Here is a 288,358-nt window from a genome sequence, read left to right as displayed (position 1 = left end):
AAGTGGTATACCATTATAAAGTAAGGTAATATTTTTGAGAACCCTGTTAGTTTTATTAAAAATAATCACCTTAGTTTTCTTAGTACTAATTGTAAGCTTCCATTTTGAACAAAAATGATACAATTTAACAAGACAACTTTGTAATCCTGCTTGTGATTCAGACATTAATAGCAAGTCATCTGCATACAAGAGACAACTAATAGAGAGTGTACCAAGTTTGATAGGGCAGTCATTAACAGAGTCAAAATCCCAGGAAGATCATTCAAATAAATATTAAATAAAGTAGGACTTAAATTGCAGCCCTGCTTAACCCCAATATTGGACATAAAGTTGTCAGTAAAACTGTTATTAGTTTTAACACAATAACTGACATTCTCATACATAGACTTAATAAGCATGTAAAAATTCCCATTGATACCATAGTTTTTAAGTTTCCAAAGCAAACCAGTCCTCCATACTCTATCGAAGGCCTTATGGAAATCAATAAAGCAGCAGAACATACGTTTGTGACAGGGCTACAATCTGTTCCCTTATCTGAAGAATACAAATATTTGTCAACAGCTGATTTTAAGACAAAACATTATCTGCAGTCCTTCTCTTAGCTCTAAAACCAGACTGGAAAGGTGTATTAATTCCCTTCTTATTCAAAAGGTAACAAGTCTACAATTAAGGGCAGAAGTAAAAAGTTTAGCAATACAACTATTGATTGAAATACCTCTATAATTAGAAGGATCATTCTTGTCTCCTGATTTGTAAATTGGTACTATAAAGGCAGTTTTCCATGAATTTGGAAAGCTGCCTGATCGAAGAATAGCATTGAACAAAAAACAAAGTGAGTTGAGAAGGGAATGGCCCCCAAATTTCAACATCTCATTTAAAATACCATCCGTTCCTGGGGATTTCCCAGACTTTAATTTGCCAAGTACTTTTTGTAATTCTGAATTGGAGAAATAGCAATTTAAGATGGGACATATATTTTCATTGTTGCTCATTTCTAAACCAGTTAAATCAGTAACAACCATTTTCGACCACGTGTCTATTCCAGCAGAATCAAAATTGCCTAACTTCTTAAAATGTTCATACCAAATATTAGGGGAGATGGAAGATGCTCCTTTGTTTTCTGTGTGCACCTCTGTTACTTCTTTCCAAAGTTTCCAGAAATCAGTACTTTTGTTAGTATGTGCATTTTCTAGCTGTGCAATCTGATTCTTTTTAAAAGTAGATTTTTTGTGTTTGATCAACTTTTTATACTCTTTCTTCAATTTGAAACATTTGCCACGGATGAAAGGGTCACTAGGAAAGCGACTCAATAACTTACATGCCTCACGCAAGTCCTTCCTTGCTAAATAACAAGATTTATCAAACCAACTTTGCTTTTTTGCCCTTGATTTCTTGGTTTTCACCCTTGGTGTAATTTTTCTTAATGAACTGTCCGAGACTTTTTTAATAATGGACTCAAAGGTAGCAACTGCATCATCACAAGATGCTGTGTCACAAACAGAATTAAATTGGTTAAGCTCTTTCTGAATAGAAGGGCAGTGAAGGCGATCTATAAATCTTTGCTTAGAGTCATCATCCCATATGTATCTACCTGGGCAAGGTTTACATACATCTTGATTGTTAACATCAAACAAATCAGAATTCAACTCAATGCAGAAACCTATTGGGCAATGATCAGAAAGATGCGTAAAATCATACACTCTAAAATACTGAACAGAACTAAGGAAATGTTTAGCAACAATACAATAATCTACAATGCTGTGACCATTACTCTTATAGCAAGTGGGTTTTCCATTGAGATCGCCAATCGTCCTACCATTTAAAATTAATAAACTATTTTCAATACACATTTCAATAAGTTGTCTACCAAAGTTGTTTTTACAACTTGGTAGACAACTTATTGAAATGTGTATTGAAATGTGTATATATATATATATATATATATATATATATATATATATATATATATATTATATATATATATATATAATATATATATATATATATATATATATATATTATATTTTACATTTTACATATATTTATATTTTAAATAGTCATTCTATGTTTTAATGAAATTGTTGACATGTCAGTTGTAAGATAGGAATTTCAAAATGTAAATCTTAAAGTTTGAATACAGTACATTTTGAATGAGCTGTATTTTGAATGAGCTGTGAATGTATTTCACACTTTCTATGCTTAACCAGATGTCCTGAACTGTTGTACAGAAATGGATGTCAATCATTAATATCAAAGAGGAAAAAGCAGTGAATTAAAAACTTTTATGGGTGTTAAGACTTGCCAACCATCCTATTAAATCTCCTGAGGAGCCATAGAGAGCTTTTTTAGCCAAATCTGATGTGTACAGTGTCTGAGAGGACCTTTTCTTGTAACATTGAAACCATAAAAGCACAGGTAATAATGACAAAAACTCCTTTTTTAACTGTTATTTTGTTCATAAAAAAGCATCTTGCATGTTGCTTTCTCATACTGAATTCTCCTGGAGAGAACAGAAAAGTATCAGGAATTTGTCATCCTTTTCATATGAAATGCAGATTTCATAATGGTACACTTTCACTTAGCAAACATCAAGATATCTCTGATTTATTAAAGTATGGCGCCCGAAGGGCGCGCCGAAAAATATGAAACATCCTGATATCTCTGATATATATGCCTTGTATATTAAAGTCATGCACCTGAAGGGCATGCTGAAAAATGTCTGATATATTAAAGTAATGAGCTTGAAGAGCACACTGAAAAATATTGAACATACAGATATCTCTGATGTATGTATGCTTGATATGTTAAAGTTGGGCGTGCTGAAAAATATGACTGATTATTAAAGTTACGCGCCCGAAGGGCGCGCCGAAAAATACAACTGAATGATGAAATTTGTGGCTGACACTAGCATTTTAGGCAATGATGAGCCTGTGTCAAAATTCAAAAACACACTGACCCCCCCTATTGGGCATTTCAAAAACATGGTGACCCCCCCTATCACCAAAGTCAAAAACAGGGTGACCCCCCCCCCATGAATCCACCGCCCCCCCCCAGGCTGAAGAAACTGACCAGTCCCTAACTCAAAATTTACTGATATTTGAAATTCAAAATGGTTGTTATAACTTTAATACAAGTGTTAGATCCATTGGAAAGAATTACATTTTTTGATTTTCGCAAATCAAAATGGTAGTAACTAAGCAATCATCCTGTAGGCTTTAGCCCTGCCACTAGAGTGGTTTGAACCAGTCCTATTACAATTTATAGACAGGAAAGAAAGATGACCAGCATATTTAATGCTGTCTTTCAGTACATACAATGTAGCTGATTTGGTATATGTATGTGAAAATCTATTTACAGATTAATTTAATGATAAACTTGCTTTTTTTAATAGACGACATTTATAACATACTACATGTAATTAAATTTTTATTCTAACCAGCATTTTTAAATTCTGTTCTTCTGTTGTTTACAGTACTGTGATTTCAACCAGAATTTTCACCGTTGAAATGGCAGCCAAGACTGGACTTGGATCAAGAAGTACTGGATCTGATAACAACTCCAGTATTGCTGGTGAGAAGTCAGCTGACCAGACCCAGCGGTCTTCATGGCAGAGAGTTCTTGGTCTCTTATTGGCTGTTGGAGCCGGCGTATCCACGGCCTGTGCATCTACAATGACCAAGCTGATGAAGGATGATCTCCCCCCCTTGGAAGTCGTCTTTTACCGTGGTGTAATGAACGCCACAGTCTTATACAGCTACCTTGTTGTCACTGGCAGAGCTAATTTATTTAAGGGCATTGACGCCGCTACGATCGGCGCAGTGCTCATCCGGAGCGTATTCTTTGTTGTTGCTGTGACGATAAGTTTTGCAGTTAATCAGCAAATTCCTCTTGGTAGGTAAACCGTGTTATGTTATAAAGGGGCATGCAGTGATACACTCTTCATAATTACAAATAATATCACACCAGTATATTGATGGCACCAGCAGCATTCGGATCGGTCAAGACAAGAAAATAACCATGCCATATAGCACCGTTGGAACACGCATGAGTTTTCAGCTAGAGGAAAATTTCTTTTTGACTTTTGACACCAGAATTCCAGGAAAAATGATTTCTAGGTCGTTAAAAACACCCTTACAGGATAAACCCCAAAAGTTAGAGTTCTTAATCCTAAATATAAAGTTGGGATTGACTTCACATACAAGGACAAATCTTACTCTGAGCTGTTTCGGTTGTTATGGATGAAATATCACCAAAAACTAACAAAGTTCATGTTTGCCATTTTTCCTTGATGGTCAAGTTGCTTATCCGTTTAGTATTTTCAGGGCATCTAACATATATGATCTTTCACTTTTATTAGTCAACCTTAATCGATCTTCCCAATATACTGGAACATCTTGTTAAAGCTGTGGGGTGTCCTAGATAACTGAAACAACTTTCAAGACAATCTATGTGTCCTGGGCAGCAAAATGCAACTCCACTTTATCGCATTCACCCCACTCATCTCGATTCAAATGAAAACAGAACACAAATCATCACGTTCACTCTGACTCACACGTTCACAAATCACAGACTTGAACCAATTTCACATCAAACCATGGCAATACCTTAAAATGCCAGAGATATTCAACATTTCATGCTGTCCCGTCTGCAGTAGTTTAATATACAGATAACAGCTTTAAAAGTATTTTTGATTTCATTCTACCAGGTGATGCATCGGCGTTGATGGGCACCTCCACTGTAATGACAGGCTTGCTTGGAATTTTCATTTTGAATGAAAAATGGCACCTGCCTGATATGCTAATCAGCCTCCTCTGCTGGGCTGGAGTTCTGCTGATCTCGCGCCCAGCGTCTCTGTTCGGCACCACTGAGGGCGCTGTGACTGGATCCACGGACAGCAACAGTGTCTACTACATGCTTGCACTTGTTGCGGCTGTGATGACTTCTTTGTCTTTCCTGTTTGTTCGTAAAATTGGCAAAAGCATTGATGTTGGAAGGCTGGTACTGTTTTCAGAAACTGTTTCCATGGTGGTGTGCTTCGTAATACTTCAAAGCGGAGATGATGGCTTGCGACTTCCCTCTCCAAACACATGGAAATATCTACCATGGCTTTCTCTAGCATGTAAGTTTGCTTTCACTGTTTCATGAGTTTTAATTACTTCTAGCAGTGGAAACGCAGCTATCTGTTAGCAGGATAGTGTGCGTCGCTATGCAGGTCATCAAAAGGTCAACCCCCGCTACAGATAGCTGCGGGCCAACTGGCTGCGAAAATGGGTCTAGTACGACGACCCAACTTGTGTTGGGACTTTGAATGGCAACATAAACCAAAGTGATTGTAATTCAATAAAAGACCTATACTTGCCTGAACTCTGATTATTGCTCATTCCCTAACTCCTTTTGTGAACAAAATCTCTGGTTCATTTACGTAATTCAGCTGATTTTCCAAGGAGTACTCAAGATTTTCACTCTGACTGGCCGTCACGCTATTCATGTTCGAACGCACGACGTCCTCATTGGCATATCAATAGAAGTCAAAGTACACTGCTGGAGTGAAAATCATGAGTACTCCTTGGAAAATCAGCTGATTTGTGTAAACAAACCAGGGATTTTGTTCACAGAAGGAGTTAGGGTATGAGCAATAATCAGAGTTCAGGCAGGTACAGGTCATTTTATTAAATTCCACTCACTTTGGTTTATTTTGCCGTTCAAAGTCCTGACACAAGTTGGGTTGCCGTAATAGACCCATTTTCACTACCAGTTGGCCCGCAGCTATCCGTGGCGGGGTGTGACCTTTTGATGACCTGCATAGCGCACATGCTACCCTGCCAACAGATAGCTACGTTTCCACAGCTTTAATTACTTCTAAATGTGACTCCAACCAAACTGATCTGGTAAATATAACTTTGGCCAATTGTTTCAATATTGTTTGCTCTGCATTGCCATGTATAAAACTATAGTTGCTTGGCCTAAGTCCCTGGTTCAATTTTTAAAAATCCCAGTATTTGGCACTTGAACAAATATTCTGTATCTTTAGGGCGTTCCTGTTATCCTGTTCACCCCAATTCCCAGTAAACAGGTCCACACTCACCATTGATAACAATGGGTTTCGGCCAATACCATGGTGGTAAAAGGGTTGAATTTATAATTATTACAATTCAACTGCCAGCATGTTTGTTAAGCGTGTATAGGTTTCTTCAAGTTTATGAATGTACTTTTTTGCGAGGTGATTGGCACACTCTGGATGATGCTGGCAAAAAGTACAAAAAAATTCTCAAAATTACATTTACAACGTACCAGATCTCTGATTTTTATATCAAAGCTCCATTACCTGTAGCTTGTGATGCCTTTTCCAGAAATTTCATTCTGTTTACAGAACAAAAATTTGTTTTTCTATTTCCCAAATCACATCAGGATACATATTGTTGAAGTTGTTAAAACACATCTTGCATGTACCCAAACTGATTGTTTAAACTTTAAAGGGATACCCAGTCGTCAGAACTGCGCTCAAAGATCGTATGGGACCCATACAACCAATGTAAACACTGTATCCAAGGTACGATGGTGATTGATGAAAGTTAAAACATGTCTGTCATAATCTACATCGTATAATATAAATCGTTGCAACTATGATGATGAGGTGCATCTAGATATCGTGCATGAAATACATTGTTTGTAAACAAGAAACTCGCACAGGTGCAGTTACGATGACTGTTTCCCTTTAAGTTAGTCCGGAATAGAATTCATTTGTCAAAAATAACCTAGTACCGGTATACTATATTATTCGAAGTTCCTAGTATTGACAAGACTTATACATTGTGTTCCAATTTACTTTTGGAGAAAAATGCCATGTTTGGATTGCAAAGCCGATAAGCTTCATATCAATAATATTTGATAATGTTCAAAAATGAAAGAAAGTATAAATATTGGCATGAGGACACATTTTTATCTAACTTCCTATCAAAACAAAGAAATCAGGATATTTATAAACAATAACAGGGCTTTAATTTTGTTGAATGCTGTTGTTAAAGGTCGCAGTGTCCCATCTTAGAACAATAGATCTTATTGGTTTATTTGTCAACTTCCAAAGCTTATTCTCCAATCACAATAATGATTGTATCAACAATATTTCTTGCAGCTATGCTTGTACAGATTCTGATGACGTTTGCACTGTACATTGAGAAAGCAGCCACAGCAGTCGTGTGCAGAACCGCAGGCCTGGTGACAGCATCATTTGTCACTCAGATTTTCATCTTTAAGAATACTCCTGAAATGACCAGTGTAATTGGAGCACTGCTCATCTTGCTGTCCACTGCCTTGCTCAGCTTTAGGAAAATGCGCCAAGAAAAAGTAAAACAACTGTGAAAATTTATAAAGAAAAAAAATTACAGAGTTATACAAGGTGTAGAAGAATCATCGGACACTGAGAACCGTTGACCTGGTTAGAGCACAGGGCCTCATAAGTGCCTATTTAAGTCAATATTACGGCGTTTTTCTTTCTTTTCAATGTTACAAATAATCCAGCTGAAGAGCACAACACTTGTGTAGCTGTCTTTTGTGTAGCGTGTATTGGCATGAATAGTGCGTCCTCGTAAATGTGACCTTTAGTTCCGTGACCTCTAGGCTCTAGCCATGCCTACTTCCTGCCTGCCCTCACTATGCTTACTGTACTTATTTAGTACAGTAAACACAGTGAAGTCTGTACGCATGGCCAGTAGGCATGGCCAGAGGAATTGGCTAGAGGTCACGGAACTAAAGGTCGTATTTAAATATGATCACATTCCCCATTGAGGGCGCACTATACATGTCAATACAAGCTACACAAAAGACAGCCACACAATTCAGCTAGTTTATTTGTAACATTGAAAAAGAAAGAAAAACGCTGTAATATTGACTTAAATAGCCACTTATGAGCCCCTGTGGTTAGAGCACAAAAATCAAGACATACACCTAAATGGTCATACTAAGCTTTCATCCAATAATATAAATGTTGCAGCTATGAAATCAAACTCATTGTTCTTTTTGAGTTCTAAACAGCCAATCAGTAGAGAACACCCTAGTTTTAGACCCCTCAAGTTGTTGTAAATAATGAAAATCTACCAATCAGATATAACGATCTGAGCAGCTGTGCATTACTGGACTAAGTGTGTCCCTTAGAATTTGTCTTGTTGGATGTGTAGAGTCTACATCATGAGAGATTCATTAGTATGCAATTATGCAAATATTTCACACCAATTAACACCTTAATTAGGGTCTCCTTCAACCGTTTGTCGTATATCTTAACAAAAATCTCTCCCAACAACAGACACCTAACATTGTACTGTTACCTTTTAACCTGAGCATAGATTGAACAATGTTTAGTAGCAGCTGATTTATTGTTCCCGAGATTCCCATCTAATTAAAAAATTCTCACTTGCTCCACAGTGCTTGATGCCGTACTGAAATTGGCTCAATATCACCAATTTTGTCTTTCAAATTGAGGTAGAAAAACAGCGTACGTGCAAGTGTAGTTCCATTCTCGGTCAATTTGCAGCCAATTTCAGCATAAATATGATAATATGAGGTTATTACGAAAGTACCACAAAGGATGCACGAGGACATTGGCGCAGCGTATCGCCTGACGCGAAGCGGAGGGCGATGCGCGGCGCCAATGTCCGAGTGCATCCTTTGCGGTATTTTTGTCATAACCTTATTATTATACATCTTACATTCGTGACTGGGGCATCAAATTGTCAGAGTAGTGACCGTTTTCGTGCAATGTCAACAATTTTTCTTCCGATTTATAGCGCAAGTGTGGAACGCTATCTCGGACGCGCTTCTGCAAGTTCTGGATAGTGTGTGTGCACTACACACGTACGTACAGAGCGCACGCGAGACATGTTCTGGCACTCGTCCAATGGGTCCCTTGAAACTGTTCAACAGTGAACGCGCAGATACATGTAGAGCTGCAGGGAATGGGGTGCCTTGAAACCGTGCGTGTTACGGAACAGTCGTTCCGTACGGCTTTTTTAGTGCATGCAAAATTCATTGTTCTCGATGGTAGATGTATAATAATGGGGTATGTAAAAATCTTTTCCCAATTACCAGTGCAGTTATGCATTCAGTGTTGTCCTTAGAAAGCCGGGTGCAGGGTAAATAACCCGGCTGTTTTGCATTTTTTCCCGGCTACTTTTAAGTAATTAGATTCGGGATTACACTGCCAGCAGTTAGACGGCACACGTACGATTAGCAGTTTTGCGACCCCTTTCTCCGCATGGAACTGTACAAACACAAAACAGTTTTTAAATACCCATTTGTGGCTGTTTGAGCCCGATCTTTTATTTGTTAAATAGTGTAATTGGCTGATGAACGCGCTAATGGTGTTGCCTTTGTTTCGAGCAGTGTAATTAGTTTGACAAGTATGAAGGTCATCTTAGGTCATTTGTAACGATGGCGTCAAAAAGAAATGTGGCGTCGGCCACTGGCACCTTGCCGATGGAATATTTTTTTGCCGAAGAAAGTCCAACAAACTTCAATTTGTGAGAGAAAGGCGCCGAAAAGATGTGATTTTGATCGACGGTTCGAAGTTCATGAGACTGGCAAGCTAGTTTTCCGCCGCCGCGCTGGCTGCCAACGTCACTACGAGTATGATCTTCTCAACAAATCAAGTTATTCTCAGAGCAATAACCGATGCATTTTCTAGATTAATTAAAAAAAAATGAGCTAGAACTGATTTTTTAGAACCAACTGTTTATTTGAATGGGTATTTTATTTTAGTTGATTATTTTACGTACTAGAATCCACAGTCACAAGCATGTGTGTTGCCGACCGTTGCCGACCGGCGCATCATCGTACACGGCTCACGGCTTCACCGTGGCGCTGATCCCCCGTTGTTTAAGACAACAGGACAATGCGTCGTGGATTCCGGCATGGGTTCAATTTCACTGCGCTCCTCCATGTTCTCCATGTTGGGTTGCCCGATAGTGTCTTTCGATGGACCCTCTGAATCATTTTTTACGGACTCGCGGAGCGTTGTTTCCTTCCGACGCCATACTGCACATTTGCTTTGATCAAATTTGGGGACAGCGAGACCGATGATCGTGCACGGTTGGCATTTATTAGTAATTTGTTGCAACATTTCTGTCAATCACTCACTTTGTGTCATAAGTTTCAGAAACTATGTGGTAATGAAGAATGGGAAATGAGCAATGAAATGAGCAGACTGCAGGTGATTTAAGATTAAATGTTAAATCTTCACTGCAAATAAAACCATAAGTGTGTCATAAATAATACAAACAAAACAAAATCATGTTTGTTTGTTTTGTTGTATGTGAACCACGTCTAAGACACACAACAAAAGTACTGTTTCAGTCTCAGCTAAATGTCACCTCAGATGCCACCAGAGAACACCATTTCCACTCTACAATTACATTTTTCGCCTTGCGGGAGGGGGACACCCCCCTCTCGCGCTCTCCCCCCCTCGTTTGCTACGCTCACTCGCAGCTCAGTCGCTTCGCTCCCTCGCAGTACACCCGTCTACTTTCTTAAATTACCCGGCTACTTTTAAATATAAGGACAATAGTGTATGACTTGTTCTGAAATGTCTTGAAGCTGTTTCAAATATTTCCTGCTCACAGCAGATTCTAAGAGACTGAAATATCAAACTGCACATTAAAATGTGTGTGAATTAGATTACTTCAGGTATTATAAATGCCCAGACGGCTATCTCCTCAAAAGCTGATCGTCTAAATTCTGTAATCTGATAACTCTGTGTGGCCCAATTCTCATAGTAAATAGGCTAATGTAATGTAGGCACAGTGTATATGTTCATCTCCTTCTTGAGAATCCATTAAAAGCAGGCCAGATTTGTTGCAGCTCCAGTCCATTTATAGTAATAATGTATGAAACTTCAATTATTTGTTACAAAGGACATTTATTGACTGCATCTTCAAATATTTTGTGGAAAGTACTCGGCATATTTCTGAAGCCAGAATTTGTTTTTCCTTCGCTGGTATATATATGTCGACACCAAGTCATCACACACACACACACACACACACACAGACACACACACACACACACACACACATATGCATGCACCCACATGATCGCATAATATGCATATATGGTGCATATACATGTACATGTATTCATTCACTTACTTCATAAATATGCATTCTAGTTTCCAACAATTTTTTGTCATTCAAATTGGTAACATAAACCCTCTGTACCAGTGGACACACTCATATAATTTTCAAGATACTAGTGCATTTTTGTCACTCAGGAATGCTTTAACTTCTGAAAAATCAATACATGCTAATAAGTTTTAATAGGACTGGAGTTTTTGGTGAAAATATAATGACATTGTACCTGCTATAATTCCTAATTATTCAGAATATTTTCATTCAATGAATTTGTTATATTGCATTTTAATCCAATTGTGTCTTTTTTATTTTAACATTTTTTCAAATTCGTAACTGTAGATGTTTATCTTTGATCACCATGGAAGCATTTTCTCATCACATGTTTTGTTCTTTTGTGAATTAAATGAAACCATCGCGAAAATGAATTAATGGTCATGACCAATAATTCATTTTAGCATTTATCGTGTCTAAAATCGGGGGTCGAATATATGCATGGTCACCCATTCATTCAATATCTTTCAACAGGTTCAACAATAAAGTAGTAACTTGTATCAAACAAAATTGGAGTTATGTTTTTCACACCCGTTGTTTTAACTGTCTGTTGCTCAAAATTGATACTTTCAGCCATGTTTTTGTTCTTGTAAACTTTCGTATTGTAATTTTGTAATTCCCAGAGAACTTGCCACTGGTTGGGTCATAAGGCTCTTCCATTTACTGTTTCGACCCCCATCGGTCATCTTTTGAATGACATAAAGTGTATACAGTACTCAACATTATAAAATGAGACAGCCAGTGTCTTGTACATTACAGATGATTTTGTAGCTTTGTTTGAAAACAAAATACTTTTTCCAGGTTTCTGAACATTTAGAGTGCATCTAGTGCCAAAGTGACAAATTCGACATAACCTTCCATTGTAGTGGCTTCTTTGTTCAAACAACGTGTTTGACGTAAAATATTTTGGGGGAGGGGTGGAATTAGAAGGTGTGATGTTACCCACCAATTGATGTGCCAATGTGACCCAAAATTATGTTCTTTGACTTAAAGAAACACCTCGTGTATTTGCATTGAGCTGACTCTAGGAAATTTCACGAAATCTGGGAGGGAGGGGCGTCGATATAATCAATGGCCCAGTGCAAAAGGGGTGTAGCTCACTTTTTCAACTAACTGAGTTATTGGGGAATAAAGGTTTTAAAATCCTTTAACGGTAAAATTCAATTTGTTGTTAATGGTTTAACTGGTTAAGGGTAATGTTATAGATATATAAAATATCATAAATGAATGTTATAATTATGAAATCATTTTTATGTTGATTAAAAAAACGTGGAGTTACGCCTGTTTTTGCACTAGCATTCTGAGCAAAAAACCAAGTACCTCGTGATGATTTGCACCTTAATAGGGCGTAACTCATCATATGTTATGTTCTTTATGCACAGGTCAATTTTCTGTTTTTGATGAAATAATCATGAAAAGCATCCTCATCATAAGATGTTTTTAGATTTCGATGTTTTTACATTTTGCCCGTGCAAAACAGGCGTAAGTAGGGAGTTACGCCCTCAGGGCACCGACTTTCTCGTGCAAAAGGGGCGTAAGTCAAGTTACGTTCCCATGGCAACATGAGTTATATTGACTTGGTTACTCAAAATATTCACAAAAGATACATTTCACATTCCCGAACAAAAATGTATCAAAAACTCAATTTTGACCAGAACATGAGTTATGCCCCTCTTGCACTGGGCCATGGCAATGATGTGAAATGCAAGACATGCTGGTGGCCTAAAGCCTCGTTTTTGAAATTTTGACTTAATTAATGTTTTTGACTTTGGAACACATGGTGGGGGTGGTGGAATGCTGTACTTGGTGCAGTTTTTTTTTGCAGAACAAAGTATGCCCATATGAACTCATTTGATCTAATTAATGAGAAACAATCCAAGATTTTCTCATTGAAAATGTATTCTTCTTTGTAAACTTATAAAGGAGTTCAACTAAATATGATATAAAAATGATACAGTACTGAACATACTAAGAAGATCTGTATTTTAATAAAGAGTATTAATTGTACATTAAACGGTTGGTTGTACATTAAACGGTTGGGCATTATTTAAAATCAGTGCGTATCAGGTGTTTTTGTTGTCAACATAATATTAAAGTGGCCTTGTCTTGTCTTTTTATGATTTCATTTTAGTTCCAATGGTCAATAATTGACCCAATAGCTATCAGTAGATCTCATGAAATTGATAAAAAGGCGATGACTTTTTTGACAGAAATTTGCATATTTCAATGGCCTTATTTGTCTCTAATTCTGGAGATTGAACACTTTTCACTGATACGTTTGTAATCTTGATGACAGAGTGTTGTAGACACTTGCCAAGTCATGTGAGCGCATGGTGCGACATAGTTCAGTTACGTGCACCTTGCTACAGAATAATGACACATCTTTGGACTGTGCCCACTCAAATTCATGAAATAATGTGAAACATTAGAATCTGATCGGTGCAACTTCAAACCATCAATTTTTTCTCAATATTGCATGATCTGCCCAGTAGTATCAGGGGTCGAACACTGGTATTCTCATCAAAATCAGATGTGTGAAACATGTTGCAAAGAAAACTGTACCATTTTAACATACCACAGAATTCAGCTTAAATTTGATAATGAGGTTTATATTATAATACACTAACTTATCTGTGATGTCAGTTAAATTCTTTTTTCCAAATGTACTGAAGTTGCTCTAAATGTTTTCTGCTTGTAGGTGATCCTCTCAGGCAAGAATAGAAAATTCCACATTAAAATGTGTACTAAACATACACAGTGGAAGTCACACCTCTGCTGTCTATGATATAAACTATAAACAACCACTTGCCTTTATTAACCCTTTCATCCCCAGTTCCCTGTATACAGGTCCAACTTTACCATAGAAAACAATGGATTTGGGACAAACCATGGTGGTGAAAGGGTTAATGCATACTTTGTATTCTCTCAGGGCTATCGATGTAATTCTCACAGAAGCAAACAGATATATTTCAGTAACAAACCAACTGTATTTTGTTGAGTTTGTCCTTCAGACTCTGATACTAGAGTGCAATCTTTGAAACAAATTCGTTTACAGAAAGATAAAAGAAGTGATAAGATAAGAAATTTCTATATCTCAACATCTAAGGTACACTGAAAATGGCGGCTGCTTTGCCAGTGTAAAAAAAGAGGCAATTTCTTTCCTTTCACTGTCCCGCCCCGCCTTTCCTGTGTGACTCCTTTGATGATGTTTCCACCGATTCAAAATATTATCGGTGACATAGTTTGCTTCAGAGCGTTGAGAGGAGATGACGCTGCTGATGGTGAGAACGGAGGAAACTAACTTCTTGTTTGTGGAGGTCATCATTCAATGACACTGTTCAGAGAGATTGCCAAGGCATTAAAGCCCCAATAGCTGCCAATTTTATGCATTATTTTCATGATTTTATTTTCAAACCAAAGTTGGTTCGTGTAAATGTGCTAACTGAAGAACGTGTATAGAAGTATCATTGCTCACTGATTTGGACCATACTTACACATATCAGCAGTTTAAATAATAAATGGATGCCGCACACGTAAAATTGCGCCCTCAGAACAGTATAAGAATTGCAGTATTCCGTGCACATACACATCGTGTTCGTTCAAGAAACAAGCATGGTGCCATTTAGTTGAATGCACAACACACGATGGTTGATATTTTGTTGTTGTAACTGTTATTTTCTCTGTCACATGATTAGTTTTTGCAAATGGCAGGAAATCTAAAATGATTTTAAAACGTTTGAATTTACATGCCACTTTTGACACTGATGATAGCGTTATACACTTTTTCAGTCTTTAATGGTCTTATTCAAAGAAAACTCTTGGAAAACTAAGGATATTTTGAGATCAGTTTATTACATATTTGCTGCTATTGTGGCTTTAATGTGACCGTGCATCAAGTAACTAGTGCAATGCTACTACTGTAAGTATACTGACGATATTGTGAGGGTCTGTCACTAAAACTGTGGTGAATTTGGTATAAATGCTGATTGTCATTCTGGATTCGAGTGCAAAGGGTACTTTTGCAGGTATACAATAAAATCAGAAACATTGAAATTTTTTATCAACACTTCATAATCATAATTTATATATGAATTTTTTACACCCTTGCTATGACTGATAATGCCCTGTATGTGTGGCCCTGTGCTTAATGGTCTGTGCATTGTACAAAGGGGTTCGCTTGTAACAAATATATTGACTAGAAGCACAACTCAGCCTCACTCGTCAGTAAAATATTTTAATATTCAGTAATAAACTTTTTGGACTTCCCATTCGGTAGAACACCTCCCGAGGAGCGATGCAAACGATGGTTTGAGGTCTGGCCGGAAAGAATTTTCCAGACATATCATAGAACACTATGAATTAGATGAAAACAAAAGAAGAATTCTTAGTGAACTGGGGGCGCTCTGGGGTCAGAGGTAATCAGCTGCTCGGCTATTGAATATAAGGTCAGTCCGCCATCGGTATGCGGCAGACTGGGATCGCATGTCAAAGGATTGCGTGTCGAAACCGTGCTTTGTTTAAATTTTCTGAGAGTATAAGGTAAGTAACAAGTTCTGGGCTGGTCAGACCTCGCCAAAATTGCTAAAACTAGAGTCATTTTCACGGTTTCGCCGGGCACATGTGACCAATGACAGTCGTATTTCAACGCCATGTGTCTTGTTTTGGCTCTTGTGTTTGCCGAGAGGGCTTGGCTTTGGCCTGAAAGAGATCCGAGTGTTGGTCTTCTATATATGGCAAAAAGTCATTCGAGTAGCGAGGCATGTCTACCATCACGTGAATGTATCCATACAAGCATCTAATTAGGAGGGAAGATGACTTTTGTTGGCAAAAATGTCGGAATGGAATGTTTAAAACAATGCATGACAATCAGTTTCAATTTTAGTCACTCTCGCAGGAAGGGATGGGGGATAACAAAGGAATATTTGACCCATTTTGTCGCGAAAACAAATGGAAAAACTTATGATGGTCTACAAGATTAAATACCGTCGCCTCATGATATATTTTGGCAGACGAAAGAAAAATTACAGAAAATATTTCTCATAAATTAAGTAGTTTTCTTACACAGCATAGTAAAAGTGACTCGATAAGTAGCGTGGTATTGACTTAATTGCTCACAAATATTTGCTTTAGTTCTAGCCTAAGACTGCATATTAATATTCAGGACCAATTACATATTATAACATTCCTCTTGGGAAAACAAATAACACAACAGTATTATTTTTGTCCTGGAGAGAAAAATCACACTTTGTTCAAAAAGTTTAGCTTCTTTGAATGTAACATTTTTGATACATTGTGTAGAAAAAGCGAAAAAAAACTCACATTCATGCTTGCAGCAAACTTACATTTGATTGTCATAATTATGGTCTATACCCAGCATTTTCTTGTATTGTTCATGTAAAGGGGTAATTTGTGTCCCCTTTAAAATTTCTCCAAATAGTGCAGGGCGTAGGGTGGGGTGTGGGTGCGGGGTGGATATTGGAACCTTTAGGGACAGTCCAGACAAGCCCCCTCTTCTCCCCTCCCATGAAATCATGCTATGTGGGGGACATCCTGTAGAGGGCGCTATCAAGTCTGATCTTCAAGTGTTTAGGGTTAGGATTAAGATTATTTGAGAGGGATCATATTTCACTCAAAAACTGAGAAGGCTTAACCTGTACACCCCCAGATGCCTTGTATGCAGGTCCAGAATCACCATTGATAACAATAGGTTTGGGCCAAACCATGGTGGTGAAAGGGTTTAGGGAGCTCAATAAGTTATAGTCAGGAAATTTTTCCTCTTCCTTGTCAAAATTCACTGCTCATAAATGTTTATATTTTATTGATGGGGAGGTTGTTACAAATGTCTTTATAGTAACTGTAAAGTCTTCATCCATGGAAAACTGTAATCAATTTTAGGTCCTGTCCAAGTCAAAAAGGCACCTCTTCTGTCAACTTTGATAATTCCTGAACAAATTTATTAACTGAACACAAGTTTCTAAGGAGAACAAGGCATTGAACTCAAATAAACCATCAATGTCAACAAGCAAGAATGAACCAGCGATTGAAGACTGCAACTTTTCTTTCTTTTTCTATTATTCCAGTATAAATTCCATGGAATCAACTGTTCAGTGTTTCAGATTTACATCAAGTCAGGCAAAATACTTCAACCAACAATTTAATGAGTCAACATTTTTAGTGCTAATGCTTCATGTCAGTTAGTATGCAGTTAAATTCTGAAAACATGCAAAGATATGAAATCACACTATTGAGAAAAGAATCATGTATGTCACAATTGTGTGTGTGTGTGTGTAAAGAAACAAAATTATTGATGTTTGAGTGTGGTATAAAAATGGAATTTGTATCAATTTCTTTATTTCAACAACTTTTATTTGTCTATATTAGTATGTATGCCTGGTGCAGATATGGCTGGAAACAACTTTATCAAAATTTTAAATATTTTGTTGTTACTTTTTTTCTGAAAATACTTGTCCAATCAAAAATTTATCTGCCCCTCTGCCTTCTTGCGATTAGATATCGTTCTGAAGTTAAACATTATTGAAGCAATGTTGGGATGATAGAGACACAATATCATTGTTTAAAGGACCATTAATGCTAACTTTTGATGATTTTTTCATTATTTATATTTTGCATATTGATTGAAACTTCTTATTCCACTCCCCTGAAGAATGTTGAAACACCCACTATTTAGCTTGTCAACTTAACGTCTATATGTGTAAAATGCATTGTTTGTTTACATTTGAATTCTAGTCCGGACCAGAAGTCGTTTTTCAATAATAGCAGTTTACACATGTATAGTACGGGCTGATTTGACAAGCTGAACTCTGTATAATCAAATTGTCTTAGGAAGTAGAACAAGGAATTATGATTCACATTCAAAACAAAAAATGGTGTAAAATTATCAAAAGTTAGCGTTACTGGCCCTTAAATAGTTGCCAGTTTTTTGACAGAATTTTGACATGCTGTTCTCCTTGTCTTCACACTATACCATACCCCTACTTTCACAGCAGTGGGGGTCATGGGTCCTCACCTCTGTCCCTCCGTTGAACTCCTTGGTGAACAAGCTTGTGCTGCTGTCTGAAATATTGCAACAATGTAGCTGCGTTATTGAACCAAGGGTTGGGGATTTCTTTGACTGTGATGTCTTTGTCAGGTGAATAGTTGCCATATATAATATTTGTTCAAATCTGATTGAGAGTTTTCTGAATTCTCTCCAATGAACCATCAGTTGCTGCAGACTGAGTTCATGATATGTGTAACATGCAGCTACACTGCATACTCTACTTTTTGGTACAGTCTACAGGCCAAACAAAAAAATGTATTTCCGGTAACCCGCCTGACTCTAGAAAAACCCATCGACCCTACATTTTTTTGCATGTTCAAAACATTTTGAGCACATTTGTTCTTGGCAAACAAAAACATATTTAAGAAAATTTCATCCACCTAATTTTTGGAAGTACATCACCAGAAACACACATATTTTAATTTGGCGTCGACTGTATTCATGGGATTGACCAATACACTCTTGGTAGAAAGAGGAAAGCATGTAACTGTTTGTGCAGGTGAAAAGTTGTGTCCAGTGTATCTTCATGCATTTTCTCTTTGCAGAGAAGTCCAGCTTCTTGCTTTCTAATCCCAAATCATGGGAAAATGCACAGTTTCAAACTCATTAATCCGCCTCTCCACAGTCTGTGGAAATTCCATTAAAAATCTCTGAGCAAGATGGTGCGATACAGACAAGAGCAATGCATCCTGGGAGCAACTCATCTATGATGAAATTATTATGCTTTGAGACAAAGTCACAGAAAATGCAGCTTCAACATTTTCAAGGTTAATTTAAAGTAGATTTCGAAGTCCCACCTTAGTAATGAGTGTGAACTACAGTACTGTATGACTTTTATGTCCTGGATCAGTTGTATCGTACATGGACTTGTCCATAAACTGATCCTTGACATGAAGGTCATAGTTCACACTCATTACAAAAGGGATTTTGAAAGCCACTTCTACAGTAAGTTGAAGCTATACTGGAAACAAGAATTGTTGCCAAGCACATTGATAGGTAACAATTTCCATGCACTTCTGGCTACTGGATATTTGTTACACCTTTCATAGACAAAGAGTGATTTTTTTGTTCCTTTTCAGGGCATGTTTCCAGTAGAAGAGATGGAAGTTTTGAGTGGCATATGAGAAAAGTCTTGTTTTAATCCAATTCTTTACGGTTACCATGGAGAAAGGCAACAAAGACAACTCAAGCGATGAGTTCAACCTGGTTTTCAAGAATGTTTCTGACAAGCTGAAGGAAGCGGATGACATCCAGGCGCTGTCGCACGAATTCGCAAAGTTGAAATCAGACGAGGAAAGAGTGGCATTTGCTTTGAACCTTGAATGCATCCAGGAGATCACAAAAGTGGAACCGAGGTTTCAAAAAAAATCGGCGGAGAAATCGGCCGAGTTGCGAAGCAAAGGCAACTCAGCGTTCCAGAAACAGCAAAATGAAAAAGCACTCGACTTCTACACAGAGAGTGTTTTATGTGCGCCCATATCGAGTGATTGTGACTTCCAGTCACGCGAACTTACGCTTGCGTATGCAAATAGGTCAGCCGTTTTGTATCAAATGAAGGAACATGAGTTATGTCTTGAAGACATCCAACGCGCGTTTCAGTGTGGTTACCCTGACGATCTCCATTATAAACTTTACTACCGCCGAGGAGGCTGTTTGAGAAGTCTGGGTGAGGGCGCGGCCGCCATCGAGAGTTTTCAACAAGCGAAAAAATGCGTAGACAACAGTAAACTTGACAAGAAAAAAGGAAAGGCATTCAAAAGTGACATTGAGACCCAGATAAAACTTTGCACAAAGGGAAATGTGAATGAAGCCAAACGGAAAGTCAAGCATTCAGAGAAAATGCCACCAAGTTTGAGTTACGGCCCCAACAGTCGAATTCCTTGCTTGTCGTCAGCGGTTGAAATTGTCAGCAGTTTAGAGCAGGGTCGTTATGCCGTCGCAACTCGCGATATAAAAGTGGGTGATGTTCTGCTCGTTGAAAAGCCCTTTGCATCTGTGGTGTTACGGGCTTGCAATACATGTCACTGCCAACACTGTTACAAAAGCGTCCTTGCGCCAATTCCGTGTCTCCAGTGTGCCGGAGTAGCCTACTGCAGCACGGAATGCCGGGATGAGTCCTGGAGCAGCTATCATCAGACCGAGTGCAAATACCTGGATTTGATTCAGAACATAGGGCTTGGCATGGGACACTTGGCACTGCGGATTGTCATCCAGACTGGATTGCCATTTCTGCTTGAGTTTCGGGATCAGCTGAAGTCCGGCCTGAAAATGTCAGAAAACGGGATTCTTCCGTGTAACGATGATGGAATATACACCAGTGAATATGCGACTATATACAAGCTGGTGACTCATGCCAGAGACCGGACTATTGGTGACCTTTTCAAACGAGCCGTGAAGTCCATCTACCTACTCAAGTGTCTAGAGCATGCTGATTATTTCAAAACAGCTGACACGGCGGATCTTGGGTTTGATGTCAAAGCATACATAGGTGGACTTATCCTCACACACTCTCAGAGTATTCCTTGCAATGCGCACGAAGTTTCTGAATACGAATTGTACCGCTCTTCTATTGAGAAATGTCAATTTCTTGAAGTCGGGTCGGGACTATACGCCACCATGAGCTTACTCAACCACTCCTGCGACCCAGCAGTGACCCGAAATTGCTATGGGGACACCTGTGTTGTCAGGGCAACCAGAAACATCTACAAAGGTGATGAGATTGTCGATAACTATGGATACTTGTATCCGGTGCACGAGAAGGCTGAAAGACAGACCAAGCTTAGAGAGCAGTACTTCTTTTCGTGTAAATGTGAAGCCTGCATCAAAAATTGGCCGTTGTATCCACAGATTGAGGAAGTTTATCCGAAGTATCGGTGTGTGGAGTGTCACGGCGCCCTGAAAATCCCACCCATGCCAAACATGAAGGCCGTCAAATGTGCCAGTTGCCATAATGAACTTGATGTTCTGAAGAATATGGCGACTATACGGACCTCCGAAGTGGTCTATAAATCAGCCCTGAATAAAGTTCTCAATGGAGAAATTGAGGGAATGACACCTGCCCTGAGAAGCCATCTGATTCTGATGGACGAGATGATCTGTCGTCCCTGGAAGGACATCAACAATTGCCAAGAAGCGCTGAAACAGTGCTACAATGTGGATGCCAACTGTGTTTTCTTTGACTGAGGCATGAAATGCCTGTTGCCCTTTGACCCCTCCTTTTCTACCCACAGTGCTGTCTGATTCTATCCTTTTGCCTGAACAACATCAGCCACATTTACATATGGCGTAATATTCACATGTAAGTTGTGCCAATACCAACCCTGCTCAAGGGAATCTGCTCACTTCATAATTTTGTACAATGGCTGTTTACATTTTGGAAGATGAATATACGACAAAATCATAGCAAAATCTTCACAGAAGAAATTAAATTTTACAATGTGACTCTTTCAAGAAAGACAGAATGCATCTTGCAGTCATGGGTTGCATGGTCAGTACGATTATGTAAACTGTCAACAGTTGCTCATGCTGTTGTGGTCTTTTCCTGTCTGTGCACTTTGAATGTTTTGCTGGACACAGAGTGGTTCTTAGTTACAGGAAAAAAACATATTGTATGGCACTTGCAATGGTGGCCATATCAGTATTTTAGGCAAAGAAGGCACAAGGGACTGTTGAAAGTCTATACTGTCATCAATGTTGCCTCTTTGTTCCCGTTGTGTCGGCTGGACAAAAAGGGCGCCCTCTATTGGCAAGAAGTGCCAAATCTGTATTTTTGAAACTATCTCAGCATGACTATCAAAACTATACGTTTCCTCAGAAACGAAACCAAGATCTGTTTTCAAAGTTGTACAATGAGGTCACACAATTCAAGCTCATTTGAATCGTGTCAGATCCCTATGGTCACACGCAATGAATGTATAGGGACACAGGCTGCAGGCATAATCGAACGGTACATGTTTTTCTTCAATTGCATAGTGACATTCATTCATTGTAAGCTTCTAAAACAAAATGTTAAAATTAAGGACATAGAATTGCATAAAAAAATTTTACCATAAACACTATCAGGGGGTACAGTATCTCTCAAGGGGTTCCAGCCATGTAGTCTACATTTAATCAATTTTTATTAGAAAGTGAGATTCTCATCCATAGTTCATACAGACAACATAAGTAGAAAAACTGAAAATACTTAAAAAGTGTTCTCAATTTTATTTATATATCATAAAGTGTGATACTGTGAACTTAAACTGCCATTTCTTGTCAAATGACGTAGATTTTGAAGTAACCTTATTTAAAGAGTTTGGGTTTTCAGCATATGACCTTTTTTGTGAAATCTTCCTTTTGTCTCACTACCATTTTAAAAATTAAATTTTATTGTATACCATAATTCTTCCAAACTTTGGACCATGGACATCCTATATTTCTGTAGAGGTAGATTGATATCATGCTTCTATTTAAACAGGAATGCCCATTTCAAGATACTTTTTATAGTTTTATTAACTTAACTATTTAAATATTAAATAGAGATGGTTTTCCCTGTGCAATCAACACACTTAAGGGGAATACCATAGGTTGTTACTTGTGCAAGTCACAATTTCTTTCCTATTTTCAAACAATTATTTTACCCACCGATCATTATTTTTTTTCAACTGCTGTCAGTATAACAACAAGTTTTCATCTTTGTTAAATTAAGAGTTACCTATTTTTTTGCGAAAAAAAGTTGGGACATGCAATCAAGTTTTTGTAACCATGGGAAGTCTGTTTTGAAAACTGAGAAATGCATGGCTTGATGTTCTGCTTTCTGGCTCTGATTCAGCCGATTGTTTTTCTACCAAAATATACGGCAGGATCAGAGAGTGAGTATATTATTTGCATACCGAGTGCACAAGTCCAAATCTTTCAAAATATCTAACAGAGAAGAAACTTTTACAATTATTGCTGCCAATGCTTCTTTATACAAATATACTTGCATGTGACTCACATCCTACTCATGCTATCGTGAATTATGACCTTTCAAAATAAGGAGCCCTAAATCAAAGAAGGGCTCCATAACTATTTCTACAATCAGCATCATTAATAGGGTGTAGCCCCTAGGTGGTACACAAGTTAGAAGTATGATTTTTTTGCATGTTTTCCCCTACAATGTTAATAATCACATCGTATATATTATAACTTTGATAAAAATCTACATTGTGATTAGCACAATCAAGGAATCGGTATGGTCATATGTATTGTATATCATAAACCTTAAGGAATTAGAGAATTGACATTTTTATTGATTTCACAATCATGCAACTCATCATAGTCTATTGATAATATTAATTTAAAAAGACATTAGTGAATTGTGTTTTAAAATGAGTACATTTGATATTTCTTTTGTAGTTGTAAAATGATTAGCCAATTCCATTTGTGTTTGACACAACTTCATCACAGCAGCCCCATCGTCAGGTTTGCATTCCAGGTTTTCAATATGCAAATGATCGATCACCTTTCTCACAAGACAATCAGCCAAACATCAAAGCTTGGCATTGAAACATCTCTCAATCATTTTCGTCACCCCTAGCATTGTGGTAAATGCTGTACATTCATGCAGAATGCTGTACATTCATAACCCAGGATGTAACTACAGTATTACATGTGCATAACTGACGATAGGGTTACAGTAGGTGTGACCCACATATTTTTACCCTTTCACCCCCAGTTCCCTGTAACAGTTTTACCTTCATCAATGATAACAATGGCTTTGGGCCAAACCATGGTGGTGAAAGGGTTAAAGAGCACAGAAACAATTCTCTTCATTAGAAAACTTTTAAGTCGAGGTATTTTTGATTACCTAATTCAGTGAATTGATGTAAAACTGTGGAATATTTTGTAAGATAGGGCCATTGTGATGGGACTGAAATAACATCTATGTGAAGAAATGTATGACAGCCCCACACACATGTAGTGTGAGCTATTAACAAGTAGTAATTGAATAGGAGTGTTTGGAACCAATCAAAATCTTTCAGATGTGAGCAAATCCGGCAGTTCAGTTCCAAGACGACAATTTTTTTGCTTGAACCAGTTACATTGCACTGATCCTATGAATATAGCTCATGCTTACTTTTGGGACTTCTGATGTGATATGAAGTGTATGCAGGACTACTAAGCCAGGCAGTAGGACTACCAAGCAAGGCTGCCAGACTACCAAGAGGACTATCCAGCTAGCCTGTAGAACCACCAGATTTCTATTGATCCTAAATCTTGGAACAACCAATAGGATCACCGGTTTGCTCACTTCTAATTTTTATAGACTTACATGAAGAGCTTTTATGTTCATAATAGGAAACACTACTGTTACTGTAATATTTTACAAAATATTTATTCAAATGCGTTTCCTCCATATGCTGTTTTTTGACGCTATTAATTTACGTCATCAATCATAGACTCTGGCAATCACACCGACCTTTCAACCTGATCTGGGGATAAATCCCTGCATGACATCACAGGTCACAAGGGGTCAGGGTTCAAAAGGTCAAAATATCAATGTAATATTCTGTCCCACGGACAGTTTTCAATTTTTCTCTGTTGTTCTTCTGCAGTGTGAATCACTACCAAGTATGGATTTTGCCCTCGCAGGTATCTTTGACGAATGTTGTTTGCGTACAAAACTGTAAATTCTACAGACCACCCTAGGGAGTCTGTTTATGGATTTTAACTATGAAAGGCTCCCTAAGATAATTTAGATAATTTAGGTAACAACATGAGAAATGCCAGACCCAGTACTCTTCAGTGTAGTAGCATTCGAAGGCAGCTTTAGTTAGTGGAGAAGGCTTTTGGATCCTCTTAACCAAGTATTGACATTGTAGTATGAAGATAAAATATTGTATTGTAAAGTTACTTTCAAAGGGTTAATGACAATGGCTTTGTAATACTAAAAGCATAGCAATTGTAGATGATGTGTTTGTGTCAGTCAACTGACAATTTCAAAGTATTTTCAATACTGAGTGTAATCATGAAATGCAAACTGAAGTAAAATTGATCGCTGCTTGAACTTGAATGTGTCATTTGTCTCTTTCGTTTAGAGATATGACAGCTCCATTCATTTAACAAATGATATGCAGCTGTCGTTTAATATGGAATCTGATCTGAGAGTGCGTTTAAGAGTTTGGTCGGTGGTCAGCAGCGTTCTCACCCCATAGTCAGCAGCATGGTATCTCCGACAGCATGTTGGTATTTCCTTTGACCACATGTTAAATGCCCCTGTGAGAGTGATAGATGAACAATTGGATGTATACATAGCATTGTGAAAGGCTGTGGCTTTGGGTTGTATCCTGGGTAAAATTTTGAATTATTTTTTCGTGGCCTTAGTGCCCAATCAAACAACATAGCCACAAGCCTTAACAAGGTGGAATGTGTTTCAAAAGACAGAAATTTTTGCTCAAGCTTGCCATAGGAAAACTAAACACGTTCCCTTTCAAAATCACAGAAAAAAATCAGCGGTCATCGCGCAAAAGTTTCCTATTGAATTAACATTGGAATGTCAGCCATTTTGAATTTCAACTGTTGGTAAATTCTAGGTAATTCTTTTTCTCCAAAGAAAATTTTGCCCAGAGAAAATTGCAAAAAAATGTTTACAGAGGGAATAACAGACATTTTTTAATTCAAATATCATTACTTCTTCAAGGCACAATAGCTGTATCTTTTAGCGTTATTTTTGTGATTTTACTTTCAAACTAAAACAAGTTTGTGGGAATGTACTCATTGAGGGGTATTTATACAAGTACAATAAACTGTCCACTTGGACTGCATGTGCAATTTTGAGCAAGGTAAGTAATAAACGTTTGCCCAAACGTAAAATGGTGCCCTCATGCAAATAAAGCAAAATCACTGTACGTTGTGTACAAATGCATTTGAATCTTCACAGAAACAACATATAATGCATAGAGCTGAATGTTTTCCACTGGGACATCATATGCTTTATTTTCTTTGTGATATTACCAGTTTTTAAAAATGGCGGAAATCAAATTAAGGTTAAAATTTAATTTACTTGTCCAAATTTTTCAAAGTAAGAGACTATGTTGTAGAATTAAAAGAAAACCAGACAAAATAGAAAGCCTTTTTCAGGTCAACAAATTTAAAGAGTTACAGCTACAGGGGCTTTCACTATTTTTTTCTCAGAATCAAAAATTGACAAAAGATGAAATCTAGCTTATGAAAAGGCAAAAGGGTCACCATGTATGCATAGGGGCCATGGACAAAACAAACATTAAAGCAAGCAAGCAAAGAAACAAACAAAACAATATACTGACTAAACAAAAAGATATAAATAAAATGCAACAAAGACCATAGAGAAACATAAATAATAAACTAAATAGATACAAAGAAACTAAAAATGTGTGACATATACGAAGAGAGGACGCTGGAGGCAGCATTCTGTATCAAGGTGACAAGTTCTTTGATTATAGGTCTGCCGTAGATGTATTTGTCACATATATTTTTAGCCAGTCTATTTGTCTGTGTTTTTCATCATCGTCCCTTTGTAATTTTTTTATTTCTTTCACTTTTTGTCCATATGTCTATCTGTTTGCTTACTTGTTTGAGGCCCCTATGGTATATGGCGACCTTCAGATAATTCAAAAGTGAAATCAATATACCATACAACTGTGCTTGGCAGGGAGATTATTTTATTATCCATTGTCAATACTAGACAATAGGGGAATAAGCACATTCATGGGCATGCTCAGTCATTGGCATTGAGTGTTTCCTCTTTAAGTAAAAGGTCACAAAAGTTCCTCTTTAAATAAAGGTCACAAAGGTCAAACACTTTTGAAAGTATTCATGTAAAGAACAATTACTCATCATTATTTGTACATCAATGCACATGTTCCTCAGCAGGATGGTATCGTCCTTGTTAAATGAATCTCATTCATTTGATTGTTTTCTTCTTCAATTGCTGGAACACTCCAGCAATGGAATAAAATATAGAGGATTAAAACACCTGCAGGCAAGATCACCGTGACGGTACTCATTTCAGCGGGGCTCGAGTTACGCTGAAAACGACTGATTTTACATTTTATGTTGTGCTGTTTGGTGGCGCTCAAACGTATCCCACAAGGCATTTTCAAAATGGCGGATACAGAGGGGAATGAAGATGTTATTGAGGGAAGTGTACCGGGAGCCAGGTGCTGTAGTCGTACACTTGATATATAAAACGCATGCTTTCATGCTTGACTTTTGTTTTCTGCCGATGTAGCTGTGGATATTGATGCACCTTGCTGTTGCTTGACCGGTCGCTGTCGGTTCAAAATGAACTGGCGAAGAGGTTGTGCCGTTCGTGCAGAATGAAACATACCGTTCTGCAATGTGAACCTCCCGCGAAAAAAGTGACCGCCTGACAGCGAATGCATGTATGTCTACCGTTGATATCTGGTGCCTTTATCAATCCATTCCTAGCGCCTTAGCAAACCTCACAAGTGTCGGAAAGCTGACTGTATAACCCACTTTCCTTCTAGCCGTCTGGGTAGCCATGACCATTGAACTGTCAGCGTGATGCGTATTGACATGTCGTCCACCCTGCACCGTGGCGATTTGTTGTGAGTCGCATCCTACAATTTCGCGTTTACCGTTTCACTTGAATAGATACTTTGGTTACGCCCATATGTTGTAAACCCAGACGATAAAAATACTTTCATTTTGAGCGGCCGTCATGCATTATGCACGCCTGAATGGTTTTACCACGGACGTCGTCTGTGTACTACCTCCATGATACTTTAAACAGTTCAATAAGTTCCACATGGGTTGAACCCAGATGCGTTTCACCTTTCCGACCTTACGTTTATTACCATATTGTTCACATCTTGAGCTAGAAATGCTACAGCGTCTAACCTTTCCCCATCACTTATAGTGCATAATAACAGAAATCTAATCAAATCTCTGATTTTAAAATCAAGACCAAATTCACTAAAACGCATATTATATTATAATCACATGACAATTTCAAGAGCTTTTATTTTTTTTCTGTTATAAACTTCTCTCTTGAACTGGTTTAGGGAAGTGGTGTCTTCATTTGTGCTTTGAATGGGCAGCATTATGGTGACATGCTGTTGCTTTAGGCAGGGTCATCCCAGGGTAACGCCCTGCACAGTAACCCTTCTTTCTGTATCAACAGTTCACTACACATCAATCTGTTTAGTTGAATCATATTAAACAATAATCAGATAATCTACAGAATAATCTGTATTTTGACCAACAATGATGTGATCTAACAAGTAGTAACGGTTGTGTTTAGCAGCTTCTGCTTTGAAAGATTTGATGTGAGTTATCCGAAGGAAAACATCTGGTTTCCTGTTTGGAGTTCCCAGCATTTCAGTTGGCAGCCACTATTGATTGAACTTTTGTCATCTTGGATCATGCCCCCTTTGCATCAACAGCTCAGTTTGGAAATGTGTTGATGTTTTTAGAAATGCAAAATTAAGTTGGAAATAAAATCATCTGATTTGAATTTGATTATCAGGGATCATGTAGGTATAATTCAAGTCTTTTCTGGTTTTCTTTATTTTAGAAGTTAATCAGTGACACAGATCTGTGCAATAGTAAACCTACTACTGTACCGATTTAGAAAACGGGTCTTGCATTATTTTACTGTAGTGGGTGTGACCCTGGGATGATGTCACCTAAACAACAGCCCTTCGCTGTAATACTGTATTCACAGTCAGCTGGGTCTTTTGCAAGTCCAAAGACACTTTTCGGTGTGGGGAGGGGGTGCAGAGACACGATTATGAGGCACCTTTTATTCATTGTATATCAACAGGTAGATATACAAAAACATATGGAAGGTGGGTTCATTTGTTTAACACTGTCGCCACCATGGTTTTAGCCAAACCCATTGTTATCAAGGGCGAGAGTGGATGAACAGGTGAAACTCAACAGTTGAGCACCTTGAAAATTTTTTCTTCCGAGATCTTCGCGTATTGCTTTTGTTACTACCCGTAGACATTATTAAGTATAAACAGAACCACTTGATTCTGTACAAGTGTTGGTTTGGCTAGGGTAGTGAAACTTGTATCATTAAGAACATGACAAATATTGTGCTACGAAACTGCTAAATTAATTAAACTTGCCTTCAATTTCTGAATGACAATTTATGCGAATAGTGAAAGTGGCAAAGGAAGAAATATATGTATATAGTGAGGATGTTTTGATAAGGTATCTATCCTGAGATGAATGTTGGCACAGCTTTTGAAGAAATCTTCACTCCTTCTTCCACCCCTATTTCACTGTAAATAGATCCAACCATACCCAGTCTGTCAGTCCTAACTCTAGTCAATAAAAGACGGCTATCCAGAGTGCCTTTTATAGCTTTGAGAAGACCAACTGACAGTAAAACTATTTTTTTTTTGACTCAGGCAAATTGTTTGTAATTCACTTATTTGTTTAGATTTTGCCCACAGAGATTTATAAAGCATTGTATCTAGGTCTACTTAAGATAATTTGCGACTCAAAAGTGATAGATTGCTTAACTTTCCTCATGAAGCTTTCAACCATACCACATCAAGAATGAAAAAAGTGATAGACTAGAATTGTAAAAATTTGAGAGTCTGAATATCTGTCTCTGAAGCGCATTCTACCTTAAGAGTTACAGACATTTCCTTAAACAGGAACTTCCCCTATAAAAGCTGGACTATCGTAAATCTCTGCAAATGTAAAAAAGCCACACTAACAATCGGACGTGCCGTGTCTGGTCAAGAATCCAATAATTTTACCATGTTTCGGGCGTTCATTGTCATGGAATCTTGCATATGTCTGTGAATGTATAGGGACTAAACTTGAGTCAAATATATACTGAAAAAATGTTCCGTTTTTTATCTTAGAATGCATATGTTTCAAAATGTACTCCCTGTACGACCATTTGACCCCTCTTTGCATTTGTCACGAAAGTGCCCATCATGATTAGTCAAATATATCATACAGTAAAAGCGATGCTATGAGAATTCAAAAACTCCCGCTCAGTGTATGCAAATGGCTGTGTCATCAGTAATGCCCCTATTGTGCATCAATGGTCCTGTAACTTCCTGTTTAAAAGTTAAATATTAATGTCTTCGCTGGAGGATTCTCTCTGTGCTCTCGCGTAGAGAGCGCCCTCGAGCGACGAATCTTTCAGTCTAACAACGTGAACAATAATAGCATTGCTTTTGTTTTTCTTTGCAATTGCAGCCAAAACCCTGTCCTCCAGGCATCCAACTCATTTGAAGACCTCAGTTTTTCCATAGAGGACGACATTCCCGCCAGGAAAATTAGACATGCAAGCGGCAGCATCAATGAAATTGCGGAGAAAAAACAGGAAGAGGATACGGACGGTGACGGTGAAGTCAGGACGAGTCCAATAACCGAGGAAAATGAAATCTCAGAGAACAGTGATTACGCTGAACAGATAGACCACATGTCAATAGAGGACACGGACAATGAAGTGTTTGTTAGTTCCGGGAAAGATGATGAGGAAACCACCAGGATAAGGTCTGGCACAATGCTGGATAAAGTTGATAGTGTGGATCGGGAACAGCTTGATGAAGGTAGAAAATTTATGTCAATATCTTAGGCTATCTGGTGATTTCAGTAACTTCAAATATATAAGATTACGAATTTTTCAAAGTTTGTCCTCCTGCAATGATTTATCATCAAGATATACCTGTAAGTGGTCTCATATTGAATCCTTTGGATCTATTTACAGTAGTGGCCCTTGATTGACCGACTTAGAGCAATCAATATGAACACATGATGCCAGAGAATACTCTGACGCAAGTTTTTATTTACGTGCATACAGAGCGGTTTTAGGCTCTGGCAAGAATTGTTCCCGTTTTGACATCTCTGAAATATCCCTGGTGTCATGAACACTTACGCATAATAGATGCTGGGTTCTACTTCCAAAAACATGTTAGGATACACAGTGTTCAGCTTGTCAACTCAGCCTTTTAGATTGCATTGTTATTGTTGACAAGTGAATTCTGGTCAGAACTAGAATTCAAATGTAAACAGCAACTGTGCATTTTACACCCATAGTTGACAGGCAGAATAGTTGCTGATTCAGCATGCTTTGGTGAGTTGGACAAGAATGTGTAGTTGACATACCGGTACAAAATGAAAAAAAGTTAAAAAAAAAAAATTATTACAAGTTTCAGCTACTTGCCCTTCAACATTAATGATGCATGTGAAATTTATATTCATCACATTGCCATATCAGCCTGTGCATAACTTGTTCATTTGTGAAAATAAAATTATTTGCTTCTTGGATTTTATTTTGCTTTTGCCAGCAGCAGAAAAATCATGGACCAGGAATTTTTGGTTCAAAGTTTATGAACTCTAATTTGGCCGATACGTCAATGTTGTCAGTAAATATGCTTGATGTTTTTGATAACTCAGTGAGTCATTGTGTGCTTGTGAATGTCAAGGAATTTTGTTAGAAATTTACGAAATTCCTGACTCCAGTGTAACTAGTTGTACAGAATATTGGAAGTGAAAATTGCCAGAGACATTATTGGCCTGTACGGGATTGGGACTCACTTGGTATAGGACTCACTATTGTAGGATAGTGAATTCGAGACTTTAGCACTGTGTTGTGTCCATGAGCAAGGCTCTTTACTCCTCATTGCTTCATTGGGTTGTTGGGGGTGATGGGTGCCTCAACCTATAAAACAGCTGCTACAGTACCCATTGAATGAGTTCCCATAGTTTGTGTGTGTACCTCATGCTGTAAATGGGCTGTCAGCCATTGGATGACTGTAATGAATGATGGGTACCTCATTCAAGAAATGGGCTGATACCCATCAGATTGGTAGAGTGGGTGATTGGTACTTCATTCTGTAAATGGGCTAACACCCATTGGATGACCATAGTGGGTGATAGGTACCTCTTTCTGTAAATGAGCTGATACCAATTGGATGACCATAGTGGGTGATTGGTACTTCATTCTGTAAATGGGCTGATACCAATTGGATGACCATAGTGGGTGGTTGTTACTTCATTCTGTAAATGGGCTAACACCCATTGGATGACCATAGTGGGTGATAGGTACCTCATACATGTACTGTAAGTGGGCTGTCACTTCATGGATGGGTAGAGTGGGTGATGGGTAGATGGGTAGAGTGGGTGATGGGTAGAATATAAATGGGCTGTCACCCATTCAATGGGTAGAGTGGGTGATGAACACCCCATCCTATAAATAGACTGTCACCCATTGGATGGGTTAAGTGGGTGATAGGTACCCCATCCTATAAATGGACTGTCACCCATTTGATTGGTAGAGTGGGTGATGGGTACCCCATCCTATAAATGGACTGTCACCCATTTGATGGGTAGAGTGGGTGATGGGTACCCCATCCTATAAATGGACTGTCACCCATTGAATGAATTGAATAAATAAATGAACAGGCATCTGAAATAGAGCATTAGGTATTTTACTGATGGATCTATCAGTTTAATTGTAATAGTGAAATATTCAAATCAAATCATCCCTGCATTCAATACACAATATAACCAGTCTGCAAGCTCCTGATCACATAACTTGATAAAAGGCAATGATACTCTACTTGAACATTATTTCACTTTTATCACATTAATTCTAATGTTTTTGCCACTATTTATGTTGTGGCTGCTGGAATCATATAATGTAATACCCTGCAAAATTAAAACGATAATCGCTTTGTACTTTCCCAACCAAGAGAAAGGCAAGCGTTGTCTGTAAGTAGGCAAATAGTGGGTATTGTCTGCAAGTACTGGTAGGTAGTAATGGATACTGTTCATGATATGATAAAGTTTTATTATCTGTCATGCAAAACCACAGTGTAATGAAAATGGAATGCTTTCCTATGCCGATCAAAATACGACATCTATATCGTGCATTAGATATGGGCTAATGTGTAGCATCTCGGAAGCTGTTATTCAATTGGTTGGCTGAATCTTACCATTATAATTGAGTTATACACAATAGACTCCCTAAGTCGCTGTGAATAGTGACAACCAACCAATCAGAAGCAGTTATATATAGGACTGTATGAATGTCATTTGTCCTATATATTTTGGTAATGAGCAACAAAGTGCATTTCTGTCAGTTGAACATTTAGTAGCTGGTAGTGAACATGATGAAACCTGTTCAAATGAAACCCCAAACAGACATATCGATCTAGTAGATCAATCCTTAAATCCTTCTGAAATCCTTTCCAGATACCAGTAAAAAGCTGTGTGCTATAAGTTCACCACCATTTCAAAGAAAAAACCTAAATTATCTCTTAATAATGTCTATAAATATTTAAGTTGGTTCTGTAGAAATTCCTTTTGCGGACATTTCACCTCGTCTCTTGTTTTGATGTGAAGAAATAATATTAACCTTTGAATGCCAAAGTCAATTTTGTTGCCTTAATAGAATATATGCCAATTTTTTCAGATTTTTGCCAAGATTTTCATAAAGAACTGTAGCCAATGCAATGTGATGTCCATTCAGTCAAAAATTATTTAAAAAATTACAGAAAAATTCACACAATTTGTTAAAATATTGCACTAAAATTTTGGTGGGAAAAATTACAGCACTCAAAAGGTTGATACAGTGGATATCATGATGACTGGCTTTACGGGTTTACCACGCTGTGAAGAGCTGTTACCTAATCATATCGGCAAAATGTATCTACAAATACAAAAGGAGACTTGAAGGTGTGAACGCACCTAGAAAAGGTGTCAAGTGGAGAAAACAGGTTCTGAATAAAATAAGATGTATATGCCATTACAGTGAGAATTTGGTTGAATTAACCAACAAGAATTATTATACGCAGCTGAAACGAAATTTCCAATAGTACTCCAACACAGGACAGTGTTTCAGGCAGGGGTGTATCTGTCATGAGCCGAGGTAGAGTTCAAGTTTTGGTGTTTGTGCAACAATGACAACTTATCAATGGTCAGGGCTGTGTACATGTGTGCAAATTAATTTCCAAAAATGCATTGACTATGTTATTGTCACTGATTCGAACAAAAATTCTGAGTGTCGCTGATTCAATCGCCGATTGCAGATTAATCATTTGGTGTAGATCCATTGAATTTGCATGATTCAAGAAAATTACATTTTAAATTAACAACTTCTGAAATGGAATATTTTCTTACAGCTATGAATGGTCCTATCATCTCTGACACTCTGGAACATGTGCACGAAGTTGCCATTTTTACGGTCCATCCGTCCATCAGATAATGATATTAAGTCATTACGTTACAGCTTTGTCAATACCAGTAAATTTTGTGTTGCAATACTATTACTGATTATGTATCCAATTATCCAGAATTGTGGCCCCAGATGTTTTCCATATCTGCAAATTTATGGGCATCTCCAAAACTGTAAAATAATAGCAATAATGTACTCTCTCTCGGCCCATAATGGACGAAAAGCACTTTGCATGACAATATGTGGGAGGTGAAGTTGAGTATATTATGGAATACTAAGTTTGCTTGAGGGGTACCGGTACATTATTGCTTAAATATTACAAATATAATATATTCAGATGTAATTTATAGTAGATCTTAACAAAAACATGTGTGTGAATCTGTTTCAGATGTACAGAGTGCTGAGTGGAAATCACATAAAAAACACATATTTATTCTAAGTGAAGCAGGAAAGCCCATCTATTCAAGGTGAGACATGTATAAATATCAACTCATTCAAAGAATAACCATCAACAAATTTGGAGTTAAATTTTGAAAAAAAAACAGATCACCTACACACATAATCTTAAAGGCAAAACACTTGTTTATTCGCAATGGGGCATTTGAAGAATACATGGCCATGGTTTTTGAGGGGGCCCTCCCAGCCATGTGAAGTGACTAGACCCCCTAGGACTGTGTTAATTTAAACATTTGTCCAGTCTTGGAAATTTTTTAAAGTACAAACCAGAAGTGCTTCCAACAGAATTGCCAATACGATATTAAAAATTGATCCAGGTGAATTTAACTATAAAAGAAAATTAATGGTGTTGTTATACAATATAACAGCAACAATCACTCTTCTGCTTATCTTTGTTTCCAAGTAAAAAATTCAAATACCCATACTATCCATAATCAGAGTGATTAGCTGTATCTTTTGTTGCAGTTTACTCACCGAAAAACTATCCAATCTTTGATCAATTGATATTTTGGTTTTGAATCTGGTAACAAGTTGTGTTTGAAAATGTGGCATTTAAATCCTTGGTAATGACTTTGGTCAATTTAATTCAGCCGCCTGTGTGTGTATTTGTATTAGCCATAGCTGAGTTGCAACTCAAAATTTAGTTCTTTAAAATTTTATGTTGTGCATTTATCCCCAGAAACATTATGTGGTCACACTTCAGTACGCATATTATGTAAGTCGCATTTGATTTCAAAACCATCGGGAAAAAACGCAAAAAGATACAGCTTGTGAGTCTTTAAAGACTTTGATGTCGTAAAAAAATGTTCAGTTCAAAATATGTGTAGATCTTGAGAATCTTCACTAGATGGAGTTTGTTCAACATTGTATTTATTCACATGCTCTTATCAGTTTATTCTTGTTTTACCCTATCTTAAGTACTGTATACAATATGGTTTATTGACAGGTATGGAGCCGAGGACAGGCTAGTGACTCTCATGGGTGTCATGCAGGCTTTAGTGTCTTTTGTACAAGCAGATAAAAACAGTATCAGGTAAGATCAGCATTTACAGACGTTGGGAAAGTGAAAGTTGTTCCCCAACACTCTTATACCGAAATTATACATGATTCACAAATATTGTTCATGATTTTTCCAGAAGTATACGGCCCCTGGTTTATAAGAGTGTGTAGGAACGCGTTGGTTCAACATTGAGTACATTTCTTTGTTGTAGAAATGTGCATGTCTTAGCGTGGCTTTTATAATTGCTAGGTAGAAACATACCTCTTAGAATATTGATGAATTTTGACACGTCATCAGCCACTTTATCCAAGGTATATTATCCAGTTCATAATGTACTCTTGTCTCTTTTATCTCAGGTCCATAACTGCAGGGGATCACAAGTTTATATTTCTTGTTAGATTACCATTAATTCTAGTAGCTGTGTCTAGTACACAAGAATCTCCACAACAGGTGAGTGACTCTAAACATATCAACCTCTACTTTCAAAATCTGCAACAAAAATTGGTAAAGTGTTATCACATTTTAAGATTTTATGCGAATAGCTCAATGTCGTTAAATTTGTTTCCTCGGCAAATGATGCAGAACTTTTAGCTCAAAGGTATCATACAAATTAGAGTTCTGTTTTATTTGTAAGTGATGTATCATTAGGGAAAGACTGCATTAACTTGCATGGTACCTGAAACCCAGGTCCTTGCCTGACCAACTCGGGTGACAAACAGAAGACTTTTAATCCCCCAAGGTGTTAATGTTCCATTGTTACCTTTATCTTATCCAGCTGGTGCCATTGTAGGAAAGGCAGGTCTGTGAAATTAATCCTCTGATAACTAAGTAGGGAAGTGGGGTATTCCTAAGTTAATGGAGCTTTCCCGTAATGTGTGTTTTTGGAGGGAGGGAGGGAGGGAGGGAGAGAGAGAGAGACACACACACACAAACAGAGAAAAATTGGAATGATGATAGAGAGAAAAGGTATAGAGTTGCTATATGTTCTGTGTTAGCTTTACAGAGGACAAATTGATAGATTGTTCAGTTTTTATGTCCTTCTACATTCTCAGTAAAGTTTTTCTGATCAATAAAGGGGGCAACACCCTCTCTGAACACCTCTCCCTCCCCTTACCACCCATTGATGACAATTTGATACCTACCAGTATTTGAAAAACATGGCAACAAGCTGACCATACACATAGACCATCTTTGGGGGATATTAACCCTTTGAATGCCAAAGTCAACTTTTGTCACCCTCAGAAAATATATTCACGTCAATTTTTTTCAGATTTTTGTCAAAATTTTGATAAAAAACTGTGGCAAATGAAATTTGATGTCCATTTGGTCCAAAATTATCAATACAGAAAAATCCATAGAAATTGGTAAAAATGTTTCACTAAAATTTTGGTGGGAACAATTATGGCACTCAAAGGGTTAAAAACAAGCAAGAGAGCCATGGAACTTTAAATATTATAGTATGTCAGCCATCAGAACAAATGGAAAAGAAGAAAGCTGGTTTTGTAGTAGAAACAATTGTGTATTGCCTTAAGGTGGCTGGAAAGGCTATTTTTGCACCAATTCTTTTCTCAGAGTTAATGTCAAGTTCCAAGTGTTAGAATCAAGATATTTAGTTCAAATTTTCAGGATAAATCCCTTAGTTAATATTTTCTCCAAAGAATATAAAAATTGTATATTTGCAGCCATGATTTTGAAATATGACACCAGTAAATATAAAATTTAATTTTTCATATTTTTTTTACATATTTGAATTAATAATAATTGATAGTATTAATATTACCAAATTAGTTATAAATATGTTGACACTATTAATTGTAAGATTTGTACGGCAGGATTTGTAAATAAATTTGTTTTTATGATTTTACATGGGTTTACATATCAACAAATTATTAAAAATTCTTTCAAATTTCAAAATGTGATTTTTCAAAAAGTACTTCAAACACAGGGAAAGTGTGCCATGCTAATCTTATCTGTAACCTTGTTAATAGGCTGTAAAAATTCCATGTCCATATCTCATTTCAAAGGTTGGATTAAATTGGTATATAATTATGTAGGAAAACTGTTATTCTGTCAAAATGTTGAAAACAAGCCATATTTGCACCCTCTTTTGAAGTCATAGAGCAGTCTTTTTGGTTAATCTCACTTTTGACACCTCTTGACACTCAAAGAATCTAAAAATGCAATTACAATAGCAGTCACTCACTCTGAATGCAAGCAGCGCCTTGTCAAACTTTCCTGAAAAACAGCAAATAATGACTTTCCCTTTTCAAACATTTTTAAAAGCTAGGGGACCACTACCATAGTTAATACACTAAGGACTCCCCAACTTCTTCTTATTTGGTCAGTTTTTCAGAAGTTTCAACAGGCTATAACTCTGCAATGCCTTGTGCCCAAATGTCTAGTTTTTTTTATTCCACAGAGAATGTTGACTACTTTTATATGTTAATAGTTTTGTTGAAGTTTATAACTGACGCTCTAGCCTTTCCAACCACCTTAAAAGAATGAAAAGTGTTATATTTGAAAGCATGTATCTAACTTTTAATATCTCTTTGTTCTTTTTGATCCACAGTTAATTGTGCAATTAACATATGTTTACAATCAGATTGTTAGTGTTTTAACATTCAGCCAATTAAATAGAATATTTCAACAGAGAAGAAATTATGACTTACGAAGACTTTTGACAGGTAACTGCAAATACAGACTTGATTAAGTCAAACCATACTCTCTTACACCGTGCAAACAATATAGCTTGAAAGCTGTAGGCTTTGATCATCCATCAGAATTTCTTTGCTATGTATCGACAACAAGGTCTCGCTGTAACTCTCAATAGTGGTAAAACATATGGTGTACAGCAAAACTAATTCTATACACATAAACTATAAAGTTCTCTGGTTTTGTACCTCTGTAACCGTAAGTTTGAATATACAATCTTTGATAACCAGTTTCAACAGGCATCAGAATTCTCTTTAAAGAGACAAAGTCAGCCATTTTCATGAATTTGTTTGATACGAAACACTACTGATATTGTTTGACATGTTGAAAGATACCGAATGAATGGGTTACCATGCATACATGTATATTCAACCCCGGTTTTGGACATGATACATGAAACCAACGCGAAAATGAATTAATGGTCATGACCATTAATTCATATTTTCGATGGTTTCATTTAATTTGTGTAAAACCGGGGTCGAATATATGCATGGTAACCCATTCATTCGGTATCTTTCAACATGTCAAACAATATAAGTAGTATCTCGTATCAAACAAAATTCATGAAAAATGGCCGACTTTGTCCCTTTAAGGTTATTTGCGCCCTCAAAATTGAAAAACTTAAACTTTTGCTCAAACGTTCCTCAAGCAAACATTCAACCATTCTCTTGGTCACAGTGCAAGTTTTTGTAACAGAGAAACCAAGTACCAAACATTTATTGACATTTGAAATTCAAAATGGCTGCTATCTGTATCTCATCTCTATTTGGAAAGATAAAATACTCTATTTTTCGCAAAAACTACCGGTGAGCCTGTGACCAGTCCAGTATGAACAAAAGTCAGAATAAACACTGTTTTTTTCGTGGCAAGGTTTCAATTCTACTGATTATTTTTTAATCAATATTTCTAATGCTACCAATTTTTTTTTTCACATATTCTTTCCACAGGGACTGAAAAATTTATTGATAATTTATTGAAGTTGATTGATACTGATCCTAGCTTTCTATTGCAAGCTGTAAGATGTTTGCCAATGTCAAGTACAGTCAGAGATATTATAGCTCAAAGTATGCACAGCGCTAAAGTTAGGGTAAGTATATGGGGCCAGTCTTGTGTTTTGGTCACTCTTTGTACCAGGCCATCTCAGAAAATCTGACAAAATCTGTTAGTTTGCTGTCATACATTTCATCAATAGGACAGAATTGCTGATGGCCAATATCTGTTTTTTAACCCAGTCATATTTTTGATGATGATGTGTAATTTTACCTCCTCGTATATATAAATTTTTTACTTGATTACATGAATTTTGATTTTTGAAAAACTGAATCAATGGAAATTTTCCTTACTCCAAGAGCTTTAAAATGAGCCCCCACAAGTGGTAGACCAGAAAAGAATTGTAAAAATTTGAGTCCAAATACGGCCCCCAAGGCACATTTTAGCTTCACTATCTCTATACCACAAAAGCAGCATATGTACAATAGACTCTTTCACAGCCCAAAGTTGTTAAGGCACGCCCTCTATGAGAGGATGGCATCAGGTAATGCGGCAAGTTCAAGGTTTGTCAACTTCAGGACACCACTTCATTCGCCCTGTCGTTGAGGGCGTCCTGTCAAACAACTTTGTGGCCAACAGAGCAGTATGAAAGAGTTTGTTCTTAGAGTTTACACTCCCGCACGTGCAAATACAAAAACCAACTTAAAAATGATTCTGAGAAGACAAAACTAATGAGTGTCTTTGTTTTCTTGCAGGATCTAGTCTTTTCTATTCTTATTTCTAAAAATCAATTAATAGCCTTAGTTAGGATGAAGAAGTATGTTCTACACCCAGCAGGTCAGTATAGATCTAATCTTTTCAAGTCAATATCAGATTTTATTTACTTCTCAAAAGTCAAATAAGTGTGCATATCTCCCTTACTCCCAAGGCAGACATTCTTTCTTCATACATTGATTTTCATGTTTAAATGACTGTCTTTTCATGTGCGTCGTCTCACCATTCCCCCCACCCCCGCTTGTCATTTTAAACATCTCTAACAGGAAATGTGATTATCCCTGTGCCTGTCATAATGTAAATATCTCATTCACACATTCTGTGTCAGTCCATTCTGATGTAGCCGTTTTCTCAGTTAGACGTAGCACTAGGGAAAACGGACCATAATTTGCCATTACAGATACATGTATTATCAATATTAGGATATGCTGCATTATCCTGAAATATGCTATACTATTACAAACATTGGCTCAAAAATCAAATCGTCCACCCCTAAATTTGTCGTAACCCTATTGTTTCGAAGGCAGTGTTGGACTGGTACATTAGAAAATAGGGATGATAGTGCCAAGTCTCTGTTCACCGTCTAATGTTATTGTCCGTCTTTATTTTCAGATCTTCACCTAATTTTCAACCTTGTAAGTGCCTCCACATCGTTCCAGGCAGCCGAGTCCTGGACTCCGATATGTCTGCCCAAATTTGACAACAGTGGCTTTCTACACGCACATGTCTCATACCTTGACGACACCGATGCGTGTCTACTCTTGCTGACCGTTGACAAGGAACTCTTCTTTACCTTATCCGATTGCAGACAGAAAATATTTGAGGTTTGTTTCAATGTCACATTTACCATCAGCTGATCTGTCAGGCTTTGAATCTAGTGGAATTTTCATGCAGTGCTCACTCGATGAAAAACTAATACATTCCCTTTAAATTCTCTGGAACTGCATAGTTAAACAAAAAACCAATAACAGTATACCAAGCCATTTTGATCAGTTTACAACATATGTGCACGAGTGATAGCAAGTGCATATATGGGGTGAGCTGGCCTAACTCGAGTGGTATACCCATTGCTGAGGTGGTCATAATATTAAATTGAAATTTGGCATGAAACGCGAACAAGGAAATTTTTCTCTAGCTGAGAGCTTCTGCCTGTTCCAAACATGCCATATTGTGAATATAGCATTGTAATTTTCACATCTTGACCAATCAGATCACAGTATTTGCACCATGAATACACTGATGTGATATAATACTTGTTAATTCACTTTGCATAAATGAATATTAACTGTGCGTCACGCCACAAGCAGTAGATGGCTATTTGATAAATTTACTCCAGGAATGATGTGTGGTGTGAGTTGCATACCCATTCAATGCTTACATGCTTTTTGTTGATGAATATATTTATTTACAAAATCAGCTTTTGATGGTAAGGAAGGTCAGTGGTATACATTAAAATTTAATGTGTTATTACTGACATCAAAGATCTGTCAAAGGTATGATATTTTTTTATTCCGATTATTTGCACAAAAGATTTTAAGTTTTTCTCGTACGTCTGTAGGAGTTTCATCCAGGAGTTTTTGTTGCCCACCAGACTTTTAAAGTTTGTTCGTTCTCATAATATGAACCAAAGAGTCCCTGAACTCGATGATTGCATGTACTTACCTCAAACATTGTTCACTCTCAACAGAGGTTACGGAAGCACGGCTGCTTGCAAGCAATACGGGACTCACTGAACCACGACAGCTATAAAGTGGCCCAGGTCGGTATCAGCGATCTCAGACACTTCCTTTACAAGTCCAGGAGCACGGCGCAGTTTACCAGTCCAGCGTGGGAACCACCTTACACAGATCTAAAGCAGAGAGAGAGGTTGGTCAAAAAAAATTGTCATCTTTGATTTCAACAGCAAATCTTTATAAATCTTGAAACTTTCTCTTGTTGACTTTTGAACATTTTACAGAGAGCAGACGACGTTATTGAAAAGCACATGTGACATGCAAAAAAGTTGCCAGGATGCAGTAAATTTGCATGTATTTGCATATATCCTTATATGGTAAAAGGTGTGTATCACCCATGCTTAATGGAATGTTAGTAGTAGTAAACTCGTTTTGTGGCATAAACTCTTTTGATGGGCCCTAAGTGAAATTTATCAGCTACAAGGAAGATGGGGGACTGCATTGCTTTACGGGGGTACTGAGCAGATTCCGCTGTAATTTTTAGTCATTCCACCAAAGTTCAAAACAAAAGGTAAATATGATCTAAGTCATAGTATGAAATATAAACACAATTCCTGAACTGAGTACCATTGTTCAGTAACGTAACCTGCTGGCATTTGGAGTTTGTACATCCAAGAGTGCTGATCTTCCAAACTTGCTTGTTTTGCTCCACAGATGTAGTAAGTATTAGCCCTTTGAGTGCTGTAATTTTTCCCGGCAACATTTAGTGCAACATTTTACCAATTTTTTGAATTTTCCTGTAATTTTTTTGATAATTTTGGAACAAACAGACATCACATTTCATCGGCTACAGTTTTTCATCAAAATTTTGGCAAAACTATGAAAAAATTTTGACTGGGGTACATTCTGTAAAGGCGACAAAAATTGACTTTGGTGCACAAAGGGTTAACTCTGTTTTCTGCATTCTTTCAGGTTGTTCAGTATGTATCATTTCCTGCATCAGAGGATACACTGCTCAAGGCCTCTGAAGATACTGTTCCATGCCACGGAGAAAGAAACACTCCTTGGCTGGGTAAGTCGCACTGATCTTACTGATCTCAATATTGATTTCATCTTTTCATCTAATATTTATTACAAAATATTAACGACCTCACTCTAGGCCTGGAGACCCATGTATAAGGGTGATTTAGGTATGTTACAAGGAAGTCAGGACTTATGGTAGAATCTGGCTCAGGGACAGATATTCAGAGTCAAATTTCTACAATTCTTTTCTGATATACCACTTGTATGGGGCTCATTTTAAAGCTCTTGGAGAAAGGAAAAGTTTAACTGTCTTAGTTATTCGAAAATCTCAAAAATTTTCCTTCAAGGCTAATGAAATGCAAAAAAGTTGTTGTCTTCCCGTGTGAGTATATCTGCTGCATAATGTCCTTTTGTGCCGATAAGGCCAAAGTAATTGAAATTCTCTGTTTTGCGTACCCACCCGCTTAGGTTTTTAAGGTTTTCATGAAAAACACACACAGTGTATTTGAATAGAAAATTTTAGGACATAACTGCTTAGCTTTCTGAACTAAAATTTTGTTACAATTTTTTATTTGCTGCAATCAAATTACATTGTGTTAATTTTCTTGTGTGTGTTTTTCAGCCGCTAAGACGCGTACCTTTTCCCATTTAGAGTGGATGCAAAACAAAGAATTTAATTACTTTGGCCGATAACTGTGTTGTGATGATATCAAATATTCTGTGGATGTCTGTCACTTCTGCAGATTACATCAGGGTTTGAGTTGTATGCAACCTTTGGTCCCTTGGTGACTAAACCAGTGGCAATTACTGCAATCAATAAACTACTCAAATGGATCAAGGTAAAGATTTTACAGATATCTCCAATGTTCTCCACAGCTTGGAAAAAACAGAGGGGTGGCAAATTTACATATCAATGCATAATTTGCATATTCTGTTGTTGTGAAAATGTATTCTTTTGTACAGTTATTAACATATGAATAGATTGCTCTAAAACACAGAGGGATGGCCATCCCTCAAAATCCCCTTTTGGAGAACCCGTATCCTCTATTACATAGTCCATGTACAGTTTATTGTCTATGACGTATGTGGTAACTGTGTTGGATATAATTATTTATTTTACATTCACACATTCTTAGATTTTTCAGTTTTTGGAAAAATCCCCAAAAACTTGTCTTGCAGTTTTCCATGGTTGGCAGTATTCTGCCACAAAACCTAGCCATGACTTTTATAACATCCTTCTTTGTAGCAGTCGTATTACAACCATTGAACTGTGTGATGACATATAACGGTTTCCACCAGTAGCATAATAGTTACAGCAATGAGCGGGCTTAATAAGAAAACTGTCAAATAACAGTGACTTGATTTTGTGTAAATTTCTTTTCATCGGCCTGACTTTTGGACTTTTGAGTGGAGCAAGAAGGAAGAATTTATTTACTTTTGCCTAATTTTCTTTCTACTACAGTGTTGCAGTTCAAAATAGCCACGTTGAATAACACAAGTTGAAAAATCCAAAGAATATGAACACTTTCTCAAAACTAACTTTAAACTCTGTAGAACAGTGTAATTTGCCTTGATCCCATTTCTCCAAACAATCATTTACTGAATGAGAGACTCACTATTAGTACCTCAATAGTTAGATAAAAGCTCTCTCAAGTGCCTTGTCAATTTTCTTTGTTTTCTCATTTATAGAAAGAAGAGGAACGATTCTTCATCCTCAACTCACCAGTCTTCTGAGATCATTGCAGACACCCAGAATGGACTCTGAGCGCAGCAAAGTTCCCATCAAATCAAAACTCATGTAAAAATGCATGTGATATGAAAAATATGCGGGATTTTCGCGCAGCAAATTGAAAGCCTTTATTTTGTCAGAGTTGGCGCGGTAATTTTCGTTCAAAAGGTATTAATATTTTATACAGATATCAGAAAGGAAATTGATCAGTGTGTTGCGTGCTTGTAAGGCATGGTACATTCACTGGTTGAAGTATGGCATCCAAGATGATTACAAATGCAAAATTTTGAATCGCAGTTGAGAATCAAGATTGTTGCCCACCACTTGAATTCTGGGTAATATTGGTGAATCCAAACTGAATCAGAATCCAAGTATAGGGCAGCTGATCAAACCAGTCACCAAAGAGTTTTGGATTGGAATAATTGTATTCCAACTGACCAAAGAGAAAATGATCAACAAAATCCGAAAAATGGCAAATGAAAAATGATTCATGATGAGATTAATATTGTTGAATTTCTAAATTGATGAAAGATGAAATCTGTGTAAATTTTGATCTGGAATATCACAATGAAGACATGCTATACTGTGTAATTTTAGCCGTTTTTGTTAATCATGAAGTCCAAAAACTTGTTTGTTCATTCAATTTTTGTAACCAAATGAAAACCAACGGTTACAATGTACATTGTTAGGCTAATTTTCCATCAACCTCATATGAAGATTTCTGAAGAAAGTTGTTTGATCAAATTGATCATTTATCACCAGTTGATTTTTTTTTCCACGAGGGCCAAAGGCAAAAAATATTCCATTGGTAAACCTGCAAGTGTAAAATATGTTGGCATTTTGTTTCATAGACTTTTGAAACTTTGTACTTTCATCCGTCTCTTCCAGTTGTTGTTCTTTTCACTATGTAAATGACAACACTGATACATTTGTTCCTGAACAGAAAACACTAGCGCTGATCGCAAATGTCATTTTTTTCTCCCATTAATATGCATAAATAAATATTTGTCTGCATTTCCTGCATAAACGATAAAAATAAAACCTGCTAGTGTTACAATGGCTACTAAAAGTCACATTAATTTGTATGAATTTATGGCTCAGACTACAAGCTGCAACAACAGCCGCGCATGCAACATTATGCTTTGCCCGAATTTTAGGCAGCGTTGGCTGATGTCGTGCGCGTGTTGCTATACTTAGTAACAAACCTGAAATTGCAATCAATGCTATTGAATGACCTACCATTCATACACATCCACTTGACATTTCCTAGTAAATAACTGTGTGTTTCAAGTTCCATGGATGTGCGTGCCATTTTCATCTAGGCCTAGGGAAGGAGGCAATTTGAGCGTGATTTTTTTTTTCAATTATTGAAACTCGTGTACAGATGTGTACAAATTTTCTTTTATTTTTATCAAATTATTTCAGAGGATGTATCCTTGCTTACAAATATCAACATTGTTATTTATTTGTTTTTTTTATTTTTTGTTTGTGCATGGTAGCAGTCAGCAGCATTCATAATCAGGACATGTTTTTTTTAATTGTGGATTTTCATTGTTTTGATTTCTCTGCCTTGGAGTACTTTTGGCATTAAGGTAGAATTCGCCTCGGGGACAGATACTCAGACTCTCAAACTTTTATAATTCTTAGTTTTTTGGAAATCGGAAATTTTATTTCCCCATAGAGTTAACATAGTGATGGCGGCCATTTTGAATTTCAAATATTGGTAAATGTTTGGTTATTTGTTTCTCTAGCACAAAACTTTGCACGATGACCCCTGATTTTTGTTCGTGATTTACAACCATTTTCAGTAATAGAGCGCGAAGCCACTGCAGTGAACTGCAATAAAACTGCTTACACTAATTAGTTTCAGCTGTAGCCGTGGCCACTTTTGTGTTGAACAAGGCTACTTGATAAAGACCAAAAAGTCTGCTTGTACAAAGGCAAAACTAGCTCTGTCTGAGGCTCGAGTTGTAAATGAGAGTTTACGATTGGCACCCTGTGTTCAAGATTAAGATACAATGTAACATTACCATGCACTGGTCCATGTACAAATCTTGTTTATTTCAACTTCCCCAGACAAACTGTCTGCATGGGACATACAATGTTGAGGACTTTGCCAGCTGGCTACAGCTGAAACTAATTAGTGTGAGCAGTTTTATTGCAGTTCACTGCAGTGGCTTCGCGCTCTATTACTGAAAACGGTTGTAATAAGAGAATTGTTTTAAAGTTTCAGAGGAAAGTTTGAGTAAAAGTTTAAGTGTCACTTTCGAGGTGCATACTACCTTAATGCGGCGTATATATAGTTAAAAGCTCACAAAGAAATTAAATTGACAGCCATCTAATCAGCATAAATCTGACTAGCATTGTGACCAGCCAACCTCTGTTATGTGTCCCAGCTGGAATGTGGTAGAAAATAACCAAATTCTAAGCAGTGATTGTACTCTAATAAAGCGTACACCATGGTCACAACTTCCCTGCAGGTGTAAAACACAAAACTGACAGGGTACGATCATACATGCAGGGTCTGTACGCACCTGGAAAGTCCTGAAATTTATAGCCTCCTTGTGTCCTGGAAAATTGATAAGCCACCAAAAATTGCCAAAAAAGTGAAATGTCGTAAAAAGTATGTAAGTGATATATATATAAATGATATATCCTTAAATGATACCTGGAAAATGGCATTTTTGGCCCCCAAAAGTTCCTGAAAATTTGCTGAAAGTCCTAGACCCTGTATTAGTTATGAGATAATAGTGCTGGTATTCAAAATTCAATAATATCAGTAATACTAAAGAGTGCTTTTGCTTGAAGATAGCAGGAGTTTGCAAGATATGTTGGACCTCATGCTCTGACACAAAAGCCTCATATCCAGGTATAGCGTTGAAGTATCCATGTTTCTGAGTTGCGCTGAAGTCAGCCGTAGAATTGGTGTACCTGCTTAGAGTGCCATCACTGCTTGAAATTGATTAAGAGACAGAGTAATTCTCATTAAATTTTACATTTTTAGTGCAAAGTTTTAGTATAGCCCTAATGTGTTCTATGGAAGATGGGCTTCTACCAGATAGACATTGGGGGGGGGGGGGGGGCAGAATAGGGGAGGGTGACAGCTTTAGATATTAAGGAAGATAGGGTATCCTGAACACCAAAATAATCATATACCTGTTTTGACTGTGTGAGCTTTAACATTGTTGTGAATATATTTACTTTTCATTATTCTATAAACTTTTAAATGATTTAGAGGTTATAAACGGCAAGCGAGGGTATTGGTTGCGGATATAAGACCTCTGGGGTGAAAATTAGCATATTTGGTGGGAAATAATCACCGAGCGAAGCGAGGTGATTATTTCACCCAAATATGCTACTTTTCACCCCAGAGGTCTTATATCCGCAACCAAATACCCGAGCGCACCGTTATAACCTCATTATGATATGCTAAAGTTAAAAACAAGTGGGCAGTTTCGTTATTTAGGGCCGAAGTTGGAACGAGAGTTCAGGACCGCTCAGCCTCATACAAACTCTAAAAAGAACGTTTCAGAACGCGCGCGCGTGCACAGTTGAATTCATAAATACGGTTACGCAACGCATCGATATCGCGATTAGACATCGAACTTGAAGAATTTTACTAAATAAAAACGCTCAAAAAAACTTTAAAAACTCATGTTGTTGTTACATAGCCTCCGCTCCTTACAGAAACTCTTCATTTGTTGGTTCGTCAAGCTGCACTAGACTAAAATTTAACAATCAAAATCAATCTGAAGCCATAGACTTGTTCAACATTATGGCGCGTTGAGCTCTCAAGTTGACGTTCGAAATTTGCGCGAGCTCAAAAATGTTACGCAGCGCACAGGTCTTCTTGTGGAGAATATAAACCCCGGCTCCAGCCAATCAGATTGCCGGATTCCAGCTAAGCATATTATAATTGTGCTTTAACGTTTTATTTCTCATGTTTCCATGTTCCACTCAATGTTTTATGTAACGCTCACCTTTAGATTTCCATTGCCTGCAAGCATGTCCTTTTTTAAAATCACAACCTAAAGTAAAATGTCCTCCGTGTATGTTTACCTCATCAGGCTTGGATATCTGAAATCTTTAGCCCAAACCCATGGTTATCAATGGTGATTGTTGACCTATTTACAGGGAATTGGGGTGAACAAGCTCAAAAATTCCACGAGCATGACACTGAAAAACTGTATCCCTATTTGTTCAGTAATGTAGGTGCACCCTAAACACTTAGAGTCTTTGTATTAAAGGCACTCAGTCACCAGTAATTCTAGCCAATCAATGATTTGCACTTGGAGGGCCATACAAAAATGGCTGACACGCCCTTTTTACCATATATGGATGTATGCAAAATTCACAGCAACCAATCAACTGTACAACACATGTTTAGAAATTGTAAATGTCATTGTTAGTGTATTTTAATGCCTTGGACATTGAACATGGCCAGCAAAGTTTGCAAATATTTGATTTTTCTTGAACTTCTAATAAAACAGCTATAAAGTAGTTTTTCGGCTGTAATATAATGAAACTCATGTGAACATATTTTGAAAGCAATTTCATATTTTCAGAAACACCAAAAGAACGGGTTTGTAACATTTTGTAATTGGTGTCATATGGAACCTCAAAATAATCCCCTTTTAACAAAATTTCTGTAGTTTTGACTGTTTATTATTGGGATCATTTATTTTAAATGTGATATTCCATTTAAATAAACATTTTGATAGAGCGTTCTTGTTGTATAGTAAGCTTGAATCGTTTCCTCCATTCTGTCAAATTCATTGTAGCCATTTCATCCCAAGTAAGTGTAAATTTTGACAATTTTATTTTAATAATAGTACTGAATGTATAAACTTAACTTGTTTGGTCTCACAGGCGCTCGTGGGCTACTTGATCGATCGATCGCATACGCGTTACTTTGCATTCCACCGCAAATAAAATACACCAAGGCTGGTTTATTTAGCCTTAGTGTATTTAGTTGCGTGTATTTTAGTCGTGGTGGAGGGTAGAGCAACGAGTACATGATCGATAGATCGAGCATTCAATGAATCGATCAAGCAGACTTACCCAGCCCATGAGTGCCTGTGTTTGGTCTGCTTCTGAGGAGCATTCATAAACCACCAACTTTGCTTTGCTGTAACAGTTCGTTATAACCCTATTGAAAGCAATAGGGGCGTACCAAAGTCTACCGCGGGGAGGGTTAATACCATCTGTCAGTCAGTGGTAGTTCACCCTTTATCAAGTCTCCCCTTCAGAAGAAATGCAGAGTAAATGTACCAGATTTCATAGCTATTGTAAAAATTTTTTCAAATGTGAAGTGTATTTTGCGAAGGGGGATATTTTACATTTTAAATAGCCAATCAGGGTTGACCTTTCATTTAGAACCCTTGATGAGTTCCTGGTATGTCTTCATTAATTGCTATGACTGAACTGCTAATCACAATTTGTTTCACGATTTTCAATTGGTGAAGTAAGTGCTGCATTACAGATTTCCCATTCCCACACCCAATGGGAATGCACGTTACATCTATAAAGTAAGTTGTCTCATTTTGCCTGTACAGTTGAGCAGCGGATGCTGTTGGTGTATTTAGTCTTATAGACTTTCAAGACTTGTACAGATGATTAAACTAATGTACAGATTAATTAATTAAAAGTAATCTTGGGAACTCAATCTCTCTTGTGTTGTTTGCACATATCCAAGAAGTTAGGACTCCGGCCGACAAACATTACATCACTTGTGACTCTTGAAGTCAAACACTAAATTTTACCTCCAGTAATGAGCAATGAATGCCATTAGAGTTACTTCATTGATGTGCTTGATATTAAACCTTTGAGCGCTATTTCTCCCGCCAAAATTTTAGTGCAAAATTTCACCAATTTGTATTAATTTTTCTGTAATTTTTTTATAATTTCAACCAAATGGACATCACATTTCATTGGCTACTGTTTTTTTACAAAATTTGGCAAAAATCTGAGAAAAATTGACGGGGGATCTTATTTTATGAAGGGGACAAGAATAGACTTTGGCGCTCAAAGGGTTACCATATGGCACCCTGCTCTGTCTCCTTGACACTGTAAACTACCGGTATATGTAGCTCTGCCAGAAGTGAGTAAAGTGTCAATGATTATAATTAACAGAGTGCATATATGAAGTGAACTGGTCAAAATCGAGTGGTATACCGTCGCTGGGTGTGATTTATTGTTATTATATCATAACAGTATATTGAAATTCTGTCGTGGAAAGTCATAAAGAGATTTCGCTATCGCTCGTGCATATATGTCGTGAACTGGTCAAAATCTTGTGGTATATCGTCGCTTGGGGTGCTTTATTGCTTAATTACAATTCAAATTTTATTATTTTATGGATGATTTTCTTGGATATTTATCTAACATTCATTAGTGCCCCCTTCCTTCATAGACATAAAATGAAGATAATTTGATTAATTTGAAATTTCTATCATATATCAATTATTTACATGATACAGAAACATAGATGATATCAATATTGATGACCGATCATAAAGCTCAACTCATATGTAAGTTTTCACAGCCAAGAAAGCCTGATACATACTGCAGAGATTTGATGGTGTATGACAGGTTCTGATTCACAAAACAGTCTTGGAGACTGTACAGATGAGTTTTGACAGCCAATGGCACATTCTGACTTACATGGTAGATTGAAAGTAAAATCATTTTAAAACTAGAAGGGAATCCCTATCAAAACTGCAAATTTTACACCATGTCATAATTCATATTTCTGATATCTTTTCGCAAAACCGCATATCTTTTCATGATACTGAAATTGATGTGTTCCCATAATATGTCATCCATCCTCATTTCTTAGAACCGTTCCACCCCTTTTTCCTGTATAGATGTCCAACTTTGCCATTGTTAGCTATGTAATTGGGCTAGACCATTGTGTTAAAAGTTATTTTACAAATTGTGGTCCATTACAACAATATTTAGGGTCAAGAACAAATCAAACATTTTCCCCCAAGAACCTTTGAAACGCTGACATCACAATATGTGAAGAAAGGATCATTCAAATCAATTTGATTTATACAGAAACAACATTGTCTATATCACACTTGGTCTTTGTTGGCAAGATGACTACAGCTATTGAGAACAGCAATGATATAAGCCAAGGTTGAAACGTCAGTATTATCTCTTTAGAGGGAATGTTATTGTAGAATATGCCTCAGGGATAAATCTTTGGACTCTCATTGACAGTATACTTTTAGCCTACCACTTGTTGGGGCTCATTTTATAGAGTAACTAAAGATTTTACAGGCATGGTTTTGTGAAAATCAGGAATTTTATTTTCCTCCACAGGAGATAAAAAAGGATGGTGGCCTTTTTGAATTTCAAATTTCAGGTAAATGTTGGATAATTTGTTTCTTTAGTGCCAAATCTTGCATGGTGAGATCTAATTTTACTTTTTTTAAAAGAGAATGGTCGAAAGTTTGCATGAGGAAAGTTTGAGCAACCTTTTATTTTCAAGGCACATACTACCTTTATAATCAGATTAAAATCAAACCAATTATACAGCAGATTACTTTTAAGACTACTGACAACATGCACCGTTGTAAAGTGTTCTGTGATTGATCAACTCACCTTATGGATCAACAGTAGTAAGAAAGAACCTGTTTGGTAACAAGCAAGTCATCAGTATGTTGTACGTGTTGAAAAGATCATAATTTTGCACAAACATAGACAGACACAAATGCATTCCAGCATCACTCATATGCACATTCATACATTTTAAGATCTGTTTTTCAAATTTTGAAACTTTTAAAATTCCACACTTTACCAAAGCTACTGCAGGGAGGGTAAATTAAAAATGCCACAAAATCTTTGAATAAAGGTTTGAAAGTTTTTATTTAGACAGCAAATATTTGGCAGTCGCACACTTTGCTTCTAAAAATCTACTAAAAAGTATGCAATTGTAGTTGTGACCTTAAAAAAAAGACCAGTTAGAACTATGGCACTTTTATTGACTTGAATGAAAAACTTGCCACCCTGTTCTAGTTATTGTTATTCAAGCTAATTAACATACTCTTTTCTTATTGGTGTTTGATATTACCTAATTTGCATGTTAAATCAAAGTAGTGGTAAAATATTTACTGGTGAAGTTGTATAAGCATTGTGTAAAACTGCAAATCAAAGCACGCTGAAATGTAATTTTTGTGCAATAAAGTCCACAATTTTCATAAATATTCTTCAGTAAGATCCACTTCTGAATAATCAACAACCTCCTCAGGTTTTAGAACGTGCCATCCAATTGGTTACTTAACCAAAAGTTTGCGAACATTGCAGATAGCTGACCAATGAAAGTCACAAATACATACATCTCAAGTATAAATTCATAGAAAGTTCATGGAAATGTTTGAAAGGGACAAAGTTGCAATCTTGATGTGAAGTTTCTGAAAATGACTGGAAATGACTTTTTTAATGATTTTATACCTTGCTCCTGCCAAAATTGTGAGAAATTTCATTTCTAAGTTATTTAGCCTTCCTCTCTAGCAAGCAGAGTTAAAAACATTTGCATGAAAAAATCATCAAAGAATGCAAAAAAGATAACAGCTTTGTCCCTTTGATTGAAAAGCCTTTGAAGAATAAATCAATAATACCATCCCCTGAAAGAACAGAAAATTCTGCAGATAAAGAGTAGTCTTCAATGGGTAAAGGCATTTTGTGATCATACATTCCATAACCTGATATAGCTCAAGCAAAATATCTTTTTATTCTCCTCGATAATCACAACCAATTTTAAAACAGTAGTCAAAGTGATACGCCACAACATTCCTTGATGGGAATTGTACGGAGAGCTCTTCAGCATAACTAACACCCATTTCAATTTTGGAATTATTTGCACTAAATGGAACAGCCCTAGACCATCGCTGCTCTTGTCCTCATTTCTATAAAATCTTGAATCTGATGAAAACAATGGCATTCTGCTCACTTTGCCTTCTTATTTTGAAAATGGTAGTATTATGATTTTTTTGGATCTTTTTCTGTTAAAGGTACCAGATCCCTAATTGGACTTACATGAAATACACAGTTTTATGTAAACTGATGACTTCTATTAAACTATGGGAACATCTTCCTGTCAACAACATATAATTAAAAAAAACATTAAAATGGTAACTGTATGATTAAAAGATGAGAAACCTTAATTGAAAGCAATCTTGGCAATACTGTGAAAGGTTGAATTGTACTTTTTCTGAACATGTGATGCCCTAATGTTTAATATGGACAATGTAATTATCGTGTAATTTGTAACTTTAGGGTTTTTTCACTTTAGCGTAATATTTAACTGTGGCTTTCATAAACATGTAATATTTACCTGTGGCTTTCATAAACTTTTTAACAGATGTTGTGTATTTCAAGTAAGCCAACTGAGGAGCTGTAATTCCTAAAAGACTGTGGATAATTAATATACATGACACATGTTTCTTCACAAAAAAGAAATGACAGATGGTTGTGAATAACAGTGTATGAATTCATCATTGTATTGACAATACAAAAAATATAATTACAGTTCCTAATGTTGCAAATATCAATTAAATTGATACGTTTGAGTTTCATACAGTCTATTTCTTTGATACAATGTTTCAATTTCATACAAAGTTCCAGTCTTTAATACAATGTTTCAATTTTATACAAAGTTTCAATCTCTTTGTGAAATGTCATTAATATTTCATTTGACAATGGTGATTTCCTGTGCAGAAGTTTGTGTGGAGTTTGTTTGAGTTGTCTAACCATGATCCTTTGCAGTAATACTTTCTGACTTCCAAGGAGGAGAATTTATGTGTCATATGTTTTTCACTATCAACAGCCTTTGAGGTAATTGCACCTTGTCTCTCTTGACATTGGTTGTTCTATGAACATGAAATCTTTTGTAATATGCAAAATAGCCTGCTGTTGCTAAGCGACGATTTTCACCCTGAAAATTTCTACATTGCACACAGTCAAAGTTTTTTTCTTATAAATACAGCTAGATCACCAAAACACAATCATGAAAGAGTACACTGGAAGTTTGACATTAACAAGAAATATAAACAGTCCTTGCAAAATTCTACATTTTCATTAAAAAAGTTGGTATTAATTAATTACTAAAAATCAAAGGCACTCTATACACACGTTAATTCACTAGAAAACTAAAAGATCTAAAGAGTTCTCCAGCAATCAGAATTACTCATGGTTTTACATCTGAAAACAGCCAGAAATAGAAATTTTGTATTTACTACATGTATACAAGGTAGAAAAACCATAGATAACTTTTTCAAAGTCTTTATTTTCTGTGAATGTCATAATAAAAATAAGCTTTAGAATTTGTACTTTTTTCTTTTATTTGAAAAAAATAGTACGTCATATAAAGTATGAAAAATATGTTGCTGCATAATTTGCATTTTGATGTCAGCCATCTGGTTTATATTCAATGAGGTATGTAAAATGCCTACTACCAAATGAAAAGAAAAAACTCCGTGAAAGTCTATGAGGGTATGGTGAATGTGAATTAATGATATAAAAAGAAAAAAATCAAAGTTTTTCTGTATCTTGAAAATTACGTTGTGTGTTTTTACCAGTTATTGACTACATAAGCATCTAATTGGTTAAATGTGTACTGTGTTTCCAGTTAACCAAACATTTTATCGTTTATGAAGTTGCACATGATATGTGATTTTCCTGTCTCTGATTGGCTGATACACCAGCAGTGACAAATTACATTTGATCCAATAAAGAGAATTTTACATCTGAACTTGAACAAAATGGGCTGCCTGGGGAAAGGTTAATTTTGCTACGGAAAAAGGAAGCATTTTTGCCTTTGTTAATATTGAAAATATATCTACATGTCTCGGGATAACATGCTCAACAGCCATGGCTGACGCAGGTGCCCATAGTAAGGCGTGGAGAATATCCATGGTAACACCTGAGAAGCATCAACGCACAGATAGTATCCATAGTGACAAGACAGTATCCATGGCAACAACTGGACTGAGTATTTCCTCAACAATATGATGAATGGTGTGTGAAGTAAATACTTGTGAAGACATAAGTCTTTAAATTATTGAGATAATATTTGCATGGCACATTATCTGACCACTACTGATTCTAGATGAGGGTTCTATGCATCCACACCTATTCTACGTCCAGTCAAAGTGTAATGAGAAACATTATGAAACTATACATGAGTTTGAAATTTATTCAACAGTCATTATTAAACAATGTTAGGTTCATTTTCCTTATAATCTTTGTCAAACATTCAAATTAAGGTATTCAAATACAAATATATTAATTCCCTGCAGGGAGACTACGGCAACAAAAAGTTAAAGCATTCACTTTTTCTTTGTTTTGACAAGAAAATGCTTTGCCTAGGCACTGACTGCATACATTTTAAAATCTGAAAGACTTTGAGTGAGAAAATGAAGAGTTATAAGGAAGAATTCAAATCCAAGCTACACTACAAGAAACTTATAATGAGTTAGCATGTTGAATGCTCACAGGTTTTTCTCATCAACTGGAAAATTAACAAATAAATTCTGAAAACTGACTCAGGGAAAATTGCTTTTATCTGTCAATCAAATCTAAAAATGTATTTTGAGACTTTTTTGAAATTTTTTACATCATTGCTGCTGGAAACCTCACACTGTTTAGACATGTGTGCGTATGACAGCAAATTTGCTAAAGGATCAACCATATTACCCATAATGCAACTCACTTGGTGCTACCAAAAGAAGCTTGGACCATAGATCGCATAAGTACCAAATTTCCCTCTACTGTCTGTGTATAGACCTCTGTACAGCTTTAGTCAAACTCTTAGTTTGTAAAGACTAAATTTACAAATGTTTTGTGACTTGCAAATGTATAGGCTTTCTTAGTATTTTCCCACCATCCACTTCACTTGCTTATGCCTATTTAGCTAGAGGGTCCTAGTGATTCATTACCATCCTCTAGCTTACTGTGTTTTGTGAAGACTAATGCAGCCATGTTTCTCTAGCTTTGATAAATTTCACAAAAGATTCTTTCTACATACACTGGAACATATACGGTTTTACGAAATAAATGACGTAACTCAAGAAAAATAAATTGTTTCTGTGTCCACAGATGAGTCAAATCTCTGAATGAAAGTCTGGAACTTTTGTGAAAATACTGAAACAGTCTCTCCTAACTGAGTGAAAAAATGACCAAAAAACACTGAAAAGGAAATTTAAACATTAATGGAACAGTAAATCTGCCTGAATCTCAATGTGTGGAAAGGGTCTGAGTGTCTAGATAATGCTATATATGAAATGATGCATAATCTAAAAAAAGTCGATGACCCTGAGATGTTTAATACCAAACAGTGATAAAATGAAATATAAGGTATAGGAAGAAAGTGAAGATACGGAAAGTGAGAAAGGACATGACAGAGAGTCTTTTTGTGCTTGGGAAATTTGAAAGTGACATTTTCACAAACAGTCTTGTACACTTCTCTTGCTGTGACCAATCAAGGTTCACATGTGTCTCATGTGATCAAGATGAACATCCAATCAGAAAGTCCGAAAAAGTCACTTTGTGAGTTGGTAATAGCAAAATTCTGTGCATTTATGAAACTCGTTTGTTCTGTTTTGGAATAAAAATTAATACACAAACCTACATTAAAAAAGAAAAAAATCTTTCATAAAACATTAGCTTCTGAGAAATAGGTTGCAACACGACTGCATTACATGAATGTTTGTTTTTCATTTATGAAAATACTGAACTGTTATTTTGACCAGTGGTGATTTTTATATATTTTTGCTTTTCTTCAGCAAATTTAATGCCTGGATAGTCCCATACTAAAATTTGATCCAACTGTATAGTTTGATAAAGAAGGGATCTACATCTGCTATGTTGAAGTGTCTCTCACCAATTATAAATGTTCAAAATTACCTACAGTTGAGACTTTGGGTGTATTTGGTGGTACTATCGATGCACATATCCTATTACAACAGTCAAACAATATGTACATGTAATCTATCTACCTGTATTCTGGATAAAATATGCAGCATGTGATTGCGTACATTGTAAGTAGCACTGCCCTTCTCATTGGCTGTTGCTATGGAAGCTAACCACCGTGTGATTATGTAAATTTTCATTATGTAAATTTGATGTGACTGGGTTAATGCCTTTGAGCAAATTTGAGGTTTACATGAAAAAACTACGATGAAAGCTGCAGCCATTTTATTCTTACGTGTCAGAATGTCAGTGAAATGAGACATGTAATTAAAAGGGTAATTTATTATCAATCATTTTTAATCAGTACTAATTTTCATATTTAGAGCTAGATGATATTAATATAATTTCTCAAATGTCAAGTTTGTGACTATGTGATATGAGGATTCACACATTCTAAAATTTTGAGTAACAAAGCAAACTAAAATGGCCTCACTGCAAGTTTGAAAATATGTTGACCCTTAAGTTTACAAAAGCTAAGTTTTTATCGGGAAAAAAGTTGAAATTTCAAACTCACAATCACGCAGCAATCTCTCTTACAAAGGTCAAGGTTCAATCTGAAGTAAAATAGTTTGAATCTATCAAACGTCAATCTTGAAGTTTAATTCTGACAGGAGTGCAATTCAATATCATCAACAGTGACTTGAGATCTGTTCGGGAGACGTACATCATCTCCCCAGTGACAGTTTGGTCACCGCACTAACCAAAGCGTCATTCTCCTCTCGTAGGCGATCGATTTCCATTTCTGCTGCATCTAAGTTCTGAAATTCAAAACGTGAAAAGGGAGAGAATGAGTAAATTATGGGTGATCAGAGAAATTGGTTCACCATCATTGCAAAATATCTTTAAATGGCTATTGTCTTCACGGAACGTATCTGCATCAGTTAAAATATACTGAGGTTTTTTTTCACCCCTCCCTTGCAGCAAACATTGGTATGACCCTTGTCTGTTGAGTGTCACATTGAACACACAATCAGAGCCACAGGTGTGTGCCCCATACCTTTTGTCAAAACAGGCACATGTGTATGATTCTGTATGTTCAAATGTGCATGAGCACAACATCAATATATTTGTAATTTAATACAACAACTTCATGATCCCAGTTTGGGAATGAAACACTTGGATTGTTTTATCTGTGACAAAAGGTGGACATGATTATAATTTTAATCACATGCTTTTTTGATTATGTAGTTAATCAAAAACGTAGAGTTAGTACTTTTCTTAGGCTCTCGTTTTCTTCTTGTAGTCTGTTAATTGTCTGTTCAGCCTCAGCATGCCGGCGATTCAATCGTCGGGTTTCACGTCTCTCCCTGTCATACAACTGTTTATGGATAAAACAGCATGCACAAAGGATGAAAGGAAAAACATTTGTTAGTTTAGTTGTTATAAAATGGAATATCAGAGCATATTAAATCAAGTCAAATGCTGAGGTGGTTAACGTTTCTGAAACATTATCAAATCATGTACTGAGCTACAAAATTACTTTTCAAATTTAACATTTTATGAAACTGCACACATATATAGGGATCCAAAAGAATTGTGAATCTTAAAATATGAATAGGAACATCATTTTTATCATTGCAAAGTCAACCTTTGTTGGACTTGAAAACAAAGGCCAAGATTTACTGACAAACCTTTTTGTAATTTTCTGTTGGGCTTTCAGGGGGTACATAGAATAGATGTGTTTCGCTTTCGAGTGAACCTGGCGATGAGGTTGTCTTTTCTTCACGCCTTGCTCTCCTTGCGCGACGCATTTGAGCCAACGAGATACGAGTGTCTTCCTCTCCATTTTGGACTTCTTCAGTTATCCTGGACCGCAACTGAGTCGTTTCCTGTTCTGTGACGTTTTTGTCTTTGGAGTCAACCTCATCAGTGTGGTGTGGAACATGCTCTCCCTGTTCAATACTGTTATCGCATGTTACCTGTTTGACGCTGTCGTCGCGTGTGACTGCTTTCACCTCATTGTTGCACGATACCTGTTCAACACTATCATCGCAAGTTACCTGTTCAACACTGTCATCACATGTTACCTGTTCAACGCTGTTGTTGCAAGTTACCAGTTCAATGCTATCTTCACACGTTATTTGTTCCACACTGTCATCGCAAGTTACCTGTTCAACGCTATCTTCACATGCTATTTGTTCCACACGGTCATCATAAACAACCTTTTCAACACTGTCATCGCAGGTTATTCGAATTTCTGGCGTAATCATTGTACTTCTCTCAGGCTCTGTACCCTCTTTAGTGAAATCATCCCTACTGAATATTTGTCTGCTATTTCTTTCCTCTGGTGCAAGTGGTGAATCTGTCCGTTTGTGCCTCGCTGACAGCCGTGGTGACTGATTTGGTGAAAGATTTCCTTGGGGCGAATATCTCTGTGACTGCACAGGTGAAAAGCTTTCTGAGTCCCTAGACGCATTGTTATCTGTATGTTCAGTGCTTGTCGGTGTTGAAGTTAATGAAATGTCAGAGTTAGATGAATCAGCATGCAAACTGTTATTGGGAAAACATGAAAGAAATAGCGTCAGTGATTCTGTAGCTCCTATTCTGTCTTAATTGTTAAAGGGTTACATACATGCAATCAGAAGTACGTTGAAATACAATGTACTGGCCTTCCCATGTACATCTACAATGCAATTTTGACAAATGAATTCTAATCTGAGCTGAAATTAAGTTAGTAACAATACAGGGTCAACAATTCATAGATTCAAAGTCACCAAAAATTCAGGGACTTTCCAGGAGCGTGACGGTTGCTGCAATAATATCGGACTTTAAACAAATACAGGCTTTATCCTGAATAGTTGATTATGGATGAAGATCATAAAGCTATATTTTATTAACGGTGAAAATACAGAAAAATACATCAACGGCTACAGCTTGTAGAGTTTTGATTGTCATATTTGTATGAGTGAAAGATTTTCAATGTTCATTATGGTCCTTAAGCTTTGCTTTGATGAACTTTACTTTAACAATATGCTTTGAGTTTCATGATTTTCATAACCATGCATAGATTCTCTAGTGATACTAAAATGAAGATATCATGTTACGTTTTAGTGACCTAAAAAAGGCCCATTTTTACATCAAACTTTAATTTCAAGAATAGAACCTCTGACTTTAAATGTAGACTTTGAATCTTGACCAAAACAAAACCGAAAAAACAAAAAAGCTCAGCATCTGAGAAAGCATATTATTTGTGTACATGATATTCATAAGACCTTTGCAAGACCTTTATAAAAATATTTAAGAGTTTAAATCTCTTAAATCCTGCAGTAACATTACATAAAATTAATATAACTCTCTTATTAAATTCATTTCATGTCAAAAAGGAAAAATGAACAGCTTTTATTACTTACCGTGAGCCATATCTTTTTGAATCTGTTATACTACTCTGCAAGAAATAGAAGAAAAAATGTTAATGACATTGTTAATTTTCATGAATAATTCATGAATATTTCATGAATAAACCTTATGTAAATGTGAAATAATACAATTCTAAACATTATGAGGAATCCGTCTTCTTGCTTGAACAAGGTCTCATCACAATGCTGTTTAGACTGTATGTACAGCAGACAAATGATAAAGAGGTGGATGACCTTTGAACAAATCCAAGCAGAGCTAGAGGGCACAAAATAAGATCAGTTTCCGGTCATAACCTACATCACTTCCAGACCTGCACACCATGTCATTTTTCTCCTTTATACATTTATTCAACAAAATTCTAGCCACAGTAGTTCTGAACAAAATGGCTGCCACACAACCATAATTATTCATTGTATTACATCATTTAAATTAATCGCTTGATCATGATGTATGGAAGCGTCTTTTCTTCATACCTCTACAATGAAGGAACAGAAATTTTGCAATATAGAAAAAAGGAAGGTTATTGTAACATTAATGCGTCTCATATAAAAGTAGTTACAGAAAAGTACAAAAGAAATTCACACTGTTGCATCATTTTAGCAGAATGTAATGGACCAGAACTAAATTTATTTTTTTCTTGTATAGATATCACAGATGGCAAACCAAGCAGAGTTAGGGAACTCAGAATTATCCTTGCAATGTAAGGAAACTGAAGAGTTCTGCCTAACGTGACCACTGCATTCAGCTTAGTAGAGTTAGGCAAATCACAGTCATCCATACGAAGTGCATAGCTTGCGAAGAAGGTATGCCAAAGATGTTACGAATGTGCGCACACAGTGTAAATTCACACAGCCCAGATTTCTAGAATTTCTCTTTATTTACTCAAAGTTTTACCCAGCATAGGGGTCCCCTTTGAACACAGCTTTGCATTTCACTGCATTTGAACATTACATTCAGTAAGCCATCCAACCCATTAGAATTCAGAACGCACGGTCCACACACAAGATTTTTTTGTCTCGGGGACACAAAAACCACCATTCATGAAAGAATTAAATCACAGCGGAGATCAGACTAGGGCATATGCACTGCACAAAATGTTTACACAGAAACACATGGCTAAACAAATTCACTTGGGATTTTTTTCACCTTTTGAAAGTGTTTCCTTCCACTTCACCTGAAACTATGAGTCCTTTAAAAACTTTTTTAACCAAAAAAGCAAAACACATAATGCTACCTTTCTATGCTACTAAATTAAAGGATCAGGAAAACAAGACACAAATAAATCAATCAAAAGAGTTTGAAGAATTCAACTTGTAGGGTATGTCATGTTCTCTTGCATGGTGACAACAGGACATGACCGGTCATGTAAAATTTAAGACAATACCCTTTTATACTGTGAAATGGTTTCTTCCAAAAGACAGCCTCAAGGTTTTTCTGTTTTTCTTTCCGGCTGTATTCACATGAAATAGTTTTAGCCATGTATTTTTTCTGCAGGATGCTGGAGGGTGTAGATGCAGGGGTACATAATTTTCTTGTGTTGGGGTTTGTTATTTCAATTCTACTTGGTTTTATGAGACATAGTCCACACTGGGTGATTGTTCTCTGGTGGTCAAACCGTGTTTTGAAATTTGTCATTTAAGGTGGGAAATTGTCTTAACTGAATAAATCATACCAGTTTCCTCCAAAAAGTGACAATAAATAAGAGATTACATGATGATGCATTTTTATGAATTTTCGAGCACCTTTTTTATACTTGTCAACTGTGGGCATGAATGTATTTCTAAAACACCTAATGTAAATTTTTTATTGAAAAATTCTTCTTAGACACCATCCATTCCACCAGGGATAAAAGGTGACAAAGAGGTACCATTGTCATCGGAAGCAATAAGGGTTCGGAGAAGCAAATGTTGAATTTTCAGTTGAGCTTCTTAGTGTCATATTGACTCCAACAGAAACAAAAGCATGTGACTCCAACTTTAGTTATTGACTGTGACTGAAATAAAACCCACTACAGACAACCATGTATGAGGACAAGTACATGCATATGAAGGCGTCATATATAATTATAATAAAACAATTGCAGTCATAAAATTTGTGACCAAACTTTAAAATGAAGCGGTTTTGATCTGGAAATTAGGCTCCTTCATGTACAGTTCATGTACATTTTATGTACATTCATGTACATTTTGTGTACAGTTGAAAATGGACCAAGAAATCTACTAATTATCACGTTAATGTCATTTTAAATGAAAGTAAACTATACTGCTGCATACACCTTGAACATCAATACCCCTATCGCTAAATGCATCTGCCCAATAAAAACAGGGTTGAAACAAAAAACAATAGCAAATGGGTATTGCTAGTGTTACTGCTTATAGATATAATTTGCATGATTGCGTGATGTACTTTGACATCAAATAGCAAAGAATAAAACAGGTGATATTATGCTATCAAGCAGCTGATCTGTTGGCATGTCTGTCTAATTTTACTTCAAAAATAACATGATTTAGTTGGTGCTCTGGTATTTGACCTCCAGAGATCGATCTCAGCATCCCCCTTGAAAATTTCTTGAATAGTTGAAAAACAAATGGCAAATGCATATGAAATGAGATTATTATCACTGAGTACGGTGTCAACCTGAATTAATTCAATGACGGATGAACCAAATGGGCATTTATTTTAAGATATATAAGTCATGAAATTGAGTTTACTGAACTCTGCCAAGAAATCAACACACATTTCTGATATCAGAAACTATACCATTTTGTACAAATTTTGAGTATAGCTGTGAAAAAAAGAAATTGTATCAAACAATATTTTCCCCCATATATTTGTAGCTTTAAAAATATCTAGCAATATTTTGGATATGCACAATACATTGTTCTTACAACATGCACACTGATAAAAATCAACCAGTTATTAAAATTTGAATTTGAAGACGTATCAAGTAATATTCAGTAGATAATTAAATTTTACTGAAACATAAAAGGTGAAACAAGAGAATAATTATTTTCATACAACTATGAAAATACATCGCTGACTCAAGTTACTAGGGTTTTGACCTTTGACCTGATGGTGTGTTGCCTTGATTAAATATGTAGATAAGCCAACATTCAAGTTTCTTTTACCAGCTGTCATGGTTGATCCGCATTCTTCCGAGTATGGAAAATCGAACCATAAAAACTCTGTGCAAGTCATTTCAAAGCATCTGAATTATTCCATGAAGCTAGGGGCTTGTCATTTGTCCTTTGATCGGGAGGGAATTTGAATTTCCTAATTGAAGAAGAAAGTCTATTGCGTACTTCATAGCAGAGGACACTGCCCCATACAATGCTTTCAGATAGACATCACAATTCTGCACCAAGTATCTATCTCTGCATGTAACTTGTAAGTATTAAGTATATTATAGCGTTCAGACTGTTGTAGGACTGGTCTGTGTTATTTGGAACACATATTTCCAACACGCTGTTTTGTGCAAAGTTATGTGTACCTGGTTCAATAGACCACCATAGGTAATTAAATATCATTTCATGGCCATTTTACGAGAAATAAATTTGCGCATTTTACCATGTTGGGTGTGCGTATACACTCAACCTTGTGCTGATGATGATCGACCTTCATGACAAAAACCCTGTTACAACACACTTAAATTGATGTGTTATGAATGTGTTTTTAATAATTACCTAAAATCCTTATCATGAACAAGAGTACAAAGATATTTATTTCAAAAAATGTTGAAACCCTCTCCCCCAGATCATATGGATTGACCCTGATAATAGATTTGATGAAGTCTGATCGCAATGAGATGGCTTATCAACCTTGCACAGAGGCCTGGTTGGTAATATTTATATAGCTGTCACAGAGCTGGTGTGATGCACCACCTGGTATGGTATATAGCAACTGTCTATATCTCCTACAGTAGGGAAGATGACGTCAAAACTAACAGATGTACATCACAGTCTTGCTTACTGAGATGTGACCATGTTGAATAGTTTGTAAAGCAAAAAAAACGTCTTGGGTGCCAATTAGTTTGGACAGTTGTTTGAATGTGACCTTGTCATTTCATACGCACTCCTACTGACATAAAGATTGAAATGTGTACACAAGATGACTGCACACTGAACCATTTATTCCACTGTCAATGATAAAGGTATATATACCAGTATATATATATATATATATATATATATATATATATATATATATATATATATATACACACTACTTGTTGGGGCTGAGGTCATATTCTTTCTGATCTACCACTTGTGGGCCGGGGTTCGTTTGAAGCTCTTGGAGTATCATTTTCACAAGATTAGTTTTGCAAAAATCGAAAATTGAAATTCTTTCCAATAGTACAAAAGAAGGTGAGGCTGGCTTTTATTACAAGTTATTACAACAGAATAACAATAACAGAAACTATGAAAAGTTAGACAGCTGATCGAGCTTAAACATGAAATTATCCAGGGCAATGAAAGGGGGGAACCAATGTTTTTCCAGCGATGTAATCTTAGTAAGTGCGGTACTGTTAACATTTGGGGGATGTAACTTATAAGGGTAAGAAATATTGCACTCGTGTGTTGTTTATTGACCCCACGTTGATTTTGTTGTAAGCATGCTGTAACCTTTGCCCTAATGAACATCCAGGGCTGTGAGTGTGGACAAGATTTAAAATATGAGCCACCAAATGTTGGACATTAATTTCACCAGTCTCGTGTCAGAGAGGCAGGCGGTCCCACACTTTGAAATAAACTTAATTTAATACAATGCGGCTTCCAGCAAAGCAGACAGAAAGTCTTGTCATATTAATATTAATGGACCACACACGAGTAACATATTAAATAATATTCACAAGACAACACATGGTTTTGTTGATCTTTCCTTTTTCTTTGAAGCAAGCGGATGCCTGCACAGTTTGTCAGTATTTTGACACTTTATGCTGCTGTTAAGAGTTCGTGTAATTATTTCATTATTGCTACGAAACTTTCTAAATTAACTGTTGCATCCTAGCTCTCACATAAATGTTCACTGTTTGGGTAAAACATCCCTCCACTATCCTGCCGGGACTATATGGTTTGACCGACATTTGTTGAGTGATACGACCTTTATATGACCTTTTTGTCAAAAGGCATATTAGACAATATTAATACTCATTTGTAATACACAAATGGCACCGCTCTAATAATGACTGTTTTAGTTAAGGGCAGTCAAAAATGATACCAGGGTTCCAAAGTCATTTTACTGAGGTTCCTGTTGGAATATACTAAGTCTTCGGTCTTAGTTAGTGACCACTACCTATCTGACTTACAGATTGATATATGGTGGGTGCCACATGTGGGGCAGGATGCGCTTACTATTTTCGAAACACCTGACATCACTTCTTGTTCTTCTGGCCAGAGGTCCAAATATCTTTCTTTCATGAATATGACTTTGTTTGTCACGTGTCTGTGCTGTTTGTGTCTATGTTTACAACTATTGTCTTACAAATTCTGACCTAATGTCATTGGATTATGGATTGGTATGATTACGATTATTTTTCTTGTACTCTATAAAACGGTGTTTTTAGCATCGTTTAGATTACTAGTCTAGTTGATGTATCAACTACAATCCGATAGGGAAAGCAGAATTGTTAAGTTCCCAAATTACTTACTATTGTTCCCCAACCTTAACACAAAACTATAATAAAGCAAAATTTTGTACAGAAATTTGCCAATGGTTGATACACCAAACTGTAACTATGATGCAGCTGCTGTAGGCATGCTACCTGTTATTGGCATTTAAAGTCTGGGGACAACAAACATATTATTAAGTCTTGTATCCCCTAGTTTTGAATTATACAGTTTTAAGTTAAAACAATTATACACACTGAACTGGGACACCAATTGTAAGTATATCATAAATTGAGTTTCTCCTGGAATAACGTCACATTGATTGGAACTTTCAATTTGGACAATCTGAGCATGATTAATTGGTCTTAAGGGTAAAAGATTAGCATGACCAATGAGTTCTTACTGCTGATGATCAAAATGAACATCAACCATTTTAAAGCTGTCAAACTAGCTGAGTTTTAGACATTGAAATCAGAGGTATTTTTACTAATAGGTATTTAAATAATATTAAATTTGGAGGGGAAAAGCTGTTTGCAAAAGCACTCCTCCTAAGGCAAGGCTGGAAAACATTCTCATCCTGCCCGCTTAGTTTTGCTCCCATCCTCCTATCCACTACACCCCCTCAAATCACAAAACCTCCCGTACCAGCCCTATTCTAGACCAGTGAGACTGGTTTGAAAAGAATCTTTACCCTTAAATATAAAAAAAATTATCGATAACATTTTTTCACCAGGTAATGCTATTGACTTTAAACCATTGTGCATTTGAGGTGGCCAGACTTCTATTCTTCCATGCATGTAATTTCTTTTTTGAATAAACCCAGCCACTTTTCTTTTTTTCGCACCAATAACTATCATTTGTAGCTGAGGAATTGTTCTCAGCAGGTGAAATTCTAGACACTTGTGCTAAATTTCAGGTCTTTGCCTATTTGCTAATGACCTTAAGTGGTCTTGTATAGGCGATCGAAAAGTGTGACAGAGTGACCAAGTGGAGTACGTTGATACCCAAGAGAATTGAGAGAGTTGTGACCACGTGGTGTTTGTTGATAGCAGAGTGTAATTGATACTCTTTCATTCTTGTAAACAATTTGTACATACCTACGAAAAGGTGTTTTGCTGGTCCTTATTTAAAGCAAATTAAAAAAAAGAAACTGAATGCTGTTTATCCTTTCACCCAATTTTTCTGTTTATAAATCATACATGAGAGGAAAAAGGTTACAGGGACCACCCTATTTTTTTTACATATATTAGATCAGCCTCCTTGAAAACAATAGGGTAAAAAGTCTGAGCCAAGGATCAAGTAAATATATAGCATATATCTCCTCCCTTCCTGTGTGTGTAATATGTAAATTAACTGCTGAGATGCTGATGTTACGGTAGAATTAATGTACCTTTAGGATAGATGTTCTGTCTCTCAAACTTTTACAATCCTTTTTTGATCTACCACTTGTGGGAGGCTCATTTTAGTGCAAATTCTGAAGGTAAATGGTCAATTCCAGGTACATATCTACATTTTCTTGGTGGCTGCATGATTGAAACAGTACCCTAGTCGTTCAATTGCTCTTGCATTAGAAAGCTATCAGCTTTCCTCTTGAAAGTGGGCCCAATATTGCTAATTATTTATGAAATCTTATCTACTGTACAAGTGACTATGACCTGCAGATCAGTTGTGTGAGTTTATGTAGTTGTTGAGTTGTTATGAAATACTTTATCACCGCTGTACCGTGATTCTAGGAGTGTGATTACAGGTCACGCTTCGACCGCTTACAATGAATGTACAGTACCATATGACATATTTTTGAAAACGATGAATCAAATTGTGTGTATACATTTGTCTTGTCAATCCCTATACTTTGACATGGGCAGATTTCTTTTAATCTTATCCAGTATTTTCTGTCATGTTTTGTTTGTGGAGGTCACACAAATTCCTGAATGCAGTGTATAATCTTCAATCTGGAAAAAACTTGACACTGGGAGTATGTACGCATGAAGTTGAAAACTTTTACCCTTTTACCAACATATTATGGCCAAACTTTGAGCGCTGTTCATATGGAATCAGGATTCTGCAGATTAACCCTTTGAGTGCCAAGATTAATTTTGTCGCCCTTTATAAAATATACTCTAGTCAATTTTTCTCAGATTTTTTGCCAAAATTTTGGTAACAAACTGTAGCCAATGAAATATGATGTCCATTTGGTCCAAAATTATAATAAAATTTCAGAAAAATTCATAAAAATTGGTAAAATGTGGCAGTAAAATTTGGTGGGAAAAAATTACAGCACTCAAAGGGTTAATAAATTGATAATTGATAGTTTGGAAAGAGTCAGCATAGTCTGAATAGCTCAAGATGTTAGAGTGAATTAATGAACTTTGGATATATATACACATTGATGACAGACATGATGCACCAAGTACTTCAGACAATAAATGTTATCATCAGCATAGGAATCCCACATGGCCACTCAGTGCTACAGCTGTATATCTGGCAGACCGACAGACCGGTTCTGGATTTTATCAAACAGGGTATGAATGAACAAAATGAGTTCTAGAGACTCTGCAACCAGATCAAACAGTCATCAGAGAGAATTCTGTCAAATACTGGGTATTCTTCTTTGCTATAATATGGTGATTAGAAGTACATTCGTGTACAAGAATTTTTTGGAATTTTTTATCATACAAAGCTAAGTATATCTTTACATTTATGTTTGACAATTGATATGAATGTACTTCGTTAGAATATGGTGATTAGAAGTGCATTCAGCATGCAAAACTAGGTATATCTTTATATTTATATGTTTGACAATTGATATGAATGTACTTTGTTAGAATATGGTGATTAGAAGTACATTCGTGTACAAGAATTTTTTGGAATTTTTTGCCCACACAAAACTTAGGTATACCATGATTATGCCCTACCTATCAGCCTTCTTCAACTATGGTTTATCATGGTCAATCATTGCCAATATCAACCATGGTCAGCATGTTTTAGGTTGACCATGGTCTCAGATTTAGCAATGTTTGACCATGGTCTGACCGTGGTGCCAATTCCCAAGCATGGTCAAACATGTTTGACCATGGTCAAGACCATGTTCAAACATGGTTATTGACCATGTCTAAACATGTTTCCACCATGTTTAACCATGTTTGAACCATGATACAGAAAGCAGGAAACTTCAGGCTTGACTTTCTTGTAACTTACTTGCTACCCCTAGGGGTTTAGGCCTGAAAGGCTTATTTCCTACTTTTCAATATGTTCTTTTGAAACTATTTTATGAATTAGATGGGAAAAAGTACCTGACCCTTAAGACGTTTGTCTAATCAGTAAATGAAATCAGCTATTCAATAATAAAAGTTAAGTTATTGAGAATATTACCAAACAAGAACTTATGTAATCACTAGTAAAAATTGCACCACAGTTCCACTTAGATAAGAGACTGCGTGAAGTTTTATATCTGCTTTAAGTTCAACAGGGTACGCTGTTTATGTGAAATTGAGGAGATGTGAAAGAATAGATGCTGTTCACATTGATAGCTTAACAGCCAATGAAGTTGCTAGCTCATTGTAGCATTATGGTTTTGCAGGATAAGTTGAGTGGCCAAATTGGAACAAAAGACACAAGTATAATATGGTAAGCTGCACACTAAATTATGATTTCTGTGAATGAAATGTTTTGCTGTCCATATTGTGAAGCATGTAACTGTGTCCCAAATACTTGAGAAACTGGGCATTTGTTACAACTTTGACAAAGTTGTCAAAGTTAATCCAGGGTTCTGTTTGTCTTTGTAGGTGCATAACATGAATAATTATCAACACAAACACATCACATGTTCATATCCAAACAATAGTGATGACTTTCAGATTGATAAGCATGCTGGGGATGGCACCAGATTTGTGGGTCATGACCTCATTTGACCTAGACATTGTTCCATCACCACTACATATCTGAAAACAAGTCGAGCTGTCAGAGTTCACACATGTGTACCATCGTCAAGCAGAATTCAATAAACAAACTGAACAGGAAAAATGTGAAGAAAACCGAACTTACTGCAGCTCGCTTACTTTTCATACATTTACTAAGAGTTTTTGTTCAGTCAGCAGAAAAGTTTCTTGTGCTTCTCCAAATTGCTTGATGTCACCTTGCCAATACAGTCTGTATGTGTATACTCTAATTATATTGTTGGCAATAGGGTATATCATCGTTCTCTCATTAATATACAAAAATAAATATTTGTCTGCATCTTCAATTACAGCTTCGAATAAGATTCATGAAAGAGCGACAAAAATACGACATAGTAGGTGACTGCTAGTGTAACAATGAATAATTAAAGACATTTTAACAGCTCAGACTACTTATTATAAGCTGCAATAAAGCAGCATGCATACAATACTGACAAAATTTTGTCCTATTCAAGCAGCAGTGTCCAATGTCGGACACACTCAGCTTTTTTTCGAAACAAGTCATCGTTGATGACCAGTCCCCACTTGTTAATAATGGGTACTTTGATTACATGTCCTCAGAGAGGATAGAGTCCTCTTCATTAATTAGGTCTGTGATAAAAATACTTTGATACAGATGGCGCTCAATGGCCAAGAATGAGTTCCATGGTGATGAAAACATAAAACCAATGTAGGCCACCATCCTAAAGTTCATAAAATGAGTCAACTAGGAATTAATCAACAGGATGTTGCAAAACATTTTTGCATACAATTCTAACACTTAACAGATTATCACTGGTACCATATTTCATAAAGTTTGATGCAGTATTTACAACACTATGAGATCAACATCTGTATCAAGTTTCATCACATTTGACGTTGTATTAATTTGTGGCTATATCACCCTAATTAGGAAAGTTCATTACTTATGCAATTACAAATTAATTAAAATGACACTGATAAATGTCTTTTTCAATGTTAAAGCAATGTGAGCTTAACATCGGTTAACATCTGTATAAAGTTTCATGAATTTGATGCAGTACATATTTCTTGACATATCAGCCTACTTACGAAACTTCAATAATTGACATGTTACTGCTACATGACGTGAAACAAATTGACGAGCATATGTATGAAATAGGTCAATGTCAACTTTGAATGATACTGGTGGAAATATGTCTGAGTTATGGCTCTGTACATGAAAACATCGTAATTAAATGGCTGCCTAGCAACATATTGGATCGTATCACAAAAAAAATCGACGTACATATGTATGACATAGGTCAATGTCCTTGTACCAACTTTGAATAAAATCAGTTGAGATATGCCTGAGTTATGCCTCTGTATATGAAAAATCGTAACAAAATAGCCGCACGGCAGCCATATTGGATCGTATCACAAAGCAAATTGACGTGCATATCTATGACATTGGTCAATGTCCTTGTACCAACTTTGAATAAAATCGGTTGTGATATGCCTGAGTTATGGCTCTGCACATGAAAAAATTGTAACAAAATGGCCGCATGGCAGCCATATTGGATTGTATCACAAAACAAATCGACGTGCATATCTATGAAATTGGTCAATGTCCTTGTAGCAATGTTGATAAAATCGGTTGAAACATGTCTGAGTTGTGGTTCTGTACATGAAAAAATCATAATAAATGGCCGCCTGGCGGCCATATTGGATCGTATCACAAAAAAAATTGACGTGCATATCTATGACATTGGTCAATGTCTTTGTACCAACTTTGAATAAAATCACTTGAAACATGTCTGAGTTATGGCTCTGTACATGAAAAAATCGTAATAAAATGGCCGCCTGGCGGCCATATTGGATCGTATCACAAAGAAAATTGACGTGCATATCTATGACATTGGTCAATGTCCTTGTACCAACTCTGAATAAAATGGTTGAAACATGTCTGAGTTATGGTTCTGTACATGAAAAAATCGTAATAAAATGGCCGCCTGGCGGCCATATTGGATCGTATCCCAAAACAAATCAACGTGCATCTGTATGACATATGAAGTAATCCTTGTACCAAGTTTGAATGAAATCGCTTTTTGCATCTCTGAGATATCTGTGTGAACGGACGGACGGACGCACACACGCACGCACGCACGCACGCACGCACGGACATGACCAAACCTATAAGTCCCCCCGGACGGTGTCCGTGGGGACTAACAAACCTGTAACAGCGAACAGCTATTGAACTTTCATGCAGGCTAAAATTCATTTATCAACACCAACAACAAAGACCACAACAACAGAATAGCAACTTGTAAACAATGAAAATTGTATTGGCAAGGCTAGTAATTCTTTGCATTTCAACATACCTCAGGGTTGAGACGCTGTAACAAGAAAATGTGTATTGTGCAGAAAATAAAAATTGAAAGCTTCATCAAAAGTTATATCGTCCCTTTGAAGTACAAACCAGATTAGGATTAGATCTATCAGAGATAGACTTCCTAGAACAATATATATTACTGTGAGAACAAACAATGCTGTGGGCATATACATATGGTGTGCATGCAGTCTTGCAGCAAAGGTTTTGTTTTGTGAAAGTGAGTTTGATTACCATAATATGGTTCAATTTTAGAAACTTACAGTCAGCGGCTGCATGTGCAATATGATATGCTTGTATGCCATAGAACTTGATATCAAAATGACGGAAAACGCAGATGGTGGATCAGTTTAATGAGACAATCAAATATGAAGATCAATGCTGTACAGTTTAAAATGAGATCTGCTTTGTGTAGTTTTTGGTTGAAATTTTATATTATGTTGATCAGACATCCAATAGACTATCAGTCGGACAGAAATCAAATTAGTACACTGATAGCTTAGTGAACTTGGTCAGTGAACTAACTTGGTAAGTCAATGAACTTTTCAAGTCCAAGAAGAAACAGCAGCTGTTATTTGTTTGATGTATGCTGGGGTTTAAGAAATAATCCCAATGCCAAGGTTTCCCAGCTGTCCTGCCTCGATGAATTTTCACGCAGACAATTACGACGGCTGGTTTGCGGGGACCCTATGAAAAATATTTGAATAACTGTGCACTAATGCTTCACACATTGCAGATTCTAAGTTGAACCAACAAGACAAAATCTAGCAGCCATTCTTGGCATTTCCAGTCTGTAAACAATTGACAAGGCATTAGCCTATCCTAGTCAGACTCCTCATATCATATCATAGAAACGAATCACCTTGTACATTTACAGCTTTCAGAAAAAACCACAATAATAATGTTTTTAACAAAACATAGAATCATTTTACACTTTTTTCTGTAAGGAAACTAAACTGAGGGCAAATTACGATGTAACAAAACAAACATTAAAATAGTGATGAAGATAATGATCGAATTCAATTTATCATATTTGATGACTTACCTCTGGGCTATCTACTGCTATTGTTTCATTAAGTTCTGTATTCACTTTCACTTCATCGTCACTTTCATCTAGAACACTCTGTCAAGACAAAAAAACATTAGAAAGAAGTCGTCAATTTATATGTATGACACATCTTAATCTTCATCGGCTAAAATATCTCTTCCATTATTTTTTTTTCTTTTGTTTTAATACACTTTCTTGTTTCGGGCAGTGTTCCACAATTGTCAACAGTCTGTATGAGTACAACGTCCAGTGTTACTACTGACAACTGAATTTTACTTTTAAAGTAGAACACACTTCAGCGACAGCTCTCAAACTTTTTCAATTCTTTTCTGATCTACCACTTGTGGGGGTTCATTTTAAAGGGACTTGGTGCAACATGTCACCACAATATAAATTGTATCTTACATTAAACAAAATTCATGTAAAATGGCCGACTTTGTCCCTTTAAGCTCTTCGTGTAAGAAAACTTTTCACTGGCTTAGTTTTTCGAAAATCAAATATTTATTTTTCTCCATAGAGTTAACACAGGGGTGACGGCCATTTTGAATTTCAAATATCGGTAAATTTTGGGTAATTTGTTTCTCTAGTTCCAAAACTTGCACGGTGATCCCGATTTTCATTCTTGATTTTAAAACAGAATGGTTGAAAGATTCCTTGAGGAAAGTTTGAGTAAAAGTTTAAGTCTTTTTCTTTCGAGGCGCATATTACCTTAAGGTAGAATGTGCCTCGGGGACACTCGAGCTCTCAAACTTTTACAATTCTTTTCTGATCTACCACTTGTGGGGTCCCATTTTGAAGCTCTTGGAGTATTAAAGTGGAGCTGCATCATAGTTGCCAACACAGTTTTTTTTCAAAGCAATATTTCACATCAAAGATGACAGGAAATCCCCTCATACTATATATTTTCAAAAAGCAGAGACTAAAGTTTAGTATGGTAGCAGTAGTTTACTTTAAGGATGAAGTGGGTGTAATTTGGGGTAAAAAACCTCAATTTTGGTATCAATGATAACTCAACGCTATTTTCTGAAATGTAATGATTCACTTGAAAGAAGAGTATATTTTAAAAAAAAAACACTTCTTTTTATTTTGCATTATTTATCCTCATTCTGAAATGGCATGGGTTGAAAGTCTGACTCTCAAAAAGTGATTAAAATCCTGATTGGTAAAATTAAAATGCCTCTTGTTCAAAGTGTAAGAACTTATTGCCAAACAACGTAGTTGTTTTTTTATATAGCATTTAACAAACATAATATGAAAATTGCAGAAAATTTTACCCTGCCAAAGTGGAGTTAAATTTTTTGGAAATCTTGAAATTGGAGGAAGAAAGAAGCCAGGAAATTGGGTGATTTGCATACATTTGCATAAATTATCACTTCTTTTTCACATAACTTATGACTGCTTGACAAGCTTAAAACGTGAATCCAACGAAAATTTAATCTTGAGTTAACAAATTCATTAAAATTGAATGAATATTTGCAAAAAAGTGATTTTTGAGCAAAATACGCTGTGTTGGGTGCAGCGCCCCCTTAAAGACCAATTTTCAACACCTTAGTTTTTTGAAAACTGATAAATTTATTTACCCCTATAGAGTTAACACAGGGATATGGCAGCCATTTTTAATTTTAAATATTGGAAAATGTTAGGTAATTTGTTTTTCTAGTGAAACAGTGAGTTGACTGCGAGTGTGCATGTTCCCTGTCCCCACTTTGGTCGCCTGAGAAATGCTATCATGTGCCGCTCTTCTCTATATAGGATAGCATTACATGAATGCTACCAAGTTCCTTACGCATACTTGCCTTTGAGATTCACTTGTTCTCAGGGCATGACCCAACTGATAGCAGCAATCATCAATTTAATTTATTTTTCATATATTATAAAATTAAAATTGACAATCAAAACACTGAATTTTCCTGTGAACACACTAAGTTATCATGAGCACCCAATGACCTTTCTGCAAAGCACTCTGCTTTGACCCAACTCCATCTTATTAAAGTCAGTCATTTGTACATTGGTGTCAGGTAGCCATTAACTGGCTTCTAAATAAAATAGAAGATTCAGGATCAACTTGATTTAGAATGTAGTATGAAACAAGAGACAGGCCATACAATATTGATATTGGCATGGCTTCATCTTGGTAAAAATAGCCACAACAGTCAATTGCTGTATCAAATGTGTGAATCAAGTACGCTTTGAAATTTCTGACAACTACAAACGATTACATTGCACCCATGCAATTTTCTTGGTATTGCATTTTGTAGTGTGACTAATGCAATTATAATTGATTGACAGCTACTTTTTTGCAACAAAATCAAGATTTTAAATGCATGGTGTGATGAAAAGTGGCCAGGTATACACAAACCCTTTAAAGTGCCAAAGTCAACTTTTGTTGCCTTTATGAAATGTACCCTAGTCAAATTTTTTCGGATTTTTGCCAAAATTTTGATGACACTCTGCAGCCAATGAAATGTAATGTCCATCTGTTCCAAAATAATTAAAAAATTACATAAAAATTCATAAAAATTGTTAAAATTACAATAAAATTTTGGTGGGAAAATTACAGCACTCAAAGGGTTAAATACAGATACTCAATGCATGAACGTAATCATTGAAAATATTCTCAACTAGTACTGGGCTCTTTAACTTTCTTTTGACTGATTCAAAATCTGGCAAATTTGGGAAAGTGGAAATTTTATTGCTCAGAAAAATGCCCGGGCTACATATTAAAATTTGAAGCATTTTCTGCAGGAACAGCCAGATGAAACCATGCAAAAAATTTGAACATTTGTATTAAAAGTTACAGTGATGTCACATCATTCCTCAGATTGGAATGTAATTTTTTTATTATTTTATCACACAATTCCAACAAAAAATAACTGAGGTTTAATACTGGATGTATTTTCTATTTCCAGGGTGCCTCTTATTTCAAGATGAACATAAACTACCAAACTATAGAGTTTGAATATTCCTTTGAACTAACAAAAATGATATCCCATAAATAACACAAACATGAAGAGCATTAAAGCTAGTGAAAACAAGCACTTGTACCAAACCAAAACAATCAGAAATAAAGTTATGTAGACAGCTTTGTGGGATGTGGCAGATGCCTGAAAAGATGCCTGAACTTGTAAAGTCCCAAAGGTGGGCCCGGCATTCCTTCAGGTCTGTATGGTGGACAGATGATGTTAAAAGCACTGAGTCATGAGTAGGATTCTCAACTAGACTGGATATACTAGCTACTTTTAACAGTAGAATGCACCAAGATAATTTATTTTGATTCTAAAATTTTTTACGACACTTTTCTATTCTGATGTTTGTGCAGACTCCTGCATTTTGAAGTCCATAGTGTTCACTCCCTTGCTATTATGAAAATCAAAAATTCACTTTTTACCCTTAGAGCTAATGCAGTGATAGCAACAGTTTTATATAAAATTCCAAAGTCTGGAAAATGTAAAGTAATTTGCTTCTTTAATCCCCCGGCCTTTTAAACTAGCTGTAACCCCTGATTTTTATTCTTGATTATGGAAGAGAATGGTGAATGATAATTATTAAGAAAATGGTCATGTATAAAAGAGATATATTATGTTCTTAGAGGAAAGTGCATCAAACTGTTTTTCTACAACAAACTTATCCCCTTGATGGCGTAACATGGATGCTTAAAGATATCTCAGCTATTTCAGCTTTGCTCTGAGATCACGTGGATGTAGTGGGGAATATCAGTGAGTGTCTGGAAGCTTCCACACAGAGCAAGAGGAAGAAAAATATTATGTCACAGTACAGTACAACTTGAAAATGGTACAAAAGCTACAATGACTTTTGGAATTTTGGACAGGAGTGGTTGGTGTATCAAAGTACACAAACCCTCATCCATGGTATCTCAGGATACGCCTCATATGGCAAATTATTGAAAGGTGTACCAGCTTTACCTGCAGTTAATACTTTATTCAGTGAGGATCAAATAACTTACAGAATTGCCAAGTCTTTGCTGCATCATAATGTGAGCAATGCATCAATGATGCGAATCAATCTTGATACGTAAATTTATAAAATGGTGTGATTCACCAGAAAGTCGGACATTACAGCTAATTGTAATACCTGCCTGCAAATTTTGATGGAGTTTCGGTGACAGCTAGCTTATTTTAAGCTATAGGGCTGTTCACAAAATTTGTCCACAGTTCAAGCAGCATACAGTGTCCAACGACAGGCAAGTGTAGCAAACTTGTAGAACAGTGCTATTGACAATGGATTGTGATTTACCTTAAAAAAAAAATACCAAATTACATTTTAGAAGATACTGCACAATGTGTATAATACCACTACATTGCAAGTACCACGGTTGAAAATTTAGGCCTTTAAAATTTTATCATTTCAATTGTAAGAAAGTTAGTGACTTAATTAAGTCAGCATAGCTTGTTTATCATGGCATTGAATTCACAGTATAACCAGTACATCTTTATACTTTTTAAAATTAATATAGATACAGTCCAAGTATGACCCAAAGAGCCTATTAGTACGGTGACAGAACTATGACCGGTCAGTTCTAGAAGAATCTGTGTGAAAAAATTCCTGCTCGTAGCCAGCATCATAGAAGCGTGACCGTTTTTGCATAATATATTTTGTATAAAAAATTATTCCTATACAGACTCCTATAGAAATCTATGGAATCTTGTTTTTCTATAGAATTCTTTAGTTTTTCTATAGTTTTTCTATAGATTTCTGTAGGACAGGCTTTTTTAATTCAAGAATTTTAAAACTTCAATTTCTATAGCATATCTATGGGATATCTATAGAATATCTATAAGTTATAGAACTCTATAGAATTCTTTATGCAGTCTTGTTTGTGAAGGTGGATTCTTTGACCCATTTATTAATTGGTTGTTTGATTTTACTTGTCATGTAACATGTACTGTACCATGGTACGTGCAGCTCCATTAAAGTGCAACAAGGACACCATTCCTTCGCAATTATGCCTTTTACTACAAGCATGAACCAGTTGCCGAAATCTTGATAAGCATTAATACTCAACAATAAAGCTGATGATTACTGTACCAAAGATTTATATGGTCTGAAAAGAAGAATAAAAGCTTTGTTATCAAAAACAAAGTAAGCTTTTTATTTCCAAATTATCTGGCGACAGATAACTGAGCTTTCCTTGGTGTAAGCACATAAAAGCTCTCTGTGCTTTTTGTTTATGAGGGTTACAAGCTAGGGGACAAGAATAATACCTGATATGTCTAGCCCTGAGCTAAGCGTCCTTGAAGGGGTTGAGACACATTGTCACTCATCCGCTTGCATCTTGTCACAATAGAAATCAGTAGCTGAAAGACTGGGCAAGACAATCACAGCACAGTTTTTTGGAAATCTGATATGCTTAGTTTTCAATACCCTGCCTATGTACAGCTTGACCCAGTCTGTTATGCCAATTTAATTTGTTTTTCAAATTCAAGGACAGGACAGGCTGTTTTTTAAATTCAAGAATTACAATGATTCTCAGGGTCATTTTTTGTTTTGTATTGTTTCACATGTTGTTTGCTACTGAGGAGGAAATCAGTGATAATACAACCTCCAGTCTCACATCACTGAAGATAAATTTGAAAAATTGGCTGCTTAAGAAAAAAGTACCTTCCCTGTTAATTTTCTCAAGTACTGTACATTAGGTTTACATAACTTACACGCTCACAGCAAACCTAGAAATTATTTTAACCTATCCATAAGGCAGCTAGGTAACTGTAAAAATACCGTCAAGGACAGTGTGCTCACATTCGGTTTGAATTGGTCCATTCGAGAAATATTTAAACCCGGAAAAACAAGAATGTCAAAAGCAAATAAGGTCTCCAACTAAGGTACTGGAGGTCATCTTTAGGACATGCATATCAACTTCTATAGCAATGGGAGAAGCAGATCCTAAATACATAAGCAAATGTCAACAACAAGAAATAGACAGAGAAGGCTTGATAAAAAGAAAAGGTGGGAGTGGGTAAAAAAATGTACAAGGGATCTGGTAAAAAGTAATGCTACCGTACTTCATCAATCTTCTAGACCCTACCCCCAAATGTTCCATCCCTCGGTATTACATAACGCCAGATGACAGGAAATATATTTACAACCTTGGGAGTTTTTAATTAATGCAATGATGAGTTTATCATTCTAATGTAAACAGCACTTAAGTTAGTTACAGATAGTGAAATGCCTTCCACTGTGGGCGGTGATTACAACATCTGGAATTATCCTGGATCAAAATTTCTCATCAGTTCTTGTATGTCTTACATTGAAAAGTTGCACAAATTGGTCCGCAATTAAAAAAATTCACCTCAGCTTTGTTTTCTGGATCAAAATTTCCTACAAATTGATACCAAATATGACAAAATTATGTTCACAGCCTTCAAAACTGTCTCACAACATATCAGGGTTGGTGTAGGTCATTTAAGGTCACAAACTGAGAAAATTACCTTAAATATACAAATTTGGGGTTTCCCAACACTTTGAGCAAAAAATTTGTCTACTAATATCCCTGGGGACTTTATACCAAATTACAAAGCAAGTAATTTTGAGAACAAGTTTTCTTGACAAAAAATGACAATATTGTCTTAACAAGCGACCTAGCGGCCGATATAGCTCCGCTGTGTTTATGTAGAGAATAACTATTTTGACACATGTTGATGAAGAAGGTGGAAATCTTTGATAGCTCAATGCAGTGGCCAGAGAAAAGTGGCTAAAATAGCTGCAAAAATACACAATTGAAGATTTCATCATACTTTGAATATATCACATCGGATCATCCCTAAGAACATGTCAACCAAAGCTAACTGATGAGTAGTTTTTTGAGAATAAAATTTTCTGACCTAAAATGGCAACAATTGCCCCCCCCCCCCCCCAAAATAAAATTGCAGATTTCATCATCATTTCAATAAATATCATTTAATTAATCTATAGAAACCTGTATACCAAATTTCAAAGCTATCAGAAGAGTATTTTGGAAATACACATTTTTTGACCAAAAATGGCAAAAATTGCCACAAAATTGCAGATTTCATCATAATTTCAATAAATATCATTTAGTTCATCTGTAGGAACCTGTATACCAAATTTCAAAGCTATCAAATGAGTAGTTTTGGAAATACACATTTTTTAACCAAAAATGGCAAAAATTGCCCCAAAAATACAAAATTACAGATTTCACCATAGTGTCAATATATATTACTTAGCTCATCTGTACAAACCTGTATACCAATTTCAAAACTATCAGAGCAGCACCTTTTGAGAAATACATTTTTTGACCAAAAATGGCAAAAATTGCCTTAAAAATGCAAATTTGCATATTTCTGCACAATTTGAACAAATCTGAAATAGATCATCCCTAACGACATATGTACCAAATATCAAAGCTATCTGACTGTAGTTTTGAAGAAGAAGATTTTTAAAGATTTTTTTACCAAAAATGACAAAAATTGCCTTAAAAATACAAATATGCAAATTTCACCACGATTTGAATAAATCTAACTGACGTCACCCTAAGTAAACTGCATATTAAATTTCAAAGAAATCAGACAAGCGGTTTCGGAGAAGAAGATTTTTTTACCCAAAAACAGCAAAAAATGCCCCAAAAATACAAATATGCAAATTTCACCACAATTTGAACAAACGTAAGTGAGGTCACCCCAAGTGAACTGCATATAAAATTTCAAAGCAATTGGACTTGCGGTTTCAGAGGAGAAGGCAATTGTTGACGGACGACGACGACGGACGACGACGACGACGGACGACGACGGACAACGACGGAAAATCAACCTATTTGATAAGCTCCGCGTCGCTGACAGCGGAGCTAAAAATACAAATTTGTATATTTCAGGACAATTTCCACATATCTAACTATTGTCATCTCTGTACGTCTGTGTACCAAATATAAAAGCTGTCAGTCCAGGGGTTTAGAAAAGAAAACACTGTTTAAGATTTTTTGACCAAAAATGACAAAATTGCACCAAAATAGTAATTTTCCCAATTTCGTCATAATTTCAACAAATTAGAAGAGTAACACCCTTGCAAAGATCCAACTCAAATTTGAGAGCCATTGGGCTGGCGGTTTCAGAGAAGAAGAATTTTTACTGAAAATGAGAAAAATCACCAAAAAATTCAGCAAAAATACAAAATTAAGGATATCTTCACAATATTCATAAAACTGTATAAGGTTCACCTAAGGTACTTGCGCAAAAATTTTCAAAGCAATCAAAACAGCAGTTCTTGAGTTATTAATTCTTGACCATTTTCACATTTTGTAAGCTCATTTGCATAATTTTGGCAATGCAGACTTCATTTGAACAAAATCCCATCTATAGCCCAGGATGCATCCACACACCAAATACCAAGCTGAAACGTGCAGCGGTTTGCGTGTTTTTGATGTTGACGGACATACTGTACGTACATACATACATACATACATACATACATACATACACACATACATACAGACGCCATCGACTTCAGCTTATACGATAAACTCACATTGGTATAACCAAATGTGAGCTAAAAACTTATCAAGCTTAAAGCCCCTGTAGCTGTAACTCTTGAAATTTGTTGACCTGAAAAAGGCTTTCTATTTTCTCAGGGTTTCTTTAAATTCTACAGATTTAAAGGATATAGTCTTTTCCCACTGAAAATTGGACAAGTAAATTTAAATTTGACCGTTATTTTGATTTCCCGCCATTTTTAAAACTGGTAATATTACAAAGAAAATATAGCATATGGTGTCCCAGTGGAAAACATTCAGCACTATATGCCTTATATTGGACTACTCTGTTGTTTCTGTGAAGATTCCAATGCACATATGCACTGCGTACTGCGTTTTTGCTTTATCTGCATGAGGGCGCCATTTTTTGTTTGGGCAAACATTTATTATTTATCTTGCTCAACATTGCACATGTAGTCCCGGTGGACAGTTTATTCTACCTGTATAACCACCCCTCAATGAGTACATTCCCATGAACTTGTTTTAGTTTGGAAGTAAAATCACAAAAAATATTGCTAAAAGATACAGCTATAGGGCCTTTAAGAAGGCCAAAAATGTACTTATGGCGAGCAGGCAGTTATTTCCTAATTTGCTTCAGTAATTTCTCACCCTTTTTTAAAGCTATAATAATGATTTGGATGATGAATAGCTTATAGAATATCACTAAACTTTGTCAATAACAGTGAATTTTGTGATGTACGTCTCCCAGATTATTACTGATAATGTATCTGATTATCCAGAATTGTGGCCCTATGTTTTCTACATCTACTACGGTACAAATTCACTGGCATAGCCAAAATTAATGTAGCCCCTTCTAGCCCAAAGTGGACTACAGTAAACTTTGTACTCCATATTAAATGTACTTGGCTTCGCCTCATAATACATTATGGAGTGCAAAGTTTACTTTCTTCCATTATGGGCCAGAGGGGGTACATTATTATTTAAAAATACATAATATAAAAAGCTCTACCATACTTTATTTTGATTTCTTTGTTATTAGTTTACACTGTGGACAGTTGTATCTCATTAAGTTGATAAACTAACACTCATGACATTAAACAAGATTGTTTCTGTAAGAATATACCCACCCTTAATTGGGCTGACAGAATAAAGTAGCGAGTGAACTGTTGACCTTTTGTATCTTTAAATCTTGGGGTCAATTGTTACTTAACTGTAAATTAGATCTTACATGCTTCAGAATATGCACTTGTGCAAATATTATAACTCTCAATAGCTGCTAAAAAATTAAAGAAAACATATGTTTCATGCTTCCGTCGTCAGTTCTGTTATTTGAAAGGGAATTATGTCATATGTGTGATACATGAGGTATGATGGGTTCAGCAAGCACATTGGTACAAAACACTTGGTGACAGGTGTTTTGCTATTTCTATATATAAAATGATAATTTATTGAATATTATATCATAGTATACTGGTGGCACAAATAAAGTGATCTAATTGGTCGAGACCCATGAAAATAACTATGCTATGATTCGTTATAGTACGGTTGTTAAATGCCATGAGCTTATCGAGACTAAAATTCTTTTTGAAATTTTCTCGCCAGAATTTCAATATATGTTATGATATAGTAGCGATAAACCACCCCAGCGATGGGTATACCAGAGATTTTGACCAGTTCACGACTTCACAATGCACTCACTGTTGCTGGTACGTATACCGGTATATTGTGAATAGTCTGGTCACAATCTCGTGGAATACCGTTGTAGGTTGTTGTTTATTTCTTTACGAAAATAACCTGCAAAGAACAGTACAAATTTTGCACCTCTATTAGAGGTCATTATGTATACACTTATAGGTGCAAACTTTTCACATTGAAATTTTGTAACACCATTCATGATTGCCTTACCACTAGAGTGCCACTCAACTGAATTGAAAACAGTGTAGACATCAAGTTTTCTTCTTCCTTTTAAATTATGAGATCTATTAAATTCCCCCAGAGAGTTGACACAGAGAATGGTTTTCCATTTCGAACATTGACAATGTTACAGTTCTCCACTCAAAAAACTTGCATTAAAATCCCTAATTATTTTGTTTAGGAAAATATTTTAAAGTTGTATTGAGTGGGTTGCAGTTAACACTTTAATTTTCAAGATGCATGCTATCTCCTGATATGCTCCGACTTCTGAATTCCGTTCTTCCCAGTTTGCAATTTAAAACCCTTTTAAACTGGAACTGACCAAGACGATGGTGAGAGGGGGATGCCAGTTTGTGTTCTTGGATTGATAAGAATGTGTGTCAATACCAGTTGTGTTCTGCAATTGAAAAGTATCCGTAACAGCCACATACCGTGGTTCAGTCTGCGGAAACATGAGCTGCATATACTGACCAACCAATACCAAATTGACCGGCCAAGCATTTTCAAAGTATAGTGACCTTGAAGAGGAGAGACCTACCATTTATAGTCAGCAGAAATTTAATGGTTTAAAATCTAAAAGAAAACCGCTGAAAATTTACGACACTTTAATCTGACCTACAGATCGGTTCGTCATCCACTAATTTACTGCAATCATGAAATACAAGGTTCATATATGGAAGTGGTTTCATATGACTATAAAAAATGAATTATTTCAGAGCTATAAAACAATCTCAATGACATAAACAAATCATATAATGCATGGATCAAAGAATATTTTGAATGGATGAATGATCGATTCAATTTTCCGGAAAAATTCACAGAAACTTGCGAAATTTTCAACTTAGACTCTTCCTTATTCCATCACAACGAAGAGGAAATGAAACCGCCAGATTACCGCACAGTTCCACAAATAAAATATAAGCACTTCTATAAATCTGGCATTGAAATGAAACTAGGGAAGTGTTAGTGTATACATCTGTATCGACAAAAAATGCAGAGATAGTTGAAATGCTAGATTAACTTGCTTTGGATTACGTGAATGTATGTTACGACAGGAAACATCCCTGAAATTGCCTAAATAGTGGAAGGTATCAAAGCTTTGCAATTTAATTTGTCCGGTAACTACACTAATACTTCCCCATTTCATAGTTATGTGAGTTGATCTATGTCTACGCCTATCGAGGAAAATGTAAAGAATCTTTCACAAAGTTTGTAGGGTTTCGGGGTCAGAGAATCAAAATGCACCCTTGATGAGAAGTTCACAAGCACAGTAATGTAACCTTTGACCTTTGACTTGTAAGAGGACAACACCTGAAACTTTTCCATACAACCGGTGGCATGTCTTGTATGGTGACGCAGATGTTTTGAAACAGAGAAGATTATGAAGGACTTCTAACGGACGGCAAATTCACTATAGTTTTCTTGTTTCTCTATGAAAAGATTATTCCACATAATTTTTTTTAAAAATGTATTGAATGAATTTAGCACCCAGATTAGGTAGCAATCGGTTGTGTACAATGGATGAACAGAAAAAATGGAAACTATAGATTGTTATTATGTTCAGCCTAAGACGGGTTTAAGTATTCAGGGAATGACACCTGGGTAAGTTCACCAAGGTTACATTCCATTGGAATTGTGTAATAATAAACCTCTGTAGTGAACAATAGTGGATAGCTATTGCCCTCAGAGGCGTACCGTCTGGTAATCTTGGTAACGAGAACTAAAGGTGTGAGGTTAAGAATTGAAAACACATGAAGAGATTTCTTCAGCAGAAATAGAAATGTTTCTGTAACAGACAAAACTTTCCACTGGATTTGCGCCAAGATGCAAGGAGGAGAGGTAGACGACGACAAAGTCTGTAGAAAATGCGACTCCCTTGAGTGAACTCGTACTCAGACCACAAAATCACTCATTATATGTTTGGTCAATGAACCATGGAAAGTGCAGTCTGCTTAAAAGTTTACCTACATCTTGAGGTCTGTGTATCGTCTTTAAACTCATCTGTTGCGAAATCAAGGCTTCATTTAAAATGGCCTCTTAAAATACTTCAGACATAATGTTTGGTGTTTAATTGTGGCTCTAAGCTATTAAATAATAATAACTGTTCCTCACATTAAATTGACTGCACCCATAATGCTATGTGCTATCTTTCACTGGTAAACTTGTTACAACTTTTACCGGTAAAGGGTATCAAATTTGATTCAATTTGAAATTAGAGCATTCTGAATTTGGACTGAAGTCATCTACGTTACAACTTTTTATCAACTCAGAATTTTCTATCAAAAACTTGAAAAATATTTCATTTGCCATAATTTGTATATAAAGCATGGCTTTCAACATTGAGGATACGCTCCACATCATACCCATGATGCTAGCTTATCCAGATGAAGCTATGCTAGAACAAACAACCACTCACAATTGCCAGTATCAACTTCACGCATTCTTTTCAGTCGTATGTGTAAGCAGGTGTTATTTTGCATGGGTCATTCATGATAAGTTCTATGACAAGTAAACATACATTTCTGTCAAAACCCCCTAAAAGCGCCTATTTTGCATTTGGTTGTTTTTGAAGATGTCATCAGAAATTGTACAATAATTTCAATTTGTTTTTAAATTAAAAATTGATCAAATGGAACGCTTCATCTATGCAAAGGAGTTGACAGGTGTTTGTAAGTTTCAACCAAGGCAGTATTTAACAGGAGACAATGATTATATATCTCTTGGTCGTTTAATTTGACAGTTCATTGAAAGGACTGGGATCTATTGTCCCTAGTCAAGGGGAGGTCATACAAAACCACCAAATTTTCGCAAAATCAATTTTTACAAGGTCAAATGAAGGTCAAATTCATAAAATGATTCAAATCACCTTGTTTGTTCAGCAGTTGTATTCTCTATTCAACAATAATGAAAAATTGATTTCCTTCACTTTAAATTACACAATTCTTTCAGTTAATTCTAGTCTGGATGATAATTCATTGCATATATATGTGGCATCGGTGAGGAAAGCCTGTCCTCAAGGGCTTGCAGTTTTTCTATCTGGGGTAATACTTTTTCCTCTGCTAGCCTAGCAGCCAGACCAGGGAACTTTGGAAAATCAGTGATGAGAAACAACTTCTAAAGCATGTACTTACGCTATGTCTTGCTAGGTAATTAGCAGCATAAGAGTTAAATATTTCCAACATAAAACACTTTCTGATATTATAGCTTTGTCAATACCAGTGAATTTTGTGATGTCATACCCCCAGATTATTACTGACAATGTATTCAATTATCCAGTATTTATTTATTTATACATTTATTTATTTATTTATTTATTTATTTATTTATTTATACATTTATTTATTATTTGTTGTGACCCTTTTAAAGCAGGGGCTCACTGAAAACAATAGGAGCAGCAAATTACACCAGGCACTGGAAATGCAAATAAAAAGTTACAGAAAGCAAGCCATTATTACCCACCAAACCATATTGTTAGTGACTAAAGCTGAAAAGGAAATGTTTTAGTTAAATTAAAAATTTCCTCCTCCTATCTACTATATCTGTTAAGAAACGTCTCAAAAAGTTGTCAACTTCTTTGTATTGTGGCCCAAGATGGTTTCTACATATACAAATTTACTTGCTTTGCCAAAACTATAAAATAATAGTAATAATGTACCCCCCCCCCCAATAATGGACTTAAGCAAACTTTACACCGATAATGTATTCGGCTTCGCCTCATACATAATATATGTCTTACAAAGTTTGCTTTCATCCATAATATGACAGTATAGATTGTATAGAGTTTAAATTGTATTGACCAGAGGGGCTAGTGGATTGAAGGATGGGCTAATACTTTTTTGGAGCCACTAGCTCGGGGGCTTGTGGATCTGAAAGGATTTGCTCACACCCAATGTGGTGACTTATACTTTAGATTGAAGTACAATAAAATGCACTCTTTTATTAAGTAAAAGTAATGAAAAACATTTCAAAATTACAAGACTTTAATTGCCCCTTTAAGGCTATTTCACACCTCAAAATTGAAAGACTTACACTTTTGCTTATAAACTTACCCTAAGGCAACTTTCCTTTCAAAATCTGACTGAAAATCAGGGATCACCCTTTTGGTACTAGAGAAGTTTACTAACACTTGAAATTCAAAATGGCAGCCAATAACCCTGTGTAAACTCTAGGTAAAGGTTAAATTTTCAACTTTCACAATTTAAGTTGGAAATGTTCCTTATACTTTTAAGATGAGCCGCAACAAGTACTACATCGACTAAAAACATAAATGTAACAGTTTGAGAGTCCTAGTATCTGTCTTTGAGGCGCATTCAGTTATAAAATTGAGCTGACAATGTCTTCCCGGTATCGCCTTGGGGTATCAATATCTTTCTTGTAATTGTATCTTTGAAATCTTAAGAAAATGACATGGAGTCAATATCATTTCAAACTGTGCGGCATGATTCCATCAGTTCTATTCACTGCAATAGACGAAATTACCATATAATACCATGTAGGTTGCCCAGGGTCCAGAGCATGTAATTTTCATTAGAAACTGGGGTGAGCGAAAAGTTGACCTGAGACCACACTCCAAGACGTTCAACAATGAATGCAGTTAGCTGACAATATGCAAATAACAAAAGTAGTCTTGACCTATCAACAAAGAATACGATATTCAAGAGTTGGCCTGAACTGTACATGTATTTTACTACTTGTACAAAATTCTGCCGTAGTGTTTTTGGAAATCAAACGGAAAAATATACGTCATATGATCAGCTATTGTCATGGACTCACATGTCAATTGCAAGTTCTTGTTGCACGCGCAAAAGTATATTGAAACATCCACTAAATTTTGCTTGTATTAACTAGCATCTATGTTTAAAATGCACTTTAAACATTTGAATTCCAGTAGAACAAGATCTTATGATTGACATTAAAAACAAAAATAGAGCAAAGATCATCAACAGTTAGAGTTACTGGCCCTTTAAATGTTTTAAAGAGATGATCCGTTGAGATATTCATGTTGTAGGGCGCATGTAGCTTGATAAATATTCATGTTACAAGGCCTAATATTCTGCAGCTTGTCCCATATTTAAAGGACATACCAAGGTATTAAAAATCATCTTCAGTGAGATATCATTGACTATTATTTATGATTGAATACATCTCTGCCCACTGCTTTTCCAGATACTGTATATGGTACAGCAGAACCAGCATGCACCACTGTCCTGCTTCGATTACAACCTAATTGGAATTCCCAGCTGTCTTTCCAATCAAATTACATACAAGATCTAACGGTGAATTGGATCATTGTAGAAACACCCAAGTTGAAAAGTATGTGGCAAAAGTTCATGCAGGAATAAAATTATCGCCTTGAGGTTGATCGTGGTCAAATGTTGATGCTAAATTTGACTTTGTATCTCTAGATTTACTGGCTTTACAGACAGATACAATTTCATGGACGGATCATTTGAACAATCATCCAAGCGGTTGATATAGCTCCGCTGTGTTATGTAGAGAATAACTATATTTGACACGTTTTGATGAAGAAGGTGGGAATCTTTGATTTCATTTCATTTAAGCGGCCAGACAAAATGTGGCAAAAATAGCTGCAAAAAAACATAATTGAAGATTTCATCATAATTTGAATATATCACATATCAATTTGATCATCCCTAAGAACATGTCAACCATTTGAAAGCTATCAGATGAGTAGTTATGCCATATACCTGAACGTGCATTGGACACAATGAATTTTGATGTCCTGAAAGGCCGTCCCATTTCGCATCATGTGGTCCCAGAGAGAGGGTAAGATATATATGATTTGCATACTCTTTTATAGCAATAATATAGACAGTCTTGTTAGCTTGTATGAAGAGATTTAACTGTATGATACTAAACCTTTACAAACGATATAAAGAGAACTGGTAAATTTTGTTGTTGCAAATATAATGAAATGTCTTAGAGTGCACCTACCCGGTATAATATCAACCCGGTATAATATCACTGCCAAAGCTTTTTTCGTACAAATTTGGAAATTTTTGTTTTTTGGGAAAAAATTGAAATGATAAAGTGACCCTTGGCATTCATTGCACAACATTGACTCTCTTTTATTGTTTTAGGATGTACTTTACGATATTATACCCAGCATAGCTTAATTTTGTTCCGGTGAGTATATTGATGATGTCAGTGTTTAAAGGGGCAGGTTTTTATCAGCTTTGTCTCTGAGTGAACTTTTACTGTGTACAATTTTCAAAGGAGAACAAAGGACTATCACATATAAACAGTCAATGTCAACAACCGTTGATGCAAGAACCAGGGATTGAGGTTTGCCCCTTTAAATGGCTGACAGAACTTTGTACATTGATAGGTCAGAATGTATGCTAACATAGAGGCAATGAGGAAAGCAAAATTGAATGATATCCTGTGAAAGGAAAAAGACTTTAATTATACAGCAAATTATAATCACTGGGGGTTTTACTTGAAAACCCTAATTTTCTGTGACCAGGTCCATATGTGATATCTCCACTGATGTCAGGCTCGGGTCAAACCATTGTGATTAAGGGGTTAACACTGACTATCCTCTCCCTCATTCTGATGGCATTCTGTTTGAGATCATCACCTACTTTGCCATGGAGTCATGTGTGCACGCACCCTGCACATTCAGGGGTGCCCAAGAAATTGTAAATCAGACATAGTACATGACAACTCTATGCATTAACGCAGGGTTAATTCTTGGTTGCAAGAAAATGGCATGCCCAAGAATCTATTAATACTGTACAACAATTTCAGAGCACAATGAGGATTCAAACTTGATGCACACTGCCTTAGCAACAGCACAGATAATCACACAATCTCACATCAAATCTTGACGACAACAGCCACTGGAGCACTGCAGACCAATTTTGACAGTAGGCCAATCGTTTTGAAGTTATGACCTGTTTTTCGCACATTTTTTGCCCTGAGGTTGACAGATTATCAACAAGACGTGATCGAGGTTAGATGAGCCCCTGACAGGGGTCAAAAGTCAGAAAAGATACATGTATCCATAATCACATGGTTATATGATTTGAAATACTGCTCTGAGATCATTTTTATGGGCATTGCTACATCTGCTGATGATAAGCTAAAGTTGATTAGATATGTGACAACCCTATCAACATTTTTCATGTGCTGCAAAGTTACAAACTCTGTGACAGATGAATGAAAGCAGCTTTTATCAAACTATAATTTTTATCATGTATATCATATCAGCAATAAGTCATCAATACCTGATCTCTGTTTCACATTTCTATTCAAAAATAAAACTATAAGCAAAGTCAATTTTAATTTTTGTCCTCGTTCATCATATTTGAAAATTTCTGGTCAAAAAAGCCCTTTTTGAAAAACAAACAAAAACTTTAACTGAGAGTGCCTAGGTCTCGCCTAATAAGTCACAATAGAAAAAAATTGACAGTGTTGTGAAATAACGGAACAAGCACATATAATGCCACTGGGTGGGCTGGGAATAAATATTTTATCAATTTTTTTCATCCCCCCCCCCCCCCAAAAAAAAAACACACACGCGAAACACTAGCCAAAATTTTTTGAGCCAGGTCTGTTGGCAAGAAAAACTTTGGAGGGCTTCCCATCTAATATAAATACGTTGAGCTGACCAGTATCAACTTTTCCCATAAATTCCTACTGGCATGATGTGTGTATATCTATTTATCTATCTGGCTAATCTGTTGATCTATCTATCTCTCTATCAATATCTACTTATGACAGAAAAAGATAGATGGATAGATATCGATATGTATGTATATGTATATGGACAACATATATACACACATACACACACTAATAAAGGCTATACATGTATACAAATGAAATTATGTCTAATTTTAAACATAAATCTACTTGACTAGAGCAAGGTGATTGAAAGTGCATTTGTTTACAAGAAATTTGTCATTGGACTTTTTTTGCCCATACAAAACCAGGGATATCTTTATATCTCTATGTTTGACAATTGATATGAATGTACTTCGCTAGAATATGGTGAATAGAAGTGCATTCATCTACAAGAATTTTTGGAATTTTTTGCCCATACAGAACTAGGTATATGAATGTACTTCACTAGAATATGGTGATTAGAAGTGCATTTGTCTACAAGAAATTTAATTTTGGAACTTCACCAAAAAGCGCTATTTCACTTTACATGCTTGACTACCTGGCACAAACTATGAACAATTTGTTTCCCCATATAAAACTAGCCATGCTATGCATTTGTGTTAATGCTTAAACTACTAAATATGGTGTAAGAAATGCTTTGGCTTACAACAAATATAGTATACAAATTCAATGAAAAAAATATAAATGTGTTTTACACTGGAGTCCATTTGTCAAACTATGGGGAAAAAAATTTGATACAAAAAAATTGTAAACAAAAGTTAAGAAATTCAAAAGAAATTCAATACAAAAGTAACAATATGGTTGTGCGATAAATTTGCCTGAGCCTCTTTCCTGGCCAATTGTCTGCCTTTTTAGTACCTCCATGATAGTCAAATGATGCTGTCGTTTCTCATTTTCACACTTTACAGTCAGCATTATAGTGTTCACAAACACACAGTTTGTGATCATCACTGAAACACAGCTGTTTCATTGGATAACATCAGAAAACTGGTTTACAAAATGTTTGTTTTCTGCCCTGTTCAGAGTAATTTGCATTGAGTGAAAAGTTGGGGCCCCTTTTTTTTTGTTCTTCCCCTCCCCATTTTCTCTGCAGCTCCCTTTCCCACTTAATTATGTCCGTTCCTTAAAGAGTAAAACATGGATTTTTCATTAACAAAAATGAAATTTTTAGATAACACTTACAAACCAAAAAAGATTAATTTTTATGCAGTGATGTACAAAACTAAAATTCAGCATCAGACAGGAACTGTGTTTAAGAAAGCAATACATTTGTGACTAATGCAAACTATCTCAGTATTTAGGACTTTCAAATAGCATAAGTAGCTATACTATAAAAAATAGACAAAAGCTGAAAAATTCGATAAACTTTTTATGAAGCTGTTTATATATTGCTTCAATGATTTAGTATGTTGATTGATTTTTCAATGAAGTGAATCACGTACCAATATCTTTCGTTGCAAAATTCCTGAAGCATTTGAAGCAAATATGTAAATATTTGAATTACACATTTAATGTCACATGATTTGAATGTTTCAAAGGTTAGTTAACACTGGGTTAAGGGGGCAAAAATGTAATAATGTAATTTTTGATAATATTATCAAGCTTTGCAGCTATGTCCCTATCTCTACCAAAATTTATCACACTATTGTTTGGTTTTCTAAAGGAAACAAGTACACTTGCTAAATCCCCCCCCCCCCCCCCCCAATGTGTTGGAATACAATACATTAGCACAGCAAACACAACATTTTCCATGTTATGTGATGTTATTTTTGACAATAAATTTTAATCCTGACTGAGAGTCAACAATAACATCGCTCACAATAGCCTGTATTGACTAGATGAACACTTGGCATTCTGATGTAATGATTTAGAAGAAAAATGGAGACTTGTATTTCACAGAGAGGTTATAAGTGGAGGCATGGACTTAATGAATGTTTGCAAGGAATTGTTTACACTAATCTAATATTGAAATTGTAATTCACAAATAGTATTTGTGTACCTGTCAGGTTTGTCAACATTGTTGAGCTGCCCTTGAAGCAAGTGTCAAGTTTGAACCATTAACAGCTACCTAGCAACACAGGTATTCTGTCATATACATTAAATATTTATACTCAAAAAATTTAGACAAATAAACCTCGATATGCACCAGTACAGTAATATTATTTGAACTGAAAGCTTCTAACATTTTCAAAACTTGTTTCCTGAGTAAATCATTGGTAGTAATACATTTGCATATTGCTACGGGTGCTGTAAATTTTCCCACCAAACTTTTCGTGCAAAATTTTACCAATTTATATGAATTTTCGGGTTTTTTTGAACAATTATGAACCAATAAACATCATTTTGATCAGCAACAGTTTTTGATCAAAATTTTGGAACAATCTGTAAAAAATTGTCAGGTTACATACAATTAAGGTGACAAAAATTGACTTTGGCACTCCAAGGGTTATCGTAACTTATATTACAAATTCACTGTTAACCTTAAAGCAATAAAATTATGCGAAGTGTAATTTTGATAAATTTCATAAATGCTGCAACCATTTCCTGGGCACTCAGTGGGCGATAAGTCAAGCAAAATAAAACCTTACAGTTCGCAAGAAAAGTTAATAAAACATCTTGAAAGACAGAAATATGTCAATTTATGCAAGCAAAATTCACTGGTACATCAAAACAATTTTATCAGTATTTTTTTAAAAGTAAATGTAATCGATAAAATCCAAACAACAAATGTTGCAAAATCCCAGCGACAAAATGTCGCATAGTCTTCAGAGTGGTGAGCACATACAGGATGGAAGTTACTGGTCTTTGCCAGACATATTGCTAAACATATGGCCACATGTTCGCCACAAACAATAGTCTGCAATAAATGCCAACCCTTGCAAAGAATTTACTAACCTTCCTGTATACAGAAGTTATTTTTATTGATTTGAGCTTGGAAGGTCATGCCTGGAGATCTTTCAATCGAAAGAATCAAAAGCTAGGGATAAAAACCAAGGCAAGCACATAATCCTTGTTATCCTACTGTCAAAGGTAAATACCGGATGCATTGGAAACGGTGGGCGTCTTGATGACCTCTAGGTGTAAGGTCATGGCACTGTCAAGCCATTCCATAAGACTCTGTATTCATAGGCTGTTTATTTTAGCCAAGTGTGTAGAGACTCAGATATGAAGGGGTCAATTTATAATTATGTTATGCTGTCCACACAGACTTTTTGTATGACTTGATAAATTAACAATGTGTGCTTGTCTAAAGTCCAAAAGAATGCATAAAATACAGTAAAGGAATTTAAATTACATTTTGTTATAATATATTTCTATTTGACATTTTAAATTTACAACTAAATTCAAATTAAGAGGGTGAGATTTTATATTTGTCTTGTAAGGCTGTGAGTGTGAAGGATTTTATCACTTTTATGTATATTTTTTCTACTTCTTCATGAACTGGGGACTATTTCGTTTAGTTAGAAAATATGAATAAAAACGGCATAAAAATACATGAACACCACGTTGAAATCATTCCTGTGATCATAAGCTATGCTTTTCAAATACCAATCAAAACACAATTGGATGGATATTTGATCAGAAAGAAAGCAAATATAGCTTTACGTCATCCACCCTTGTCAAACATACCACCATTCATACTCTGCCACCAGCTGTGTTCCTGATTTTAGTGTTTGCTGTTGAAGACTCCAGCCCGGGTATACTTATAGAGGTTTACTTATCTCTGGTGATAACGAATATCACTACTCAAACATACAGAAGCAATGAAGAAAGCAATGTCAACTAGTGATTACATCAAATCTGTGAAGGCTTTCATGAATAAGCACTTCTGATAGTATCCAGACCACAGACGCGAATAGCCAGTAAACACTGAGCATGTCACCGCTGTGATCCAGACTATACACTTTAACCGCCCTGCGCTGACAAATAAGTCCACCCACAATCATGTGAATAAATCTAGGGTGGAGTTGAGAAGGCTGAAGCACCATTTGGATTCGGAAACTTTTCTTTGTGATTGAGAGGAAGTCAGCACTGGAGTATCTGTTTATATTTATAGCTGAGTAACACCAGATCAGTAGTAAATTTAAACAGAAGACCAATCTTGTAAATTTGATAGCTCGGCTCTAGTAGCACATACAGGATATGAAATACCATCTTAAAAACGTGACAGGAAATGTTTTTTCCTCCAAATTAATAAACCAACCAAGCCCATATCACTCAAATAACACCCATTGACAACAATTGTGTCATATTATAGCACTGCTGCCAGGAAAGTACATCCTCAATTTGTCATTTGTAGTGTATTTTAATTGAAATGGAAAACTCAAGCTGGAAAGAAACTACCTTGTATGGCATGAATTAATTTTCTGCAGAGTTTGTTATTAACCAGATGTTGACTGTGTCATCGGAGGTTTGTGATTTTTCTCATGCACAACGAGTATAAGAGCATTTTTGAAAATTTTTTGACTGCTTCATTTCCATTCTGTGTAGTTCCACATTCTACAGTGAAAATCTACAAAGTTTATAATATAATGGATTAGAATCAGCCCTTTCACTGGTAGCCTAGAATCCTATTCGTCCGCTTGCCTCCGTACCTCCAACCCACTGGGAGTGGGTCGGAGGTACAGAGGCAAGCGGAGGAATAGGATTCTAGGCTAACCCTTTCACTGGCAGAATTTGGTAAATCCCCACTGTCTTTCGATGAATGGTTGGACCTGTATACCAGGTAATGGGGGGTGTGGGGGGTTATGTAGAAAAGTGGGAGAAGTACTCAATTGTCTACGTGGCTAATATCGGGTTTTACAAATTCAAAATTACTTCACTATATAATGTTAGACTAAGAAAAATGCACAGTCAATAAAGTTATTTTAAGCACAGTCCCGCTATCCACAGACTGTGTTTTAAGGGAAAATATTTGTTCTAATATTATGTCAAAAATAGTAGTTTCTAGAAAATAAATATTTTTTTCTGGAAAATCAATGTTTGCTTGCGCAAGCAAACCATTGAACTGTGTCTAATGATCAATATCAGCATATAATAGCATCATGAACTATTTATGTGATAAAACATTATCAGTCCTAATTTAATGAAAAAACTTGATTTTATAATCAACTTTTCAAAACAATTTCTGCTAATTAAGTTTGCTTGCACAAACAAAACACACACTACCAAAATGCATGTGGTCCTATCAGTACCAAATGTCAGGATTTATTAAATGTAATAAAATATTATCTGCTTTTAATTTTTTATAGGAGTAATATTATTAGCAAGGGTAAACTGAAATCTTGTTATGATTACAATTAAATTGATGATCTAAGCCTATCCTTCATTACTGTATTCAGATCAACTGGGTGGGATCAGTCGTTTACTAATACTATTGCAATTTTCCAAATAGTTGGAAAGAACTATTCCATATGGAGTGTGACTCGATGCAGTGATATTCCCAGACAAAGTATCTCCAGACAGTATCTGATCCGACTGATAGCTTCTTAATGATGTCTGGAAGTTTGCTGGGCGGTTGAAGATGTTCATACCAGGATCTGTACCAGGAACTGATTTACTTAAATTGTTAGTGATGATAAACATGTAACACAAAGCAACAAAACAGATGTTTTGCTCTTTTTTTGAAGGGATAACAGATGCATCTTTTCATGACGTTTCTTTGTTTGTTCGTTCAGTAAAGTTTTAATGAACTGCTTTCTTGTTTCCCCCAAATTACACTGATAATATTTCCATAGGGGGTATCGAGGAAGGCCAAAAGACAAAGTCGAGATCCTAGACAATTTATAACTGACAGATAAACTCTACTATGGACTTAAATACGGTCAACAATAAAATCAAACATTGCACACATGCGTCTTACATAGAAAAGTCTAATACTGAGCATTTTGATATATAACATTGGAAATGGAACAAGAAGATGTATTTCACAAACTGAAAAACAATTTGTAATATTATGTGCTTTTTATCATTTATATTTTATGATCATAACCCAAGATTTTCAATAGGGGCTCCAACTTTGACATCAAAATTCAGACAGGCTGTATCTTTTTATATGAATTTATGAATTTGTTTGGGAGATGCAGCTTTTGCTAGTAACACCACTGATGAATTAGTACATTTATTGCGGTGACACTACAACCAGAGAATGTGAAGTACTTCAGATTATAACCCCTTTCATTACCAGAAATTGGTGCATTCCATTGTTTACATTCCATTGTTTTTCAAAGGATACTAGAACATAAACTCAAAAATGAGGGTGTATAAACAGTTAATGTGGAAATTTGAAAGCATGCTGTTTGTTCTAAAAATACTTATGGTGCATTGACTGAACGGACTGTAGACAGCTGGATTTTAGCGGGATTAGAATGCTGAACTCAAAGATTACAACCCTTCATGCCGTCTAAACCTCTTTAGGATTTGAAAGGAATGATACTTGAAAATTGGTAAACATTAGCTTTGAGACACACTGAATTACAGTTATATCCTTGGATTTAAAAAAAGTCTCTTTCATTTGTGGCCATGGTCAAACTAACAAAAGAGGACATATCCTTGACTACAATGATTCTCAGCACATTTTTGTCATTTTTTTACACTAGTGTGGTCATGAATAACATCTCTTGTGATGTAATCAAAGCACGCACGTAACAGCTTATGTTACTCAGTGCTGCAAAACCATAGCAAAACCTGCATATCATTATGGTTACTGACAGATTCTCTTCATGTAGGTATTATATTTCCTTCTATAAGGTGGGTTGATGACTTATTAAAAGTACAGGACACTTAAAACATCTGACGATTATCATTACTGTGCCCACTCAGACAGCGACATTTTTGTGGTTTATTTATTTCCTGATTAAGGTGGTGGGTACTTTTTTTTTATTTATTTATTTTTTTACAAAACTTTATTGACAGAATGGAAGACAAGGGATACAAAACAACAAAAACAAGAAAAACAAAGGGAGAAACACAAACAAAACAAAACGAGAGGGTTTCAAAGAAGCATAACAAGTTGAAATCTTTCTCAAAAGGCGGCTTTTAATAGCATCCCATTTGTCGTGGAATAAATTCATTTTTCCTTTCCTTTTTGCTATATCTTTTTCTGTGAAAATTACATCTTTAACTTTTTCAATGAAAACGGCATTTTGTGGTTTATTTATTTCCTGATTAAGGTGGTGGGTACTCTGTCTATTTTGAAAAATCAGCTGATAGATTTGCTGACGTATCAGTGGCGTATACAGCTGTAGTCAAATTCTACTGACAATTTTAAAGTTGATGAACTTATTACATGAAACCTGATTCTTTGTGAATAAATGTGTGCGTGTATTATAAATATGTATTATATATAAATATATATAGCCTAAAAAGTTCGGAAATCTCCACGGTGTGAAACAGTGCCCAATACCTGTGTGGCAGAGCAATTTACAGTAAAAATTGATATAAACAAGTAGAAAACGGGACTAAGGCGTTATTCAGAGTTTCACGCTACATGAACTATTCGTCTGATGATCGCTACAGAGGACACATGTAGCATGAAACTCTGAATAATGCCTAAGTTATGTTTTCAACTTATTACTAATTTTTTCCCATATATATATATATATATATATATATATATATATATATATATATATATATATATATATATATATATATATATATATATATATATATATATATATATATATGTATGTAAGTGCCAACGATATGAATAAACTCCTACAGAAAAACTAGTTTGAAGATTGCAGGATGCATGAAACTTAAGTAAGGATATAAGTACTTTGTACTTAAGTAATTTGTTATGTATGTACACACATACACACACACACACACATTGTCCTTGTGCGAAATTACCGAGACAGTGCTCGACACCTCTCATTTACCAGTTCGTGTACACTCTAAAATAGGAGACATTTGCTGAAGTCATGACCTTTTGTATTGGCCAATGGCAGAAGGGAATTTCTCATGAATATTTAAATTTGTAAATGCGGAAGTGAACGTACGATTTTGCGGGAACGAACCCATTGGCAACTTTCGGCGGGTTTTTTAACCCCAGTTGACAGATATTCGGTGTCTTTCGAATGAAAATATCTCCAAAATGGTCTACACTTTAAAATGGCAGTTTTGGAGGGTAGTACGTGCGAGATTCTTCTCGTTACGTCATTTTGAAGTTAGTCATTGAAATACGCAAATCGCCATCACACTTTCCCGCGATTTTAACGTTGACAGTCGACTCATTTTTGCGGGCGTTTTACGATCGTAGTTCTAGCTTACTTAGTTATTTCTTATATCATTCAAAGGGGCAGAAAACCAGCTTTCTAATGATGCCTAACACTTGGGTCCCATGGATAGGTGCGCAACGGTGCGCGGTTTTGAAAACGGGAAGCATTGTTGATCGCAGGTCGTGACTAGTATTGCAGCCGTATAGCCCTGCGTACAGGTCCGTTTTCCCGGCGTTATATCGAACCGTGAACGAAGACATGAAATGACTGGCCATCCGATGGTTACATCAATTGTCAGTCCTCAGCTGAAAACGTCTAGAAGACCATGTGAAAGTGTCTTCCGTCCATGGCATGAACTTTACGATGTTTAAGTTCCATGATTCTGTTGCTGCGACTCTGTTGTTTTCCTCGATAGGCGGAGTCGAACAGTCGCGATATGCGCATGTGTCAGACCACAGACGTACGTCTCAACGTTGGCGGCGGTGTTCCGCATGACTTTATCGACACGGTGATTGGTTTATTTTAGTCACATGGGCGTTTATGGGATATATTTTGAACGTCTCCTATTTTAGAGTGTACACGAACTGTGTACAAAGCAATAATCAGTATGAAGATTGTAAGGGCAAGATGCATGAAACTTAATTAACGGATATTTCTTCTGACTGGAATTATTTTTTACCTTTGTTTATTTATAATATATAGAGTTATTTACATTGATACTTGAATGCTTGAAGTGTGTTTGCCTACCATTCATAGGAACAGTAAATCTCTCCATAAATCTTTCCACCAGGACAAACTTTAGCTCTAGATAAGCATAGTATAAATACAACAAGTCACTCACCTTGCCAACAAGGCTATGAAAGGTGACACTTCTTGGCTTTAACTATGCAATGTTTTTTCACAAACATGCACATCATTGTGATTTCATTTCTACATTTCCTTGGAGAATTCTATGAGATTTTGTTCAATATTTATACACTTTCAGACTAACAGCAGACCACGTATACCTATCCAGAGGTATATTAAACAGATTGCAGGGGGTTATATGATAACAATGACTACACAATTGCCAAAGGAATTTGTCTTATACAGACAGATTTTTTTTTGTTGGTGGACCTAGCTTTCTTTACAAAATGTACTCTGGGCTGGGTTAGTTTTCCTTTGTGTCTGTTTCCTTTGTGCCTGCTCACCCCCAATTCCCAGTGAACAATTCCAGAATCGCCATTGATAACAATGGGTTTGGGCCAAACCACGGTGGTGAAAAGGGTTAGAACAGTCTACTCTGTATGCCTGATGCTTTTTACCAGCTACGCAAAAGGTAATCAGCGTTTCCGTTACAATTTCAAAACTTGCGTACGATTTTACGCAACTGGGTTTTTATTTGCGTAAAATGTATTCAAAATGCGTACGGTAGGAATCAGTATCTGATGTGTGCTGGGCAGTCTTTTCTGTAGAACTTGGGGGTTTCCTGTAATGCGCATGCTCTATTAACAAAAAACAACAACCTGGGGGGCTTCAAGGTGTAGCTGAACGTTTGCCCATGCCGTGATGCATGTCCCGTATATGATCGTTGAGCAGCCCAATGAGTTCATGTTCAAAGAAAATACCTTCTGACTACGAAATTAGTGTTTTCAAAGGGCCAACAAAAAGCAGATACTGTTCAAAGTCCAGCGGGACCTCTCAAGAATGCAACCCGACAGAGTCTAAATGGTTACCCGTAAACACTTTCCAAATAACATGCGACGTAATGACCATTAACTGTATTGTGTTACCAACAACGTAGACTCGATCGATTCTCGAATTTTTTGCATCTGTAGTGCCATTGTCTATACAGAACTGATTGACATGACGTTTTGTGATGATGAAATACAATGTTGCATAAAGTGCTGCGGTCTGCTAAAGTCTAAAATGTTGCAATATCATGATAAATGTCACTTGCAAGCAGGTGCATATGTTCTATTTCTGTCCTGCATTGAACCACGTTCAGGCAATGTAGTGCGGGCCAAGTACGTCGTGTCATTGGGCGGCATTTCTCAATGCGTATTAGTTTACGCAGTCATGATTTTTTTGCGTATTTCCGAACAATTTTGCGTAAAATACGCAGGATTTTGCGTTAACGGAAACACTGGACCGTAATAAATACAAAAGTTACTAGAAAACAATTGATTTTGAGTAAAAAAAGGTCAAGCTTACATTATTCTGGAATTTCTAAATGCACAAAAGTTGTTGTTGACTGGGTATATCATATTACTTTGCCAAATTTTTCATTGTTTGTTATTGTCATGCAAATTATGTTAAAACAAATAATGGCATGTGCTTTAATACAAATGCATAAATAATGATAGTAAAAATAACTTTGGGAGAAAATCTATTGAGACCACAAAACAAATAAAAAGTGCAAAAAATGTTGATTTGCCATGAACCACTTTGTACAATGTGACCTTGTCTGAGGCAATTTTGGGGTAAGGCAGCAGGTATTTACCATTTCACGCCCAAAGCCCAAATTCCAAAGTGGGTGGCCACGCAACAGCAATAAATAGCATTCTTTTCTTGCGAAAACACCTTTCACCTTTAAGCGTTCGCTGCGACAAAAATAAGTGACTTCAAAAGATATCAAAACATGGGTCTGTTCATTGCGTGTAAGGATTGGGTTTACATGAAATGGTAAAACACCTGAATGCTATTCGAGTAGAGCATATGATATAACATATATTAAGTAAATCCTTGTAATCCTTTTGTTACATTGAGTAGCAAAGTACATGAAGTTATTCGCCATGGATGTTTGTCTTCTGCTTTCAGCATTACTCTTATGTACAATGAAGAAAGTTCTGGTTAAATCAGCCACTGAATTGATCTGTTTGTAATCACCATGGCAACAAAGGAGAATGGCATACCATTACTAAGATGGAACCCACGCTGTACCGTCAGTCGAAATTGAAAGGATTTCGAGGTATACACTCAATGGGCAATTTTTTTTAATCCGGCTAATGGACCTAAATTTACTAAAAAGAAGATATGCTCTCAAAAGTGATGGCTAAAAGTCACCTAGCCTAAGATAAGTGCGCTGTGACTAGGCCTCTGAGCTGAAGTTTTACCCGAGAACCCTGAGAAGCACGATAGTATGATGGGCCCAATGCTAAATATTGTACTCCCCCTCAAACGAGTCAAAGATGGACAATAAACTTTGAATGAAAGCTATGTGGGGGTTGAGTACTCGTGCACCGTGTAGTTGCACGACTACGGTTTCGCAAGTTTTAACAGTTTAGCATGATACAGCATGTTTATGGCATAATAGGCTTATAATCGCCAACGAAAATTACATTCAATAAGAACTGTAAAAGCTATTGACAGTTGCACTTCCGCATACTGAACTACAGCGTAAAACTTTGAATAACGTACTCGCGCTTACAATACACGGTGCATAAAAACCTACATGTAAAACCTGGTTAACGACAGTGTCCCGTAGTCTGGTATTTCATGACCGGCGGCTTACCGCTTTTCGGCGGCAGAAATTGCTGTTTTAGTGCAATATTTACAATACCGATCTGTTTATTGACACAGCAAATTGACAGCACAAACAACACTCGTCTGGTTCGGTCAACTTGTCTGCGTCACCTATGGGACGTGACCATCACTCCACCGATTCCGAGCATGGACGTCCAAATAATCTATCACATTAGCTGTCAGATCTATCTCTTTATGACATTGACGTGCACTGTCAAAGTGTTCACTCACCCCGTCAAGTTTGATGATACCTGTCGCCCGCCGCTTCTCTCTCACATTCCGCTTGTCTTGAGGTTTACCACGACCCTTTTTGTCTTTGAAACGCCCGCTCTTCGCACCTGAACTTGCACTCTTGCCCGTCGACGATGCCGCCTCTCCCGTCGCCCCTCCATCGTTCGCTTCGAGTTCCTTTTTTTTCGCCTCCCTTTCTCGTCTCCTCCTGGCAACTCTTGATTCGGTGTTATCGTCCGCCATCTTGGGGAATACTTCCTAAAAATTAATATCTCCGCTCGATTATAGTCCCGTCAAAACTGACGCACGTTAAAACATATTCCAGAAACTTCACAGAAACAAAATGGAAGCCGAGTGTTGAAATTTTGCTCTCCGTTTGCGATCCTGTTTCACGAAAATCACTTGGAAGTTTCGATGAATGATCGGAATGGACAGGGGTATGACTTAACCACGATCAACCAGTATATCAGCTGCCAGGAACAAACTTTGCTTGCAAACAAGAGAGGGCACAAGTGCTCGCTCATTTGCATGCGGCAGACGTCCTCACTTCTTACACGCGTCATGATACTATAAACAGCAATCGTGCGGCGCGGCGTATCTCATTTGCATTATTCACATTATTCGCCATCTCGGACACGTTTCAAAAGGCCACGAAGGGCACACGATATCTTAAAACAAGTCAACTGTAAAATGCGATATACCATGACTAATTGTGGCGTACTAATGAGAGGAAGTAGGGTTAATACCTGAATTCATGAGATAGCACACGCGTTAAACTTACCACTTGTTGCGGTCAGGTTGTCACGAGCGACCGTTATGTGTCATTGTCCGTGTTTCGCATCAGCGGAAATAACAGAAGTCGAAATTCTGATTGTTAAAAAATGTGACCCTTTCTCTAGAAATGTTCTTCTGCTCTCTCTCTCTCTCTCTCTCTCTCTCTCTCTCTCTCTCTCTCTCTCCAACCCTAAAGAAAGTTTACTTAACAGGAGTCCGTTCGCTATGCTAATTAAAGCCAACGCTGACTGATCCCTCGAAGAAGTCGCCGTTAGGAATAAATTTATAAATGTAGACTATGGAACGTGAACAGTTTGCAGAAAATTTTAATTTACAAACCCTCTGAAACCTCATGGGTAGGTTTATTTATCAATTAAATGTTGATTGATACGTTGACAGGTTTCCAATATTGTATAGCTAGTGTCGCATGATATTCTGTTCCATTAATTTATATATTTGCGAAAACAAATAACTCTAGCGGCGATCAAATGTCATATTACACTGTACTAAACTGGTTTCCTCCCGTTGTCCCGAGGTCCTAAACTGACAATATTATGCAAACTTATTGTTTGTTTGTTTTGCCCGCGTTCTATAAAGGAACCCCCCAGGGTCACTCTGATGGTTGCTGACCAGTTTCAGTCGCAATACCGAATTACAGAGAAAATGTATTTCAATGAAGTGACTATTAATGTTTGTCTACGGAGGCTAGGCTTGATCCCCGTCGAAACATCTAGCAAGTCAATGAATAATATGTCACTGTCACTGTGCACTGGTATTTATCCCCTTACTTTTGCGAATGGAAACATATTTTGAAGTACGTTCTATGTGCACAATTAAATTTGATAAAAGCTAATGATTAATTTATTTATGTATATACATATTATAAATGTAGAACAATAGCCGATCACCTAATTTCAAGCAACATGATACTGAAGACGAACTATGATTGGTTGAAAGTTGTCTGTAGGTTGGTTTGGCATTTCACGTGAGGGCGCTATTTAAACAGTGGAGAAACATACACAGTTGACGACATGCAGCTCTTCGTACCTGTACGTGCCAGTTCGGGAGCAGTGACCGAAAATGTATCGAGTAAAAGTTTGACGACTGTGAACATCGCACAAGTACCAGAAGAAGAGTCCTCAGACAACCGACAGATATTTGCCTTCCATCTCCGAGGTAGGGAGTTCTGACTATTTAAAACATACCAGAATTATTCTTTTCATTATATACGAAAAGGTTTTAAAGTTGTAGAAGTGATGAGTATTGGTGTTAATCGACATGTCAAAGACTATTATTGTCATAATTTTTCATGGTTATAAAGTTCTGTATTTTGACCAACTTATCAAAGAAGGATTTTTTCAGAGTATCTTGGGGAGTAAAGATTACTATAATAACTCTATTTAATTTTTTTCAATGATAAAAGTAATTCAGCTGATTTAAATAGAATACAAAAAATTCTTTTTTTGCCCAATCTTTAACGATTGTCAGTGAATCTCAGAGATGGTGAAAATAAAACATGGCAGGGTAATATATTTTCTTTATAAGCATGTTATGCTTCTTTTGTATCTCTCGTTTTGACAGATAGTTTGTCAATCACCTTCAGAAAGTATTTCTCTTAATTTGTCTTGGTGATGACTGTTACTCAGTGACAACCATGTCTTAGCTATGACCCACCTGGTGATGAATGTGTTTCTGCTACACTGGCTGTTTCCTGACTACAGGCATTTCTTGGCAACTCTTTCTATTTGAGCATTTACATACCAATACCTTGTTGATGAGGTCTCATTGCAGTAACCCTTTCAGTGCTGCAATCTTTCCCGCCAAAAATTAAATGCAACATTTTACCATTTTTTTTTATTTTTTCTGTCATTTTTTGATAATTTTGGATGAAATGGACATCATGTTTCATCGGCTCTAATTTTTTATCAAATTTTTTGCAAAAATCTGAAAAGAAAAAGACTGGAGTACATTAAAAATGGTGACAAAAATTGACTTTGGTCGTCAAAGGGTTAAAAGCACACATTTCAGTAAAGAGCTGATAAAAATGGACAGTTGCTGTAATATTTGTTAATATTTCCACAATATTTGTTCTACAAAACAATATATTTTTTTCTCTTCCCAAATTTTGCTGAAATATAAACAATTAGCTTTAAAAACACAACGCATTTTATATAACATGTTATTCTTCACAAATTAAGTTCTAGTCAAGAATACATTTGGGATGATTAGATATTGTAGTAATGTTGGTGTAATCTGCAAATTTCAGCTCATCTGCTTTCTTTCTTTGCAATTCACTTGTTTTTGTAATTTGTAATATTACAACTTTTAGCTGTAGGGCACCTGACACTTTTGATAAATTTGAACAATTAAAAGATCCTTTCTCCAAAATTGGTTTAAATTGTGTTTAATGTAATTGTAAACAATACCATTTGACATCAGACAACCATGCTGTATTGACTATATAAAAATTTGGAATTTCAACAGGATTTTTGGAGTAAGACAAGACCTTTTCTTCAGAGAGGGTATAAAAAGACTACAAACTGCAAAAAGTCACAAGCAATGAAGCTTTACTACGTCTACACTGATATTATTAGTTCACAAAAGAGAAATTGGGAAAATGTTAATAAAGTTAAATTGATCATCATTAAACCATATTCACAGGTATTTGTCAGGAAGAAAGTTCAGAAATATGAAGGTCACATGAAATGTGTCAATAGTTTTTCAAAAAGTCCTGTTTTTACTTGCTGTCAAATGATTTACATTATATTCAAGGTGAAATACAAGCCATGCAATTTGGCTGGGTTTTCTCAATATGTACTTTGATGAATTTAAGGACATGGTATATCCTCATTTCACCACAATTAAATGGCCAGTAATGCTAACTTTTGATGATTTTGTCATTATTTTTATTTTGTGTGTCAATTGCAAGTTCTTATTCTCCTCCCCAGAGAATGTTAAAACAACCACTGTTTAGCTTGTCATCATACCGTCCATATGCGTAAACTGTACTGTTATTGTTTACATTTGAATTCTATTCCAGACCAGAATTCATTTGTCAACAATAACAATGCAGTTAACACATGTACAGGCCGAGTTGAGAAGCTGAATATTTTTGTATCGCAAAATGTTTCGGGAAGTAGGACAAGAAGCTATGCTTGACATTGAAGGCAAAAATAGTGAAAAAAATCATCGAATGTTAGCATTACTGGCTCTTTAATATAACAAACCACTCTGAGTGACATTCAGAAAAGGTAAAGTTACCGAACAGTCATTCGTAGAAACTTAATTGAATTCAAATCCTTCCAACGTTTGTGGCCATTGTGAGAAATTGCGGATTATAATTTCAGCTGAAAATCTGACCAAAGGTCCTATCAAAATGTTGATGGTACCATCTGCTCAGGGTATTATGTGCCTGGGGAAAATTTTGGGGGACTAAAATTTTTACAGTATACTGTCTGCCAGTATGTAGCGGCTTGGAAGGTTGAGATTGGTAGGTTGTCAGTATTTACAGCAACTTAAGGGGTCTGAAATTAGGGCTATTCTTTCCCTGATTGGCTGTTTGGATATAATTCAAAGGGAACAAATTGCACTTGATTAGTCTAATGCTTGTGTGGACTCATTTGAAATCTGTGGAGTGAACGAACTTTTTATCAAACCCTCTAGGATTATTGAAAATAGAAAATTCAATTTTCTATAGATATAAATACCATGAACAGCAGCCCTTTAGAATTTCAAATACCGCTTGAAATTTCCAATTTGATGCATGTCTGGAAAGTTGACTTGTTGAAAACGGAATTACTGTTGCCTAGAATTTAGCACATCAACTTTATGCTCTGCAAAATACAGAACACAAAATTTAGCTGGCTAGATTCTAGGCCACTGTTTCTACGCAATATACATTTCAGAAGTGGGTAATTGGAGAGAAAGGGAAGGGGTGGACTGGGTAGCAAAATAAAACAGGAAACACTGTTTACTATATGAAACAAAAACTTTTATTAGTTTATATTGCAAATTTTCAACGTCCAACTACTTTCTTACATGAAATCCTGTGCTATTCTTTTTACTTGTAAGCTATGCTTGTCTTTTTATCTTACTACAGCACCATCAGAAAGTAAATTAAACATGTCCACCTTTTTTTGTTTGTTTTGCTAGAAAATTAGCAAAGTTGTTAGTTTGAAAGGTACAATACTTGCAGATATGGAGCTCTGTCCGCTTGAAGGGATTGTTGACAGAAAATTTCACATCAAATGAAAAATTCTCTACAAATAAAACTGATACAGGAAGTGTCATGCTGTAGGAATGCTCCAGTTTGTACCAAATCAAGCTTTGTTTCTGTGTCCTGACGGTAAACTGAGTGTTGGAAAGTGTGCAGGAAATAATAACAACCACATGTTTTGCAAAGGGACAACTCAATGTAAGACGGAGGGGCAAGCAGTTAAAATGTCCCTCCATCTGAATCTATCTATACCCATTAAAATCATAGAACATCCTGACCCTAAGTATCACTGTAAGGAGTTCAAGTTGCACCAACTGGACCCCTATGAGTTCGCTGTCACGCACTGTAAGTAACAACTCTGGAGAAGAAGAGAATTCTGAGACCTGTGTTTACAGTTTCAATAAAATCTCAAATTACACAACCTTGGGTGTTGAATTTGGTTTTGTCACTGATTAGAGTAACTGTAAAGACAACATATTTTTTTGTACTGAACAATGTTGTATCTCTCACATGCTGGGACCATAGTAACATCGTACTATTAAAAAGTGCGTAAGTTTTTCCATACCACTGAAGCAAGACTCTTATACAGTATCTTGATTTCAAAATCAAACCAGGCACAGGAATATGCATACTTTGCTCTGGTACCTAACTGAACACTCTGCTTGTATTTCTTAGAATACAGATTCAAATGGGCTTAGCATGTAAAATAGTTACACGACATATATTACATGCAATTCTTTGATATTTTGATGGAAAAAAACCAACTACCCTTATGCAATGTACAACTGCAATACACACATTGACAAAGGTGAAGATTGCTTAGACTTTTCAAATTTCTCAGTGTTTTTTTTCTTGTGTACCAATCTAAAAAACTCTGGTATTTTAGTGTAATATTATGAAAATTTGATAATTTAGGCCAAGATGTGCAAATGTTGACAATTTTATTTTAAAATTCCATGAAAGACAACAATGGTTAGACTGTCTGATGTAATTTCATCAAAACCCAAAACAAAAAGTGTGTCAAATATGCAAAATTAAATACATGGTGTTCAAACTACAAGATCTTGTCTACTTCAGTTAAAATTTGTTGAAGAACGGATCGTTCGTTATGGTCTACATTTAGGATCCCGTAATCGAAGTTCGATCTCCTTGTGACGGACATGAATTCTTCAAAACAAATTTGAAAGTCGAATTATTGACATTTACAAACAGTCAAAATGCTGGTTACTGGCAAAATGCAAGTTAAAGCAACCATGACTAAATTATCATTTTTTATCAATCTTTTCACTTTGATATCAGTTCTTGTGATTCAAGATATCTTTGCTGATGTCAAAAAGCTTCGGAGATATGTATACCGCCCCTTTTAATTAATAGATTTGACTAAAATGCTCTTTATTTTGGATGTTGATGAAATTGCCTTTAAACTTTTCTTATAAAAAAAATACCTGCACACATAATCTGAAACCCTACAGGTGGGATCAAAATAAAATAAAACTATTGTGTTTACAGCAAACAGGACACCAGGGAAGTTGAAACATTTCAAGTAAAATCAGACTCTCTTGAAATATTTTATTGTAACAATGTAATCAAATTGAAGCAGTTCATTGTAACAATGTAACAGATTTGAAAGTTTTGGTTACTGGGTATTTCAGATTGGATAGCAGGCAACTTGAAACATTGTAATCAAACACAGACTTTATTGTTACAAAGTATTGTAACAAATGAATTAAAATTAAACCAATGATTGTTGAATACTTTTCCCCATTGGCATAACACTATAAATATTCCCATTCATATCTTCAACAGGTATCATGACAGTCTTTCAAAACATTAAAGTTGATACAGATATCACTCTCTACAAATTTCAAATACCTCAAGACCCTGACGCTTCAGATCTAAACCTGCCAAGTCAAATTTGAAATCTGAATTATTTGCACAAAAATGTGATTAGGTCATCGCACAATTAAAGACAAAGAAAGAATTTCTCTTTTCTATTTTTATATTTTTCCTGTTTTGTACGAAAGACAAAGCTTATTATAGACTCAGCGATTATTTAAAATTCAAGCCTAAGCTATGAGTACCAATTACCTAGCTAACTCTACATGAACTGATTTCTACATACACAAACAATTGAAGCTTTTGAAAAATACTTTTGTTTATCTCAAATTGGTTACTTTCTCATGGGAACTTGCCCAACTAACTTGCTAGTTTTTAATTTACATGGAAGACTAAATAAATAAATAGTCACACAAAACTGTGGCCACAGAGTCAGTTTACAATGAAAAACTTTCCCTTTTGTAATGCAAATGTTCTGTTACATCATATTTTCCTTTTTTTATGCCAAAAAATTACTAAAGCACCAACTTGGAACTTTTAAATAACAATTAAAAAATAATACATGATACGATAATTAGTAACAACATAGCTACAACTATGCAAATCCATTGGCAATCTTTTTTCGTTTCTTTTTTCAAATATTTTTAGTAAACTTATTTTACAGCTATTGATACCGAAATTGGTTTTGCACAGCTGGTTGTTGCAAAGAGTAGTTCTAATAGCATTTTAAAGATGAGAAGATAAATAAAATAGTTGTCACATCACAAAGGCGTTTGAAATTGATTTATTTTTTTCTGACTATCTTAGAAGGTCTGTTCATGCATAGTTGCTAGTTTGAAACAAAGTTACTAAAAAGAAATATAAAACCATGCATTTTTGCTGTCCCATGACTGATATGATATCACATAGAGGCCTTTATCACATTGCAAGCAAGGCAAAATTTGAAAGCATAACTTTGTCTTTGTAAAATTTTTTTCTCTTATTTTTGAGAAGGCACAAAGTTGTATCAAAAAAAGCTTGACGGAAGTGGTACCAAGTCAAAAAGAACATAACCTTCGGACCTTTATCACAAAATTGAGTGATCTTGCTTTGAAACAGTATACCAATTAATGTGATGGATCCCTTGAGGGCGGAAAAAATATTTAACTTTGGATTCTGGTAGTTGACAAATTCCAAATGATAAGAGAATTCATTTTTTTCTACAAAATTTATGAGATCATTAATTGTTGGACACCTTCAGAGAGCTTACCTAGGCAATGCAAAGAGACGATGCAAAGGGACGCAGTTGTCATGTCCTGCTGTTGTTTATGAACCATGCATTTGTTCTGCACAACTTGAATTCCAGAAGTCAATACACAGTGACATTTAAATCTTCTTGCCACATGGACTCACAGTCCATGTGGTTCAAGTGTACAACATGGTGGAAAAAATATTATATTTTTGAGTGTCTACCTTGTACTAACAACACGTATAGATTGTGTAGCTCTTGCAGAGTCTTCAGTACAGGACTGAAGACTGCATCCCTTTGTGAGCACAGAATTAATTTTCAAAGACACAAACAACATGTCAAATTTGTTCACCATTCAATTGAAATTCTTTCTAATAGGATGCAACTGGGCTATCATGAAACAGCAAGGCTGAAGGTTAAGTTTTCACAGGGCCTCTTCTCATCAGTAAATCTGAGAATAAACCGAAGTTGTGGGCTGTTTTGATAAAAACTCTGCATGATTATTATCATAGACAAGTCCTGAAGTTGTCCTTTTGTTTTTATTTACCGCTACTAATGCCATGCATTGAATGTGCGCACACACAAAAACGGACTCCAAACGAGTGATGAAATTTCACATGAAAAATATTAAATATTGGCAAGGGGGATTTCAAAACACTCAACCGAGTCTTCACAATAATATATAAAAAGTGGAAAATACGAGGCAGAAAAACGATTTTTTAAAACCCTACAATGCTGAGAAGGTCATGACTGATGTACACTACTTTGAACATATTTTCTATACGTGTCATATGCACAATTTCAAACACTACCAACATGTAGACTTGAGTCAATCTTGCTATCTTTTTTTTTATTTACATTTTTTTCCCATTACATAAGCAGGTTGAGTAGTTTTTACTTCATTTCCTCACTAATTCACGATGAAATACAAATCCAATATTTCAGAAAACAAAGTAACGGTAAACCAAAAGTTTATCTACACGCAACAAGCATGTGATGGAATTTTATTGCACTAGGCTGGGCAGGTGCCATGTGTTACTGGTTGCCATGGTAACATGAAATGACAAGCGTGTTGAAATAATGACTTTCTCATTGAGAAGATAGGTAGTGATACCCTTGGGAAATGAACTTTGACCTCACTCACTCTAGTGTTTGATTGGCCGAGTGCCATGAGGTGCTGCTGGCCTTGGTTTTCTATGATTGGTTAACCTGTCCACTGTTCATTAATTTAGAATTTTTCACTTTTACATGGCCCTGCTCTACACAGCTTTGTTGTCATAGTCTGCTATGAATTCAGTAAAACAATATTTGGAACGCTTTCATCTTTCCTCTAAATAATATCCATATTTAAAACTAGAAGCGTACCACCCATATTTTCTACAACAATCTTGATTGCAAATTGATTGAAGTTGTTGGTTATGCATAAAAATCTCTTTTTTTTAATTTTAGGGATACTTGAACATACCACTAATGGTAGAGAATTCTTACACATATCACCATGGCAACATATCTGACCATTACAGCAGGAAGAGGAAAGCATCGTATCTACACAAAATTTTACACATATATTTTGCAATGGTCTTACTACAATTATTATTATACAGTAAGAAAAAAAACTTAAGGCAGCGTATGCAAAACTGAGTCGACAAAATAAAGATTTTTTGTTGTTTCTGAATTTTATGACAAACAATGAAGAAAGTTACTTTTTGAGGTAAAATTATAAGACACAGAAAGCTTCAGTTTGCGGCTACTTGGAGAGTTTGCTGATGACTCGTACAAGAGCTCCATTCTCGTCCTTCAGCCTCTGGTTATCTTGCTTGAGTTTGTCCAAAAGCTGAGGGGAGAGATAAAAAATCAAGACATTTTATATACTGATGTTGAAATTTAAGACAGACTTGAGAAAATCCTTTCTCTTAGCTATGGCTGTGGGGTATAGGAAATCAAGTCACTTCAGACATTGATGGTGAATTTAATGCAGAGTTGAGAAAATTTTTTGAACACAGAGGAAATTCTCACATCGGCATCACAGAAGAAACATTTTTTCTAAGAAATTCACACGGGTAAACTTGCGTTTGTATTTGAATAGTGATAAGCTGTTGCAGGCTGGAGTATCTGCCCCATGAACACATTTTCAATAATTTTCACAACACATCTTCAAGTTGAATGCTGATATCAAAGTACTTATAAATGGACAAACCTTCAATTCCTCTTCCATCTCAGACAATTTTCTTTCTAAACCCCTTCTCTCCTGTAAATGATATGAAAGATATGAAAATCAGCATGTTTGGATTATTAGCATTTTCATCAATACTTTTATCAGTTTCAACATTTTACTAGTGTTTGCATGTACTGGTACTGATTAGTGGTGTTTTCACTTGCTCAGGTAGTATTTATATAATACAAGTGTGTGCTGTAGATATGCAATTTGTATGTACAATGAAGTGAATATGACTATACGTACAAGTGTATCAATTGAGTTTATGTTTACATAAGAGTGTCCCGTTAATAGATGTGTGAGTGACCGTTGACAAGTTAAACATATTTAGGTAGCATGAATGAATTTATATGTATATATATGTGTGTGTATGTGTGGGGGTAAGCATCATTGTATGGGTGCACATGTCTGTATATGTGTGCACATATGAATAATTTACTCTGTTTGTATGAGTGTGTACATGTGTATGAGGTTAATTATCATGTGTTCATATAACCCACTTTTTTCAAAAGCTTGTACACTTTGGCGCAGTACTGAGAAGCCAAACTCACCCTTTTCTCTGTTTCTAGTGCCCTCGATGTTGACCTATCTTCGTGCCTATCTGATTTCTGTAATGCCTTTTCAAGTTGAACTTTGGTGTCTTCTAATTCAAGCTGTGTCTCCCTTAGTTTGTCCTGAAGTTTTTCGTAAGTGTCTTTTTGTGTCTCAAAAAGCTGCCGAGAGAAAATGGACAGAAAAGATCCTTTCATTATAATCAGATAAATTGACATGTAAATGTTGCAACTAGCATATGAATCAATGTTGACAGGTCAATATATGTACACTGTAACCAGTCAGTATTCAAAATTACATGACTTGGTAGTATATAAGTTTATATTGACTGGTCAATACGTCATATATTGGCCAGTCACATGACTGAGTGCAGTTTGGAATTTTTCATCACGCCTTTGACCTTCATCAAACTTGTAATTTCACCAGTAACTGTTATCGTCATCTGGTGCCACATCTCAGTCATTTCAAGAATACATGACACATAACCTGTTTTCAAACAACATATTTGGTGGAAGCAAGTCTTTCAGAGGGGAAATAGTTGTTATCTACTGATAACATTTTCATTATTTGTTCAGAAAAAGTTTTTTTTTACTTTTTCTTCACACTGTATGTTGAAATACAAGGTATAAGTTTTGCTTACACTACACATTGTGAATATTCTCTATAGTTACTGTTGACAAATAATATTGCTTTGGACAAACTCAGGTCACACACATACACGTTATACACACCAGACTTTCCAACATAACCAGAGGAGTAGAACAGCAAGCCTATATTTCATAGACAGAATAAAAATTATACAGAAATTATTAGAACTTTAATTTCCATGGGTTTTACCTTTTTACAGTTGTGACAAGGAAGTCCTGTGATTCGTTCTTCCTTTTTGTCTTTGTCTCGATCATCAATTGCACTGGTGCTGAGAGGTCGTCTTGAAAGCCTCTCTGAGCTGTATGATGACCCTCCATATCTGTCAAACACAGACATAGATAAATTAATCAGGTATAGTCCATTTCCTCAGGATTTGAAGTCATGCAATTCACGTATTCAATACACTGATTTTTTTTATCATTTCATGAAAAGTAGTGTAGAAGACAGTCTGATTCTGGTAGTATTGAAAGTGTGCTACATAAAAACACATTCAACGATCAGATATGCAGATTCCAAAAGGCATTTTTGACAAAAATGAGGTAGCAATTTTTGATCGTTATTTGAGCAAATCTGAACGAGGTCATTGAAAGGAATCTGCATGAAAAATAGGAAACTGTAGAGAAATATCAGGATTATTTCTGAAGATATGCATCTTGTTGAAACAGGATTCAATTAACGTAATTTGTTGTTTCACAGATTAAGCTTAAATTCAAACGAAGTAAAATAAAAATTTGACATCTACTGGCCACACGTTGCAAGGCGATTCAGTAAGATACAAAATTGCTTGAAAGACAATGCAGCATTGATGTTGTACTCTTGGACACATGATTCAAAGTGTTCTACTTACCTAGAAGGGACGGAACCAAGCCTATTGGTATAACGATCTGCTATACTGCCCTGAAAACAATACAAACAGAAATAAAATGTCAAAACTGTGTTCAAATTGTTGAAGAAGTCCTCATCTTTCCTTGACTACATTTCAGGTGCCATTGGGTATTCTGTTTCCGTTCAGAGGGTTGGGTATTGTCCTGGCCAACAAGTTCAAAAACATTCTAAAACCCTTACTGTACAAAACAAACAACAAACTAGACTGACTAGTGGCTGCTAAATGACAGTGGGGGAGGGTGGGACTTTACTGCTTGTGAACATTACATTCAACCATGAACAAAATGGCCTCTCATTGTTTCAGTACATTGCTGTCAGATCTTAAGTTGCCACAAAATATTAATAACCAATCTATATATACGGTACCCACTCCCAGGTTAGTGGTGTCACTAATTATTTGTTTTTTACTGTTATGGTACGAGTCCTCCAGGTTTCTGTTTGGCGACATACACACTGATAGATTACTGCAGATGTTGATGAACACAGCTTCAACTCATTTTAAAACAGTTCTTTAAACACTTCCACCCCCATTTCCTGAATACAAGTCCAACTTTACCATAGAAAACAATGGATTTGGGACAAACCATGGTGGTGAAAGGGTTAAACACTTCCACCCCCATTTCCTGAATACACATGCCAAGTCCCGTATGGAAGACAACTGGAATGGACAACAATTTGATAAGAAAAAGGGTAAAATCTCGAGTCTTACAAAAGTGTTTTATGTATCTATATTATGTGCACACATTCCCTTATGCCAAATCACTCATCTTTCACTCGCAAGGAATTATCACATTAATTATGTCAATAATGCCATTTTCCCAGCTCATCATTGACATGTACAGATCTCAGATGGAGTCATCAGTCATCACAAATGCATCACCGAGCTCATCAAAGTCCATCATTCAAACATCACATCCAACCATGCTATCTTAATGACCTTGCTTGCTGAGACATAAATCTTCAAACCAGGCCATCTGCTCAGCTTGTGGATTAATCTGTGGGACCTCTGCATCAACAGAGACCCCCACTGTCAGTGGTTAGGCAGCATACTTGTTGAGGCAGTTTTGTCTCTTATTACCAACCATCTCCATCATTTCATATCTTTCTTCATCCAAAAATTCAACAAATCACCAGGTGGAACACGAGTTATTATCATCATACATTTGTATTCAGTGATGTAAATCCTAACACAGTCAGACCAACCCTGACATAAACTTTTAAAGTGAGAACTTTAAGAACCAATAGCCAAGATGGACAATTCCCCCCCCTCAGTTACCAACTTTTAAATCACCCCCTACAGTGGTTGTGGTCCAATTTTCCAAACCATGAACTTGCTCATCACAAATTATGTCCCCAACTCCAAAGGGATCATTTTATATATCAAACACAACATCAACACAAACCACTTTCTCTTCAACACTCATTAACTGCATTCCTCCATCCCCATGGCAACAAGCTTTCTTAGCAACTGCATCAGCAATGCCTGCTTTTTCTCTGAATTCAAACCCATTCCAACTTCTCATTTCTCTAAGAAATTTCAGATTTCTCCAATGCCTCAATCACAATGTACACTGAACATCATACAAATTATTCTTCAACAGGAGTAATGGAATCGGCCATTAAAAGTACAATGAACACATAGTGATATCACTCAATAAAAACACCCTTCTTCAAAATCACTGCAATTAGCTGAACCCCATGTCCACCTGCAGGAAGGTTAGATACGTTAAAGAAACTAGGCGGGTGTGTGATAGGTATATAGATTTTACCGTCACCTTTGAATAAACTCATACTGCAACACTTCCATAACATGACGTTACATGCTACAACTGATGAAAAGGAGTCAGGGTCAGGGTTGTTGCAGTAACGCCAACTATTTTACAATATGAATGTTTGGAGACAACTGCACATATCCCTGGCGGACGTAAATACATCAAAGCCACCAATGTTATGGCCCAAACATAAATCTCGAATTTGTCCATAAATTGTTGGCTGGCACGGCAGCGTCACTGGTCGGTAATCTTGGACTGAAAGATTGATGCTGTCCAGGGTATCGTCAGAATCACAGTGATAATGTATAAAGTGGTGAATGGTGGTGGTAAAACTGATGGATTTCATACTTTGACCTTCAACATGTAATCAATGATGTCAGTTCCGATAATGTCATCCTGTTTTGTTTTGGTTGCTTGTTAGGATTCAGGGCTACAGCACGTCATTACCAAAAATTTCCTAAATTTTCTGTGCAAGTTCAAACTAATCCCTCAATATCTGGGATAAAACTGTGGTGCTTAAATCCAAAGGCCGAGACAAGTAACTGAACATCCTTCCCAGTGCATCAAACTTGATGTCCAAATACTTTTCTGTTTTTAAAACATGTTCTAAAGTCACGAAGATTTCACAGACTGCGCGACGTTTTCGTTGCAAACCTGTATGAAATCACAACTGAATTCAACGCAAGCTTGTGCAAATGACAAAAAAAGTATCCCTTGAAAAAGTATAGGGGCACTTGCTTGTGCTCATTACCTCTCTTTGTGTCTGTCTGTCTGTCGCACTGTCTGTCTCATCTCTCCTTTTCAACAATCCTTGCCTTAGCAATACTCTTCCGTGGCCTCAAATTTTTTTTTCTCACTTTCTTTGAATATCTCTTTCTCACAGCCTACCTACTTACACCAATAGTCTGTCCTAGTCTCTCTCTCTGTTGTCAACCATGCTACATCATTCAAAGAACCATTCTCACTTATTATCTCTAATACATTACCAGTAACTCTATAAAGACCTATTCCATATCAATAGTTCTATGGTGCTAGTCTTTTCCTATCCCTCTTGCAGAACAATACCTCCACAAGTTCCTTATTTTACAACATATTCATCACACATACATTTACCCCTATTGAGCTCTCTCTGGATAAGACTTTGTTAACTCTTTGAGCGCTGTAATTTTTCCCACCAAAATTTTAGTGCAACATTTCATTTATTTTATTATGATAAAGAACTGCCAAGGAAATGTGATGTCCAATTGGTCCAAAATTATCAAAAACTTATAGAAAAATTCATAAGTATTGGTAAAACTGTTGCACTAGAATTATGGTGGGAACAAATACAGCACTAAAAAGGTTAAACCGTCTCCTGCTGTCTCTCCATGTCTTTTGCTTTGCCTACCTCTGCCCCTCCTCCCCCCTCCCAGGCAGCATATCAGGTATCTCCCCTCCATCAACACTTGCACCCTGATAATTCAAATAACCGTACAACTATGCCAACATACCCCTGATTCCACCACCCACGGAGCTGATAAAACTGACTAAACTACATTTGCTCTGATGCTTTAAGTAGCTCTCCATCCTTTTATTGATGAGAAAACTTCAAATACATGGTGGTACTGCAGAATTCATGGGCACTCACGATCAACTTTATATTGAGTCGCCGAAAGCATAAATGACCCTGGCTGAACTTATGGGTGTGTTGATAGAAGACGTCAGGTTTGCAGGAAGGCATTGACGTTGGATAATGCTACGATGACAGAGCAATGATGGAGTTCACAGGTTTTCACCATGTGTGTGAGTGCTACTTACATGGGGATATAATCGGAATCAAAATTTTTGTGACATTAAACATGGATAGGTTTTCTAAATTTGCCTTTTTTCCTAAACATGACCATGTTTATGGCTGTTTTGCTGGCTGTAACGTCTGGTTTGAATTTGTATCATCTAAACACAATTGCTTAACATGAGGCAATGGAAAACACCAACATCAAATTAATAGACACTAAACTGTGCTAGAGACATGCTTCACTCTCATGATTCTCCTCGGTAGTAGATGAACAATCCACGATTTTAACCCTTTGAGCGCCAAAGTCAATTTTTGTCCAATTTATAAAATAAACCCCAGTCAATTTTTCTCAGATTTTGCTAAAATTTTGAGAAAAAAAGAGTAGCCAATGAAATGTGATGTCCATTTTGTCCAAAATTATGAAAAAATACAGAAATATTCATAAAAATTGGTAAAATTTTGCTCTAAAATTTTGGCGGGAGAAAATTACCGCACTCAAAGCGTTAAAGGGTCAGTAAGTGTAACTTTTTGATGATTTCTTCACAAAATTTTGTTTTCAGTGTCATCTGCAGTTTCTTGTTCTACTCTCCATAGTATGTTGATATACACAGTATTCAGCTTGTCAACTCAGCCTGTACATGTGTCAACAGTGCTGTTATTGTTGAGTGAATTCTGGTCCGGACTAGAATTCACATGTAAACAATAACGGTGCATTTTACATTTACAGAAGCTGTGTTGCGAGCTACATGTACGTGTTCTGACATGCTTGGGAAGTGGACCGACTAAAAATCATCAAAAGTTATTGCTATTGACCCTTCAGATGCAGGGAGTCAGGTCCCTTGTCTCACAATTCTCCCCATGACAGCAAGCTGATTGCACACGCAGAATCTTGGCTGTACGTTCATGTCGGGACAGCATGTGAGCATTTGTTTCAACAACTTGTCACAACTCACAGGGAGGTCAAAGTCAATCTTCTCTAAAACATGCGGATGATAAAGACACTAATTGCTCCTTGCAAGATTTACGACCCCTCGACAAGATATCAAGTTCACGTCTACAAAATGAGGTGAAGAAGTCCTCAACCCTGGACTCTAAACCATTAGGAAATACAGCATATACGGATATTTTATATATATGGGTTCATTTCTGCAGGATTAAAGTTGACAATGAACAACAATGGGTATACGTGAATAAAACTGGGTCCATCTTACTAATGGTATAAATCAGTGCTTGTCTGAGGGAGCAATACAAAGATGTCCCCAGGACAGTGTAAAATTGTGCTGTAGATTAGTATGGGCCAAGTGTTGGTCGGTGTTGAATACTGATATATACAGGACACGGACAAAGTACAACCAAGTCCTCAAGGAATGGAAAACCAGGCTATTTTAACACAATAAAAATCTATGCACGCCCTATTAAAAACAGTTACATTGATATTTTTTATCATGATGTGTGTTAACTAGGCAGGGCTATGCTGCGTCAGGGTATGGCATCCACTTTTAACCAAGGAAAGCATAATTTACAGTGAAAAGAACACATGTTCCTGAGGAGACTAAACAGAGTGTAAATTGTTTCCATGGATTTAAAATTCAATAGAAACCAAGGACTTGCAAAGTTTGAATCTGGTTGATTGGTACGTGCACAGAACAATACGTTGTACCACATCAAGGAAGAGAGGTCCCAGTATTAAAATCATCGGAATGGAAGTGTCTGGACATTTGACATGATCTCTGACAAAAGTATTAAATCAGTGAGAGCCTCAGCATTGCAGAGTTATTGACTGGTTTATCACTTTGAGCGCTGTAATTTTCTCCCGCCAAAATTTTAGTGCAATTTTACCGATTTTGATGAATTTTTCAGTAATCTTTTGATAATTTTGGACCGAATGGATATCACATTTCATTGGCTACAGTTTTTTCTCAAAATTTTGGCAAAAATCTGAGAAAAATTTTTATTTTATAAAGGGGACAAAAATAAGACTTGCACTCAAAGAGTTAATTTTATACCACACTATTGCAAACTACAGTACTTTAAAATTGACTGCTGTCGGCTGTGGTGAGCACCTGACCTATGAACTTTACGCTCCTCACTTGGCAACCTTTGACCTCTGTACATGCCAAGAAGAACTCGTACTGTTCTGTCACCTTGATACGCAATGTACACCAATGTTTGGATTTCCTGCCCTAGTTTACAATTGTATTTCACAACATATTGAAAAGCTGGTTTCTCAGCAAAACTCTTGTCGACTGCTGGTCTGACAAATGGACTGCTTTATAATTATGAAAACAAATTAGGTAAATGCCCCTGATTTTCTGGAAGGTCTTTATATTAGACATTGTACTGTTTTATTTTTCTTTAAACTAATTGCTCAAGAAATCTTTAAAAAATAATAAAAAGAGCTGGTTTACTTTTTTGTGTTCAGTTGTCCTCATCTCCTAATCCCTGCCAAAAATTCAACTTTTAAAGATGTCAATACGACCATGAAGATCTTTCATATCATATATGAATAAATTGTAATGTACTGGGTCAAATCTTCATTATCAGTAGAAATCTGCTTGTATCGTGACAGGTGACAAAAACACACTATGGCTTATAATGGATAGATTATTTTGCAGTCTGGTCTTTTCGTGGTAAGACAGGTAAAAGATTTGCCTGAAATTTAGTGCCCTGAATCAATAGTGGGCAATCATTGGAAACGCTGGCCTTTTTCATGACACAGCCGGATACATTGCAGCAATAATCTATGTGTTTACAGAATTGTAACATCTGTTCGTCAGTTCGGTTTTCATCAACTCCACTGCATTTCACGTGTCACTGCTTCGTTTCCACACCACTATAATTCTACATACGAATAAATCGTAGTTCAATGTATTGAGCCGTTGCTGTAAAGATGCCGTCTGTTTACATAGATGCAGCGCCTCATGAAAATTCAGTAGACCTGATCAATATAAAACTGTCAAAAAGACAATGTTGGGAAACGTGTCATTACAAACAAACTGCCGAAAATATTTATCAGTGCAGACGCTGACCTACTTTCTTGCGTTGAAGACGAAAATATCAATCTCACGTTTTTCCTTCTATTCATATGGTCGGCCAGATAAATTTGAATTTTGAAAATAAGCGTTTTCGAACAGCTGTTTTCTATGGTGGCCACAGCCTTTGAATGTGTGTACATCAAAAACACTCAAACTGTGTTTGATGATAAAATCGCAATTTTAGAAGCTGCCTTGCTGAGTTAAGTTACACACTACTGCCATTTAACTCTTTGAGCCCCAAAGTCAATTTCCGTCACCTCTATGAAATATACTCTAGCCAATTTTTTTTCACATTTATGCCAAAAGTTTGATAAAAAACTGTAGCAAATGAAATACGATGTCTATTTGGTCCAAAAGTATCCAAAATATCAAAGAAAAATTCTCAAAACTGGTAAAATATTGCACTGAAATTTTGGTGGGAAAAAAAGTTGCGGCATTCAACGAAAACAGACAGCCTTCTTTCTCCATAGGGGTCATAGTTCACAACCGCCAGTTTTGAGATTTGCTCCAAGGAAGGCCAAATACCATACGAACTTGCTCTTTAAACTATTTCCTACAATTTTCTTAAAAATTTTATGTCACCTTTTCAATCCTTTATTAAATCTGAAGACATATTGTTACTTGTGAAATATTAAGATTTCATGTGGTAGTGAAGTTTTTGAAATTAAATGGGCAATATTTTTTGAAGTGTCTTGTGCAGAATACATTGCCGACAAGATTAAATCAGGCTAAAAGGCATTGAACAGCGTACATATATATATCTAATACATTACAATTTCGAAATATATTGGTTGGCACAAGATATTTCTTGGCAAACACTGAGTTCTCCTCTAGTCCCTCAGTAAAATTTCATTTCACAGTGCACATGAAACAGTAATATATGTGTTTATAACCTAATGTACAAACAATGCAAGTATTTCAAGTTCATAATTTGTGAAATAGAAAACTGTTTCTGAACAATTTTCATATGAATCCTCTTTGGTTCTGCTTGCTGGTTTATGGTAGTAAAGTGAAAGACTTAACGTTTGTTCAAAATTTCCAAGATGAAACTTTCAACCATTCTCTTACCAAATCAAGATGAAAAATCAGGGGTCAGAGTGCAACGTTGGAACTAGAGAAACAAATTACCAAATATTCACTGATATTCAAAATTCAAAATGGCTACCATCCCTGTGTTAACTCTATGGGAAAAAAAATTAAATTTTGGATTATCGAAAAACTAAGATGGTGAAAAGTTTTCTTTCTCCGAGAGCTTTAGAATGAGCCCCAAAAAATGATAGATCACAAACAAATTGTCGAAAATTTGAGAGTTTGAATACCTGTGCCCCTGGCGCATTCTACGTTAAGCAACAGCAAAATCATCCCTGCTAAGTTTCAGTATTTTATCCTTGGTATATTTTTGGTCAATCATACCAAGGACACATTTAGACTACAGCCAGCCAGGCAGCAGTATTACCTTTCACAGCCTGCTGGCATTCTAACCTCTCTGTGGATTTTTTCAAGCAGAGCTAATAGCCGCTTCACACCTTCGAGTCAAATTTAGACCACAATCGACCCCTCGCCATCAATCGGTCCTTTGTGGACCATAACCTTTCACTGCTGATTTTGACAAGGACTTGTGACTGCTATATTTAACCTTTATGTCGGACCACAAAGAACATTTTTCTTCTTGTTTTGAAATAAGGTCGTCTGAAAAGACCAGCTCAAGTGAAATAAATTGTCTCTCCAAACAGGCAGGTGAGGTCGAATACTTATGACTAGATGCCATCCTGGGGCAAAGCAAAAGTGATATACTTTTCACAGAATACTTGACAAACACAATGAAATACACTACTGCGATCAATTTATGAATAGTTGGTCTGTTTTCTGTATAAAACCCTGTCATGCTGCCTTTAAGGTAGTACGTGCGTCAAAAATAAAAGACTTACACTTTTGATCAAACTTTCCTCAAGCAAACTTTCAGCCACTCTCTTTCAAAATCAAGAACAAAGATAGAGGTCACTGTGCAAATTTTGGTACAAAAGAAATAAATTACCCAATCTTTATCGATATTTGAAATTCAAAATGGCCGCCATCCTGTGTTATCTCTATGTGGGAAAATAAAAGTCTCTGATTTTTACAAAACTAAGCTGGTGAAAACCTTATTGACTCCAAATTCTTCAAAGTGAGCCCCAACAAGTGAATATTGTAAAAGTTTTCGAGTCTGAATATCTGTCCCCAAGATGCATTCTATCTTAATAATCTACTATGTATGATTGCAGTCAAATTACATAGTACAGTGGAGCTCTAACAGCTTGACTCTGAAACATTAAGGTCCAAAGTATATGACATGCTTGCTGGGACACTGTTCTCATCTGACATAAAATATCTTTCAAAGGACGATGAACAACATTGCTAAAATTGTACTCTCTACATACAGCCAATACACACACAATGACAGAGCCATATGCAACCAGAATGCGATAATCGTTACAGGGTGAAACTTTTTCACGTCTACCCTGAGTACATTCCAGTTGAAGATTATGCATTGACACAAAGTGAACAGATAATACTTTACCCACAATCCTTTTCAAGAGGACCTGCGTTGCCTCCGCAAAGACAATAGTAACACTGTTAACAGCAGAAACTTTTAAGACCTTAAAATCTCTCAGGTATGCACTGGGCATAGTTTGCTGTAATAAATAAGTGCTGGATTAATGCTAAAATTGTACTAGGCATGGACGGACAAGCTTGCTTGTACCGGTAGAATATTATTTTTCTGAGCTGGGCGTGCAATCCATCCGAAGCTTACAGCAGAATGGCTAAAATGTCATTATTGACAGTAATACAGTATATTTGAATTTGAATTTCAAATATGACTAATTGTTCAAACAGTAGAATAAACTGAAAACGTAAGGCGCCACTGTTAAAGGGCTAGTACAGTAGCTGTAAGTTTCGCTAATCTTTCACTATTTTTGTTTCTAATGTCAACAAGAGTTTCTTGTTTTGCTCCGTAAAGTGTGTTGAGATGCAGTGTTGAGATGACTAACTCAGCCTGTTCATGTGTAGACTGCACTGTTATAGTTGACAAGCGAATTCTGGTCCAGAGTAGAATTCAACTACAGTGCATGGACAAGTTTAATAGCTGCGGTTTCAACATGCTTAGGGGAGTAGAACAAGAACTTGTAATCCGCAAAAAAAAAAACGAAACAAAAGTAGTTACAGCTACTGGTCCCAGTTTGAGAATATTTTTAAACGTCCAAACAATTCATCTATATTGTGAGATGAACACCCAACACTACTTCTGGAGACACTGGCAAGATTCCAAGTGTCCGTGCATTGGAGCTGTAAGCCACCCATCACCTTAGTTTCAATGACATACACAGAGAACAATTGAGTCACAACCTTGTTAGCTCGGCTGTAGTATCAGTTATGACAACTTCTAAGCGATGTTTACATTCTATGTGAAAAGAAGATGCGGGTTGACCTAAATTATTTGAACGCACACAGTTGCATTCCTTTCACGTGTCCTCCTTTCTGCTCAGAAATTGTTATGAATCTGTTTACCCACACTAAACTACGCCCCATAATTATTTGTTTTGCTATTTATTCAGATAATTAATCTTTAAACCAAATTCCACACTCTTTTTTGACAGTCTCTACAGTAACATTCCATTTTGCTAAACTCTACAATACCACTTTGTTTTCTCATCTATTGAAATCAAATTAAATATTTCTAGAAACTGGAATGACAGGAAATCGACATGCAAAACTTTTATGACAATAGACTATCTTTCATGAGAAAATCACGAATTAATTTATTGAAATAAGCTTGATATCAATGCATGTGTAATTATTTTCTGGTGTGAAGGAAGATTTGTAGATCTGTGTCAAATCACAGAGGCGGTACGAGAGCTCTTGAACCGGCAAGTTGTTGACCTTTCAATATTTTATGGCAATTTTATACTGCCAGCTTAATGGCAAGTGCTTATGAAGTGTGTTATAAAGGAGTGGTGGTAGTGGGAGCCATGTGAGACGACAAGAAGCTTGTTGCCCATGTGATTGGACGGCCGGGATGGTATTAACCCTTTGAGTGCCAAAGTCAATTTTTGTCGCCCTCACAAAATATACTCCAGTCAGATTTTTTTCAGATTTTTGCTAAAATTTTGATAAAAAACTGCAGCCATTAAAATGTGATGTCTACTTGCTTCAAAATTATCAAAACAAATACAGAAAAATTCATGAAAGTTGGTGAAATGTTGCACAAAAATTTTTGGCGGGAAAATTTACAGCACTCAAAGTGTTAAAGTGAGCATATACGTATGAATTCTGATAATGAAAGGAGAGTACACAATGAGATAGAGACTCATGTAGGTCATGGAAGCATACTTTATTCTTGTTTTGATTTTGATAAAAAGGGTGACACTTAGAAGAGAAAGAAGAGGATTATGAAGAAATGACAGTGCTCTCTGAATTATTAGACATCAGGAAAAGAATAACAGCGTCCACGCACTAAGTTACTTAAAATTCAAGGACTTGAAGAAGGTGAAGAGTGGAAAGAAGTATGAGGGATGGATGTGCATGTGAGGTTGAAAGAAAATAAGGATGGAAGACCAAAAGGATGGAATGTAAAGTTCATTTACAGGGGCAAATGTGAAATGTTCTTGGTAGAATAGTATCTTTTAATGTGGATGTTTTTTGGGATGTTGAGAGAAGAGGTTGAATTATGTATATTATCAGGTTAGAATACATTCTACCATGCAACTAACACACAGCAGTTATAAATACACTGGCACGCACAGCAAACAGAACTTATCATGATCTCTACACGATTCTTTTCAGAAATACACATTTTTTTTTGAAATCCAACAAATGTCTCTCCTTGAAAGTTCTCCACTCATAAAGCATAATTTTTGTAGCTGTCACAGACTGGTAGATGTGACTGATAGAGCAGAGAAGTTAGAAACTGCGCTCAGTTTTGCTGTAAGTGAGAATTCTACCTAATCAACAACAGGACTCGTTGTACAGACAGCCGGCCTTCATGAGACACAAGTACCTGAAGGCTATCTATTACATCATCTGCCAATCAACAACGCTCACACCATTGACAGCACAACAAGTGTGTCGGCAACACCTTTGACAGTCACGGAAGTTTCAAGACCCACCATGGACTCATAGATCACTAACCAGTGTTAGTTCAAGCCTATTGACACAACGTCTGAAGTATTGATCAAGGAACAATGAAGTTTACTGTGTCAACACTCCTAACAAAAACAAACAGTTTTATCACCACCATGGCTAATTTAGAGAGGGACTATCAAGGGACAAAACACTGTTTTTTTATGTGGTTTTTTGGAATTCAGGCAGCTAGTAAGGAAAGCTGTGCTAGTGACAAATGCCGCGGACCCATAGAAACTTAACTCTTTGAGTGCTGTTATTTTTCCCACCAAAATTTTAGTGCAACAATTTACAAATTTTTGTGAATTTTCCGAAATCGTTTTGATAATTTTGGACCAAATGGACATTACATTACATGGGCTACAATTTTGTAACAAAATTTTGGCGAAAATCTGAAAAAAATTGACTGGGATATATTTTATAAAGGCAACAAAAATTGGCGCTCGAAGGGTCAATAATGAAAGGAGATGTAGAGAAGGGAAACTTCAAGAGACTGCACAACTGTGAACAAGGAATATGTTTGTAATTATTTGCTCTGTACAGCAAGAAGATCACTTTATAACATTACCACATGAAAAGATATTTTCAAGTGGTATTTGAAATTCATGCGGCTAGCCTAGTGTGTGAAATAGCTACAGATATCATGTGTATACTGTACAACCAATGACAATGGTGTCACCACCGACACAAGTCTGGACTTTGTTCAGATTTGGTGCAGTACAAGACAAATATAAGAGGCAAAAAATTTATATTGTGTTCAATTCCAGGTTATATAAAATCCTACATTGATGAAAGTCTAGGTTTAAAGGGGCAATTCTTAATCCCTGGTTCTCGCATTAGTCGTTGTTGGCATTGAATATTTACATGGTGTTAGCTCTTTGTTTTCCTTTGCAATATTTATCAAGTTGGCCAAAATGCTTTTAGATAAAGCTGATAAAAATGACCTGCCCCTTTAACCCTTTCACCACCATGGTTTGTCCCAAATCCATTGTTTTCTATGGTAAAGTTGGACCTGTACACAGGAAACTGGGGGTGAAAGGGTTAACAACACCAGAAAACACACAAAGATATTATTGTAGTGAAGGTATCAAAGATCACTGCTGGGAACTGGAATCTATGTTCACTTTATCAAAATAAGATTAGCTCTTATCACAACAAATTTTTATCTCTTATCACTGCGACTGACAAGGAGTACAGGTTTTCAGTTCGTCTGAATTTGACATCACACGTCCCTAGTGAGTACACAGGATACCGCACCCGACTCCACGCCTTGTCACACCTTGTTGGCAAGTACAATATGTAACAATCCCTTTGCAATGCCTAAAGCCTTTTGAAAACTAAACAACTGTCCCTCACAGTATGGTGTGACTCACCAACTGTCAAATCAACCATCGACATGGGACGTATTGATCCAACAACCTGATTTCATGGCCAGCTCACACAGGTATCACTGAATTTTATAAATTCGCTTTCAAACATGGAACAATTCTCTGTGGTTTATGGAGGTCACATAAGGTCACTTTGCTGAAAGAAAAGAAATACACAACAGGGACATTTCAGGGTAAACGCAAACTATTCCACCCTTATATCAATATTTTATGTAGGGTGACCACCTCTTGTTTTATTTTGTACTTCTGACACTTTTTGCATGAAGTGGAGTCGAGAGTCGACTTTTCAGATCCTGACGAAATTTTCAATCATGCTGGTTCAAGATTGAATACACATTACCACATTCAGAAGATTACAATTTACTTGATATTTCTTTTCTTTTGTTAAATTCCACTGCTATCTGTGAGCCTTTCAAACCTGAATGACAAACCACTACCTCAGAAAAGATGTTATTTGAGCCAAGAAAATGTTGTGATCATATCTGTGCCGGTGGAGGGCTGACACGATAAAGTTTCCAGAAATTCTCTCATTGACTCAAAGAGTTCAGAAAAGACAAAGTCAGACAGTTCACCAGTACTATTATGGTTAGACGTACACATGACTCTTGTAAGGTGATAAATTTTTTTGTAGCCTGTTTTTATTTTATGTTATGACAGACAACATACTATGACTGAACACTGACCTTCTTGGAGCATATTTCCTCGGATTAAAAACAGACAATTAATCCTTTGAGTGCTGTAATTATTCCCACCTAAAATCTTAGTGCAAGATTTCGCCAATTTTTATGAACTTCTCTGGAATGTTTTTGATTGTTTTGGACCAAATGGCCATAACTTCATACAGGCTGCAGTTTTTGATCCAAATTTTGGGGAAAACCTGAGAAAATTGTTTGGATCGGAAGAAAAAATTGTCTGCATTATATTTTATGAAGGCGACAAAAGTGGAGTTTGGTACTCATAGGGTTTTAATATGTACTGTACTATGCCAGACCAACACGCACCATTACTTAGGGAACAGACGGTGACTGACAAAACAATAAATATAGGATACAGCCCATAGTAAAGATGAGATCCCCATATGAATAAAGACTTGAACAGAGGTATTCAAAAATCACTGCTCCCTCTGAAAGCCAAAGAATTTACCGTTGATGTTTTGTTGTCACACAAAGGAGCAATTGACTGGTTACCAGTCAATGAAACCTACCATCAGGAATCTACATTTAAAACTTTTATTGTATAGTAACGTTGACATGTCTAAGTCTGCTGTAATTTTTTTCTGGTTGTATTTCGCAAAACTTAGAAACATGACCTATACTTTTTCAGATTATAAATTTCACAAAATCAAATTTTGATAAACTCTTTTGAAACAACCTGACCTCAAATCTATGGCTGAATTACATGGAATAATAGGTCATAAAATTGGCGAGGGGTGGCGGATGTGTGCGGGAAATTTTTGTGTGGCTCATTTTTAATATCATAGTTGTGACTTCACTAAGTCAGCAAGAGCTATACCAGTGGAACACAAAAGTAGAACCATCGACGATCACAATGTGAAAATATTATGATCTGTTTTGTAGAGAATTATTTCAGTAATACTTGAGCAACCCTGTGAGTTGTTTTGAGTACTGTGATTTTTCCCACCAAAATTTTACTAAAACATTTCAATAGTTTTTATGAATTTTTAAGTTTTTTTTTGGACAATTTTGGACCAAATGGACATCACATTTCATTGACTACAGCTTTTCATCAAAATTTTGTCAAAAATCTGAAAAAAATTTGACTGGGGTACATTTTGTAAAGGTGTCGAAAATTGACTTTGGCGCTCAGAGGGTTAAAGTTCAACACTGACAGATTTCATTACAGGCATTGGTATTGCACATTGGAATTCCACATCATCATACATAGAGAAGGCATAACAATTTTCATATCTTGTCTGGCAAAATATTACACAATTTATACATGTGCAGGATTTCTATTCCATATTCTCCTTCAAGAAAACCTGGTAAATTTTTTCAAATTTCAACATTTATGCAATCAAATCTCCACTGGTCCGGTTCAAAAATTGTTCCCCTGAGTATGCTAGCAACACAATTGTCACTTCATGTTTTGTATCCTCCATCACTATGAAACATTTATTTTAGATGTATAACCTGGAATATGATATGCTTCCCATAGATTGAAAGTCAGACACAAGATGAAACCATGACCTTTGCACTTTGAACTCTCACCCCATCCTCCTCACTGCAGAACAGTGTAAAGGCCACACATCATTCGCATCAGCGGAATTGGGGTGTGCCAAATCTTGACATACAAAATGGTTGAAAAAAGTTTATCAAACCATGCATGACCTATTTTCACTTTGATTGTAGCGCTGCGAAGAGGTCAGTATCTGGCCATGAGAGAGGGCACGCCGATGATACAAGGGTGCCACATGCAGCAAGATGAACACATACTAGTCAAATGACAATATGAAACAGAAATCCTCGTTTGCCAAGACTATCCAACAACAACTCTACCTTGTTTGATATCATTGGAGACAAACTCTAAGGTATAGAATCTGGCTTCACATAAATCCCCTTTGTCAAATATGACCACAAAGGCCACAAAACATTACTGCAACTCGTTCTGTATGACAATCTCTTGTTTTCCTAATACACGTATGTGATTTTAAGGCAAGGTCTACACAGAGAACAAACTACACAGAGAACAAAGTACATGGCATGACAAGGGGGTGGTGGTGTTGTTGGGGTAGATTTGACAGCTGTCAGGTACATATCTGCAAAATCTGATATTGCGTAGCTTGTGGAAACCAGGTACAAACAGCAACAGTATAGCTGATGCAGATTACAGATATTGAGAAACATTTTTATGTACACACACTATACTGACAACACCAACATATATCCATTGGTAAGGTCATCAATTCCATATGAAATGTACCACCGATACATGATATGACAGCATCGAAATCGCCCAAGAGTGCAAAATTGTGGTCGTGCAATAGCTTTACATTGAACACTTACGCATATATAGATATACACACATATGGGCACACCCCCAGAAACACACCCGCACCCACACTGTGATATCTCTGCATACAGACAGTATATTGTAACACCATTACCACAGTAGTTAATCACGTCTACATACTGGCAGGGTATAAATGGCCATGATAGAATTCTTCAATATCCAAGGCTACCCGGGGAATTTTACTAACTCGGTGAATCATGCCGTTAAGACGAAAAAAGTCTCCTGAACAACTAACATAAGTTCACACAGAAATCAGTAACTATAAGTAACACATAGATATAACACACTCTTTGGGAAGCCATATTATAAAACAATTACATTCAAGATTCAGCCCCGGTCTGCGGTTTAGTACACCACACACTTGGTCAGACTTAAAAAATTAATTAAAGGATTAGTTAAGCACACAAACACTGCGATACTGCAGCCATCATGGCTAAACACTGTCAGAATCAATAAACCAACAATCAATAATTGCACTGCCAGAGACAAAATTGTGATAATAAAATTAGTACAATCTATGTAAAGTTTACATAGGATAACTGGTATGGTTGGCCTCACTGCTGTGTTTTGAAATCTTTGATTATTTTGGGATACAGCGTTGACGAGATTTTCAGTGGGGTCCAACTAGGGAAAAACTACCTTCAAGAAGAATCACTCTCCGAAACTGGGACTTTTTTCAGTCATTTCTTTTTGGCTTTGCGGTCGAAAAATATGCCCAAATTATGAACTGACATAATCTTACACTGGTTGACGTTGGTGTATATGCTGAGGAATAGCTGCTTCCCAGGGAAGGGGTTGATCCGTAGCTCATACTGGACAGGATCCCAGAACTTCCTAGACTGTTGCTGGAACTACCGTAGGAGCCTCTCCGAGGACCGGAATAGCTGGTGGAATATCGGCCGTAGGAGGCCATTCTTTTAAATAAACTTAACAAGGTGCCTGATAGTGCCTCTTAATCAATGTGGTGGCATATCTCCAGAGATTCTGTGACGTAAATCACCCCAGTGTGTGTAGCGTTGACTTCGATGACGTCTTGCTGACACAGACAGCTACATGCTATTCCAGAACCACAACCCAGTCACAATATTTTTTTCCGGGGCAAGACAACCAGGGGGCACAAAATATCCTTGTCGAGTACGGAGTATAAAAGTTTTTCCTCTATTGTGCTGTGACAATGTAGCACGCTCTGAGAAACTAACTATTGCTGTTTGATCACTGGGGTGAACTTAAGACCTCACTTTACATATCTAAAGGGGCGCAGTGTGTTGCAAATATTGATTTGGGGGTCATTTGCATGCCCTGTTGGTGACTGGAGATCTCACTGGAATTCAATACCTGAGGTTGGCTCACTGTTTATAAGAGTTAGTCGTTTGCTAAGCAAGGCTGGAATTCTACTAATAGTGCTACACTGTATGTGTGTAGACAACTCACAACATACAACAAATCTTAAATTTTGAGGGGACAAAACGAAACACTCTGTTGGACTTTATTTTCATGGCTAGTTAGGTCGTTAATTTAAATGGTCTACCAAAATATTTTTGTACCACAGTGAAGTTTCTTGACATAGCTATTCCTCCTGCCATTGATTGAAGCAGCCCACCCTCCCCCCAGGCCACCCTCCTCTACACTCAAACCCCCTGACATCACCATACCCAAAATGAACTTATTTAATCATACTGGACAAGTATTTATAATTGGATAGTCTAAACCAAGTTTTCAGAAAATGTCATATTTGTGATAGTTTACCAAATACACTTCTGAATCAATATTGCAAACACTTGTGGCACATTGAAACGCAAAACAATGCCATCATTTCAGTGTGTCCTATTAATGGCAAAATTGTACCACTAACAGAAAGATTCTCTACCAAAAATCAAACTGTCTCACTTCGCTTTACACTAAGTATATCAGGCGACCAAAACGGCACCAAAAGGGAATTTCTGCGCACTCTGGAGTAAGGGTTTCCATAATTCATGCTTGTTACAGTAAATACCGATCTTAAAATCTCCGTTGCTATGCATGGAACTGGTGATCATACAGATCAGAACAAATAAAAATAGTGAAAACATCACTGTTCGCTCCCATATAGTTATCAAAACAAGTCAAACATAGGGCCAAAGTCCCTGAAGCTACTATAGACATGGATACAAAATAAGTATTTCCTGACTGTATGAAATTATCTCACTTAGGTCATCCTAGGGACTTGTAAACCAAATATTAAAGCTGTCTGACCAGCAGTTTTGAAAGAACAAGCAACTCAACAGTTGACAGAGCTCTGCTGTGTTATGTAGAGAAGAACCTTTTGTGACACATGTACTGATGAAGAAGGTGGATATCTTTGATTAACATTGTGAGTTCTGTTGAATAAGTTGAGAATGTACATACTCAGAGAAAGCAAACTGAAGAGACAAATGTTTGAAACTGAAGAAGTTCAAGGTCATCAAAAGCATTATAAGTAGGGTGGCCAAAGTTAAGCTAAAATGTTCCGACATTATACGCAACTCACGCACACTGAAAGTGAAATTTGATTTTCGTGAAATTTTAAACGCCATTTTTTCTGAAAATAAGTAGCTCAGTTACTGAAAAAATGGATATTTCCAATTAAAATCGATGTATGAGGCAGGTTTCATTAAAAAACTGACGAAAAAAACGATAGAAAAATAGTGTTTTTTCCTCTCCAAAAATGCCACTTTGTACTGACCGGCCACAGCGCTCGAGCGGTCGCCGCTCATGGCACGCACTTCTGAATCCAGTCAATACCTATTTCGCAACGGAACTGCTTTCGGGCCCTGTGCACGCTGTCATAGAACTGTGAAACTTGGCCAGGAAGTGGCAGACCATCCCATTTACATGTAGTGGTGAGTTTTTGTTATATTCTGGGAATTTTAGCCAGCAAACACGAGGTAAAGTGAGTACGGTAAATTCGGTGTAGATTTTTCCCATTTAGATACATATTTTTGCCATAAAACTTGTAGCATGATCATTTTAAACATCATTCCAACATTTCTGTGAAACATGACGAAAATCTGTCCACGAGCACAAGTACGAATCATAAAAACAAAATCGTGTTCATTCATAGACCTCAGTACAGTGTGACTCAAGATGGCGGCGGAAGGCAGTCACACTGACACACCATTGACAGCCTGCCTGAGGCTGAAGATAGGGACAGCTATTTCTTACAATTTTATGGCTGAAAATGAACTGCATTAAAAGACAATTGGCAGTTTAAATTGATTTTTTAGAATTGAGTGTTATTAAATAACATTGTGACAAAATTTCATTGTATTGTGAGCTCTAGTTTTTAAGTTATGTGAATTCAAAATTCATAAAAACATAAAAATCCATCCATTTTTCGATGGTACGGTTGACGGTGCCGCCGCAATTTTGACTAAGTCAGACAAAATATTTTCAATTTTCAACACTCACAGTTTCAAAATCCAAGACTGTGCATCAGTCAAATCTTGATTTTTCCGTAATATTGGGTAAATCTGTGCACAAGACACATAGTTTAATGATTCCATGTGAAGTAAATAAAAAATTATGGGTTGCCAAACTTGAAGGAATCGGCATTCATTGAAATAATGTTAATATTTGCCGAAAATTGTCCGCGAAAAAATGGCATTTTTATTGCTTTAAAAATTCATAACTTTTGATTGGATACAGCTATTTGCATATTATTTTTTTTTTATTTTTCTTCTTTTACCCCATTCTTGCTAAAAATCCATTTAAACTGTGTGTATAAACAAGAGAAAAAAATGGCTTGGCCACCCTATTATAAGGAATCATGTAACTTTCATTGCACTGTTTACACAGATTGCATAATTGCTATAAATAGCACATGAGGAATCTTACAGTCCAGCTTTGCCATAAAAACCCTATCACTTTGACCACTCTTTTAATTGACCACTCTATTTTTTTTCCTCAAAATGGTACTTTATTATTATTGTATTTTCATCTTGTATTTTATTGTAAAGCGGTTTGATATTTTATTGATGGAAATCGCTTTAGAAAAATAAATTATTACTATTATTATTATTAATTTTATTTTATCCTTACCAAGTCAACCATAAATGGAAATTAGAACTTTCTCTATCTCTATCTCTATTGACTATTTTGAGCAATATCTTTTAGATAACATACAGGGCACAATAAATGACGGTTCAGAATATGTCAAAGTTGGGATTCAGGAAAGTTGCCTTTACATGTTTTAATCCTCCAAGATGGTAAGCATTTCACCATGAAATGTCAAAAAAAGTTGAACTTTCTGATAATTCTACACTAAAATTATTTTGGCTTTGATGATTTCCTAATTAATTCAATTATTTAAAATCATATTAATTATTTTTTTCTGGGTGAATTGATAGGGTTTATACAGTACAACAATTACATACAATGTACATCAAATTTTGACCAAAAATGACAAAAAAATTCCTTAAAAATACACATTTGCATATTTCATCGCAATTTGAACAAATCTAAGTTGGGTTACCCCTAGGGATCTGTATACCAAATAACAAAGCTGTCTGACCAGCGGTTATGAAGAAGAAGATTTTTTACCAAAAACACCTTTTTTGGCATTAATTTGCCTATTTTCAACAATATCAAAAAATTAAAAAAATAGTTTCTCAAAATCATATTTTTAATCTACACAACAAATATCAAATCCGTAAGTACAGCAGTTCTCAAGATATTTGAGTGGACGGACGCCTCACAAACGGACATACATACATACATACATACAGACTGACGACGGACGCCGGACGGATACCCATCCCAATAGCTTCTATAGACTATAGTCTATAGTAGCTAACAATTGTATGAAACATGGACATACATATACAGACAGACTGACATACACAGACTGGCACAGAGTGATGACATTGACCCCAAGTGTGCCTTGGCCCATGGAGAGTGATAAAGATATAACAAACAGCTGAATGTAATGATAAAATAGTTAAGTATAGGCCTACATGTATACAGGCACTGAGAGTGAATATGTTACAGCAATTTGATTAGTTTTCTTTTCCTTTTCTACTTCTGTGATAATCTTTAAGAAAATCAATCTGCAAGGCAGTTTATGTATTGACAAATATGTTATCTTTTACAAGCACACAGCAAACTGTTCTTGATTTTTCATTTACAATATTTGACATAGACTGAAATACATAACATGCAACCAATGTTTACACTTTGCCCATACACCAGATACATGGAGAAATTTCAATATACAATCATCAACTCAGAAACCCTACACGGAAAAGTAAACATTGTTTTCTTCCAGAACAGCTGGTGCATCCACATCTGGAACAACTTACAAACTTAACCAATTACACAAGGATGATGACACAAGAGATAAAGTTAAACTGTGGTGAACTTGACTACTAGTATTCCTTTCAAATCCTTACCTAACTTGACATCTTAAACTAAAATACACTGCATGGTTAATTGTGCACAAAAATACATCGGGGTGGACCATTTGATAAGGGATGGTGTCTGGAAGATCGATGAGGTACATTATCTTTTTTATTCAATCCATTGTACATTCTTTTTTCCCCACTTTCCCACCTTTTCTTTTTGTCAAACCTTCTCTGGCTGAATTTTTTATTGGCATTTGTTTGGAATTTTTTCAAAATCTGCCAGGATTTTTTTACCGCATTTCAACACCAAATACAGTTTAACACATCAAATGCTTACTAAATCACCACATTATATACTCTTAGTTCCAGTAGGTATAAAATTACCTAAAAAAATCTTAAAAATACAGAATGAAAGATATCCCAGTAAAACTCAGAGTTTCACGAAGTTACCCCCAAAATTCAAAATTCCGGATTTCAACTTAATTTCAATATATCTTATTAACAAAAGCCTAAGAACCAGTTTACTAAATATCAAAGCAATCAGACTGGTAATTTTGAGAAACAAATTTTTTGACCAAAAATGAGAAAAATTTCCCCCCAAATTACAAAATTGCAGATTTCATCCTAATTTTAAATATATCTTATTAAGATAAACCCTAGGAACCTGTACACTAGATATCAAAGCTACCAGATCAGAAGTTTTAGGAGAAAAAATTTTGACCAAAAAGGCAAAAATTGCCCCCAAAATAAAAAAAAAATTGCCAGTTTCAACATACCTTCAATAAATTATATTGAGATTAATCTTAAATACCTGTATACCAAATATCAAAGCTATCAAATCAGTAGTTTTTGGATAAAAATTTTTTATCAAAAATTGAGAAAATTGCCCTAAAATTACAAATATGACAATATCAATACAATTTGTACAAGCATGACTGAGTTTATCCTGAGGAACATGAATATCAAGTTTCATAGCAATCAGACAAGTGATTTAAGAGAACAGGAGTTTTTGACTAAAAACGGAAAAAATACCCTAAAAATACAAACATGCAAATTTCATCCCAATTTTTGCACACATAATTTAGAAATCCTAAAGAAATCTGCATACCAAGTTTCAACCAAATCTGATCAATGCTTACTAGTCCAGTCAAAATAGGGTTAGACCCACCACAAATTGCAACAGAATTTTTTTCTTCGGAATGCATTTCAGAGAGGTACCCAGAACATCATATTAAAAGTTTACTCGAATCAACCTTGGGGAAATATGTCTAATTTGCATAAATCAAATATGGCGGCCAACCATCCAACAAAATAATATAATTGGCTATATATCACAAGTTAAACAAGCTATTTCAGTAATTTCAATGACTGAAACTAGTGGTTTGGCCAAGGGAATTATTTTGGACGTATAATGTTCCTTATAAATACTTTATTAATTTGCATAATTCCAATATGGCGGCCAACATTGCTACAAAAGACATTTTCGGTCATATACCACTTATTAAACAAACTTTTTCAGTGATTTTAAAGTTAAAAGTATATTTCTTTGGCATGGACAAACGATTTTCGAGATGCTATGATTTGCATAGGTAATTTGTTAATTTGCATAAATCCAATATGGTGGCCACATTCCTACAAAAGGACATTGTCGGTCATATACCACGCATTAAACAAGCTATTTCCTTGATTTTAAAGTTTTAATATTTTTCTTGGGTATGAAGAAAACTTTTAGTGGCTCAATTTTTACAAAGGCCCTTTGATAATTTGCATAAATTAAATATGGCTGCCATATTAATGCCCCATGGCCTAATAGCTTCTAACATAAATAACGGTTTTGGTATAGTTTTTAGCACTAGGAAACTATCAAGAAGAAACTGTTAAGTCCTTGGACATTCATTTTTAAATTTTTTTGATTTTTCTGTATATGACGACTATTAATGAATGTTCGTCTTCTGAATGATATATTCTCTTTCTAAATATAACATTGAATTCATCTGTGTGTGGCATTTTCGTAATTTGTAAGGGTGTTTAACACTCTACAGTGTCAAAGCATGTAATCTGTATTATAATGTTTACTGTTAAAAAAGGGGTGTTCAAAATCTTTAGTTTTTAATTTAGACTGAACCCCCTTCTTATGGATGGGTGCATCTTTATAAGATCCCTTAGATGATAGGCAAGAAGTCATCACACATACCAGCAAAATACAATAAACACAACAAAGCTAAAAAAACAGAAAAAATGATATGACCGAAATAAAAAATGTCGTAATACACACAAATTGAAACTTAGCACTATTGCAAACAATGTCAGATTCATAAAAACTTTCTGGACACACAAACTCAAAAAATCTGAAAACTGCATGCTTTAGCAAAGACTTACAATTAATCCAAACACAGAATCCAACTATTACACAATACAAAGAAGTACATCTTGAGTCATTTTTTCAAGTGTCATTTTTCCAGATGTACATGTTTGCATCGTGTAACAGTTGTATTCTGTTGGGATGATGAGTTGTTTGGATTAATTTTAAGTCTTTGCAAAGTATGCAATTTTCAATTTTTGTGAGTTTGTGTGTTGATCAAGTTTTTAAGAGTCTGACATTGTTTGCATCAGCGCTAAGTTTTAATTTGTCTGTATTGTGGCATGTGTTATTTTTGGTCACATTATTTTTTTTCGTTGTTATTATCTTTGTTGTGTTTATTGTATTTTTGCTGATATATGTGATGACTCCTTGCCTATCATCTAGGGGATGTACAAAGGATGCACTCGTCCATAAGGAAGGGGTTCAGTTTAAATTAGAAACTAAAGATTTTGTTCGCGACTTTTTTAAAACGGTAAATATTAAAGATTACATGTTTTAACACTGTAGAGTATAAAGCACCAGTCCTATAAAAATCACAAATAATGCCGTACACAGATGAATCCAATGTTATATTCAGAAAGAGATTATTAGATGACTAACAATCATTAACTGTTGTCATATTTAGAAAAATCACAAATAATTAAAATTGTAAACGCACATCAACATATACGTATTTTAATCCGTTCGGAGGTCATATATGTAAGTCTACCAAATTTGCTTTAACATTCTTTTCAAAATACAATATATTTATGGGTATTTTAACGAATTCAGGTATCACAGACACCTATTAAAATAAACGTTTATTCGTAAATGAATCGTTATTGTTAGTAAATTTATTGTATATTTTCTACATTTTTAAAATAAATGTTAAAGGACTTAATGTTGAGCTGCACGTTGTCAACACAGTTTTTTTTTTGAAGGAATATTTCTCATCTAAGATGACAAGGAAAACCGTACAAACTATTTTGTGAAATGCTATATTTCACTTGAAACAAGAGTATATCCTCATTCTAAAATGGCATGGCTGAATGACTGGCACTCAAAAAGTGCTTAAAATTATGGTTAGCAAAATAAAAATGCCTCTAATTCAAAATGTAAGAATTTTATTGCAAAACAAAATAGTTGTTTTGTTATATAGCATTTAAAAACACAATGTGAAAATTTCAGAAAAATGTGACCCAGCCAGAACAGAGTTATATTCTTTGGAAATCTTGAAATTCCGATAAAAGGGAAGCAGGAATTCGGGTGATTTGCATACATTTGCATACATTAACCCTTCTATATCATGCAACTTACGACTGCTTGCCAAGCTAAAAGGTGAACCTAACCAATTTTTTAATCTTGGGTTAACAAATTCATAAAAATTGGAAGAATATTTGCAAAATACAGTGCGTTGGGTGCAGTGCCCTCTTGACAGTTTTTTCTTGATATTCCTATTCCTAAATATATACCATGACCTTATTTATATTATAAGCTATTTGGGCATTATTTTTGGCAGCCATATTTAATTTCTGAAAATCATCAAAGTGTCTTTTACAAACATTGAACCACAAAAGGTGTTTCGTCGTGCTCAAGATATATAATTAAACTTCAAAATGGCTGAAATAGATTGTTCAATACATTTTATGACAGAAAATTTCTTTTGTATTGGATTTATGCAAATTAACGAAATGCCAACGCAAATCATTGCACCTCAAAAATCATTTGACCATGCCAAAGAAATATACTTTTAACTTTGAAATCACAGAAATAACTTGTTTAACCCTTTGACTGCTGTAATTTTTTACACCAAAATTTTAATGCAATATTTTACCAATTTCTGTGAACATTTCTGTACGTTTTTTCATAATTTTGGACCAAATGGATATCATTTTTAACCCCCTACAGATTTTAATCAAATTTTGGCAAAAGCAGAAAATTTACTGTGGTACATTTTATAAGTTGAAAAAAATAGACTTTTGCGCCCAAAGGGTTAATACATGGTATGTGACAGAAAATGTCTTTTGTAGGTATGTTGGCAACCCTATTGGATTTATGGAAATTAACAAAGTACCTAAGCAAATCATTGCATCTCGAAAACTGTTTGTCTATGCCAAAGATATTCACTTTTAACTTCGAAATCACAGAAATGGCATGTTTACCCTTTGACTGCTGTAATTTTGTACACCAAAATTGTAATGCAATATTTTACCAATTTCTGTGAACTTCTCTGTACAGTTTTTTTCATAATTTTGGACCAAATGGATATCATTTTTCAGCAGCTACAGATTTTAATCAAAATTTTGGCAAAAAGCAGAAACATTTACTGTGGTACATTTTATAAAGTTGAAAAAAATAGACTTTGGCGCCCAAAGGGTTAATACGTGGTATATGACAGAAAATGTCTTTTGTAGGAATGTTGGCCACCATATTGGAATTATGCAAATTAACAATTACCTATGCAAATCATAGCATCTCGACAATCGTTGTTCCATGCCTAAGAAATATACTTTTAACTTTAAAATCACTGGAATACCTTGTTTAACACGTGGTATATGACCGAAAATGTCTTTTGTAGGAATGTTGGCCGCCATATTGGAATTATGCAAATTAACGAAGTGCCTATATGAAACATTATACCTCCAAAATGATTCCCTGAGCCAAATAACTAGTGTCAGACTTTGAAATAACTGAAATAGCTTGTTTAATATGTGATATATAGCCAATTATATTATTTTGTTGGATGGTTGGCCGCCATATTTGATTTATGCAAATTAGACATATTTCCCCAAGGTGGATTCGAGTAAACTTTTAATATGTTGTTCTGGGTACCTCATTAAAATGCATTCTGAAGAAAAAAATTCTGTTGCAATTTGTGGTGGGTTAGGTGCCAAAATCTCGTAGATTGACTGGACTATACTGAGTTTTAGCCATTTGCAGGATTATTCCTTTTTTCCCCCTCATTTGCATATTTTTGGCACTGACATGTTCATTTGAACAAATTCACATCTCCACCCATAGGTGCACCTGTAAACCAAATACTAAGACAGCAGGTGCTACGGTTTAAGAGTTTTTGACGTGGACGGACATACATACATACATACATACATACATACATACGTACATACATACATACATACAGACGACATTTTTCCACCTTATAAGAATACCTCCCATTTGCATATATACATATGCATATATGGGAGCTAATAATACCTATGCAACAAGGTGAGCGATTCTTGTTGCAATAAAAAACACAGACACAATCGGATCACATCATACAGTGAATACACTCCATGCAAAGGCTTGATCACTGCTGAAATGCTTGTTGACAAAGATTGATAATCTTCTGTTGTCTGTGACGCTGGTGACATGAAGTGATAGCTTTCTGGCGGACGTAGGAATTCCGATGATCAAGTGCAGATTTATGTACCCATGAAATTAAACACCGGGCATTTGATTTTATTTGAGTTCACTCCAGCATCTGTGTGGCTCAACCCCTGCAACACCACAAATTATCAACCATTTGTTTTCGGTAGATGTGATGGGAACTGCTCATTCCAAAATGGGGGTGTCAGCCAGGGAGACCTTGGCATTGTGTAACTACAGTCTGCATAAGAATTCATCACGTGGAGCAATACAGCATTTCCATGTCACATAAACATTGCAACGCACATGCAAACAAGACCCTATCCACCCTACACACAAAAATGACCAGATCTCACAGCGCTTTCACATTGGTGACATCACTGTTGCCATGGGGACAAAGTTTAAGGTCGGCGCAGGAATTCCATCTCCTGGGTGAAGAATACACAAATCACATACAAAGTGCCTGACATTGTTTCTCTGATGTCAATTATTAATAGTACACGTATGACCGGACGAAGTTCTTTTTCAACACATCCAGAATGCCTGACAGGACAAAACTTGGTGACATCATGGTTGCCATGGTTACAAACTAACAACACCCGATTCCTCCCTGCTATTTTCAGGAAGGGTGTGGAATTATGGGAAGGAGCATTGATGAATAGGGTACGATCTCCACTGTTGACTACAGCGCATTGTCAAACAGGAAAGTGTCATGTATGAACGTTGTAATTGAAAGATTTCATTTGACAAAACAGAATGTTCAAATGTAGAAAGTGATTGTATGAACCATGTTTTTCCTGACTTTCAATGTACATCTAAACTGTATAGGGACAGATCCAAATGCCCATTGCTTGAGCAAATGTTCCATTTGTGATCACTATAAAACCAAGAAAGTGCACAATGTATTGCAAAAAAGCGCCAATTACATGTATCTTGGAAATTTTGGACCAAAGTTACATTTTGTTAATGATGTCTCCTTGTACAAATGTCCATAGATTATTTTAACAGCCTTGGTTGTGAAGCGTTGGTTTTTAAGCATGACAGGTCAAGACAGCAGATCACTGACAGTGTCAATTATTAGACTTATAAATGACAAAAACTGATCTGTTTGAAAATATCTAACTAATGATGCTAATCAGCACAATATTGTAGCTTAACCCTTTGAGTGCTGTACTTTTTCCCAACAAAATTTTAGTGCAACATTTTACCAATTTTTATTAGCTTTTCTGTAATTCTTCTGATAATTTTGGACCAAATGAACACAACATTTCATTGGCCACAGTTTTTTATCAAAATTTTGGCAAAAATCTGATAAAAATTGACTTAGGTATATTTTGTGAGGGTAACAAAAATTTTATAAGGGTAACAAAAATTTACTATGGCCCTCAAAGGGTTAACAATCTCTATTCTTCATTGCCTTGTTCAACTCTGGCACTGTCCAATTAAAAAAACAGTCGGGTGTAATGTCATCCAAAACACACCAATGTTAGCACACAATTGACTGTGTGGTCACAGCTATATGAACTGACACAGTTCATTTATACCACATCAAATATTATGAACTGCTTCATCTCAGAGTACACTTGAAAAAATATCCAAAGTCCATCCCTCTACAGTGGGGTATAACTTATAGATTATTATGGGTCATAGTAAACCTTATTTGGAGTACCACAACCTTTCTGACAAACAAAATATAGTACCATTGACAACGGACTCTCATATGTACCTCACTTGTCTTGCAACTCTCAGAGGATCATAAATGTCCCTGTGTTTGTCTGTTGCTTTCATCATATAGGTCTCTCACTCTTGCAAAAAACCTCATGACCTCAAATATTCACAGCTCTCTCTCCCTCCCTCCCTCCTCCCTCCCTCCCTCCTCCCTCCTCCCTCCTCCCCCCCTCTCTCTCTCTCTCTCTCTCTCTCTCTCTCTCTCTCTCTCTCTCTCTCTCTCTCTATCGCTCCTCTCTCTCTCTCTCTCTCATCTGCACAAGCCATTAGCTTTCACACCATAAAGCATACACTCAGATCTATGGACATTTACAGTATATACATGTATTGTTTCTTCTCACCCTCCAATTCTCATGTTTGCCCTCTCTCTCAAACAGAAGTCTCACTCAGTTCCAGTGGCTGTCACCCCAATATCCCTCAAAGCCACTCCCTCAAACTCTTGCCCCACAACAATATGATATGAACATCATGTTATTCGCCACTTGGGAACACACCATAGACGTGATGAAGGTACAAAACAGCTGGATCTCAATTGACTTCTACACTAGCACTCCCTGTAAAACTACCATCCATACACAGAGTAGATTTTAACTCATTCCCTCTACTCACCCTATTTTCTTCCACATCAATCCTAGTATGTCTCTCCCTCCTGTCTGCTTCCTTCTTTCTTTCTTCCTCTTTCCTCTTCTCCTCTTCTTTCCTCTTTTCCTCCTCCTCTTTCCTTTTCCTTTCCTCCTCCTCTTTCTTCTTTCTCTCCTCCTCCTCTTTCTTCTTCCTCTCCTCCTCTTCCTTCTTCTCTCTCTCCTCTTCTTCGTCTGGTTGCTGTGGAAACAAAAATTCACAATTGATTACTATCACTAGTTGGCTGTGATCAGAGTAAAAGTTCTGCTGTACAGTTTTATCTCACTATGGTAAAGGTCTTATGATGTTTTGTTCAAGGGCTATATGATATGATATGATATGATATGATATTCAAGGATATGATATGATATGATATGATCATGGGTACTTGTAAGCACTCAAAGAACATATACAGTAGGACTCCCGGAGACATAACCCAGACCAAAGACCTGTCTCAGCTCGCCTGAAAAACACTGCAGAAAATTACTCTTTCACAAAAGTGATTGGGTTTTGGAGGCTCTTCCATAACCTTGTAAATTGTTTTAACAGCATTTGTCTAGCACCTGCTTTTCAATGCCTTCAAGCCATACCAACTTGACTTGTGTTTTATTATGGGTTCTTTTCAAATGTTTTCAACAGTGCACACTGTAGTCAAGAATATTAATACTACTGAGACTGTGCAGAAATGTAAAAGGCCGCTTGCGTCTGCAGACACTGCATGATTCTACACCGAGTCAAAAAGCTAGCATCACAATGCACAATATATGTAAGGTGTTTTGGTCTTATTATGTCACAGAAAACCATGTTTAGCACCTGGGATGAGCTAAGCTAAATCCTGCCTTGTATGATAAAGACAGACTACTGCCTTGACCAGTGCATTCACTACACTGGGTGCATTCCCAGTCACTACGTCAGTGTAACAGGGAGTTAGAATCCAATTAGATAATCATTTATTCTCCGACTCCCTGTCACGCTCATTCTTCTCTTAAGATCTATTTTCACATTTATACCGCATTTGAATATCATAATACGGTATATGATTTATTATTATTTGTTTCAGAAACAGTATGTACTTCAAAATTGATGATCTGCTCTTCATAGTTTTACACTTGTCACTGAAATTATGACTCTATGGCTACTAGTGATCCTATAGCCATGATGTATATTTGCGTGAATGCTTAAAGTATTTTATATATTGAATGCATATTTCCAAATAAGTTATTATCTTTTTGTTCCTGCAGCGAACAATATTTATAACGAGTGTGACGAAGTACATAAATGTATCAAATTGGGCTCTTAACCAATGTTAAGGTGTTTCTTGTACTCATGAAAATTTTACACACTACATGTATTTGACTGGGGCTTTCTGATATAAATTTCAAGAAATTACTAAAATTGATTCGAAGAGTTCAGCAATCCTCTATGTTTAAGAGTACACTACTGGTTTTGTGTGTAACCAGAGCCTTTTTCAATTATTTACACATAAAACTACCAGTACTGTGATGGCATGTAAAGTAAACATTTCACCGTCTCACCTCTTCAAGATATATCACTCCTGTTGCTTTCCGTCTTTCCCTGATGGGTCTCCGCCTTCCGGTTGAACTCCGCCTTGAACTTTGATCGTCACCTTTATCTGTTGGCATGGAAACAGGAATGAGTATTACAACACTTGCAGTGACACTGATTGTGAACTTGTTGATTTAGAGAACGCTCAATGAGCGGTCAAAAGCAACCATGGTTGACAGAGATGACGAAACAGATACAGCAAGAATAGCAAGTTGTGAACTGGCCATTACTCAATGGGTGCCATGAACCGTCCAAAATGGGTACATGGGTTCCTTTAGGTGAAGGGTATTGCTTGCAAAATTGTTATCAATATGTCGTTGGGGGCATGGGTGGACTTGAGTGGGTATGGGTTGGCATGGGTGGGTTTTGGTGGACTTAGGTTTGTATGGGTTGGCAGGTGGTATTTGGTGGACTTAGGTTTGTATGGGTTGGCATGGGTGGGTTTTGGTGGACTTAGGTTTGTATGGGTTGGCATGGGTGGTATTTGGTGGACTTAGGTTTGTATGGGTTGGCATGGGTGAGCTTTGGTGGACTTAGGATTGTATGGGTTGGCATGGGTGGGTTTGGGTTTGCTTATGTACACATGTGCGGGCTGTGAAAGGTTCTTCTAAGGTAAATCTATGCCAGGTTATTGGCTCTGTTGAGGATGTTTGTGCTTTGAAAATGAAAGACAAACTTTTGCTCAAACTTTCCTTACACAAACTTTCAACCATTTTCTTTCAAAATCAAGAATAAAATCGGGGGGTTGCCATGAAAAAATTCCAGATTTTCACAAAATTAAGCAGGTGAAAACTTTATTTACTCCAAGAGCTTCAAAATAAGCTCCACAAGTGATGGTTCAAAACAGAATTGTAAAAGTTTGAGAGTCGGAATATCTGTGCCAAGGCACATAATACTACATGGACTTTATATGGTGAGATATCCCCCACTGACTGACTGTAATTAGTCTAGAGTAATCGGAGGTGAGGTTTCTTCACTTTTAAGAGACCCTGCTTTTTATGCAAGATAAAAACCCTGTGCGTTCTGTGGACAAAATGTGTGCATTCCAGAGATCAAAACGGGAAGCAGCAACGAACTGTACCTCCAGGGCCGAATACGACTGTACAAGTAACTTACCTGTTGATATTAAAGATCCTCTCTTTCTCTCTTCCTGAGGCTCATCTTTGGTTTCTTCTTTCTTATCTGCATCCCTGTTGCCATAGCGACTACTGTACGAGGACGTGGAACTAGTCGACGCCGGATACTTTGCCGTGAATGATGTTGTATTTGAGTCAGAGTCGATACGACTGCGCCACGACCTGTGATGTCCTGAAGTATCTTCTGTTTTGTCGTCATGAGTTTTCTGAAGATAGAGATGATCAAAATAATGTGGTCAGAATGATTAATGAACTGGCTTATACAACTAGCACACAACATGCACTCAGAAAGTCTGTTTTTACACCCCTGAAAATCTTGTTTTAGTACGTTCCTGATGTTTTTCCACACTAAAATCTAAAAATTTCTATGGTATAGGTTATGATATGATAATTCTTGATAAATTGATAATACTGACAATGGCACTTTTGACAAATCGCAAAAGGTGTTAACATAAAATTTTGCATTGAAGGCTAGGACACCAAACATTTGAAAATGGTAAAATCCTGTCATATGACACATCAGGGACGTACCAATACCATGATAACATTAGGGATGGTAGAGCTGGAGTCCATGCTCTCGGTTAGAAGTAAATCAAAAACATACTTTTCCAAATAGATTATAAACACACAAAAGGGGCACAGGATTCCAGGGCACACACTTGTCTATTCAAAGGAATACATCCAAGAGGGGATGCATGTTAACATACATATTTTACAAACACACCAATGTACCGTAATTCTCCTCAGAGTTAACCCTTTGAGCGCTGTAATTTTCTCCCGCAAAAAGTTTAGTGCAAAATTTTAAGATTTTTATGATTTTTCTGTAATTTTTTGATATTTTGGACCACATTTCAATGGCTAGTTTTTTCTCAAAATTTCGGCAAAAATTTGAGAAAAATTGACTGGGGTTTATTTTTTAAAGGGACAAAAATAGACTTAGGCACTCAAAGGATTAAAGCGCCAACTTTCTGTATCTTTTTGCATTTTTTTCTGATAAGATGGCTTGAAACCAAAAGTGATTTATGTAAAAATGATTACCAAAGTGTGACCGCATTTTTCAAACATTAATGACTAAAATATAAAACTTTTTGGCGACTTAATAATTTTCTACTTGCAAATAAAATATGGCTGTTGCAATAAGGACACATAAACTGTGAAGTATTGAATGAATTCATAGCAAGAACTGAAATAGTGAGATTTTCAGAGAAAATATGGCTTAATAAACCAGAATCAAAAACATCTTTCTGTGTGAAGATTGGATGGTATTTTGTTGGTAAGCAAAGTGCAAAATGATACAGCTGATGGGTGTTGAATACAATATGTACCAACTGGTGATATACAAATATTAGTTACACTTGGGTCTCATTCTAGTAGTCGTAAAATTTCGTAGCTTTTCACAAGCATGAGTGGTCCAAAAATCAAGTGCGTTCAGGAAAATTTTGGGAAGATTGTCTTTTGGTTTATATTGGTTTTGACAAGTACCACGGAATTGGTTGCAATATTTTGGAATTGCTCAAAAGGCCCATTTTCATCAAAACACAAAACATTCTAATTATTTTGCACTTTTCCCTTTTTTGATAAAGATGTACAGGAACCATAGAAGTATGCTTTTCAAAATAATATAAAAATTCTTGTGCGATGAAGAAGTGTAGTACAAACATATGCTCTCAAATTCTCTATCAAATGTTATCTCCCTTTCGATACAAACATATTTTGAATTTTGTCAAAATTGACCATCTATGAAAATATGGATACTATAAAATGCATGTAGGAATATATGATGATCAGCAGTAATTGGCAGATATGGCATAAAAAGAATATTGTGCTTCCGTGAACATGCCATCAGAAAATAGGGTAGGCCAATCAGGAACTTTTTAATCTTTTTTATATTCATTTAGATGTTATCCATCAAAAACCAGCAAAATTTGACAAAATCATTTGTGGATTTTGAAAATGCGAAAAAGGTAAGGATTGACAGACTTTACAAAGGGTACTATCAGGTTACTGGAAATGCACATTTTTTTGGTTGATCTCAGGAAACTAGATTAGAATGACTGTCCGCTTGATGCATTTATTATATTCTTGTAAATGGTTTTTGTTGTAGGTCTGTTGTGCTGTAATTGCATGCAAAACAGTTACTGATCTATACATAACACAAACACTTTTGGATTAACTCAACGCAGAAAGCACACTCATGAAAAAGGAACTTACAGGATGCTAAAATGTTATATTTATGGAAATATATGCAATGTTTATAAAGTTTTGTGTTTCTACTTTATAACAGATAGTTGCTTAGAAGTTTGGGAGATGATAAAGCGAGGATAACAGACAGAAAAAAAGTCAGGTCGGTTTTGCTTCTTCCAAAACCTGAAAAGGAGAATAACACTATAGAAAAGGAAATTTTTAAACAAATGAAAATAGAGACATAAAAGACAAGAAAATCATATTGGTAAAGTAAATTAATCAAAGTTTGATCAAAAGCTAAACGTGACAGTTGAAGAAAAACCACTAGATATTCACAGAGCTGAGATCGAGAATGTTTTTGATAATTTTGCTCAGAGGATTGCAGCTTGAGGATTACCTAGGTCCGGCCAATTTGCATTCCAAATTATGTGCTATCATATTTTTATCCAGTCTGGGGTTGACTGCGTGACTAACACATAACAATGCTAAGCACCGATGTGTCATTAAAGTGCCTTTGTTTGTATAGCAATGCATAATACAAGTCATCCTTCATGAGATTTGCGTCAATGCCTTTACAAGATAATTGTCGGCATCTCAAATGCTAGATTTACAAAATAGATTTACAATACAAGTCACCCTTCATAAGATTTGCGTCAATGCCTTGATGAGACGATAACCAGCATCTAATATACTGGATTACAAAATCAATTCACTAACTGCTGTTGGAGACGTCATCGGGGTACCAAAATATCTGCTTTTAGTGTAAACACATCTGTGCTAATTAATACCAAGTGATGGATTGTACATGTGGTGAGAATGATCGGGTGAACTTTATCTCTCCAACAATGTATGACAAATTTCAGTCACTTGAAAGTTGCTTGACCATTTTCTGCAAGGTTCATCTGTTGCTGTCTGGTCCGGGATACGACACGACCCGTCAATCTCACGAGTATGATGGAGGGACTTCAGTTTAAACCAGAAACTTGTCTTATAGTTATACAATATATTTAAGGATTTGGTCATTTTAAAATCTATACATAGAGATGACTTTACAGACTTGTAAAGCTGAGGCATACATTATGGTAGTGTGTGCTTTGGGAACAGATATTTGAATTCTAAAAACTTTTGCAATATGTTTTGGTCAACCATTTTTGAGAAATTGAAAATTTTCCCCATAGAGTTAACACAGGGATGGTGGCCATTTTGAATTTCAATTGTAGGAAAATGTTGGGTGATGTGCTTCTCTAGCACCTTATTCTGCATGTTGACCCGTCTTTACCGTTGATTTCAAAAGGGAGTGACACAAAAGTTCCTTACAGAAAGTTTGAACAAAAGTCCAAGCATTTCAATTCCCAGGTGTGTACTATCCGAACATGATTTTTACTTATTTGACCCGATAGTAATAACATGTGTTACAGAGTTGTGTGTCACACTGATTTTTTATGCAGATTTCGATTGACTTGATCAGAAAACTTTCATAACGAAATACAGAGAGTTGCCGAATATGAAGAAAACCAAGTTCAGGTGAAAATTTTCCTGAATGACATCGCTGGTTAAAAATACTGCATGTATCTAAGTAGAAACTAGGGATCCAAATTTTGAGCCATGAACCCTGTGAACTTTGCAACAGTATATATCACACGCTGCAAAAAATATTTCCTATGAAATTCTTTGTTAGGATTCTTTTGATTTCTAACGGTTGATGACGGCAGCTGGGGTCAAAGTTCAATCTGGGGTTCAGGTCAATGACATGTAGTAGAGAAGATGTCATTGAACGATACTGGTCATTTGATAACCAGTAATATTTTATAAACAGTCAAGTGTGAACATTACCAATTGTTAGGTGCTCAGCTGTAAATATAACCTGGTTTTTTACATTATTTGTCTGTTTATTTCTTTACATCATCCCACAGACAGACCAAATAACACCAAAGGGTGCGCTCAATACTCCTGGGTATGGGAGACGGAGTGAGCAGTGTTGTCAGTGGCTTGCTGCTGGGTGCAATATACGGTTGTATGCTCAGCTCTAAACGTCATATCCCCCAGTTGTAACATGGCATACTTATGATACTAGTCATACCAAGCTCTTGCTATCTGCCCCAATTCCGATTTTGCCCATATGAAGAAAGTTCTATAGACTTCTGTAGAATTCTATGGAAAATGGTGCAAAAACTTTTCAACTTCTATAGGAATTCTATAGATATCTCTAAAATATCTATAAGCTGTAGAACTCTATAGAATTCTAGTCTTTCTTGGAAGGGTGTTAGTTCATCCAGCAAGACATGCCGCCTTCTCATAGCACTTTCCCCTGTCAAGGAACACAACTGCATTACGTTTATACTCTTTGCTGACCCAGCAACCACTATCTAGTGTGAAGTTATTAACAGATTTGTGTTTTAGATGTATTACCCTATCAGAATATAATAAATGAGATTGCCAACTGGCAGTGGTCAATTTGACAGCTGAGACAATCAATGTATCATGGAATTCTCTGAAGAGGCATTGTTTTCACATCAGAGAGTCAGACGAATACAACAGATGCAGTTGTCCACACAGAGAACTATGCTCCTCGCAGTGATATCAAATGCTTCTGCAGTATGCCAACACTTGCAGTGTTTCACATCTTTCTACGGCTATATCTATTTTTGCTGAGAGGGATTCAGTGAAAATGAATCAGGTTCCCCACAATAAAACAACACTAATTCTCTACTATTGATCTTCACTAATTCGGTCCTGTATTTTTGTGGACACCCTTATTAAATCTCTTTTTTTGAAAAACATTACTGAATTGCAAATAATGATTTTAGGATTAACATCAACTTTCAAAACACATTATATCATGGATAAATTGTAAGACATTTCTTCTGATATGTTTTAGCATAATTTTGATATACCATATAAGTTACCATCTAAGTTTTAAGGAGGAGAGGCTACAAGTGGCATTTAGTTAATTTATTTATTGCTTATAATCACTGTGTGCCTCCCAATATTGTACCAACACTGTGCCAGTAGCCTATAGTATATAACTGCCATCCATGTTACTGAGATTCAAAATTTTATTGCTGCTCCCTTTCAAGATCCCAGTCACTGTACACATTTGGTAATGCTTGAAGATTGTGTCAATTAAATATTAGTGGGTCCAATCCATTCTTATGGTAATATTTTACTAGTTCTGAGGTACCTTTTATCACAAAGAGTTTGGAGAATACCCTATAGGCTGCTAGTGAGTTGCACTATGGCTTAGATGAACTACTTGTTCATCATTGTTGCCAAAATTTGGGCCAAGTGAAGACAGTAGATACAGACGAATTTTTGCACTACTTACTAGTAACCTAAGGAGTCATTCAAGTTAGGGTTAACCATGGAGGACATACCTACAGGCCCCACAAAAACCCTTGCAAGTTTGTACACTAGGTTTGCAACTCATAAATTATGCCAATGTGCGTCAATTGCAAACACATCAACAACAATTTTCTGACATTGGATTCATAAGGTGCAAATTCTAAGAGTGACAAATGCACGGTTCATTTAAAACTGGCAAGAAAAAGTATATCAACGTGCAAATGTATATCATGATGATCTATGATGAAAAGATCTTTCATTGGAGAAAGTACATGTACCTAGATCACAGTATACTGGGTCAATGAGACCTCCGATGGCATGTTACACTTTTTTGTAACCTATATAATTGCTTCACAGCTGGGGCTCTTGATCCAGAAACATTACATCTTGTGAAGTTACTAACCTCAGTTTCAACAAGACTGTTCTCTTGCAAATCAACAGTTTTCCAAGATTCTAGAATTACAGAGACTTCCAGTTTAGCAAAGCCGAGCCTATTTCATCACAAATATCCCTTAAATGAATTGGAAAATTTTGTCTTTGAAAACTTTGAAAATTTGTAAGCATTACTGTGCAAAACTACATAATGATGTAACGCCAAGAAACATGGCTGGCAGTGGCATTTGGAGAATTGAAAGTCCTATATGCATCCAGTTATGCAAATTAGGGTAGTTCATATGACCGGGCAAGGGTAGTTTATTTGACCTTTTGTTGGTGTCAGATGATGATAGACACGTTTGTTCAAGGGCATGCTAAATATCAGTGACTGGGTGCTTCCTCCTTAACTTGATGATTTGTGCATCCAATCAAGTCTCTTATATTTTCTTATATTTGACTGATCCAGGACAATGAGGCCCGATAAGTGCCTTTAGAAGTGAATAATAAATTTACTGGCATTTGGGCTCTCTTCAGGAAATACATTTTCCAGCTAGATGACTTATGGATCTGATCAAAAGTCATTTAATGTGAGATAATGTATTATATTTTTGAAACTTTCCAGTCAAAAACCTTTGGGTTTGATTCAAGGTCAATGCAAAACCTTTGGGTTTGATTCAAGGTCATTGCTACAAATCTCCCATCTTGCAGAACCAGCTTCATTACATTGGTTACTGGCAAGGAAAGTTGCAAGACAGCCTATAGGAAATTGTTTTCAAATCTTTATATGCATCACCATATGTCACTCTTATCATGTCCCCAAGTCCAGATGCCATCAATTAGCAGCAAGGAATTCTGGGAAATGACAGGATGATTGACAGCACCCCCTGGTGAGGGGGTACATCAAGAACTATGTACTGTTGGAGTCCAATCTACTGTTATCAATCAGCGGTGAGGCATTTAGCAGGGTACGGTGGGAGCTGAGTGAACATATCGCCACCACTGATTGACAGTCCCTGCCGAGCCATCAACAGCAAAGCAGTACAGGCGATGAGGGCCTGGATACTGCAGTGCATTCTGGGAAAGAAAGATACCATTTGTGGTGCTGAATTCAAAGAAGCATGCTACCCCTTAAAAGTATACCGTAGTTCATATGTGTTGTTGCACATAGGTTGACATATCAAAACTTTTCCAAATTGAATGTCGTCAAGAATAGGATAGACACTTCACTATCAAAGATTTTAACTCTTTTGGTCTTGACCATGGGGCCTGGAAGTCCTTCTGAATCAGCACAGTCAACTCATTGCACAGGAGAGCTCAGGTTAAAATACCAAAGACATCCATCCTATTGTTTTCAAAGCTATCTTTCACTAAATCAAATTTTTCATAATTTAATCAATACATTATCTTTCAAATGTGATTTTTCAATACTTTTATAAACCTAGAGATCCATATTATATATCACACATTTTCATGTATATATTGCAAAACGCCTTTTGGAAACAAGCAGACTATAAATATATTCAATCCCCGTTGGAAACGAGTGGATTCTGTTTATCTAAGGACTCTTATAACGCCAGAGATAATAGCTCACCGTGTCTCCCCATTAGCACTCTGGCATAAAAGTACTCTGACATATCTTACACAGCTTGTAAAGTGAGAACACAAACACAGATAAAATTCATATCGTTCTCATAGAGGTATGTATCCCTGAGTCTGTATAATGTGTGTCTAAATTTCAATGGGCCGCTGGTGTACTCTCTGCAGTGTTTACTTCTCGTGGCCCGTAAAAACCTACCACTTAATCTTTTGATACTTATGTTTGTAGACAACTCTGAGTAACCGATGATGGCATAAAAAGTTTGTTTGAGTCTGTAGCGCCGCTATGGAGTAGTGTTACAGAAATTTTGACGTGTAATTTTACAATGATGGTAAACTGGTCGGGTATTTTTGTTTCAATGTTATATGCCGCCTGTGTCTCCTGTAAAAAACATGTACATCATCTGCCCAGGCCTGTTTTTATGAGTTTAGGAAATACTGTGTGACATTACGGTATTCCGCAAAGTACAATGGGCTGTCAATGAGTAAGAAGTTTATTATCAGAATGGCAGAATGGATGAAGACCCCTTCTTGATGATTTTTTCAATTCCACCCTTCCAATGCCCAGATAATGGTACATCCCCTTTGTATCATCAGAGTGGTAGAAGCTATGCACTGGGAAATGGGGGTGAATTGTTTAAAATAGTATACTCCTGCATCTCCTGTCTATGTATGTATGTACCGTACATGTACTTGTGTGTGTGTGTGTGTGTGTGTGTGTGTGTGTGTGTGTATGTGTGTGTACATGTGTTTGTGTGTGTGTGTGTGTGTGTGTGAATTAAATTGCTGTGGTATAGACACTCTGTGAAAAGTTGAGTTTGCCTTGAGTTAATTGCAATGCAGGATTTTATGCCTCTTTCAACAGACCTATAAAAATTTCATATCATTTTTTATCATGCAAAATGTCCTCACAACATCACGCTCTGATGAAAGGCACTAGTATTTCAATCATGGGAATATACCCATCCATTTTTTTCATCCGATTTTATTCACTGGACAACAGAACTTTAAGGACTCATCCAGTGCAAGCGTGAATATAGAAATCTGAGTGAACTGAACGATTGTGATCAATCTTTTAACATGGATAACTCTTGCCTGCATCCCCTATATTATAGTGCAATGGTCCATTATAACAATAGACTACAATAAGAGTCATCTACTGCATAGGGGTCGATGGCCAAATCCCTTATTTCATACTTTTCCGAAGACAGCAATATCCATTGCAGGAAGACTTGTTTAATACTTGACTACGGTTGTACATAATCACCAAGTCATAGAACAAGAGTACGTTGATCTGGATGAGTAATTTTAGTATGAAGAATTACTTGTTAAATACCTTGTTTAATGTTTATAATAAATTTCATATATACAGAATAATTGTGTGAGCTGGTATTTTGATAATCTCTCACTAGAAAGTACTCACTTCCCTCTTTTCCAACAATTCCTTAGTTTAAACCAATAGTTTCAATACCAAGACTGGCTCTTTGTATTATTATGATAGGGGTTGCAGCATGTGTGGTATGTATGTTCAAAACACAGTGTATGACTCTCCTGACAGTACCATGTAATTCAGGGTATCTGACAATTAATCTCATCTTTTCAAGAGACGGGTTAATTTCAGCATAGGCTAGCTCCCTCTATCTGTCAACTGATGGGTAGAAAGTCAATCCACAGGCAGAATCAATGTGTCTCTGTGTGTCTGTTATGTGATGGCATGCCTGCTATGTCGGTTTTCCACTATGTCCTCATTTACCATATAAGGTCACATATCCATACCTCCAACACAGAAAATAAATCCCAACCTCTAAATCTCTTTCCTCAACATGCCTGCCTGCCTGAACAAGGATAAGCTCTGAGCTGTGCATATATTTGTCCAGGAGACATGATCAACGAAAAGTGATTCGTATTTGACGTCATTTGGTGTTTCTTTTCTTTGACGGGTTTGATTTTTGTTGACACAGTGATAAGATGTGGTTTAAATAACAGTGCAGGGCTTCTGGACTACGCATGAGGCAGATCTCCTTTCCACACATTAGAATGGTCTCCGTATACACTAGTGGAGGCCCCAATATCAACAGTCTCTCTGTCCTTCAAACGAAGAGACCCTTGACAATATTCTTGCACACATATATTCCTTTGTTTTTAATCACGGAAAACTTTTCAAAAAAACTTGAAAATTTCCCAATATTATATATAATTGAAAACGTAAAAAGAACATATAAGTTCCGGTTAATTTTTCACATGTAATTTATCAAAAAAATTTCGCTCTTTCATAGGAAGTCAACATTAAATTCAAAGCAAATTTTATATTCATTATTTTGTTATTGTTTTGATATTATGGAATGTTTTTTTTATTTTGCATGTTACTAATTTGGGTGACGAACTTTAGATTAATATATCAAGCCCTAGAAATTATCAGAAACCGCAGGCTCCCTGTTTTGCGGTAGACACATGTATCTGGATGCCCCTTGACCTCTGGCGACCCCTGACCCCGACTGATTACCATTTTCATTGCCTGGGGAGAAATAGCACGCATCTCTCGCTGGGGCTTGATTTACAGGCTAGCAGTGCGAAACCAGCTGTCAAACACAAATAAATACAGGCCGGCCGGCCTCACATCCAGCGTATCTATAATTCCTACGGCTAATATTCTTGTCAAGTGAAGGTTGCTTCCCATCCATGTTGCATGATAAATAAGTGTTGTGGATGCCACAGCAAATGCCCAGAATATTTTCTCAAGATGGAATCATTCTGCTCTATGATTACAGCTGGAAATAAGAATTCACATCCAATCGACAAAAGAGAACAACCTAAATTGGCATTATATTTTAAGGAAATAATTTTAAAAAGTTTCTACTTTCTGAGGAAGAAACAATTCCTGAGGAGCCAGAGCAAAAAATATCTCACCAAATGTATTCAGTTTGAAAGCTTCTTTGCACTCGGAATAATCACAAAGCCATCGCAGACTGACAGAAAATCTAAATAGAACCTCCAGAAATCAGGAAATGCTATCTCCGGGGACCTACTGTATACTCAAAGCTCCAGTTGTGGTAACTTTTGGTTGTAATTTTTAGTATTTTTGTCTTTTTGTACAGTAGTCTTTTTTCTACTCTCAAATTCATATTGAAATGCTTGTTTTATCTTGTCAGTAAAGCTTGTAGGCGTGAGCCAAATATTGAATGTACTTCTTTGTGCATACCTGCTTTAATTATCACATGACAAAGATCCGCAAACGTGAAATCAAATGCCAAACTACAGATGTTCTTGAAAATCAGATGAAATTTTATCGCTTTGTGCGTCACAGCGCTTTCCAGAATGCTGAGTCTACGGCCTGAAGACAAGGATTCAAGAAGCTTGTATGTTATGGTAGAATACGCTTCAAGGACAGATATTAATCTCTCAAACTTTTTGTAAGCTTTTCTGGTGCACCACTTGTGGTAGCTCAATTTGAAGCTCATGGAATAACTAATTAGGTTCCAATGGCTTATTTTTGTGAAAATCATAAAAATTGATTAGGCAGTGCATTATGGGTACCTAATCCTGTAACTGGGCGGTGGGCTGCCATATTGAATTTCAAATATTGGTAAATTTCAGGTAATTTGTTTCCATAGTAGCAAATTTTGCAAGGTCAACAGTAGCCTGCTTTTCTGACTTATGAGTACAAATTGGTACTGTCAACAGAAAGAAAACTATTTTTTTATCATGAAGTTTCATTTTGCCAATACATCCAATACTTCACATCACCCACTTTACTATTTTCACCATAATTATTGGCGGACTGTGGGGATTGTGTTCTTGATGGTGGAAGATGCAGGACTGTTGCCCTGTCTCCATCAGACTTCACATTACGTATCGTTTAACCCTTTGAGCGCCAAAGTCTATTTTTGTCCCCTTCATAAAATAAACCCTGGTCAATTTTTTCTCAGAGTTTTGCCAAAATTTTGAGAAAAAGTGTAGCCAATGAAATGTAATGTCCATTTGGTCCAAAATTATTGAAAAAATTATAGAAAAATTCATAAAAATTGGTAAAATTTTGCACTAAAATTTTGGCGGGAGAAAATTTAAGTGCTCAAAGGGTTAGACAGGTTGGGTAGACTACACATACAAGAAAATGGGACTGATAGGTGTATAAATTTACATGTAAGAATCAGTAAAGTGGATTGTACGGCATTATTCTGCTTTCGCTTGTTTAGGTGATTTATTCCTCGAAAGTGAAAGACTTAAATTTCACCCAAACTTTCCTCAAGGAAACTTTACACCATTTCCTTTTGAAAGAAAGAATGAAATCGTGTGTTACCTTAATTTGGTGCTAGAAACAAGTAACCTCAACTTGGAATTTAAAATTGCCACCTCACCCATGTGTTGCTCTATGTGGGAAAGTAAAGTTTTTGAATTTCACATAACTAAAATCGTTATTTACTTCATGAGCTTCATAACCAGCCAAAACCAGTGCCAGACCAAAACAGCATTGTAAAACTCTGAGAGTTCATATTTTGTCCCCGAGACGCATTCTACCTCAACGGAACTTATAAATCTGCTTGACATATATGATGCAATAGCAAAGGAAGATTTTGAAACCACTTGACAGTAAGTGTTTTGAGGTTATCTGAGATATGAGAAAGTAATGGTGGAGTGGAGCGACCTTTAATAATCTATTTCTGTGTAGTGGGTCACCTAGAACTCTTGAAGTAAGGGGAAGGTTTCATGAAGGTTAGCTGAAGGTTATGTAAACTAAACAATATTTTCTTTACAATTTATAGATCCGTGAATACCACAGTTGTAATTATGGGATATTATGAAAATGCAAGATCACAAAAACTAAATTTGTCACTCACGATCTACAAAATTAACGGAAGAATTCCACTGGTATATTGTGTTCAGTTTCTTCAAATGATCATCACCCTATTCACCCCTATTTCCCAATGAACTGATCCACAATCACCCTTGATAACAATGGGCAAAGGCCAAACCATTACGTCCTAAGGGTTTAGTATAGCCCTGCTATCCTATGATGTCTTGATTCCTGCTTGTGTTCAACAATGGCACAGGAATACAAATGATATGTTGAAATCTCCAATACATTTGTGCTACGTAGTTCAACGATACAAAGCAAAACATAGATACAGTGGCTATACGGATATCTTCACAGGCACATCTAAAGTTTTAGAATTTAAATAAATTATCACCTTCATTGTCACATATGAAATGGTAGAATTGCTTGCTAGCTCAAAGCTACATCTGTTAATTCAAAGAACCTTCCTTTATCCAAGACTGTTATAAAGTTGAAATATTGTTACAAACAGTCTGAAAGGAGGGTACTTCATTTGCATGCATAATTAGGGATTTAGTTCAAATTCGAACAGCGCCCTCTAGCCAGTGAGTGACGGTTATGGCATTTTTCGCCAGAATTTTATCCGCAGATATCTCAGCCTTCGTTTAGCATCCGTCCTGTTTCCAGTTAGCGGCTGAATTGTACTCTTAGTTAGTGTTCGCCGATGATTTTTTTTGGGTTTTATCGATTCGTTTTTGCGTTAGCCTTATTTTCATGGTTTTCGAGCGACCGAAAATGCCGTTCACTAAACACTGCCGCAAAAGCATATCCAAAGTCAAATTTCCATGAGAAGTAGGGAGGGGACTATCTTGAGTAGGTCCATACGATCTGAAAAAATCTCAGTGGCTTAAGCCTCCGTTTTTGAAATAAGTCTCGTTGAAGTTGACTATGCAGCGACGTTCATGTGTTAAATCTAACATGGCGACCTACAGCCCAGCGTGAGTGTACATGTAAACTCTTTCAGCTCTTTCTCGGTCCTCACCGGCTAACTTGGCAGATTTTTTCGGTTCTGTTTATGTTTTCAATGATTGTGACAAGGAAGCAAGACTGCAAGCTTGTGTTACCTCACTGGCCAACACAATCTGCCTGGCTGGCTTCTCGGTAAAGTCGTGGACAGTGCAAATGGAAAAAAAAACACTACGGTGACAGAAGGGCTACGTTTATCACTGTCTGCGGCCGTACACGTAGTATAGTGGTAGACACCCGTCGTACTGACTAGCAGTGCTGTTTCGTTTATGAGTGATTTTTTCCGTTTTCGCATTCTAGTAGCTAGCAAGCATACAAAAACTGTAGGAAATAACATCGACTGCAAAAAATCTCCGTGGATAAATACGGCTACTCTGTATCCCGCACACGAGTACGTGAATATAGATGCGGCTAGAATGATAGCCGGTAAACAGCTGCGCGTTGCGGCCATCCCTGCTAGCATTACCGTGCGTGCTCGAACTAGACTGGCACATTTTATAACTCATGTAGGCCCCCTAACTAGCAAAAAATTTTTTTAAGTATTGATGGTCATAATGTGACATTAATTAAATACTTTATTTATATATAACATCAGTGACCCGAGATTATAGGAGTAAACTTTGAAAAAAATGAAAGATTAATCGTGTAACACCCGCGCCGTGTGAACTACAAGTGGTTTGGTCGCGGTAAACAGCGTGGAGTGTACGTAGCGTAACGGGTGTTCGCATACTCATAGACCCTCGAAATCTCCGTATACAGCGATATGGTAACTGCATGCCAACATTCAACACTGCCGCAAATACATGTCCATGGTCGCACGGTCATGAAAATTTCACCAAATGTTGATAATAGTTAAATGAATATTTTCTGAAATTTTCGGCTTGGCTTAAGACCTCTAAGGTCATTATCGAGCTGTTTTACGAAAAAGGTGAAGTTTACTTCCGCATTTGGCGGGTCGACCTCGCCACCCACTTTGTAGCGATTTAAATAAAATCTTCTCAACTTTTGTGAGTTTACCCAAGGAAAACAGATCATTAGTATGTATGCTACAACTGAAAGCAAAAATTATAGTTCTAGCTATTGTACGTTTTGCTGCACGTCGATATTTAAAGACCACCCTTTCGCCGTATTTTATCCCTCACTGCAGTGGCGGTCAGCGTAACGAAAACGAGGCTCTCTAACACGAACTTTTATGCAAATTTCATAGGCTCCTTTCAGACTGAAAAACTGTTCCTAATGTCATCCATGAAATCGCTGAGTTTCCGGTACATTGATGCTGCAAAAAGACTTGAAGATCTGAAAACTGGCACTAATGCACTATAAGATAGACACAATCTGCTCTCCATAGTTCAGCTAGAAAGAGTTCAATTTGCATCCTTTAACCACACACCTCTACACATCTCCCCATACATTACCAATATCTGCTCTAAACGACAAGAATAAAATACTTAACAGTCAATAGACTGTCAACACTAGTTCAATCCAGCCCCTTTAAACCATGAAATAGAGATACAACAAAGCTTTGCAAACACAGCTGAAGACAAGGACTACCCACAGTGGCATACAGATAGCATCAGGGGGCACCTGATCACTGCACAACAAGTGGTCTCATACAAATCTTGCTTGAAAATTAGGGAACTCATAAAAAATGAAGATTTCATCATCATTTGAACAAACCATAATGAGGTCATCCCTAGGAACTTACACATTACATGTTAAAAGTATCAGACATGCCGTCTAAACACAGATTTTTGAACAAAAATGGGCACTCAAAAAAACAAAATATGCAAATTTAATGCTAATTTGAACAATGGGAATATGTATACTGAATCTCAAAAACCAATTAGAAGAGCATTTTGAGAAAAGTTCCACATGTCTAGAAATTGAGAGATGCCCAGCACTGGAGGGAGTGTCATCCATTTGTCAAGTTGTGAATCACTGACAAAAGAGTTCAAAATATCAATAATTGCAAATGCTTTGGACATTGGGTTTTACGACATTACTAAAACACGTTTTTTTAGCTAGTACCTTTTCCATTGAATTAAGCTGAGTCTGTCAATTCCCTAGTTTAAGACACCAATAATTTAAACTTTTGTCCTACTTTTACTATTGTTAAGATGTCGTTTTAGCTAAATTTAAAACCTGAAATTGCAATGAAAATTCAAAATGCTAAAAAGCATACAGCTTATTCAAAGAATTTTACAGAATATTTTGACTGAGAGTTTCAAACATGGGTAATGTCTTGAAAATAGCCATTTCACGACGGGACTACTGTTTGATATCAAAAAAGTTTTCAGGAAAAGTGCTGACATCAGAGAAGCACAGCTGAGAGTAGCAATAGAGTATAACGAATGTATAGTTTGAAAAGTGTTGTGAAGTATACTTTATCAGAATGAGTGCAAGGAAATGGCTCCCAGGTGACCTCACAGTGGCAACTCAAATACCGGTGAAAATGTGCCAAAGAATTCATATATCCTTCTCACAGTCAATATCAAGATCTACATAGCTGAGGTAACCAGGTGACCCACTTCTTTATATCCTGAGAAAATTCTGCAAGTTAACATTTTCACCACAAAATAGTCTGCAGTTACTGGCAGTTCAGTGGACCTGTACACAGCAGTATGAATTTGAAATGATCGATGTTGGTCAAAATCAAATGCGAATATGTATACTTTGCCAAAATTTGCAAATTTATGAGAAACTTTTCACCTTCTACCTCATCAAAGCTCTTTGATAAAAGACTGTGAAGGACTCTGGATGTGAGTGCTCAGAGAGGGGTTGTGTTTCAAATGAAATTTGGTGCCTTTGGAACACTGCCTAGTGTAAAGGACAATGTTTTTACCGAGAGAAGTGTGCCCTCAGTATATTTAAAACAACATGCTGAGAAAGAGGACTTTTTTGCTTGACTTGAAATGAAAGAGATAACTTACTGGGCCTGCTGACAGAGATGGCCAGTGTATTGGTAAAGTGTTTTTTTTTTTAAATCTCCCCATTTGACGAGTGTGTCATTTATGAAGGATGAGCTAAAGAGAAGACAGTTGGCTGGTGTGAGATTTGAGATGTGAAGACTTTAATAGAGGAACAGTGAGAAAAGAGTGATGCTTTCCATTGGCTTTGCTTCATCTGTCGCTCAACTCAGATTTCATCCACACCTACAATCTGTCATCCAGCAAATGCAGACACGCACACATATGTATGCACAGCCACACCGCGGTTACTCTAACTGTACATGCAATATTCGTGCACTTAGTTAGATACCAGAGTAAGTTGTGCATATTCTGGTATATGGTCTACACTGACAATCTCTACACATACAAACAAACACACCTTTACACTCTGACAGACAGATACTCACACGTACATAAATCAGACTATGTTCTGCACATCCATACCAATAAATAAAATTTACACTATGTATTCATAGGAGTACATATACACGTATATATGCATATACGACCATTCGTAACAGAGGCGCTACTATTGTGCATCTGTGATTATTGTAGTCTTTCTATGGCAATCACTTCATAAATGTCTGAGATCAATTATCGGACTTCATCAGGCCAAAAAGCACTTCTGGTTTTCAAACACAATCATACTTGCTCACTTGTTCTGCTCAACAACCTCACCATCTAACCTGTCAGCTTGAATGAATATTGGTGATACAAACCTTTAGCAGTGAACATAGTTTTTTTCTTGGGCATTCAAGCTATGTTATCCCAAAACCTAGCCCTAAATACTCCTAGGATAAAAGTAATTAATACTCACTGTTACCATTCTGTCTAAAAAAAATCAAACTCTCATGAAAGCTAACGGATTCTAAACCAACGTTTCAAGATGTTCCGGAGGTCAAAGTTGCATACCGTCTTGTTTTCCATTGGGGCTAATTAATTGTAATAGATCTCAGTTCCATCATGACAATGCAAAAATAAACATCTGTCAGGAAAATTTTCAAGAGACAGTTTAAAATTTCTCTGAAAGATATGGTTAAATAAGTACTTCGATACCACCTATGTTTTGCCTGAAACTGTAAAAACCATATGACAATGCATCTGACCACCACAAAATGCAGCAAAAGCAAAGCTGGAAAAAAGATTAAATTTGTCTGAATATTGTTGGCAGCAGCCAATGTCTTACATGTAATGGAACTTAGAGTTACACATTAAGCATTGAGAAAAGTGCTATCTCATGTTATACTCAAGTGTATGATGAATGATGAAAGAAGTCGGGTACAAACAAAATTAAAACCACCAGGGTTAACTTTCTGACGATCAAATTTCTTTCATTTTCTGCAAATCAACATATACCCATCATTTCCGTAAGTCATCATTTGTAAATTCCTCTCTACGCTACGATATTAGCTATGCTATCCTTCTACAAGCAATTCTCACAGCCTTGCAGTATTACACCCAGTCTTCACTGGCCTGCAACATTCTAGTCGACAGTCTGCCTCATAGTACAATCACTCACTCACCTATCAACCCCTGTCAATCAATGAACACACACTCACCCGTCTAACCATCTGAGTGACAAACAAGTTAGTACAACAGCAAATCACCTCTCATCCAACACTCTCCATCAGCCGACATCCGAAGCACTAACCAATTACGAGCAACATGTCCAGGAGAACATTCCCTTGACAGGCAACGGCTATTCCCTTTAAATCAGCTACTGCCATGAATGGAAAATTATAATATGTATCTCTTTACTGTTAATTCTCAATTTCTGCAATGTTAAAGAGTTGCTAACCTAAATCAATGACACCACGAACTTACAGCATTGACAGGCAAAACTTGCAAAGTGGCAAAAGAAGAGAGAGAGTTTTTTAACCATGAGCATATTCTTAACATACCAGTACGTGAGGTGCAGCTGTGAATTTCATATGGAAGCCATTTTGTTTTTTTTACAAAACAGATAGCATTACAGCATGCAGATACATGAAGAGAAAGACGTACAGCACACCCGTCAACTGGAGGGTTTAATAACATTCCGAAACTGTATCACTTTTATTGAAAATCAGGAAACAGAAAAATTACATGTTTTACACTGCACATCAAACCAATATGCCAGGGTTAAGAACAGAATACACTAGACAGAAAGAAAGAAATAAGAAAGGCAAAAAAATGGAAAAGAAAGTATGGAATTAAAAAAAACAGAATTTTGCAGAGGGGAAGCTGACAATTTGTTCGATTTACAAAGCTGGAAAATGAAGGAAGCTGTTTGCAGTGAAATGGTAGGCAAGGCCGTGACGACAAGATGGTACAGAGAATGAGAATGAACAAAAGTTTTGGCTGGACAGACATTAGGTACCCTGCTTCGAAGAACACTGATATTTCTCACAAGGTCTTCATCTTATCTGGAAGTAAGTTTTTTTCTCTTTTTTTCCTCTTTTTTTTATGTCATTTGCTTGAACTTTTGCATGCTTAATTTTTACAAGACTGGAAAAAAAAACATACGGCAACTGCTGTAGTGAAAGAAGAATATCTCACACTGACAAACAACAGATACAGTGACTTTTGAGAGAGATAGAGAGATAGAATAAAAAAAAGTACTTCATAATATACACGGCACAGAGTCAACCTGAATGAAAAGCGTTACACTTATTCAGAAGATTATACAGAGGAGGAGAAAAAAGCACGAAACCAAATGAACGCAAGGAACATGCTGCAACGGTCATAGCTTCAGCAGCTTTCCTTCTGAACACCAGCAAAATTTGCCACTTTTGCTGAGGATTGTCTACCATTTACATCTCTACACTACCCTTTTTCGTTTTTTCTTTTTTAACAGCTCTTTTTTTCAACACCCTCTTTAAACACAATTAACTCACAGTGTTTTTTGTTTAGTTTCTTTTTAAAAAATATTTCTGGTTTTTTCTCAAAATTTTGAACACATTTTTCCTGGTTTCTGCTGGTAAATTAAGTTGTAAAAAAAAACTCTTCCAAGTGAGCACAGAATTGTCTCTGCCTAATGTACATAATTTTACAGCTCTGACCTGACACAATCTCTTGACCTTTGACCTCAAATGGGGTCATACCTTCTGTTATTTACGATTTACATGGGTGTATATATATATTTTTCTTTGGACAGACCTATAATTCAGCAATAACTTTTTCTTCTAACATCCTTCCATCCCACAAAGTTATTATCGCTGCCGTCTTTCAAGAAATGACAAAGTGATACGCTTGCAGAACTCAAATTCCCCAAATTGCTGAAGAAGTATTTCTCCAGTTTTTCTCTTGAAGCCTAAAAGTGACTTAACCCAGATGTTCTCGGTCAGAATGTCACATATATTTCACCTTTGCACTTTGACCTTTGCACTCTGACAATGAGTTCGCTATTTACATCTTTTTATGACCTTTCAGTACAAGAAACCTGTAACTCAGTTAACGAAGAGACTGGAATGGGAGAACAACTGGGAAGAATTGCATCCACTTTGAATCACACGTCAAACAATTTTTTTTTATAGATTTTTTTCCGTTATTTTTTTTCAGAGTCCACAGAAAATCTCCCCTCGAAAATTAACTGATGTAACACTTGACCTGACTCCAACGTGTCACTTCCTGTCGTTGCAACGTGGGGCATCATGGGTAGAGTGGTGAACAGCTCTGTCTGCTCACCGTGTACTTACACTGGTCATTTTTTTTTTCCAGCCTGAACCAATATTTGCATAAAAATCCAGGAAAAAAATAATAAATACTGTAAAGTGTTCTCCTTCTCAACCGCTGCTCATCACCAGCCCACCCACGATGCTCCTGAAACCACTGAGAGCTCTTCAGACGCACAGTGGCATTGTGCATTGGCATGACAACGGGGTCAAATGTCACACCCTCTTCCCCTGATATGATCAAAAAAATCAAACAACACAGACTACAAGCAATGAGATCCCGGCCAGTATGCCGGATCTGTTCCTTACTCTCGTCTTCTCCTGTTTTAATTTTTCAAAGTTACATCTCGCAGAAAGTAGAGGCACAGCGGTTCCCCAGTACACCACTCGCTTCCCTGCTGATGAACGACACAGGGAGACTAGCATGGGGGGTTGAAAACAGTTGTGTAATCAGGCGAGCCAGCACCCTCCAAAAACATTTTTGTGCAGAGCTTGAGTGTGAGTGTACGGGAACGCTCCGACTTGCCTTGTACTTTCTGCTGAGTTATAGAAATGAAAAGTGCATGTCTATCGTTACTTTTTTTGTTTCGTGTTTTCTCTGTTTGGCAAGAAGCTAGTAGCGCCTGTAAGAAGAAGAAGGCGTGTACGAGCTTGATGGCCGATACGAGCTAGTTGAGCTAGGTCTAGTGCTGCTGCTGTAAGATGTGCTCGACGGTCGACTGTAACTAGATGTTGAACTGGGTCGACTGTAACTAGAGGTAGTGGTAGAAGTACTAGAACGTGAAGAATAACCGCTAGAAGGTCTTGTCGTGCTCACCTCGTTATCATCAGTACGTCTGGAGCGTCTAGTGTAACCAGTGGTTTCTTTAGTTTCTTCCTTTTTATTGTCCCCCTGTCAGGACAGAGAAAATATGGTGAGACGGAGCCACACTGTGTACAAGGAACCCAGCCCTGATTGTTATACAGTACATCTCTCTGTTTTGAATGACTTGAATGACTTTTGAATGTTGGTATATGTCTATAGAGATTATAGGTGGAGAGGGTGTAGAGAATTTGGGTCTTTGAGATTGTAAGTGGAGGGGATGTAGGGAACGTGGGTCTTTGAGGGAGTATGAAGTGACTATATGTGGAGAGGGTGTACGCAATGTAGTAATTAGAGTCCATAGAGATTATAGAGGGGTGTAGGAAACATGGGTCTTTGAGAGTGTCTATAGTGATTATAGGTAGAGAGGGTTTTTGGGAACTTGGGTCTTTGAGATTGTAAGTAGAGAGGCTGTAGGAAACATGGGTCTTTGAGGAGTCTAAAGTGACTATATGTTGAGAGGGCGTGGGGGACATGGGTTTTTGAGGGAGTCTATAGAAACCATAGGTGGAGAGGGTGTGGGGAGCTTGGGAATTCAAGTCTATAGAGACTATAGGTGGAATGGGTGTAGGGAACATGGGTCTTTGAGGGAGTCTATCGAGACTTTAGATGGAGAAACACCACTGGTACTGCAAGGGACAAAACTGACCATTTCAAAAAATTATGTAATAGCAGCAAAAGAACATTTTCACACAAGACATGCTTCAGTTGAATTCTTTCTTAAATAGAACCTTCTTGTATATCAATGAACATAGACTTACATGTTAAATACTTACATTACGTCAAAGCCCAAACCTGCTAGTTCTTGTTGAATAATTTTTCAGTGAATTTAAAACAATCAAGATTGTTGTTTACAGGTAACAACTTATTCATCCCAATTCCCTGTAGCCAGATCCACAATTACCATTGATGACAATGTGTTTGGGTCAAACCATGACGGTAAAAGGTTAAACTTTCCATTGTTTTATTTTGGTTCAAACTCTTTGTTCTGTGTGATGAAGTCACAACACCTATCACCGAAGTGAGTTTACAAACATAAATGCTGACAGTCTTTTTAAAAATTTACTGTACATTCACAAACTCTGCAACAACTTGACACGGACTGTATAGGACTGCTTCCTTTCCAATTCTTCAACTTAATGTACCGAATTGATTTCTACCAGTATGATGTGAATTTGTCCAGCATTGTAATAGTACTTTATGCTTTGAAATGTGCAAAATTTATCTCACGAAAATTATATCAGTGAGCTAATAACTGTAGTTTTTCAGGACTTTTTTCACTTTTTTTGCTGGTAAAAAACTTAATTTACTACAGAGAGCTTCAAAATGTGCATCCATAAGTAGTAGAACAACAGAATATTTTAACAATTCAAAAGTGAACTTACAGCATGGCAAGGTGCAATTGTGTGTACATAGCTATTTGTGAACTTGATAGAAATGAGTCAATCGGAATATGACACTATACGAAAATGTCTGCTAAAACTTTAAAACTCTTGAATTATCACATTCTGACTGTAGCTCCCTTAACCACCATTTTCTCTATTTCGCACAATGTGCTTATGATTTCAGGGTCATGTATTACTTATTGGCATCAAAATAAGATGCAAGAATGACCACTGAAAGTAAATGCCTCTTTAACCCTTTCACCATCATGGTTTAGCCCAAATCCTTCGTTATCAATGGTGAATCCGGATCTGTTTACCGGGAATTGGGGGTGAACGGTTGAGCAGCTAATTCAACAGTCACTTGATCTTTGCTTTCATTGGCAGCAATACCAAATACATATTTACACCACAAAATTCACTTGCATCATGTGCACACAGATGTGATAACCATATAGAATTCTGAATTGTTCAAAAACAGTTGTACAGATATTGTAATCTTTTCAACCAATTTTCTGTGACAGGGTCTTAAAGTGCTCCTAAGCAAAGCTGGAGGCAAACATATACCTTTAAATATTTCTGTTCCTAACAATGGTAGGACTATATTTTGATTTTCCATCTTCCTGTAAGCACCAAGTGTGTTCTTTAGGCATATTTTAAAATTCTTGATATTTACAAATTTCTTATAAATGCTCTAAAGAGACATTTTTTAATTCTGTGAGACATTCAAAAATCCCTCAAATCTTCTCTGAGATACTCTGACATAAATTAACCTACTGCTTAACATTTTTCTAAAGACACAGGGGGGACCCACATGTAGGAGATCCAATTGGTACATGAGGTCTTCAATTATTTGTATTAGGCATACCGGTATGAATCAAAATAAATACACTGATTGATTTTCGAGCACGTTGACCCCTAATATTTCATAAAGCATCAATTTTTGTTTTTCAAAAATGTGTCCCTAAAGCATCTATTATATATCTTCAACATATGCATATTTTCATGTATTGTGGTTAAAGAAGACACATTACTACTTCAAACATACTCAATGACGTTAAAGATACTTCTATAGTTGTCTCTGCATGACACATACAGGTAACATGATTGAGGGTGTGCAGTTTTGCTTCAGTAATGATTCGTATCTGCATGTTTCAAGATTATATATGCACATCAAGGAAATAAAAAATGTTCACAATTTGCATACCTGAAGAGAGAACAAGGTTGGTTAAGGACAATGAGCACAATCTACGGTTATTTTCATTAGTTCATGTGAAAACTCCACTTTTTACTTTCAGGTAAAATTCATGTGGTGAAACATGAATATTCATGATTTTACAAAAATGAATATTCATGATGCAATTAGCATAATATGGGTAAATATGCAATTCACGAATACTGAAATTACATTTTTATGACTGAATATCCTTTGACCTGAAATGTGAATGTGTAAAATTAATACGAAGATACCTGAGGCTTAAAGCCTACCTTGTCAGGTTGTCCGACCAGTATTTCAGCACTTTCGAGATCCTCCTGTGTCACTCCCTAAAGTGAATGGTAAAATCAAAGGTATTGGCATGCAAAGAGATACACTTGCTAAAAAGAAACAATGGTTCAGGTAATTTGATATGGTCATGAAGAGCTCACATTTTTGTTAGGATTTATCAAACATGGCAACTAGAGGGACAGCAGTTGTCAGTATTGATCATTTTTCAATACTTTTACATTGTGAAAGAGAAGAGTTTTTTGTCCTACTTCCTGAATCATTTTGATATGCCCGGCGTCTAGTTTTCAACTGAGTTTTATCAAACATAATATGTCCAATATTGATAGGTAATTCAAAGAATTATTTGAAATCTAAGATTAAACAATTTGCATGTTTTTGAACTGTGTCCTATATTCATGTGGTAGCATATGCATGAAACTTTATGAGTGTAAACAAACAGATGTGATACTTTGTACATACTTATTAACCAAAAATATTTCAAATATCAGGCAGTTCATCAAATTTCAGGAAGGAGAATCACAGTATTAAATAAGTGCATGTGATAATGAGACTTAAAAACAATCAAAATTAACAATTGCTGTCCCCTATTGCCAAATAAATTTGTTAACCCTTTAAGCACTGTAATTCCCCCCCTCCCCCTAAATATCAAGGCAACATCTTATCAATTTTTGTGAATTTTTCTGTAATTTTTTCCATCATTTTTGGGCTGCACTTTTTGACGAAAATTTTGGGAAAAATTTGAATAAAATTGTCTAGATCTGGAAGAAATTGTTGGCGTTGTATAGTATAAATGCAACAAAAATCGACTTTGGCACTCAAAGGGTTAAAATGAAATTCTTGCCAAAACTCAGATGATAGAATATCTTGTTTTTCTTAAGAAAAACTTACAGTAAAATGAAATGTCAAACCTCATGACCATTTTCAACTAGTTATGTGGCGAGAGCTGATCATCTCAGGAAGGGTGTTGACAAGATGTCTATATTTACGAATAATTGATACAAGATTTGCATAATCAATGCACATTTCTATCAACAAAGGCACTGAATCCAGCTTGTTTGTATGGTTTCCTGGAAATCAACAGCAATTTGATTGTTGAGTTTCTGAAATTTACAATTTGCTTGTTAGATTCCATTTGTCCAGTAAGTAAACATTTAATGAAAACAAAATTAAATAATGCAAAATAATAATTACCTAGCCTCAAGCACTTAGTTTATGTTTACAATGGAAGCAATGATATTACTAGAACATGTATGTTAGAAAGTTATAATAACATCATATTAAATTTATTTTACCATACTGACTGAAGTATATTGTTCAATATTAAAATGAAGCTTCACTATATTTGTCAAGTTTGAAACCATCGATAGCGTGCATGGAGAAATACAAAACCACTGTTTTCACAGTGCCCTGATTTACTGGACTTTGGCTCGGAGAGAACTGTGCACTGTTTATTTTTCTGCAAGTACAAGTATCTATCCATCTACGTTTGCTCTACACTGTACGAATACTGAGAGTAAGTGTGTAAACTATGATGCTGAAATGTGTAATTGGGAGATACTGGAGGATTGTGGCTTATAATTAAAGGCAAAATGAAACAAAAAAGGCATTAAAATAGCCAAAAGAAGGCAGTTTTCCACCCATTCTCCACACATTTCCTGTATACATGTCTGGCTATGTTTGCCGCATGATTGACATGCAAGCAAAAAGAAATTTCCACATTTCCGATTTGATGGCTTTTTTTCGATCAGACTAATATACAATAAAATTTGTGGAGGAATGGATTGCAGTAAGAATCAATAGATGCAGAGTGCAGACTGACATGACCGCTTTGTGAAAAGTAAAATTAGAAGTGATTAGATTTGGTATGGTTGATGATGACAATCATCTTTCTTATGGAAGAGAAAGAGACAGACAGGCTGGTTAAGAATATGAAGCTGAAAATAAAGAAAGTTGCCATGCAAAAAGATTAGATGTGGAAAGGCTTTTTATTAACTGATAACCTGATAGACAGGAGTGCACCATGCTGTGTGCGTTAAGCATGGTTCCTTTGTAACATCTCACCTGTGTAGATCTTCGGGAGGCACGTTCTCGTCTAGCCCTAGAACGGCGCTGTGTTTCGGACTCTGTGTCCTCTGTGGTAGGGGTCATGTATTGTGGCCTGTTTGAAGTGCAAGTTATAGTATTTGGTGTTAGTTTTTCACGGGGGGATTTAAACTTGGCTGATTTTGGATGATGCAGCTGGATTGTGAAAGTCAGTCGAGTCTGATATCTGAATTTTCATTGGGATTTATTGATCATTACAGCTTACATCACGAACACGGAAGTAAAAATATGCCTAGAAAATTTGGGTTTGTACGGTTGGCAAAATCCTTCTTCAGTGAAAGCATACATACATTTCATTTAACAACTAAGGTTTTTATTTACAATACAAGCGGTAAAAACTTTGGCTTGTATAGCTCTTTTCATATGGTGATGTCATGTCGGGCAAAACAGGAACAATCTTGAATGAGTTCTTTGCAACTCATCTAACCCACTAAGCAGTACACTTCCTAATTTTTCTGAGCACTTGCTTATTCTGACTCATGGCGTTTTCACTTCCTAAATTAATGGGTTATTCACGCATCGATTATCCACACTGTTAAGAACACATTAACCACACTCTGTGCACAAAATAATAACCAAACAAAACTAAGTGACATGATCACTCCACACATCACATGCTAGTAATGAATAAAAAAGAAATTCGCTGCAAGTTCACACACTAGTCATTTAAAAAAAACGCAAATTTCAGAACATAACATCCACAAACACAACTTAAAATTCACTGCATCCCCCAGTCAAAAGGAAATGTTTGGAGAGTTCCTATCTGTGTTTCAGTAATGCTCACTTGCCTTCTGTACCTGCCGTATCAGTGCAAATGAATTATCGTGGATGACATCATCAAACCTTGCTTAGTCTAAACGTGCAAATAGGACTGACAAAACTGGCCTCTATGTGACATCTGCATTCTGAAATCACTGCTACAGCTGCGATGAGAATCTACCCTGCCGTCGTGAGCCTAACTTATCACGGGAAACAAACCGCTTCCAACGGCTTCTTCTTTTCTCGGAAACATCTAAATCAACAGAGGCTACACGATGGGCAAAAATTTTTGTGTCACCCATACTCATTCAAATCATGTACCTTCTCGCAGTAATAGACTTCACGTCAGAGTTTCCCTTTTCTCTGTCTGTTAATCTTGATCTATCCCTCTCCGTTAGTCTCTCTTTATCCTTTTCTTTTTCTGTCACTTTTTTACTCTCCTTTTCTCTCTCCGAGTCCGCCCACCGTCGCCTGGTATAGCTGTTTGAAAAGATCCATTTAGAAACCCTAGGCATAGGTTAGTGGAACACAGCTGAGCAAACACTGCGCATGCTCAAGACATCGAGGTTGGGGGAATCTGGGGTAACTATCATATGTCACCTGGACAAGATTAATTTTGCAACAAGACAATATTTCAAACAGCCTTGGCCATTTCATAAACTTCAAACTCCTGAAGTATCTCTGGAATTCAGTAATGCCAAACATCAGCTGATACATTTTTTTTTCGTTTCTCAACATAGAAATTTTCAAATTCAATGTGTGATACACAACAATTTATCATTGGAAGTTTTCCATTTGAAGACACTTATAGTATTCAGTTTTGTGACAAAACTGTGAGAAATAAACTTTCACAAAATTTCACTCCAATTTTTTGCGAATTATAAAGCAGGCTGAATTAGAAATGTAGTGTTGTATCGAAGCATGACAAGTTGCTATGACAATAAGTTGTACTTCATTTCAGAAGGGTACATTGAATTAAAATGGGCAATTTCATGGAATTAGTATTTATCTAACTTCAATGGTGGTTTTTCATTTGGAATTAATATCTCTGAAGACTTTTGCTTTGTCTGCGATTCGAAAAACGTGATTCTTTTCGTGATCCACAACTCAATTAAAGAGACTAAGAAAAGCAAGAGAAGAAACCATTGCCCTTTGCAAATGGATCTACGGATCTACAGCCTTGGCGCTTGCATTCTCACTATCCTACATATGGTACAAGGCTGGATTTAACATCATGCAGCAGTTTGCAGTGACAGACTTACATTCTAGCTTTTTATTCTACCTGAGCACCTAGAAGCAGCATGCAAATGCAAGAAGTAACAAACCACATGACTTGACGGAAACAGCTTTAAACTTGGAACAATAACCACTTGCACTCCTCGCCCAAATAGAATCTCCCACCAGAAGGTACGGAGATCCCTCCCCAGTGGACTAATAGAATCCCCCACCAAAATGTAAAGAGGTCCCCCCCCACGATGGACTAATAATACAATCTCCCACAAAAAGGTACAGAGGTACCTTGATCCCCCATGGACTAATAAAACTTCGAACAAAAAGGTACAGAGATCTCTCAGCCTTGCCATTTAAAAATAAGGAAGTTGAGAACTTGTGAAAACACAAGGTTATTTGGGCTTTTTCTGAAACTGCAAATGCTTGGCAATTTTTGTATTGTTGTGAAAACAATTTGAGAAATTACAAACAAAAGTTTTTTAATTGTTTAGTCTTGATTATAGTACAGGCAGCACTTTGGTATATTAAAAACTTGTACATATATCTGCCAATAATAATATGATCTTTATAGTGAATTCTATTATTTATGTAGAGTTTTGTACATTGTCATTACGCATGTTTGGAGAAGGTCACCCTTCATATCATGAAAGTTGGGCCGACTTGTTTCGATCATAAAAGTGGGAGATATGCTCTTGGTATGAGACTGCAAAGAGCTCAAGTGAGGTGCTAATTTTCAGCACCTGCTGAGGGACTCTTAATTCTGACGACAGAAGTTCGTTCAGACATCACTGACAATTTTGACACACATACACACATTGTACTCACAGCCTATGGCTTTGCTTTTTGTAGAGCTTTGCTACAGCAGCTGGAATATGACAGCCATCTCAACTATTTACTGCTATACATACACATTTATCATGCAAACGCAAGCTTGCTCTTAATACGTTCCTTTCATAAGTAAGATCAAATTCTCCCCATTGCGCTTTCATCACGACACCTCCTGCCCATTTTCAATGATCTTTCAGTTGAAACATGGGAGCTAAACACATTCTAGGAATGTGTTGTGATGGGAAGATTTGACTTAGTTATAAAAGGTTTGTTTGACCCCTTCACCACCATGGTTTGGCCCAAACCCATTGTTATCAATGGTAATTATGGACCTGTTGACAGGGAATTGGGGTGAATAGGTTACAGAGCTTCAAGCAACAGGAGAGTCCCAGCTACTTCGGGCAATTTCATGCATTCAAACATAAATAGCATAACATGAAGACACAATTATGGAAACTGCACATTTGCCAAAGCTTTCACAACTCTTTAGATGCAAGTTTACATAGGATCAACAGAAGTAATAGCCTTTTTGTAGTTCCTAAAATACTTATTCTTACTTTTCCCTACCCCAAATAATTGTCTCCGGCACAAAATAAAGAGATTCCCGGGCAATTTTGCAAAAGGATAAACTTGAGCACAAAGAATGCATTTTCCACAGAAAAAGACAAATTTACCTAGTAACAAATTATATTAGTTTTCACATTTTCATGGATAAAAGAGTAAATATTTTCTATACATGAAAATTTATAATTTTTCTTCAGAAATTTACTGGGCTAAATGTTTTGTTATATACAAAATGACCATCAATATTGTCAACAACATTATTTAAGAAATTTTGACTTAGTATATCTGTATGTATTTGGTGTATAGGTGTTTGTTTTTTAGAACTTACTGGTATTTGGCAAGTAAAATAAATTGTAAGCTTATTGAAAACATACATGTTGCAAAATTTATCAGAACAATGTTACTGGTTCAAATGGAGCATGCGGTCAGTGGTTCAAACAATTGGTTATCTTATTAAAACCTGCTAAAAATTTTGCAAATATTTTTTAGTTCATCAGTTCGCGATGAACACCACCTTGTAATTCGTCTTTCGTAATGCTATGGTCCAGATGGTTCATGAATCAACAGGAACACTGGGTACCCCGACTCTAAAACAGGGGAGTACACCTTTCGAGAATTGGGGAAGTCATGTATTTATGAAGGGGTCGGAAATTTTGTGTGTACACCGAACTGTGGCTCTGCTTGGAGGAAAGAAAACTGAGATTGATGTCCTGTAATAGAAGACACTGTGGAGGGTAGAAATATTGGTGACCTACCTAGAGTCAGCATCCGATGACCGACTCAGTCTATCCTCCGGCTGTTGATAACGGAAATAAAGAAGCCATTAACCACAGGGGGGTACGAATAAAACAACGGTGAGTGGAGCAGCAACACTATTGGCGCTAGCATCACTGCGAAAGGTCGGTCGTCATCATTGCAGAAGGTCAAGAGGTTGAAGGTTAGAGGTCATGAGAGATGAAGAAGAGGACAGGGTTGTCTGATTGATATCATAAATGGGCTAGAGGAGAGATGACATTAACATGCTTTGTAGTGAAGAGAAGGTGAGGTTATTATGAATGGAGTTTTACTACACAAGACCGCTATTATTCTGTCACCACTGATCCCGGCGCTCTTCTTGCTCCTCACCTTTTTTCTCTCTTCTGTGCTGGGCATTTGCGGGCTCGATGCGGAACGCGGGAGTTTTTCTTCGTTTCTCTTTGTCTCGGGCACAGCACTGGAGCTACCTGTCTTACGCAGGCCTTGCCTCCATGCTGGCTGCTCGTCTTTTTTCTCTGAATCTTGCTTTTGTAACGGCTTGGGAGTGAAACTTGGCGCCTTGAATATTAAAGATTAATGGTTTCTGGTTAAGGTACTTACAAAAACAACAAGAAGCAAATTAGTTCTGCAATTAAGATCTGTAATTTAAAAAAAAAATATAATAATAATTTTTAATGGAACAAGACAGACAATATCACAGCCACCATTAGGTGCTTGGAAGATGACAAATTAAATTTGAGATATGAGTGCAGAAGCCAAGACTAGCACACGCACGATGTTCAGAAAGTTAAACCTTAAAGCACGCTGGATGATCTGTGCTACAAATGACTGGTGGTTTGTAGTGTTCCAACAATGCTGTGTTATGTGTCATGGAACGTCCAACACGGTCATGACACTGTTGGATCACCTGGTGGCGCCGTCTTGCCACCACCAAGATCATTCCGGCCCGGATGTGTGTCGCGCGAGCAAAGTGCGATGGGTGACATGAAAAGGCGTGGTGAGCTCTATCTTGTTGTGATACTGCATAATGAAATATCTGTAGTCTTCTGTGTCACTTGAAGAGCCATCTTGAAGAAATGTCACGTTTCAAGTAGCAAAAACATGTCGCAACGTTGTTGCCTTGGCTTCACTGATCGCAGACAGTTGAAATGCAACTTTGCTGGCGTACCATATCGGTTGAAACTATTTCCTGTCGGAGGGAAATGGTTAAGATGGACAAAATCACTCACCTCTTTTTTGGATGGGGTAGTCGGTGTAGGAGGTGGCTTGTTTGCTTTTGTTTCTACTTTGGGTTTTTCATCTTCCGAGCTTTCATCCTCGCTACTAGAACTCTCAGACTCGTCATATTTCTTAACCTGAAATAGGTTTATGTGGATGGTGTGAGGGTGTTAACCAACAAGCTGTCAACAAGGCAAGACAAGTAGGGTGACAAGAGGTCTGGCAAGTGGGTTGATAGAAGGGCACACAGCAGGAGTAGGGATCTAGCCACTAGTTGATGTCTGGGAGGGCACAGCAGTAAAATGGCCAATTTTTTTGCCAGGTTATTGGCAAATAAATAATAGAAAGCAGTGTTGCCAAACATTTCAAAAGTTTTGCTGTTACCTCCAGAGTAAGCAGGTGGAATGGAAGCAAATGGGCTGCGGCAGGGTGGGCAAGGATAGATTTTTCCCTATTCATACAATGGAACAATCCATTGTTCTGTATTTCAAGTACATGGCTTGTTCCATTCCATGGACATGGGGTTGCGAGATACTGCGAATTTTTCCACTTCTCTTTCGAAACCCCTTTTCCTCCTTGTAATGGAATGGCCTGGTACAGTGAGTGCCAGGTCTGTCCCATTGTAGGAGCAGAAACGGGGGAGCATTGGCTGACTTCTAGATGCTGCAGAAAAGTGCATTTTACAAGTGCTGAACCTTATTCTTACGCATAGGATGATAATATTAAAAGAGTGTAAAAAAAAAAGAAAAGTAAAAAAAAATCAAGAGGGAGACAGCGTAGTGCAAGTTCCACCAATGCCTGTAGAAGAAATAATTAAACAATACAACAGAAATAAAATGCAGCGGAAACCATATATGTGCATTAAAGGAACATAATAATAAAATTTGTTAGTTGAGAAATACTGCACATAGTAAGCCAGTGGATAACACCACAAACATGCAAGCGGAAAATGATGCAGTTAAACATGCAGTAAAGAGTACAACATCCAGTTGAAGGCTGGCCATCCCTGTAACCCATGGAATGGACCAGAAATTTTTACAGATGGAAGATACCATTTATAGCAGTAGGGGATGGTGTAGCCGGTGTGCTGCCAGCAACAGCTTTGTTTTGGAGAGAAGTGTCAGTGTTAGAGTTTTGGCACAGTGGTAGCTGTGTCAACGTTCATAGGTCAATTTGGACACCCAGTCTTGCAAAGTTGACATAATATTAGCTAACGACACCACTAGCCCAAAAGATGCCATTCATAGTATAACTGTGACTTCTTTTGATGTGACTGAAAACTGCAAAAAAATATGTAGATTTTTATCATATTTTGTCTTTTGTTTTAAATCCATGCCAGCATATGATTGGTCTTTATTGGACAAGCACCTGGCACAGGTAATATGCAAAATTCCCTGAGGCCTGTCAGACCAAAATTATATTTCTTGCACGGATAGCTGAAATTTCACCATAATGGACTTGTGAAGATTTCTGTTTTTGTCGAAAAATTTTAACTTTTCCATATTTCCCAGAACCTATCAACATAATCACAAACCTTTATTATTTTTTCGGGTTCTTTCACTTTGTCCTTAGAAACACAATGTTCCAAAAAAAACAAAACAAAATGGAAAATAGAAAAGAAAACAGGAAAATGTAAAAACGAGAACAATGTATCAAAAAGCACAGCACAACAGGGTTGTCTGTTACAATATAGATCATCAGGACACACATAGTAGAAGAATGAAAAAGAGAAAGATGTCGAGATATCGAAATACTGATGATGATATGGAAATGAAGGATGATATTGGTTGGAAATGATGCACATCAAAAAAAAAAAACTATAGTCTATAAAAATATGATTATTCTTATTTCTTATAAATATTAAAAGCCAGCATGAATATAATCTGAGAAATTGTACACGCACGGCACACTACTCTGCAAAAGAGAGAGAAAGAATCAGAAAGAACACCACCTTTCATAGTCTGATAAAAATTTTGCAAAACACCAAAAAATAAATTCGCTTTTAGAATATTTTATGAATAAACATCCGGGGAATTCCAAGAAGAAAAATTTGGATTTACATGGGTTTAAATTTGAAACTTTTTCATTTTTGAAATTTTTTTTTGGAGACTATTTATTATATAATTTTTGTACAAGTAGTCCACAACCTGTGCCTCTTTGAATCCAGTACATGAAGAATTTATTACAAGGTTTGGGGGGGGAAAAAATTTGCAAGTTTTGATTTCAGACTAAAAAGGTGTCCCAAGAAGAAAGGAAAAGCGCTGAAAAAAGTGAGAGAACGAAGGACAAAGAGAGAGAAGTATGCAAAGAAGTAAAGTTGAGAAGACCAACATGCTGTTGCTGTATTATACGTTCACATGCCTCCATGACCAGTAGTTGGTGAAATATTATACTTTTACAGCCACCTTGAAATCCAGTTGAGGTCAAAGGTCATCAGGTGAGTTCAACACATTGAACTCCACGTCAGGTCAAAGGTCATCAAGTGACATCACCACTTGACCCCCTTTAAGGTTAAAAGTCATTAGATATCATAATTCTTTCTGAAGGAGTCATTGTCAAAGACAGGAATCACTAGATTTACCTATTTTGGAAAGGGTGCTTTATTGTTGTAATAATACTGAATTGGTCTGTGACACATTATGTATGAACGATTAAAGTTTAATAGAGCAATGTGTGGAATTCAAGTCCTGTTAAACCTACGCTACAACTGAGTTTCAATGTGGCTGTCTTGACTTGCAATTCGGAGTATGAGAAAAGAGAATGCCCACGCCCTTTTACACGAAAAAAAAAAACACCCTGTACAAACAAGTTGAGCATGGGATGCGTACTATGTTGTTAACCGCCTCCTTGGTTTCATCCTACGGGGCAGAACATACAGAACAATATTTCACTACTGTTAGTTGCAAGACTCCATCAAACGACAATAAATATTGGGGGGAGAGAGGGGAAACATGGCTTGTGGGGGCCAAAAATTAGTCCTTAGTACTCAAATATTAAGTCTGTGACCAAACTCACCAATTGAAAAAGTCATTGTTTAGTTTAAAAGTCAAAAAACTGGGGGATTGATGATCGGGAACAGCTCTCACGAGTCATTAATTGAACACAAAACTTGGTGGACAAAGAAAGAAACAAACAGTGTGACATATGTAAGTGGGAAGCTCAAAAAATGTATCACAACAGCCTGGTTATCAGTAAAATTGGTGATGTTTAAAATCAAAATTAGCTGGTTTTTAGATAAAAAATAGCCTGTTTCTTGTTCTGTTTGCCTTTTTTTTTTTATTATGTTTTAAATTTTTGATTTTTTTCTCAGAAATTAGTAGAACTGTGCATAATCTACATTAGTGAAATGGTTAATGTGAATACAAGAAACATCAAATCACCTTGCCATGTATTTTCTCCTCCAGTTGCTTGCGTTCTACCGACATATCCTGGTGCATTAGAAGGTCCTTCTTGGAAACACTAATACGACTTACAGAGGATCTAGAGGTCCAATAAAAAAAAAAAACGAAAAAAAGGAAAATAAAAATAGCGATGAGATATATACTAAGCAACTGAAAGAAGCGAGACCGGAATGCCATCGTAGCCAGCAGGCAGGCGCATTCATGCAAGAATCTAAGAGCTTCCATGCATCAGCCGAGACTTCTTGGCTTTTATCACATTTTACCGAGTCTGCATTTCCAGGGAGTGCGCATTTCTTACCAGCAAGGAAAACGAGACCGCAACGCTTTACCGCAGGTAGAAGGATAGTGACTTTACATTACAAAAAAAAACAGCAGACAAGATAAAAGTGGACAGAAAGTTACAAGGTTGATGGGTTTTGAAAAAAAAAATATATAAGAAAGGAAACACGCCAAGTTGTAGACATACATTACAAGGGATTAACCAAAGACATGACTGTGACAGACAAGACGTGACAGATGAGGACCTGTTAACACTACGCCAAACAAGAGGGTACAACCCCCACCTATGGGGGCATGTCAGCATGGAGTCATACTTACATACTGATAAAAAGGGTGAGTTGTGGTGGGAAAAATGATGAAACACGGATAAAATGTTATAATTAATAACTATTTATTACTATTATTATTTGGTATTAATTTTTTTTTTTTGACATTTATGACATAAACTACAAACACAAAACTAAATTAATAACACTATGAAATGTTAGGAACTCAAAAGATTTGAAATCAGGTGGGAAATCTGAATTGAAGTAAAAATGATGTTCGATGTTATGTGCCGAGAGTTAATAGAGATATTGTTTTAGAATTTATGTGATGGTATTTTGACAAATTTTAAAGATACTAGTAAGTGACACGTTAGGAGCACTGAAATTCGCTTTTTTATACCTTCTTTTGAGGGGTGGCGGTACTTTGGCTTGTATTCTTGGCGCTGCAGGCTTGTCGTCTTTTTTAATCTGCAAGGCAGAGGGAGACATTTCAGAGAGGGTTCGGAGTCACACCCTGGTGTGGGCCATGGTGCAACGCTGACCATATCTGGGAAGTGTGTGACCTTTTTGTGACCCTTAACCCCTGGGATAACTGCTATGGTAGAGGGCTTTTGACCTTTCCTTGGTGATGATGTTTTTATATTTTGGAGAGATCGGGTCTGTCAAAATACTTTTGATTGTTGATAAACTACATATACACTATGAAGCCATGTTCTGTCAGAAATACAAACTCCAGTCGTATTTTTCTATCTAACAGAAAAAGAATCTTAGCGATGTGCTTCAAAAAAAAGGAAATACAAACATCTGTACAACACAGCAGTAACCCCATGCTCAACTTCAAATAAAATAAGTTTAAATCAGATAAAATAATAAAATCGTTATTAAAATACAACATGAAATCAAATAAGCTGCAAGACAAGCAGGACATGATGAGAACTGCAGCACAAATCAACTTGGCAACCCTGAAACAAAGAATGAAATAAATTCACACTGGGCAAAGTTAATAGAAGTAAAAACACAAGAAAAAATAATATATAGGAAAAAAAATGTAATTTTTTCAAGAGAAGTAAAAAAAAATTCAAACCGCGTTATTTTGAAAATTTGCAAATTAATCCAATGAACACACACAACTCCTTGGAGAATAGAAGTAAAAAACACACAAATATAAAAAAGCTACAGGAATCTGTGTATGACTGATTTGTATCAAAGATTGCTGTGGCCACTTCTGATTGGGTGTTGCCATAGCATTCACTGTATTTAAATTTATGCAAAAGAGATGGTCTGATTTCTGACACAAATTCAAGCTCTGTGGGTCTTGAAGGGTATCTGTTGACCATCTCTGAAACACAGGAACACATTCATAAAATTAAAGAGAGGCGCTTTCTTTTTACAAGCTCTCTAACACCACAAATCTGAATAATTGAAAATCATTTCATGACCCCGATTCAACATTCTGGTATATTTTTTCCTGATGTAATCTTAGAGTTCGTGACATGTCAACACATGTCCCTTCTCATCTAAATACACATAACATACTCTCAATTCCGCAGACCTCCATGATCAAAATGTTTCAGTGGATTATCCACTTCTATTCTTGTTCATTGTCGCAGTACATTATGTATTTGCACATATACACAAAATTCAAACATATGGTGTTTTACTGGTATTGAACCAACAAAGAAAATATGGTGGAAATTGTACTGGACAAAATAGAAACTTATTTGCATATTCACACACTGAAATATACATAAATGGCAGAACTAATGCCATTATGTGATGACATTTTTCAAGATCTTTTGGACAATTTCTTGTAAAATATTTCTCTATTTCCACTTATTTAATGATGAAATACAATGTTTTTCACTGATTGGCCACTTTGATAGCTTACATTATACACTTGTTTCACTCAATTCAAGGAGTGTGCGAATATCAAACCCTTGCCGGGGTCAGTGCAAATAACTTGCAGGGTGAAATATCCACTACTGTCATCACAGTCTTGGCCTCTCTACAGCTATCCTATCCCACTCCATGAAGGCATGTCAAAAACGTCAGCCGACACTTCTGAAGTCACCCAACAGCAATCACTCTCACTCTCACTCTCAAAATCTGAAAACATTTTTCTTTTATTCACCCGCCACATTCAGGATATACCCTCTTCATGTTTGTTTGCAGACCAAGTCTTGTTGAATTGCTGCAAATCACCGCGAGCATTGACACAGCTGTTCGGCTAAGCTGTCAGGGCAAGTGTATTACGTAGATAGGCATTTGAGAAAACAGCTTGGCTTTCTGAGCAGCTGATATCTCAGCACTGATGACGTACAAAGATCAAATGTTTTTTTCCCCTTCCTTCCAGCTGTCCCCACCTGCCCACTGGTTTCTGTCAGACTCCCTAGATACCACTCACATAGCAATCCTGTTTAAGGTAGTATGCGCCTCGAAAGTGAAAGACTTAAACTTTTGCTGAAACTTTCCGCAATGAAAATTTCAACCATTCTCTTACCAAATCAACAATAAAAATCAGGGGTTAACATGCAAAGTTTGGAAATAGAAAAAGGAATTACTCAACATTTTGCGATATTTGAACTTCAAAATGGTCGCCATCCCTGTTTTAACTCTAAGGGGTTAAATTAAATTTTGGATTTTCGAAAAAATAAGATGGTAAAAGTTTTCTTTTCTCTGAGAGCTTTAAAATGAGTCCCTACAAGTGCTAGATCAGAAAAGAATTGTAGAAATTTGAGAGTTGGAATATCTGTCCCTGAGGCGCATTCTACCTTAATTTACATCAACCATTCGCTCAGAATAAATTTTGTAACTTCAACTGATTACCATAACTTTCTTCTTACAAATAAATATACACACACAACAACAAATACAAAAGTTGAAGGATAAACAAAATGTCCTATGCCTTCATTTCATTGTGAAAACATATAAATGAACACTATGTTATGCAATAATGTATGAATTCCTCATGAAGTACGGACGATCTTATAGCAATTCAGAAGAGCCCCAATTGACATAAATGTACCACACTACCAATTTTGAAATGCATTTCTTGCGTAATCTAATGGCTTTTTATTGAACTCACTGAAAAATTTAGAGCAAATTAACACAACAGGCTACAGTTGGATCTAATGATGTCATTTTCTCAGAAATCTGATGAAGTGCGCCAGTTACCAACTTTTGATACATTTAAGACGAACATAAAAACTTTTCTGTTAATAGCAGAGCATACTGAACAACTCTGACTCTGTAAAGCGCCATTGGACACGACTGCGTTTTTGGAGTTTGGTGCTATAGAAATCCATTTGATTGTTTAATTGATTGATTGAAGGTTTCTGCAAACTATTTCTCTCCCGACTCCTTAACATGCACTCGTGGATTTTATTAACATAAATATCTGAAGTAACCAAATTAATTGAGACATCTGACAGATACTAATGCCAACTTTAAAATTACAGAAATTTTTCGGGCCTTTTCTACATCTCTGAACACAGATGTCATTCATAATAAAGAAAACTTAAAGTGTATTTCATTGTGTAAACATAACAGTCTACTTGTCACATTGCTTGTCAATACTTTTTACTGAAGACGCATATTAATTTGCGCGATAGTTTAATTTTCAAAATTTCATGAGTTCAGAATAGCCGTGTAATATTATTTCACTAATTTAAATGATCACTTCCAGCACACATATCCTTATACCATTGTGTAATAATATCATCTTAACCCTTTGAGTGCTGTATTTTTTCCCACCAAAAATTTTAGTGCAACATTTTACCAATTTTATGAACTTTTCTATAATTTGTTTGATAATTTTGGACAAATGAGTACAACATTTCATTGACCACAGTTTTTTATCAAAATTTTGGCAAAAATCTGACAAAAATTGACTTGGGTATATTTTTATAAGGTGACAAAAAGTGACTTTGGTGCTCAAAAGGTTAAACTAAAATGATCAATAGATCACAATATGAAAAATGAATTTTATCATACTATGATGGCTTTTTGACATTGACACTGTTATTCACTTTTTTTGCAGATATATGCAGAAGACAACTGGCCAGTTGCATTGTTCAAACTATCAAATCATTCTAAAGTTATAAAACGACACATCTTAACCCTTTGAGTGCTGTAATTGTTCCCACCAAAATTTTATTGCAACATTTTTACCAACTTTTCTGAATTTTTCTGTAATTTTTGGATAATTTTTGACCAAATGGACATCACATTTCATTGGCTACGGTTTGGTATCAAAATTTTGACAAAAATCTGAAAAAATTGACTAGAGTATATTTTCTAAAGGAGACAAAAATTGACTTTGGCACTCATATCAACAGTATATCCCTTTTCCTGCCAAATCCATATTTCACCACCACGTCAAGATGGTTAAAATTAATGAAACACAACGTATTCCATATGATATATTTTATGATAATACTGTACATTTGAAGGCTGTTGAAAACATAATACTGTAAAGTTGATTTTTTTTGGACAAAAGATGCTATAACATACCAAGCCAAGTGGGTGAAAATACGTCATGTTTTGGCTCAATACCGCTTTTTACTGACTTGGCTGATGGGGAAGTGATACAGTTATTACTGTCTGGCAGGAAAAGGGTTAACACAGCAGTATTTGCTTGTCTGGTTATGAGATTCTCATAACATCAGATGATGTCTTTACCAACATTTCCGTATTATCTCCATTTCTCTGCAAGTTCAACTACATGTTCCATTGGGAAAATATGGATATACCAAGTTAATGTGACATCTGGGGCTGACAAGTGTGCATAATAATTGTCAAAAAAAACTTTCAAAAACATTTTTCATACAAACATACAGTCAGAACGCATTTGTCAGTACTGATAGACATATGCACACCTACAAACACAACAGCACACACAAGAACACACACACATAGACACACACACACTCACACACGTACAGGCATATAAGCTAAAACACGTACCTATTCCATCTTGCCAACACATGCCGTCTTATCACAAATTTTTCTGTAATATTTTCAATGCAATGTAGTGTTGACATCAAAGTCTGTGCCTTTGACAGCACACAACCAACATTTCTAACATGATTCTAAACCCAACAGTCCCCTCTTTAAATCCTCCCCCACCCTCCTCATCATTGACAGGGTCAGGATTGATACAGGATAAAATATCAATGGGGCCTTTCATTTAATCTATGAGCAACTCAGTCTGAGCACATCACAGCATTGGTATATCCACTGAACACCTTACACCACTCTAGGAATTCACGGCAACTATAAAACCAACGTGAATTGAAATTCCCTACAACAGCCACCTCTCTAACTTTCCATAAATGTGACAGGGAAATAATTGAAGAAGTGATGAAACACGTAACAGCTCTTGCAAACGTTCCAGACATACTACCCATGACAAAGGTTTGGCGCTAGGACTTACTGATGCCTGTTTCTTCTTCAATTCTTCTAGCCACTTGAGAGTGTCTTCATCTGCCACATCAAAACATGTAGCGCCCTGTAATGAGAAAAAAAAATTTTTTTACTAACATTGCTGCTAAAAGCTTGACAACTAACATTAGGGTTTGACAATGTTTTGCCGCAGATAGGGAATGTATGTAACTTGACTGAGTTGGTTTGAAACTTCCTTATTTTTACACTGTACAGGGTTCTCAACAAGGGGATTTTTTAAGGATTGGACCAAACTTTGCACGGAGACCCCTGATTTTTTATACTTGATTGGGGGAGAGAATGGTTGAAAGTTTCACTGAGGAAAGTTGGAGCAAAAGTTTAAGTCTTTCACTTTCAAGGCGCATACTACCTTGACAAGAACGTGAATTTGCTCAGGATAATCAAAATAAAGCTGAATCCCATCCCTTCCAAATCCAGCAGATTTGTTTGTCATATGCATGTTTAACCCTTTGAGTGCTGTTGCTAGCAGAATTTTTGTGCAACATTTTACCAATTTTTATGAATTTTTCTGTAATATTTTGACAATTTTGGACCAAATGGACACTACATTTCATCTGCTTCAGTTTTTTACCAAAATTTTGGCCAAAATCTGAACGTGGATTTGCTGACTTGAGCGAAAGTACCCAAGTCAGGGAATTTTGGCAAAATTCCCTGACTTGGGTACATTTTATGAAGGCAACCAAAATTAACTTTGGCGATACTCAAAAGATACACAAAAGTACTTACTAATTTGTTTCTGGCTTCCATGTCTGCCATACTTTCTACAAGTAACTCTGCAGCTTCCTTCTGTCCCCAGTGAGCTGCAGCATGAAGTGGAGTCCAGCCATCAAAATCTTGGTCATTTATATTTACACCTGCTTGTATTAGTAAACTGCAAGGTAAGGAGAATTTAGAAATCATCAGTGAGAACATCACGAGGTGAGCCTCAAAGTGGAAGTCTCCACACGAAACGCATCCACGTTTTCTTTATTTGTTGATAGCTTAGTGCTTGATATATGGTGGTTCCACATCATGGATGCTACTTATACCTTTCATCACAATGGTTTGGCCCAAACCAATTGATATCAATTGTTATTGTGGACCTGTTTACATGGCACTAGGGGTGAGCAACAACTACACGACCTACACACTTAGATGCCCACATCGGTCTTTGCCAAATTTTTGGGCACATAGACGAACAGTTTGGGACCTACAGTAAAATAAAAGCTGTCTTCTCACATAGACTACCTGCCTATAACAAAAAGGCACACTTATTTAAAATCAAATTATGAATCTGAGTGGTATCCGCTGCCATGTGTACTATTATAACACAACCACAATCATCCAATAACTTTATCATACCACCAGTAAAGGTAGACCCAATATGTGAAGTTGCCTCTACTTCCTTCAAAACACTACACATACATGCAACACAATAAGATAGTATTGCCATCACAATGTATAGGAAGTTACTTAAGGTTGACTTTCATAGATCATAGATGTCACGACGGTTACCATCAAACATTTCCCAACCATTAGTAGGGCGAAGGACCAGGAATAGGATTAGGGCAAGCATCTTGGAAATACATGTCCAAGGGGATAACTGTCCCAGACAGCCATGAGCTGATTGCAGTTCCTTGTACATTATGAAGTGATTTAGCCCTGGATATTTACCGACCAGACACAGTTGTGCTTGGATTAAACATAGGGTTAGGATAGCTTCCACTTGGGTATATAGGCATAGGGTTAGGATAGCTTCCACTTGGGTATATCATTCAGGGGGTGAACCTCCAAGAAGGTCAGTAGCTAATCCAAATCCCTCATACGGTATGAGGATGGTTACCCCCTGAACATTCATCATCCCGACACAGTTGGGCTAATATTATCGATAGGGTGAGGATAAGTGTCCAGTGGGTAGCTATCCAGGGGGTGACTCTCCAAGAACGTCAGCAGCTAATCGCCCCCCTGTACAGTATGGGGATGGTTACCCCTGGATATTTACCATATGGACACAATTGGGCTAAGGTTTAAGCTAGGGTGAGGATAAGTGTCAAGTCGGTAGATGTCCAGAGGGTGACTCTCCAAGAACATCCGTAGCAAATCCCCTCCCCTGTACAGTATGAGGATGGTTACCCCTGGACATTTACCATCTCAACACAGTGGGGCTAGTGTTATGGATAGGATTAGGATAAGTGTCCAGTAGGTAAATATTCAGTGGGGTGACTCTCTGAGAACATCAGTAGCTAATCCAAATCCCTCGTCCCTCATGAGGATGGTTACCCCTGGACACTCACCATCCAGACAAGGGGTTAGGGTAAATGTCCGTCAAAATTTCCAGGGGGTGACTCTCCAAGAATCCTCTGAGCATGTGTACTTACTTTATAACTTTGACATAACCCTTTGCTGCGGCTACGTGAAGTGCTGATGCTCCTGATTTTGAATGTTTCTTTTCTTTGATTACTTTACTATTCAACCACTGATTGGCATCGGATAACATTTTATTTTCTTCTTCAGTACGTGCTTGTTCAACATCGTAACCTGTCGGCAGAGGAACAAGAACTGACATTGGTCAACTGTCTGCATCACTATTGACGAGATAGAGTTAATTGGGCCAATCACAGCCTCTGTAACTTTTTGATTTGTTGTGTTCTCAGTGTTGTCATTGTTGTCTGAACCAAAATTCTTCCCACTAGTGTCCCTCTATAAACTTATGTATTTTTTCACTATTTCTGTTTTGAATATCAACAGCAAGTTCTTGTTGTCCTCCCCAAAGCATGTTGAAATACCAACTATTTAGCTGTGTCGCGTTTATACATGTTACCATGCAACTGTTATTGTTTACATTTGAATTCTAGTCCAATCATAATGTACTTGTAAACAATAACAATGCAGTCTACGCGTGTACAGGCTGAGTTGACAAGCTGAACACTGTATCTGTATTTCAACATACATGGGAGTAGAACTGTACTTGACATTGACTTTTTACGATACTTTTCTCTGCTGCTCCTTGTGACGACTCATTTATAATGTGGAGTACATGTACAAGAAGACTTCACAATCACGTTTCTGTGAAATTGAAAATTTGATTTCCAAGGTTTCATATCAAATGCAGGACTAGACTGTAAATGGAACTTTACAGTGTACAATGATCTGTAGCACTGGATACACTGAGGCAACTTGAGGGAGAATGTACCTTGGGGACAGATAACCAGACTCTCAAACTTCTACAATAATTTCTTCATCTACCACTTGTCTCGTCAGGGCTCACTTCGAAGGTCACAGAGGATATGAATATTTCATCCGATTAAGTTTGTGTAAATCAGACATTTAATTTTTACCCAAACATAGCCATGCATGTTGAATTTCAAGTGTCAGTACACATTGGGTAAGATTTACCAATGTTTGAAATTCAAAATGGCCGCCATCCCTGGGTTAACTCCATCATGGAGAAAAATAAAATTTTCGATTTTCGAAAAAAATAAGATGGTGAAAAGTTTTCTCATTCTAGGAGCTTTAAAAAGAATCCCCACAAGTGGTAGATCAGAAGAGAATTGTAAAAGTTTGGGAGTCAGAATATCTGTCTTCAGGGTGCATTGTGCCTTAATCCTTTGAGCGCGAAAGTCTATTTTTGTCCCCTTTATAAAATAAAATCCCAGCCAATTTTCCCCTGATTTTTGCCAACATTTTGAGAAAAAACTGTAACACATGAAAGAAAATGTCCACTTGGTCAAACATTATCAAAAAATTACAGAAAAATTCACAAAAATTGGTAAAATGTTGCACTAAAACTTTGGCGGGAAAAAATTACATCGCTCAAAGGGTTAATGTCATCATCAGCTTGTAATCAGCACACATCATGATCTAAGGTGAAAACATACATACAAGTGTCAATGACTACAGAAATCCCAAGACATTGATACACCAACTCCTTCAGTGTGTTGCTATCAACGTTACTTGACAAAATCCTCACAGCTGTTGAAGAGGCGTACAGTTACACATCCAACACTTTTCAACACATGAGACATTCTGGTATCGTGTTTACCTTTTTTATCTATTTCTTCCTCTAACTTTTCTTGAACGTCTTCTTCTTCTGCTAGGTCTACCGGTAGTTCGCCATCGTTATTTACCGCAAGAATATTGGCACCACTTTCGATTAAAAATCTGCATGACACAAAAGAAGATAGTTTTTGTACACAGTGAAAGTAATGTATTACCTGTACATACCAAGTTTAGTTTTCAAACTTGCTGGCAACGGGTAAGCCTGGTGACAGCCATGTGCCAACTGGATGTTAGGCAAAATCAATGTTATCTTGGCCCAGCCTAGTATAGATCTATGTTTCTCATCTTGAACTTTCAAACTTTAACAGTTCTTTTCTGATCTACCACTTGTTGGCACTCATTTCAAAGGTTTCGAAGTAGGCAAAATTTTACCATCTTAGTTTTTCAAAATTCAAATATTTTATTTTTTCGCCATTGAGTTAGCACAGGGATGGCGGCCATTTTGAATTTCAAATTTCGGTAAATGTTGTAATTTGTTTCTCTAGTATCAAACTTGGCATAATTGACCCCTGATTTTTATTCTTTATATGGTAAGAGTGTGGTTGAAAGTTTAAAGGTAGGGGAATCGATCCCGGGGATCGAGTTTGTTCTAGTCTGTAAGAGGATTATGAAGGTGTTATAGCCTTTTGTTTTCCATTGAAATTGTAATCTAGTGAGTAAATTTTCTGGCAAGATATAAATGAACTATGCCTTTATGTCTTTCACATTTGTGGTGCATACTATCTTAATTTGATTTTCTAACGCCAACGATTATGCACGTAGCTTTTTTTCTTGCTGTATAATGCTTCCCCTCACCTTATTCATTAGCTCATTTCTACTACGAATCTAGCAAGTTCATTTATATTGGACTGGTCTGTCACACCGGTGTAACAACAAATTTACAAGTCTGGGCAAACATTTGGCAATTGTTAATCCTTTGAGCGCCAAAGTCTATTTTGTCCCCTTTATAACATAAACCTACGTCAATTTTTCTCAGATTTTTGCCAAAATTTTGAGAAAAAATTTTAGCCAATGAAATGTGATGTCCGTTTGGTCCAAAATTATTCAAAAATTACACAAAATTCATAAAAATTGGTAACATTTTGCACGAAAATCTTGGCAGGAGAAAATTACAGCACTCAGGTTAATTGCAGTCTTTCTACCACTGGATCATCCTGATCCTGCCAACATCCTATACACATGTCTATCATAACTATTGCCTGGAAAAATTTTGTTTCTGTTTTCAACATTATTATCAATGGTGTCTTGTACTCTTTTACTTAGTGATGTTGAAAGAAGGCTGCATGTGTTCGTACTTCTCAAATCAAAAATTTCATAATAAACTTGTAACAGTCCATATTCTGTCTCTTTCACAATTATTTTCTTGTGGAAATCCTTTTTTCCTGATCAGGATGTGCTATAATTTTTCAAATACACCTGATATGACTTTTCATGTATTTTATTGGTATTACAACAATTTCAAATGGTATTTACAACATCTCAGCAAAGTTGAAATATATCTCAGAAGCTCGGTACACAAAAATGTAAACTGAATATTCTATGACGATTTATTTTACACCATCACAAACAAGGGGCTTGATTGGTCATTCATGAAGGTGGAATAACCAATCAGATATGACCGTGGAGGTCACACAATGTCAAGAACATTACCCCTTCCTTTACAGACTTTGCCTTTACATAATGGGGAGTACAGAACTCTGGTAATGAAAACTGTTAAATAAATTTCCATCATTTGTGTTTGAAGTTTGGCTTGTAAACTGCACTATTCAGTATTCTCAATACATGTTAGCTCAGGAGATTTTACCTCAAGTAGATAATTGTTTAATCTTTTAGTGCTATATTTTTCCCACCAAAATTTTAGTGCAACATTTTACCAATGTTTATGAACATTTCTGTATTTTTTTGATAATTTTGGACCAAATGGACAGAACATTTCATTGGCCACAGTTTTTAATCAAAATTTTGACTAAAATCTGACAAAATTGACTGAGGTATATTTTTTAAGGGCAACAAAAAGTGACTTTGGCGCTCAAAGGGTTGATTTTTCTTAAACATCAGCTGATTAAACTCTGAAAAAGGGATAATATATATACAGCATACAGTTCAATATTCTCAGGTAATCTATAGGAAGTCTAATGAGACAAGAGAACCTATGGAGATGAAAACTATTCAAATTACAGATCTGCCGATGTTTTGGAGCCCTCTCTGCCAATGGTACTATGATCAAGGTGGAAAATGCAAATTGTTTCATGGAAAGCACTAGAATTCTAAATCAGACACATAAAAGCACCCCAAAAATCAAACAAACAAACAAACAACAACAACCACAAAAACATTATCTAGTTTGTCTTCTCTTCATGTAATTTTCATTTATTTGCTGTTTTTTTGTCTCCCAATTTGTATTGCTTCTTTGAGGTCTCTATGTATGGCTATGTTTACCCTTTCCTTAGGGAAAGAGTGTCAATAAAGTATGTAATAACAAAATCAAGATTATTATTAAAATACAACATAACAGCAAATACTTTTGAACTTTGCTAAGGAAGGGATAGGATTGAGAGAGCGAGTCTGACAGATAGACAAAAGGGGTTGGGGACAAAAAAGTGGGACAACAGACACAGTAACACATTGATAGACACATAGACGCACACAACACATACACAACATTAGATAAGGCCAGAAAAAGGGTAAAAGAACTTATACATGTAGGAACAGAGCGTGCACTGATTTTGTGACCGCAAACTCTTTGGAGTCAATGGCTGGGTAATGGCTCTTATCTGTGGTATGCCTGGTATGCCAGCAATTTCTGGGTCTGTTCAGGAACACTGTAACAGCGCCCACTGATAGCCACCACAGGCAAACTGTGACCCCTGTGACCTCGCCCACACAACAGTGACACTTCGGTTACAAATATTTACAGAACAAAACGTTGCAATGTCATATTGAACTATGATGAGATCAATTTTCATATCATTTTCCCCAAAATGCTTTACTCCTCTCTATACGTTTTATCTGCATACAGGAACATCCCACCTAAAATTGCTGTGATTTTTTATCAAAAACGTCATTATCAAAATAAAATAATTCATTATTTGTGTAGATAACAAAGATTTGGTTGAAGTTGGAGGGGGGAAAATTACTGACTCGGCGAATAAGGCTGCTTAGCTACCCCCTTACACTTGAGAAAAAAATCTCTTTCTGGCTTCGGCGTGTTCACTTTTCTGAATAGAAAAGCCAAGAATCCATTACATAATTGCAGGGGAACCTGCGTCACTGAGCTTTTGTAATGAAAATAGCGAACTATCTTTACCTTAGGCAGCTAATCTATTTGATGCCAGGAAAAATAAACAATTGCACAAATTGAATGCACATGGATATAGCATCCGGCTGGAATTTCAGTATGGAGTCCCTTTTTCTGGGATATTTGCTGTGTCATCAGCTTGGGCTTCAATCAGTGCCTTGTAACTAAACAGCTCTGATTCTGCTTTGAGGTGATTTGTCTATCAATAATCCTTGAAGTAAATATCAAAGTGGTCTCAATTGCATGGTGAGTGTTTCCCTATCGGGAGACAGATTGGGAGATAGTGTCTGCGGGTGGGTGAAAGTTCTCTTGGTCTGTTAAAGACAGAATGTAGCTTGGGGATGTTCGGACTCATTTTTACAATATCTCTCTGGTCTACGGCTTGTGGGGGGCTCATTTTGAAGCTTTCAGTGTAAGCGAAGTTTTTACCATCACAGTTTTGTGAAAAAATCAAAAATTTTATACGTAAAGTTACCACAGTGATAGCAGCCATTTTGAATTTCAAACATCGGTTTCATCTCGTACCAAAATGTGCACGGTGACCCCTGATTTTGATGCTAGATTTTGTATAAAGAGAATGGTTGAGAGTTCTATTGAGGAAAGTTGAGCAAAAGTTGAAATATTTCAGTTTCAAAGTACATTTTATATTACCTTAAGGAATACATTTTATAGTACTGCTCATTCAGTCTCACTGGTTCGTTGCCTTACACAGCTTTAACTTTTCATTATTTTTTTTCATTGGTAAAGCAGCTTCTAACACTCATAATATTATGTTAAAATGTCTTGTGTTCAAGTTTCAAGATACCCTGTATGTGTGTAATGTCTATGTTAGTTGGTGACTGAAATTGTGTCCAGAATAGAGTCCCTCTGTGAACAATAACTCTGCATACAGATTGTAGACATCACGCTGTTTGGTGATAACACTGTTCACACAGGCAAATTTGAGCAGGGCCAAATAGGTCCAAGGTAGAACCGGCCAAAGGAATAATTTCAGTTTCTGTTCAGACATAATTGCACCGACGAATAAGCCGACTCAACTTTAACTCTATATGACCTCTGACCTTTCAAAGTCAAAATGGCTGACTTGGATATTCTCTGTTTGTACTGTTCATGCTTTTGGATATGTCAGTGGTGGAGAAATAATTAGTACATGGTGTTTTTCATGACATTGTTAACATGTTCGTCTCTCATTTGTATAAGCACTGTGAATAAGGCAACACAGTCTCATTTGGGGAGCGAAACTTGAGGGGAAACTGTTGTTCTGACTACATAGGATGACAAGGACTGGCTGGATCAAAAATTTGCAGCAAATGTAAACTTGATGATCAAACAAGAAACCTTCACAGGTATATCATCAACTTGGCAATCATATGGGATCAGGGCTGGATTTTAGTGTTATACCAAAATTTAGCAATGGACAGTGATTTAACCTCACCCCTGATTCCAAGTAAAGAGGTCCATAGTCACCCATTGATAACAATGGGTTTGGGCCAAACCATGGTGGTAAAAGTGTTAACTGAAAGGGTGACCCATTGATATGTGTCCATCATTTTTAATATTTATCTGTTTCTTCATGAATGAAGCAAATGACCAGACACAGATACAACAGTTTACTGTTTCGAACAACAATCTTGCCAAAAATTCACACCACACAGCTACCTGCACAACTCGCACTGAACCGTTTTACAACACCAGTATTGCACACTGCTGTATGCTATACAACTGTGGCCTACAACAATAAAAAACAATTTAAAACTTGCTAAAAGAATGTCCTTCACACTACAGATGTTCGAGATGCAGAAAATTCCGCTCGGGGCCTCCCGAGCAAACAGCGACATGCACGGTACATCATAAATATCTTCCAACCACGAAAGCTAGCAGTGTGATGAGACGTAAGATGTCGGCATCCCTGACATAAGCTGAATACCTCTGCAGGACTATTAGTTATTCCAGCTGTTCAATTTACAACTATATTGGTTATTACAATTACAGACAGCTCAGCTGCTAAGACCTGACCTCAGCGTGACCTCTGACCTCATCACTACCAGTTGTCATTGATATCATTTGCTCTGTCATTTGGAAACTCTTGACAATCATATTCCCTCCTCTGTTGTTTTTGTCCCCACCTCTCTCATTCCTTCCAGATCTACCCTCCTTCCTGTCTCTATTTCTATCCAACTGCCTCTTTACATGTCTCACAATACAATCATTGACCCCTTTCACCACCATGGTTTGGCCCAAACCCATTGTTATGAAAGGTGGTGGCGGATCTGTTCACAGGGAATAGGGAGAACAGGTTGATCTCAATCTCTAAACATAACTTGCCAGGAATGTATTCTGGTTCTATGGTATGTTTCATTCAACACTAAATCTATCACTCTTTTTATCAAGTTTGAACTTGGATATTATTGAACATTTCATTTCTAAAATTCCAAAACTCCTATTCAGAACACCTCATTGTCACCTTTAGAAAATATACTCCAGTCAATTTTGTTCACATTTTTGTCAAAATTTTTATAACAAAAAGTACCAAACGAAATGTGATGTCCGTTTGGTCCAAAATTATCAAAAAATTGCAGGAAAAGTCATGAAAATTGGTAAAAATGTTGCACTAAAAATTTGGAACTGGGAACAATTATATATAGCACTCAAGGTTAAGTGTACCTTGATATTTTGAAATATATACCAATATTCAGATTATGGATAAACGCTGAATGAACAATTTGTCCAATCAATGGAATTACAAGAGAGAGTTTGCCACAGCAAACAAATCAAAACTGGCCATAATTACTACTTAATACAGTATATCAACTAAATGCAACCTAGCAACTATGCACAGTTATCCCTTCAGTGAAAGTGACTTAATTTGTATTAAACATTTTACACCATTGGGGGATTCACTAACTATCCACCAGTGTCAAAATGATAACACTGAAGAGTAGAAGTACTGAGGTCAAAGGGCACACTATATGCAAATTAGACTCATGACCTGACACTTTAATACAGTACAGCGTTTGACAGTATTTTTCAAGCCGGGCAAACAGTGATGAGGTGCTTCAACTCAAAACCCTTCCCATTTCAGATAAAAACGCTCCAGTTTGCCAGGATGTTGACGTAGGAACTTTGACACTAAGCTAAGGAAAGCTCTTCGTAGAGCGTGACAAGGAGGGATAGGGCTTGGTAACAGTGAAAAGTTTATCAGTTAACCACGGCAGGTTGTGAGATACGCTTGATCCACAGTAGACCTAGTTTCAAGACCCGTCTGCAGTGCAACTAAAATGGTTAAGGTAGAATGTGCCTCGGGGACAGATATTCTGACTCTCAAACTTTTACAATATTCTTTTGGCTGACCACTTAAGGGGGGCTTATTTTGAAGATTATGGAGGAAGTAAAGTTTTTACCCACTTAGTTTTGTGAAAATTTGGAATTTTATTTTCCCCCATAGAGATACATGTAACATGGGATGGCGGCCATTTTGAATTTCAAATATCTGTAAATATTGGGTAATTTGCTTCTTGAATACCAAAGTTTGCACCATCACCTCTGATTTTTATTCTTGATTCTTAAGGAAAATGGGCGAAAGTTTGCTTAGGGAAAGTTTGAGCAAAAGTTTAAATCCTTCATTTTCGAAGCACAAACTACCTTGACGGACATGTATACCGTACATTCAACTCATTAACCTGACAGCAATGGAGTAACTCAACTATTACTGGTGGGACTGTGGGGCCTATGCATCGGAAGTAGGGGTGGGAGGCTTACAAAGCATCATTTCCAGAAATAACACAACCACTTCAGCATTTTGAAAGGGATTTGACCTGTACTGAACCAGTTCCCATCTAGATGCAAATCGAAAAACAACCAGGGATTTTCACACAATGGGTTTAACCAACACACTGGGAAATGTCCCTTTTGAACAACCTTGAAAATAGCGATAACAAACTCTTTATAGTTATGTTTTATTTCCTAACTGCCACAAAGAGGACATTGCACAATAGTATGATAAGAAATATGTGGTGGACCATGCCCAGTTTTGCAAAGTTCACTCAATAACAATTATCATGACCCTTCCTGTTAAACGGAAAAATTACCGTGTTCAATTATCAAGCACTTATTTCGTTACTTGACCTCAGCCTTTATCACACTGCAGAGAAAAACACAAACATGTTTTGAGACGAGAACACCGCACGGTTCGTGTGAACCGCATATTGCTACATGTCAATAACTACCTTTTCTGTTCATGCCATTTATTGCATAAGCTGAGACCAGAATTCACAAGCAGCCTAAGCTGTGACGAATCTGTGCAACTGAAATACATAGGACATCTCCTCACTAGTACAATAGGAAATCATATGTACACCATGTATATACAAATAAATAAGGTCGAATAAAACAGATTCATATTGAAAACCTTGGATGAAACATTGAAGTTCTATTTGCTGTAAAATTCAATACATTTGCTATTCTAAGTAATGCTACACTTTCTTATTTTGCTAAAAAATCACATTGTGAGACAAGGTTAGAAACTTATAAACATAGCCTCAACCATGCGTGATATTATTGTTGACGACAGAATTATAGAACTCATTGTCACCAATAATATTACGTATTTTACATATAGTGTTTGTAGGGTTAATAGTCTGTATTTTAGAATACATTACGAAGTGAAAGGAAGTTGTTGGCATTCAGATGTGTACTGCCTGTCCTGTGGTGGAAACATACCAATAGCATTTTATCTTCCGTGTCAATTGATGCCGGAGATTTAGTTCAGGTAGAATGTGCCTCAGATACAGAGGTCGGACTCTCTCATACTATTTCAATATTCTTTCCCCATAGAGAAAACACAGGGATGGTGGCCATTTTGAATTTCAAATATAGGTAAACATTGAGTAATTTTTTCTCTAGTACCCAAATTTGCATAGTGACCCAGTGTTTTCTCTGCATGTTCACCGAAGCGGGCAATTTCTGCCCCATTCATCAAAATTAGAGGGCAAACTTGACATTTGAGGGGGGAGTATTTTTTAATGCTTACTAATGACATTAGGCCTAAACAACATATCCTATCAAAACATGAACATAAAATGCATGGCACTGGTATCCATGGAGACTGAAGCACAACTATGTCCTTTACTGTGTTTTCTTTTCGATGCGTACACTCCACGTTATGCACGTCACCAAAATTGAATGACAGGCGATATTTTGTCTTTTCTGGGGGAATATTCTGAATAGAAATAACGGCAAATTTACAGGTCACTACACTGTGCGCTTGGGTCACCATCATACGGATGTATTTGCGTGCTGTGTTTTGTGCGCGATTTTCGCGCAGTCAGTAACTTTTAAAGGGCAGAAAAAGGCTCGAAATGCGCAATTTGCGCAATCGCGCAGTCGAGAGAAAACCCTGGATACCGTTGATTTTTAATTCTTGATTTTGAAAGCAAATGGTCGAAAGTCTGCTTGAGGAAAGTTAGAACAAAAATTTCTAATCTTTCAATTTTCAGACGCGAACTATTCTCAGAAGATCCTGACACACTGTAATTCGAGGAAGATGACGTATAGGCTCTTCCTAGCATTAATTTCCACAATCAACACTGACAAAGCTTGCACACTATTCAATCCTTATTCCTGCAAATGACAGAACATTTTCAGACATCACCAATGTACAAAATGGTTGACACACAAGCGTCAATTCAGCATGACCTCGCAGACTCCCTTATCTAGGCTTGAAAAACTCTGCACACCAGTGAACACTCACTCATTCAAGATACGGCTAGATTAGACAACCTTATATCATGACGTCTGCCTGCGTGCCATACTGATTTCCTTTACCACGCTGGAAATATTAACACTAAAAGCAACCATTAGCTTTTTTTGCTTCCAGATAACACAGTCAGCTATCATTGCAAGTCGATGGGGGATGGGATAACACAGACCACATTTGTGATATCCCTTAAAATAACACCACTATATCCTCTGGCCCATTTCATAATCTGCTCCTGTATAATTTTCCGAGTGGGCAATATCTTGCTCAAAAAGGTTGTCAAGAACGCATGCACGTCATCAAGTGATTTTGTTTTCCATACTTCTTCAGAAATATCGTGTTGTAGGATGTTTGATAACATAACTGGATAGGGATGATGTTTGTGTACAACCGTGTAACTGAGCTGCATTTTGGCACAGGATTCAAGGTCACAAGTCTTGACAATGTCAAACCATGGCAAGGTTCCCCAAGGTCAAAGACTTCCCCTCTCAATCATGACAACACGAGATACATTGACAGGTTTCGATTACAGAGAGAGAGAGAGAGAGAGAGAGAGAGAGAGAGAGAGAGAGAGAGAGAGAGAGAGAGAGAGAGAGAGAAGAGAGAGGCAGGGAGAGATAGAGAGGTTTCAATTACATCCACAAAGAGAGAGAGAGAGAGAGAGAGAGAGAGAGAGAGAGAGAGAGAGAGAGGCAGGGAGAGATAGACAGGTTTCAATTACATCCACAAAGAGAGAGAGAGAGAGAGAGAGAGAGAGAGAGAGAGAGAGAGAGAGAGAGAGAGGTTTCAATTACATCCACAGAGAGAGGAGAGGTAGGAGAAAGAGAGAGAGAGAGAGAGAGAGAGAGAGAGAGAGAGAGAGAGAGAGAGAGAGTGTGTGTGTGTATGAAGAGAAAGAGTGTGTGTGTGCGCGCGTGTGTGTCTTGTGTCATATCTGGATATCCATTGCACTGTTTATATAAGATCATGTCATAGGGAGACAAGGCAGTGAAATAACATTATCTATGTTTGTGGGGTCTCCAATCATCTAAAATTAACCTGCTCAACCTAGTTCCCTGTAAAAATGTACACAATTACAATTGATAACAATGGGTCTGGCCCAAACCATGGTCACAAAGGTTAAATCACATAAAATGAATTCCGTTTTATGCTGGGTTTCAGTGACTTGACCTGAGAGCGACAGATGACCCTTGCCAGGATAAGAGTTAGACACGATCTGATCCCAACCATATGCATCATTTTCCATATTCTGTGATAAACCAGGAGAACACCACCAAACATGAACTGGTAGCAGCTACAGATTGTCACAAACCAGGGCCAAGTTACTTTGCTTATCTATACGTACACTAATCAGAGATGTGAGAGTATGACGCAGAACAGAGCTTGTGACATTAGAGTTTGATTCTGTGCCAGCATCGCATGCTGTCAGATGTCAGTGAAACTGAAATCACAAGGAAGACCTTGGACTTATATGTTCTTTCTCATCATCCAAAGTCATTGGTTTAATCAGCCGAGTGCTTGATTTGCAGCAAAACAAACTTTCAATTTGTAGAAGTATTTCATTCAACTTCTTGACTCGCTGATTTGGATGACAGATTCAATGTATTTTCATACAACTGTCACTGGTCACAAAAAAAAGATCGAAGATTCTTCACGCAATGTTCCACACCTCTCTAACTAATTGCTAGGTGCAAAACCAAAACTGCAGCGAAAGCACTGTAACAACCAAAATGATTGATGATCAGCTATTGTAATATTACCAATGACACAAAGGGGCAGAGAGCACTACTTCATACAAATAGACAGAGACATTATTCCCTACCAAGAAACATTGATACCGCCGACAAAAATATGCCATCAAGTGGCTATTCTAACAACCTACCATATTAATTTTATAAGTAGCCCTGAAATCGGAATCTTAATACAAACTCAATTGTGTTAATTATCAGCTGCATAATTAGCAAATTTTTATCAAATGTGTAACCAGATGGAATGAACAGAAAGCTTACAGTGAAAGCTTTTCATATATTTGCTCCAAGGCAATTGTTAAGAGTCTGGACTATTTTTCCTCCTCTGAGCTGCTATTTTTAATCACAACTTTACAACAAAGGTCCAGTGTTCGGTGTCTGACAAGGGAAAGGGTGTCTTGGTGTGCCATAGGTATATCTCAGTTTTTTTTTTGGTTTTCTGGGTGACAATGATTCTTTGTTGGTGTCTGTGTGTGATTTGATAAAGGGCAAACTACCAAATTTAGGAAGCTGCTTGTAAAAGTATGTGTTACCAAATACTGCTAATGAAGTTTATTCTGGTTAAATCGAGCCATTAAGAAGGCAACTGATATGATAAGGCGCCTCACAGTTTGAGATTAACAGGGTGCATTCTGGGTATTTTGAAGAATGCCGGTCTGCCTTGCATTAATCCCTGGAACTATATCAGCACATTGCATTCTGGGTAGCTTGGTATGTTTTACTGAATGCCGGTTCCACAGCGAATCTTGGCATCAGCACATTGCCTTCTGGGTAAATTGGTAAGTTTTACAAGTCCAGTCTTCTGTAACGCAGCGTTCTCCACAAGGGGGATTTTTGAGGGCTGGGCCACAAAAGAATATGCAAAATATGCATTGTTATGTAAATTGGCCTCTCCCTCTGTTTTTCCAAGCTGTTCAGAATACTATGACGGTATGGTGCATCTTGGGATACATTTTATTCAAGAGTTCATTACCACTGTAGTGTGCCACCTAGCTCAGCGTAAGTACGCTACACCTTGGTTAGTTTGATCTGTTCCACAAAGCACGCTCTACGAAATGCCTCTATCAGAAGCATGTTGCATTCTGGGTAATGTTAAAATAGCAGGGAGCACAGAAAAAGGCTGAGACTTTTCATTGTCAAGGTCAAAGTAAACTTGACAGCCCTTTGTTGTCACTTTTATGTACCACGTACTTTGTTCACCTTTGTTTTTGGTCATTTGTCTTTTTTTTTTTTTGCTATTGTTTTAGATTGTTGTCTTGTTTGAGAACAATAGGCACTGCTCACTGGGTTGATAGCATTGTTTACTACAGCAATTGTGGAAATAAAATCAATATCATCTGATATGCTGGCATGGAGCAGTGTTCAGAGACTCGGTAGAGGTACACTGCTCAATAGCACTGCACTGAGGTGGACCAACTCCACCAGAAAAACATATGGTGAAAATACAGTCAGGAGAACTCCAAAACCACAAGACACTACAAACACACATCACTAAGCAAGAAATCGCTATCTATCGCTCTGACCTACATGTTGAAGCCATACACAACTTAGTTTCTGCGAGATAAGGAAAAAGTTCTGATGACACTGGGGTGGCCTAATCTAACGTCACAACGCCGCCACATTTCATTCAACAGATTATAAAGGCCGGCTAAGCTTCGAGATAAGCCACTTCCGATCATGCCCACTAGCAGAAACCATGTCCCAGACTGTCAGAGGGGATCTGTGAATGTTAAAAGTCTTTTTTTGGATCCATTGCAGTCTTAACAACATACATGTGATAACAGAAACTCTCGACCACATACAAATCAAAGGAGTGATATCAAGGAAGCTGTACAGGCAAATTTCTTTCACATGGTATATGTACATATATGCCAAATAAATGAAACAAGCTGTGATTTTTTATCAAATTTTCTTGATTCTTGACAAAAACACTTTCTATTCTTCTCTCTGCAGTGTGTTGAAATATTAGTCTTGTTGACAGTGCACTGTGTACAAAATGCAAATATTTTTGTTGACAAATAAATTTCAGTCAAGAGTGAAATTTCTTGCCAAGAATGACATCGGACATACATGTATCGACAGCTGACCTGTAGACATTTGATTTGGCACCACAGCATAAGAAACTGAAGTTACAGATGCAATAAAAATGGAAGAAAACAAATCAAAAGTTGCAGATCAGCAGGCTATAGGAGGTCAAATAATCTCTACACTGAGATAGAAATATTAATGATATATCAGATTAATTTCATCACAAAATACTCATCTCCTGGTTAAATGCCCTCAGCAATGCACACGTATAAATATTTCTGTGTTCTCTGTGTTGTCATCACTCTCAAATGAGACGTTGGGAACATAAATGTAGTTCGTCAGCATGGTTTGGTCCAAACCAATTTTCATCAATGGTGATTGTGAACCTGTTCACAGGGAACTGTAGCCTCGACCCTATTCGTCCCCACTCAAAGGTCAAAAGCGATGAATAGGGTCTAGGCTAAGGGAACTGGGGTTTAACAGGTTAAGTTTCATATACTAACTGAGACCACAATGTGTATACGTTTATATTTTGCATTTTATTTCTCTAAAGTGATGTCGCCATATATGGATTTTTAAGTATTGAATATATTTGTTGCAAGGGTCAAGTTGGTAGTATGACATCCATTTCAATTTCAAATTCCTCATTGAGAATTCCACAGCCATGTCACTGGGCATACTGCAAATCTTTGAGCTATCTACCCATACATGTAAGTAAGGGCTGTTTTCAAGCAGTACTTGCAGGGCTAAAAAATACTTAAGAAAGGGGTTCCTGGCAATGTACATGGTGAACTGGACAACAACTTGGGCCACAGCAATTTTTTTCTAACATGTACATTCTGCAAGTCCAGAATCTATCCATGCACTGCAAGTTCTGAAAAAAAACCCCACAAAAACTACCGTGCAAGTCTAGAATCTATCCATGCACTTCAAGTTTGGAAAACCCCCGCCAAAAAAAAAAACGACCGCGCAAGTCTAGAATGTATCTATGCACTGCAAGTTCTGAGGAAAAAAAAACAACAACTTCCGCACAATTCTAGAATCTATCCATGCACTGCAAGTTTTGAACACCCCCCCCCCCCCCCCCCCCCACCCCCCCGCCAAAATAGACGACCGCGCAAGTCTAGAATCTATCTATGCACTGCAAGTTCTGAAAAAAATCCCAAAACTTCTGCACAAGTCTAGAATCTATCCATGCACTGCATGTTCTGAAAAAAATCCCAAAAACTACCGTACAAGTCTAGAATCTATCCATGCCCTGCAAGGTCTGACAAACCAAAACCAAAACCAAAACCAAGGACAGAAATGTGTCATTCTGAATTTGAAGTTCAATTATCAGATCACATCACATGACAGCTTCACCACTGTTGTTTAGCCAAAACTTATTGTTATCAATGGTAATTATGGACCTGTTCACTGAGAATTGGGGTGAACAGGTTAAAGAATTACTCCCTACTTTATCTACTTCAGATTTTTTCCAAGATATGGGAAGTTTCAAAAACAGTAGCAAGTATGTGAACAGTAACCAGTAACTGGAACCCTGCAACAAGTGACGGACACCATGCAGCATTGCTGAACTCAAATACTGTTCCAATGACAGTCCTCTCCCTACAGGCAACATGTACCACTGCTACATACTCATCGAATTGAAAAATTATTGTATATCTCTGGCAGGACAAACAAAAATCTTATTTTTGATATATCTCGAAGAAATGTTTCCTGAGCTGTCTTTGAAGGCCATATGGATATGATTGCTAAAAGATGTAAGCCATTCCAGGAATGAGGGTCTTCACAATCAAAATATGATAAGCTGGTGAACTCTGGCAAAAAGTACACCATCAAAGTACCCCCAAGCCTCTTGCGTGATTGTGACGCAGGCACTTTTAATTAGTCATAATAGCAATGATAAACAGTCCAATGTGGTTACTTTCTTTGTAAATAACAGGATAATTAAACCATCATGTGCATCACATTGCCTTAGAGAAGCTAAAAGAGGATTTTGTACCATAAATTCATTTGGTTAATTTAAAAGTCAACTTTTCTGACCCATTGCTTGCTATGTACCAAACCTATGACCCAAGTGAAACAGTTTCATTGAACAAAATGGAGGAGGTACTCAAATCTTGCAAGAAGATGTTAAAACATCAAACCTTGAGAAACTTCACTTCAACCCCCCCCCCCAAACATTGAATCAATCCTATTGTTTTCTGTGGGGGAAGAGTTGGACTTCTGTATTGACAATGGGGGGAGGGGTGGGGGTGGGGGTTACAAGTTTGACCTTCAGATTTGGAGTACTCTGGTAGCTTGGAAACCACAGGTCCTTGATGTGAAATCCAATACAGATAACAACATGAAGGATGTCAGCCGTAATTCTGTACACAACTTTGTTAGCCAAGGGTGTTTCTTTAGGCAGGGGCTTGCCCTTGCGACTACGCTACACCGACCTAAACCAAGCCATGGGGACCGGCCCGGACCGTGTTCTGTACAAGGTTACAATGACTGTGCTGGAACGCTTACAGGGTCAAAATAAGATTTCATTGCAGCAGGTGAACAGATACATGGGATTTTATAAAGAGACAGGCAAAGCAAGACAGGCTTGGAAACTAATGCTACCAGTCTTTACACCCTTGGCAGAAACATCACAATTTGCAAAGGCACGTCTTAGTGTTGAAGCGCTAACAGGCAGATCTGTACAACTTTACATGGATTCATTGGCAGCAGACATGGCGACAAATTACTAGTAACTACATGTGTGGTCCCTACATGATATCTCAAAAAATCCAACATACATTAGTATGCAACATGAAATTCTAGTCCAAAGTATAATTCAACAGAAAAACATCCAGAGGCCTGGATGACTGACCCTGAACTAAATCTTTTTAATTCCACAAAGAATGTTTGTTCGGTCACCATTCCTGGAAGGTAGCTCAGGAGATCAGTGGATTTAAAATCCAGCCTCTATCGCCGATTGAAGCGCCCATTTGGGGGAAAAAGATTTATAGGTCAAAGGTCATTCCAATGACTTACACAAGTCTGGTCTTATTCCATGTACACTTCTTCCTACTATAGGAGCAGAATAGAGTTGATGAGAATAAAATAACCAATACACTTGATTAAAGGCTGGAAATAGTTAAACATTGATTCAGATTCTGTAAAAACATGTCAAAAGGTCACATGGTCCGTGTATGCCGATAAGAGGGCGTGCTTTGGGGTCAAATGGCTATTGACAAGCGTTAGGAGGGTAATCATCTTCTTGACCCCGAGGAATTGACCTTTTGGACGCCATCACTTGGTATGACCCCCATTGTCTTCAGTGCCTTGGTTGGACCCATGTACTGGGAAATAGGGGGCAAGGGTCAATGCTTGACCAGGTTTCAAGTCCGTAATTACAACATGTCCCTCTTGACTGCTAACCCCTCAGGGTATATTTCTATATATTATGTTTCTTTTGAAGTCTTGTAGTGTACCGTAACTATTTATCTGACAAACGGCAAAAGCATGAAATTGCCAACCATGATCCTACATGTAAGATACACAAACATTGCAATGCTCTTACAAAAATGGTTGGCGTTCACTCGCCATACAGAAATGGTTCACGCATACTTCGGTTGCCTAAAAAATTGCCCTTATATGACTTCAAATCAACGTTCTTGTGTGTGCTTTGTTACATCGGTCAGTCACTGTACTTGTGCCCAGAAATTTGCAGAACACATTCACCTTCTGTTTACATGTAAACTAATACAGCCTCACCATAGTAAAATTTTATTAGTCTGAAGCTTGGTATGCCCATTTCACACACGACCAAGTTCCTGGCACTTGCGGTAGACGGTGAACTTGTACACAGAGTCTTACATGTACTTAGCAACTATTAGAGAATAAATACAAGTATTTCACAATATCCATTTTTATTTTCTTATTTCCTATGCATGTCCTATTATTGCTTTTTACAGTACGCTGTCAATCGTTTAAAATATATATTTTTGGTTCAACGTCCCGCAACCGATTTGTGACCCAAGATTTATTGGTAGTAAATGCTGATGTGGATAGCAACAAAAAATAAGTATATCTGTGCTCTCCCTGGCCTTTCGAAATTGTTAGTAAATTTACGAATTGGGTTCAAAAAATATTAGTAAGCAGAAATTATGTTATTCTGAACCCCACCAACTTTCAACAAGCACTTCTGGTACTCAATAGATGATTTTAAGGGGATAGAAATGATGAATGATTCATTATAGACAAAAGAAAATGAAAAATCCCTTTTTAGTTTTTTTTGACAATGAACACTCATATTTTGATACGCATTTTCAAAAGATTTATTGAATAACACAGTATATCATGGGTCATGAATGCTTGTAACATTGAAATTTCTTCCTTGTCTCGCAGCTCAATAAAGTGTGTAATTTTGGTCAACGGCCAATGAATCTATCTTTATTACACAACATAACATGTTCAAGTATATTGTGACACAAATCATAACTCCCTCTGTGTGTGTACTCAGTGGTTGATGATGATATATATTAATTATGAAGCGGTCATTAATATTATCAAATATTATCAGTGTTTGCACAAGTTTTAGATGCTAGAAAATCTGTCCCCTGTTTTTCATATTTGGAAAGCTCTGTTACTTTGAAAGTATGCATGTCATCCATAGGTACTGGGTGGTGCCACTATAGCTGCAGTCATTATGCCATGTTCATCTCTAAAATTCTTTTTAAACAACCACTGATCAGAACATCTGGCAGTCTGTGGTTTCGCACAAATTTTGTCTCATCTCAATCAAACTTAAGTACGCAAACTGAGACTGGTGATCCTGCTAATGTTTTTTTAGAGACAGTTACACTTTTAAAATGCTGCAGATGATCGTCATTTATTTTTTTTGTCTGGATAAACTTTTTGGTCATGGGACTGTGCACAGCATTTTCTCTGGATCATAGAAAACTATCAGTATTCATAACATTTGCTGAGACAGTTTTTTGTAAAATATTTGAAGGAAACCTATTATAAATTGGCAAGCTGACTGAAAAATTCAATTTGCAGATCGTCAAATGGCAAATCTATGACATCTAAGATTTCCGGCTCGCTTCCACCTCCATGCACAGAAAAACACTTGCAGTACATGTTCAACCATGCGCGGTCCGGACTGCAGTTCTGCTGTAGTTCAACTGTCTTTCAGGCTGACTGTTCTTGATCTCTTCTAGCTCGGCGGTTTCATTGTTTCGTATTTTTTTCATATCAGTTGCCGTTTTTATGCCCAACTTCTTTCCCAACTGGATACTATCAATCCAAAGTATTTGTAACTGCCCGCTTCCCTCGATCCGCTTCAACAGTCCATTCGGAAAGTTGACAGCATGTGAGTGTTTGGGTGTCTCAAAACTACCGTAATGGGGTGGTAATGCATGACACACCACTATGAGATTACAAGACCCGGGGATCTTGAAACTTTTCGCGCATGCTCATGTTATCACAGGTCAAAGTCCAAAGCCAGCTATCACCATGTGTCGATGCGCCGATGATAGGGGCAGCGTAGGTTTTGAAAGACGAGATATGACAGTATTTCCCGGAATTCACAATCTTGACCGAAAATCAGGCTTCAAAAATAACAAAATCGTTCGTAAATGGCCGATCGGGCATTCATTTTTTTTCGTAAATTTTCATTTTGTTCGTAATTTACGAAAGTTACGAGCGACAGCGGGAGCACAGTATATGATTGTGTTATATAATCAAATGTTATGGCTATAACCTTACTCCTGCATACCGTACTTCAATTTTCAAAAGCTTGATTCTCATTGGATGATAGACACATATATGAAAGATTGATTCCTATTGGTCGATGGACAAATTTGTGATCTCATCAATCAATCACATGTTCAGGCCTATAGCGAAAAGTAAATTGTACCTTAAATGTTTAGCTAGAAGACCTAACAAGAAAGAGCTCATTTCACAGAACAGAACTAAACAGATGTACTCAAAGTTATAATGTAACTATTTGAATCAACAAACTGCACCTTGTGTTTGATTGAAAAATATCAGTGATTGTCGCAGGATATTTTGTAGATTTTATCAACGCGTAACATGACAAACAAAAATAAAAATTTCACGACAAACAAAAATAAAAATTTCACACAATACTTAATAACACTTCAAACCATCAAATTTCAAACACATAAAGTTCACGATACATCATTTGAAACCTGACACCTGTGTCCTGACAAGGCAGATCACTTCCCTTCTCAATTGACAATACGTTGCCGGAAACCTAGGTTTCTTATTCACCACACAGTTGAGCTCATTTTCAAAGAATACAAAAGACGATAAGTCAAATTTACAAGCATGGATGAGATAACATCTTTGATCTCAACAATCATGAACTGGATACATTGCATTTGGTAAAAGGGGCCATTGGCTACCTCAATGAGGATACAAGCTTCAAGTGAGATTGATATCAGCTCAGCAATACTATGACAGATAAACGGACAGTAATTAGAACCCTGGCAAGGTCAATTCAGGACACCTAAGATAATGATTTGAATATTTTTCTTGGTTTAGGTAACCTACCGACAATAAAAACACAGCCATAAGGAAACTGCCACTTGAAAATTAGGAGACTTCAATTCTCTCTGGAGTATCATGGTATAAAAACATCCTGTGATAATGAGAACATATCTGTGTTGAACTTCCTCACTGGAAGTCATTTGAGGTTTTCAACATTTCCTTTTTGAAATAAGATTATCCCTCAGAAACCAGTGGCCCTGAAACAGTTCAGTTGAAAAGGCATCGCAATTGGCATGTTTTTTCACAATGGTGACAGCTGTAGTAGGGAGGAAGTATGATGGGAGTGTTCATACTCAAAAATCAAAACAAACCACCTGTGTTTTGAAGGTTATTTGCATATTCCCCAATTCCACTCACAGTAGTCTCTCTATACAAATTTGACACGCAAGTGGCAAAACACTTTATTCTTTGAGTCAGTCACAATAATTTTACCTATTACATTTAATGGTATACAGTTAACTCAGAAAATTCCAGTAAACTGACTTCGAGGGGTGAGAAATCGTACAATGTTTTAGAGCAGACTGCCCTGACATTGTCAGTGTTTGCAGCCTTTCTCATTCCAAAAACTCCACAACTGATTATGATCTTCAGATTGTTTGACAAAAGTGGTAAAGACACACTTAAGACACAGAGTAGACATGTTGATATGGTGACTCATCTGTACCTCTGTGACCTTTGACCTCTGGTCTGTCACCTTTGCCCTGTGGAGGAAGGCGATTTCATACTATGACAAAGGGAATGAGTAATATTATTTTCATGATTAAGCAATTTTTAGGTGAATTTTGGACAGGATTATCTGCCGTAACCTAGAATGTAATCTGCCATCAAATGTCACCAACAGCAAAGCCTATCATCAGTGATCATAAAATAAAATTTTGTAACCCCAAACCCGCCAAAAACAGAACAGGAAAAATTCTGTAAATTATATTGAGTTTCAATAACATACACAGACAAAACTGTGAAACAAACACAAAGTTTAGTAAATTAACTAAAAGGGTTATACAAAAACAGGCTTCAATTCACAAAAATTTCCTTAGATTTTAAATTGATTTATATTTCCTTATTATCTTACTGTTTAGAGTCATTCTTGGGGAAATATTTCACCCTGGGCCACCTGTGTATTTGCAAGTACATGTATTCAAACATCACCTACACACTTCCCTTCTGAGAGGCAATCCATCACAGCTGTAAAGATTTCCGTTTTATCTCACAAAGGAAGTGACTTTTCAAAGACTTGATGATGCTAGTGAGATACGCACTCATTAAAACCGACTGCCGGCATTTATTATGGCTCTGATGGATTGCAGGTACAATATTAACCCCAAAGGTTAACATATTATTAGTTCTTACAAACGGGCTCTCAGCAGATGTGTTATGAAGTGAACCAGCAAAGCCAGTGCCGGGTGTTTTACGTTATTGAGATATTGTGAAGATAAACAGCAGCTTGATAAATACACAGGCTTGCATTACGTGTGTGAATTTAATGTGAAGGAAAATTATACCTGGAGGGGATCAAAGCATAAGTACAGTATTGAAGTATTTTTGTTATCAATTTTTACAAATTGTGGTATTTGGGGAATGATGCCCTCTATGGACAAGCTGGGTACCACAGAAAAAAGTCTGTATAAGCTTCAAAAAGGTAATTATCCTTCCATTGTAACCTGCTCACATCTGATGTAAGCTGGAAAGCCAACTTCTTTCTCTGATAACTACTGTCTATGATTCAGAAGTGGGCAATTTATTTGAAATCACACCATTGAAATTGTGTGCATAAAATGTGCTGAAACTGTTGCTAGATTTAAGAGTTGAAGATAATTAGTTAGTCAAAAGCCCTAGAATTAACAAGTGGGTATTAGGCCCATTATGGTAGGCTTCGTTCTAAAACTGTCTTTCATGTAAATCATCTGAGTGGATGTACAGGGGTGAAATTCCTCCGCAAGTCATTTAATTGTTTGGCAGTAGCTGAATCCACCGCGGAAAAAAAGCTTGAATAATCTTCCAAACATGTTCCCTTCTGACATCCATCCATTCAGCAGCGTCGTCACCTGACCTGCAGTGTCAGCGCTGACACAGTTGCATGTGTGCGTGTGTATGTGTGTGAGGGGGTTGCCGCATAGCAAACATACCAAAGGTGTGATAAACCCGGAGCAAAACAATAGCTGTCCAGTGACAATGGTATTTCCCCAAAAGAATGATCAACAGTTAACTAAACACCTTGCGGATATTGACAACAGGGCCATGGAAAACAGCTCTGTAGGGCTGCAATCCTGGGGATATGGCCATCAAAATTAAATGGGGATCTCTAAGAATAATGACTCCCCCTAAAGTATTTACCTTTACCTGTCTGAAATGTTACAATCTTTTGTGTTTCTGCTCTTTCAACAACTATTGAAATAGGTTTTTTAAAGTAAAAAAATTACATGTGAAGAGTTTGACGTTAATTACATTTGTTACTTTTTCAATGGCATCCCCCTTCTTACAAAGTGGTATCACCCTACCTTTACATTTAGATGAGTGTTGTTTTGACAGACAACAGTGGCATTCAAATGGGGTGTGATTTGCGGAGGCTGTGGGAAGAATACACAGTTCTGGAAAGGCTGAGTGTACCGCCAATGAAAACAAGTTGTCCAATGGAGGATTCACGGCCCATTCAACTCAAACCAACCAGACACAACGTTTCTCAGTACAAACAGACCACTCTCAAACACAGAACTCATTAAATAGAGTACTTTCACTTCCAAGCAGCTTTTATGAATTCTGTTATCCAGAAGTTTCCTGATCAAAAGCCTGTCTGATTGGCGTTATTCCCTTACTTTGATTTAGTTAACTTGCTTCAGAATTACTATTCATGGACTTAGCTAGTTATACCACATCACCGTCGTCAACTTCTACTTGAAAAGAAATGCAACAAGTCTAATAATAACCTGGGCATCCCTTTGCCAAGGTTAAATCCACATGGTAAAAAAAAATATATCAATGGCTAAATCATTCTACACAGAAACAGGGATTACAATTTTGACCTAGTGATTCAAATGGTTACCTGCCTGCTAAATGACTGCTTCATGCAACAAGTCAATTCTGAAATTTAGTACAGTAGAAAACAATTAGCCATCACTTCCCAAATCGGCAAATTACACCTACTACAAATCAGCATTGAGGGAGTTCCTTGAAATTCATATTAGATGCGCTATATTTTTATCTTCCATATTAGCTGTTCAGTCATTTCACTTCAGCATTTACACTTTCACATTGCTGTTTGTTATCACATAGGACTGTAGGTGTGACATTGCTCACAGATTATATGAAACCTTCAGGGGTACAACGCAATTCACTTCATTTCATAGAAACAGCCTTTGTAAAACAGACTGGTTTAAGGTAGTATGCACCTTGAAAATGAAGGGCTTCAACTTTCCTCTAGGAATCTTTCAAATATCCTCTTTCAAAATCACGAAAAAAAATTTGGGGGTCACCTCGCAAATTTTTGTACCAGGGAAACAAATTACCCACGATTAACCGATATCTGAAATTCAAAATGGCCGCCACTCTTACGTTAACTCTATCATTGAGAAAAATAATTTTTCGATTTTCAAAAAACTAAGACGGTGAAAGTTTTTCTTCCTACATGCGCTTTCAAATGAGTCCCAACAAGTGGTAGATCAGAAAAGAATTGTAAAAATTTGAGAGTCAGAATATCTGTCCCTGAGGCACATTCTATCTTAGGGTAACCGACGCATGGGCCAGCTGGGTCCCATTTTTAACTAATGTTGCACGGCTTTGTCAGGGTAAAGTGCTTGCTTCCTGTATTATTCACCAGTGTTTTTGTCATTATTTAGCCAAACAGAGTTTCTGAACAGGGCCTAAGTGACCTCAAAAGACCTAGTAAAACTTGCCAGCGAGTTTCCTGTTTGCAGATAGACCCTCACTTTCAGTCTCTGTCAGCTCAACGTAGGAGCCAATCAGAAGCTTGCTTGCATAAATCTGACTTTGCAATGTGACAGCTGATTGGCTAATCCTGTCAACAGGACAGACATTTACATAAATTCACACAACTCATTCTGACCCTTCTGCAGATAAATATTCAGAAAGCGTGATAAATATTCGAGAAGTGACATCATGCATACATGCAGACTCACTATTACTGTGTATCTGCAACTTTAATGGCTGGTGTAATTCAGACAACGTGACAGAAACCAACTTCCAATATACTGAAAGAAACCAGACTTCCCATCTGCTCTCACCCGTGTACGTCATATTGAAAGTTCACCGATACAGTATACAATTTACAAAAGAATTACCCTTGTGAGACCTGAGTGACAAAACTGTTGCGAACAAAAATATATTTCAAAAGCTATTTAAGGAAGACCTACAAGTAACATGTGCTGTATGTTGTCTTTTCCATGTTAAATTCCAAGTAATTCCTGTTGAAAAAGCCTGCACTCTCTCTGCCGGTATGTGTGAATGCTGGTTAAAATATTCACAGATGAAATCTATGCAAACTGCACAGACACCTCACAGTATAAATCACTGGGAGAAATCACACTTGCTTGCAAATGTGCTCGCTTTACTTTCAACTGTTCATTTTTTGGTCTGCTGAAAGTCATGGCTTTCCTCTTTGACGCCAGGTATTAATTCAGATGAGGTGGGCATTCAGTAGGCCGTTCAGTTTCAATGCTTTGCAAACATAATCCCATACATCATAATCAGGGTTCTCAAAAATTTTGAAGTAGGCGGAAAATTCAGAAAAGTAGGCGGTTAGCTTCTGTGTGCAACCAGGTTCCCTGAGCGGGGGGGGGGGAGAGGTATGGTGTGGTGTTTAAGTATTTTTTTTAAATTGAAGACATTTCTGAGCAATTTCATGCATTCATATACAGTGTATAAAAGGCTATTCCAACATACACACAGGGGCGGGTTTCAGGACGGGGTCCCCCGTCTCTGTGACCAAGAAATTTTTAAATTTTGAAGTCACTTTGGAGTAATTTTATGCATTCTTGTACAGTATTAAAGACCATTTCAGCAATAAAGAATAATTATTACCATAGTCAATTACAACATGTTTTCAAGGGATAAAGTTTTTAAAAAACGTCAGAAAAATTAATTTGATCATTCGGGCCTGTCAACTGCATTCAGTTGACAAGGATAATAGCAAAATTTCACCAGACTGTAGTGTAGAATTATGTTTAGCTCATGACTTGAACAAACATTTTGAAATACATCATAGAATAGGGGTTTTCACAACCCAGAAAACGATCCGCTGGAATCCTGGCCACCCTAGCTGTACACAGTTTTTGACTGATTTAAATAAACTTGATTGAAGATACAGTAAAATCAAACAGTTTATTCAATTCAATGAATTATAGGAACACGATTTTCAGTGATTTTAATTCACAGTACTAATTTCACAATAAAACGAATCCGCGAGCTGATTATGATTTTTTGGTGATGTTGAATATAATTGAAAAAGAGAGGTAAATTTCAGTGTTCAAGTTTGATAAAACCTCAAACTAACGACACCGAACGCCAGCCTGTACTATACGGTGTGTGTACAAAGCACCGGCATCAATTGTAACACAGTACACACAACTCGATATCGGCGCGGTCGACCTGAAATTTGACACTGTGATCGACGTAGCGTTTCAAAAGTACGAAAAGTGAGACAAAGTAATTTTTTGTTTATTTAGATTTGATCTAAACCTCCCAAAACCAACAGACAAAGTCCTTCTCTTACGCAGAAAATCAAAGTTTTCAAGCGTCGACTTTCTCTTCCGCGATACACACAACCACGGCCCCTCCACAAAACGCGATGTCGATCGACTTGAATATTGGCATCGTGATTGACCATGGATGGATTGACCATGGATGTCTATTTTTTACATCCATGGATTGACATGACGTTTCAAAGTATGAAAAATGAGACTCAGTAACTTTTGGTCGCTTTAGATTTGATCAAAAACCTACCAAGCCCATCAGACAAGGCCCTACTCTTGCGCAGAAAACCAAAGCTCTCAAGCGTCGACTTTCTCTTCCGCGTTTGAGAAACAAAAGTCGGCTTCATTCGGAAATGGTCGGCTATTCGCGGGCATAACGTAATTGTATGTAAGTCCAATTTTCGGCTATACCCGATGTGAACGTCGGAATAATTCGGCCTGTGATCGGGCAAGCGAGGTTGACCTCGAGAGCGGCCCAGTATGAGTACAACACGTTCGCTGATCGCGGTACTACAGTGATAGCAACAAGTTCACCGCGTAAATTGCTAGACTACATGATATAGCCACATCGGCACTTCTGAAATATTATCTCCGGCTTGCAAGACCACCAAAAAAATCAAAATATTGTTATCAAAACCAGAATTTCAGGGCCAGAGAGCGATACAGTGCTGAAAAGTAGCCGGCCAAAATACGAAAGTAGCCGGTCAATTTGGCCGGCATCCGGCTAAAAATGAACACGCTGATAATGCATGCAAATCGCTGCAGCGTAACACTCCGCACACTATACCCTTGTTTGATCAGCGCTTCTGACATCCACATTATACCCTATTGTAACTGGATTGTCTGACAAACTGAATGACCTTGACGTTGTTGTTGTGCTGGGTCTATACTTTAAGCCTGATTCAAGCTTGATTCTGTATTCGCAATCGGTTTTGAATTCGTAATCAGCGTCACCAGTCACTGGCCATCTTCTGATTCACTCTTTGAAAAACTTTCCATCCTTGATTTTTTTTCACAATAAACCAAGAATTTCTCACATTCATTCAGAAAGAAATGCCACAGACTTTACGATTGCTATGATGTCATGAAGTTACTACAGCAGTTCAGTAGATGTGTAGGCGTACGGTCAAATAAACTAGTAGTACCTTTTGACTCCTGTACGCACATGTACGTTGTTTTTTCGGTCGTATAAAAGGCCTGACGAACACTGATCAGAGAGATGTTACATCCCATTAACTTTTAAGGAGATTCAAGCAATTAAGTTAATGAGCCTCAAATGACTGGCTTTTATGCCAAAACAGCATTTTTAACACAGCCTGGGTGATTAAAGTCACCAAAACACACAGCGCTGCCACCTTGGTGGAAGCTGTCGTGGTTAAACCAGAAAACGGGAAAATCAATGGAACACCGTCTCTTTGTACCAAAGTTGGCAATTTTTTCATGGATATCTATCCTAAAATGTTCAATAAAGCTTTTCAAGTTTGAAGTCTCAGTTGCAGGCCCCTTTTTCCTACCAGCTATCACAGGTATTCTAGTATCTGTATGTCAGTTTTTGGTTTTGGTGAACCCTAAATAAACAGTATACACCACATTATTAGACAAGAAATCTATCACCTGGTGTCTTTATATTGAAGGATGAATAAGTCGCATGTTTTTTTGTTTTCAGGTTTAATTTATCAGGCAATTATGAAGAGGTATCATTGCACAAACAAAGTCATACACCAACGCAAAAACAAGGCGGTGATAACACACTGTACGTACATGTACCATTAAGTTTGTTCAACTTCAAATATCCAAGAATGAAATTAAAATTCAAACCAGATAATTCTACTTTGGATAACACTATATAGATGGATATTACCAATGGGACTCATCATCAACTATGCAATTCTGCAGAAGTATTCTTACATTCAACGACATTTGCTACTATATTCATATAATTCCTCACATCACTGCACTAAGAAGTGCCTATTTCAGATAGCAAATAACGCTTTCTGATGCACCTTGCACACTTACCACATTTGATGGACTCTCTGTGCATATCAGTTTTTGAATGGACACTGTCACCCCTAATTCCCAATGCATAAGTCCAGCTGACATAATAAAAACAATAGGAATGTACCATTGTCTGAAGGTGGAAGAGGTCGTTCAGTCCCTTGCTACCTGATAATAACTTGAAAGATGTCCTCTCGAACATGTGTGGCAAAGAATATCACTACAAAGACTACTCAAGGGGCTTTTTAAGGGAGGGTCACCCCTTTGTTTTTGGAGCGAGCTATTCATATGTTCATAACCATACAAAAGAATAAATTTTCAAAACAAAATAATATGCAAATTATACATTGTTATGTAAATTGATCATCATTCTGTTTTTCCAAGCTGTGGAGAACACTGTATAGTAAACACTAATAAAACAGTTGTAACGATTTCTAAAAAAATTTCTTAAAAGATTATATTAGAAGAGATATCAGTGTAGGGACTGGATCAATGCCCACTTTTCATTCTTCCAAAAAGCATTTTGAAATATACCTTATCATTGGCTGACTATCTGGAGAGATTATCCAATCAGGTTCTGTATTACTGTGCAATGAACCAATCAGATACATGCTATCAGAGCAGGAGTTCAGATAAATGGAAGTGACAAAATAGTTTACCAAATGAAATAAAATCGCTGGCTGGTTTTTACTTATGAGGAGGTGGAGATACTCAGCTGACTGTGTTGATACAGATATATAATCAGTGCCATTGTTGATACTGATAAGATAATGAAAGATTCTACAGATGAAATGAGATTAATTGAAATTTGATCATGATATCTGTCTTGCCCCCTTGCTCCACTATGGGAAAGACAATCACCTGTAAGTGGACCCATTGTTTCAAAAATTCACATGAGTGTCACACTGTGTTTGTTAGCATCCCACTGACTTGGACAAATGCTGTTCCACTGATACACCTACCCAATCTAATTTTATCATTCAGCAATCAATGTTGATTAGAGAGTTGGGACAGCCACTGTGTGGGTGCCCAGCACGCTGGACACAAATGTACCTAATTAGATCCATTCCTTTGTACTGCATCACAAAACAATACAGGAAATCTAATCCGTGGGCGAGTAGTGCCTACATGTAGGACAAATACAGCTCCACAGTAGACCAAGTGACTGCCGTTCAGATCCTGGATAGACTGATTGCCTTGTATGTACAAAATGAACAACTGCCCACTTGATATGTATCAAGCAAAGATGAGTTGCATTTTCCACCTTTGGGACAGAAAATACTGAATACAATCTGAAACCAACCTCGTCTACTCACAAGTGAAAGTTGTAAACAATAAAAAGCTGTGTTTAACCTCTATCCTGCGAAGTTCATTACCTGTGTAACTTCTTATGCATTAGCTATTGTTCTACTTCTGTTGATACAATAAAGTTTCTAGTTCAAGTCTCAAGGTCATATTGAAACTTGTTCAAAAGCCTAGGTGTATATATTGTCCAATATGATCGCTGAAAAATAAATTTTAATCCCAGCATGCATTTATTTGTCCATAATATTTCGTAGTGCATTTGTCAACTTACTTTTTTGAGAGGACAATAGGAAAATGTATTTGTTCGATAGAATAAAGATAATAAAATTTGAATATAAAAACGTATGTTCTACAGAAATCTGAATAAAAGTAATAATAAATTTATCAAGGTATATCTTCTGGCCTTGTACATGACATGTTGACCCAACAACCAATAACATACAGAACAGCACACAAACCATACGCTGACTTTCAGTAAATCTTATAGAACCTAAACTGCAATTATACTCCTGACAGTCTGAAAATCTATAACGCGCTGGTGAAAAATTCCACGTAAACAGACAGTTTACTCGTAATGACGCTGTGTCTGGGGTCAAAGTCCTCAGCTTCTGAGTAATCACAATATTAGATATCTCATCCTCCACAAAGAGTTATCAGGGATCTGTTTGGAAATGGTATCTCACTACAGATCAAGTAGGTCTCTGACGGTAAAACTAGACTGCTGCTGATGTCAGACTTGCATGTAAGAACCAAGATTTGATTTCTTCTGCCCTAAAAATAATACGGTCCAAATGCACACAATCACAGTTCTACAGCATGTCTAAATCTATTTTCATCTCAGCTTTTAACGCATTACGATATAGTTTATGAGTATACGTAACTGGTGCTATTTTGAATCCTTTCACTTATTTTCAAGAGCAAGTATATTAATTTTTACTGTAAATATTATCATAATCATCATCATCATCATCACGTCATCAGTTCTGCATTTCTCAAGCAGATGATTCATCAGTGCTGGCCTGTAATTTGCTGCAATTTTTCCCACCAAATTTTAGTGCAACATTTTGCCAATTTTTATGAATTTTTCTGTCATTTTTTTGATAATTGTGGACCAAATGGACATCGCATTTCATTGGCTCGTTTTTTATCAAAATTTTGGCAAAAACCTGTAAAAAAATGACGGAGGTATATTTTTCAAATGCAACAAAATTTTACTTTGGCGCGCAAAAGGTTAACCCTTTTGCTCCCGTTTCCCTCTCTAGAGGTCCAACTTAAGCCTAGAAAACAATGGGAATGGTTCAAACCACTGTGGTAAAAGGGTTAAAAAAAGTAGATGTGTATGACTACACAGATTTTTTTCTTGTCCATTTATCTCCATACTGGTGAGTGTCGGATCTCAGCTTACATATCTATGTCAAATTATCTACATCAACATTAATTTTATACTTTCACCTGATGTAAACAAGTCTGTGATGGAACATGGCCAAGTTAAATAGCTAAATTTCAATCTTTTAACTCTCAAGAAAGATTTTTTTATTCCTTCTAGCTTCTGTCTCCCTGTCAACAATAGCATAGATAACACAGATGTTAATACCACGCTGAGAATCTATAATATTTGCAAGCCTGTTCTGTCAGTATTTCCTTGATGTGCAGCAGTGTGAATACACACACACATGTCCAGTATGCTTTCTATGCTTTATGCAAATCAGCATTTGACATGGCTGTAACATGTCTGCAGGGAGACTAAATCCCTATGATGTTAACAAGGAGGGTGAAAAACACCCTGTCTTTTCATTGGCCAAAGCAACTAGCCTGGAAGAAATTGGCATCCCCCTGAGGGAAACAGACAGGGGGATCATCCCTGGCTGCTGTCAAGCCTACACCAAGCAGGATTAGGCGAATGCTAGAGCTTGCCTAGCTAATCTCTTGGCTGCTCCAGAACGCACACACACTCAGCCCTATGAATCGACCGACCAGCTGTTTGAGTGGCTGTGATAACGTAACTGGGAGTCCCACACTGTTGAAACCGAAACAATGGCTTTTATTAGGCACAGCCTCATATCATGGTTGCTTGTGTACAAGACATGTATACCTAATTACTTTTTCTCTGCAAAAAAAAGGATGTCACGTCAGTGTTTCATTCAGTTCTCATTGTGGCTGGTGATTCAAAGTGAAATTTTGTTCATAAACGTGTAATTTACTCTCGCTGTACTGGCTGTGAGCTTCTCCTCTGACCGTGTGATCTGAAGGCACCCCTGACGACCAATCATGACGCTAAAAGCAAACATCCAGCCGTCAAATGTTTTTTTGCAGACTTCTGTGGCCAAGGGCAAATGTGGAGGAGCTCAGAACGCTTTATGACAGGAACAAAAAGCAATACTCAATAGGAAATGCTATTTTATATTTACAATGATCAAATGACCATTATTTTATAATTTAACTATTTATAATGTCTTTGACATTGCTTTCATAGGAACACTTCACAATGGATGCTACATGTTGCAGTCAAGGTTACCAATTACACATGTAACTACATCGAATTGATTAATTTCCTCATGTCCAAATTACAGGTCTATGTGGATTAAAACATGGGGTCTCAAACAAAACTTTATCAAAAGTTTCCCTTTTTCAATATGGTACAACTTAAGATCACAGGATCTTCATATGGTAATTGATGCATAGTTTGGTTGTCCTGTACTGAGCAGGTGGTATATATGTACTCCACACATGGTAGAAAAAATTAAGCCACCAAAGCTGATTACAAATTCATGATTGAAATAAATATAAATTTTCCCAATAAATTATTTTGGATTGAATCAAAATATTTGATTGAATATTTTGCCTGAGAATGTTGACCTTTCTTCGGGTCATAGTTCAAATGCAAATTGAGAACAAGCCAGGAACCGAAGCTGACCTCTGACACTTTCACCAGGCCTTCATATCGTTGATAAAATGACAACATCCGCCAGCTCCAGGCAAAGGCCACGGAATGCCTGGCATGTTCCAATACAGCTTCATCATGTTACATATTTTATATAGGATCCTACTGGCCGGAGAGGCATTCGTAAAATTTCCTGCACATTTCAGAAATTTCAAAACGGAAAAATCCGTCGTACCTTGCTTTCATTTCCAATCTGGAAGTCAAATTTTGGAGTTCATGTGTACTCTGGTGGCGAGTTCAGAACCGTGTGGGGACATTCGTGTCTGTTATGCATAAACTCCTCGGTGAATTCCAGGAGAAGTGTGCCAAATTGGAAAGTATATCAAAACAGAGTGTGTTGACCGACCACACCGACTGCAAATGTGATACGATAGCCATTGCCTCTAAGTAAAGAGCAAGTCAACCACAGTTGGGTCACTGAGTGCGGTAACACAAGAAAACCTAGATTATACACCGGTTATCTATGCCATGGGATGAAAAAAGACTGGCAAATTATCTCCTTCCTGCCAGTGTCTTGGAAGACTGGCATCGCTCCAAAATGCTGGGACTTTATCAATCGTACATCCACCCAGGCCTCTTCCATGTACACAGAATTACAGCTTTATTGAATGAGCATAGACCTTAAAATCAGTGATGTGTTGATCATGTATGATATGAAAATCAAATGAAACACACTGTAGTGCACTGTAATGCACTGAGGTCAGAGGTCAATTAGATTAGGCGGTCTGTACACTTCATTTGCATACATGTAGATTTCCACCTGGTGACAGACCATCACTGAATTCTTCGCTGGTTTGGTCGATGAGCAGAGTTGACTGTGAATGTTAAATACTTTCAAGACGCTTTAAGTTTAACATTCTGACCAATGTTATGATATTGTTTTAACCCGTTGAGTGACAAAGTCAAATTTTGTCACCTTTAGAATATATACTCAAGTCAATTTTTTCAGATTTGTTGTCAAAATGTTGACAACAAACTGTAGTCAATGAAATGTGATGTCCATTGTGTCCATTTGGTCAAAAATTATCAAAAAATTACAGAAAAATTCATAAATTGGTAAAAATGTTGCTCTAAAATTTGGTGGGAATAATTACAGCACTCACACAGTTAAAAAGCATGTATTTTGACAAGATAACGAAAGACGTTTTACCTGTTCTAAATTACACATATCATGGCCTGGCAAACTCTGTTACGATTTGTGTCTTGGGGTGACACTGTAATGACAGTCTGCCCTGATGATAGATTCAAACACATGTTTGTCGACTAATGTTGATCTGTTTGATGTCATCAAACCAAATTTACATGCCGACAGAATTCACAGATAATCAGCATTCAACAGAAACATTACATCTTGTTTTCATTTAGATTGGAAATCTTCATACATGTTACAGTCAATCAAACCTGTTTCTCAAGGACACCTTGAGGAAAAGACAAAATGATCCAAATAGCAGGATGTGCTTAATATAAGTCCAGTAAAAAATTCTATGTAGAATTTTGGGATCTTATATCTGTCGTTAATATTAACCCTTTGAGTGCCAAAGTCAACTTTTGTTACCTTATAGCCAGTAATTTTTTTAGATTTGGACCATTTTTTCAGATTTTTTCCAACATTTTGGTCAAAAATTTTAGGTATTGAAAAATTATGTGCATTTGGTCCAAAATTATAGAAAAAATTTCAGAAAAATTTATAAAAATTGGTGAAATGTTACACTAAAATTTTGATGGGAAAAATTACAGCACTCAATGAGAGTGTGTCTTGATTAGTTAGGCTGATGGCTTTCAACTGTAATGGTATTCCTACAAGAATTTTCAGACATACACAAGCACCCACACACTCAGACTGGCTGGCATTTTCAAACGCTGCTAGTGTAAAACCGAACATTTCCATATTTCTCCCGTACAGATGCAGACAGCTCACATCAGCAAGACTGTTGGTGATTCAGACAGCTGGACTGATCCCGACAAGCATCCTTCTCAGCTTACAACTCTGGATTGCCACATTCAGACGTTGACAAATGGGGACACTTGGGAATTACAGGACAGGATTTTTTCCCTGCAACAAGTGTATTTTATTCCTAGCAGCTGAATATTTACACAGGCTGCTGTAAAGGCCAATCGCATCTGTGTTCAAGGGCATTCATATTCAAAATTTCCAAAAAAACCTCACAGCTATCTGCAACATAACTGCCACTATACTGAGTTCAGTCAATCCAAAATTCCTGGCCGCTACTTCGGCTACTTTTATTGCACTGCATTGGTATTTAGGCTAAACTTTATGAAGGGCTCGGTGGCCTTAATCTTGTCTTTCTTCGGAAGAAGAAATTTCTGTGGTCATTTTGTCGCCAGTATAACATTTAGTTGCCCAAATCTGGCTTTTGAAATAACATGAGCGACCAAAGTCAACTGTTATAGGTCTCTTTGTTTTTTTATGTAAAGGTTGCCAAATCTGGGCTAAACTTGTCCACTTATCCACAGTGAGCTAAATCTCACACAATGAATAAAGGGCTTCCATTGACAGATGTTACACAAAACCATCTTGAATCTCCATGTACTGTACATGCACATGTCTTAAATCAGGGCAGTACAGGAAAGTTGAAGGTCAGCAGGGTTAAAGTAATATTAACCCTCAGGTCATCTTTTGCTCAATATTGCCCTTAAACAATTGCTGAGGCTGCAGTGTCAGAATACTATACCACTATAACTGAAGGAAATCATACAGAATGTATGTGGGCATAGGGCCTTGTCAATCTGGGTAAATATTCATTTTTGAGAGTTTTCAGAGGGTATCAAACAAAAATCTCAAGCAATGACAGGACTAAAATGTTCATTGTATTTTCATCAGTTCTGGAAATGTGATCATATAGAATTTTTTCTCTGAAACCTGACAATTTTCCTCTGCAGTCCGATAATGGCAAGCAAGTCATTAGGTCCGATAATGGCAAGCAAGTCATTAGGTCCGATAATGGTTAAGCAAGTCATTAGGTCCGATAATGGCAAGCAAGTCATTAGGCAGTCTGGCAAATCGCAAGGTCAATGTTTGACTAATAAAAGTCCATTTCAAGGGGGAAGTGAAGTTTATGGTAAAGTTGATAAAGTTGACAATCACTTCAGGTAAGCTGGCTTTGAAGAAATATGAGTGGATTAATTCAACAGTTGAATTACTTACTCTACAATGTCTCCAAATCCGCAAGATGCTGCGGCATGTAACGCTGTCCATCCCTCATTGTCCTGCATTTCTATATCGGCACCATTTTCAACTAAAAATTCTACCATGTCCAGGTTCTCATCGATAACCGCCTGTGATTGGTCAGAGAAGAGGAAAGACAGAATATATTAACTTTTTGTGGCACAATATTTCACATCTATACATTCACTCATTAACACTTGGCATTTCATTGGTCCAAATGATCAGGGTATAAGCTCAAGGTCAAAGGTGAAAGGTGAAAGTTCTCCAATGTGAAATCTGACAGACTACCTAATTTTTGTATTTGTTTACATGAAAGCCAATCAAGAGAAATTAACATAATACAATTGATTCTTAAAGGATAGATCTGCATGTCTGTCATTGTTTATTATTATTATCTTTTGAGTGCCAAAGTCAATTTTTGTTGCCTTTCTACAATATAACAGCAACAATTCCTTTCAGATCTAGACAATTATTTTCTAGATTTTTCTCAAAATTTTGAACAAAAAGTGTAGCCCATGAACATTTTTGTCTTTTTTGTCCAAAATCACAGAAAAAATTGCACAAAAATTCATAAAAATTGGTAAAATGTTGTCCTGACATTTCGGAGGGAAAAATTACAGCACTGAAAGGGTTAAAATACATGTAAATACAAGTATCTGAACAACTTAATCATCAAATGCAAAGAAATATGTTTGAATAGTTGAAGTGCTGTGCAAATTTCTTTCATTCTACTGCAGACGACAAGGAAATGATTATTAGGAGGTAGATGTAACTGAAACTATGGAGTACATTTGCACAGGTTCAAGTTTTCTGAGGACACTCCCACCCAAGTTGTCACCATGACCTTGAAATGCACAGAAAGAGCAGGCTTCCCTGGATGAGAATTTCAGATCTGGTTACCAGAATGCGTCACAATGCCTGGTGAACTCAACTCTGACAGCAGTAACTTTTGAAGGCTGCTTTTATTATGATAATCACTACTATGCAATACCATCCCTTGATTGGAATAAACAGCGATGCGTTTCTGATAAACACCTATTCCCTGATCTTTGGTACCTAATATCACCTTTATGCAAATTCTGAGTGTGATTTGACTTAAATATTTATGATACATGTATAGATAATGGGGGTGTCAAAATTTTTCAAAAGAGTTACAAATGTGAAAGTGGGTAACCATGTATATTTGCTACACATAGAGATACAGTTACAAATCTTCCATTTGAGTTTTTTTATGTTTTCTGGTTTTTCTTTCCATCTGATATAATGATACATCGTATAATTCAAACCTAGCAACAATATGCCAACTCTCATTATTGATCCTGTGCGACAGAATCTTGGATGATCAATGAAGAATACATGTAGCAATAAAATGAAATGACAAAATGAATGCAAAATTTGTTGGATAATTTATTGGCTGATGTGAGAATTTTACCCACTCTGAATCATGGAAATATCTAGATTTTCTTAGGGGCCCCTCTTCGCCATGTGAAGCCAACTGAACCCCCTTGGTTAACAATTTGTAAAATTCTTCAGAGAAGGCCCATTCTTCTCCAGTCTCACCATTTTCTCTTGATGCTATTTATAGCTAAATACGTAGAATTGTATGTGCCATACAAGAGAGCACAAACTACACGGTTAAATTTACATGTAATTTGCAAGCATTACTGATTAACAGAGGTTTTCATGTGGCCACTCTGGCTATCACAACATGTTCCAAGGCTAAGCCCAAGCGTTGTTACCAGGGCAACACACTGCTACTGGGTTACCTTTACTGGCCATGTAGTTGTAAAGTAGAAGATTACATTGACTAAAGATCTTTTGGCAGTCATAACTTCCAGGACAACTTGGCTGTCAAATTTTAAGTCTTTTAAACACTTGAAAACACCAATGTATCAATGCCGATGACCTTTGACCCTATTGGAAAAAACTTCAAATGCACTTTGACCCTATCATGTAGGTATTACCGGTGAAGACATCTAAACAAAATCCCTACAATACGAAAATAACAATAGACAGTGCTTTAGGTGTAGCTGTAATGAAATGTTTCTCAGCTACTCAAGAATTTGACAGATATAATTGGCAAGATATTTCAGTGAGCAGTACAGATGGGCGTGTACTTTGAAAGTTGTAAAACGTCAGCAAGGGCTTGAGTAAAGACAAATGGGCACTCTGTCGTTGACAATAGAAACCAAACCATGTGGAAGCCGTGCGTGCAATATTGCTCCATTGAAATGGCAAAGAATAGATCCTGTATAGCAAACTCAATGAGTGAACAATGATCTGATGACCTATACAGGTTCACACATGGCTGCCAATACTGGGTCTACGCTGGGTCACCCTGTATGGCATTCTAGATCTCAAGTCACTGCATATTTTGTCAAATGTTTTAGATGACAGCTCTCATGTGGGATGTCTCTTCCAGGGTATCAGGCAAAATCAACGTGCAATATAGAACCCCACTGGTTCATCCGACAACACTGGACCAACACAGGAGGAACTTGATGATACCAGGGCAGTGTATGCCCTTTGACCTTTAACAATACTGCACTCTTGAGTCAAAAACAGGCATTTTTTGAAATTTCCTTATGTCAACCCCATACCAATACCTATGTAAATTTTATGGAGTCAGAAAAAACTTTCAGCCCAGACCAAATACAGTGTATGATATTCAGATATAAATTTGGTTTCTTGGGGAAAAATACAAAGTGTATATCAAAGATTACATATGCTACATGGCTATAGATTAACCCTTTGAGTGCCAAAGTCAATTTTAGTCGCTGTTATGGAATATAACGCCGACAACTTTTCAAAGATCTGACAATTTTTTTTTTGGATATTTCTCAAAATTTTTGCTCAAAAATTGTAGCCAATTAAAAGTTATGCCTATTTGATCCTCAACTATCAAAATAAATGCAGAAAAATTCTAAAAATTGGTAAAATGTTTAACTGAAATTAAGGAGGGAAACGGCACCAATGTACACATTGGTGTCGACATTGTTCTCACCGGGCATTCCTGAAATACTGCACTGAAATTTGTAGTGACAATCGCTGTCAGCATACTGTAGGTGTTTTTATCTTATTTGTACTGAACCAGTTAGCAGAGCTCCTACAAAGGTCATCACAGTAATTGATTTTGAAGTCTGCATGTGACTGTATCTCCACTGGGCACTGCTCTATGTGTAACTGTGACACATACATACACATGAGGTGTAGACGTCGTCTACTTCCCTCCCATCTCAGCCTCCCATGTGAATATAGAATGCGCCTCGGGGACAGATATTCAGACTCTCAAATTTTTCCAAAACTTTTTTTGTGATCTACCACTTGTCCGGATTAATTTTGAAGCTCTTGGCATAACTGAAGTTTTTACAATCTCATTTTTGTGAAACATGAAAATTTTATTCATCTCAATAGAGTTAACACAGGGATGGCGGCCATTTTGAATTTCAAATATTGGTGAATGTTGGGCGATTTGTTTCTCTAGTACTAACATTTGGATAGTGACCCCGATTTTATTCCTGATTTTGAAAGAGAATGGCATACATCTCACTACAAGATACAATCTACACTGATTAGTAGACAATTTATTCTGCTATTTCCATGTAGACGCTGTTCCTGTTAGAAGTCTGACAATAGGAAACAAAGCTCACGGAAAAACAATTTGCCATTTTGAACATTACTGTACTATAACTTTATATGTTCAACAAAGTCATCATCGATAAACATACATGTATGAATATGAAAGTGATAGAGACACAACTTTTCTGACAAACATACTTGTTGAATATATTTCCATCATGTCCTGAACAATGTTTTCATCAAGAAATGTCTAAAAATTGGCAAACATAACTTTACACCATATTTTTACTGTTTTATTGTGTTACTGATAACCTTTTGCAGATTGGATCTACCCTTCCTTCTGCAACGCAAACTTCTGTCATTTCACTATGGGCCAAAGAGTCGATGTATTTTAGGACTGCCCTTTCAACTTTAACCCACTTCCTTTGCAATCAGGTCAAGTTGGTTCAAACCAGGAACTAATAGCATGAAATGAATTTGAACGGAATTGGGCATTTGCCCTACAATTTACAGATATATGATTTTTACGACTTGTCTCGCTGAGACACACTAATTTTCACTGCCTTGACCAAATAGTCATTGCGTACATATTTATCACTGCAGTATGCATCACTGTGATTTTCTGGATACCTTGATTTTTTACGCCGTTTTTTTGTTTGTTTTTTTTTGTTACCGGACATGACATTGTACGTATCACAAAATGAATATTGATCTAATGATTCTTCAACACCGTCCATATAAAGTGTGCTTCGCTAGGAAAAATTTGGACTTGAAATTTCGGTGTGAATCCCCAGATGAAATTACCCAAAAAAGTTTTGAAATTTGAATCTATAACATCATGACGCCACAATTGTTTCTTGTTTGCGTCGTCATTGTGCAAATTATTTGGACATTTTCCAATCTTGCACAACACACAAGATTATTATCAACTTGGCAGTTTGTTTACGACTGTCCACTTTCAGGGCTGATAAAGTCCCCGATCCGATTGCCCGCAAAACAATAGCAAACCAAGATAAACAATTGCAAACCAAGATATCACCTATTGTACCGTAAAACAATCAACAATGGCTAATTTCCCACGCAGCTCACTGAAAAAATTCTGAGAAATTTGGGAATTAAAAATGTTTGTAGGTACCATGTACAGGAGGATTTTCCTTGACGTGTTAAACACTTTGTCCTTTTCATTAAAGGTACTCATCGACTGTAAAATATTTTGAATTAGATTCATTTTTTTTAGCGTTTTCCGATTTTCATTGCAACCCATGGGTTTTTAACTTAGCCAAAATGATATCCTAACCATGGTAAATACAGGACAAAGTTTAAATTAGTGGCACCTTAAATTAGCAAATTGACAGACTCGGCTGAATTTGCTAAAAATGGATACTAGCTACAAAGACATATTTTACAGTATTTCACACTCTGCATGTCTTTATGTTGTTTTTCCATTGAAACAATTCATATTCTGTACATCGTTCTCATGAATATTCCTCTGTAGTAGTAAATATGCGGTATTTCCTCAACTGCTAGCATGTTCATAGAATTTCTTCCCTGAATGTGCAAAAACTATATTTCTCACATGTACAGATAACAGTATTGGTCTGCCGACTTAATGGCAGACAATTTATCAAACTTTTCACATTAATAAGCAAGTATTAATTAAAACACATCAAACTTGTCAACACCTGTACTTGCTCAGATCACTTTCACATGATGTCTTGCTCATTTGACCTTTGACCCTAGAGCAGTTCAAACCATGAATGCCCAGGGTTAACAGATTTGAATGTACAGGAAGTACCCCTATACCTGATCACAAAGGTGAGTTTTGTTACTAAATATAGCATCCCAGTCAGGCCATAGAAATCACATTGGTTGCTGCCAAATAACAATTTGGAAATATTATCCATGTTCTGCACCCTTGGTACAATTGCCACAACTTATGATCATTTCTTTGTTTCATCACAACACTACTAAATATAAATTCTATTTTACTTATTCTTGTATTTTCAATGACCAAAATTGTCGTAAAAACTATCATACAAGTTTTCTTTGCAATATCAGAGATGACAGAGGCGCTATGTAGTTCCACATTGGCCCGATTTATGGTGACAGTAATTCTAATATTGTAAGCACATACATTATTTTTCCAACAACGATGCAAATGGCTTTACATGTACAAATACTTTGCGTCTCAGTGTCAGAATTACAATATAGTTCACCAAGAACATTACTGATCAGTTCGGAAACATCACAAACAGCGCACTTTGTTTTATATACCCCTACATGTCGTAACTTGATGTAACTTTTTCAAGAGGGCTAATTAAACATGTGTAAAGCTTGTTTGAGGAGGTCCAAAAATAATTACAAGGGTATAAAATATTACTGACTGCACTTTTATTTTCTGTCAGACACAAAAGATCTGTGGCAAGACTGTAAAGTGTCTTCTGACAAGGTGTGCCTTTACAGTGAAGTAAAACGCATCACGAATATATAATTAGCTGCAAATTTGGCATACCTGATATAGTGCAAAGTTTACCAAAATAAGTATCATAGAATTTGTCAAACAGTACGTATGCTACATACATGTAAATATACTTCTTTCTCAGGGTTGGCAGTGTGTAGAGACATACCTGATCATTTTTTTCCGTGGCATAACATTCACCACAGTAAAAGTCACGATTAACCCTTTGAGTGCCAAAGTCAATTTCTGAAATTCTGTCGCCTTGATAAAGTAGGACCAATGAATTTTTGTTCAGATTTTACAAAATTTTGATCAAAAACTGTAGCCAATGAAAAATGAGGTCCATTTGGTCCAAAATTATCAAAAAAATACAGAAAAAATCACAAAAATTGGTAAACTGTTGCACTAAAATTTTGGAGGGAAAAAATTACAGCTCTCAAAGGGTTAATACATTTTTCATCGTGGTCCTACAAAGGTAAAACCTTTGTACTGCCATGGTGAAAATGTTGAAGAATGTGACATACTCGAAATGCAACTAAAACAAAATGAGAATTCGACCCTACAGAATGAGTTGCTTGTGTACACAGTAAAAACAAACGAAAAAACAACACACACATACAGCAACTGCTGTACGGGCTAAAGAGTTGCGTAAAAAGCCAAAACATAGACCCTCATTTTTGTCTAAGTCTACAGCATAAAAGAAACCTTAAAAATAAATATCAATGGATATACATAGAAACTATATGTCGTATGTAGGTACATACATGAAGTTCCCCAGTCTCTCAAAAAAGTTTTCTTCCGGGAACCATTCATAATGACGATATATGCAAAATTGATTTCGCAGAGAGATAATGAGACTACAACATGAGGTTTCAAAATTTGATGCAGCCAAAATTGAAGTGTACTTAAAGAATGTTTCATTTCACGACATTAGCCACATCTGCCAAAACAAGGTTACTCTAGATTTTTGGCACCTCTCAGATAGCTTTGTTTATTTAATGCTTCCACCCCCATTTCCTAGTACACAGGTCCACCCACTCCCTTGAAAACTATGGGGGCACACTGAAAAATCCGGTGGTAAAAAGGTCACGGAATCAGAATCTCCTTACTGATGAAGTTCTGATGCAGAAGTCTTCAACAGCACAGCTATTTCTGGGACGGATTTTTCAGCTATCACTCACATGGCCTCCTCTGAACTTCATCACTTCTGAACTTTCAAGATCAGCAGGAGCTCTTTCAAGTCACATTTTTTATGTGCGCTGCACATTTCTTCCGACTCCTCCACACATTTTTTTTTTCACTTGTCTTTCCCATTTCCATCCCTGGTCCGCAAATGTTACAGTTTGACGTCAACTGTTCTACCCTTGGTAGCACAAGGCAATAAATTCATTGTCACGCAAAGTCGTAAATTTTCTGCTCAAGTTTCAGCATTCGTTGCGGGTGATTCACTCTTTGTGGATTTCAAAAATGGCTGCCACTAAGAAAAGCTGCCCCTACACAATACTAACACTGTGAATTTCCAATCTGCTACCAATCAAAATTTTTGGTTAACCACAATTTTTAAGTTGATAAAACATACTCATAGAGATATTTTTAAAAAGTTTTAATTTTTCCATGTGTTTTCACATGTGTTTTCATTCTTGTTGTTGAAAGGAAAAAATGGCAAATACATTATTTACTATGAATTTCACTGAATGTAATGTATTTATAATGACTCTAATTTACATGCTGCAACTGAAAACCTTCAATTAATGTACCTTTTTCAGAATTTTATAATTTTTTTACGATAAAAGTTTGTGCAAGCATCTTGCCTGCTCAACATAGTACACTATTTAACCAGACCCTAAAAGTTTTACCGAAATAAAATATGACAAATGAAATGAGTCAATCTGGATTGTGCTCGGATCAATCCAAAATGGACAGGGGGAGGGAGGGTAGCAGAATTGAAATTGTTTAAAATCTTTGTAAATGCTGCGAATATGTACAGCCAAGACTTTGAGTCTGATTTCTGCGTCGACTTGCTAAAAATGAAACACTGGGCTATCGAACGGTTGGCTGTCATTCCATACATTCAGCCGATGTTCAAGTTTGACTTTGAGCATTCGGTTTACCATTAGGACGTGAATACCATATCATATTGTAATGATTTAACCCTTTTCCTGCCAAGTCCATATTCCACCATCGGGTCAAGATGGTTAAAACTAATGAAACACAACATATTCCATATGGTATATTTTAACATAATACTGTATATTTGAAGGCTGTTGAAAACATAAATACCGTAAACTTGATTTTTTTGGACTAAAGATGCTATAACATACCAAGCCAAGCGGGTGAAAATCTGTCATGTTTGGCCTCAATACCGCTTTTTACTGACTTGGCTGATGGGGAAGTAATAGTCTAAATACTGTCTGGCAGGAAAAGGGATAATGACACAAGCCCGTTCTTTGAAGAGAGTCTTGACAAGCTCGAAAAATAATTTGCAATACATGTAGTGTCTACCCTAGGAGCCTTTAAGCAAAAACCAAAGATGAAAATGTCTATTGTTATAATACTATCACACATAAGTATACTGTACAGTACATGTATGCATGATTCAAAATGGCTGCCAAACCATACAGCCATGGACTTTTTGCTAAATCATTTTGATTTGTTCAATACACAAATGCTGACACAACCAATTCTCAAATATTTCAACCGTCAAAAATTTTAAAGGAAAGAAATTTTCTTGTTAAAAATTCAAACACGTTTTTCTCCCAAACCAAGACAGTAAAATTTACAAAATATTTCAAGAAAATTGCTTCAGCTTTTTAGTCCCCAGGGACACCGTCCGGGGGGACTTATAGGTTTGGTCATGTCCATGCGTGCGTGCGTGCGTGCGTCCGTTCACGCAGATATCTCAGAGATGCCTGGAGCGATTTCATTCAAACTTGGTACAAGGATTACTTCATATGTCATACAGATGCACGTCGATTTGTTTCGTGATACGATCCAATATGGCTGCCAGGCGGCCATTTTATTACGATTTTTTCATGTACAGAGCAACAACTCAGCATGTTTCAACTGATTTTATTCAAAGTTTATACAAGGACATCGACCAATGTCATAGATATGCACTTCAATTTTTTTGGTGATACGATCCAATATGGCCGCCGTGCGGCCATTTTGTTACGATTTTTTCATGTACAGAGCCATAACTCAGGCGTATCCCAATCAATTTTATTCAAAGTTGGTACAAGGACATTGACCTATGTCATACATATGCACGTCAATTTGTTTTGCGATACGATCCAATATGGCCGCCAGGCGGCCATTTTATTATGATTTTTTCATGTACAGAACCATTACTCAGGCATGTTTCTTTCAACAGATTTTTTCAAAGTTGGTACAAGGACATTGACCAATGTCATAGCTATGCACATCAATTTGTTTTGTGATAAAATCCAATACGGCCGCTGTGCGGCCATTTTGTTACAATTTTTTCATGTACAGAGCCATAACTCAGGCATCTCAACCGATTTTATTCAAACTTGGTACAAGGACATTGACCTATGTCATACACATGCACATTGATTTGTTTTGTAATACGATCCAATATGGCCGCCGTGTGGCCATTTTATTGCGTTTTTTCATGTCCAGAACCATAACTCAGACATGTATCAAGCGATTTTATTCAAAGTTGGTAAAAGGAGATTGACCATGTCATACATATGCACGTTAATTTCTTTTGTGATACGATTGGTCATACATATGCACGTTAATTTGTTTTGTGATACGATTCAATATATATAGCTGCTGTGCGGCCATTTTGTTATGATTTTTTCATGTCCTGAACTCAGACATTTATCAAGCGAATTTATTCAAAAGTATTTTTATCACAGTATTTTTATCACAGACCTAATGAAGAGGACTCTATCCTCTCTGAGGACCTGTAATCAAAGTACCCATTAACAAGTGGGGACTGTGTCATCAACGATGACTTTTTTGCTCTTAGAACTGACTTTCAAATTTCATATAAATGCATGTACGACACATAGGGTCTGCAATATATGGAGACTTAACACAGCCCTTTAAACTTTCTAAACAGACCCCACGCACCAAATATAACAAGTGAGTCACTGCATATGTATGACAAACGGAAGCTGTCTACCCATTAGACAGAAAATGGGGGAAAAAAGATCATTGACCCAGAACATTGAGCGAAAGAATGTTTAACTCTTCAACACCAAAGATGTCCTTTTGCCAAATTACCGACATAGTACGGCAAGAAAAACTGGATACACAGGCAAAAATGCAACAAAAATGTAAATTGAAAAACCCTAAACTGACTTATGCTCATTGATGAATCTCTAGGCATTTTGCTCTCGTTGACATCGGAAGATGGCCCAGGCAGCTGCCAAGTGCCAACACATCCAATTTCTTATCTAAATGGCTTTCAATTATACAAAAATGTGAGCAAAAGCGGGTCCCCACAAAGAGGAATTTCCACGCATCATCCTGCTGAGAGAAAAAAAAAGTCAACTCATAATTTTGACTCTTGCAAAGTGGCCGTAAAATCAGACTGCACACATATGCATGGATGATAGGGCAATCTTATCAGAGTATTTCTACCATGGCAAAGCTTATTTTATCAAATATATATTTTTAAATCACAGAGTAAAATGTAGCATTTAATGGAGCTAGCTATCTTTTCTCTAACTCACACACACATACACACATGTATGGTACTCACATATACACATACATAGCCAACCGTCTCTCCCCACCCCTAACAATCACTGTATGCTACTGAATTATCTTGAACTTTTCCAAAATTGTTTTACGAATAATTTGGGAATATAGTGGTCAAACAGGGGCAGTCAACAAAGCTTGTTTATGCATAATTTCTTGGTTATTAGTCGAGAAATATTTTTTGCATATCAGATCCCAGGGAACAGGCATCGGGCTGTTTTTCCTCATCAGAAGGAATATTCCATTCTGGTGATCAGCAGGTAAGGCTCTGTGGGTGGGCAGGGAGAGGGGTTCAGTTGTTTTCCCCAATTTGTCTCAAAAGCATTATTTAGAGACATGTTGAGAGGATACAGCAGTGGGGAGGTGCTTGGGAGGGGATAGGAGAAACAGGGTGATATCCTGATTTGGAAGAGAAACACAGAAAATTTACTGGAGAGGAAATTTTTCAAATCGTAAAGGATGGGCAGTTACAGAGTGCTACATGTATTATATTCCTGTTCAACAATTGTCAGATAGGCATTTATAAAATTTACATGTCAAAAAAATCAATTTCTGGCAATCATCTGCTTGGCTACTCTTGAAGGCAACCAAACCTATCTGTGTGTAGGGATTTTCAACTAATACAACAGAAGTTAAACGTTATCGCACCCACTGACCCTATTGAGATCAAAACTTACATAGAAGAATGATGGGATGGGACTCTACCAAAATATGAACATAGAAGGATTGACAGCTCTTGAATAGCGCTGATCGCAAATGACGTCACTTTTTCTCTCATTAATATGCATAAATAAATATTTGTCTGCATTTTCCACATAAACGATGAAAATAAAACCTGCTAGAGTTACCGTGGCCACAAAAAGTCACACTACTTCGTATGAATTCATGGCTCAGACTACAAGCTGCAACAACAAAATTTGTCTGAATTTCAGGCCGATTTGTCCTAAGTCTCGCGTGTGCAGCTATATTAGTAACAAACCTAAAATTGCGATCAACGCTATTATCTGTGTAGTTTCAAATCCTGCAAGATTTCTTATTGTATATTATGAGACACTTTTGACAAAGGATAGAAAAACAACAAAAAAAGACTGCACAATTCTTTTCACATGGGTTAAGTTAGAATGCGTTGCCGGGACAGATTTTCAATCCAAAATTATTACAACAAATTTCCCCATTTACTGCTTTGGTGGATTCATCTTGAAATGAACTGAACACATTAAGTTTTGATTGTCGTGACTTTTTTTTGAAAATTCAAATTTTCTATGGCGTTGATGCAAGGTACACTGTAGCATTTCCAATGTCATATACTTGAATTTCAAGCAATTTGTTTCTCTAATCCAAAAATTTGCACAGTGACCCCCCCCCCTGACTGATTGTCATTCTTGATTATGAAATAGAATATGTTTTTCACGAGGAAGTTTAGCAACTTTGTGTTTTATAGGTGTGTATTATCTTAAAAGTCACTGAGTAGGGCCAACAATAGTCTTGCCAATAGGAAACTGAAGTCCACCATTTTGAACAGTGGTTCACTCACGAAGGAAAACACAATCACAGAGAACTACCAGAACACATTGACATCAAACAGACTGTACCTTGTTTGCAACACAAAAAAATCATGTCCCACACATAATTACACATCAAACACGGCATGAAATTGGTAAATTAGTGTGACAGCTAACGAGGTTGTAATCAAATGTGACAATATTGATAAGTGTTTTTATCACATTTCTACGTACACTTAACTGCTGAAAAATGCCCAAGAAATGATGGGGACACTAGCATCCCCCACCCCTCACATTGAATTGGTTTCAACCCCAGCAACAGACTCATCTTCATGAAAAGTTAACCCATGTTCTTTTATTAGCTTTGTTGTTACTTTGCAAAACTGGAACTTCCAAGCACACTGGGATGCGGTGACCCCTGGTGTTAGAAGTTTACGATGCAAATACATGGGGGCAGGGGTCGATGCCTGGACTTTCTGATCTCCAATGCTATTCAGGTCAACTGCCGAAGAAACGGCCGTGGACGGATTCCGATGATATTCCGAAATAAATTAAGGAATTTCATTGCCTCCACTGACAGAACAAAAATGCTGAAACTCTCAGCGTTAACACAGGAACACTGATAATATTTATCAGCCAAGCAAAGCAATCACTAGTAATGCACAAACGCTGTACAACAGTTGGCTGGTATTGTCTCTCAGTAATGGTGAAGGAGGGTACTGGTCTATCCACTACGATGTTTGACGATTGCAATACCATGTGAATGTGATCATGTATAATAACATTTTTGTCCCAGTCATAGTTTCTCTAGTATAAAATGGATAAAAGCAGAATAATCTAAGCAGCAGTACATCTGACAGTGACATAAAGTTAAGAACAAAATAGACTAGTACATCGACTGGACAAATCCTCCCCTTTCACAAGGGACCAAAAGAGACATCCCTTCAGGCTTGGCTTTCAAGACTACAAAAAAAAGACAAAAGTATGTGGCCAAGTTTCAGAGAATCCTTCTAAACATGGATTGCACAAGTTTCTTGATGATTCTTGCGTTTGTAAATTTTGACACAAGTATCTTGTACATACAGATTGTAGGGGAAAGTCCCAACAAGGTTAACCCTCAAGAAATGTCAAATGCCTTGTGAAGTATGAGGAATGATGAATCAAAGTTGCACACGTTCATCCTTTCACCATAAAAATAATATTGGTTCATTCCTGTTAACATTGTTTTCTATCAGGAGGCTGGACGCCCACATTGGAAAAATGGGGGGACTGAGTTATGCAATACTCTAAACAAACTCATAGAAGCCATACCACAATGAGGACCCTACAGGACACAGGGTGTCTTTGGAAGTTCACCGGGGAGTGATGTTATCAAGTGTGCCTCTAAAAGGTCAACCATACCTCTTGTAATTGAATAATCAGATTAACATTTCGCAGACATCATCACATTTGATAAAACCAACCTGTCAACAGAAGTCATTCCCCGCGCTATACTTTCCAATGTGAGATTTTCAAATCTGTTACATTATAAGTTTACATATACCCTATATAGCACTTTCTGAGTGGTGGATGTTTCAATGTAATTGTAAACAAAATCAAGAGCACAGCATACCAACACCGACTGTCAACATTCTGAGTGCATAATAATAATTATGCTTGCAGTACGACACTTCAACATTATTGTGATTTTCAAATGTTTGTTATTCATGTATTTCACAAACATCTCATATTCTTGGTATGGCAAATCAAAACAAATGCTGGGGCCATGTTTTGCATCAACTGAGTTCTGCAACTACTATGCAGCGTGCAATCTTTGCACAAAATTTGAGTTTTTCTGTTAGCAGACTATAGATAACATAACTTGAAGACTTATTTAAGAAATGGAAAGTGTCCTGTAAAAGTTGAGTGATGTTATCAAAGTTTCTGGGAAAAATCATCCCCATCACACTGGCCTATTTTCTCTCAGATGTCAAATGTTTATAAAACGTACTCAGTACTGTTTCCTGTCGTACGACAATCTCGGAAACTTGTTAACATGGAGGGCTTCCTCTTAAATTATGCAATATGCAGTGTATCACGGTATTTTATCGATTGATACATATATAGGTGTATAGAAAATGAACGAAAATGAAAGACACGAATTTGCATTAGCATGCAAAACTCATTCTACTATAAGTACATTGCGTGTAAACTTGACATGAATATCGTGTAGTCTGCTTACTGGCGATAAGTTTGCTGTTTCACACTTCTATTGAGAATCCGCCACTTTGGATACTCATTCAATGTGAAGTGAATGGTGGACGGAGCGGCGCTATTGACGACAAATTTGACACCGACAACAGACAAGACGAGGTGAATAGTTGAAATTACGCGCTCCACTTTCGACCCTATTAGTGTACAATACATACTAGATAGTATCCGAAGGGTCAACTTTTCCTAGAACTTGGTGTGTGTGTGTGTACATACTACTAAAATTTTATACAGTATAGCTCATTCGAGAGACTACGTTCGGTCATTTAAGATTTGCTCTCAACATATTGGGATTTTAAGTATTTGTGAACACTGTTCCTAGTGGGCCCCTAGGATAACACAAGACTAAATTGAAAACTATGTTGACTACATTGAACGACTTGGCAGCCATTTTGAATGTTTAACAAGGTCTCGCTGTGCAATGGAATTCGGCAATTGCAGGATGTTTTAGGGCCTCAGACGAAGCCCCGAATAATTTTGCATCCTAAGAAACATATTGGAGATTCCTGAAACGGTCACCATTTTTGCAACGTACCTGATGCAGGGCCGTAAGCCCATCGACGTTCGATGTGTTGATATCGGCTCCCCTGTCCAGCCAAAACTTGACTTCCTCGGTGTCGCCGCTTGAACATGCTGCCAGAAAGACACAACCATCGTCGAACTTGACTTTGCATAAATTTATATTCCTATGTGCACTGCATTTATTGAGTTCTGATTCATTCCAACGCTTGAGTTGGTCAGCTCGACGATTGAGAGCACTCGCTCGGGTATGCTGCTCCGCCATCTTGCTGCACCTTGCCTACCCAGCATTCATTGCGCGCTGCTCTTCCTTCAATCACTCAAGAATTTCAATGGCACGTGGGACCCAGTTGCTATAGGCACCATGACGTCAGACACTGTTTTCTGCGATCCTCCCTTTTGTCAACCGTCCCACTCTGCACCCCCATCAAGGCACTTCTCTACAAGCAGATGCGCTCTTTCTCCGGGAGTTCAAATTGCTCTTGCAAAAGCGTATACATCACGTACTATTGCAACGTTTGACTTGTTGAAAAGTGCTTCGTTCCGTTCTCCATACGATTTCAGCCGACAAAATTAACTGGCGCTCTCACGCGACCTTCATATATGTAATTATCATCGGCATTGTTTCAAGTCACTGAAGACACATCAAGAATTACACAAACCATGGCAGGTTTCTTCGAAAAAGGGGTTCATTTTTGATGTTTACTACAACACAGTATTCTTTTTATCACAATCTTATATAATTCTATACAACGGTAGGAACTGCCTTTCACCATTTCGCCTCGAAAGTGCCTGACGTTTATTTGACAGAATGAAATACATGAAGCCATCTTATGATAAATACATTCACATAAATTTCGTTTACGGGAATCATTTACCGGGAAAGATTCGGGGAAAGATGTTAGTGTGCATCTTCATAGATTTAGTAAGTGTTTCAGGGGTGTGGTTGGTAGCAGGCAAAGCGAAAACTGCTCCCGCTTTACGGTATGCATATATGGCAAGTGCCGCGGACTATTTCCTTCTGGTATGGGTCGCCATAATAGGCGGGTGCCTGGCGTTCCATTCCCATATAAAGCGAAGGTATTTACTGGGTTACGTCATTGAATAAGTTTCCCTACGAAGAAGCCGGAGTTGCCGCCAGTGGCGCCCTTGCAATTTGAGAGATCGTGAAAAACAAAAACAAATGATCATTTGCGGCCTTGGCGTCATCCGATGATGGCGCTCTCATAAACTTAGCCATGAGAACGCGTTATCGCGGAGATGGAGGATCCTTTCAGCTCAAAAGAAAACGAAATTCGAGGGGGAGGGGATGTAAACCCGTGACAAATCGCGGAAAACCTGTTAAGAACAATAACATTTCAATAGATTTTTTGTTGTTGATTTGTCTGGTAAGCTAAAATCTATTGCATATTGAAATGTACCCCTATTTCTCTTTTCTATTTTCAATATCAATAAATTCAAAACGCGCCTCTGGGACACAAATTCGGACTCTCAAACTTTTACAAAGCTTTTCTGATATCACTTGTGGGGGTTCATTTTAAGGCTCTTGGTATAAGAAAACTTTTCACCGCCTAAGTTTTTTCGAAATTCGGAAATATTATTTTTCTCCGTAGAGTTAACACAGGGATGGCGGCCATTTTGAATTTTAAATATCGGCAAATCTTGAGTTATATTTTTTCTTTCCCTAGTACCAAAATTTGCGCGGTGACCCCCAATTTTTATTCTTGATTTGGTAAGAGAATGGTTGAAAGGTTCCCCATGGAAAGTTTGAACAATAGTTTAAGTCCTACACTTTCGAGTCGCATACCAGATGGTGCTTCTGCGATTTGTCACGAATTAAGCTTATACTGCGTAAATGTGATCACTGAGTTCAAGAGATTTGATTGACAAACCGGCGTCAAGACAACACAATACAAACTTCAAAGAACATGGACTTTCTTAAAGACCGCTGTAATATTTATAATACTTTAATGATTTCCTCCCAAATGAAAACGTGTCTGCCATTCTTCTCTTTAAATTGCAAAAGAACACATTCTGTAAAATGTTCTCTCTCTCTCTCTCTCTCTCTCTCTCTCTCTCTCTCTCTCTCTCTCTCTCTCTCTCTCTCTCTCTCTCTCTCCCTTGAAGTTTAGCCATGCAGTAACGATTTGTATAACGGATTGTGACAGCAATTATGGGTATTACAATTATAACAATGCGTCGACATTAACCAGCCCTGAGGTTGAGAAGAAAAGAGAGATTTGTGAAGTCCTTTGCGAGACTAGATGTAAAAGTATTACATTGATGTAATATTCGTTTCTCTTTGCGTATCGACTATTATTATATGCCATGGCACCACTATCGCGTGCAACATGTATATTACATTGCACTTATTGCTGGTATACTCTCTCTCTCTCTCTCTCTCTCTCTCTCTCTCTCTCTCTCTCTCTCTCTCTCTCTCTCGTTAAGAAGGAAGGCCACTTCTATAAATCGAGTTTGTTCATCATAGCGGTACACTATCCAGAATAGTTTATGTTATGTGTTTGCTATTTGTATGTAGATAAAACGATGCGACTTTTGTTGACAATAGATGTTACAATTTTCGAGACTGTGCGGTGAATGAGAAAGATAGACAACGTTCATGTCTTGTGGGAGATTCCCAGAAACAACTATATGCTTTGGTTTAGCATGAAGGTATAAAGCACTGTAGCGTAAACTGAATTTCGTACGAAAGGAACACACGAAATTTACAGATGAAGTAAAAGTCTTGTCTAAAAAGAGTACTGAGTAAAAACGAGATAGTGAAAAAACATCAAACCATGATTATTTCTCTTGCTCTGATTTCACGAAATCTCAAAAATTTTAGTTCAAATGAGTCAGCATTTTGTTGTATACCAGAGCATCTACTGAAAATAACTTATTGGCATGGCTAGCCTCCATTAACAGTGCGCCCTCTAGGCCAAGAGTGCAGTTTTCTGAAACACTAGAAAAGTTTACATTTGCTGTAACAAAATGTTCTGAAATTGACTCAAGGGTACAGGAATCTTGAACGTACGATGACTGACTGAATTCGAGTGGAAAGTACACCACCTGACCATATTTTCATCTGTGATCTGAAATTGCAAAACCTTCTGCCATGATGCTGAACGGGTTTTTCACAAGCATACTTCAAGTTTAGCTTTGCAAGGTCAAAGAGAATGTCAAAGAGAAAACAACTATTTCTGGTCATGGCTTCTTTCAAAATAAACAATGCACATTTTATCAGTTCCGGTCAGCTAGTCCGTTTCCAAACATGTAGTGTAACAGTTAATTTTCATGTGTTGGGTGCTGAGGGAGAGGCAGATTATGTAAAGCATATCATTTTACCGATGTAATACTATGTTTTCTCCATGGTTGATCTGAGTGTGCTCCACAAAAATGAAAAATAATAGGTTGACGAAAACGCTTTTAAAGAGTATACTGTCACCCGTTCCAATATTGCCACATTTACTATGGAAAGAGAAAACCTTAACGGCTTACACTAATTTGCGGAACGGAATGAGCGGAACGGAACGGAATAGCCACACCAAGTAAAAAATTAGTTTCTCTTAATTAGAGTCCATTTTTCGCCCACAGAATTTTTGAGCGGAAAAGAATGGAATTAAGAGAGACATTTTGATTTAAATAAAATATATCATTTATTCAACTCTACAAGTAAGGCACCTTAATTTTTGAAGTTTCCAAAATGAAAATTATGTCAAATACCACAGGAAACGAGGCTGTAATTTCAATTTGAAGCTACATCTAAATTTAAATCTAACCTGTAGCCCGAGAATCACGCCTTATAGAGGGCAGTACCATAGTGTGGAGGGGTGGTCAACCCAAAAGAGGGTGTGTCTATATGGCCAACATGTAGTTGTGCACTCTGTTTTGTACGATCGCAATAGCTCAACATACTTTTCAAACAATAATTGCATGTGTACGGCATACAACGACAATTAGGGGTGTAAACACTACCTGCCTTCAAAAACTGATCACAAAAGAATGACTTAAATTGCAAAACGGCCGTAGTTTCATGTTAACGCGTTGATCGACTGTGTATGTAAGTATAAGCGATGCCTTTTGTATGTATTACTGATGTCCTTCGACCTAGTTGTTTGGTCAATCGATAGATTGATTTCAGCCCCACGTTTTTCACCGAGCATGCTAAGGGGAGAATCATTTGATTTCTGAAGGAGGGGGCTGGAGGATTCGGAAGGGGGAATATTGTCACCCCAACGGAGAATGATAAAATAATTTTCTGCAAAACCCCAAAGTGAGAAAAGAAACGTTACCACTTCCCTGAGAGGAAGGCAAAAAATGTGATGCGAGGTGCTGGAATTACCAAAAATGAATGTTTAGAACCGACCTTAGTATTTTGATCTTTGAGATCTTTAAAAATTTTCTAACGTGGGAAGTGGTTAGATAGGCAAAATTCTGCAATAAAGATTACAGGTTGCATGAATGAACTTTGACATGCAAAACATATGCACGTGCACTTCATTTTGACAACAAATGAAATATATTGCATTGCCTTCAGTTGTGCAGAAAATAATTTGTTTCGCGAGCATGCTTTTGAAAAAAAATGCTGTCATAATGGGTGAAAATAAATTGTTTACACCTCCATTTTCACAATCCCCAAAATCAACTGGTGCTAGCTCCCGTAAGTCTGCAGACCCTTGGCAACAGAAAACGAAAAAGAAGTGGCATCCGCGCCAATGAACAAACAATCAGCAATGCAGTTCAATGTATCCATTTTAGAAGTTACGATCCGTCACCGCCTCCCTCTTTTTTTCACCTCCGCGCCAAATGTAATAAGGCGCCATGCCATCGAGGTGAATTATTACACAGACCGCCACCTCACAGGCGTTCTGTTGTGTGGGTAGTTTGTAAAAGTGTAGTTCATGCTACGTTCGGACGTTCTCTTCCGTAGCCTTAACGTTGGAACGTAGCAAAACTACATTTTTAAAAACTACCCACTCGACAGAACGCCTGTGCACAGTCGCTCGAGAGTTATTCAGCTCTGGGACTAGTCGCCCCATAGACGAGTATACAGAAGCGAGAAATACCTCAAGTCTGGAAACAGAACGGCTATAAAAACCACGCCATGTCACATTCCGTGTCCGATTTCACTGTGAAAATTAGCAAGTTCAACTATCATGCAACCGTCGATCGTTCCCTACCATTCTAAAAATTCATACCTGATACTTTATCTGATTCAAAAACGCTCGTTTCGTGTGATTTTCGGCCGAATTCGACGGACAACTCGCCAAAACCTGGGGGTGAGCAACATTCCGGTCACCTCTTGGGTACCTCCACTTTACTGACGTTGGCGCAGCCTACCCATGAGGGATGACTGGAATGTTGCTCACGCTTATGTTTTGGCCAGGTGTCTCTTGAACTCGGCCGAAAATCACAGGAAATGAGCATTTTGTAAGCAGATGAAGTATCAGGTATGAATTTTCGTGTGATTTTCGGCCGAGTTCAGAAGACACGTCGCCAAAACATAAGGCATGAACAACCTTCCAGTCACCCCTCATGGGTACGCGGCGCTAACGTCAGTAAAGTGGAGGTGCCCAACGTCCACTGTGAGGTGACCGGAATGTTGCTCACGCTTATGTTTTAGCGACGTGTCCGTCGAATTCGGCCGAAAATCACACGAAACGAGCGTTTGTGAAGCAAATCAAGTACCAGGTATGAATTTTGAGAATGATAGGGAACGGTCGACGGTTACATGATAGATGAACTTGCTACTTTTCACAGTAAAATCGAACATCGAAGTTGACATGGTGGCAAAATCCCTATACGAAATAGTCATTCTGTTTCCAGACTTGAGGTATTCTCGCTTCTGTATACTTGTCTATGGGGCGACTAGTCCCAGAGCTGAATAACTCTCGAGCGACTGTGGCCTGTGCGTCATCTTACATGCCTCATGGTAGCCATAGCATCCTCCAGCAGATGCGATATCCAGGGTGAGGTTTGGATTCAGGTGTAGTTTCAGATTTGATTTATAGCTTCAGTCCAGTAGTCTTATTCATTCCCAGCAGCAGTCTCGGGAGCAGTCTTGCCTAATTATATGTGTAATGTTTGATTTATTGTACTTGTTCTACCACAGTTCCCGAAGTGTGTTTTCTATGGAATAAATTCTTATTAGTGGTCTTATTCACGATTTTCATCACGGCAAGAGAAACTTCGAAAAACAGATGCATTACTTTAAGGGTTGAAAAGTGATATTTTATTTAAATCCAAATTTCTGTTTTAGATCCGAAATTCCATGCCGTTCCGCTCCAAAATTCAGTGAACGAAAAAAAAATGGACTCTAATTAAGAGAAACTATTTTTCTTTTTTGTGTGGCTATTCCGTTCCGTTCCGTTCCGTTCCGCTCATTCCGTTCCGCTAATCAGTGTAAGCCAAATCGAACCAATCACAGATTTTAAGTGAGTGGCCGCTTTTTAAAAACAGCACCCTCACATGGGCATTTTGAATACCAAGGAACGCCCCTTTGACCATATATGGGCATATTTAGATTGCAGGTGACTGATGCATGACAAACTCTGCCAGTAGATGTTAACCGACCTATTCTGGAGTTAGTAACATGAACATCCCGATGTCAGGTATTAGTTTAAGGTAGTATGCGCCTCCAAATTGAAAGAGTAAAAGTTTGCCCGCCCTTTAACGCTGAAACTTTCAACCATTCTAATTCCAAATCAAGACTTATAAAATCAGGGGTAACCTGCAAAGTTTGGTACCGGAAAAACAATTTTCATAACTTTCCCGATATTTGACATTCAAAATGGCCACCATCCCTGTCGTAACTCTATGGGGAAAATGAGATTTCCGATTTTGGAAAAACTAAGACGGTAAAAAATGAAGCTCTACATGAAATGGACCATACATGAATAGTAAAAATTTGGGAGTCCAAATATCTGTCCCCGAGGCTCAAAGAAATTCAGAGAGCTCTTGAGATGACAGAAATATTATGTTTCAAGGAAAATATATAAATATTCCGATTCGTCCCTTTTTTGTCTTCTTATAAGCCTAAACAACATTTTTTCTGTATCAGGCTTGTCAAAAAAGCTACCGGCTACACATGTGCCCGCAGAGAAGAGACAACTTGAATATTTTCTGGCCTTACCCCGGTACCTACCAGACTACCTTTTGGTCTAGACTTGCCAAAATCGAACGTATCACCATTTACTATATATTATAATAAAATACGTTTATTTACACATATTCATAATGTACACTTTGAGATACAAGTTACAAAGAAACATTAATCTGTTCAGCTCATGAAAAACTTCCACTGAAAATTTCCGTTGCAAGTAACACCGTTTTATCTTGAAAATAAGCGTGGTGGTGTTTTTTTTCCAATTCTTTAATCAAATATGACTTATCATTGTGGATTTTTTTTTTAGAAACTGAACAAATTGCAATATTACAACAGCATTTTCTTGTTCTTTCCCCAACCCAATGGAATGAACGGCTTTTTGAGTAATGCAGGTGAAATTTGATCGATATCTTTCTATGTTCGTAGCCTTGAAAATATGTTTGATATATCACGTTGTGCAATGCGAACTGGCACTTTTCAGTGAAAATTTCGACCGACCAACAACGGGTTCTTTAACTTTTGAAAAAAGGTACTGCCTTGTCGGAACTCCGTTAATGTGGAGGGAGCTGGGGTACTTTTGTAATATGGTAGCTGAAGTGTGCGGTAGGGACCACTCTTTTAATAATTTTGTAGGCCTTTTTGTTAGCGTGGTAGGTTGAAGGGCAGCCGCTGTACCTTCGGCCGCTTTCCCCATTTTTTTCCGTGTCTACTGCAGTTTCTCATTTTACTCCTCACGGCATGTTGAGATACACAGTGGTGAGCTTGTCAACTCAGCCTGTACTTGAACAGACCGTATGTATAATTATTGCTGACACCCAATTCTATTTGGCACTAGAATTTAAACGTAAACAATAACAAGGCGGTTTTCATTTAATCTATAGACGTTGTGATGTCAAGCATAATTATGTGTCCAACATGCTTTGGATAGTAGGACAAGAACTGGTAATTGAAATATAAAGGAATACCTGAAAAAAATCATCAAAAGGTACAGCTACTAGTTAACGATAGAGGGCGCATAGATTTTAGGATAAGTTGCGCCACTCGTTTGTTGCCATAACAGTCAAGGTATAGCACAGCTGCCGTCAAGGTTTTGTTTTGTGAATAAATACAACCTCCTTCCTCCAAAAAAAGACAAGAGGAAAGAATTCCCTTTGCTGCAAAGGGAATTCTAGTGAGTTAGAAGTAGGGTAGGTGGGATATTTATCACAGCTAGCTCAGGCAGTGGCAGCAAGCGAATAGTATTAATTTGAAAATTCCCTCCACACGACAACTCTGTTTATCTACGCAAGTAATGTTGGGTAATGAGTAATGTGATAGGCCAGAGATTAGGGGATTACCCGTGTAGCTACGCTTCCCTGATTTAAATCTCATTAATATGTTAATGTCGCATGCATAAACTGAGACCCCTGATATGATATACTGGGGATTTGTATCATTATCAAAATCTAGCAACTCTGGCAAATTCAGCAAAGTGCATTTAAGACCAGGAAGAATAATTGAATTCTTTCTCCGAATTGCCACTTCTGCTTTAGCCAATTGGATTCGTTTTAGAAACTGTGGCAAACACATATTTCCGCACAACAATTATTTGTTGCGCATATCTCAGAATTTGCTCCGTTAACATTACACATGTTATGCCTCTATTATTGTGGAGAGTTTGTTAAACCTAGACTCCAAGTCGTCACTAACAATGCAACTAGAAGGAGATTTTCCTGGTTTATGAAAATATTGAATAAATAATTTAGCTTTGCTAAAATTATCTGCTGAACAATTCTTTTTCTCCACCATTATTACTACTAGTGCATGCCATGTACTATATTATTGCACCTTTTGTAAAAAAAATATCAGAAGAAAAATATGTGATTACGAGCTTTTTCTGAATTTATTTTCAAGTCTTTGCAGAGCAGTACAAGAAGTAATTGCAGTTATCACAAACACCTACATCTAACCTGTAATTTTCGACGACTTTTTCACTTTTTTATGTCAACTTCAAGTTCTTGTTTTTCTTCGCCCAGAATGATGCATGTTGAAACACCAAGTATTTAGCTTGTCAACAAATCATCTGCACTCATTAAGTGCACTATTGTTGTTTACATTTGAATTCCAATCCCGACCAGAATTAACTTGTCATCAATAGCACATATAAAAGCTGAGATGACCTGCTGAATACTGTGTATCCCAACATGCTTTGGTAGTTGAACAAGAAACTGCAGTTGACATAAGAATAAGGATATAATAAAAAAAATCATTAACCTTACAGATACTGGCCCCTTACCTGTATGTTTGATGTTTTCCAGAATTGTTTTGGTCCAACAGCTTAATTAGTCTCCTAATCAACTTTGACTGGTTGAAGTGGTTATAGAGCAAAGGTTTCTCAAAAATTATATTGTTTATTTGAAAAAAATCCAACATAAAGCAGTTATGGGAAGAAGACATTCTAAAATATCAAAGCAATTGAAATAACAGTTCCAAAGTTTTAACATTTTCATATTTTGTTCTCGCATGTACATTTTCACACTTGATTATATACTTTGAGAAAATACCATCTCTTACAATGAATATGTTTACACATCAAATATTACAGTCATACATGCCCAGTTTTCACATTTTTGTAAACGAATTGGACATTAATACAACCACAAAATTCAGAACCACTGTAGATCAATGTAGCATATAGCAATAACCTATTTAAATAACTACAACTGCTATGTGTATATAAAATTGTGAGTTGAAATATCTACCATAGACACAAGCATAGTTAAGGTAGAACGCACCTCGGGGACAGAAATTCGGGCCTTCAAATTTTATCAATTTTCTTCTGACCTACCACTTGTGGGGGCTCATTTTGAAGCTCTTGGCGAAAGAAAAGTTTTCACCGTCTTAGTTTTTCGAAAATCGAAAATTTTATTTTTTCTCATAGAGTTAACACAGGGATGGTGGCCATTTTGAATTTCAAATATCGAGAAATCTGAAGTTATTTGTCTCTCTAGTACCAAAGTTTGCACGGTGACCCCTGATTTTTATTCTTGCTTTGGTAAGAGAATGGTTCAAAGTTTCACTGAGGAAAGTATGAGCAAAAGTTTAAGTCTTTCACTTTCGAGGTGCATATTACCTTAAGGGTAGTATGTGCCTCGAAAGTGAAAGACTTACATTTTTGCTCAAACTTTCCTCACTGAAATGTTCAACCATTCTCTCACCAAATACAGTGTAAAAACCAGAGGTCACTATGCAAACTTTGGTACAACTTCAAGAGAAACAAATTACCTAAGTTATTAATGTTTAAAATTCACAATGGTTGCCATTCCTGTGTTAACTCTACAAGGAAAAATGCAATTTTTGATTTTTGAAAAACTAAGACGGTAAGAATTATTACTCCAAGACCTCTAAAATGAGCTTCTACAAGTGGTAGATCAGAAAAGAACTATAAAAATTTGAAAGTCAGAATATGTCTCTCTGAGGTGTGTACTGTCCATTCTGTGTGAAACCCCTGTCACACACTCAAGCAGACTCAAGGGTTTTTCTCATGTGTCCTGATGTGAACTTTGTATGGATAGCCCTGTACAAAACTCTTACCACACACTTTGCAGACATATGGTCTTTCCTTTGTGTGTGTCCTGATGTGAACTACGAGAGGTGCACTCTGGGTAAAACCCTTCCCACATACTTTGCAGACGAATGGCTTTTCATTTGTGTGTGTCCTGATGTGAATTTTGAGAGAGCAACGTTGTACATAACGCTTGCCACACACTTCGCAGACATGTGGTTTTTCATTTGTGTGTGACCTGCTGTGAACTTTAAGAAAATCACTCCGCCCAAAACTCTTGCCACACACTTTGCAGACAAATGGTTTTTCATTTGTATGTATCCTGCTATGTTTTTTCAGTTGATCTTTCCGAACAAAACTTTTGCCGCACACTTCACAGACAAATGATTTTTCATTTGTATGTGCCATGATGTGAGATCTGAGATTTGTGCTTTGTGAAAAACTGCTGCCACAAATTTCACACACATATGGCCTTTCATTTGTATGTGTCCTGGCGTGAATTTTAAGAGATCCATGCTGTTTATAACACTTGCCACACACTTCACAGACAAATGGTTTGTCATTTGTATGTGTCTTCATGTGACTTATAACACGATCACGCCGAAACAAAGGCTTGGCGCACACTTCACAGAAGAAAGCTGGATCATTTGTATGTTCCCTTATGTGAGCTTTCATGTGGTCACTCCGTGTAAAACCCCTGCCGCACACCTCACAGACAAACCGTTTTTCCTTGGTATGTTCCTTCATGTGAACATTCAGAAGATCACTACGTCTGAAACTCTGGTCACAAAATTTGCATGGAAACTGCCTGTTGCTAGCATGTGTACTGACATGAACTTTGAGAGATTCACTGTTCGTTAATATCACACCACGCACTTCACAGTTGAATGGTTTGTCATTTGCATGTGTCCTAGTTTGATCTTCGAGTTTCTCATTTGATGAAAGACTTTCATCGCACTCTTTGCTGGCAAGTGTTGTTTTATCTCCATGTGTCAACATGTGGTGTTCAAGATTCTGTTTTGCTTCAAAGGGCTCACTGCAAACTAGGCAGACAAATGGCTTTTCATTTGTATGTGTTCTGATGTGATCGTTAAGAGATTCATTCTGTCCAACTCCTCTACCAGAGATTTTGTTGACCATTGGCTTTTCATTTGACCTGATGTGACCTGTAGCAGTTCCACTCTGTGCTGACCCTGTACTGCAGACTGTGTTTGCGATTGGCTTTTCATTGACATATGACCTGATGTGACCTTCAGGAGTTCCACTCTGTGCTAAACCTGTATCACAGTCTTTGCTGACGACTGGCTTTTCATTTACATATGACCTGATATGACCTCCAGGAGTTCCACTTTGTGCTAATCCTGTATTGCAGTCTTTGCTCGCGATTGGCTTTTCCTTGACTGACCTGATTTGACCTTCAGGAATTCCACTCAGTGCAGACCCTGTACTGCACACTTTGTTGGTGACTGGCTTTACATTTGTATGTGTCCCGGTTGGAACGACTCTTAGATTTTGATAACTCTTGCCACACACAATGCAAAAAAACTGCATTCCATCGGTATATGTTACAATGTGATCTTTGAGCGTTCCACTCCACGCGTAGCTGTTGCCACAAACTTTGCAGAGAAATGGATTTTTCTTTGTGGGTGTCTTGATATGACCTTTGAGATGATCATTCATACTGGTTGTCATAATAAATCCGCAGCAGCAAAATTACTTTTCGTTCAGGTGATCCTTATTGAATATGTTGAAAGTGGCTCCAGTTTGAAATTCTCGCCACACGCCTTTGAAACAAACACTCTCCCCTTGTACGAATCCTCATTCAACTTCGGTTCTTATCCGGGCACAAATTATCTGCCAACGTCCTCACCAACAAATGACTTCACTGGGATTTCTGAAGAATGCGATTCATCTTTTCATGAGTGAACTTTCAAAATATTTGTTGAGAATTCTGAAACAAAGGATAGGTATTATGGTCAGTTTCTGGCTTAACAATGAATAGGAAACAAATTGTCTGATGTGTAGAGAAAAAAAAAATTATGTGAATGTTGTCGTACTGTGCATTGTAATTCATCAATGACATATCTCATCCGGCACATCACTTTTTCAAACTGCTTCCTTTGGGGAAACGTTTCAGGTCTTTTAAATGTAGAACTAACCGGTTTTACATAGCTTCTTTCCAAGAGCAGTTCAAAACTGTCGTATTTGAGATTTTGTTTTAATGATGTCATTCTGAGTTTTTATGAGTTTTGTGCGATTGTAGTAACTTCTAAAAAGTCTGTTTTTTAGCTTTGTATGTGGTAGTGTGCTATGCCTTTTATATGTTGATAGTTTTTTGTGTGAAAGTGATTTTAGCAACGCCAAGGCACATTCCTCTCGATTCTTTTATCGACTGGCAATAAAGATTATTATTATTATTATTATTATTATTATTATTAACAGCATAATTCTCAGTAGGTTAAATACGATTTTGCCACCTAAGTGGCATGAAAGTTTTAGTCATAATACTCTCTCGCAATAAGACCTAATTTTCAATATGGCAGACTTCTACAGGAATTATGCATGAGTTTAGGCAGGTAAATGAACGAACAGAACTTTCTGCCATGGTAATGATAACATTTGTGTTAACACTGTTTATTTTGGATCATTATCTCAACACCTGTTGTGGTGAGAAGTGTGATTTTTTACCCATAATGCATTTCAATATCCTGTAGAACACATTTAATTTGGCATGACTGAAATAACGTCCATGGAAGTTGACTCAAACTAGTCAAAGACCAATATTGATGAATACATGATTTAGAAAAGTGTGTGGCCAAAAATGTAAAAATAACGTAATTTGTTTTATCATCTATTAATACATGCAAAGGACAGCAGCCCACACAGTCAGCGTCTTTTCTCTGTAGCTGTATGATCGTTCATATACCGTTCATCATGTAGCCTAGGTACATAATTAAATCAGTTTCGCACTTGTAAGTCTAGCCGGCCAGAATATCTCTGAACTGAACGAGACACAAAATTGGTCGCTCCGAGGCATAGCTGCTCGAAGTTGTTTCGATGGCTCTAGTCATTCATCTGCCATCGTTCCCTTCTACACAGACTGTCGAGAAAGGTCTACGGAACTGCAGCAAACACTATAGCCCTGGTAGGTGAAAAAACTTGTAGCTCTTCGGTGAGGCGGTCGGTGAATTTTGATATTTGCGATCTCGCTCACAGTAGAGCTACAATGCTGAGTGAAGGCGAGTCCGAGTCCAAAATAAGCGCAATAAACGCACGTGTTGCGGCACCTGGATGTGAATTCCCACATATTTACTGCATTTAGTCGTACTAATTTATCACTACTGAAGACTAAACACTATACAACACTAACCTTGTCGTTTCTGGGGTTTGGTATTTGTTAAAACATGTCGATCGCATTCCATAAAACATTGAGCGTGGGGCATCCGTGTTCCTGGGAGCCGCCATTACCGGAAGTTAGTGTTCAGTCTTCAGGAGTGATACTTGCTGCGGTTCAATAGCCCTACCACTCCCTTTGCTGGTTGTGTTGGGGGAGTGGGGAAGTGATACATCAGTACGACCAAATGCAGTAAATTTGTGGGATGTCACACCAAAATGTCGCAACTTGTGCGTTGTGCTTATTTTGAACCATGCCTGGACTACCATGGACGTAACCGTGACGGTAAAACAACGTCCGTACGAACGAATCTGTACAGTCGTCAGTGAATTTGCGTCAAAATTCCTTCTTTCTGATGTTTTCAGATAATACTTGAATTTCCGAGCCAGCCATCTTCTTTCAAGTCTATGAGAGGTGCGAGAATGTGATTGGATACGCGGTAAAAAAGATAGAAAGACTGATATGAGAAAATGATATCATGTGAATGACGAGGTTTTGCAAATGACAGCCCAGCTGTACCAAGTACAAACCATGTGTCTGAAGGGGTGGCCAGACCCAGAAGCGGATGACGTTAAACGTTGATGTTACAGATACGGTATTAATTTATCAACAATAACTCTGAATGATGAATGCAATGCTTGCGTTTGCAATATCGATAATTTGAGTACCCTTTTTCAACAAAAGAAGGAAAATATGCATATAGGAAGACCGATACTCCAAACGGAGCATGCCGGGTTTCACAGACGGTCATTTGGAAAATTCTATGTTACTCTGAGGCTGCGTTCACAAATGATGGTGGGGGGACTGGAGGAAACGCGATGGAACTCTTGTTTTTTGGGGGGTTTTTTCGACCCCCTCAATATCCAAAATAAATTCAAATTCCCCATTGACATGATCACAATGTTTTACCCTCTCCCCTCGACTATCACTGCAGAGTTCCGACGACCACCCATTTTCAGTTAGTATGCGCCTCAAAAGTGACGGACTTACACCTTTGCTCAAACTTTCCTAAAGTGAAACGTCCAACCTTTCTCTCACAAACTTGAGTCCAAAAACCAGAGGTCACCGTGGAAACCTTGGCATTAGAGAAACACATTTTTATTTACTAATATTTACAATTCAAAATGTTTTCCATTTCTGTGTTAACTCTAGGCCTACAGGTCAAAGTTCGATTTTCGAACTTCAAATTTTGCTCAAACTTTCCTCGATGAAACTTTTGACCATTCTCTCAACAAATCACGAAAACAAAATCAGGGGTCACAGTGCAAAATTTGGTAACAGAGACACAAATAACCCGACAATTACCGATATATTTGAAATGGCTGCCATCCCCATGCAAACTCTATTCGGAAAAATACATTTTCGATTTTCGAAAAACTAAGATGGTGAAATTTTTTCTTACTCAAAGAGCTTCAAAAATGAGCCTCTATATCTGTCCCTGAGTCGCATTCTACCTTAAAACAGAAAGTATTTCACAGGAGTAACTTGCCTCAATATACAAAGACATTTTTTAAATCGTATATGACAAGATAACCTTGTTCGAAAATAATGTGCATCCTTAATGGATTTTCTTTTGTGTCTTGATGTTGGAACATTCACACCTCCACTGCAATAATTTACATATTTAGTTTGTCCTTAGCGTGTGTTCTCATGTGATCTTGGTAAACGCATGCTGCACAAGACCTTTACTACACAACACAGATATGTTCGGTTTTTCATTGGGCGCTCATAATGTGAGCTTTGTGATCTCAATAATTTCCTCTTAACTCCCGCTTCACATTATGCAGACTCAGTTTTTTTTGTTTTTTTTTGTTTCGGGTGTCCTTATCTGAACTTTGAGGTCTCCAATCTGAGCAAAACCCTCCACCACATTCCTCGGAGACAAATTTTTCTCCTTTGTATGTGTCCATGTTGGTCGTTGACTTCATTCTGAGCACAGCCCTCACCATAGACACTGCACAAACATAGTCCATCATTCGTACGTGTCAATATGTGAACTTCCAGATTATATCTCTGGGCATACTTTGCAAAAAAACCCCGATTTTTGATTGGTACCTGTTCATATGAGGATTTTGAGATTTCTTTTCAGGAAGAAGCCTTCTACCAAACACTTTTGCTGACAAATGGCTTTTTATTTGTTCGTGTCCCGATGTGGTAATATGCGCCTCGAAAGTGAAAGACTCACACTTTTGCTCAAACTTTCCTCGCTGAAATGTTCAACCTTTGTCTCACCAACTCGAGTCCAAAAATCACAGGTCACTATGCAAACTTTGGAACCAGAGAAACAAATTACCTTACATTTTTATTTACTAATATTTAAAATTCAAAATTGTTGCCTTTCCTGTGTTAAATCTACAGGGAAAAATACAATTTATTTCGATTTTCGAAAACTAAGTAAAATTTTTCACATTCCAAGACCTTTAAAATAAGATTCCACAGATCAGAAAAGAACTATAAAAATGTGAATGTCAAAGTATATGTCCCTGGGGTGCGTACTGTCCATTCTGTGTGAAACCCCTGTCACAAACTCAATCAGACTCAAGAGTTTTTTCTTCATGTGTCCTGATGTGAACTTTGTATGGATAGCCCTGTACAAAACTCTTACCACACACTTTGCAGACATATGGTCTTTCCATTGTGTGTGTCCTGACGTGAACCACGAGAGGTGCACTCTGGGTAAAACCCTTCCCACATACTTTGCAGACGAATGGCTTTTCATTTGTATGTATCCTTGTATGAACTTTGAGAGATCCACGATATGCAAAGTACTTGCCGCACACTTCGCAGACATGAGGTTTGTCACGTGTGTGTGTCCTGCTGTGAACTTTAAGGGCACAACTTTGCCCAAATCTCTTGCCACACTCTTTGCAGACAAACGGTTTTTCATTTGTGTGTATCCTGCTGTGTCTTTTCAGACGATCTTTCAGAGCAAAACTTTTGCCGCACACTTCACAGGCAAATGGTCTTTCATTTACATGAGCCATGATGTGAGATCTGAGACTGCTCTTGTGAAAATAAGTGTTCCCACAAATTTTACACGCATATGGCCTTTCATTTGTATGTGTCCTGGTGTGAAATTTCAGAGATTGACGCTTATTAAAACACTTACCACACACTTCACAGACATATGGTTTGCTATTTGTGTGTGTCTTCATGTGAGCTTTGAAACTTTCACGCCGATAATAAGGCTTGCCGCAAACTTTGCAGAAGAAAGCTGGATCATTTGCATGTTCCCTTGTGTGAGCTTTCATGTAGTCTCTCCGTGTAAAACCCTTGCCGCACACCTCACAGACAAACCGTTTTTCCTTTGTATGTTCCTTCATGTGAACATTCAGAAAATCACTACTTCTGAAACTCTGGTCACAAAATCTGCAGGAATAATGCCTGTTACTAGCATGTGTACTGACGTGAACTTGGAGAGATTCATTATCCGTAAATATCATACCACACACTTTACAGATGAATGGTTTGTCATTTGCATGTGTCCTAGTGTGATCTTCAAGTTTCTCATTTGATGAAAACCCTTCACCGCACTCTTTGCAGGCAAATGTTGTTTTATCTCCATGTGTCAACATGTGGTGTTCAAGATTCCGTTTTGCTTCAAAACACTCACCGCAAACCAGGCAGACAAATGACTTTTCATTTGTATGTGTTCTGATGTGATCTATTCGAGATGCACTCTGTCCAACTCCTGTACCCCCGACTTCATCAGCGATTGTCTTTTCATTTACATATGACCTGATGTGACCTTCAGGAGTTTCACTCTGTACAAACCCTGTACTGCACACTTTGCTGACGATTGGGTTTTCATTTACATATGACCTGATGTGACCTTCAGGAGTTTCACGCTGTGCAAACCCTGTACTGCACACTTTGCTGACGATTGGGTTTTCATTTACATATGACCTGATGTGACCTTCAGGAGTTCCACTCTGTGCACACCCTGTACCCCAGACTTCGTCGGCGATCGTCTTTTTATTTACATATGACCTGATGTGACCTGCTGGAGTTCCACTCTGTGCAAACCCTGTACTGCAGACTTTGTTAATGACTGACTTTTCATTTGTATGTGTTCTGATGTGATCTATTAGAGATGTACTCTGTCCAACTCCTGTACCCCCGACTTCATCAGCGATTGTCTTTTCATTTACATATGTCCTGATGTGACATTCAGGAGTTTCACTCTGTACAAACCCTGTACTGCACACTTTGCTGATGATTGGGTTTTCATTTACATATGACCTTATGTGACCTTCAGGAGTTTCACTCTGTACAAACCCTGTACTGCACACTTTGCTGATGATTGGGTTTTCATTTACATATGACCTGATGTGACCTTCAGGAGTTTCACTCTGTACAAACCCTGTACTGCACACTTTGCTGACGATTGGGTTTTCATTTACATATGACCTGATGTGACCTCCAGGAGTTCCACTCTGTGCAAACCCTGTACTGGACACTTTGCTGACGATTGGCTTTTCATTTACATATGACCTGATGTGACCTTCAGGATTTCCACTCTGTGCAAACCCTGTACTGCACACTTTGCTGACGATTGGCTTTTCATTCACATGTGACCTGATGTGACCTTTAGGAGTTCCACTCTGTGCACACCCTGTACCCCAGACTTCGTCGGCGATCGTCTTTTTATTTACATATGACCTGATGTGACCTGCTGGAGTTCCACTCTGTGCAAACCCTGTACTGCAGACTTTGTTGATGACTGGCTTTTCATTTGAATGTGTTCTGATGTGATCTATTAGAGATGCACTCTGTCCAACTCCTGTACCCCAGACTTCGTCGGCGATCGTCTTTTCATTTACATATGACCTGATATGACCTTCAGGAGTTCCACTCTGTGCACACCCTGTACCCCAGACTTCGTCGGCGATCGTCTTTTCATTTACATATGACCTGATATGACCTTCAGGAGTTCCACTCTGTGCAAACCCTGTACTGCAGACTTTACTTGCGATTGTCTTTTCATTTGTATTTGTACTGACGTGAACTTTGAGAGATTCATTGTTCGTAAATATCATGCCACAGTGTGGACAAACTTCGTAGATGAATGGTTTGTCATTTGCATGTGTCCTGGTGTGATCTTGGAGGGTCTCAATTGACGAAAAACCTTCACTGCACTCTTTGCAGGCAAAAGTTTTATCTCCATGTGTCAACATGTGGTGTTCAAGATTCCATTTTGCTTCAAAGCACTCACCGCAAACCAGGCAGACAAATGGCTTTTCATTTGTATGTGTTCTGATGTGATCTCTTAGAGATGCACTCTGTCCAACTCCTGTTCCCCAGACTTCGTCGGCGATCGTCTCTTCATTTACATATGACCTGATGTGACCTTCGGGAGTTCCACTCTGTGCAAACCGTGTACTACAGACTTTGTTGATAACTGGCTTTTCATTTGAATGTGTCCCGGTGGGAACAACTTTGAGAGTTTGATTACCTGTGCCACACATAGTGCAGAAAAACTGCCTTCCATCTGTAAATGTTACAATGTGATTTTTTAGAGTCCCTGGCCATGCAAAACTGTTACCACACACTTTGCAGAGAAATGGATTTTTGTTTGTCGGGGTCCTTATATGATCTTTGAGCTGCTGGTTCATATTGGCTGTTATGGCACACCCTCTGCAGAGAAATTACTTCTAATTTGTGTGATCCTTAGTGTATATGTTGAAATGTCTCCGGTTCAAAATCTTCACCAAATGGCTTATGAACCAGCCACAGTCCCGTGTATGAATCTTCGTACAGTGTCTCAAGTTCTTATCCTTTGCAAATTATCTGCCCCACGTCCTTGCAAAGAGATGATTTCACCTGGACTGCTAAATGTCTCTCTTACGGTTGCTATCAGTTCATCTTTTAGTGAGTGAACTTTCCAAGTATTTCTTTGAGAATTCTGGAACAAAGAATATGTATTCAAGTCAGTTTCTATCTTAACAATGAATATGTGACAATAAAATGTCTAATGTGTAGAGACAAAAATTGGCATTAAATATGGTCATACAGTACATTGTTATGTATTTCTAAACAGAATAATTCTCAGTAAGTTAAATACTCTTTACAAACTAAGTGAGTCATAAAAGTTTCACGTTGTCGACCGTATTTTCAATATGGCGATTTTTTACAGATATAATACATAAGATTATGGAAGTCAACTTAGGTTATACAGGAATTTCTTACTAGAAGTGCCTAAATGATGTAAGGTGCATGAGTTTAGGTGGGTGTATGAATGAACAGAACTTTCTGCCATGAAAATGATTACATTTGTGTTTAAACTATTTATTGGATCACTATCTCGAACTTGTTTTGTTGCGAGAAGTTGACTTTTTACCCACAATGCATTTCAATGTCCTCCAGATTGAACATGTTTTATTTGGCGTGATCGAAATTACAACTTTCATGCCAGTTGACTCATGGACCAATATTAATGAATACATGTTGAATAGTATATGGCCAAAAATGATATATATAAAAATGTCTGTTTCGTAATCTATCAATGCACGCAAAGGACAGCTGCCCATATGTGACACTTCTATGTCAGCGTCTTTACTCACATTCCTGGCCATAGGGAGTATGGGATCGACAGTGTGGGAAAAAGCAATATCCTACATGTACTCTCAGAAATTGTTGACGTCCCACACTGTGTGTAAAAGCGCATACTCCAAGGCGATATATATTACACGAGTTCTGATTGGATAATAAACAGCCTTTTGCTCCACGTGCTAAATATTATCCAATGGCGCCAGGAGTAGCACACGGACCTGAATTAAAAAGTAAGTAGGTCACAATGTAGTGGCAGACGACAGCGTTGTCACGATTTTGGATATTGTTGTACTTCGTTGTTGACAGACTCATAAAAGACTGTTGAATTTTCAAAATAATTAATCATAAAGTACTTCAAGAAGTAGAAGAACATTGCGAAATCACCAAAATTCCGCCCGTTAGCGTAGCATGTGACCTGAGATAACTCTGGGACTATATTTAGTGACACGGAATAACGTATGGCCACAAAGTAGGATAGTCACTGACACAGTTGAAATAGTCATTCAATGTTTCAAGTGTGAGTTTATGGCATTGTGTGGTCATGCGAGATTTTCAGTGAGTGTGAGACAAAATGTCCCACCGAGTGTGAGAAATCTGATCTCAGGTCCTTGGGGTAGTGAGATTCTATTATTCTCCGATCCATGATCAGCCAATCGTACGTACATAATCAGTTCGGAACTTGCAAGTCTAGCCAGAACATTTCTGAACTGAACAAGACAAAAACACCAGTACTCTGAGTCACTCAGACGCATATACTTAGTCAAAGTCTGTTCCAACAGCTCTGATCTGTGTAGGCTGGCATCGTTCCCTACCACACAGACTGTTAGGACCAGATATGAACTGAAAATGCTCACGTGTTTCATTATATTGCAGTTATATGTAAATTTGAACCTATGCAACATGTTTGCAACTTTATGGAAAGTATTATGATCAACACAATGAACGATATTCACCAAAGATTATTTCTAACAGGTCATGAAGTATACAAATACGTAATTAGCTGAAATAAAAATATTAAATTTCTTTGAATGCTGTCATTGTATTACCACTTTATATAGCAAGTGTAATTACCTTTGGCCAAGTCCTTCAAGCCATATATGCCAAACTGTTAAAGCTCATTGAATATGCAAATTATAAATTAGCTGACATGAAAATGTGAAATGACTTTCAATATTGTTTTAACCTGGTATATTCATCAATGTACATAGCATGTTTTGCCAACTTTGATCAACTAAATCCCAGTAAATATCCGTAATTAGAAAAGATCATTGAAAATGCAAATTAGGAATTGGCTGAAGAAAAAATGCTTAATGACTTTCAATAATGTTGTATCATAATATCTTTAATGCATATAGCAAGTTGCGTCAATTTTGGTCCAGTCAATTCAGATAAATATCCCTAATTAAGAAAGCTCATTAAATATGCAAATTAGGAATTGGCTGAAGAGAAAATGCTTAATGACTTTCAATATTATTGTATTATAGTGTCTTTCATGTACATAGCAAGTTTCATCAATTTTGATCAAGTCAATTCAGATATACCGGTATATCCTTAATTAGGAAAATAATTAAATATGCAAATTAGCAATTGACTGAAGTAACAATATCTTTTGACTTTAGATAATGTTATATCATAGTATATTTGATGTACATAGCAAGTTCCAAGAACTGCAATCAAGTTAGGAATTGGCTGAAGTCAAAATGCTTAATGACTTTCAATTATATTAAATCATAGTATCTTAAAAATACATACCAAGATTCAGGGTTCTCAAAAATTTTGAAGTAGGCGGAAAATTTAGAAAAGTAGGCGGTTAGCTTCTGTGTGCAACCAGGTTACCTGGGCGGGTCGGGATTGGGGTGGGGGTGTTAAGTCTTTTTAATTTGAAGACATTTCTGAGCAATATTATGCGTTCTTATACAGTGTGTGAGAGGCTATTCCAACATACACACACGGGAGGGTTTCAGGGAGGGGGTCTCCCTCCCTGTGTGCAAGAAATTATTAAAATTTGAAGACATTTGGAGTAATTGCATGCATGCATTCTTGTACTGTATGAAAGACCATTTCAGCATAAGAGTGTTAAGGGTTTTACTTTAAAGGTATGGCAATCGATCCCAGGGCCTAGGAGTGGTACATGTAAAACAGTATGTATCTTTGCGTCAGAGGCGGAATAAACTATGAGTGTATCTATTTATCCAGGAAATCTTAATCCCGACTGCTATGTTTGTACGCACATATACAGCCAGTCGACGTTAGGGACACAAAAAACAACGAGGAGCAAACAGGCAGTGGTTTTGAACAAAATCAATGTACCGGTACTTCACCGATGTCTGTAACTCCATACATGAAAATATTTGTAGCTTGACGCACTTTGAACATAGCTCGTAACAAGGGACAGTGGAAAGCCCATGGAACTACGTGTACAACTATAACAGCCACTCATGTAGTTGGTGCACTGTGCAGGTTTTTCCGATCAACAACTTTGACGGATGGTGGACTGACCTTTCCTACCGCAATTGTTTTCTCCCTCGATTCAGCACAAAATTTTCGTATGGACTGTTGATGCGGTGTTTACAGTTGTTACGTGGTGGTAAATCCTAGTCGTATTTACGACTGCTGCGTAAACAGTCACTGAATAAACTTTGCAGGCATTTACGAGCACTGGATATTTTTACCGTTTTAAATCAAAAACCGTCCGTATACGCGTATGACGGTGACAAAAACAACACAAAGAATCTGGCGTATATTGTTACTGAATTACTTTGACCAAAACAAATTCACCCAAATGCCGAACGGTGATCATACAGAACTCTGCAGGTTTCTGGACTAAACGACCCCAAACCGACTTTACCCTACAAACAGGGAATATACTAAATTTACCTTGAAAAAATTCAATCTGTGTATCGTATTGAAAAAATTTTACCAGGGCCTCGCAACAAATTAAAAAAACCGACAAATCCCAACAGTAACAGTGGAATGATCATTAGTGTGCAAGATCGCTGTATTATATGTCAGGGTAAAAAAATTCTAGCTTTGAAATTTCTGGACGGTACAAAAGGCGGGGCAGAATTAGACAAGATTACGACCAATGTGTTACCGCCGATGGTACATAACGTACTGTTGATAGCAGGTAGTTCGGTGTCCAGTGAGAACACTATTCCCGATATACTACGGCTGTTGATTTGAGCTGCCTCCGATAGAAAATTTTCAACACAAAGACATGATATCAATAATATTGCGAGATTATAAGTACCCGCTGTCTTCTCGCCAAATCGCTGCGATCAAGTCATTATGATAGAAGCAATTGACCGCCGAACACCTGCTTGCTGATCTTATACACAACGTATAACCAGATATGAACTGAATATGCTCACGTGTTTTACAACAGGTTCATTAATAGTAGTACGCTTCACAGAGCAATAAGATATATATATATGTTATCACTAAATGAAGCAGGTTTTTTTCAACATCGCACAGTACTCTCAGATTTTAATCACTAATGACAAAACTTTATTTAATATGCAAATAAGATGTTAATTAACTTGACACTGCTCAATGCTTCATCGGACAATTAGATATCCATCAGATCAACATTTGTAGCACGTTTTATTTAATTTAGTGCAGTAATTTTAGAGTAATGTCACTAATTACAAAGTTCATTAAATATGCAAATAATCCCTATATTAACTTGACACTGTTCAATGATTCAAAGCACAATTAAATATTTATCAAATCAATATCTGTAGCACGTTTCACAAAATTTGGTGCCGTAATTTCAGAGTATATACCTAATTACAAAGTGTATTAAATATGCAAATGAACCCTTAATTAACTTTACACTACTAAATGCTTTACAACACAGTTAGATATCTGTCAGATCATTATATGCAGCAGTTTTCATCACATTTGATGCAGTTATTTCGGAGTAATATGACTACTTATAAAACTTCATGAAATATGCAAATGAGCTAATTATTAACTTGACACTGTTCAATGCTTCTCAGTACAATTAGATATTTATCAGATCAACATCTGTAGCAAGTTTCATCAAATTTAACGCTGTAATTTTGGAGTAATATCACTAATTACAAAGTTCATTAAATATGCAAATAAACCCTTAATTAACTTCACACAAGTAAATGCGCTACACCACAATTAGATATCTGTCGGATCAGTATCTGCAGCAGATTTCATAACATTTGGTGCAGTGATTTGGAGTTATACCACTAATTACAAAACTTCATAAAATATGCAAATGACCTATTCGTTAACTTGACACTGCCAAATGCTTCTCAGTACAATTAGATATTTATCAAAACAATATCTGTACCCAATTTCAAAGACTTGGGTTCCGTAATTTCAGAGTTATATACCTAATTACAAAATTCATTAAATATGCAAATGAACCCTTAATTAATTTCACACTACTGAATGCTTTACACTACAGTTAGATATCAGTCGGATCAGTATCTGCAGCAGATTTCATCACATTTGGTGAAGTTATATCGAAGTTGTATGACTAATTACAAAACTTCATAAAATATGCAAATGACCTATTTATTAACTTGACACTGTCCAATGCTTCTAAGTATAATGAGATATATATCAGATCAATATTTGTTGCAAGTATCATCAAGTTTGGTGCAGGAATTTCAGAGTTATCTCATTGATAACAAAAGTTCATTAAATATGCAAATGAGAAGGTAATTGACATGACACTCACAGTATCATCATAATGTTCTGAGATTGTCATCTGTGAAAAGTTTCATGAAATTTTGTGCAGTATTTCTTGATATATGTCTACACTGTCATTACCGTCTCCATAGGGAAACCATTGTACGGAAAAAAAACGATATTGCATAACTTCATTAATATGCAAGCCACACTAACCAAAATCTAATCAGTTCTTGCAAGTAGCATATGGTACCTGTGTACCAAATCTGACTTGAATCCGTTCAGGCGTTTTTGAGTTATCGTGTAAACAGACAGACAGACACACACACACACACACACACACTAACACACACACACACACACACACGGACAGACAGACAGACATCGCTATGACAATAGCCCACGTGTTTACACACGTGAGCTAAAAATTGATTATTCCTGCTGAGAAATACGACAGCAAATATTGCAATGTGAATTTCTTACTATCTTCCTCGCAATGGTTTTACATCTGTATCTATTTTATCGCGGCCACTGGACCATTTCTGACGATTTTTACGAACAAAGAATCAGTTCACACTCATCGTGGGAACACATGGCAAAGCCGTTCAAAAAAATTTCATCACATGAAAGATTACCGTAATCCCCGTTTCAAAGATGTAGGAAATGTATAATGTGTTGTTGTTCATCTTGAAAAATCCCGAACTGCAGCCTCTAAATACAAAATGCTTTTTCTTCTGAACAACTTCCTGACAACTTTACAATCACACTCCGGTCATCACATGACGGTTGTAACCGTACGTGTGCTGCCGCCAATGGAGAATCAAAAGACTTTAATTAAATCAAAAGTCACAAAGTATAGAAAACGTATCAATATCCAAGCATTGTAAAACAGAGTAATTTTGATAAGGTCAATTTATTGTATATTATCTCCAGGCCACTCGGAACAGCGTAGATTTTGATCTTACTCGTTTGAATACTACACTCACACGCCGTAGGTAAAAATGGGAACTCAGATCGTTATTTACTGCTTCCGCCAAGCCAGTCCGCTTAGCTAAAGAAGGTGAAATGACCATAATTATTATTGCTAGTCTCTGTAAATTTTGCCGACTATTCGTTAGTAGTTGTCGAATTTCTTCAGTTTGTCCGAAAACTATGTCAGTGAATGACGTAAGTTTCGAGACACCTGAGTGCGAACTCAATGTCGATATCGGGATAGCAAAATCAGTTACAGACAATCGAGGAAGAACATAAGAGTCTATAAATCTGCGAATTAAATGAATCCTAAGTTACTATGAAAGTAGAAAAGGTAATGGTGTTGGAAAGAAAAGTTGATTAAGATTTCAAAAAAAAACCCCGTCAGATAGTAAAAAACAAGCCCAGAAAAACGTATAGAGAAGAACGACATCACGGCGATCTTCAGACCTTTCATCATGTTTCAGTCTGAACGGTCAACATTTGATGCTATAATCTATGTCAAGTGTCTCATTTTGGTCAAATCTGACAGAGATGAATCGCGATTTAGTTTCATCGCCCCTACCCGACAGGAAATAATGCAGCTCATGGGCACCTGTATAATCGTGGCGTGAACGTATCCAATGGCCGTCCACTGCATGGGCCATTGACCGTGCATCGCCAGCAAACAACGGTTTTGGACGTCACGAGAGCATTTTTTCGCAGTCTGTGAGCGGTTGAGTGATTTGTGTAGGCTTCATAGATCGGAATCGAGTTGATTTCGGCCGAAAACAGTTAGTATTTTTCGTGCTCCGTCCAAATTGGATCCGCATGTTGCCGGTTTTATTCATGGCAATCAACAGAGCTGTGGTGGGAGGCCGTATAACGCCGGGACACCACGGCATCGTACGCAGGGCTAAGCCACAACATTTCTAAAAGAGATCTATCGTAAAATATCGTACTGCAGGTCAATATACACATCACCCATTCATAGGCCTACAGGTACACAGATCAACAAACAAACAGGGAGAGGCAATCTGCTTGAAACCATGAAATAGTCCGTTTGTGTCTGAACTCATCTGAGACTCGTGTTCAGTAGCCGTTGGTCAAGTATTTCGCTCGGTTGTAAGAATCGTTCATTCATTGTTGACATCGTAATCGATCCGATGTACACAACAAATGTTTGATCGTTTTGCACCTTTGCGCGTCCCCTCGTGATTGACAGCTGTTTGAATGCTTTCATCTATTGTTCCTTGGACGCTTCGAACACAGGATCGAAGCAGTTTTGGCATCAAAAATCAACTTAAAATGGAAAAAATGAGAGAATTTAGCCAACAAGGTGATGCCACAAGTATTCACAAAACGTAATATGTTGGAACAGTGCTTTAATTTACACCATGGTTCTTGAAAGCTCCAGATTTTCGGGAGCATTCGTTGACGCTGTTACCGTGTGCCACTCATGTTGGATTATGAATGCCCAGGGAGATAGGGGGTATTTATAGGCTCCCCCTGCCTTTAAGGATTTTTTTTTATTTGAAGACATTTCTGAGCAATTTTATGCATTCTTATACAGTGTATAAAAGGCTATTTCAACATACACACATGTGAAGGGTTTCAGGGAGGGGTGTGCAAGCTTTTAAGACATTTTGGAGTAATTTCATACATTCTTGTACAGTATGAACGACCATTTCAGCATAAGAGTGTTAAGGTGTTAAGGATTTTTTTTTTTACATTTGAAGACATTTCTGAGCAATTTTATGCATTCTTATACAGTGTATACAAGGCTATTCAACATACACACAGGGGGAAGGATGGGGTCCCCCTCCTTGTGTGCAAGAAATTTTTCAATTTTAATACATTTTGGAGTAATTCATGCATTCTTGTACAGTATGAAAGATCATTTCAGCATACAGAATAATCATTATCACAATCAATTACAACATGTTTTCGTGGGATAAAGTTTAACAAAAACGTCAGAAAAATTATTTGATATCACTCAGGCCTGTCAACTGCATTCAGTTTGCAAAGATAATAGCAAAATTTCACCAGAATGTTGTGTAGAATTATATTTCGTTCATGACTTGAACAAACATTTTGAAATACATCTTAGATAGGGGTTTTCACAACCCAGAAAACGATCCGCTAGAATCCTGACCAGTCTGGCTGTACAAAGTTTTTACTGATTTAAATAAACTTGACTGAAGATACAGTAATATCAAACAGTTTATTCATGCAATTCAATGAATTATGGGAACACAGTTTTCAGTGATTTCAATTCACTGTACTATTAAATTTCACAATATATAAAATGAATCCGCGAGCTGATTACTGATTTTTTGGTGATAGTGAATATATAAAGAGAGCTAAATTTCAGTGTTCATGTTTGATAAAATCCCAAACTATACGAACGCCAACCTGTACTACACAGTATGTGTACAAAGCACCGGCAGTCTATTGTAATACAGTACACACAACGCGATATCGGTCGACCTGAAATTTGACAAGTACACTGTGATCGACGTAGCGTTTCGAAGGTACAAAAGTGAGACCAAGTAATTTTTTGTTTATTTAGATTTGATCTAAAACCTCCGAAAACCAACAGACAAAATCCTACTCTTACGCAGAAAATCAAAGTTTTCAAGCGTCGACTTTCTCTTCCGCGATGCACACAACCAAAGTCACTCCACAAAACGCGATGTCGATCGACTTGAGACTCATATTGGCATTGTGATCGACCATGGTAGGATTGACATGGCGTTTCAAAAGTATGAAAATGAGACTCAATAACTTTTGGTCGCTTTAGATTTGATCAAACCTACCAAACCCATCAGACAAGGCCCTATTCTTACGCAGAAAACCAAAGCTCTCAAGCGTCGACTTTCTCTTCAGCGTTTGAGCGAAACAACGTCGGCTTCATTCGTAAATGGTCGGCTATTCGTGGGCATAACGTATGTTAGTCCAAAGTTCGGCTATACCCGATGTGAACGTCGGAATAATGCGGGCTGTGATCGGCAAAGCAGGGTTGACCTCGAAAGCGATTCCTAGTATAGTTCGCTGATCGCGGTACTACAGTGATAGCAACAAGTTCACCCTAAATTGCTAGACTACATATAGCCACATCGGCACTTCTGAAATATTATTTCCGGTTTGCAAGACCACCAAAAAATCAAAATATTGTTTTCAAAACCAGAATTTCGGGGCTAGAGAGCGAAACAGTGCTGAAAAGTAGCCCGCGAACTTACGGAAGTAGCCGGTCAATTTGGCCGGCATACGGCTAAAATGAACATGATGAAGATTGATCGATTTTGATCAAGTCAAATCAGATATATATCCCTAATTAGGAAAGTTCATTAAATATGCAAATTAGCGACTATCTTTCATGTCAACCCCTTTAAATGTTCCCACTGCTGATATACTGTGATCAACATTTGTAGCAAACCTCATCAAATTGTGTGCTGTCGTTCTCAATGTGTAGCCGTTTTTTCTCGAATCATTAATTATGCAAATGAGCAAAAAGTAAGCAAGCCACACCCACCAAACACTAATCAGTTTCTTGCCATTTGCAAATTGAATCTATGTACCAGATTTGATTCTGATCTGATGAGCCGTTTTTGAGATATCGGGCGCACAAACAGACGGGCAGACAAAGACAGACATCGCTGCGACATTACAGGTGCAGCCAACGAACAATGCACTTTTAAAAAGGTCCTTACTATGATAAGATATATTGTGCATGACAAGTAATGTGAACTGACTAATTTTAAGTCAAGAGGGTAATTAATTAGCTGTTCATAATTTGCCCTCCCACAGAAAATTTTTCTACTTACCCTTCCACACTCAAAGTGATTTTTACCCACTCCCCACTTATTTTTGCCTGTTTCCCCTCCCCATGTGAATTTTTGAAGCTCCCTCACCCTGTGGCGAAAAAAACTTGCCAATTTCCCTGCCCTGGAAACATTCCCCTCAAAAAGTTTTTCGCCAAGCCCTGTCCCCAGGACAATCAACCGATATCCGCCCTGCCCTACAAAAAAAACCTAAAATTTGCTCCCCTACCACCTAAAAACATGTCCCCTGCCCTAGCAAAATTAAAATTTCCCCTGCCCTCAAAAATTGCTCCTGGAATAGCTTTTTCGATGAATAGCTCCGTTGGCTGCACCTGACATTAGCCCACGTGTGTGAACACGTGAGCTAAAAATGTGGGCTATGAAACTGCAGCAAACGCTAATGGAATACTGAATCCATCAGCAGAAAGTGTCGTGGGCTGTTCTTACACTCGGAGGCTTTGTGGCCTCCCAAGTGAAAAAATAGGAGTTAGCTGCGGAAGTGTGCCTATAGCCGTGTTCCTGTTCCAACTCTTTGTATTGTCAATGGGAACTAAATAAGCTAAACACGATAAAACACAGCTAAACACAGCTAAATTACGATATTTAGCCCAATCTAAATAGCGTTCTAAACTTTCTAATTTAGCTCAGCTCTGAGGAGTCAAAATATTTTCCAGCGATTTATCCGATAACGTCGATATTTACCTGATCTAAATAGCGTTTTAAACTTTCTAATTTAGCTGAACTTAATTTAGATTGCCTCTATTGAGTCAATTTTTTTTGCAGCGATACATCCGATAATAACGACATTTAGCCAGATCTAAATAGTATTCTAACTTTCTAATTTAGCTGGAGTTTAGATTTAGTCAATTTTTTTCAGCTATGTATCCGATAATTACGATATTGAGCCCGATATCTAAATAGCGTTTTAAACTTTCTAATTTAGCTGAACTTTAGATTGTCTCTATTGAGTAAAAAAATCTGCGATATATCCGATGATTACGATATTTAGGCCGATCTAAAATTGAATAGCATTCTAAACTTTCTCATTTAGCTGGAGTTTAGATTTACGTCTATAGTTTGCAGCTGGAGTTTAGCTTGGTATATCCGATAATTACGATATTAGCCAGATCTAAATAGCATTCTAAACTTTCTAATTTAGCTGGACTTAGATCGGCTATGAGGAGTTCAAATTTTTCTAGCGATATATCCGATAATTACGATATCTATGTAGATCTAAGTAGCGTTCGAAACTTTCTAATTTAGCTAGAGTTTAGATCGGCTCTGAGGAGAATATTTTTTTCCAGCGATGTATCCGGATAATTACACAGCTAATTCTCTTTGCCGACTTGTTCTGTGATGTGAGATATTAGTAACGAGTGTTTCATACTTGAAGATCGAAGGGTTCGAAGATGACATATTGTAGAACCAAGAAAATTATATAAAATACTAGGAGGGCAACCAAATTCTTGACTTAAACTTCAAAATACAAAAAATGCGACCAATTTCTAAAGACGGCCCTAGAATACAGACAATTCTCTGTGCCGACTTGTTCTTTGATGTGATATATTTGTAACGTGCATTTCAAAGAATGATAAATACGAAGACGACATTTGATAGATCCCGGAAAATTATATAAAATACCAGGAGGGCAAACACATTAACGTATACGCTGCTCGATAGTTGATGTGTTATGCGGTAAAAATAGCGGTTGTTGGTTTGTTTCCGATGATGAATTGTCCCTATACCACGCTCGCTGACATATTCGCTGATCAGTTCCCACCTCTTTGGCGTTCGGTCAGGGAAGTGGCGGGCGGCATCTAAAATACCATTTGAATTTGTTGAGCGGAGACATGCCGGCAGGTTAAAGTTTACCAGTGATGTACTGCTTTGTCATGTCAACAAGTACTGAATTCGTGCACTTCTCCATGGTTTGCGTCCGATTGTCTTGCAAGGAAATCTACTAGATTACAATGTCAATGGAAAACAAAAAGGCTGTGACACTCAATAATCATCTTACAGACAAGAAAAAACTTGATCCCGGGAAGCGTTTCCAGGGTTTATGATTTGTTAGTGCGGTCGTACATGATTGTGTTGGAGTGCCAAGTGATCTGATAATTTGAAAATCGTCAGATTAAAACGTGTTAATTGTGTTTATTGTTCTTATCAACAGACTTTGATTCTGTAAGCCCAGGTCGTGGGAATGAAGGTTATTACACCTGTCAGCCAAATTTGAAGAATAAATCAAAGACCCTCATTTTTACGACAGTGACTTTGAACAAACTAATGGAAATGCATATGTCTATCTTTATTAAATATCGTAATTATCGGATATATCGTTGGAAAATATTTTGGACTCCTCAGAGCCGATCTCAGCTCCAGCTGAATTAAAAAGCTTAAACAATGTCCCTCCACAAAACGTTTTGTGGAGGGACCGTGGTTTAGAACGCTATTTAGATCGGGCTAAATATCGTAATTATCGGATATATCGCTGGAAAAAATTGGACTCCTCAAAGCCGATCTAAGAGAGCGTTCTACACTTTCTAAGTTAGCTGGAGTTTAGATCGCCTCTGTGGAGTCCAAATTTTTTTCCAGCGATATATCAGATAAATACGATATTCAGCCCGATCTAGAGAGCGTTCTAAACTTGCTAATTTAGCTGGAGTTAAGATCTGCTTTGACGAGTCCAATTTTTTTTTCCGCTGGAAAAACTTTTTGCTCCTCAGAGCCGACCCTAACCGCCGGCTAATTCAGAAAGTTTAGAACGATATTTAGATCGGGCTCGGATTTATTTTTAGACAAATGTAGTTTAGCTTGGAATTATATAGACATTATAGAATTTGACTGCTGTTGAGAAAATTAAACGTACGGTGAGAATCTATAATGACATACACGTCGCACACGTTAGGTCGGCACGTAACATGACAGAATTTGACCTATCGAGTCTAATATTGTCTAACGTGTATATCATTTTAGGGTCTCAAGTCAAATTGTATCATGCCAATCGTGCAAACCTATCGTGTAATGTGCCCACCAAACGTGTACGAACCTAACGTGTCTGAAATGTCTAACATTGGGTCTCAAGTTAAATTCTATCAGGTAAGGTTCTGACAAAACGTGTATGGACCTAACGTGTCTAAAATGTCTAACGTGTTTTCATTTAGGTTCTCAGAAGCAGTTAAATTCTATTATGGCAATCGTGCAAACCTATTGTGTAAAGTTCCGACCAAACGTGTATGGACTTATCGTGTCTGAAATGTCTAACGTGTATGTACATCATTTAAGCGTCTCAAGATAAGTCAAATTCAATCATGCCAATCAGGCAAACCTATCTCGTAACGTACCGACCAAACGTGTATGGACCTGACGTGTCTAATATTGTCTAACGTGTATATCATTTTAGGGTCTCAACGGCAGTCAGTTTCTATCATGCCAACGTGTAAACCTATAGTCACACAAAATGCACATAAAAGTACTGGTCAGAACGCAAAGGTCATGGTAACGAGTATGACTGGTCAGTTAATTACTGAATAGTTTGAAAAATAATCCAAACAGGGATGCCGAAAGGTCTTGGCTTGCGGTGCCAGAATGACTTGGGGCTGGAAATTGAGAGGCCGAAACGACCTGGTGCCGAAACAACCAGTTTACCATTTCGAGCTCTGTATCGTTTAATGTGCCGACCAATAGTGTGCGGACCTAACGTGTCTGAAATGTCTAACGTTTACATAATTTTAGTCAATATAAGCCAAATTATATCATGCCAATCGTGCAATCCTATCTCGATACGTGCCGACCAAACGTGTATGGCCCCAACGTGTCTAAAATGTCTAACGTGCAAATGTTTACTGTGTATAGTCATGCACGTTTGTCGTACACGTTTGGGTTATATAATGCAAAGTCGCATACAATTGCCTCTAGCACGTTAGTTTCAAAAATGTGAATCGTGCATTTTCACCAACTGGCCCTCCCTGACCATAGCTCGGCCTATGTCACATAAACAGTGATTTTATCGAGTGCTGCTGGTGCTACACAGAAAGGAAGCCGGGTGAAATACGAACTTGGTTTTAGTGATACAATTATTTCATAAATATGATTTACTATTTTAGGCCTTATAAATACGGAAAATAATACCATGGTTTTAGACTAATTACGAACGAACCCATAATCTGATCAATAGGTTTTTCACCTTAACTTCCATACCTGTCAGTGAATTCACGTCAAAATTCCTCCTTTCTGATGTTTTCAGGCAATATGTGAATTTTCCAGCCAGGAATCACCACCTAAGTATCTGTTGTCTTCTTTCAAGTCGACGGCAAGTGTTAAATGGTGAAATGCGCGGGAAGACTCAATGTATATGAGACAATAATCTCATGCAAATGACATCGTCCAGCTGTCCCATGTATCAGTAGGGGTGGTCGCCCCCAGAAGGGGATTAAAGTTTTGCGTTCCACGTTGATATTAATTTATCAAAAACATCACTGCATGGTGCATGTAATGCATTGTGTGGCACTTTAAATAGCATTTTTGTCAAAAATGAATGAAAACATACTTTAGGAAGACCTACTCCCAACAGAAAGTCTTCGGACAGTGAATTGAAAAAAATAAGATATGACCATCTTGAAGCAAAGGCCTATGGGGTGACACAAGCAGTCATTTTGAAAATCAAACGTTTCTCTCATTCAAAAATGCCCACTGCCACATATGATGTTTATTCTTGTGTATGTAATAAGTTTTTTTTAACGTGTACACTCTTTCCATCCAAATACAAACACCAACAATAGACCATATACAGATGGTTGTAACTGTATCTGAAATTATCTCATCCACCTCTAGATTTTATAAATTAGGGGATGTTTTCTGGTCTATATTTCTTGTATATTTATCATGATAAGGGTGTCGTCCTTTATTGAAAAAAAATCACAGACAATTTTGCGGAACAAGCATAGGTGACCCAACCTTCCATGCCGCTCCTAGATTAATTAAGCGTTCTCCTTAGAATATATTCCCTAACGGAGTGTCCTTACTGGGAGAAAAAAATCTCTCTTATTCACACGGTATCAGAGGTGATAAAGAATAGCCTAACAAGACTTTGATTTTACCAACATTAGCATGGAATGTCACTTATTCACTTGTCCGCGTGAGGTTTGTCTCAACGCTATTGTTTTAACCCAAGCTGAGAAAATATGACAAAAGCGATACTTTAGCACCTACAGGTCTGATAAAACCTTTCAAAGACTGCATACACTCGTAGATGTGCATACAGCAGCATGTGGCCTACATATAATGTATTCTTTTGTGTCCCATAACTTTGCGTGAGGTGTTCTCGAGAATATCTAATGACTTTCTCGGCTTGATATTGACAGGATCGGTGCCGTGACAAAAAACCGTGAGTTTTTGCGCCAATTTCGAAGATATGAAATGGACCAACGCCAAAATAGAAAATAACCTGATTTTCCATCAGAGAGAGAGAGAGAGAGAGAGAGAGAGAGAGAGAGAGAGAGAGAGAGAGAGAGAGAGAGAGAGAGAGAGAGATTGTCCTTGTAATTCAGTCCGATCAAAGACCCTGCACGTGGGTGGAGCATGGATGTACAAAAATAGTTTATTTTTGTACATCCATTGGTGGAGAGACTGTGGCCCGATGTAGCATTGCATCAGCGGCAAGGTACTTTCAGTCACGTGATTCATGACTGGCAGCGAATGATGGTAACTGTATCCATCAAAATTGTCCGAACCTTAAGAAGAATGAAAGATTATCAATTTCTAGTAGAAACACGCCTTATATATCCTATGTTGTTATGGACAGTTTGTTTCCTATCTTGCTAACATTCCATAGTCAGCAATGATATAGGATACGGACAGTCCGCGACCTTACTACAAGTCAATATACTGGTATGCAAAAAAAAAAAAAAAAGTCTGCATCGCTCGATTCTCTCAAATTCTTAGAACTAATACGTTTTTATTAAATTTAGAAACATCGATGTCGAAATAAGATCAAACGAATATTTGCTGAAGCTTAAACAATGATCCCGACATGCTCAACCAGCAAGCGTAAAGATGGCGGTCGAAAGTCAGAAAACGAGCCAACATTATCGTGTATTACATTATTTGCCCACTGGATGTTGCGAGACTTCGTTTGGATTGGAACCAAAAATGTAGAAAAATCGGATGCAATTCCAAAACTCGGACAGGAAATCTCGTAAATTTCTCAGACGTAGTGACCGACGTGCAGATCGGAACTGCGTCGCGTCGGTTATCATCATCATATCGATGGCACTCGCACACATGGATACGTCATGCGCTCTATTTTAGTGACGATAGAACAAAAAGAGGAAGTCAAATAAACATTTGATTTATTAGTAAACTCATGGAGGTACCAACGACACTCCATGGGAAACTATACACGGATACCATGCCGCTTCACACCTCTATGCCGGGGCCCGGTATTGAACATTTCTTGATGTGTTATTCTGAAGTTTAGCATCATATTAAAGTTTGGCAATGACTGTCGGAAGTCTAGGGACATCCTAAACCGGACACATGTTTTAGCGATGTGTCCGTCAAATTCGGCCAAAAATCACACGAAACGAGCGTTTTTGAAGCAAATTAAGTACCAGGTATGAATTTTGAGAATGATAGGGAACGATCGACGGTTACATGATAGACGAACTTGCTACTTTTCACAGTAAAATCGAACGTCGAAGATGACATGGTGGCATAATCCCTATAGGAAATAGCCATTTGGTTTCCTGACTTGGGTTTTTCTCAGGCATATGTACACACGTCTATGGGGGCATAGACGCCGAGCGGAATAGACTGATCACGAGTGACTGTGGTAGACCGTGCATAGTGCCGGCGCCGTGCAAACGGCAGAATATTTGCTAGAGCTTGGCCAAAAATATGATAACTTTAACAGGAAAACCATGGGAATACAAGACTCAACATATTATTTCCGCATTTGGCAACCAGAAATATCCGTGTTAATCGAAGCCCTTCAATTTTTTAAGTCGGCAACATCGCTTCGCAGGCGGAGAGCGGCAGCCATTTTGTTTGTTTACGTTATTTACCAACAAACTGCAAATGTAGTTCGGGTGAACTTCGAAACCCATGACGTTCATCGTGTATATCTCGACGTTTACAGTGAAATATCACGGCTGATATTTTACGGTGAACATCACTAGGATGAAGCAATATGGGCATGAGTATATGATAATGATAATTACAATCTTCCAATCGGATAAAACCTTATAGCCGCTGCACAGTACCAGCTTCGACTCGATGATTAGATCTTGAAAAATGTGAAGAGACACTTGATACCAACCAACCGCATAAGACTTAGAAGTCTAGCAATAATACACTCAGGTGGTTGTCGTTTGCCATGTCTGTTTGAAAACCCAAGATCATTTATTCAAACACAATTGCTGTTAGTTTACTCACTTTCTTCGAAATTTTTCCGAATGGCTGTCAATAGAATGACTTGAAAGTTTTACAAAATTTCTATCTCCTCGTAAACACAATAAACATTACCCAGTATATTCAAAATTTACGATGACAAGACAGAGTGACTGATTCTACATTTTCTAAATTTCTGTAACTTTTCCATGGCTATCTTTACTCAGAGGAGATTTGCCCAATTCCATGAAGCAACCTCTGTTGTTACAAATCAGAGTGATTCATGGGTATCTCTAATACTATGTCGCCGATGCAGACATTCAGAGCGACTCCTCAATATAAATTGTAATGATATACAGGAAGTATTAGGATGCTCTATTAAAGGCGGCGGAAACTACAGAGCCATTTTAACACAAGGATACAGGGAAACCGAACACAGTCACTGTGTCGTGAGGTGAACATAACATTTTAATGAGACCGTAGAGAAAGGATCCAGTCAATCATTGCGTTTTGAGTGGACCTTTTAGGAAAAGAAACACCAATCACTGTGGACGTTACATATCAGTAGGATATAAGTCGTAGGCCATCTTGAAACGAATATACTACTTGGACCACGCAACCGAAGAGTTTATATATGCCACTAAAATTATCGCTAAATCCCAAGCTAAGAGGGCAGCAGATAAATATAAAGTCAGTATAGGGAGCACAGGGAGCACTAACTACGTGTGTATGGGCACAGTCAAAGAAGGACAAATTATGTAAGAATCATAAACTAAACAATTTGAATTCTATATTTTATTCCAGAGACGAAATGAATCAGTTTTTCGTTTTCAATTGTTAAATATTCCTATACGTATAGCCATCTTTGTGAATATCGAAGTTCCTTAATTGGTCATCTAAAATTTGAATATGCCCTTATATAGTAAACGAGGCGTCTCAGTGCCATCTGGTGGCGCACTCGTTTCGCGTTCCCGCGGCGCCTGAGTAGAGAACAATGATTGGCTACTACAGATATAGATATGAATGTCTTTACTTGGCCACCTCAATGGCAAATACACTAGTCCACTTCAAAACTTCAGTAACCCCTATACAACGACACTCTCGTCCAGCTTACTTATAATACTGTAAATAGGTTTCGACCTATAGTTTATACACTCTCATACATGAGCATTTTGCCAAAAATTACCTTGATAAAGTCTTAGATGCGGTGACGGGAAACGCGTTGTACGGCAATGCAGAGGAAAACTAATAAGGACAACAGCAGATCTTTATATCATGTAGGCATACAGTGCCATTCCTGACAAACCTCTCATTATGACACCTCGTGATTTTTCACGGTGACCATTTTATTTAAATGGAATTTTACGTGGGTACCATTAATAAGGTTTTATAAGTCATTTTAATAAGTTAGTATTACCATAACCAGATAAATCGCATACCAGAAAACAGAATCACTCAAAGAAAGATTGAAAGTGCTGTTATGATATTTATTTCCTTGATTCTTTGAAGTCACATTTCAAAAACTATGAAAAGAAGCTTCAAGCTCGAAAGTGACGAAGTCCATTGATTAACCTCTGTAAAGAGATAAACATTACATACATCATTTAATTGTGAATAGAAAATTGGTGCTGGGCATTTTCGGCTGTTTGTGTCAAAATGCGGGAAGAAGTACTGAACAAATGCATGTCATGATGTGATTGCAAGCTGTTGATTTACCAAAGATATATAAATGTCGTGTGCCCACTTTGCTGTTCTTCTTGTCTGAGAACATGTGTGAAAACAAACTTTTATATGTCGTGTTTGGTTGTTGAGTCGTTTGCTTAATCAACAACTTACCTCAATTATTAAATTTAATCATGTGTACACCATCAAGTTTTATGCAAGGTCGCCTATTTAAAGAAAAAGAAAGTGTAAGGTGTTGTTAGAAATTTGACGTGTTATTATAGTTAAGACCTTTTCATGATATAATTGTCAGATTTCAACAGCCAAATTCCTTCCCTGAAACCAACCTTTGGTAGGCATCCATCCCTATCAAACAAGGAGTCATAGACATGGATTCGAACATACAGATCGCCATATTTACCTTATACATAAGACTTAACCATTTTGATTCATATTATTGACAAAAGAAAACCTACTAGATACTGCGGCAGCAGCCATGGATGTTCCACTCATGGTCTCATAGCAGGTATCGCAGTCGTTGCTGGCACTTCTGATGTTGGTACCAGGAGCATAAGTGTCAACACATGGACCATAGTTGGAGAACGAAGCGCCTTCGGCTCCGACGGTGGTTGCCTAGTGTGCAAATTGAAATATTGAATTCATTATGCAATAAGTAAGAACATGTCTGTACCTAGTACATTTCACTTTGGGTCCAACACTGTGCCAATATTGTCGTGAAAATAGTTTGATAGCGCTAACTCAGCATGGCAAACAAGGAATACCCTTTCTTTAGTCAGATTGCACGTCGGGGACAGCTACTCTGACTCCCAAAGTTTTAAAATTATTTTCGGATCTACCACTTGTGGGGCTACTTTTGAATCTCTTAGCGTAAGAAAAATGTTCTCGACTTAGTTTTTCGAAAATCGAAAATTTTATGTTTCTCCAAAGAGTCAATTCAGGTATGGCGGCCATTTTGAATTTCAAACATTAGTTAATCTTCCAAAATTTGTTTCTCTGGTACCAAATTTTGCAGGATGATTCTTCCACTATCGATGCGTATTCAACCTTAAAGGTTGCAGTTAGGCTTATTGCTTGCGCCTACACAAATGTTGTGAGGACTTCATGAGAAATTTACTTTAATGTACCTTGATTCAAATATTGTGGTTTGTAACAATATCAGTTGTTCACAAGTTTCTTACATAATAGACTTTTCTTTTCTGCGGAAACAGTATGCCAATATAAAATTAAAACTGAACGCAAACTCATGCAAGAAACGATCACGACGTATCAAAGCTAAGCGTCTATTTCCTCTTCCAGATATGCATTTTTGAAGCATTAAGTACATCTCACCTCTCGCACACGGGCAGGGGAGTACTTGCAGGCGTCGTCTGCACTGTTGCCAGCGGCAACGACGGCTGAATATCCAGCCCTGATAACGCCTCTAACGCAATCATCAAGAGTATTGCTAGCGCCACCACCGAGGGACAGATTAACAACGCCGCCACTACCACTGCCAGCAACAGCTTCGAGACCTGAAATGCAGAACGGGTTATTTATTTAGTCTAGTTTATATCATCACAACATTGTCATTAACCCCTTGAGCGCCAAAGTCTATTTTTGTCCCCTCCATAAAATAAAGCCCCTGTCAATTTTTCTCAGATTTTTGCCAAAATTTAAATAAAAAACTGTAGCCAATGAAATGGGATATCCACTTGGTCTAAAATTATCAAAATGTTACAGAAAAAAATTCATAAAAATTGGTAAAATATTGCACTAAAATTTTGGCAGGAGAAATTTACAGCGCTCAAAGGGTTAAGCTTCAAAGAACTAAAATTGAACATTCATTGAAGAGATTTTTACTAGTGCCTAAAAGATGACAATGTGTACAAGAAACTAGAATAGGGCTAATCCTTGGTTTTTATGCATTTTGAGTGAGTTTTGTTACGCCAGTTTTAGTATAGATAGCTGCAGTATAATTAGCTCTTACTTTGCATTATAGTTGTACTACATCTATATTTAACATCGACTTATAAATTTGGGATTCACTCATTTAGATTCTGCTTAGTCATCATCATGAAGATTTGATTGAATAAAGAAAACAACTTTGAAAAGTTTTGAACTACCGGTACAATGGCCACCGTCTAAAGAACATGTGCCATGAAGTCTTGTTTCTTGAATGTAGAAATGCACCTCGGGACAGATATTCGATTCTCAAATTTTAACAATATCTTTTTTTGCCAGCCACTTTGGGGGGACTCATTTTGAAGCTTACAGTCTGAGAGTAAATAAATTTTCACAAATCGGGAATTATGTTTTATCCATAGAGATTACACAGTGACGGCGGCCATTTTGAATGTCAAATACCGGTAAATATCGGATCATTTGTTTCTCTAGTACCCAAACATCTACGGTGATTCCCAGAGTTTTATTCTTGATTTTGAAAGAGAATGGTTAAAAGTTTACTTTGGGAAAGTTTGAGCGAAAATTCAAGTTTTATTAACGAGGTGCTCGTATCGAATCCAACACGCAAAAGAGTAATTAAGCAAAATTGAAAGGAGATAAATCGGCGTATTTATGATAAGTGATACCCAATACCATTCGCTATAAGCTGATGTATGCAGGAAATAACGATGTACACATGTAGACTGGTGGAGTACATGTGTAAATGTGTAAATGTGTATCGTAATAATATGTAAGAAGTTGCTATAATTTTGTTTTGATCAAGAACTGGATCGACAATCGACGCCTCACCGGCACAGATGTTTGATGTGGATCCAGCTCCGTTACAGCCGAGAACACGGACGCTGCTGAGTGCAGCACCAGAACCACCAGCAGTGCCAGCAACGTGTGTACCGTGACCATTGCAGTCACCGCCCTAGAAGATAAAGAATATAGGATACGTGCTATTAAGGTAGTACGCGCCTTTGGGACAGATATTCGGACTCTGCAACCTTATAATATTCTTTTGGGCAACAACTTGCGGAGGCTCATTTCGCAGCTTATGGAGTAAATAAAGGTTTTACCTTTTTAGTTTGGTGAAAAGTTAGAATTTCATTTCATCCCCATGGAGATAACACATGGATGGCGGCCATTTTGAATTTCAAATATCGGTTAATGACGGGTAATTCGTTTCTCTGATACATAAAAGTTACTTTGCACGGTGACCCCTGATTGTTATACTGGATTTCGAAAGAGATTGGTTGAAAGTTTGCTATGGAAAGTCTTGAGCAAAAGTGTAAATCTACCCACTTCGAGGCAAGCACTCTCTTCATTGATTAGCAAACCGTATTTCCTTTGTGTAGTGTCCAAGGGCGGTCACATCTTTGGAAAGGATAGCTTCCCGTAACAGTGTGACGAATGTTTTGAAAGTAGGTGAAATAACACAGAAGTGGTAAAAGTTTCAATACGTAAATAGGACGACAATTAAAAACTATGTATGAGTGTTGTTGTTTAAGTGAAAGTAAGGAACAGTACTGTTCAAATGGATTAGGGTATGCATTATACTTGTACTGAATAACCTTTTATGATTAACGTACTCCTTCACTTACATTGCCTCCCTCGAAATCGAAGAAGGGAGAAGCACGACCGTCGAACTCAACATGAGAGTAACGAATACCAGAGTCCACGACGTAAACGGTACTTCCACCGGCTATAACGAATGAGAAGGAAACCTTAAACATCATGCTATTTTTATTACGATTAAAGTAATTACTTAATTTTCTTATGTCTTGATTCCTAATCATCAAAGTCGACTCATCTGTTCTTTGCATCACTGCTGACATTTGATACGTAAACTTTGATCTTGCTGAGAAAATAAAACCAATGGGAAAATCGTGGGTATTGATCGTTGGACTGGGTGTAAATTGTAAGGGCTAACTGGGTACGGTATGTTGTGAGTTCGAACCTGATTGAAACCACAGTGCCGTATTTTGGCTATGCAAATTTGAAAAACATGTTTTCGCTTACATCTTTGAAAAACGCACGAAAAATTGCCGTCAGGAAAGTCAGATCAGTATAAAATATGGCTGACCGCATCCCGATGGAATCGAAACTCCATTTCATGTAACATTCTACTTCCGAGACCAACGCACATGCGCAGAATAATTTTAATCTGCGCAAACTCACTCACCAGCTGCAGCTCTTGCTGGACGAGCACGGGCAATACGGTCCAATGTATTGTCAAACATAGCAGTCACGATGGAGTCTTCTTGAACATATTCAACATCATCACGAGCGAGAAGCTGGAATGAATATAAGAAGTCGTACATGAACATGAAGAATCTTTTAGGATATAATGCGCCTTTGCGACAGATATTCCAACTCCAAAACTGTTCCAATACTTCTCTGATCAACGGCTTGTTAGGCGGGAACGCTCAAAGCAGTGAGAAAAAAAACTCACCGTCTTTGTACAATAAAAATATGTTTCCAATGGATTTTACATGGGTAAGGTAGCCGTTTTGAATTTCAAATATAGACAGATATTAGATAATTTTTGTCCAGTAGTAAAGTTTGCACGGCGACTCCTAATTTTGTTCTTGATTTGTCAAGAGAATGGTTTAAAAATTTATGTAGGAGTGTTGAATACAAGTCTTTCCACTTTCGAAGCGCATATGACCTTAAGGTAGTATGCGCCCCGAAAGTGAAAGACTTAAACTTTGGCTTAAACTTTCCTCGGTGAAACATTAAACCTTTCTATTACTAAATTAACGATAAAAATCGGGGGTCACCATGCAAAGTTTGGAATTAGCGAAACAAATTATCCAACATTTTGCAATATTTGAAATTCAAAATGGCCGCTAAACCTGTATTATCTCTATGGGAAAAAATTACAATCTAGATTTCCGAAAAGCTAAGAGGGTGGACATTTTCCTTTACCAAAGAACTTTAATATGAGCCCTAACAAGTGGTGGATCAAAAGAGAATTGTAGAAATTTGAGAGTCTGAATATCTGTTTCCAAGGCGCATCCTTCCCTAAGAGTTAAGTCTGCCTAAACCCTTTTTGCTAACTGACATTGATGTTCGTTCCCGTTGAATTTTCAGTTCTTACGTTTATTTGTCAGTAATGACATTACACTTTACAAATCATGTCATTCGTTGCCGACTTGCTTGTGAAAATATTTATATTAACATTCTACGGAATGCTCAAAATTTCCAATCAAATAAAAAGTCTGCGAGCTGGTACCTTAAAAATATAACCTTGTACTACATAGCCTAGCATAATTTGTGCTGTCATGTCAACAGAGCTTTGAGCAACATGTCAGTCATTCTTTTATTTCTATCACGACAGCGTTCAGTGATACAAGTTAAACCCTGGACGTAGTTTTGCATCCATCACCGTTTCAATTGTCAAGGTTCCAGAGAGTGTCGTAATAGTTGCTTTATACGTCATCTAAATGTGTATGTGTTACACTCACTTGTTTGACGTCATTGGTCTCAACAGCGACGGCGTTCAACACTTTGGAGAAGGTCTTAGTGATAGCGACACCAACGGGAGCATTTCTGGCAAAAGCTTTAGAGTCACCCTGTAGTTTAAGAAAGACATGTGGACGTTTGAAAACGTTGGTATCAACAAGTATTGCATATATCGGATTCCACAATTTCTTTTCACGTCTTATAATGTTTTTGTTTGAGCTAAATGTGTTGAACTGTTCTTTACATGGGTAATTTTGAGAATTTCAGAGGACAAGCTGCAGCTTCTTAATTATGGTTGTTATGAATTGTTGACCAAAATGATAAGACAGACAGCTTCCAAAAGTCTAGTTAATGTTCCTCAATTGACGCGACCATGATTCATAGCGACGAGACAACGTTGAAACCAACAGTAACAATTTTTCTTACCTTTAGTTTGACGATGTACGAGTTGGGAATAGCGGTAGATGAAGTGTAGAAGTCGGCTGCTGAAGCAGCGGCGACCAAGACGGCGAGGAGAAAGAGACGCATTTTGAGACTAATGATCTGTTGAGAAATCGACAAGTCGATTATTCGGGTGTTTTGACGAAAGATAACGCTGAAATTGAACGCGGAAAGTATCACGTTTACTTAATCTCGTGTTTTGTAATCGTTCCAGAAATTGACAACGATAGCACAAGTTGCAACTTTGGACAAGTAAAAAGTTTGAAGGACTTTGAAACACTGCATGCAAATTTAAAAAATACATACATACAAAATCTCCCCTAATTATAAAATAATTGCCAAGAAATGAAACCTGAGGATCCTAAACGGACACCATGATGCCAATACAGAGAGTTGTTTTGACCTCCAGTCTGTTTATCCATTCCTTCGGAAGCTTCAGAACGCCTTTCACGATGACGATCGTAGTTTTCGTTGTTGAAACTTCAAGGGTATCGAGATGTGTTTCTTACCTGTTGCAAAACAGCGAGTTAGAAGAACAGAGCCGCCTGCTACCTTATATGTATTCTAACTTGCTATTATCTTATCAGAGTATATCCGCACATAGGCACGCAACAGTGACATGTGTTCAGACTCCACGCGAAACCCAAACAAATGTCTTGTTTGTGTCGCAATTTC

At 37.0% G+C, this 288,358-nt stretch overlaps 8 protein-coding genes across 21 annotated transcripts in view; 3 read left to right on the top strand and 5 right to left on the bottom strand.

Moving 5' to 3' along the window:
• The window catches only part of LOC139116832 (solute carrier family 35 member G1-like), a 16,615-nt gene extending 9,107 nt beyond the window's left edge, over positions 1–7,508 (top strand). Inside the window, exons 2-4 of the mRNA XM_070679531.1 lie at positions 3,473–3,891; positions 4,706–5,119; positions 7,133–7,508. Coding sequence (XP_070535632.1) covers positions 3,507–3,891; positions 4,706–5,119; positions 7,133–7,359 — 1,026 coding nt within the window. The 5' untranslated portion in view covers positions 3,473–3,506 and the 3' untranslated portion in view covers positions 7,360–7,508. The remainder of the gene's footprint in view (positions 1–3,472; positions 3,892–4,705; positions 5,120–7,132) is intronic.
• An 8,081-nt stretch (positions 7,509–15,589) lies between these two features.
• LOC139116825 (SET and MYND domain-containing protein 4-like) lies at positions 15,590–23,159 on the top strand. Its single transcript, XM_070679519.1, has 2 exons — positions 15,590–15,707; positions 19,308–23,159. The coding sequence occupies exon 2, from the start codon at positions 19,390–19,392 to the stop codon at positions 21,409–21,411; it is 2,022 nt and encodes a 673-aa protein (XP_070535620.1). The 5' UTR covers positions 15,590–15,707; positions 19,308–19,389; the 3' UTR covers positions 21,412–23,159.
• Positions 23,160–27,310: 4,151 nt separating this feature from the next.
• On the top strand, positions 27,311–44,797 carry LOC139116818 (vacuolar fusion protein MON1 homolog A-like). The gene is made up of 13 exons (XM_070679508.1): positions 27,311–27,386; positions 30,418–30,773; positions 34,791–34,869; positions 35,805–35,891; positions 36,215–36,308; positions 38,428–38,542; positions 39,518–39,657; positions 40,316–40,397; positions 40,947–41,158; positions 42,022–42,200; positions 42,980–43,079; positions 43,774–43,869; positions 44,720–44,797. Exons 1-13 carry the CDS (start codon positions 27,331–27,333, stop codon positions 44,762–44,764), a joined length of 1,641 nt encoding a protein of 546 aa, XP_070535609.1. The 5' UTR covers positions 27,311–27,330; the 3' UTR covers positions 44,765–44,797.
• Positions 44,798–52,612: 7,815 nt separating this feature from the next.
• On the bottom strand, positions 52,613–104,512 carry LOC139116814 (protein starmaker-like). Its single transcript, XM_070679495.1, has 6 exons — positions 104,010–104,512; positions 74,025–74,102; positions 61,085–61,119; positions 59,366–60,224; positions 58,948–59,052; positions 52,613–58,492 (listed from the first exon to the last, which is right to left on the bottom strand). The coding sequence occupies exons 1-6, from the start codon at positions 104,250–104,252 to the stop codon at positions 58,400–58,402; spliced, it is 1,413 nt and encodes a 470-aa protein (XP_070535596.1). The 5' UTR covers positions 104,253–104,512; the 3' UTR covers positions 52,613–58,399.
• Positions 104,513–110,524: 6,012 nt separating this feature from the next.
• LOC139116755 (protein phosphatase 1 regulatory subunit 12A-like) lies at positions 110,525–243,059 on the bottom strand. 12 transcript variants are annotated; one of them, XM_070679408.1, is made up of 25 exons: positions 242,758–243,058; positions 227,682–227,812; positions 193,172–193,290; positions 191,508–191,667; positions 189,877–190,021; positions 189,122–189,196; positions 184,088–184,155; positions 183,122–183,221; positions 182,570–182,599; positions 181,276–181,308; positions 179,753–179,878; positions 178,893–179,081; positions 178,523–178,563; positions 175,467–175,625; positions 174,345–174,441; positions 172,265–172,321; positions 169,350–169,424; positions 148,618–148,843; positions 147,471–147,568; positions 145,924–146,136; positions 116,326–116,375; positions 115,668–115,797; positions 114,830–114,991; positions 114,261–114,311; positions 110,525–113,897 (listed from the first exon to the last, which is right to left on the bottom strand). In XM_070679408.1, the coding sequence occupies exons 1-25, from the start codon at positions 243,004–243,006 to the stop codon at positions 113,811–113,813; spliced, it is 2,871 nt and encodes a 956-aa protein (XP_070535509.1). In that variant the 5' UTR covers positions 243,007–243,058; the 3' UTR covers positions 110,525–113,810. The 12 variants fall into 12 exon arrangements, with proteins under 12 accessions (XP_070535509.1, XP_070535544.1, XP_070535570.1 ...); XM_070679400.1 differs by having other exon boundaries at positions 111,471–113,897; positions 115,668–115,806; XM_070679443.1 differs by lacking the exon at positions 175,467–175,625 and having other exon boundaries at positions 242,758–243,057.
• An 8,645-nt stretch (positions 243,060–251,704) lies between these two features.
• On the bottom strand, positions 251,705–257,304 carry LOC139116744 (oocyte zinc finger protein XlCOF6-like). 2 transcript variants are annotated; one of them, XM_070679387.1, is made up of 2 exons: positions 257,102–257,304; positions 251,705–255,341 (listed from the first exon to the last, which is right to left on the bottom strand). In XM_070679387.1, exon 2 carries the CDS (start codon positions 255,080–255,082, stop codon positions 253,355–253,357), a length of 1,728 nt encoding a protein of 575 aa, XP_070535488.1. In that variant the 5' UTR covers positions 255,083–255,341; positions 257,102–257,304; the 3' UTR covers positions 251,705–253,354. The 2 variants fall into 2 exon arrangements, with proteins under 2 accessions (XP_070535488.1, XP_070535479.1); XM_070679378.1 differs by having other exon boundaries at positions 256,761–257,270.
• A 1,279-nt stretch (positions 257,305–258,583) lies between these two features.
• On the bottom strand, positions 258,584–277,123 carry LOC139116731 (zinc finger protein 709-like). 2 transcript variants are annotated; one of them, XM_070679367.1, is made up of 2 exons: positions 276,966–277,123; positions 258,584–262,689 (listed from the first exon to the last, which is right to left on the bottom strand). In XM_070679367.1, the coding sequence occupies exon 2, from the start codon at positions 262,397–262,399 to the stop codon at positions 259,313–259,315; it is 3,087 nt and encodes a 1,028-aa protein (XP_070535468.1). In that variant the 5' UTR covers positions 262,400–262,689; positions 276,966–277,123; the 3' UTR covers positions 258,584–259,312. The 2 variants fall into 2 exon arrangements, with proteins under 2 accessions (XP_070535468.1, XP_070535458.1); XM_070679357.1 differs by having other exon boundaries at positions 276,980–277,123.
• A 4,518-nt stretch (positions 277,124–281,641) lies between these two features.
• On the bottom strand, positions 281,642–287,812 carry LOC139116726 (aqualysin-1-like). The gene is made up of 9 exons (XM_070679345.1): positions 287,669–287,812; positions 287,245–287,352; positions 285,960–286,071; positions 285,379–285,479; positions 284,582–284,705; positions 283,181–283,362; positions 282,307–282,463; positions 282,005–282,057; positions 281,642–281,742 (listed from the first exon to the last, which is right to left on the bottom strand). Exons 1-8 carry the CDS (start codon positions 287,768–287,770, stop codon positions 282,044–282,046), a joined length of 900 nt encoding a protein of 299 aa, XP_070535446.1. The 5' UTR covers positions 287,771–287,812; the 3' UTR covers positions 281,642–281,742; positions 282,005–282,043.
• Between the last annotated feature and the right edge of the window lie 546 nt (positions 287,813–288,358).

The sequence above is a fragment of the Ptychodera flava genome, chromosome 2 (genome assembly GCF_041260155.1).
Source record: "Ptychodera flava strain L36383 chromosome 2, AS_Pfla_20210202, whole genome shotgun sequence".
In the NCBI taxonomy this organism is placed as follows: Eukaryota; Metazoa; Hemichordata; class Enteropneusta; family Ptychoderidae; genus Ptychodera; species Ptychodera flava.
The sequence above is the reverse complement of the archived record's forward strand: the minus strand, read 5'-3'. Positions and strand labels throughout refer to the sequence as shown.

What these genes read in the sequence shown, in the direction of transcription:
- LOC139116825 (XM_070679519.1), top strand. Translation starts at nt 19,390, where the DNA reads ATGGAGAAAGGCAACAAAGACAACTCAAGCGATGAGTTCAACCTGGTT.
- LOC139116818 (XM_070679508.1), top strand. Translation starts at nt 27,331, where the DNA reads ATGGCGGATACAGAGGGGAATGAAGATGTTATTGAGGGAAGTGTACCG. An exon ending in GTATGTTCTACACCCAGCAG is followed by an intron (nt 40,398 to 40,946) that starts GTCAGTATAGAT and finishes CTTTATTTTCAG; the next exon opens with ATCTTCACCTAATTTTCAAC. An exon ending in GATCTAAAGCAGAGAGAGAG is followed by an intron (nt 42,201 to 42,979) that starts GTTGGTCAAAAA and finishes GCATTCTTTCAG; the next exon opens with GTTGTTCAGTATGTATCATT.
- LOC139116814 (XM_070679495.1), bottom strand. Translation starts at nt 104,252, where the DNA reads ATGGCGGACGATAACACCGAATCAAGAGTTGCCAGGAGGAGACGAGAA. An exon ending in TAGCAGTAGATAGCCCAGAG is followed by an intron (nt 61,120 to 74,024) that starts GTAAGTCATCAA and finishes TATTTCTTGCAG; the next exon opens with AGTAGTATAACAGATTCAAA. An exon ending in TCAAAAAGATATGGCTCACG is followed by an intron (nt 60,225 to 61,084) that starts GTAAGTAATAAA and finishes TCCCAATAACAG; the next exon opens with TTTGCATGCTGATTCATCTA.
- LOC139116755 (XM_070679400.1), bottom strand. Translation starts at nt 243,006, where the DNA reads ATGGCGGAGCAGCATACCCGAGCGAGTGCTCTCAATCGTCGAGCTGAC. An exon ending in GGTTATGTCAAAGTTATAAA is followed by an intron (nt 190,022 to 191,507) that starts GTAAGTACACAT and finishes CTTACCTTGCAG; the next exon opens with TTTACTAATACAAGCAGGTG. An exon ending in GACGTACTGATGATAACGAG is followed by an intron (nt 148,844 to 169,349) that starts GTGAGCACGACA and finishes CTCTATCTTCAG; the next exon opens with AAAACTCATGACGACAAAAC.
- LOC139116744 (XM_070679387.1), bottom strand. Translation starts at nt 255,082, where the DNA reads ATGACAACCAGTATGAATGATCATCTCAAAGGTCATATCAAGACACCC.
- LOC139116731 (XM_070679367.1), bottom strand. Translation starts at nt 262,399, where the DNA reads ATGAACCAGCAGCTCAAAGATCATATAAGGACCCCGACAAACAAAAAT.
- LOC139116726 (XM_070679345.1), bottom strand. Translation starts at nt 287,770, where the DNA reads ATGCGTCTCTTTCTCCTCGCCGTCTTGGTCGCCGCTGCTTCAGCAGCC. An exon ending in AGACCAATGACGTCAAACAA is followed by an intron (nt 286,072 to 287,244) that starts GTGAGTGTAACA and finishes TATTCATTCCAG; the next exon opens with CTTCTCGCTCGTGATGATGT. An exon ending in CCCCTGCCCGTGTGCGAGAG is followed by an intron (nt 282,464 to 283,180) that starts GTGAGATGTACT and finishes TTTGCACACTAG; the next exon opens with GCAACCACCGTCGGAGCCGA.